This window comes from Tachyglossus aculeatus, chromosome 26, assembly GCF_015852505.1.
Source record: "Tachyglossus aculeatus isolate mTacAcu1 chromosome 26, mTacAcu1.pri, whole genome shotgun sequence".
In the NCBI taxonomy this organism is placed as follows: domain Eukaryota; kingdom Metazoa; phylum Chordata; class Mammalia; order Monotremata; family Tachyglossidae; genus Tachyglossus; species Tachyglossus aculeatus.
Genome location: NC_052091.1, coordinates 10,096,915 through 10,385,272, shown reverse-complemented (window position 1 = coordinate 10,385,272; position 288,358 = coordinate 10,096,915). Strand labels below are relative to the sequence as shown.

Here is a 288,358-nt window from a genome sequence, read left to right as displayed (position 1 = left end):
GCTCACAGTCTTAAACCCCAATTTACAGATGAGGCAACTGAGGCACAGAAGTTAAGTGACTTACCCAAAGTCACATAGCTGACAATTGGAGGAGCCGGGACTTGAACCTATGACCTCTGACTCCAAAGCCCGTGCTCTTTTCCACTGAGCCATACACATCCTCTGACTCCCAAGCCTGGGCTCTTTCCACTAAGCCATGCTGCTTCTCCAAAGTTTCCACAGGACCAGATGCCCCTGGATCATAAGCTCCTTGAGGTCAGGCTGGGGTCGAATTCTTCCTTAGTAATTTGCCACTGCTTTTGGTGTAGTGCCAAGCCCACAGGAAGGGATCAATCAATAGTGGGCAAGTCAGGGCCAGGCAGCCTCTGAGAATCTCCCCCGGTCTCCGGGAGTCCCTGCCTCAAGGCCAGAAGACTGGAATGTGTCTGCTATATTGTCCACTCCCATGTGCTTAGTACAGTGCTCTGCACACAGTAAGCACTCAATAAACATGACTGACTGACTGATTCTCTGCCACATTCCATCTCCAAGCAACTCCGGCCCACCTGGTTGGTCTGGGACTCCAGCGGGGGGAGGCTAGTAGAGCCCTGATATTGTAGCACTTCCTTTAGCCTCTAGCTCCTTGGGCTGCTGGCCTGGGGGTCAGAGATCAGTAGTCTGGGGATCTAGGGGCTGGGGGCAATGGGTCTGAGCTTCAGTCTCCACCCCACTGAGGGGTGAGGCCAAAGCCACCTGCCAGAGCTCTCCTTCCTCCTCAGAAACCTCCGATAGTGACCTATGACACAGTCCCCTCTGCGATGGATAGAAATTCCCGACCGGTGGCCATCAGCTCTTCTTCATTACCCTCTCTCCTCTCCCACTCCAACCCGGCTTACCCAGCCCACTTTCTCACTATCCTTTGTTCTCAGCTCTCCCACCGATCAATCAATCAATAGTACTTACTGAGTGCCCCCAGCATGCAGAGCACTGTGCTAAGCACTTGGGAGAGTACAATAATTAGTAGACCTGATCCCTGCCCTCAAGTAGCTTCCAATCTAGTGGGGACAGACAATTAAAAGACACCCCCCTACCACCTCAGGAGACCTTCCTTTCTTCATTTTTATTTTCCCCAGATCACGTTCTCCCAATTATCATCTCAATTCTTGGCCACCACTTCAGCACTAAATACACTCCCGACGCTCCCCACCCTAACTGCCCCCCAGCACTCACCTCCCCTTCAACACACACACACACACACACACACACACACACACACACACACACACACACACACACGCCTCCCGGTAACAATTGCTACAAACTGATTTACGTTATCTACTGCTCAAGCTCTTCTTCTTCCTATCTGTAATTTTGGGCCTGGTCCTCCCTATTAGATTGGAAGCTCCTCGAGGTCAGGAATCAGGATTATTAATTCTATCGCATGTTCCTAAATGTTTAGTACAGTGCTCTGCACCCGGAAGGAGCCTCGAACATATTACTGATGGATTGATGATAGGCAGAAAGACAGCTCTGGCTTCTTTCCCTCTCTACCCTTCCCAGAGATGCAGTTGTTTCTGCATCCCTGGAGACCCCAGTGCTTTCTGCTATTCACCCACCCCTGACCCATCCCCGCAGCTCCTTGCCACACTTCCGCCTAACCAAGAGGGCTTGTTCCTTGAGTTTGGCAACTCCACAGGTTTCTGGGGGCTCTTCCAACATCCCAAGAAAGCTTATTTTGAATCTCTGGGACCGTACGTCACCCCAATCACTGATAAATCAATGGTATTTATTGAGCGCTTACTATGTGCAGAGCACTGTACTAAGCATTTGGAGAGTACAATACAGCAGGATTAGCAGACACGTTCCCTGTTCATGATGAGTTTACAGTCCTCGGGGGAGACAGATGTTAATATAAATAAACACTTTATAGCATATAATATATAATTTAAGGTTATGTACATAAGGACTGTGGGGTTGGGGATTTCCACAGAGCCCCATTGCTTGGAGATGCTGTGGTCAGGGGTAGAGTCCCTCGCCCTACTATTCAAGCTGGCCACCATCTTTAAAGCAGTTAATCACCTCGGCCCCTCCTGCCTCACCTTGCTACTCTCCTCCTCCAACCCAATCCGCACACTTCGCTCCTCTAATGCCAACCTTCTCACTGTATCTTGTTCTCATCTATCTCGCCACCGACCCCTCACCCACGTCCTGCCTCTGGCCTGGAATGCCTGACCGATAATTCCACTATCCCACTTCAAAACAATCAAGGACAAGGTATCTCCTCCAAGAGGCCTTCCTTGACTAAACCCTCCTTTTCTCTACTCCCACTCCCTTCTGTGCTGCCTTGACTTGCTCTCTTTATTCAACCCCCTCCCAGCCCCATAGCACTTATGTATAGATCTCTAATTTCATTTATTTATATTGTCTGCCTCCTGCTCTAGAAAGTAAACTCCTTGTGGGCAGGGAATGTATAAGTTATATTGTTCTGTTGTGGTCAGTTGTATTTATTAATTGCTTTACTGTGTGCAGAGCACTGTACCAGGCAATTGAGAGGGTACAATATAACAGACACGTAGTCTCCGAAGTGCCGAGTACAGGGGTCTGCACACAGTAAAGTGCTCAATAAATACAGCTGACTGACCATCTTGACCCCTCCATCTGGCCTCAGCCTTCCAACCAAAAGGGTGTTTTCACTCTGAAGTCAAGAATTTATGACATTGGGTCAGGCAGAGTAGAGGGAGAGGACCAGAGGGAAAGGGCTGGTCTTCCAGGGAACATCTGAGTCAGGCCCCTAAGAGGGGAGAAGAGGAGTTCCAAATTCCCACTTTCCCTGGAGAAATGGTCCTTGGATGAAGAAGAGCTTAAGCAGTAGATGATGTAAATCAATCTGTAGGTGGGGGCCCTGGAGGGGGAAGAGGTATTTGTTCCTAAGCCAGCAAGGCTGGTGTCCTGGCCAGTTGAGTTCGCAGATGGTTTTAGCAGGCTTTCTCTATGGATAGAGCACAGGCCTGGGAGTCAGAAGGACCTAGTTCTAATTCCACTTCCGCCACTTGTCTGCTATGGGAACTTGAGCTTCTGTTGTCTGTTTGGGAACTTCAGTTTCTGGGCCTCAGCTTCCTCATCTGTAAAATGGAGATTGAGGCAGGGAGCCCTAAGTGGGAAAGGGATTGTGTCCAACTCGATTATCTTGAATCTACTCCAGCACTTAGTTCAGTGCTTGGCACATAGTAAGCTCTTGACAAATACCACAGTAAATATTATTATTATTACATGTCATCCCCGGAGTAAACTATACCCCAGCCAGTTGCTCCATGATCCTGGGGAGTCTGGTCAGCTCTCCTGTTGTACTGTTAAGCTCTTAGTAGAGCGCTCTGCAGACATTAAGTGATCAATAAATACCACTGACTGATGGATCGATTGACTCCAAGTGCTGTGCCCTGCACCAACTACTGCTACTATGCTCTGATTCTTTTTGTAAGCGCTCAGTGAATACAATTGAATGAATGAATGAATGATTTTTGACTCACTCTGAAGATCATTTAAAGATCTGTTCATAAGCGGTGTAGGACTGGGGGTTAATGACTGCTGGAAAACGTTTGCAGGACTCTGCTTTTCCAAATCGTTCCTTCCCACTTCCCACTTCCAAAAGCTCTTCCTGGGCTGTGTCCTCATTTGCTTTCCCTAGCAGATGTACCGATTTTTTCTTCCATGAATTCCCAACCCCGCCTGGTGGGTTGGCAATGCTATAAGTCACTGAAAATCAGGTGTCAAGGAGAGAAAGACAGAAGCACACTGAGCTTTGGGAAAATTTGCCCATCTTCCTGTCTGCATGCCCTGGCCAGTGTCTGGCCCCCACTGAATGGAGGGAGCCCAGTAGCGATCGATCCATGGACTGGCTTCCGGAAAACCGCTGGAGGGGTGTACTCAAGCTTGGGGAAGGCAGGGAGGTGCTTCCCTTCACTGACGAGACCCCTGGCACCCTAATAATAACAATGATGGTATTTGTTAAGCACTTACTATATGTCAAACACTGTTCTAAGTGCTGGGGTAGATACAAGCGTTTCAGTTTGGACACAGTCCCTATCCCACATGGGGCTCACAGTCTTAATCCCATTTTACAGATGAGGGAACTGAGGCCCAGAGAAGTTAAGTGACTTGTCCAAGGTCACACAGCAGACAAATGGCAGACCTGAGATTAGAACCCAGGTCTTTCCATTCTAGCAGGATGGTGTGGGGTGGTAGGCCCTGTGGTTGACAGAGGTCAGGCCAGGGTTATATCGTTGGTGGTTTCTATTTTCCAAAAGGAGTTGATCTAAACTTCACACTTCCTCTTCAATTACCTTTCGAGAGTATTTTTTCTATCAGCTCCTTGCCTGGAGAAATAGCCGAGGTACCAGTTCCATCATTCAAAGTCTGGCCCTAGAAATAAGAATTTAAAAATTTTTTTTTCAAATTAATAAAAAGCCAAATCCTCCTAGGGCATCTTCTCTAACTAATGCCCAGTCATAATCCCTAGTTATAAAATCCCATCACACACCACTAATACTTACACCCTTATCTATCAACCAATAGTATTTATTGGACACTTCCTGTGTGCAGAGCACTGTACTAACTGCTTACCCATTACATTCATTTCCATTTTTTGCTTTCTTCAAATCCTTCCACTTATATATGTTTTTCTGTTCCCATTGTAGCTGTGTCTGCTGTTCTCACCAATAGATGCTATGTTCCCGGAAGGAAGGTACCACATTTTCTATTTTTAGGGTATGCTCCCAAGCACTTAACCCAGTGCTCTGCACTCAGCAGAGGCTCAATAAATAGCAACAGCAAGGAGGATGATCAGAATTTCTATTTCTGTTCTTTCCATCTCTCCTTTTCCCCTTTGTCCCTCCTCTAGACTGTAAGCTTATGTGGGCAGAGAACATATTAAACCAACTCTGTTATATTATACTCCCCTAAGTGCTTAGTACAGTGCTCGCACAAGGTAAGTGCTCAATAAATACAGTTGAATGAATGAATGAATACCATTGATGAACCCTTATTTCGCCTACTCCCTCTGAAGGAGTAGGATTAAAACCCTTCTGTGTCACTCTTGCCCTTGGATTTGTACCCTTTAATAATAATAATACTTATGATGGCATTTGTTAAGGGCTTATTATGTGCCAAGCACTGTTCTAAGCACTGGAATAGATACAAAGTAATCAGGTTGTCCCACTTACGGCTGGCTCACAGTCTTAATCCCCATTTTACAGATGAGGTAACTGAGCTGTAGAGAAGTTAAGTGACTTGCCCAAAGTCACACAGCAGACAAGTGGCGGAACCGGGATTAGAACCCATGACCTTCTGACTCCCAGGCCCATGCTCTATCCACTACACCACGCTGCTTCTCATAAACACCTCACCCTCATCCCCATAGCACTTACATACACATCCATATCTTATTTGGATTTCTGTTTCCCCCTCTAGACTGTAAGCTCATTGTGGGCAGGGAATGTTTCTACCAACTCTGTTGCACTGCCCGTTATCAAGCACTTAGTACAGTGCTCTGCACACAGCAGGCACTAAATAAATACCATTGATTGACTGATCTTGTTCTTCTTATTATAATATTATGGTATTTGTTAAGCACTTACGTTTCAAGCACTGTTCTTAGCACTGGAGTAACAAGTGAATCAGTTGGATACAGTCCCTGTCCCTCCTGGGGCTCACAGTCTAAACAGGAGTGGGTAGGATTTAATCCCTATTTTACAGATGAGGAAACTGAGGTCCAGGGAAGTTAAGCGACTTGCTCAAGATTACACATCAGGCAACTAGCAGAGCTGGGATTAAAACCCAGAGCCCCTAACTTCCAGATCTAGGCTCCTTCCACTAGGCCACACTGCTTTTTTTTCCCCTCCATATTTGCTCAGCATTCCCCCTCCTCCTCCTCCGCCCTGTGTCTCTGCCACCATTATGGAAGATTTTTTAAGAGTCTAAATGCTCCTCTGACAGATGCTCCTTAAGTCCTTAATGGAGTGGACCTTGGGCTGAAAGGGAAAAAAAAATCTGCTCATTAATGTAGGACTCCTGTTGGCTCTCGGGAGAAATTAAAATCAATAATTCAGTCTGACTCCGTCCGAATTCCCTCCCCAAACTGGGCCAGTAGCTGAGTGAGAAGCCAAGCAAATCTGAGAGGGTGAGACATGGAAACACCCGTGGAAAACCAAAGGAGAGATTGTACACCAAGCTAGCGCTACTTTCCTCCTTGTGGGGTCAGTGGATCTGGAATTGGATTTTTCTCCTTGGGGGGTGAAGCCTCGGAAAGCATCAGCTATTACATGGTTTGCATTCTAATAATAATTCCTGGAATTACCTCTCTTACAACTCATTTGTCTCGACAGAAAAATAGAAGCTTGAAGGATTCCAAGCTTCCTGGAGAGGCAGGAGTAAGTGACAGTGACATGGTCCAGTGGTTAGGACACGGGCCTGGGAGTCAGAAGGACCTGGGTTTTAATCCCAGCTCTGCCACTTATAATAATAATAATAATGTTGGTATTTGTTAAGCGCTTACTATGTGCAAAGCACTGTTCTAAGCGCTGGGGTAGATACAAGGTAATCAGGTTGTCCCACGTGGGGCTCACAGTCTTCATCCCCATTTTACAGATGAGGGAACTGAGGCCCAGAGAAGTGAAGTGACTTGCCCAAAGTCACACAGCTGAAAAGTCGCGGAGCCGGGATTTGAACCCACGACCTCTGACTCCAAAGCCCGGGGTCTTTCCACTGAGCCACGCTGCTTCTCACTTGTCTGCTGTGTGACCTTGGGCAGGTCACTTCACTTCTCTGTGCCTCAGTTACCTCATCTGTAAAATCATCATCATCATCAATCGTATTTATTGAGCGCTTACTATGTGCAGAGCACTGTACTAAGCACTTGGGAAGTACAAATTGGCAACATATAGAGACAGTCCCTACCCAACAGTGGGCTCACAGTCTAAAAATGGGGATTAAGATTGTGAGTCCCACGTAGGACATGGTCTGTATCCAACCTGACTTGTTTGTATCTACCCAATTGCATAGTACGGTGCCTGGCACATAGTAAGTACTTAACAAATACCATAAAGAAAAAAATGGACTGTATTCAACCAGATTAGCTTGTATCCACCCTAGTGCTTGGTAAGTGGCTGGCACACAGTAAGCATTTAACAAATATTTTTTTTTAAATCAATAGAGAGGCTTCCTCTCTCCCTGGTAGTCCTAGAGACTCCACTATGGCGGCATCCCTGTGTGAGGCACGGAGCGTTCGGGACTGATCGGCTGGATCAGTTGGGGGATACACATAGGCAAGCGGCACCTCTGGAATTAGAACCCAGGTCCTCTGACTCCCACTAAGCCACGCTGCTTCTCTAGTTTTAAGACCATTTAGGCCCTAATTCTCCCCTTTCCAAACAGCAGCAAAGTCACCTCCATTTGTTCTTCTCTTTCTTTTTTAAAAGGTGTTGGAAAATGGGGATTCTTTAATAAATATATTTTTTAATTTTTTCTTGGAATTCCATGTGAGCCCTTAGCTTTAAAAAGTCAAAAAATATCCTAAATGGATAAGACATGGGGCATACACGTGACATCATCATCTTTTGTAAGTGTTGCTCTCTCTCTCTCTCTCTTCTACAAGTCAGGCAGGCTCCACTTTCAATCTGGTGCCAAAGTCCCTTTCTGTTATCTTTCCACTTCTAGAATTCTACAAATGACAACTAGAACATGTACAGTAGAACCCATCCTTTCAGTTGAGATTGTCTTCCTCACAGTAAAAGGTAAAAGACAGACTTATCATCCTCCAACATGACTTTTCTGTAATAAGTGAATAGGTCCATGTGGTTCAGATTCTTGAATTTTCTATACACCTAAATTACAGAAACATGACTTCTCACACAGGGACTAGAGGAGGATGAGAGAAGGGAGGGATGATATGATGTGGAATTAATTCTGTGGTATTGTACTCTCCCAAGCGCTTAGAAGAGTGGTCTGCACATGGTAAGCCCTCAATAAATCCCATCGATCGATTGATTGATGAAACCAGACACACTGATGCTAGTCTTTGCTTAATCTCCATTTGAAATAGATGTGTATGAAGCAAAAGAACATGAAACTGAAAAATACCTGCGCTTTAACCCAAAGTTAACCACAATCTTACCCATTTTTTAAATGGTATTTGTTAAACACTTACTATGTGCCAGGCACTGAACTAAGTGCTGGGGTAGATACAAGTTAATCATATTGGACATAGTCCATGTCCCACATGGAAGCTCACAGTCTTAATCCCCATTTTGCAGGTGAAATAACTGAGGCCCCAAGGATTGAAATGACTTGCCGAAGGTCACACAGCAGACAATTGGTGGAGCCAGGAAACTCATCCCCAGCTTCATTAAAATACCACCGGAATTCGAGATTCTCATAACAATGACCACATCCTAAGCTAAGCTAAGAAGCAGCGTGGCTCAGTGGAAAGAGCACGGGCTTGGGAGTCAGAAGTCACGGGATCCAGGCTCTGCCACCTGTTGGCTGTGTGACTTTGGGAAAGTCACTTCTCTGTGCCTCAGTTACCTCATCTGTAAAATGGGGATTAAGACTGTGAGCCCCATGTGGGACAACCTAATCACCTTGTATCCCCACAGTGCTTAGTGCTTCACACATTGTAAGTGCTTAACAAACACCATTATTATTATTATTAAGCTAATCACTCACCTGGGAACAATCTCGACTTTGCCTTTCATTCTTCGCATTTCTTATCCACCCTTGGGCTGGTGATATGGCTTCTCCCTTCCTGGTTTCCAATTTTTCCACAATCCACCTGAAAAAGGTTTTCCAACAGTATTTAGGGACTCTTGGCTTGCTTCTGGTCTAAATTAACGGTGACGTTTACTGTGTTTCTGCTCAATGAGTAAGAAAAGGGTTTCAACAGAAGAACCCCGAGAGGACATCTGTTGCTGGCATTTTAACAATTACCAAGTCACTTCCCCACTATTTTTAACAGGGTGTGGGTGTGAGTGTGTGTGTATACTATGATAAAAAACTACAGAGCATGCCGTCCCCCTATGTCATCTGGGGGTGTCGGGCTGAGTCTGGATCCCTGTGGTCAGTTCCCCCGTGAAGATTGCTGCCTGTCAGCTCCAACAACGCCATGTTATGGTCCAAATTGCAGCTACCCCCCTCACACTCCTCTCTCGCTTTTGAAATGACGCTGCACTTGACCTTCACAGAACATGTTTCAAAGACAGGTTTGCTGTCTGAACCAGAACCATTTGTCTACTAAGAACAGGAAGAAAATCTACCTGCCTTAGAGAGATGGTGTCTGGGAAACACTTTTTAAAACATTTGGCAGTCTGTCCCTGTAGATGGCAACAGTTCCAAGGTTCCAAGTGCCTGATGACAGCAGCAGGATCCTAAAGAATAATAACAATAATAATTTTGGTATTTGTTAAGCACTTACTATGTGCAAAGCACTATTCTAAGCACCGGGGAGGATACAAGGTGATCGGGATGTCCCATGTGGGGCTCACAATCTTAATCCCCATTTTACTACTGCAGCCCCCCACCCCCACCCCTGCTGACCCAAACTGGTTTCCCGCCCTCAAAGCAGCTTTAGAGGGCCCAGGAATTCGGTCCAAAGAACCACATGGGATTCTCCTCTTTTTCTCAGGGTTCCAGGTTTGTGGAAGTCAGATTGCTGTTATTTTTTTTTAAATGGCATTTGTTAAGTGCTTACTATTTGCCATGCACTCTACTTACTAAGTGCTAGGGTAGATACAAGTTAATCAGTTTGGACATAGTCCATGTCCCACATGGGGCTCACAGTCTTCATCCCCATTTGACAGGTGAGGTAACTGAGGCCCAGAGAAGTGAAGTGACTTGCCCAAGATATCACACAGCAGATATCTGGTGGAGCAGGGATTAGAGCCCAGATTCTTCTGACTCCCTGGCCCGTGGTCGATCCACTAGCCCATGCTATTTCCCTTTCTGTTACTTAAGTCCACATCTATAACTTATTTATTTATTTATTATAATGTCTGTCTCCCCCTCTAGACTGTAAGCTCATTATGGGTAGGGAATGTGTCTGCTAATTCTGCTGCACTGTATTCTCCCAAGTGCTTAGTACAGTGCTAGTCACATAGTAAGCACTTAACAAATACCATAATTATTATCACCACCACCGCTTCCACCACCTTCACCACCACAACCTCTACCTCCACCGCCAATGTAATCTCCATCTCCTCCTCCCAAACCATAACAACCTCCATCTTCACCTCCACCATAACCTCCACCTCCATTCTCTCTTCCACTTTCACAACCACCACCATCTCCAGGACCTCCACCGTAACCTCTATCTCCACCGCCACGATCTTGATTTCCACAACCACTACCTCCACCATCACCACCACTGCCACCACAACTTCCCTTTCCCTGCCTAACACCTCCACCACTTTCTCCACCACCACAACCTCCATCTTCGCCTCCATCATAGACTCTAACTCTACTGCCTCTGCCACTTACTTCCATTACCGCCAGCACCTCCACTACAGCCCCTATCTCCACTGTCAAAATCCCCACCTCCATATCCACCACCACAAACCCTACCTTCACTGCCACCATAACCTCCATCTCCTCCTCCAATACCACCACAACCTCCACCATAACTTCCATTTCCACCCTCTCCGTCACCTCCACCACCTCCACCTCCACCTCCTTCTCCATTCCTAATTAGTTTGCTCTTGAGGGCAGAGTCTTGAAAAGTAGAGAAAACAGCCCCTACCCTCAGGAGACTTACCATGAATCAATGAGGCTTAGAAGGAATCAGAGGAAGAGGGCAGGAGGGGTGAAGAGAGAGGGGCTGGGTTCTTCAGCAGCTCTGGGGGTACCCCAGCTCCTCAGCCTCCAGCAGGAACTTCTGGGGTGAGCCCAACACTGCATACACCCCATTCAAATTAAAAACTATTCTCCGAAGATTCCCACAAGTCGGTCTTAAATCTCATATGGCTGGGGCATTGGTTCTTTGAATTTTAAATATGACTGACTTCAATAGGTTCAATTACATTTTCTATTTCTGCCTCCCGAAAGTCAAGTTTCTCTGGTTTACTGATGTGTAAAAAGCTGCTCAATTTGTCCCCGTCACCTTCCTCCTGCTCGTCTAGAATTAATGATAATTCCAACCAATATCTACCCACTTCCTTCCTAAGCCCTCTCTACTACTACCAAAAGAGGGCCGGATTTTATTTAAAGTATTTTTTATTTTGGTATGGTGTAATTTAAGTCACAGATAAGCTGCAGGAGGTAGCAGAGACAGCAGAGTCAAAGGAAACAGAGAAGAGGGGAAGAGGGGACGGAACCACCTGACTTGGGTTTCTAGCTGCCCTAAGCAGTTTTAAAATAAGACCGGGAAGACTAGTGAAAAGGGCCGGTGACTAGGAGACAGAAGACCTGGGTTCTAGTCCCTGCTCAATGGCTCGGGACATGTCACTAACTTCTCCAGTCATGTTTCCTCATTTCTAAAATGGAGATGATATGGCTGCCTCTCACAGGGAAGCGGAGAGGACAAAGCGAGATGATAATGTGGCAGTGTTAGAGAAATGGGAGGGGGGGAAGGAGGAGGATTTATTGGATTTGTGGTCTTTGGACATCCAGAAATTTCCCGCCCGGTCCTTTCAATCCTGCTGAATGAAGCGCAGTGGCAGCTCCACAGGTAAGAAACAGACAAAGCCATGGAGGACTGGGGGTAGGGATGTTTGAGCGTGCTGCTCTTGTCCCTCCCCTCATTTGCTCAGCAATCCCTGCCCTGGGATGGTGGGCTGGGCGCTGACCCCCTGTGACTTCCAAAGTAGCTCCTGGGACTGGAAGGCCAGCAAGTGAACAGGAGGAAATGGTGGTGGCTCGAGGTTGATACCCTTTACCAGGACTGAGATTAGCTCCAAGTGGAAGCTGTTCTGGCCCCTCTTCTGCCCCTGGGCAGTGGGTGAGTGCTGGATGAGAGGGAAGTTCCCAGGAGAAGATGGCACAAAATTTGTCATTCAGGGGTTGCGGGAAGTTCTTCTTTCTTATGGAAAGCAGGATGCCCTAATGGATAGAACACGGGCCTGGGAGTCAGAGGGACCCGGGTTCTAATCATGGATCCTCCACTTGTCTGCTGTAGGACCTCAGGCAAGTCACTTCTCTGGGCTTCAGTCAGCTCATCTGTAAAACTGGAAATAAGACTGTGAGTCCCACGTGGGACAGGAACTGTGTCCAATCTGATTTGCTTATATTCACTCCAGTGCTTAGTACAGTGCTTGGCACACAGTAAGCTCTTAAAACTGCCATTATAATTGTTCCTTTCCTCTTCTCCCACTCCCTTCTGTGTCACCCTGACTTGCTCCCTTTTTTCATCCCCCTTCCCAGCCCCACACCACTTATGTCCATATCCATAATTTATTGAATTCTATTACTGTCTGTCTAGCCCTCTAGCCTGTAAGCTCATTGTGGGCAGGGAATGTGTCTGTTTATTGTTATGTTGTACTCTCCCAAGTGCTTAGTACAGTGCTCTGCACACAGTAAACACTCAATAAATACAACTGAATGGAGTGAATAAACTCATCGTGGGCAGGGAATGTGCCTGCTTATTGTTGTATTCTCCCAAGCACTTAGTACAGTGTTCTGCATACAGTAAGCACTCAATAAATATGATTGAATGAACGAATAATGGTAGTAGTAGTAGTAGTATACACTGCAGCTGCTCCCCTTAACTCAGCAGAAATGAAATGGTCGGAAGTCAAATCCCCCGGCGGGGTGGTCATACTGTAGCTCAGGAGCCATACACGACTCTTCACTTGCCAGCAGCTTGTACCATTTGCTTTATCATTTTTCATGGCGGCTCCATCTCTGGCCACCTGCGCCCAGGCTCATTCTGCCCGGTATGCCCCATGCTCACCCCCTACCCTCCCGTCTCCACCATTTGCCCTCACTTGATCTGCACCCGTGCAACATCTGGTCACCGTTTCCGGCTACCGTGGCTCTCCACCATGTTTCGTTTTTGGTTGGCGGCTCTTCTACTCCTGAAGCTCGGACACCCAAACTAGAACCATTCATGGTGTTATGTAGAGAAACAGACATTAGGGATCTTAGGAGATGACACCTCTGAATCACTACAAATGGCTTTTTAAAAAATATACTCAAACAATTAAGATTTTTCACTCATTTCAGTCTAGACTTTACTCCCTCTTTGAAGTTACAATACTGATGTTTTTCTGCACTGATATATAAAAATACTCAAAAAAATGTTAATGGTACTTGTTAAACACTTAAACACTGTACTAAGCGCTGGAACAAATTGAAGATAATCAGTTTGGACAAAGGCTAATGATGTGCCTAGTAAATACACTTCCATCTTCTAAATCAGTCATGCCTAAAAACTCATTAGATCATTTCCCCCCAAATCAATGTTCCACTATTTTAATATGACTGGAGATGAGGGAGTTATTTCTCAAAGGAAGAGGTGAGCAATAATTATTTTCATCCTTTAGGGGAGTCCAGAAGCCAGTGAACTAATAACCTTTGATATAATTTTGCCTTGGAAGCAAGATAATTGGTGGCAGCCTGACACGCCTGTGAGGCCCTTGTGGATTCTGAATCAAAAGAACTAATATAGAGTGAGGAATGCTTAAATGACACCTCCATTTTTATTATTTTCCCTTTATGGAGACAAATTATTTCTTTGTCCATGGGGTTAGACACTAGTTTGGTTCACTCCAGGACTCTAGGTTTTCTTAAATGAACTGTAACGTTTTCCTGAAAAAAAATGAGATAGATCCCTACGAGGTGAAAAGTCAGCCCTGCTAAACCCAGGTCGACAAAAACTTTTTAAATGCTAACTGGGCTGATCAACCCAACTTAAATGTATATCTCCAGAACAACAAAAATGTGCTTGGGTGGAGACTTAAATCCAGGTCAGCAATGTTAAAATGGAATAATATATCCTAATTACTTGAATCTCCACCCCAGCGCTTAGAACAGTGCTTGACACAGAGTAAGTGCTGAACAAATACAATTAAAAAAACAACTTCCTTGAAGCTGATTTCAGACTTGAATTGACACGGGTGACTCATTATTCACTCCGCTTCCCAATCAAAAAACTTTCCTCCTGCAAACATTCTTCAGGGATGAAACCACACAAAAGGGCTTGCAAAAGTTCTGAAGAAGTGTTTTTCTTCCTTCCAAAATGAGCATCCAATAAGGCAGAGAGATGGTTGCTTAGCAGAACAGTACTTAACACATAGTAAGTGCTTAACAAATGCCATTATCATTTCCTTTGGGACAACAACTTGGCCACTGGTCTTAAAACTTAACCCATAACACAGAGGGTGAAGTAATTCTTATTCTTTCCCCAGGCCTGTTGTATGGGAAGAAAAAAAAAGCAATAAGCTATTGTACAATCTCTACAATGCTAAGTGCTTAGTACAGTGCTAAGCACTTAGTACAGTGCTCTGCACACAGTAAGTGTTCAATAAATACGACTGAATGAATAAATGAGGAGGGAATTAGAGAATTCCACTCCATTCAGAAAAAAACTCACCTACAAATTACAATCAATGAGCGCTTTCTATACCAGAGCACCATACTAAGTGCTTGGGAGAGTACAATGCAACACAATTGGTGGATATGTTAATAATGGGAATTAAGACTGTGAGCCCTACGTGGGACAACCTAATTACCTTGTATCTTCCCCAGTGCTTAGAACGGTGCTTGGCACATAGTAAGCACTTAACAAATACCATCATTATTATTATTATTATTTGTCAAAAACTTACTAGGTGTCAAACACCGTTCTAAGCACTGGGGTAGATGGAAGCCAGTCAGGTTGTTCATGTCCCACATGGGGCTCACAGTCTTGATCGCTATTTTACAGATGAGGTAACTCAGGATCGCACCTGGAGTTTCCAGTACTCTACCGGTCTCAGCTACGGGAAGGAGAGTCAAGCAGAGGCCTACCCATTCCACTCCTAGATTGGGCAACGGCTAGCGAGTGGAAGGCAATCTGCTACAAGTCAAAACTCACCTGGGCTGGGCAGCAGCAGCGTGGGAGAGAGTTGAAGGTAGAGACTTAAGTTGATTGTGCAGAAGAAGGCAATGGTAAACCACTTCCAGATTTTCACCAAGAAAACTCTATGGATCCACTACCAGAACGATCACAGATGAAGGTGGGGCATTCTGAGAGAGATGTGTCCATGGAGTCGCTATGGGTCGGAGATGACACTACAGCAAAAGAGAAGGCAACTGAGACACAGAGAAGTTAAGTGACTTGACCAAGGTCACAGAACAGACGAGTGCCAGAGCCGGGATTGGAACCCAGGTCCACCTGACTCCACTAGGCCATGCTGTTCTCTGGCCATAACAACCTTACAGTCTTACAACCAAGTGACATTCTGGTTTACCCCTTACCCAACCTGGGAGAAGCAGCTAGGAACAGTAACAGTAATAGATAATCTGGTCATCCTATCTCTTCCCCAGTACTTGGTACTGATCGATGTTTTTACTGTTATGGCTAATGTTATTCTTGTTGGTAGTAATCACAGCATTCACTGAGGGCTTTCCAGAAAAGAACACAAAAAGATGCCCAGAGTGTTTACACACAGAGAAATGGGGGAAGACCAGGGAAATTCTCTCAAGCTCTACCTTTCTCAGCTAGACTTCATAAGAAATGATCTGGAAACTTAGGTACAAAAAGCACTTGGGTTTTTTGGAATCCAGATTGAAGATAAAATGTATTTTGAGATAGGAATCATTTGCATAATCTACCGGGGGAGAAATATGAACAGAAAACACAAAAGGGCAACCAGGGAATCCAATCAATTCTTGGGGGCTGAATCTTCAGGGAGGTAACTAAACCATGAAACCAAGTAAAAACAGTTTCACTCCCCAAAGCGTAAAAATCAGCTGGAAAATTCTGATAAGATCATTTTTCTTTCTGACAGAAAGGGCTTGGGCCAACAGAGCTTAACTCCAGCCTCGATACCCACGTTCCCCCTAACTCTTTCACTGATGTCCATAATGAACTTGTAAAAATAGGCCATTCTAGAAAATAGGGAAAAAAAATTAACCTACCTCTAGGCAAGTGTATGATCAGGATAAAAATAAATGAAACTTCAAATAGTGTCAGGAGAAAGCAAAATACAGGAGACGAATAACTTTTTTAAAGACACCAAGTTTTTAATTAATGATTTCAAGTTATTTTTCACAGTACAAGACAAGCCTGGATGCTAGCACAGTGACTCCAGTACAAAAATCTTCCTTTTAAAAATTCAGGGAATTAAATGAGGTGGGTTTTGCTTAGACACGAACAAATAATTCAGTATAAAACCTAGCTGTGATTGCCGACAACTAGATCTAACAGTTTTATATCATCCTTTAACAACTTCTTTAAAACCTTTTGGTTTTTACGTTCAACATCACCACAAAATACCCTTTTCATAATATTAAATACGATAGCAGCCTTTTCACTAACTTCTGATGGAATATTTCTCATATGCAAATATGAAGTGAGATTGGACTTCTGCTCATATAAGAAGTTGATAAACTTAATTATCTTTTGCTCTTTAGAGTTGTCACTTATTTTATTTGGAGACACATCGTGAAATTTCCTTAATGAGTTCTCTGCTGCTGCTTCTAGAGCAAGGCTTTTGCCCAAGGCGTTTTTTGAGGCTTCTATATCATCTTTGAACAGTGAATAGTGTTTGGCATAAACGGGGGCTTTCTGGATATCTTTATTAATCTCCCCAATCGTTGCTAAAATCTCTTTGGGATTTATAAGTAACTGCTTCACAGTGGGAGGTGGGGAAGTTGGCATGTTGCTTTTTGTTGTTCTTACAAGCTCCACCACCACATGTACCTCGTGACTTTTGGATTCCTGAGGCACCGTTTCGTTTTTTGAACTATTTAAAGACTCATTTTTCCCTTCTGAAACCTCTTCCCCTGTGGTCCCTTCGTTTTTTTCATACAAGGATTCGTTAGTATGTAAAATAACAGAATTGTTGCCAGGCTTAAGACTCCAGAATGGCGTCGTGCTAGTGGTAGTGAACCCTTTAACTGTTCTCTGGTCCTCAGAAGGCGCAACCGTGAGGCCCAAGTTTTGGTTACTGGGACCCCGGGAGTGCAGAGAGATGCCGTTGGGGTTCGCCGTCCAGGGTCTGGTGCTGCTATCTTTGTTCCATTTCTTGTTCATTTGGTCACCGTTCCTGTGGTTGACGATATCCGCCTTGGAGGCGTTAGTTAACTCTGCGTGATTTGTGAGGGAAGTGGACAGCGGCGATGAACCTGGAGTCGGGATGCTTCTCATCATCTCCTGTAAAACATTCACAAAGTGCTTCACCGTTTTCTCTTCATTCTTCGTTTTCGTCATATCTGCAGGGGGCAGAGAAATATATGCCGGCTATTGCCCCAAAGGACCTACGTCGGCAGTTTTAAAAACGCCGGGTGGGGTGAGACCGCACGTTTTAGGAATCGTTGAGACATGGGGAATTGGATTTCACGGTCTCGGGTTTTTCCGTAATTAAAAACAAGTTTTGACAGGTGTTGAATGATCGTACAGTGAGTGACGGATTTCAGAAATGGGCTGCTCTTTGGTCCACGGGAGGGCCCTGGTGCTCGAATTCGGGGATACTGCCACCCCCTGAAGGCACCTGATCTGGAGGTGATACCAACCGGGGCCCACAACAGCCTTGGCACTGTTGGCCGGGGGTAGAGGGCAGAGGGCATTGGGGGCTGAGGGGAAGGGCAGAGCGGAAGTGGTGACCAGTGCTGCCGGGAGCCGGAGCCTTCCTAGTAGCCTTGGGAGTGGGGAGACAAGGGAGCCCAGAAGTTGCTCCCCAAAACCTGCCGCCTTTGGAACAGACGTTGGGAGCCTATATAAGAATCCCTTCCTGAGGCCGTGCCTGAAATGGATCTTTGCCTCCGAGGGCTTGCTTGCTCCCGTATCTGTCTGTTTTTCTACCCCTGCGTGGTATACGAGTATGCGAAGCCCTATGGGTTTTCTTTGTGTGGGCCTGCCATCCTGATGGCTGTTTCGTTAGGGGCAGGGGATGTGTGTGCTAATTCTGTTATACTGTACTCCCCCAAGCACTTAGTACCGTGCTGTGCACATAGTAAGCTCTTAATCAATACCATTGATTGATTGCTTGAAATCCCAGCAGGGAGTGCTCTACTCCACTCCATTCCTCAACCTCTGCCATTCTGCTTCCTACTCCTCTTCTTGCAGGGACAAAACACTGAGTTAACGAAGGCTTTTGTCAACCACAGCCGAGGGTAAAAGTGTCTTTTTTTTTTTATCAAAACACATTTGTCTCTGGTTGGGGAAAGGCTAAAGCAAGCAGCCAATGCCCCAGAGCTTTTGGAAGAAATAGATTCCCTTGATGATGAGAGGCTTTTGCTCATTTTTTGAAATTTGGATTCTAATGGAGGATAAATACTACTTTATAATCTGCCCCTTCCACCCTCTCATCTGATTGGTTTCCCCCTGTCCAGATCTGACTTGTGGGTCAACCTATTTGCTTCGAGTCCCTACTCTGCCCCTCTCCCCTCTGATTGGCCTCCCACCCAAGCCTCTTCTCCAGAGAGACTTTCTATTCCAGGCTGGGACCCTCTTTGATGGGCTGGGGGAGGGTGTAGGGGGAGACTTTCGAGAAAGTTGGCTCAACTGTCATGGTTCCTCCTCGAAGGAAATCATATATTATTTTAAAAATAATAATAACAATTGTGGTATTTGTTAAGCAGCTTCTATGTGCTAAGCACTGGGGTGGGTACAATAAAAGAAAATCAGGCCCAATCCCTGTCCCACAAGAGGCTCCCATGGTTACACTGAGCTGAAGTGGAGACACTGCAGGAAAGACAGAGAGAAGATATGTAGATTTTTTGGAGAAACCACTGAGGAATGCCACATGAACCAATCAATCAATCAATCGTATTTATTGAGCGCTTACTATGTGCAGAGCACTGTACTAAGCGCTTGGGAAGTACAAATTGGCATCCCATAGAGACAGTCCCTACCCAACAGTGGGCTCACAGTCTAAAAGGGGGAGACAGAGAACAGAACCAAACATACCAACAAAATAAAATAAGTAGGATAGAAATGTACAAGTAAAATAAATAAATAAATAAATAAATAGAGTAATAAATATGTACAACCATATATACAGGTGCTGTGGGGAAGGGAAGGAGGTAAGATGGGGGGATGGAGAGGGGGACGAGGGGGAGAGGTCCCTACCCAACAGTGGGCTCACAGTCTAAAAGGGAGGGGGGATAGAATAAGTAATACGTATGATAAGTCAATAATTCAATAATCGTATCCATAAATAGGATTGAATTGAGGTCGCCGGGCCACATTATTAACAAGCAAATGACTTGGAAGAAAGAAATTGGGTGGATGTAACATATAAGAAACATAATCTACACATGATGTTTACTTATGTGCTTACAGAGTAGGCATACTAATTATTACTACTATTTTGGTATGTGTTAAGTGTTAACTGTGTGGCAAGCACTGTTCTAGGTGCTGTGGTACACACAAGTTAATCAGATCAGACACAGCCCATGATCCACATGGGGCTCCACAGCCTAAATAGGAGGAGGACAGGCACTGAATCCTCATTTTACAGTTGAGGAAACAAGGCACAGAGAAGTTAAGTGACTTGTTCAAGGTCACACAGCAGGTAAGTGGCAGAGTTGGGATTAGAACCCAGGTCGTCCGACTCCCAGGTCCTCCCCATGCTTAAATACTATTTGTCCACTGCACTCCAAGAAGATGTTACAAAAACTGAAATTCATCTAGGGGTGCATGTGTGACTGAAAAGACCTATGCAAGATTCAGAGTACCAGGGACACTGCCACAGACACAGACTGCACCTTGTGGCACTGTGATGTTTGTAGTGTGTGGTGCCAGGAGTTGATTTTGTCATTGCTTCCTTGTCTCACAATGCTTACAAAGTTTCTGCTTGAAAAGTACCACTCCTTCAAGGACACTACTACAGGGTGTTAATGTCATGGTCAAATTCATTATTGAAATATTTAAGACAGAAGTTAAAAGTGCCATAAATAATAAAAAGGTCTTACTGGAGTTTAAAAGAGCTTGCCAAACTGGTATTAGGGATTGGGTGCAGATTCATTCATTCATTCAATCGTATTTAGCGCTTACTGTGTGCAGAGCACTGTACTAAGCGCTTGGGAAGTACAAGTTGGCAACATACAGAGATGGTCCCTACCCAACAACGGGCTCACAGATCAGTGGGTCAGCACAAATTTAACCACAACTGAAATGAGATGATCACTATATTAAAGATTATTTTTGGTCCTAGTTTCTGTGATAGTGACTTTATCTTACAAATTCATTATCTGTTGATGAAAATTTTTCAAATAGGGGGCTAGGAGTCTCTGAAGCACTTCTGAGGGAAATTCAGAGAGTCCAAGGTTGAGGCCTTCCCAACAGCTGCTGGGGGAGGAAAATGGAAAACTGTGGGAGACTGAAGAGGGAATTTGGTTTCTTCCACTTGTGGGCCTTCTCACTGCACACCCACCCTCTCCCAGCCAGCCTCTGTCACGACGCCAGGAGGAAGTATGGAGATGTAGGCTGCTGAACGGCTGTTCAGTGGTAGCAGCTCATCACTAAGTGCTTATTCTGTGCCAAGCGCTGAACTAAACGCTGGGGTAGTCCCAAGATCTTCGAGTCAGGCACGGTTCCTGTCCCATGTGAGGATCACAATTTATGTAGGAGGGAAGTACAGGTCTTTTATCCCCATTTTATATTTGAGGAAACTGAATCCCAGAGAAGCAGTATTTTCTTTTTAATGGTATTTGCTGGGTGCTTACTATGTGCCATAGTGCATATACTAAACGCTGGGGGAGACACAAGCTAATCTTGTTGGACACAGTCCCTGTCCCACATGGGACTCCCAGTCTTCAACCCCATTTTCCAGATGAGGGAACTGAGAAGTGACTTGCCCAAGGTCACACAGCAGACAAGGGGTGCTGGGGGACGGCGCCTACTGAGTGTCACCCGTTCGCCCGCCCGTCTGTCCGCCATGACTGGCCGCCGCCACCACGGCGGTATTCCCGGGGGCAGGGCCGCAGGTGCGTTCCTCAGGGGGCCGCGTTATGGAGGGACAGACGGGGGTTGAGGCGGGGCGCATTATAGCCGGGGGAGGGAGCGCTCAGGGGAAGCGCTACATCCCCCTTTTAGACTGTGAGCCCACTGTTAGGTAGGGACTGTCTCTATATGTTGCCTGTTTGTACTTCCCAAGCGCTTAGTACAGTGCTCTGCACATAGTAAGCGCTCAATAAATACGATTGATGATGATGATGATGATGACAAGTGCTGGAGCGGGGATTCTGACTCCCAGGCACATACCCCATCCACTAAACCATGCTGCTTCTCATTCTCATTATGTTATCGATTCTAGCTTTCTAAAATCATCATTCAGTATTAACAACTTTCAAAGTAATTGAACAGCTTTGGCCACTGGGGTGTGTTTCCTGTGTCTTAAGTGAATCTGAGCAACAGCACAGTGTAGGAGTGGACCAAGCACTGGTCCTTCATATGCAGAGTGCTACTTGAACCTAATTATCTATGATTTTTATCAATATACAACATGTTAAGTTGGCATATAACTACTTACAGAAGTAATGTTCTATATTATGAAGAAATGGCAACCATTTCTTTTGCAAAGCACTGGTTTTTTTGCAATCTGGTGGACCTTTCATTTACTTTTTTCAGAAAACTATATTGTTTCTTTTCTTATTTCTTCTCCCTTTCACACTTCCCTCTCTTCCTTTTCTGTCCTCTCCTCCTCTCCCAATCCCTTACTTCTTTCCCTGGGCACGCAGAAGGACTAAGGGATTCTTAGATTCTCCCCTTTTCTGCACGGGACAAAGTGAGAAGCAGCATGGTCTAGGGGAAGGAGCAAGGGCCTGGGAGTCAGAAGGACGTGGGTTCTAATCCTCACTCCACTACTTGTCTGCTGTGTGACTGGGTAAGCCATTTCACTTCTCTGTGCCTCAGTTCCCTCATCTGTAAAATGGGGATGAAGACTGTGAGCCCCACGTGGGACAACCTGATTACCGTGTATCTCCCCCAGCGCTTAGAACAGTGCTTGGCACATAGTAAGCGCTTAACAAATACCAACATTATTATTATTATTATTATTATTATTATTATTAAAATGGGGATTAAGACTGGGAGCCCCATGTTTGACAGGAACTGGGTCCAACCTGTTTAGCTTATATCTACTCCAGCACTTATTACAGTGCTGGCACATAGACAGCACTTAATAACAATAAAAAAAATGTAAAAAACCTAGGAGACTGGGTGAGCAGTCCACCTAACCCAATCAACTGCATTCATTTTTCTCAACTAGCCAGCTCTGTCTGATGAGCGTGTATCTAGCCCAGCGCTAATACAGTGCCTGGCACATAATAAGTGCTTAACAAATACCGTAAGAAAAAATAAAACAAGGAGAGAGACCTTTTATCTGAGCCATCTGAGACAAACAAATCTCGATGGCTTCACTATGACCTGTCCACAATTCAGCTACTGCAGAGAGATGCCACAGCCGCACTGCCTCCTTTGGATGGATACTTGGGAAGTTGCAAGGCATCTCATATAACTTCTGTTGCTTGGCAGGAAGAAGAGCATGAGACCCTTTTCCCTCCAAGAACAGTATATAGATACTTTGTTTAACATAGTTATCTTGGATTGTCGAATCCATAGTTCATCTTTGTGCTGGATTCTGCTGTTTTTGTTCTGTGGGTCTATTTTACCCTCACTTAGATTTTTGAGTGGGCAGGGCAGGGGCAGTATCTAGGTTGCTTATCTCATAGGCCTTCCCAGACTGAGCCCCCTTTTTCCTCTCCTCCTTCCCCTCCCCACAGCACCTGTATATATGTTTGTACAGATTTATTACTCTATTAATATTACTTGTACATATTTACTATTCTATTTATTTTGTTAATGATATGCATTTAGCTTTAATTCTATTTGTTCTGACGACTTGACACCTGCCCACATGTTTTGTTTTGTTGTCTGTCTCCCCCTTCTAGACTGTGAGCCTGTTGTTGGGTAGGGACTATCTCTATATGTTTCCAACTTGTACTTCCCAAGCGCTTAATAGTGCTCTGCACACAGTAAGTGCTCAATAAATACGATTGAATGAATAAATGAATAAGCCCCCTCATTGCTTAGCACAAAATCACTAGCTTAATAGTGTGGTCTAGCGGTTAGAGCCACGGGCCTGGGAGGCTGAAGGACTTTGGTTCCAATCCCAGCTCCTCCAATTGTCTGCTGGGTGATCTTTGGCAAGTCATGTCACATCTCATCTGGAAAATGGGGATTAAGACTGCGAAGCTCCATGTGGGACATGGACTGTGTCCCATCTGATTAGCTTGTATCTTCCCCAATACTTACTATAGTGCCTGGTGCATAGTAAGTTCTTAACTAACATTAAAAAACCAAACCAAAAAATAAAATAAAATTGGCCTTTGTAGTGTTCTGTGCTTGCTATTTGCAGCGCAAAGGTTGATTTTGCTTTTGCTTCTTTGCCGCACCATCTTCTTCAAGCCTCTGCTAAAAACCAGCCACTCCTCACAACCTGACAGTTATGGCGTTGATCGTAAATGATAGTAACAATGCCAGGGTTACAGGCTGTGAGGCAGGGTGGATTGTGGTGATGATGGGAAAGTCTGGGGAAGTACGGGATTTGGGTGGGAAGATACTGAATTCCATTTTGGACACATTAACTTTGAGGTGTAGGCGGGATATCCAAGTAGAGATGTCCTGAAGGCAGAAGGAAACGCGAGACTGCAGGGAAGGAGAGAGTTCGGGATTGGAGAGGTAGATTTGGGAATCATCCACTTGGAGATGATAGTTAAAGGCATGGGAGCAAATAAGTTCTCCAAGGGTATAGGTGGAAAAGGAAGGGGACCCAGAACTGAGTCTTTAGGACTCCCACAGTTAGGGAGTGAGAGGCAGAGAAGAAGCTGGCAAAAAAGACTGAGAAAGCGTGGCTAGAGAGATAGAAGGAAAATTACAAGAGGACAGCTTCAGTGAAGTCTAAATTACACAACGTTTCTACGAGAAGGGTGGGGAAGTGGGAAGGGTGGTCAACTGAATAACCATTTCATGGTGTTCAAAATCATTTCCGTTTACAAAATACAGAGAAATTCAAGGAAAAGTTATATGCTAAAAAAACCTTTTCGATTTGAATTTATGGTTGCAAAAGTTAGATGATTTTTTATAGGACCTTTTAAAAACTGTGTAAGGATTCCAGGGTATTGTTGGGGGGGTGGGTATTGAGGGGAGAAGGGGAGAGTGTTGTGTGGAAAGAAGGGCAGTAGTGATACAAATTGATGATGATAATAATGACCTTCCTCTGAAAATACCTACAAATTGTAGAGATGTGAAGTTTTACAAATGTCTACGCAATCTGGCAAAGTGGAATTTTTCCTACCTGCATATATGAATCTGTTAAGTTAAGTTGACATGCTGAAAATTCATGCTAGCAGGTGGAGACAGGAGATAACTGATTGTCCCGGGACCTCTTTTAATGTCATCTTTCTCAATTAAAGAAATTCCACAGCAGTTATCTCCTTCTCTTGAAACCACACAACTGCAAATTAAACAAAGAAAAAGGCGAAGGAAGAAAAAAGGAAAAAGACAAATAAAAGGTGAGCTGCCGGATTGGTATAATAATAATAATAATAATGGTGATGATGATGGCATTTATTAAGCGCTTACTATGTGCAAAGCACTGTTCTAAGCGCTGGGGGGGATACAAGGTGATCAGGTTGTCCCACGGGGGGCTCACAATCTTAATCCCCATTTTACAGATGAGGTAACAGGCACAGAGAAGTTAAGTGATTTGCCCAAAGTCACACAGCCAATAAGTGGCGGAGCCGGGATTCGAACCCATGACCTCTGACTCCCAAGCCCGTGCTCTTTCCACTGAGCCACGCTGCTTCTCCTGCTGTAATACAGCTTACAATGTTAAAATTGCATTTTGGGTTCGAAAAATACCCTTGCTCTAGAAATCCAACTGCAGCGTCTGATTTAAAAAGCTGAGGTGCAAAGTGAAAAGGAAAATTTTGAAGATGTGTTGAAGAACTCGTCTACTGACAGCCTCTTTTGTAGACCAACTATCGGATGTTCAAAGAATGAAAGAAAAGACCTTCAGATAGCAGTTGGATGGACTCCTGCATAAGAGTATCTTTTACATTGTATAATGATTCAAAAAGTTCTGGGCATTTTCATAGAGTAGTCCTCATGAAACCTGCTAAATAGTATAGGCTGGATCTTTCTCTGACTTTCAAATACTGTCTTGAGCCAAGCTGGCAAATCGAAATGCTAGCGACCAATCAACCAGTCCATGGACTACTTGAGCTCCTATTGTGTGCAGATACGATTTTGGGAGAGAACAAAAGAGTAAAAGACACTATCCCTGCCAACAAGGAGCTTACAGTTTAATGGGGGGAGGGAGAGGGGAAACAGACACAACATAATTTGGAACAGGGACTGTGTCCAATAATAATAATAATAATAGTGGTATTTGTTAAGTACTTACTATGTGCCAAGCACTGTTCTAAGCACTGGGGTAGATACAAGGTAATCAGGCTGTCCCGCATGGGGCTCACAGTCTTAATCCCCATTTTCCAGATGAGGTAACTGAGGCACAGAGAAGTTAAGTGACTTGCCCAAGGTCACACAGCAGACAAGTGGCAGAGGCTGGATTAGAACCCATGACCTCTGACTCCCAAGCCAGTGCTTTTGCCACTAGGCCATGTTGCAATCTAAGTATACTGCAACTAAACTAGTGTTTGGCACATAGTAGGCACTCAACATATTATTATTATTACTATTATTGTTAATGAAGGAGAAATGTTTCAACAGTAAAGTAAATCAATTCATACAAAAATGTGATGGGAGGTTATTAGTGTGTTTGTGCAGAGGTGATGTAAAACTACTGAGTTGAAGGTTGGGGGGCAGTGTGAAGTGGGGAGAAGAAAAATTCATCATCAGGGAAGTCTCATGGAGGAGGTGGAATTTCAGAAAGGCTTTGAAGAGGGGAAGAGAGCTGAAATCTGGTGGGTTTGAATGGAAAGAGAGACTGAAGTAGGGGGAGGGCAGGAGCCAGGATTTGGAGATTTGAGAAGAGGCACAGGGAGAACAGAAGATTGGGAGGAATGGAGGAGGAGAGAAGAGACAGAACAGGTTTGGGGGCCTGTTGGTTCGAGTGCCTTTAAAACAGCGGTCAGGAGTTTCTGCTTGAAAAAGAGTGAAATGGGTAACCACTGAAGGATTTTAAGGGGAGGAGGAAAGAAACTCTGGAAGAACTTTTTAGAAAGCTGATACGAGCAATCAAGTGGGGTATGTACTGAGAGGGGAGAGGCTGGAGACAGGGAAACCACTGATAAGGTTGATACAACAGACAAGCCAGGATACGACAAACCCTAAACCACGATGGTGGCTGTTAGGATGGAAAGGAAAAAAAAAACTGATTGGGGGGGGGGGAATAAGGAATTGAAAATACTTAGTGACAAGATGACTGTGAGAGTTGAAAGAGGAAAAGCAGTCAGAAACAATGCCAAGGTTGTGGGCTTCAAAAACAAAGAGGATGCTAGGGTTGCCAACCGGGATGAGACAGTTAGGTGAAGGAGAGGATTTGGGAGGGAAGATAAGATCAATTTTTCCACATATTGCATTAAAGTGCTGATGAGATGTGAAGTTGCCCTCTGGGCAAGAGGAATTGCAAGACTGCAAAGTGAAGGACTGAGGTCAGGGCCAGGATGAAAGATTAAGGAGTCATTCACATAGAGGGGGAGTCATGGGAGTGGATATAACTTAAGAAGAATAGAGGAACCAGGAGAGAGCCTGTTTCAGAGTTGAAAGAGAAGTCCACAAAAGAGACTGAGCAGCCAGAGAGGCAAAAGGAGAACCGGGAGAAACTGGCCACCAAGATTTGATTGCACTTCTGGGAGAATGTAGTCCAGAGTGTCAAAGAGAGTCAAGGAGGATTAGGATTGGGTAGAGATCATTTGATTCAGTGGGGAGGCCATCGATGACCTTGGAGGATGTCATTAGAGTTTTCAGGGGTAGAAACCAATTGTAGAGGGTGAAAAAGGGTGTTGGAAGAAAGGAAATGAAGGAGAGTTGACTACTGCAATTTTGGTTTCACTAATAACGTGCCCCAGTAATGGGGTAAGTGAGAGTTTGTCTTCTCAGGGCACTAAACCCAAGCAGGTGGGTTTGAAGTGCAAGAAAGATAATAATAATGATGGCATTTATTAAGTGCTTACTATGTGCAAAGCACTGTTCTTAGCACTGGAGAGGTTACAAGGAGAGCACGTTGTCCCACGGTGGGCTCACAGTCTTAATCCCCATTTTACAGATGAGGGAACTGAGGCACAGAGAAGTTAAGTGGCTTGCCCAAAGTCACACAGCTGACAATTGGCAGAGCCGGGATTCGAAGCCATGACCCCTGACTCCAAAGCACCTGCTCTTTCCACTGAGCCACTCTGCTTCTCTAAATTATGAGAGGGTGGGTAGATAAAAGATATTAGATGCTACTGCTTAAATAACATTAAGAGAATCACATTTTTCTTAGTATTGAATTTTCCATTAAAATTGCTCCTGCAAATACATCTGAATTCTCTCACTACATTATACCTGCCTCTACGAAACTAAGCTTGAAAAAATCACCTGGAAGTAGTCACTCTGAGACCTGATTTCATTTAAAGGGAAAATGTCCACTGACAAACCTCCCAAATAACCTAGATTTTTGTCCTCAAATCCTGTTCTAAGGAACAATCTAGAATTCTCTCGGACAAGAGAACTAAGAATGAATGAACCCACACTAGTAAATGGAACAGGCTGTATTACATATGAATATCGTAAAACCCCTATTATGAATAAAGTCCATTTTTATAGAGAGAGAAAACGATGTAAAGGAAGACACTGATTAATCTAGCTTGGTCTCATTTTCTCACATTCTAATAAAAATATTCATAATTGCAGATATTATTTAGAAACATGTGAGAAGGACAAAGTTCAGAACTACTTTTTCATCACTTCACAGTTGTTAAATCCAATTTAACAAACTCCTTAGAAGAGCAAAATTAAGTTAGATAACTTTAGAAGAATCTACCACGTTCTTTTCCTTGTTTAAAAGAGGGCCTGTAATCATTTGGTCTTATTCAATATTTTCTACTGTTCGTCCGACCATTGGAGATGGACCCATTTATATCTTAACAATTCAATTGTTGGCTCATCCTGAAGCGGTTCAGGTCAATTAACAAAAGAAATCTTAAGCTTTAGACTCAGAGCTTTACTGATTTGGGGGGATATTGTTCATCTACTCTTCATTCAGTCCATTTTCAGGCCCTGTGACAATGTGGCTCCCTGAATCACTGCACTTGGCACAAATCTCTCCACTCTCAAAGACATCTCCAATACTGCCCCACTGCTGCACGTTGGACACCATCTGCTGCCGGGACCGCCGGTTTGCTATGCCCCAAATCCAACTCCTCATTTTCTCCCCCAAATCCCACAGTCCACTGATCTCCCCATCTTCTAAGTTCTCTGTAAATTACATCCCCTCCCTAATGTCTGTGTCTCCATTAGCCTGTGAGCTCCTTGAAGGAAAGGACTGTGTTTACCACTACTATTATACTCTCCCAAGTGTTTAGTACAGTGCTCTATAAACAGAAAGTGTTCAATAACAGCTATTAATTGATTGAGGCCTTTCCCAATTAATTTCTAATCTCCCCACTTCATAAGCCCCCAAATGCCACTTAAGTACTTTCATGACAACAAAGTCATTTGGGTAGTCTCCCCTTTCCCCATCCATGTACATACATATTTTTGTACTCTATTACTCCCTCCTATCTATAATTTATTTTACCTGATGACCTTGCATCTCCCCCAGTGCTGAGAACAGTGCTTGGTGAATAGTAAGCGCTGAACAAATGCCATTATTATTATTACATAGTTACTATTCTACTATTTTACTATTCTATTAATTTTGTTAATGATGTGCATTTAGCTTTAATTCTATTTGTTCTGACGACTTTGACACCTGTCCACATGTTTTGTTTTGTTGTCTGTCTCCCCCTTCTAGACCGTGAGCCCGTTGTTGGGTAGGACGTCTCTCTATGTTGCCGACTTGTACTTCCCAAGCACTTAGTTCGGTGCTCTGCACTCAGTAAGCGCTCAATGAATACAATTGAATCAATAAATACGATTGAATGAATGAATGAATATGGGACAACCTGATGACCTTGTATCCCCCTCAGTGCATAGAACAGTGCTTGACACACAGTAAGCGCTGAGCAAATGCCATTATTATTATTATTATTATTATTATTACATATTTACCATTCTATTTTACTATTCTATTTATTTTGTTAATGATGTGTGTTTAGCTTTAATTGTATTTGTTCTGACGACTTTGACACCTGTCCACGTTTTGTTTTGTTGTCTGTCTCCCCCTTCTAGACTGTGAGCCCGTTGTTGGGTAGGGACCGTCACTATCTGTTGCCGACTTGTACTTCCCAAGAGCTTAGTACAGTGCTCTGCACTCAGTAGGCACTCAATAAATAGGATTGAATGAATGATTATGAGGTGGAGAAAGAGGGTGCAATAACCCCTGCGAAGCAATGACACCCACGGCCCGTGACGGGGCCCTGAGGCGGGGGCGGCCACGGGGCGTGTGAGGAGTTTGAGGAATGTGTGAGAAAAAACGACGCGACGGGGCCCGAGGCCCCGCTGACTCACTCGGTTCCACCGAGCCTAGCAGGGGCCAGAGCAGCAGCGGCAGCGCGATCCGCAGGACCACGGGCTTCGTGGCCATCTTCGCGAGCGCACCGCCATGCGACAAGGGCCCGCGGGCGCCCAAAGGCTCCGTAACCTTGGTAACCGTTACCCGCCGCGCGCGAGACGTCGCCCACCCCTCCGCCCTAGGCACGTGCTCACCGCCTTCGCGTGCGCACGGAGCCCCAGCTCCTTGGTTCCCCCGTCCCCCCGCAGCCTCCCGTCCCCGCCTCTGCGCGTGCGCACGGAGCTCCGGCTTCATTGGCCCCCCGCCCCCCCCCCCCGGCCCCGCCACTGCGCGTGCGCACGGAGCTCCGGCTCCCTGGTTGCCCCCCCCCCCAGCCTCCTGGCGCCGGCACTGCGCGTGCGCACGGAGCTCCGGCTTCTTGGCCGCCCCTCCACCTCCCGGCCCCGCCACTGCGCGTGCGCACGGAGCCCCGGCTTCATGACACACCCCTCCAGCCTCCCGCCCCTCAGTGCGCGTGCGCACGGGGCTCCGGCTCCTCGGCCCCGCCCCCGCCTCCTCCCCTCACAGCAGGCCTAGTGCGTGCTGTGCGATTTAACGTTGATGCCATTTGTTAAGCGTCTATTTTGAGCCAAGCTCTGTTCTAAGCGCTAGGGTAGATACAATATCATCAGGTTGTTCTACGCGGGACTCACGGGCTTCATCCCCATTTTCCAGATGAGGTAGCCGAGGCACAGAGGAGCTAAATGACTTTCCCCAAACCACACAGCTGACAGGTGGCAGAGGCGGAATTAGAACCCACGACCTCTGACTCCGAAGCCTGGGCTCTTTCCAATAAACCACGATGCTTATCAAGCTCTGATTGATTGATTTATTCTTGAAGAGGACTGGAATTGGGAGAGGACAATAACAACATTCATTCATTATTCATTATTTATTTTATTTTGTTAGTATGTTTGGTTTTGTTCTCTGTCTCCCCCTTTTAGACTGTGAGCCCACTATTGGGTAGGGACTGTCTCTATATGTTGCCAACTTGTACTTCCCAAGCGCTTAGTACAGTGCTCTGCACACAGTAAGTGCTCAATAAATACGATTGATGATGATGATGATTCATGAGGACAATACAACATTCATTCGTTCATTGTATTTATTAAGCACTTACTGTGTGCAGTGCACTGTACTAAGCGCCTGGGAAGTACAATTCAGCAGCAAATAGAATCCCTACCCAACATCGGGCTCACAGTCTAGAAGGGGGGAGACAGACAACAAAACAAAACAAAGCAAGTAAACAGGCATCAATATCATCCTTATAAATAAATGGAATTCTAGATACACACACATCATTAATATAAATAAATAGAATGATAAATATGGACATACATACACAAGTGCTGTGGGGGGTACAGCAAAGGGAGTGAGTCGGGGTGATGGGGAGGGGAGAGTAGCAGAATAAAAGGGGGGCTTTGTCTTGTAATTGGTACATTGTTGCTACATAGTTAATAGAAACATCCCCTGCCCATTCATTCATTCAATCATTCGTATTTACTGAGTGCTTACTGTGTGCAGAGCACTGTACTAAGCACTTGGGAGAATACAATATAGCAGTAATTAGACACAATCTTTGCCCAAAACAAACTTACAGTCTAAAGGAAGTGTTTACAGTCCAGAGGACTGTAAAAAGGATTAAGAAGGAAAACCTCATGACATCAGTATGAAAGTTTGAATGGAACATTGGGTATTTGGCTAACAAACAATGTTGCCTAGTGGATGGAGCACAGGCCTGGGAGTCATAAGGACCTGGGTTCTAATCCCAGTTCTGCCAGTTGACTGCTAAGTGACCTTGGGCACACCACTTCTCTGTGCCTCAGTTACCTCATCTGTAAAATGGGGATTAAGATCATAATAATTGTGGTATGTGTTAAGCGTTTACTATAATAATAATAATAATGGCATTTATTAAGCACTCACTATGTGCAAAGCACTGTTCTAAGCGCTGGGGAGGTTACAAGGTGATCAGGTTGTCCCACGGGGGGCTCACAGTCTTCATTCCCATTTTCCAAATCAGGGAACTGAGGCACAGAGAAGTTAAGTGACTTGCCCAAAGTCACACAGCCCCCATCACGCCACTGCCTGGATTGTCTTTGTGCAGAAACACTCTGGGCATGTTACTCCCCTCCTCAAAAATCTCCAGTGGCTACCAATCAACCTACGCCTCAGGCAAAAACTCCTCACCCTCGGCTTCAAGGCTCTCCATCACCTCGCCCCCTCCTACCTCACCTCCCTTCTCTCCTTCTACAGCCCAGCCCGCACCCTCCGCTCCTCTGCCGCTAATCTCCTCACTGTGCCTCGTTCTCGCCTGTCCCGCCGTCGACCCGCGGCCCACGTCCTCTCCCTGGCCTGGAATGCCCTCCCTCCGCAACATCTGCCAAGCAAGCTCTCTTCTTCCCTTCAAAGCCCTACTGAGAGCTCACCTCCTCCAGTAGGCCTTCCCAGACTGAGCCCCTTCCTTCCTCTCCCCCTCTTCCCCCTCCCCTTCCCCCCCACGTTACCTCCTTCCCCTCCCCACAGAACCTGTATATATGTATATATGTTTGTATACTCTATTTTATTTGTACATATTTATTCTATTATTCTATTTATTATTTATTCTATTATTATTATTTATCCTATTTATTTTATTTTGTTAATATGTTTTGTTTTGTTGTCTGTCTCCCCCTTCTAGACTGTGAGCCCGCTGTCCCTATATGTTGCCAACTTGTACTCCCCAAGCACTTAGTACAGTGCTCTGCACACAGTAAGTGCTCAATAAATATGATTGAATGAATTGAATGAATGAAATTGGCAGGGTCAGAATTTGAACCCATGACTTCTGACTCCAAAGCCTATGATCTTTCCACTGAGCCACGCTGCTTCTCTATGTGCCAAGCACTGTTCTAAGCACCGGGGAAGATACAAGTTAATCAATTTGGACACAGTCCATGTCCCACATGGGGCTCACAGTCTTAACCCCCATTTTACACATGAAGTAACTGAGGCACAGAGAAGTTAAATGACTTGCCCAAGGTCACAGAGCAGACAAGTGGCAGAACCGAGGGTAGAATCCATGACCTTCTGGCTCCCAGGCCCATGCTCTATCCACTGGTCATACTACTTCTAAAGATGGTGAGCCCCATGTGGGACAGGGACTGTGTACAACCTGAATATCTTGTATCTACCCCCAGGGCTTAGAACAGTGCCTGGCACAAAGTAAGCGCTTAACAAAGGCCATAAAAAAGTATCTTAGCCGCAGATTTCACAAAAGAAGAAGGAATCTTGTTCTGGCCAGCTGTGCTCGTGAGAAAGAACTCTTTGATTCCTCAGATGAATTCACTACAGAAATCCTCAGTCCTGTGGATTTGGGGGTGTCTGAGGCAGTGGGGCTGAGGTCTCTACAGAGCCTGGGCCCGAGACTCCAAGGTCTGGAAAAGCCAGGTGTTTTGAGGGGGAGGGTCCCTCCATCTGGACATCTCAGGACAGAAAGGCTCTGATTCCATTCGGGAGCGCTGGCGGATGAGAAGCAGTGTGGTCTAATGGGTAAAGCCCAGGCCTGGGAGTCAGAAGACCCTGGGTTCTAATCCCAGCTCCGGCACTTGCCTTCTGGGTGACCTTGGGCAAGTTACTGAACTTCTCTGGGCCTCAGTTACCTGTAAAATGGGAATGAAGATTGTGAGTCCCATGTGGAACAGGGATTGTGTCCAACCTGATTAACTTGTGTCTACCCCAGCGCTTACCCCAGTACAGTGCCTAGTACATAATAAGTGCTCTCCTCCACTTCAAAGCCTTCTTGAAGGCGCATGTCCTCCAGGAGGCCTTCCCAGACTGAGGCCCCTCCTTCCTCTCCCCCTCCTCCCCATCCCACGTTACCTCCTTCCCCTCCCCACAGCACTTGTATGTATGTATATATTCATTCATTCATTCAATCGTATTTATTGAGCACTTACTGTGTGCAGAGCACTGTACTAAGCGCTTGGGAAGTACAAGTTGGCAACATATAGAGATGGTCCCTACCCAACAGTGGGCTCACAGCCTAGAAAATGTTGGTACATATTTATTACTCTATTTATTCATTTATTTTATTTGTACATATTCTATTTATTTTATTTTGTTAATATGTTTTGTTTTGTTGTCCGTCTCCCCCTTCTAGACTGTGAGCCTGCTGTTGGGTAGGGACCGTCTCTATATGTTGCCAACTTGTACTTCCCAAGCGCTTAGTACAGTGCTCTGCACACAGTAAGTGTTCAATAAATACGAGTGAATGAATGAATGAATGAATCTCCTCAAGAAGCCTTCCCTGAGGAAGCCCTCCTCTCCTCTTCTCCCACTCCCTTCTACGCCACTCTTACTTGCTCCTTCATTCATCCTCCCTCTCATCCCCACAGCACAAATATATATATCTGTATACATCTGCTATTTATTTGTCTAACTATTTATTTATCAATGCTTGGGAGAGCATAATACAATAAACAGATACATTCCCTGCCCACAACGAGCTTATGGTCTAGAGGGACTGTACTAAGTTCAGGAATAGATATAAGATAATTAGGTTGGACATAGTCCAAGATCCCATATAGGGTTTATAGTATTAATCCCCATTTTCCAGATGAGGTAACTGAGGCCCAGAGAAGTGAAGTGACTTTCCCAAGGTCAGACAACAGACAAGTGGCATAGCTGGGATTAGAACCAAGATCCTTCTGACTCCCAGGCCCGTACTCTCTCCACTAAGCCCCCCTGGTGTCCCCTGAATTGTATCCTTGTGGTTGCTAGAGACTAGGAAAGAGAGTTTGTGTTTAAGTAATCCACTTTTTTCCAGCTCTTCTAGAAAAAACATGCTGGGAAAAATCACCTCCTAAATCTCTTCTCCAGCGGGCAAGTTTTGACTTGCTTAACTTCGTGTGGTTGTGAAAGAGATTGTTTTCTACGGCCCTCCAGTGGTGATGAAGGAAAACAAACTGGTGTTTTGAAATTTTGTGAGTCAGATGCCAAGGTATGTCAATCAATCAATCAATCAGTCGGAGGTATTTATTAAGCGCTTACTAAGAGCACTCCTTCATTCATTCAATCGTACGTATTGAGCACTTACTGTGTGCAGAGCACTGTACTAAGCACTTGGGAAGCACAAGTTGGCAACATATAGAGACGGTCCCTACCCAACAAGGGGCACTGTACTAAGAGCATGAGAGAGTCCGACACAGCAGAATTAGCAGGCACGTTCCATGTCCCCCTCTAATCTGTAAACACACTGTGGGCAGGGAGTTAGTCTGCTAATTCCTTTCTATTGTGCGTTCCCAAGCACTTAGTACTGTGCTCTGCATATAGTAAGCATTCAATAAATATGATTGATTGCTGTACTGATGACAGCCCAGATAAGCAGGGCTTGAGGGGAAAATATCTGATCCAGGCACTGTACTATGCAATTGGGTGGATACAAGCAAATCAAGTTGGACACAGTTCCTGTCCTATGTAGGGCTCACAGTCTCAATCCCCATTTTACAGATGAGATAACTGAGGCACCGAGAAGTGAAGCGACTGGCCCAAAGTAACACAGCAGACAAGTGGCGGAGCTGGGATTAGAACCTATGATCTTCTGACTCCCAGGCCCGAGCTCTATGACCTTCTGACTCCCAACGAGAGCACAGGAGGAGTTTTAATCTGCCCCCGTGCTCTATCCATTATGCCACACCGCTCTGCACGTCGTAAGCACTCAATAAATACTGCTGATGGGTAGTGTGTATTAAAATCATTTTTTATAACATAGTAACCTCTGGCATATTCCTTTGAATATTTGCAAGTTGGAGTGTCTTTTTAACAACATTCATTAAGCACTTGTGTACATATCTCTAAAGAATATATTATAAATGATTTATTATTCATTCATTCATTCATTCAATCGTATTTATTGAGTGCTTACTGTGTGCAGAGCACTGTACTAAGCACCTGGAAAGTACAGTTCAGCAACAGATAGAGAAAATCCCTACCCACAATGGGCTCACAGTCTAGAAGGGGGACATAGACAACAAAACAAAACATGTAGACCAGCATAAATAGCATCAAAAATAAATAAATAGGACAAATGGAATCATCCAGTGCCCAGAGAGCATCTGAGAGAAGCAGCATGGCTGAGTGGAAAGAGCACGGGCTTGGGAGCCAGAGGTCATAGGTTCCAATCCCGGCTCCGCCGCTTGTAAGATGTGTGACTTTAGGTAAGTCATTTAACTTCTCTGTGCCTCAGTTACTGCATCTGTAAAATGGGGATTAAGACTATAAACCCCATGTGGGACAACTTGATTATTAACATCTGCCTGCCCCTCCAGACTGTCAGCTCATCATGGGCAGGGAAGGGGTCTACCAAACCTATTGTACTGTCCTCTCCACACAGTAAGCACTCAATAAATACCATTAATGATGCCTGGTTATTTAAAAACCAGAACAAAATCAGCCAAGTGATCGGGCAGTAATAAAGAAATCCCTGGGCCTCAGGTGGCAGATTGTGACAGGAAGAGTTTGGATTAAAAAATAAGCAGATGTCCTTTGGAGAACTCACCCAAAGTACTCTCCGGTGATTTCTAATAATATTTTTTATTTGTATAGCACTTAAATTTATACAGAGATTTTTCAAATTAATGGTCTCACTTGGGTCTCATAACAGGGAGAGGTGGGTATTATCATCCCCATTTTACAGATGAGTTGAGGCTCAGAGATGTTACATGGTTTGAATAAGGTCACCCAACCAAGGCAGTGGCAGAGGGGAGACTAGAACCCAGGTCTCCTAACTCTCAGCCCCATACTTTGTCCATTAAGTCATGCTGCTTCCCAAGGCAGATGTTACTGTATTTGCTTCGCTCTTCTTCTCTAAAGTACAGTCAATCAATCTCCTTGCCTGGCATTCAGGGGGCAACCTAGATGGGATGTGGGGAGCACTGAGTTGAGGGCTGAAATTTATTTTAGTATCTGTCTCCCCCCTCTAGACTGTAAGCTCCTTGTGGGCAGGGAACGTGTGTACCAACTCTGTTCTATTGGACTCTCCCAAACGCTCAAGTACAGTATTCTTGCACACAGTAAATGCTCAATAAATACCACAGATTGATTTCCATGACTACCAAGGCTTATTGGTATCTCTGGCCATAAGGTGGGCATTTACCTAGTGGACAGAGTACGGGCCTGGGAGTCAGAAGGACCTGAGTTCTAGTCCCAGTTCCGCCACTTTTCTGCTGTGTGACCTTGGGCAAGTCACTTCACTTCTCTGGGCCTCAGTTCGCTCATCTGTAAAATAGGGATTGAGACTGGGAGCCCTATGTGGGACAGAGAGTGTGTCCAACCTGATTATCTTGTATCTTCCCCAGTGATTAGTACCTGTCACACAGTAAATGCTTAACTTAGTATGCCTGACACATAGCAAACTTATTTAAATACCCGCACACAATACCACCTCATTTTATTACAATGAGCTATAAACTGAGATGTACTTCAAATACTGGATGAGCTGTTAAGAGTCCCAAATGTAAATTCTCCTTTTGCCAAACCTCAGGAGACTCAAATTTGCATTAATTCATCAGAAACTGGGTTATTCCAAAATCAGTTCGCTTTATTTTTAGGAAAACATACAAACCCACTTTTCAAAAAAATGCTCTTAAACTGTTTCTCATATTGTTTTTAAAACATGAGTTCATTCTTCTGGGTTTTTTTTTTTTCAAGCATGAGTTGGGTGGATGGCTAGAAGTGAAGCAGTGTACTCTAGTGGATAATGTGTGGAACTGGGAGCCTGAGGACCTGGGTTCTAATCCCTGCTCTGCCATTTGTCTGCTGTGTGATCTTGGGCAAGTCACTTCACTTCTCTGTGCCTCAGTTCCATCATCTATCAAATGGGGATGAAGACTGTGAACCCCATGTGTGGCATAGACTGTGTCCAACCAGATTAGCTTGTATCTACCCCAGCGCTTAAAACAGGGTATGACCCATTCATTCAATTGTATTTATTGAGTGCTTACTGTGCGTAGAGCACTGTACTAAGCACTTGGGAGACTATAATACAACAATAAATAGACACATCCCCTGCCACCAATAAGCTTACAGTCTAGAGGACAAATAGTAAGCATAGTAAGCACTTAACAAATACCATAAAAAAAAGAATCCTAAAATTGGTATTGATGGTTTGGCTCATTTCTTTCTATTTTATTTTACTGTACTGTATTTTTGCTACACGGCAAAAGAAACCAATGTCACAGACCTGCCTCTTCAGTCCCTGCACATGACACATCCACTGAGAGCACAGGAGGACTTTTAATCTGCCCTCCAGAAGGGATCCGAAAGCAAGTCTAATTCAAGTTTCCAGAAAAAGAAGGGTTCATCCCTCCAGGGGCCACTTCGGCAACAAGACTGACCTTGGGTCCAACAGATGCCAGGTTTTCAGCAATGACAAGTTCCTGGGTGGCTCGGATTGGCGAGTGGGCATCGGGCATCGGGCACGGGTGCCGCAGACGTGGGTTTTGCGCTGGCGAGGATGATTCCACAGTCTTGTCCTGGGCGATCGGTGGCCTAAATGCAACATGAATAGCAATCAAGCAGCATGGTCTAGTGGACAGATCGCAGGCCTGGGAGTCAAAAGGACCTTGGTTCCAAACCTGGCTCTGCCACTTTTCATTCAATTGTATTAATTGAGCACTTACTGTGTTCAGAGCACTGTACTAAGCACTTGAAAAGTACAGTTCAGCAATAGAGACAATTCCTGCCCACACCAGGCTTACAGTCTAGAAGGGGGAAGACAGACATCAAAACAAGTAAACAGGTATCAATATAAATAAAATTACAGATATATACACATCAGAACACTTGTCTGCTATGTAATCTTGGGCAAGTCACTTCACTTCTCTGGACCTCAGTTACCTCATCTGCAAAATGGGAATGAAGACTGAGCTCCCCATGTGGGGCAGGGATTATGTCCAACCCAATTATCTTCTAACCACCCCAGTGTTTAGTACAGTGCCCGGCACAGAGTAAGCACTTAACAAATTCCATTATTATTATTATTGCAAGTTCAGAGTTCTTTTCCTTATACAAGGGCCAAGACTGTGCAGTGCTCTGCACACAGTAAGTGCTCAATAAATCTGACTGACTGAATGAATGAATGACTGCCACCGAGGTCCAGCCCTGTCCAATCGTTGCCCACGGGAAACTTTCGAGGCCGCCCCAGATTGTTGCCGTGCTGCCATTTTTGATTTCTCTGCATATGGGTGATGGTGCCCGCCACTGCATTGAAAAATCAAAGTTAGGAGTGTGCAGAGTGACCATTCAGGTGGACTGTCCAGTTTTTGGCTGAACTGTCTCCAACCCGTATCCGACACTAGTTGCCACTTCATCCAGGATTTTGAGTTTCAGTGGCCAGCCTCCTTTCACAGCAGCTCTGGCTGCCAAGTTCCGTGGCTCAGAAACGGCTCCTGTGAGCCGGGGGCAGGGAAGCAATGGCAGGGATTGGGGATTCCCCCAGAGGAATGTTCTAGAACCAAGGCTGTAAACTCGAGACTGTAAGCTCCTTTTGGGCAGGGAATAATGTCAAATTATACTCTCCCAAGTGCTTAGTACAGCACTCTGCACACAGTAAGCGCTCAATAAATACCATCGACTGAATGACGACTGAGGATTCGTCTGGATTTCTGAGGGATGGGGTACATAATTTCATTATGCTGTGCTCACAATGTAACACCCGCATTTTCACCTGGGTCTCAGTGTCCAGTACTCACGAGGGCCATCAATGGACATTCTAGTAGGGCCCAAAATGGCCGAGCAGACCCTGGAGCTGTGGGATGCCATTTGGACTTTTTTTTTTTTAGTGACACTTGTTAAGCACTTACTATGTGCCAGGCACTGCACTAAGTGCCGGGGGAGATGCAAAATAATCATGTTGGACACAGCCCTTGTCCTACATGGGTTCACAGTCTTAATCTCCATTTTCCGTTCGCCCGCCCGTCTGTCCGCCATGACTGGCCGCCGCCACCATGGCGGTATTCCCGGGGGCGGGGCCGCAGGTGCGTTCCTCGGGGGGCCGCGTTATAGAGGGACGGACGGGGGTTGAGGCGGGGCGCATTATAGCCGGGGGAGGGAGCGCTCAGGGGAAGCGGTACATCCCCCTTTTAGACTGTGAGCCCACTGTTGGGTAGGGACTGTCTCTATATGTTGCCTGTTTGTACTTCCCAAGCGCTTAGTACAGTGCTGTGCACATAGTAAGCGCTCAATAAATACGATTGATGATGACTCCCCCTCGCCCCCCTCTCCATCCCCCCATCTTACCTCCTTCCCTTCCCCACAGCACCTGTATATATGTATATATGTTTGTACATATTTATTACTCTATTTTACTTGTACATATCTATCCTATTTATTTTGTTAGTATGTTTGGTCTTGTTCTCTGTCTCCTCCTTTTAGACTGTGAGCCCACTGTTGGGTAGGGACTGTCTCTGTATGTTGCCAATTTGTACTTCCCAAGCGCTTAGTACAGTGCTCTGCACATAGTAAGCGCTCAATAAATACGATTGATGATTGATGATTTTCCAGATGAGAAAACCGAGGCCCAGAGAAGTGAAGTGACTTGCCTAAGGTCACACAGCAGCAAAGTGGCGGAGCTGGAATTAGAACCCACATCCTTCCAACTCCCAGGCCCATACTCTATCCACTAAGCCACACTGCTTCTCAAGGGCTCACCAAGTTCTCTTGGGCACTTTTCCATCTTTGAAAGCTCACCTGAGTGCATTGAAATTAAAGATGGCGGCATCGAGTCAGTTTGCCAGCGTGAAGAAAGGCCGAGGGATAGCAGGCAAAGTATTCAGTTGCCTGACTGCTAGACCTGGTTGTCTGCTCTGAAACCGTGATGACAGACTTTATATTGGAATTTATTTGTACAATGAGAACTGGGAACAGATTAGTGGCATGGTGCCATGTGAAAATGGTATAATGTTCACTTGTGCATGGCTTCTCAACAAAGTTATTGGACCAGCTGAAGGCTGTGTGGCACGTTTTATTTTCTACTGAATTGACAGTGATTTTTAGCAAATGAGCTCATTCAGGTCTTGCATACACACACACACACACACACACACAATTCAAATGTTGCATAAAGCCACAGTATAAGTGACAAGAACTGAAAAATGGCTGAAGAAACTGCTAAATATAAGAAGGAAATGAAACATTTTGGGGTACCTACATCTCGGTGTGGGGGTTTTCATACAAATATAAGTCCCCTGCACTGTAAGCTCATTTTTTTTGTTGTTGTTGTTTCCTTGGATTTTTTTAATGGTATTTGTTAAGCACTTAGTATGTGTCAGGCACTATTCTAAGCTCTACAAGATAGTCAGGTCTCACATGGGGCTTACAGTCTAAATAGGAGGGAGAACAGTTTTACTGAATCCCCATTTTACGCAAGAGGTAACTGAGTCACAGAGAAGTAAAGGGACTTGCCCAATCACACAGAGGACAAGTGGAGGAGATGGGATTAGAACCCAGCTCCTTTTGACTCCCAGAACCATGCTTTATCCATTCGGGCAGGCTGCTTCTCACTCTGGGCAGGGAAAGTGTCTACCAACTCTGTGGTAGTGTATTCTCCTAAACAGTACAGTGCTCTGCAGACAGCTGGCACTCAATAAACACCGTTGATTGATTGATTGAAATGGAAAATCACCTGGATTGCACCCCTGTTTCTAACATGCTTGAAAGTGGTGTCCACAATGGCTAGGTTGCCACATGATTTATCAAAAGCGTGTAGTACGGTACTCTGCATACTGTCAGAGCTCAGTAAATATCATTGATTGAGAGCAGATTATTTGCTAGGACTCTTCAATGAAGAAGACACTGGCAAAACAAATATGTACACACACACATTTCCCTGAACTCAGATGTTCATTTGTATGCCTAGACATTAAAATGTATACAGCAAACCCCTGAGGACTCACGGTTTGTTAAAATTCTCTTACCTTCTTCAGGTCTTCAGCCACATAATACTTATTATAGGTTTGTTTGTTTTTTTAATCTGGAGCACACTTTTCTTTTCATGGTGTTTGTTAAGTACTTACTAGATACCAGCACTGTACTAAGCACTGGGGTAGATACAAGATAATCAGGACGGAGACAGTCCCTGTCCCACATGGAGCTCACAGTCTAAATCCCCAGTTTCCAGGTGAGGTCACAGAAACCCAGAGAAGTGAAGTGACTTGCCCAAGGTCACATGGCTGACAAGTGGTGGGGCCAGGATTAGAAGTCAGGTCCTTCTGACTCCCAGGCCTGTGCTCTATCCATTAAGCCGCGCTGCTTCAACCAGAGCCTGCTGTTTCCCAAAGTTGAAGCTCACCAGTTCACGGGCAGCCTACACTCTGTGACTTAAATCTTATCAGTGGCCTTCAAGTGAGAAGAATAAAAGCCCGTAATTTAAGAAATATTCAGTTTTGCCCCAGACAACTGATAGGTCAACATGATGGACAAGGAGAAGCAGTGTGGTTCAGTGGAAAGAGCATGGGCTTAGGAGTCAGAGGTCATGGGTTCTAATCCCAGCTCCGCCACTTGTTGGCTGCGTGACTTTGGGAAAGTCACTTTACTTCTCTGTGCCTCAGTTACCTCATCTGTAAAATGGGGATTAAGATTGTGAGCCCCATGTGGGACAACCTGATCACCTTGTATCCCCCCCAGCATTTAGAACAGTGCTCTGCACACAGTAAGCGCTTAACAAATACCATCATTGTTATTATAAGGATTCCCCCCTCCACTACAGAACTCTTCAGTTGGGATTCTTTCATGATCATACTTTTGAATTGTAATGCTGGTAGTCTATACACAGAAAATTTGCTCTGGTGTTTCAGCTGAACTCAAATGCCTTCCTTCCTTCATTCATTCAATCGTATTTACTGAGCACTTACTGTGTGCAGAGCACTGTACTGAGCATTTGGGAAGTACAAATCGGCAACATATAGAGACGGTCCCTACTCAATAACAGGCTCCCAGTCTAGAAGGGGGAAACAGACAACAAAACAAGTAGACGGGTGTCAATACTTTCAGAATAAATAGAATTTATAGCTATATACACATCTTTAATAAAATTAATAGAGTAGTAAATATGTACAAATAAAATAAAGAGTGATAAATATGTACAAATATATACAAGTGTTGTGGGGAGGGGAAGGGGGTAGGGCAGAGGGAGGAAGGGGGGCAATGGGGAGGGGAAGAGGAGGAGGAGGATAGGAAAAGGGTGGGGGCTCAGACTGGGACACAGAAGGGACTGGGAGAAGAGGAAATGAGGGCTTAGTTGGGCCTTTTGGAGGAGATGTGCTTTAATAAGGTTTTGAAGGTGGGGGAGAGTGATTGTCTGCCAGATATGAAGAGGGAAGGCATTCCGGGCCAGAGGCAGGATGAGGGTGAGTGGTCAGCAGCAAGAAAGATGAGATGGAGGTACAGGGAATAGGTTGGCATTAGAGCAGCCAAGTATGCAGGTTGGGTTGTAGTAGGAGAGGGCAAGGAGATTGAATTCTTTAAAGCTGATGCTAAGAAGCTTCTGTTTGATGCAGAGGTGGATGGGCATCCTGGAGGTTCTTGAGGAGTGGGGAGATGTGGACTGAACTTTTCGCAGAAAAACTATCCAGGCTGCAGAGTGAAGTACGGACTGGAGACGGGGAGGTCAGCAAGAAGGCTGATGCAGCAATCAAGGCGGGATAGGAGAAATGCTTGGATTAATGTGGTAGCAATTTGGATGGAGAGGACAGGGTGGATTTTAGCGATGCCGTGAAGGTTGAACCGACAGGAACCTACGGTGAACGTGTCTACCAACAAGTCTACCGACTCGTATTATACTCTCTCAAGTACATAGTATGGTGCTCTGCACACAGGAAGCACTAAATAAATACCTTTGACTGATTGATGTCAGGGGGTTCCAAGGCTTATCAAACCGGGATCCCTAAGCAGGATTGGGTAAAATGTTAATTAGCCCGTGGCTTAGTGGAAAGATCCCAGAATGGGGATTCAGGAGACCAGGGTTCTGGCCCCAGCCCCGCCACCGGCCTGCCGTGTGACCAGAGCAAGCCCTTTACCCTCTCTGGACCTCAGTTTCCTCAGATGTACAACGGGGATACGATCCCTGCTCTTCCTACTGTTTAGACCGGGAGCTTCGTGAGGTGGAAGAAATGTGTCAGAGATGACTATCTTTTATTAAATCAACACTCGGTACAGTATTTGGTGCCTAATAAGTGCTTGATAAATATTATTATCATTATCATTATTTTTATTACTAGTTTGAAGATACGGTACTTCCACGACACAAGCGGGCCGATACAAGTCTCCAAAACACTGACCGATCAGGAGAAACTCAATATATCATGGAGACAATGACCAGGACAAATCTGGCATCCAGTAATATCCTTTTCCTTTTAAATGGCCTAAATTAATGGAATTCCACAAACGCTCAGCATGCTTAATTTTTCTAATCGCTTTTCTCATTGTTCATTTCAATTTGCCCTCACAACACATCACGATCTTTTTCATTCAACACTATTGTTTTCAAAGACAAAAGTTATCCCGGGGAGAACAGATTTGATTTCAAGCTTCCGAGCCGACAGGGTCTCAGACCGTAAATGAGTGACTCAAATCTTCAGTAATGCCGAAACAAATTATAAAATCACTTTAAGTTCACCCTTATTATTGTTTAATGGTACTCATTCAATCATCCAGTCATATTTGTTGAGCACTCACTGTGCGCAGAACACTGGACTGAGCACTTGGAAAGTAGAATTAATCATTAAGTACTTGCTACGTGGCAGGCGCTGTACAAAACCCTGGGGTGGATCCAAGCAAATCAGGTTGGATTCAGTCCCCAACCCACCCGGGGCTCTCGGGCTAAACTGGAAAGAGGATGATTCAGTCCTCGATTTCCAAAGGAGGTAACCGAAGCCGGAGAAGGTGAGTGACTCGGCCCCAGTCACAAAGGAGGCGAGTGGCAAGGCAGACATTAGAGACCAGGGCCTCGGACTCCCAGGCCCAGGCCCTTTCCACTCGAGCAGCACCGCTTCTCAGTTCCATCCTCCGACCACCCAGCCGGTGCTCTGCCCACTGGGCTCCTGACGGCCCCCATTCCATAGCTATACATCACCACCTCTTCCACAGTATTTACTTCTAGTAAGGGCCCCGGCTCCCCTCAGAGACTGGAAACTCAGTGGGCAATGAACATGTCCACCCACTCTGTAGTATTGTCCTCCCCTAAGCGCTTAGTACAGTGCTCTGCACATGGGGAAGCACTCGTAACATGATTGATCCCGGGCCGCGTGTGTGACCACTCCGGACCGCGCGCGTGATCACCACGCGATTGTCACGTGACCGCACCCTTGTCCTGCACGTGATCACCGTGTGATCAACCCAGGCCGCGCAAATGATCGTCCTGTGGTGTGCACGTGATCGCCCCATGTTGCGCACGTAATCGCCCCAGGCCATGCACGTGATCGCCCCATGATGCGAACGTGATCTTCACGTGTCATGCACGTGACCGTCCCCCACCGCACACTGATCGACCATCCTCCTTGTTGGGGTTCTTTAACTGGCTTGAATAGTGAGATTAAAAGCCCACTTCACCAAATGTTTGTTCTCTATTCAGCATCAGATTAATGTTAGAACTTTAGCCCACGATGTCTTTCTGCAGAACAGGATATGAAAGATACCAATGAAAATTAAATATTTACCTAAGTACCCATAAAAAATTGCATTCAAAATCTTTTATTATGGGTATATATTTACATAGCTATTTGATTAGGTAGCCGTATGTATTATCATGTTTTTAATAACCGCTTTTAAATTTATTTATATTGTTTCAGTTATTCCTTTGATTCTTGAGAATACAGCCATCCAGTTGACATCTTTTCTTTGGGAAAATCATACTCTGTTTAGGACTCTTTCGCTCAGTATTCTACAGCAGCATGGCTTAGTGGCTATAGCTTGGGCCTGGGAGTCGGAAGGAGCTGGATTCGAATCCTGACCCCACCAATGGTCTGCTGTGTGACCTTGGGCAAGTCACTTGATTTTTGTGGGCCTCAGTTCCCTCATTTGTAAAATGGGGATTGAGACTGGGAGCCCCAGGAGGGACAGGGACTGCGTCCAACCCGATCTGCTTATGTCCACCCCAGCGCTCAATACAGTGCCTGGCACATAGTAAGCGCTTAACAAACACCACAATTAAATCATGAGTGAGGTTCATTCAGGGCGAGTTTTCCTATATTCTCCAGCTGTAACGGAGCCAGCCACTAGAGGGCAAACTAAAACTCCAGGTGAAATTTCTAACTGGGCCACCTTCATTTTAGAACAGTGCTTTGCACATAGTAAGCACTTAACAAATGCCATTATTATTATTATTATTATTTTAACCCCCTTAAATGGACATTGCTTGATTTTTACCATCCTTGGACTAAGCAAAAGGAAATCAGCCTGGGAGGAAGTTAGGATGTTAATGTATGGTGAACACAGAACTCACAGTTCTGATATTGTACCTCGTGATGTTCACTCCACAGCTTAGTGGTGTCCCTTCTAGACTGTGAGCCTGTTGTTGGGTACGGACCGTCTCTATATGTTGCCGACATGTACTTCCCAGGCGCTTAGTACAGTGCTGCACACAGTAAGCGCTCAATAAATATGATTGAATGAATGGAAGACAATGGTCAAGGTCCTGCTTTTTGTCCACCTTTCTCTCTGACCTTTCCCTGTACCCAAGGCCCACTTGACCACTTTGGGTATGCCTGATGGGTTGATTGACTCCAACTGAGTAGCCATCTCAGTCAAGCACAATACAACATGATAAAAACCATGCCCTTGAACCAGCATGGCTCAGTGGAAAGAGCCTGGGCTTTGGAGTCAGAGGTCATGGGTTCAAATCCCGGCTCTGCCAATTGTCAGCTATGTCACTTTCGGCAAGTCACTTCACTTCTCTGGGCCTCAGTTCCCTCATCTGGAAAATGGGGATGAAGACTGTGAGCCCCCCATGGGACAACCTGATCACCTTATAACCTCCCCAGTGCTTAGAACAGTGCTTTGCACATAGTAAGTGCTTAATAAATGCCATTATTATTATTATTATTATTATCAAGTCCCTGGCCCTACTTATCACCTTATCAAAGAAGGTCCAGGACTAAACAGGAAATGCCCCAGGGACTCACTGCTTTCTATCCTAAAATATTTCTCCTATTGTACTGTTCCAGTCATTATGAATGCTGTACTAATGGTATATAAAGAAGCTCTGTATTGCTTGAAGTTGAGCTGGCCTTGACTAGCAGGGGAATCTCTGCTGCTCAGTGCCTCTCCTTACTAGTGCCAGATGAAAAGCCAGTAGTAATCAAACTTGTCTCTGACATACTTTTTTCTGAACACAACGCAGAGTGTAAAGTTTTTCTTTCACAGTGGATAGAGCACGGTCCTGGGACTCAGAAGGTCATGGGTTCTAATCCCAACACCACCACTCATCTGTGCATGGCCTTGGGCTGGTCGCTTCACTTCTCTGTGACTCAGTTGCCTCATCTGTAAATTGGGGATTGAGACTGTGAGCCCCATGTGGGACGGGGACTGTGTCCAACTCAATTTGCTTATATACATCCCAGATCTTAGTACAGTGCCTGGCACATAGTTTGCGCTTAATCAATACCACAGTCATTATTATTATTATTATTCCATGTCCACAGATGTGGAGATGGATCTTAAAAGTATGAGAGGTTCCAGGTGGATAACCAGTTACTTGGTTATCAGAGTGTATAAGGCTGGAGTTAGCTCTGAAGACACCAATGCTAGAGACCTTTAAAAGAATCATAAATACTTAGGGATTCACTTGCTTGGAAGCAGGGGGCTGGACCAAATGACCTCTAGCCATCCCTCCCAGCTATCTCATTTTATGTTTCTCTGACCACAAAAAAAATTACTACCAATTGATTGATTGATTCAACAGGCCTTCATGCAGCAAAATAAACACATCACAAAAGTCAATCAAACATTGAGAGCTGAATTAAAGGAAACTGAAGGAAAAATACTTGATGTATAAGTCCAAAGTTTTAATAAGTTATTAGTATCTTGTTGGTTGTAAATGCTCCCAAGCACCTACTACAGTGCTCGGCCTAGAGTAGACACCCCAAAAATACTGATGATGAAGGAGTAACAGGAAGAGAGTTTTGCTGAGATGTGAAGAATTTCCTCACCCTGGGCAGGGGTTGTGCCTGGGACTTGGTTAATTTATCAAAGGTATGTAGGGAGCAGTATTTTTTTATGATATTTGTTAAGTGCTTACTATGCGCCAGGCACTCTACTAAGCACTGGGGTAGATACAAGATAATCAGGTTGGACACAGTCCCTGTCCCACATGGGGCTCACCGGGCTTCTTTCTCATTTTACAGATAAGGAAACTGAGGCACAGAGAAGTGAAGTGACTTTCCCGTGGTCACACAGCAGACCAGTGGCGGAGCTGGGATGAGAACCCAGGTCCTCTGACTCCCAGGCCCGTGCTCCTTCGACGAAGCACTTACTGTATGCAGTCCACTGTACTAAACGTCTGGGAGAGTGCAATACAATAGACACAATCCCTGACCATAAGGATCTCATGATTTCTGAAACTGTGGAATTTTCATCTTTGAGGGTGCATCTAAATGTTGTCTGTGGAAGAAAACTTCACGGTTTCTGCGTTGTGTTCAAAAGGGTATATCAGAGACAAGTTTATTACTCCTCGCACTTCTTCTAGCACTACTAGGGACTGGAAAGATTCCTCTGCTAATCAAGGCCAGCTCGACTTCGAGCAAAACGGAGTTGCTTTATGTACAATTGGTTCGGCATCCTGGCGTCACACGTGATCAAAGAACACAAACAGCAGTAAATTCTACTTGGGGTAATTATTAGGCCTTGCCTGATTCTCTCCATTAAAAAGGATCTGGTGGGCAAACACTATTGATAAGCATGTTAGGAATCCTAGAAAACTCTCTGGGCCCACTACCAGAACGATTGCAGATGAAGAGCGAGGTGTTCTGGGAGAGATATATCCGTGGTGTCACTATGGGTCGGAAATGACTCGACAGCATAAGACAAGACAAGAATCCTAATCGGGATTCTTCCTGCCTAAAGACCTTGACAAACTAAACTTCCTGATAAACAGATAGACGGATCCTAGTTAGGATAGAATAAAGGAGAGCGGAGGATATGTGATGTGTCTGCTTCTAGTAAATGGCGGCTTGGCCAGACAAAATTAAGTCCAGGGCGAAAGGCCCATCACCCTCCATCCCTTGGTATTCTACCACTCCTAGGGATGCTAGTCACCGGAGTGGCTTTTGTTCACTTAAATGAGGTGGTTAGGAGACAAGCAGGCCTAGAAACAAAACAGCACAGAGGGAAGTTGACTGAGAAGCAGATAATGCAAGGTATAGACCACTGTACTTCCATACAGTCCCATTTGAAGACAGAAGACAAAGCTCTAGGTAAAGATCTAGATGACCTTTCCAAGCCTTCTTGCAGCCCTCTGATTCCCCTGTAATTTATTAAAAAAAAGAGAGAAGAGCCCAGCTGTGATCAATATGAAGTTCGCGTTTATTATGGTTAAGTCGGTCTCTTGGTGATGAATGGAATTCGCAGTAATGAGAACAATGTTGAGCGTTTATTAATCAATCTAATGCTCTCAGTTGAACTGATGATCCTTCAGAGGCAAGTCAGAGACAAGTCAGTAAAAATCAAGGCAGTTTAGTGCTGGAAGAACTGACAAATGTTCACCGACGTCCTGGGCCCTCCCTATATCACCCTCTGTTCTGAAGTTAAGGAGAGGAAAATAGCTCCCTTTCTGAGAGGCTATCTTGATCTCGCAACAACCCAGGAAACTTTCCTCCGAGGTGGGGGTTTTCTTTAGGTTGAATCCTCCCACCCTCAGCATCGTATTCATGGCTTAGTGGCAAGAGCACGGGCTTGTGAGTCAGAGGTCGTGGGTTCGACTACCAGCTCCGCCACTTATTGGTTGTGTGATCTTGGGCAAGTCCTGTCACTTCTCTGTACCCTCTGTTACCTCATCTGGAAAATGGGGATGAAGACTGTGAGCCCCACGTGGGACAACCTGATTACCTTGTATCTACCCCAGCACTTAGAATAGTGCTTGGCACATGGAAAGCACTTAACAAATATCTTCAGTAAGTGCTCACCTGAGAGCAACACGATCGCCTTCTTCTCACTCACCTCTGACCTGTTGTTTTCACTGCCCCTCTGGCCGGAAATTCCTTCTCCACCAAATCAGAGCCCACCCCTCCCATCTCCTCAGCACTTAAGTATGTGAAGTTGGTTAAACATTCGATGTATTTATTCTAATTGCTCTATCTGTAAATATTTTTTACGTCTGTCTCCCCCATGACAGCACAAAGCTCCTCTCAGGATGGAAATGTGTCTGGTGCTTCTGTTGTAATTTCCACATGCTTAGTATGGTGCGTTGCATTATTACTACCACTACCACTACCACTGCTCCTCGTCCTCCTCTTCCTCCTCCTTCTCCTCCAACTCTTACTACTACTACCATGACTGCCCCACTATTTGTCTGCTGTGTATTTGTAGTCTCATTACTGCGAATTCCATTCATCACCAAGAGGCTATTTGTATACAGTGCTCCGAATATAGAAAGTGCTCAATAAATATGATTGACTGACTGACCGGCTGACTTAGTCCAGGGCTCTGCAGGCGGTAAGAGCTTGATAAAAACCACTGATTCACTGGTCGTCGCCATCACGCCCATCGCCTCCACCCTCAGGAAGTTGGCCCCTCTGGCAGCGTGACCTAAATGTTTACTGAACCGCAGTAGGGACGGAGTTCGTGATTCTTCATTTATGAGTTTTTTGAGAGAAAAGGATCAGGTCGAATCTACACTCAGTAATTCCCCAATTCGGGCTCAGATGCACAGTGAATATCTGATGGTGATCATGGAAAGTAAGATTATAGTCCAAATCTTATGAAGACGGAAAGAAAAATCACTCTGATGTGAATGGTTAGTTTTCGATTTACGCCCTCCTAACCCAGCCCCACAAAGTCTAGCCCAAGTACAGTCTGCCAATAAACAACATGATTTTATCTTAAATCGTTTCACTTAGTAGTTTCTTTGTTTTGTTTTTTTAAAACCAGGTACAGCTGTTATCCTTTGTTAGACTATTCACCGTGCCAAATCTGATTTTCTGAAGCGAAGATAATTTTGATGATTGGAGAATTACTCAAGCATACCAGTTTCTGAAATGGCCAACGGATAGTTTTTTTTTATTATTTTCTTATAATCTAAAGAATGACTGGGTCACATTTTTTCCCCAAATTTGGTGTAAAGAATAATAATCAATCCCAGCCCGGAATGATCTGAGCCAAGTTTTAGCCCGGAAAGAATTTTCATTCCCTGAAAACAAGAATTAAGCCTGGAAATTCCTTCTCATTGCTAAACCTACTGTGACTCCACAATTTCCCCTCTAGACTGTAAGCTCACTGTGGGCAGGGAATATGTCTGTTTATTGTTATATTGTACTCTCCCAAGGGCTTAGTACACTGCTCTGCACACAGTAATCACTCAATAAATATGACTGAATGAATGACTGAATGAAGGAGAGAAGGTTCATAATTTTTTTGTTGATTTGCGTATCTTATTGCAATGTACATGGGAATTTTTTGATGCCTAAGTTTAAAAAAAACCACACAGAATAGTAGTTACTTTCTGGATATTTCATTAGAATCAGCTCAGAGAGCAATGCCAGATAGCTTTTGCTTGAAATTAAGTATATATATTAAAAAGTAGCATATATTTTGGTGGAACACAACTGTTCCAAAAAAAAAAATAGAATCACTGTTGTGATTTTAGCCCAAAATATTATACCAAATGCCCACACATTGTACAGTACAAATCCAGGAGAACAACATTTAAAAACTAATTTCCAACCCAAAAGACAACTAATGATAAAACTAAAGCAATCTATGAGGTAGGAAGCTCATAATTCTGGTTTTAACCAGACAGCCCTTTTTCAGGTGGCCTGTTCCCTGTCATTCATTCATTCATTCCCTCGTATCTATTGAGCACTTACTGTGTACAGAGTACTGTACTAAGCACTTGGGAGAGTCTTGTATTGATTCTGCAACTGACACCTTTATAATAATAATAATAACAATAATAGCATTTATTAAGCACTTACTATGTGCAAAGCACTGTTCTAAGCGCTGGGGAGATTACAAGGTGAACAGATTGTCCCAGGGGGGGCTCACAGTTTTAATCCCCATTTTACAGATGAGGTAACTGAGGCCCAGAGAATTTAAGTGACTTGCCCAGAGTCACACAGCTTACAGTTGGCAGAGCCGGGATTTGAACTCATGACCTCTGACTCCAAAGCCCAGGCTCTTTCCACTTAGCCACGCTGCTTCATGTCAGGTATTTTAATTTTAAGCACCTAGCTTCTCTCTGTCTTAGCATTGGCTCCAAGTTCCATGACTCAAAAGTGGAACCAGTTTTTTTTTAATGGTTTCTGTTAACCAGCCAGTCAGTCAAACAAATTTACAGAGCGCCTACTGTGTGCAGAGCACTGAACCAAGCTCTTGGGAGAGTACAATATAACAGACACAATCCTTTCCCATAACGAGCTTACAGTTAAGAGGGGGAGTCGGGCATTAGTATAAATGAATAAATTACAGATAAGCACTTTGTGCCAGACCCTGTACTAAGCTCTGGAGTAGATACAAGCTAATCAGGTTGGACACGTTTCCTGTCCCACCTGGGGCTCACAGCCTTAGTCCCCATTTTACAGATGAGGAAAGTGAAGCACATAGAAGTGAAGCGACTTCCCCAAGTCCACACATCAGACGAGTGGTGGAGTCGGGATTTGAACCCCCATCCTTCTATCTCCCAGGCCTGTGCTCTATCCACTAGGCCGTGCTGCTTCTCCCTGCATTCAGAGGGAACTGGGAGAGAAACCCGATGGCTCTGAGCAAGAGGAGGAAAAAGTGGGGGTCCTAGGTCATCCAGAGTCATGCTCTGGATTTGGGAGAACTTGGTGAACTTCCACAAAATGATACGCCTGATGTCATTCCGTTGCCCAGCATAATTCTTGTTAGGTCATATGCGTGTGTGTTTATTCATTCGCTCTTCCATTCATTCATATTTATTGAGCACTTACTGTGTGCAAAGCACTGTACTAAGTGCTTGGGAGAGTACAGTATAGCTATAAACAGACACATTCTCTGCCCACAGTGAGCTTACACTGTACCTCGTTCTTGCCTGTCCTGCCGTCAACCCCCAGCCCACGTCCTCCCCCTGGTCTGGAATGCCCTCCCTCCACACATCCGCCAAGCTAGCCCTCTTCCTCCCTTTAAAGCCCTACTGAGAGCTCACCTCCTCTAAGAGGCCTTCCTACACTGAGCCCCCTTTTTCCTCTCCTCCTCCCCATCCCCCCGCCCTACCTCCTTCCCCTTCCCACAGCACCTGTATATAGGTTTGTACAGATTTATTACTCTATTTTACTTGTACTACATATTTACTATTCTATATATTTTGTTAATGATGTGCATTTAGCTTTAATTCTATTTGTTCTGATGACTTGACACCTGTCCACGTGTTTTGTTGTCTGTCTCCCCCTTCTAGACTGTGAGCCCACTGTTGGGTGGGGACCGTCTCTATCTGTTGACAACTTGTACTTCCCAAGCGCTTAGTACAGTGCTCTGCACACAGGAAACGCTCAATAAATACAATTGTATGAATGAAAAAGGGGGAGCTTGGGTGTCCGTTATCCATGAGGATTGTTCCTTTACTGTCAGCAGCTTTATTTTTGATACAAAAGGAGAGGTCTGCATATATTTATTCAGTTGTAGTTATTGAGCACTTTCTGTGTGCAAAGAAAGCCCTTGGGAGAGCACAGCACAACAATAAACACACACATCGATATCCCTGCCCACAACGACATATGTGCTACATCCATTTACTCACTGACTCCCATGTGTCCTCAAGAAGTTAGTGTACAACCTTTTCATTCTGTCAGCCAATCATATTTATTGAGCACTTACTCTGCGCAGAGCAGTGTACTAAGCATTTGGGAGAGTACACTACAGCAATAAGCAGACGCATTCCCTTCCCACAACAATGTACGTGCTGCATCCATTTACTCACTGGCTCCCATGTGTCCTCAAGGAGTTAGTGTATGACCTCTTCAGTTGCTCAGTTAACTGTATGTATTGAGCGCTGAATGTGTGCAGAGCACAGTACTAAGCGCTTGGGAGAGTACAATGCAACAATAAACACACACATTCCCTGTCCACAATGCGCTTACAGTCTAGAGTGGGAGACGGACCTTAATAGAAATAAATAAATTACAGATATGGACATAAGTGCTATGGGGCTGGGAGGGGGGATGAATTAAGGGCCCTATCCACCTCCCCGCCCAGCATTAACTATGGCACTTGGTTGTGTGCCCCTTAAAAAAAAAGATGGTATTTGTTAAGCGCTTACTAAGTGCCGGGCACTGTACTAAGCGCTGGGGTGGATAAAGCAAATCAAGTTGGACACAGTCCGTCCCACAATGAGGTCAAAGTCTTAATCCCAATTTTTTACAGATGAAGTAATTGAGGCACAGAGAAGTGAAGTGACTTGCCGACAGTCACACAGCAGACAAGTGGCAGAGCTGGGATTAGAACCCATGACCTTCTGACTACCAGGCCTATACTCTAACCACCCCAGCCCCACAGCACTTTTATACATATCCTTAGCCTCTACCATCTCCTCTTTTTGTTATTTATTTATCTGTCCCCTTCCTCTCCATAGACTGTAAGCTCCTTGTGGGCAGGGACCAGGTCTACCAATTCTATTGTATTGCACTTTCCCAAACGCTTAGTACAGTGCTCTGCATCCAGTTCTTGTCTTGTTTTATGCCGCCGAGTCGTTTCCAACCCATTGCGACACCATGGACACATCTCTCCCAGAACCCTCTGCTCTCCATCAGCAATCATTCTGGTAGTGTATCCATAGAGTTTTCTTGGTAAAAATGCCAAAGTGGTTTACCATTGCCACCTTCCGCATAGTAAACTCGAGCCTCCGCCCTCCACTCTCTCCCATGCCGCTGCTGCCCAGCTTGGAAGAGTTTTGACTTGTAGCAGTTTGCCTTCCACTCGCTAGCCACTGGCCAAGCTAGGAATGGAATGGAAAGGGTATGCCTCTGCTTGACTTTCCCTCCCATAGTCAAGACTTGTAGACTACCGGAAACTCTCCAGGTGCGACCCTGAGAGGGGTACATCCAGTTAGCTCAATAAATACCATTGGCTGACTGTATGATTCAACTCAAAAGGGTTCCACTCTCCAATACTCATTGGAACCCAAAGAGGAGCTGATAGATGAGCTAATCCATACATGAATAATAATAATGAGTGGTATTTGTTAAGCACTTACTATATGCCAGGTGATGTATTAAGCACTGGGGTGGATACAAGCAGATACACGACAGTCCCTGTCTCACATGGGGCTCACAGTCTCAATCCCCTTTTTAGAGATTAGGTAACTGAGAAATAAGGTGACTTGCCCAATCTAAACCAAGTCAGCCCCTTACCTATATATTTGCCCAAACTCCCTCCCCACCTCAGGAAGTTTGGTAAAGGCCAACTCTCTGAATGATAAGTGCAATTTCCCCAGTGCTATTATTACAAAACAGTGTCTAACATTTAGCCTAAATTTTCCTTTACTTAATTCCATCCCATTATTTTTAGTTATTTCAACCCAGAAAACTTTTATTTTTCTTGGAACTTGATCCAGAGGAACAGATGCTAAAGAAAGATTATGTTAAAGTCCTTCCAAATGAGATTTGAAACAGGCAAGACATAATCTTACTACTACCAACTGCAACATAGGATTAAAAAAATTACTTTAATATGTTACACACACACACACACGATTTTTTTTTACATCTTCAGATATCTCCCGAATTAGAATCATGACTAAGAACTAAGAAGGCATAACTAGAATGAATGAAGAAGCCAAAGGAATTACTTTAAATTAGAGAGACACAGGACAGAGGTCAGATTGTTTATATAAAAGATGGCCAAGATTTTCATTACCTGAGAAGCAGATGCATATAGCAATAATTTCTTAGCTGAACAACATTACAAAATGGGTCCCAAGTGCTTTTTTTTTTTTTTAAGGAAAACACCTTTTAATTATTGGGACTAGAATTACGGTACTCAGTGGTACTCAGTGGTTGAATATACAAACAAATGAAAAACAATCCTTGGCCTCAAGTAATTTACAGTTTAATGGGGGTGACAGTGAACACTAATCTGTATATATACACATATATATGTGTGCATATATATGTGCACATATATATATACGCATATATATATAATCTGCATATATACAATTAAGGCAAAGAATTGATGTAATAAACCTGAGTGAATATATAAAAATAAATAACAAATATTAAATATATAAATACATTAGACTTGATATGACCAAGTCATGGGAAAGTTAAATGAAGACTGTGTACTAAAATATCTGCCAAAACTACTGGTATGCCAATTTTTCAAAATTCGAGACAGTTGAATGTCTAGGATATTTTGCAAATCCAGTGTGACGGTCATAGAATTTAAAAAAGTAACATTCCATTATAAACAGTCAGTCCAGAACAATGAAATTCCAAGTTTGTTTAAGCCCTGCTTAACTGGCTGAGAACTGCCTAAAATGATGTTTTCTTTCTCCCAGTTTTCCTTGTTCTCATATTTTATCTGGATTTTAAAAAACGTTGAACATCTGTAGTTTTTAAATATTTTCAATTCTGATGTTTCTGGTAATACATTCCAGTAAACATTCCTCAGAGCTTAATAAATTGGTGAGAATATAAATCTGAAGGAGAAAGGGATAATAAGAGGGACTGGGGATCTTTGGTTTGGCTGAAAATTTGGTTGTTCCAGAAATCATTCATTTATTCATATTTATTGTTTACTTTGTGCAAAGCACTGGACTAGGTTCTAGAGAGAGTATACTATAACAACAAAGACACATTCCTGCCCATGATTGGCTCACAGTCTTATATTTAAGTAAATAAACAAATGCATAAATTACAGATATATGCAGTATATCAGAAACAAGTTTCTAAATATAGCCCCCCAAAAAAAATCAAGAGAAAGATTTCCCCTTCTTTCAAGAAACTCCCAAATAATGATTAGTGTCAACAGGGGAAAAAAGATAGCAAATGCGTTTTATACTTTTCTTTGAAGTCGATCCTCCTTGACTGGAAGCTAGCCGGGTGCAGGAAACATAACTACCAATTCTATTATATTGTACTTCCCCAAGCGCTTAGTACAGTACAGCGTTCTGCACACAGTAAATATGATCGGTTGATGTATAGTGCTTGACTTAAGCATATGTAGGATCCTATAAGCCCTGGGAATTCTCAGTGTCAGAAAAAAGCAGCACATTAAGAAGCCCATGTTCTTAATTACAGTAATAATAATTATGGTATTTGTTAAGCGCTTACATTCATTCATTCAATCGTAATTTATTGAGCACTTACTGTGTGCAGAGCACTGTTCGAAGCGCTTGGGAAGTACAAGTTGGCAACATATAGAGATGGTCCCTACCCAACAACGGGCTCAGTCTAGAAGGAGGAGACAGACAACAAGACAAAATATATTAACAAAATAAAATAAATAAAATAGTAAATACGTACAAGTAAAATAAATAGAGTAATAAATCTGTACAAACATATATACAGGTGCTGTGGGGAGGGGAAGGAGGTAGGGCAGGGGGATGGGGAGGGGGAGAGGAAGGAGGAGGCTCAGTCTGTGAAGGCCTCCTGGAGGAGGTGAGCTCTCAGTAGGGCTTTGAAGGGAGGAAGAGAGCTAGCTTGGTGGTTGTGTGGAGGGAGGGCATTCCAGGCCAGGGGGAGGACGTGGGCCGGGGGTCGATGGCAGGACAGGCAAGAAAGAGGCACAGTGAGGAGGTTAGCGGCAGAGGAGCGGAGGGTGCGGGCTGGGCTATCGAAGGAAAGAAGGGAGGTGAGGTAGGAGGGGGCGAGGTGATGGAGAGCCTTGAAGCCGAGAGTGAGGAGTTTTTGCCTGATGCATAGGTTGACTGGTAGCCACTGGAGATTTTTGAGGAGGGGAGTAACATGCCCAGAGTGCTTACATGTGCCAGGCACTGTACTAAGCGCTGGGGTGAATACAAGCAAATCGGGTTGGACTTAGTCCCTGTCTCACATGGGGCTCACCGACTCAATCCCCAATTTACATATGAGGTAATGGAGTTACAGAGAAGTGAAGTAATTTGCCCAAGGTCACACAGCAGACAGGTGGCGGAATCAGGATTAGAACCCATGACCTCTGACTCCCAGGATTTGCTCTATCCAGTATGCCTTGTTTACTTTCAAGCAGGCATTCTAATGTCAAACTTTTGCTATCAAATTTCAGAATGCAGACTGAATAATGAACAAATACATGCTCTGATTCGAAATGTCTCATACAGCAGTGAATGACATTGGAGATGTGAAAGCTAAATGATCAAAACTTGCTGTCCGATGATAAGCTCTGCATGCCTAATTAAGCACAAGATTTATAATTAAGGATGCAATTTATTTTCAGTAATGATTGTTCAATCTCAAGCCACTAAAATGTTGCAAAGGTGAGGAGTGTGTTGACTGAGATGTTTTCCAAATGGAAGAGGAGTGAAGATTTCTCTGGATTCTCATTCTATTTTCTAAGAAACAGAGAGAACTCCATTATGCTACATTTTTTCAGTACCCAATTAGAGAACAGCTTCCCTGAAGGGATGATTTTAATAGACGTTTAAGAGGTAACAGATGAGGTAACTGAGGCACAGAGGAAGTGAAGTGACTTACCCAAGCTCACATGGCAGACAAGTGGCAGAGACAGGGTTAGAACCCAGGTCCTTCTGACTTCTGGGCCCGTGCTCCATCCAATATGCCAAGTTGCTAGTCAAAACATGGCAGTTGCTGAAATTGTGAGCTCTTTGAAGGCAGAAACCAGGGCAGCTAATTCCATTAAACTCTCCCAAGACTTAAAACAGTGTTCTTCCCATAGCGGGTGCTTATTAATTCTACTGATTAATTCATTCAATTGTGTTTAAGTGCTTACTGTGTGCAGAGCACTGTACTAAGCGTGTGGGAAAGTACACTACAACAATAAGCAGTTACATTCCCTGCCCACGTCACAGTCTAGATGGGGGAGACAGACAGCAATACAAATAAATAAAATTACATATATACATATAAGTGCTGTGGGGCTGGGAGGGGGGAAGAGAGCAAAGGGAGCAAGTCAGGGTGATGCAGAAGGGAGTGGGAGATGAGGAAAAGTGGGGCTTGGTCTGGGAAGGCCTCTTGGAGGAGATATGGCTTCAATAAGGCTTTGAAGCAGGGGAGAGTCATTGTCTGTCAGATTTGAGGGGGAATGTGTTCCAGGCCAGAGCCAGGACGTGGGCCAGGGGTTGGCGGCAAGACAGGCGAGATGGAGGCACAGTGAGAAGATTAGCACTAGAGGAGTGAAGTATGCGGACTAGGTTGTAGAAGGAGAGAAGTGAGGTGAGATAGGAGGGGGCAAGGTGATGAATGGCTTTAAAGCCAATGGTGAGGATTAAGTACCTGGTTTAGCCTGGCAAGAAATGGCTTCTGTCTTTCACTTAACTGTTTTCAATGGTGCTGATGCGGGTGTGGGGATTTTACCCAGAATGCCTTGTGACCCCAATGGGTACCACTTGAGTTTCCTTGTTCTCTCTTCCTACTTTTGAGCCCATATGGGACCTGATTATCCTGTATCTACCCCAGTGCTTAGTACAGTTCTTGGCACATAGTAAGCACTTAACAAATACCACAATTACTATTATTACTATTTCCTTGTCAGGACCTCTTTGTTTGGAACCCACTTTCAGGTTCTGCGGCAGTGTGAGTCTCACCCTGAAACATGGTCGGTGTTATCCTGAGATAACTTTCAACACCCTTTTGGAGGAAGAAAAATGGAAAGGTCATTCTGCAGGCAAGGTATCATCATTTCTCATTTATATTATTAAGAGTAAACATTCATCCAGTGGCTTATCTGGTGAAGCAGTGTGGCTCAGTGGAAAGAGCATAGGCTTTGGAGTCAGAGGTCATGGGTTCAAATCCCAACCACCAACTGTCAGCTGTGTGACTTTGGGCAAGTCACTTAACTTCTCTGTGCCTCAGTTATCTATAAAATGGGGATTAAAACTGTGGACCCCCGTGGGACAACCTGATCACCTTGTAACCTCCCCAGCGTTTAGAACAGTGCTTTGCATCATCATCATCATCATCATCAATCGTATTTATTGAGCGCTTACTGTGTGCAGAGCACTGTACTAAGCGCTTGGGAAGTACAAGTTGGCAACATATAGAGGCAGTCCCTACCCAACAGTGGGCTCACAGTCTAGAAGGGGGAGACAGAGAACAAAACCAAACACATTAACAAAATAAAATAAATAGAATAGATATGTACAAGTAAAATAAATAGAGTAATAAATATGTACAAGCATATATACATATATACAGGTGCTGTGGGGAAGGGAAGGAGGTAAGACGGGGGGGATGGACAGGGGGACGAGGGGGACAAGGGGGAGAGGAAGGAGGGGGCTCAGTATGGGAAGGCCTCCTGGAGGAGTTGAGCTCTCAGTACAGCCTTGAAGTGACTTGAAGTTAAGTGACTTGCCCAAAGTCACACAGCTGACAAGTGGCGAGCCGGGATTTGAACCCATGACCTCTGATTCCAAAGCCCGTGCTCTTTCCACTGAGCCACGCTTCTTCTCTAATAATGATAATGAAAGAGGAAGACAGAGAGGGAGAGGAGTCAGCAGTTCGGAGAAGAACAGATGGAAACAGGAAAAGAATTGTCTGCTACAATTTCCATAGCATCAATTTAGTTCATTCTTCATATAATTCAAAAGCTATGATTTCCTTAGGGTCACCACTTATTGAGATTAAAACTTTACTTTTACTTTGGATTCCATATGATTCAGCCCCTTAGCATATGAGGTTTTGTATATTTTTCTAAGTAACTCGTCACTTTAATACCTTTGAAACATCAACAGGTTTAGAGATCTTTTCATTGAATTAGAATAACTTTATTTCAAGGGGTGATTATCAGACTTATTATTCATGAGTCATCCATGCTGCAGCTTGCTTTAGTACTCTCCTAAGTGGATCTAGCCCATTACCACTAAATTAGGACACCTTATTTGACTTCCAGTAGAGTTATGAATCGATCTCGAAGTTCTCTAAGTCACCTAAGCGGCTTGCAATTTTTGCTGGGTCATCTATTCTCCTAAATTTTTACTTGGTGGCATATTCCCTAGTCTCTCCTAGAAGCCTAAATCTGTTGATTATCTGGGATGCTCTATATACAATCTTGAAATAATCGCTACTAGATTTTCAGTAATTATACTACACAGTGAAATTGCCTTCCAAGTAAATTTCGGAAAGCTGAGTTGGTTCCAGGTTTTAAACAGAAATTTTAAAATTCTTACTTTTAACTGGTTTTTAGATCATTAAGTTCTCAGCTGGGATTTATAAGAAGAATATTATGTAGTTGTATTTTGTTGATAATGTATTTCACCCCTCTCAGGGTCGCACCTGGAGAGTTTCCAGTACTCTACCAGTCTTGACTAAGGGAGGGAGAGTCAAGCAGAAGCGTACTCATTCCATTCTTAGCTTGGCCAGTGGCTAGTGAGTGGAAGGCAATGGCCAGTGGCTAGCGAGTGGAAGGCAATCTGCAACAAGTCAAAACTCACCTGTTCTGGGCAGCAGCAGCATGGGAGAAAGTCGAGGGCAGAGACTCAAGTTTACTGCATGCAAAGAGGCATTGGTAAACCACTTCTGGATTTTGACCAAGAAAACTCTTTGGATCAGAACGATTGCTGATGGAGAGTGGAGGGTTTTGGGAGAGATGTGTCCATGCCGTCATTATGGATCAGAGATGACTTGACAGCATAAAACAAGAGAAGACATGCTATATTTAAATATGTAAATCATATTTCACTTTGGGGGACAAGGGGAAATTTTGATTCCATTCGTCTTGAGAAAATTGTTTGCATCCTGCTGATTTGAGTCCAGCCATGTCCTAAAAGGAAGAGGCCACAAAGCCACTAACTAGAGATGAAGTTGGTTTTGTGCAGTTATATTGTCATTAACTTTAGCATTAATTCCCTCAAGTGAAATTGATCCAGATGGTGAGAATCCATCATTCAGTAGTATTTTATTAAGCATTTACAGTGTACCAAGCACTGTACTAAGTGTGTAATAAAAATAATAATAATTGTGGTATTTGTTAAGCGCTTACTATGCGCTAGTGTTTAGAGTTGAATTGGGTTTTTACAGGAGGAATTTTTAGAGAAAATGTCCCTCGAAAAACAGTTCCTGATCTTCTCTAGCCATGATCAGTGTCTTTAATTGCCTGGTTTTCCACTCCCTGGATCTTACAAAAGCTGAGGAAAAATTCTGTAGTGGGCATGTGTTAAACCAATTCTACCACTTGTGTCCATTTTCCAGGGTCTCATCAGTCTTTCAGGATATATTTGGAAGCAATTCTTTGTCTTCAATCAATCAATTGTATTTATTGAGCACTTACTGTGTGCAGAGCACTGTACTAAGCGCTTGGGAAATACAAGTTGGCAACACATAGAGACGGTCCCTACCCAACAGTGGGCTCACAGTCTAGAAGGGGGAGACAGAGAACAAAACAAAACATATTAACAAAATAAAATAGAATAGATATGTACAAGTAAAATAAATAGAGTAATAAATACGTACAAACATATATACAGGAGCTGTGGGGAAGGGAAGGAGGTAAGGCGGGGGGAATGGAGGGGGGAGAAGGGGGAGGGGAAGGGGGGCTCAGTCTGGGAAGGCCTCCTGGAGGAGGTGAGCTCTCAGTAGGGCCTTGAAGGGAGGATGAGAGCTAGCTTGGCAGATGTGGGGAGGGAGGGCATTCCAGGCCGGGGTGATGGTGTGGGCCGGGGGTCGACGGCGGGACAGGTGAGAACGAGGCACGGTGAGGAGATTAGCGGCACAGGAGTGGAGGGTGCGGGGTGGGCTGTAGAAGGAGAGAAGGGAGGTGAGGTAGGAGGGGGCGAGGTGATGGACAGCCTTGAAGCCGAGGAGTTTCTGCCTGATGCGTAGGTTGATTGGTAGCCACTGGAGATTTTTGAGGAAAGAACCTGCCAGGTGGCAGGTGAAGCCAAGGTCAGTGTAAAGAGCAAGGGCCTGGGATAATAATAATAATAATAATAATGATAGCATTTATTAAGCGCTTACTATGTGCAAAGCACTGTTCTAAGCACTGGGCAGGTTACAAGGTTGTCCCACCGGGGGCTCACAGTCTTAATCCCCATTTTACAGATGATGCCCTGAGGCAGGGCATCTGGGTTTTTAGTCCCTGTCCTGACACTGGCCTTGGGCAAGTGTCCCACATGGGGCTCATAGTCTAGGTAGCAGGAAGTAGGATTTAACCTCCATTTTACAGAGTAGGAAACTGAGGTCCAGGGAAGTGAAGTGACTTGCCCAAGGTCCCAAAGCAGAGAAGTAGTGGAGCTGGAATTCAAACCCAGCTCCTCTGACTCCCAGGTCCATGCTCTTTCCACTAATCCATGCTTCTCCTCTGAAGACAACTGCATATTTTTGGCAATCAAGCAACAGAATTTATTGAGTGCCTATTGTGTATAGAGCACTGATCTAAGCACTTGGTAGGTACAATAATGATAATAATGGTATTTGTTAAGCGCTTACTAAATGCAAATCAGGTTGCACAAAGTCCCTGTCCCATGTGGGGCTCACAGTCTCAATCCCTTTTTTATAGATGAGGTAATTGAGGCCCAGAGAAGTAAAATAACTTGCCCAAGGTCACACAGCAGACAATTGGTGGAGCCAGGATTAGAACCCCTGACCTTCTGACTCTCAGGCCCATGCTCTATCCACTAGGCTATGCCCTCAAGGAGTTTACAGTCTAGCTGATGTTTAAAATGGACACCCCTCATCTCTTTCTAACTCACTCTGAATATCATAGAGAAACAGCATGGCTTGGTGGAAAAAACATGGGCCTGGAAATCAGAGGACCTGAGTTCTAATTCCAGTTCTGCTATCTGCCTGCTGTGTGACCTTGGAAAAGTCAGTTAATGTCTCAGTGCCTCAGTTTCCTCAACTGTAAAATGGGGATTAAATACCTGGTCTTTCTAATTTAGGGACAGATTGTGATTGAATGATATCGACCCCAGGGCTGCACACATAGAAAGAGCTTAACAAATGTCATTACTGTACTTAAGTATGGTCTCTTAGGTGGGTGAGGGCCCAGTCATGTCTGTAGCTCCAAGATAGTCTGGCCCATGATCACTCTCAGAAGTATGTTTCTCCTTTGGACAGATGAAGTAACTGAGGCACAGAGAAGTGAAGCGACTTGCTCAAGATCACCCATTCTCCCACCCGTTCACCCCATCGGCTGTCTCTCAGTGCCTGCTACTGGGAATGTGGGGGACCAGGTGAGGGAGTGTGGATGTCTCAGTTCAAACCATCACCGTGACATAATAAGCCCTCTTAACCACTGGCTTTTGAAAATGCCCTCCTCAAATGGCAAAAGACAGAGAAGGTGTCCTACTCTGTTTACATGGACAAAATAACATTCACACTCCTGGATAACATCAGCCACATCTTCAAACAAAAAGACAACTCTTCAGACAAGTATCAATCAATCAATCAGTGAAATCTATCGAGGGTTTCCTGTGTGCCAAGCGCTGTACTAAGCGTTTTGGAGAGTATGCTACAACAGAATTGGTAGACACGTTTGCTGTTCACAAGGAGTTTACAGTCAAGAGAAGAACTCATCTGTTCTCACCTGCCTTTAATGGCTGACAATTTGTTCTCTTTATAATAATCTTTTATTTTTCAGGATGCAGGGTGGGGAGGCCTGACTGATTTCTGAATAGAATGACAAAAGATTCATATTCAAGTTTATTAAGATTTGAGACATACTTCTGAGAAGCCAAATTAAATTTGTCACTTCAAGCTTCAATTTACCAAATCCCATTGTTATCTTTTTTTTCCACCTTTCTAGGGACTGTATATAATTTTGTCACATATTTGACAGCTACTGTTCATTTCTAACCTGGTGAGGCCAGTAAGTCATGTATACCACCTAAAGAAATATTTCTGCTATGTTGAAGTTAAGAAGAAACTGTTAAAATATTTAAAAAGAAAACAACAACAAAAAAACCCCTCACTTCTAATACCTGTGCCTTCTTTTGCTATTTGCCCACGTCCTAACCTTTGAAACTAAGATATGGATGGGAAACACTTGTTTTTTCCTTAGGGGAAGCAGCGTGGCATAGCAGATAGAGCATGGTCCCAGGAGTCAGAGGGACCTGGGTTCTAATCCTAACTCTACCGCTTGTCTGCTGGGTGATCCTGAGAAGGTCACTTCACTTCTCTGTGCACAGTTACTTCATGTCAAATGGGGATTAAGACTGTAAACCCCATGTTGGACATGGACTTTGTCCAACCTGATTAGCCTGTAGCTACCCCAGCGCTTGTAGCAGTTTGGATAGAGAGGAAAGGGTAGATTTAGTGATGTTGTGAAGGTGGAAGTGACAGGATTTAGTAATGGATTGAATATGTGGGTTGAATGAGAGAGAGGAGTCAAGGATAACGCCAAGGCCATGGGCTTGTTAGACAGGAAGGATGGTGGTGCCATCTACAGTGATGGGAAAGTCAGGGGGAGGACAGGTTTTGGGTGGGAAGATAAGAAGCTCTGTTTTAGACATGTTAGGCTGGAGGTGACTGGAGGAAATCCAAGTAGAGATGTCTTGAAGGCAGGAGGAAATGTGACACTGCAGAGAGGGAGCGAGATCAGGGCTGGAGATGTAGATTTGCGTATTGTCTGGATAGAGGTAATAGTTAAATCTGTTCTCTCTCCTCCCCATCTTTTTATGGTATTGGTTAAATGTTTACTATGTGTCAAACAGTGTTCTAAGCACTGGTGTAGGTAAAAGTAAATTACGTCAGACACAGTCCCTGTCCAATATGGACTCACAGTCTAAGTCGGAGGAACCACAGGAAAACTGAGGCCCCAATAATTTATTAATTCATTCATTCAATCGTATTTATTGAGGGCTTACAGTGTGCAGAGCACTGTACTAAGAGCTTAGAAAGTACAATACAGCAACAGAGACAATCCCTACCCAACAATGAGCTCACAGTCTGGAAGGGGGGAGATGGACAACAAAATAAACAAAGCAAGTAAACAGGCATTAATAGCATCATTATAGATAGAATTATGGATATATACACATCATTAATAAAATAAATAGAACAATAAATATGTACATCTATACACAAGTGCTGAGGGGTGGGGAGGGGGGTAGAGCAGAGGGAGGGAGTCGGGGAGATGGGGAGAGGAGGAGGAGCAGAGGAAAAAGGGGCTTAATCTGGGAAGTGAAGTGATTTACACAAGGTCACATCGCAGACAAGTGGGGGAGCCGGGATTAAAACCCATGATCATCGGAATCCCAGGCCCGTAATCTACCCATTGCACATACTGCTTCTCGCTAGGATGTGTGACTTCTTCAGTTTTTCCATGATATTGGGTTCTTATTAATATTATCTGGCTGATTTGGTCTTTATTTATGGTTGGCCTTAATTTTCTGGCTCTCTGAAGCAAATGCATTGTTAAACTAGAATCAGTCAAGATTCCAGTTACCTTAATTAAAGAAATTGGATTCTCCAACAGAAAAGCCATTTATGTAAGTAGAGGTATGAATGAAAGAAACATTTATGACCACTATTGCAAAGGAAGTAGTTCTGTTTGCAAAATATGGTACACAGACTAGTAAAACACAAATGAACTCTTCCCACATGCAATTATTTGTTAGTGTGGAGTGGGAGAGAGAGAAAAGAAGCCAGTATTTTTACTCCATTGAAAAAGGAAAAGCCATATTCGGGTCTCTGCACTTTGTGTCAGGGGAGTTCTGGACTTACCAGGCTCCAGAAAAATACAGGGGACCCAGAAAGTGCTGTAAAATGTTTAACTTTAATAAGAATCATATAAACACACATAGCCTGTGGACAGTCTGTTCAGATGAACTCACATCTGCTACGGTTTGCTTCTGAGATTGGACTCCACAACTTGAGTGAAACAGAGAGAACTTGGTAAGAGTCCAGGAAAACAGGAAAAGGCAGGAAAAACAATTAAAGGATTAGGAAAGTGGCCTTATGAGTACAGGTGAGAGGAATTGAGACTATTTAGCTTGGTGGAGAATAATTATGGTGTTTGTGAAGTGCTTACTATATGCAAGTACTGAATATTAAGCATTAGGATAATTACAATAGTCAAGTTGGATGCAGTTCCTGTCCTATTATTATTATTAATTATAATAACATATAATAATAATGTTATTTGTTAAGCGCTTACTATGTGCCAAGCACTGTTCTAAGCGCTGGGGTAGATATAGGGTAATCAGCTTGTCCCACGTGAGGCTTACAGTCCTATTCCCCATTTTACAGATGAGGTAACTGAGGCACAGAGAAGTTAAGTGACTTACCCAAGGTCACACAGCAGACAAGTGGCAGAGCTGGGATTAGAACTCACAACCTCTGGCTCCCAAGCCCGTGATCTTTCCCTTAAACCACGCTGTTTCTGGGAAATAATGTGCAATATATTATTGTATATATATATATAATTATGTATATATATATACACAATTGTCTCTGTTGCTGAATTGTACTTTCCAAGTGCTTAGTACAGTGCTCTGCACACAGTAAGAGCTCAATAAATATGACTGAATGAATGAATGTAATGTAATATATAGTATATCATTGTATATTTTACATATTGTATATATAATATATAATATGATATATAATATAAAATAAATAGTGATAATAACAAGCCTGGGAGCCCCATGTGGGACAGGACTGTATGCAACCTGATTATCTTGTATCTACCCCAGCGCTGAGTTTGGTGCCTGACACACAGTCAGTGCTTAAAAAATACCATTATTATTATTATCATTGCTGGGAAAGATAGAGATACAGATCAGGGAAAATCAGGACAGTTATATGGCCCATTCATAACTCTAGAGATGGATGTCAAGGAGGTAGCCAATCACGTGGTTCACCTAAGTTTCCCATTGCCACTGTCAAAGAGAACGCTGGACTGTTGGGGCCACTTGGGCAAGTAATGACACTTTGGGTGTTTTTATTTCTTTCCTATTGCTGGGAAGGGATTTAAAGCAAAAACCTTCCCCCAAAACAAAACAAAAAAACCCCTCCCTGCCCCTGAGCCCCTTTGCTCATCCTCTAGACACTGACATTACATGATTTCACTCTTCCAGGTGTGCTAATTGCCCATCCACTTTGGCACTGCACAGAAACTCCTCACCATTGATTTTAAAGCACTCAATCACTCTGCCCACTCCTACCTTATATCTCTGATTTCTAGTAGAACCCAGCCCACACATTTCTCTCCCCTAATGCCAACCTAGTACTCACTGTACTTCGCTCTCATCTCTCTCAGCCCGACCCCTCGCCCATGTCCTGCCTCTGGTCTAGAGTGCCCTCCCCTCCATATCTGACAGATGATCACTCTTCCCTCCTTTGAAGCCCAGTGAAAAGCACATCTCTTCCAAGAAGCCTTCCCCAACTAAGCCCCCATGTCCTCTTCTCACACTCCTCTCTGTGTTGCCCTTACACTTGGCTCAGCCCCAAAGAACTTATGTACACAGCCATAATTTATTTTAATGAATGACTGTCACCCACCTCTAGACTGTAAATTCCCTGTGGGCAGGGAACATGTCCTACCAACTCTATTATTTGTAAACGCTCAATAAATGATTGATTGGTTGCTAATAATGGTATTTACTGAGCACCTATTGAATGCAATACACTGTACTAAGCACTTGTGGCCAGGATTTTACTCTACTCCTCCTGTTGATTATCCAAAGAAGTAGCACGTGATTAACTCTTTTCTCATGAGGGAGCAAGTTTCTGATGACTTTGCAGAAAGCACTAAACAATAATATCGGGAACATTTCTTTTGTCCTGTTGATAATGCCTTGCCAGAGTTTGGAATTTGGGCCACTTCGACTGGGTTTGTAGCTTTCCCCTCTCTTACGAGTCAGCATTTATTCCAGACTGACTTTAAAAAGGGCAATAACCTAACTTGATTCAGTGCATAATAATAGTGGTATTTGTTAAGTGCTAACTATGTGCCAGGCACTGTACTAAGTGCTGTGGTAGATACTTAGATACTTAGAATGTCAGCGCTTAAAACAGTGCTTTGCACATAGTAAGCGCTTAATAAATACATTATTATTATTATACAACGTTGAATACAGTCCATCTCCCACACGTGGCTCACATTCTTAATCCTCATCTTACAGATGAGGTAATTGAGGCCCAGAGAAGTGAAATGACTTGCCCAAGGTCCCACAGCAGACAGGCGGCAGAGCTGGGATTAGAACCCAGGTCCTTCTGACTCCAGGGCCTGTGCTCTATCCACTACGCCCCTCTGCTTCCTTATCTTGAGCACCTTCCCAAGCCAAGTTTCTTCACCCCACATCCCACCATCTCTCTAAAGTTTGCATATTATTTTGTACGTCATCATTGTGAAAGAAAAACTGCACGAACTCTGCGTTGTGTGTAAAAGGGTATGTAGAGACAAGTTTATTACTACTAGTGCTTCATCCAGCACTAGTAGGGAGAGGTAGTTAATCAGCAGAGCTTCTCCCTGCTAGTCAAGGCCATCTCGGTTTAGGGTAAACCAGATCTTTCTTTTCTATAAAAAAATAATAATAATAATGATGGTATTTGTTAAGCGCTTACTATGTGCCAGGCACTGAACTAAGCTCTGGGGTGGATTCAAGCAAATTGACTTGGACACAGTCCCTGTCCCACATGGAGCTCACAGGCTCAACCCCCATTTTTACAGACGAGGAAACTGAGGCCCAGAGAAGTAAAGTGACTTGCCCAAGGTTACACAGCAGACAAGTGGCAGAGCTGGGATTAGAACTCATAACCTTTAGCGCTTAGAACAGTGCTTGGCACATAGTAAGTGCTTAACAAATACCATCATTACTATTATTCTGACTCCTAGGCCCATGTTCTATCCACTACATCATGCTGCGTCTTAGATGCTGCTTTCTATAGTAGAGCACCTAATTTAATCAAAGTCCAATATAAGATAAATACGGGCTACACACTCCTTGGGCAGGGTTTTCTACCTTGTTCTCAAGATGATTAGACCCACTCAACACTACTAAAAGAGTAGCTTTACCTTGTTCTCGGCTACTTCTACAGAAACAAAAGTGAAGATGTGTTTTGAACTGGATTGCCTTGGTAACCAGAGGCAGGCCTGCAGCTGAAACGGTTGGCAGAGGAGGGAAGAGGGGAAATGTAGGACCTTGACCGACCATTACGCTTCCACACCATCAACGGTATTTATTGAGTGCTTATTCTGTGCAGGGCACTGTACTAAGTGCTTGGGAGAGCTGGTTAGACACAGCCTCTGCCCGCAATGAGTTTACATTCTCGGGAGGGCGGGAGGGACACAGGACGGTACATGTATTGACCACGTATTGAGCATGTCTGGAGAGCAGCAGCACGATGTAGCGCACTGGCCATTGATCCATTACCTTCCGTCAGGATCATGGATCATTTTCTATCTTAAGGCAGGAGAAGCAGTGTGGCCTAGTGGCTAGTGACCCAGGGCCTGGCAGTCAGAAGTACCTGGGTTCTAATCCTGGTTCTGCCACCTGTCTGCTGTGTGACCTTGGGTACATCACTTCACTTCTCTGGGCCTCAATTACCTCATTTGTAAAATGAGGATTAAGAATGTGAGCCCCATGTGGGAGATGGACTGTATCCAACTTTGTGTTTACCCCAGCACTTAGTACGATGCCTGGCACATAATAATAATAATAATTACGGTATTTGTTAAGCGCTATGTGCCAGGCACTGTACTAAGCGCTGGGGTGTATACAAGTAAACTGGGTTGGACACAGGCCCTGTCCCACGTGGGGCTCACAGTCTCAATCCCCATTATACAGATGAGGTAACTGAGGCATGGAGAAGTGAAGTGACTTGCCCAAGGTCACACAGCAGACAAGTGGTGGAGCCGGGATTGGAACCCATGACCTTCTGACTCCCAGGCATGTGCTCTATCCATTACGCCATGCTGCTTCTCCAAATACCGCATAATAGGGCTTAACAAATACCCTTAAATAAAAGATTCCTTCAAAGTACAAAGTAGCACTCTTCCTTTATCTTCACGTCCCACCTCCAGTAATTTACCCAGAATTTAGTGAGGTGCTGTTAATCATGACTTTCTTAAACTAGCTGTGAAGCAGAGTGGCCTACTGGCAACAGTCCAGGCCTGGGAGTCAGAGGTCGCGGGTTCTAATCCCGACTCTGCCACACATCTGCTGTGTGACCTTGGGCAAGTCACTTTCATTCATTCAGTCAATCGTATTTGAGTGCTTACTGTGTGCAGAGCACTGTACTAAGCGCTTGGGAAGTACAAGTCGGCAACATATAGAGACGGTCCCTACCCAACAGCGGGCTCACAGTCTAGAAGGGGGAGACAGACAACAAAACATATTAACAAAATAAAATAAATAGAATAAATATGTACAAGTAAAATAAATAGAGTAATAAATATGTACAAACATATATACAGGTGCTGTGGGGAGGGGAAGGAGGTAAGGGGGGGATGGGGAGGGGGAGGAGGGGAGAGAAAGGAGGGGGCTCAGTCTGGGAAGGCCTCCTGGAGGAGGTGAGCTCTCAGTAGGGCTTTGAAGGGAGGGAGGAAGAGAGCTAGCTTGGGAGCTACCGAGGGAGGGCATTCCAGGCCAGGGGGAGGACTTCTCTGTGCCTCAGTTCCCTCATCTGTAAAATGGGGATTGAGACTGTGAGCCCCACGTGAGACAGGGACCATGTCCAATAATAATAATAATAATAATGGCATTTATTAAGTGCTTACTATGCACAAAGCACTGTTCTAAGTGCTGGGGAGGTAACAAGGTGATCAGGTTGTCCCACGGGGGGCTCACAATCTTAATCCCCATTTTACAGATGAGGTAACTGAGGCCCAGAGAAGTTAAGTGACTTGCCCAAAGTCACACAGCTGACAATTGGCGGAGCCGGGATTTGAACCCATGACCTCTGACTCCAAAGCCCAGGCTCTTTCCATTTAGCCACACTGCTTCCCAATCCGATGTGCTTGTATCCACCCCAGTGCTTAGTACAGTGCCTGGCAAATAGTAAGCGCTTTAACAAATACCACAATTATTATTATCTTTGGACTACATCTTTTAGCTTTAAAGACACTTGGAAAACCACTTCTTTTTAAACCACATTAGCAACATCTAAGCTGTGCATCACTACCCCTAGGTTAGTTTCAGCTCCCAGGGTCAGGAGTCAGAGTTGTGATAAGGGGAAAGACAAGCACACTCAATTTACATCAGAAAGAAATAAACTCCCATTTCAATGACTCTCTGGGGATCCTTGCTTTGTGTTGGGTGATAACACAGTTTACTGAAAGAGGCTCATTTCAGGAAAGCTCATAGATCTACTTTTTGAATTAATCTTAAAAATGATTAGTGTGTTACCCCAGAGAACTCTTAATTATTTGAAGACCCATCACTTAGTTTGTTCAATTCTCCGCAGCTATAACTTCCCAGTATCGGCATTAAGGTGCCAGAGCTTCTATTAACAGCCTGTAATAATAGATCTTTTCATTTCCAATTAAATAAACCCTTTCCTAGTCTTCCATCACCAGCAGACAGTAAGCTCCTTATGGGTAGGGATCATGCCTACCAGCTCTGTTGGATTGTCCTTTCCTATGCGCTTAGCATAGTGCTCTGCACAAAGTAAGTGCTCAGTAAATGTAAGCTCACTGTGGGCAGGGATCATGTCTACCAATACTGCTGTATTGCATTCTCCCAAGCATTTAGTACAGTGCTCTGCACACAGTACATGCTCACTACATGTAAGCTCATTGTGGACAAGGATCATGTCTACCAACTCTGTTGGACTGTCCTTTCCCAAGCACTTAGTACAGCGCTCTGCACACAGCAAGCACTCAATAAATACTACTGACTGATGATTTTCAAACGAATTTTCATCCCAATCCTCTTTGCCTTACCTCATTTGTCAAAGCAATAACTTTTCTGTCTTTAATTCCTCATCTCAGAGTTTTTTCTTAAAAGTGAGGCCTTGCCACTACCGATGACCTTCCACCTCCCCCTCCCCTAAGAAAATTTGGTCCGGGGGCCTGTGGCTGTGGCTTTGGCCCCTGGTTCCGATTTTTTCACCTGGCCCTCTTGGCAAGCCTGACCAAAGCACCCTCACCCCCGTCACCCCACAACTTCCGTAGCCAGCGATAAATGTGGCCACAGTTCCGGCCAAAGATCCAGCACTACACCACACTGCTTCAAGTTGTGGTTTACTCTGATTTCTCTGTGTAAGAGTAGCCCCCCCGCCCCCACCCCAGTGAGAATGAAACCCAAAAGTACGTGTCTTAGGAGGCTTGGTGACTTCGATTTGCCAAATCTGCCCATTAATTGCTGTTTCTTTTTTCAGGATAAAAATACTCTCTAGCAATAAGCATGGGAAGAATAGTTGGCAGTATCTTATTACAAAACCTTTAGCTGTTTAAGTAATGGTTTCCTTAAAAAAAAAGACACTCTCCATTTTCATAGGATTCTTTTTTAAATAATTTTTACATCCCAGGTAGTCGAAACACAGTTATCTGCCAGTCCAAGACATAATCACTGATAGGGGTGAAAAATTTCAGTTATTTGAAGGGCATGATCAAATCTTTTTCTGAAAGGAAACTGGCACTGGTGGTTTCTTTTAGATTTTTCCACGAATCAAAAACTAAGGTATTATGAGTCATTTGGTGTTCTCAACCCAAGAGTTTTCACGTTGGTTTCTGCTTGGTCCCAATTCTACCTGTAGCTGGTTAACGTAGGCAAAGAGTGCACATGTCAGTCTGAATGGGTTGCTTCCCTGCCCTCATAACTGTTCACTATACCATGCCCCAGTGGGAATCGAGTGCCAAGGATAAGAGGCGGTGAGTGGGACAAGCCACTAGCACTAAAATCAGTTCCTGTGCTCAGGCTATCTGTCCTCAAACTCCAAGACTGAGGCTCAGGAAGGTTTGTTAGAAAGAGACCAGGGACCCTCCTACTCTAGTTGACAGAACCGGTTTTTATTCATTCGCTCATTCACTCTATTGTATTTGCTGAGCACTTAATGTGTGCAGAGCACTGTCCTCAGAGTAATCTACGAGGAAGCCATTCACTCATTCAATCGGATTTACTGAGTGCCTACTGTGTGCAAAGAACTGTACTTGGGAGAGTGCAATATAACAACAGACACAATCCTGCCCACAATGAGCTCACAGCCTAGAAGGGGAGACACACACTAATATAAATAGTAAATAAATATATAAATTACAGGAATTGTGACTACAAACCCTTTTTGTATGGCACGCTCCCGAGCACTTAGTACAGTGTTCTGCATACGGTAAGCACTCAATGCATACGATTGATTGATCAACTTAAGTTGTTGCAGTAGATTTAGGTGTGGTAAAAGGAAACTATTTCTGGCATTACAGGGGTGAAAACTTGGGAATCTCCTTCAAGTTCTTTCAAAGTAGTTGAGTCTTAGGAATTTGTTCGGATTGGTTTTGAACGATGAAACCCTGCCTGGTGACAGGGGTAAGCTAGATCAATCAATTGTATTTATTGGGCACTTACCATGTGCAGAACACTGAACTAAGCACATGGGACAGTACAAAACAATATACCAGACACATTCCCCGTCCACAACGAGCTTACAATATAGATGGACGGTTTCAATCAATCGTATTTATTGAATGTTTACTATGTGAAGAGCACTGTACTAAGTGCTTGGGAGAGTAGATGTAAATTGTCAGCTGTATGATTTTGGGCAAGTCACTTCTCTTCTCTGTGCCTCAGATACCTCATCTGTAAAATGGAGATTAAGACTGTGAGCCCCCGTGGGACACCCTGATCACCTTGTATCCCTCCAGCGCTTAGAACAGTGCTTCGCACATAGTAAGAGCTTAATAAATGCCATCATTAATATAACAGACACAATGAGCCTAGAGGGGGAGACAGACAGTAACAGAAATTGTGGTTAAATATATGTGCTGAGGGACTGAGGTGTGTGGTGAATAAAGGGAGCAAATCAGAGCGACACAGAAGGAAGTGGGAGAAGAGGAAATGAGGGTTTAGTCAGGGAAGGCCTCAGAGATGTGCCTTCAGTAAGGCTTTGAAGGTGCGGAGAATAATTGGCTGTTGGATATGAGGACAGGGCGTTTGAGGCCAAAAGCAGGATGGGGGCGAGAAGTTGGAGGCGAGATAGAGGAGATTAAGCCATGGTGATGAGGTTGGCATTACAGGACCAGAGTGTGCAGATTGGGATATAGCAGGAGAGCAGCAAGGTGACGTGGAAGGCGGCAAGGTGATTGAGTGCTTTACAACCGATGGTAAGGAGATTCTGTTTCATATGGCAGTTGATGGGCAACCACTTGAGGAGAAACATGGACTGAACATTTTTATAGAAAAATAATCCGGGCAGCAGAGTGAAGCATGGACTGGAGTAGGCATCTATAAATCATATACAGCAAAGGGTTTATTTATACTGTCTCCCCCCTCAGTGTGGGCAGGGGCTGTGTCTGCCAACTATTGTATTGTACTCTCCCAAGCTCTTAATACCATGTTCTGCACATAGTAAGCGTGCAATAAATACCACTGATGATGATCAGGTTTCAGATGAAATGTCTCAAGGGCCTTTGTGATAATAATAATGACAGTATTTGTTAAGCGCTTACTATGCGCAAAGCACTGTTCTAAGCGGTGGACATCTGTGGAAGGTCCCTATCCCCCAGCCACAGAGTTAGACCTTCAGCCCTCTGTGCGACAGGGACAGGGTACGACCTGATTAACTTGTATCTACTCCAGTGCTTCATACAGCGCTTGGCACATAGTAAGTGCTTAATAAATGCCATTATTATTATTATTATTAAGTGCATACTATGTGCAAAGTACCGTTCTAAGCGCTGGGGAGGTTATAAGGTGATCAGGTTGTCCCACGGGGGGCTCAGTCTTAATCCCCATTTTACAGATGAGGTAACTGAGGCCCAGAGAAGTTAAGTGACTTGCCCAAAGCCACAGCTGACAACTGGTGGAGCTGGGATTTGAACCCCTGACCTCTGACTCCAAAGCCTGTGCTCTTTCCACTGAGCCACGCTGTCTCTATACCATCATCATAATAAGGGAGTTGGACTTTGGGGTTAAGGCCTGGACATTTCTGAGGCATTTGACTTGCTCCCTTTATTCATTCCCCACTCCAAGCCCCCCAGCACTCACATACATACCTGTAATTTATTTATATTAATTTTTGTCTTCCCCTCTAGACTGTAAGCTCATTGTGGACAGGGAATGTGTCTGCTTATTGTTATATTGTACTCTTCCATGCACTTAGCATAGTGCTCTGCAAACAGTAAGCATTCAATACATAGGCTCGAATGACTGAATGGGGAGAGACAGGAGGCAGGGAGGTCAGCAAGGAGACTGATACAGTAATCAAGGCGGGATGATAGTTATAATAATAATAATAATAATAATAATAATGGCATCTGTTAAGCATTTACGGGGTGCCAAGCACTAGGATAAGTGCTTGGATTAATGTGGTACCAGTCTGGATGGAGAGGAAAGGATAGATTTTAGCTATGTTGTGAAGATTGAACCCACAAGATTTAGTGATGGATTGAGTATGTGGGTTGAATAAGGGACACACTTCTCTGATCAGATCAATTTCCTGCAGCCCTTGTGCCACTTGAAGCCCCTGCTGATGTGACATTACTGCCCCCTGAAAGTGTGCAGTGCTTAGCACAGTGGTCTGCACACAGTAAGTGTTCAATAAATACAACAGTGAATGAAGCAACCGGGCACATTCGGGCCCCTGAGCAACACTGATTTGACGGAGAAGCAGCGCCCTCTAGTTGCTAGAGCCTGGGCATCCGAAGGTCCTGGGTTCCAATCCGATCTGTCACGTGTCTGCTGTGTGACCTTGGTCAAATCACTTCACTTCTCTGGGCCTCATCACCTCATCAGTTAAACGGGGATTACAACTGTGAGCCCCACATGGAACACAGGTTATGTCCAATCTGATCAGCTTGTATCACCTTAGCGTTTAATACAGTGCCTGGCACATAGTAAGCACTTAAATATTCAATCTTATTTATTGAGCGCTTACTGTGTGCAAAGCACTGTACTAAGGGCTTGGAAAGTACAATTCAGCAACAGAGACAATCCCTGCCCAACAACAGGCTCAGTCTCATTATTAAGCTCAAAAATAATATTTGAAAAGCATCATGTGAGGTAGACAGGAGTAAGTTTATTTTATAAATGGAGAAAATGAAGTACAAGAGAGGCCCAATACTCCAGGCTCAGCAGTAAAGATTGTGAGCCCACTGGGAGACAGGGATTGTCTCTGTACTTCCCAAGTGCTTAGTACAGTGCTCCGCACACAGTTAGCGCTCAATAAATAGGACTGAATGAATAATTGGGTGTGGGGATGACACAGGTCTCATTTTTTTGCCTAATACTCTAGTAGACAGCACCGGTTTTTAGACTGGGAACCCCACGTGGGACAGGGACTGTGTCCAACCTGATTATCATCTATCTACCCCAGCGCTTAGAACAGTGCTTGACACATAGAAGGCACTTAATACCATAATTATTATAATCTGTTCCAGTTGCAAAAGCAACGAACCAACCTCTCCGTCAGATTCCCACCCCACAATTTAATCTATGGTTCCTAAAACTTGAGACTTCCTATTACTAGAGTGACCTATAAATGCCTGTTTGGTCGCAAGCCCTACTAAACTACTGCCATAAAATTCCTACATGATGGCTTTTAAAAAAACTGATGAATCCCTGGGAAGAAAAGCCAGGGAATATAAACGCATGAAACAGTTGGAAAAAAAAAAACCCTCCACAAAATTGTTACCTACAGCCGTTTTTTTCCTCACTGATTTAAAAATGTCGAAGACAGCACTTTTCTAAAACTGTCTAGAAACAACCTGACAGATGAACACAAGTTATATCATGTGAAGCATGAAAAAAAAAATCTGCTCCTTTAAAAATGTGATGGAAATGAAGTATACCGATATGGAGAGCACTCAAGCATTTGCTGCAATTGCAGATTATCCTCCTCCACTAGCAAATCCCCTTGCTAGAAATCTCTCCATATTTTGCTAGTGTAGACCTGGCTTGAGCAATTGCTAGAAGCACTTTATTATTACTCAGCAGAAGAGATCTTATTCCAAGTCCAAACTATGAACAGAGTATAACATTGAAGTTTTTTACAAGGCTTAACTTTTACAAACCAACTGACATGACGAAGTATCATCAAAATGGTGGAAGCAGATGATACTTTCAGTACCAGAAATTAGTTTGGTATATGCACTGGGCAATTTGGTCTCCACTTGCGAAGTGTTCTTGTCATAGCTTTGATTTGCCCCCATGGTACAGATGCTGTGATATTAAATGATTTAAGCAGATTGGGAGCTGGGAATGCGTGCCCACTGAGAAGCAGCGAGGCTCAGTGAAAAGAGCCCAGGCTTGGGAGTCAGAGGTCATGGGTTCTAATCCCAGCACCGCCACTTATCAGCTGTGTGACTTTGGGCAAATCACTTAACTTCTCTGTGCCTCAGTTACCTCATCTGGAAAATGGGGATTAAGACTGGAGCCCCATGTGGGACAACCTGATTACCTTAAACCTACCCAGCGCTTAGAACAGTGCTTGGCTCATAGTAAGCGCTTAACAAATACCAAAATTACTATTATTATTATTATTACTGTACTCTCTCAAGTGTATATAGTGAGCGCTCGATAAATACCATCGAAGATGACCTGCTAGAGAATCCTGCTCCCTTCTATACTTTTACTGTAAAATAGTGAGAAGTAGCGTGACCTAGCCGAGATAGCACGGACTTGGAAGCTGGAGGGGAAGGGGATTCTAACCCAGGCTCTGCCACTTACCTGCTCGTGACCTTCAGTGAATCACTTTGATTCTCTGTGCCTCAGTTCCCTCATCTGCAAAATGGGGATTCAATACTTGTTCTCCCTCTTACACTGTGAGCCCCGAGTGGGACCTCTAGACTGAGAGCGGTGTGGCTTAGTGGAAAGATCATGGGCTTGGGAGTCAGAGGACATGGGTTCTAATCCCTGCTCCGCCACAGTGTGGCTCAGTGGAAAGAGCCTGGGCTTGGGAGTCAGAGGTCATGGGTTCAAATCCCGGCTCCACCACTTGTCAGCTGTGTGACTTTGGCCAAGTCACTTCACTGCTCTGTGCCTCAGTTACCTCATCTGTAAAATGGGGATTAAGACTGTAAGCCCCATGTGGGACGACGTGATTACCTTGTATTCCCTCCCCCCCGCCCCCCCAGCACTTAGAACAGTGCTTGGCACATAGCACTTAACAAATGCCATCATTATTATTATTATTGTCTGCTGTGGCCTTGGGTAGGCCACTTAACTTTTCTGTGCCTCAGTTACCTCATCTATAAAATGGATATTAAGACTGTGAACCCCACTTGGGACAACCTGATTACCTTCTATTTACCCCAATGCTTAGAAAAGTGCTTGGCACATAGTAAGTGCTTAACAAATACCATAATTATTATTGTGGGCTGGGAACGTGTCTACCAACTCTGTTGCACTGAATTCTGCCAAACGCTTAGTACAGTGCTCTGCACCCAGTAAGCACTCAAGAAATATGATTAATTTGTATCTGCCCCAGTGATTAGGATAGTGATTGGCATATAGTAAGTGCTAGCAAATAACACAATAACTATTAAACACAATAGACAATTTTATTCATTTGGAATGGCCCTTTCATTCCATTCGGAATGGCTAACTCAGAGAAGCAGTGTGGCTCAGTGGAAAGAGCACGGGCTTTGGAGTCGGAGGTCATGGGCTCAAATCCCGGCTCCACCAATTGTCAGTTGTGTAACTGGGCAAATCACTTAACTTCTCTGTGCCTCAGTTACCTCATCTGTAACATGGGGATTCAGACTGTGAGCCCCCCGTGGGACAACCTGATCACCTTGTAACCTCCCCAGCACTTAAAACAGTGCTTTGCACATAGTAAGTGCTTAATAAATGCCATCATTATTACTATTATTTTGGAAGCATTTCAAAACTGGTCAGTACATCTTGGCACCTATCCGGGGCTGCTGTTCTCCTTTCACACTGTAGTCTTCAACATGATAGGAGAGTCAGTAAGTTAGAAAGAATGCACATTTTAGAATACCAAAGACTGAATGTGTTTAATGAAATCTCTCTGCTCCATAAATGATTCCCCAAACAATGAATACGTGAGGCAAGTAAGGTTTTAGGGTTTGCTGTTCACAAGTCACTGAAAATTATTTCTACTCTTTAAAAATTTTAGTTCCTTTGGGACCCACCAGTAGACAGAAAATTACTACATGTTCAATGGATTTGTTTGTGGTAAGCTTTCTAATATAGATACATTCTTAGTCACTGCATCATTAGAAAACAACAGACAGAAACAAAGCTAGTTTCAAAGTTTCAGAGGTATTTTTGTATTAAAAAATACTATTCAAAGGGATTACTACAGACTAGACAATTAATTGGTTTTTAAGCTTAAATTACTTTTACTTACTCTTAGAAGACAAGTCAGTTTATTGTTAAAGGTGCCCCCCACCCAGCCCCCACCCATGAACCCTCCACATTTTTGCCTAGGAAAAACAGCAGACAACTAAACTCAGTAGTGTTCAAACAGCGGGTAAAAGGGGTTGAATCTCAGGTTTAATTCTGCACCTTCCTGCTTGTCAGAATTAAAACATTATTTCATTCTTTATGTTCCATTTGTTGCTTTGTATTTTATCACAGAATAAGAACCGATTGAAGTAAATGCCTCTTTGATACTAATGCCGTGCGAGGCTTACCAATTGGAATGGTTTAAAACTGTTAAAACATTAGGTAATGCTTTATAACCAATTTGCCCAGCGTTCTCTCCCTAGTATGGCATGCTTGTTTACATATATGTTCTGTATTGTTTTATTTCCCCATCTCTTCGGACTGCTTCCTCCCCCCAAAGGAAGAATTTCTTCCCACAGAATGAAGTTAACATGTTGGAAAGTTAAAATGGTTTCACATGTATAGAGCTGTTTTTACAAGTCCATCTACAGCTAGAACAATCCTGAATATAGAAGCAATGGCAAAGTGGAAAGCAGGTTACAAGTGAAAACTGTAGCAAGATTCAGAAAAAAAGCTTAACTCTTAAAAAGTTAGGGCTAATGGACCAACTTCCCGAAGAAACACCAAGGGTACGGCATTGTACTTGCCGCTAAGGAACTTTAAAACACACAGCTCTTTGACATTCACTTGAAGACAACTCTCCCAACCTAAATCTATGAGTCACAGATAAAACTACAAGATAAACTTGTCATCCGAGGTACTGACTGTTTAGCTTGTTAATGCTTCTTTCGACATGGAACTAGCAGGACAGAAAGAATATGGGAAACCAGACCAACCTCAATTTGCTGTGGGTAGAGTGGTTGATACTAACTTGTCTGCACATCCAGCTATTTAAAAGTATCAAAAGGGCAGTTATGAGGTATTGCTTTTGCAGGGGTGGGAGTGGGGGGGAGGTCTCCTCTTCTATGACTGGCCCTGATGGGATTGTGGACGGAAGCAGTGTGGTCTAATGGGTAGAGCCGGGGTCTGGGATTCTAATCCCAGCTCCGCCACTTGTTTGCTGTGTGACCTTGGGCAAGACACTTCACTTCTCTGTACCTCAGTTACCCCATCTGTGAAATGAGGATTAAGACTGTGAGACTCATGTGGGACAAGGACTGTGTTCAACATACAGCTTGTAGCTACCCCAGCGCTTAGTACAGTTCCTGGAACGGAATAAGCACTTATAACAAATACCGTAATGATTATTATTAATAAATACCATTTAAAAAAACCCTTCGGGGATAATGTACTGAACTCTCCCAATCCAAGGTATTTATTGAATGTACAATACAACCGGAGTTGGAAGACCACGTTCCCTGTCCACAGTAAGCTCTTGATACATTCATTCATTCAATCGTATTTATTGAGTGCTTACTGTGTGCAGAGCACTGTACTAAGCGTTTGGAAAGTACAATTTGGCAACAGAGACAGTACCTACCCAGCAACGGGCTCACAGTCTAGAAGGGGGAGACAGACAACAAAACAAGTAGACATTGATAGTGGTATTGATAAATACCACTGATTGATTGACCAATGCAGTTCTTGCCAATAAGGTACCTAATCACATTTACCAACGAATGGAAAACTCCACTGTAGAACCAGAGTAGCTGTGGAGGCACAGGGTGGGGAAAGGACGTGATTGACACATTCCCAACTGCCGCGGAGATGGGTCACCGGTCACGGAAGGAAGATGTGGCAGGAGGTTCTTAAAATCTGCAAGGGAAAGTGGGTGTGGGGCGGACACACACACACACCACACACACAAACACACACACAAGAGATTCCTCTGCCTGGGGAAATCGGGGGATGGTGATGGAGGAAGAATGCACCTTCAATTCCTCCTGTTGGGATAAGAGTGAGGCTAAACGAAGGGGAGCAGAGTTCTTCATTTTGGAAGTGGAAGGGATAAGATGGGGAAAAGGCAAGGGGCTGGGGAAGAAATCAAATCATGGGATTACTGATAGCTTACTGTGTGCAGAGCACTGTACTAAGCGCTTGGGAGAGTATGAGGAAAAGGCAAGGGGCTGAGGAGATCAATCCATGGTATTTATTGAGCACCTACTCTGTGCAGAGCACTGTACTAAGCACTTGGGAGAGTTTAGGGAAAAGGCAAGGGGCTGGGGAGGAGATCAACTCATTTTCTGGGTGCTTACTGTGTGCAGACCACTGCACTAAGCGCTTGGGAGAGTATGGGCAAAAGGCACAGGGCGGGGGAAATCAATCCACTGTACTGATTGAGCGCTTGTGTGTAGAGCACTGTACTAAGCGCCTGGGAGAGTCCAATTCATTCAATCGTATTTACTTAGCAGTTACTGTGTGCAGAGCACTGTATTAAGCGCTTGGGAAGTACAAGTTGGCAACATATAGAGACGGCCCCTACCCAACAACGGGCTCATAGTCTAGACCAGAGTTGGTAGCCAAGTTCCCTGCCCACAACGACCTTGCATTCATTCATTCATTCAATCGTATTTATTGAGTGCTTGCTGTGTGCAGAACACTGTACTACGCGCTTGGGGAGTACAAGTTGGCAACATATAGAGACGGTCCCTACCCAACAGCGGGCTCACAGTCTAGAAGAGGGAGACAGACAACAAAACATATTAACAAAATAAAACAGAATAAATATATACAAGTAAACTAAATAAGTAGAGTAATAAATATGTATAAACATATATACATATAAGATGACAGACATTAAAATAGGGGAAGGGGCGAGAAAGTCCCCCCCCCCCCCCAAAAAAAAGAAGTGGGGACCATCCGGCCCCACCTCGGTGTAACGCGGGCTCCTCCGGGCCGCACCCCTCTTATAGCGCGGACCCCGTCTGCGCAGCCCTGGAAAGAGAAGGGGGAGGAAGGGAGGGAGGGAGAGAGAGCGCTAATGGAGAAGTAGCGTGGCTCAGTGGAAAGAGCGGCTCAGTGGAAAGAGCCCGGGCTTTGGAGTCTGAGGTCATGGGTTCAAATCATTCATTCAATCGTCTTTATTTAGCGCTTACTGTGTGCACAGCACTGTACTAAGCGCTTGGGAAGTACAAGCTGGCAACATATAGAGACCAACAGCGGGCTCACAGTCTAGAAGGGGGTGACAGACAACAAACATATTGACAAAATAAAATAAATAGAATAAATATGTACAAATAAAATAGAGTAATAAATACGTACAAATATATATAACATATATATACAGGTCCCGCCTCCGCCAACTGTCAGTTAGGTGATTTGGGGCGAGTCACTTCACTTTTCCAGCGCTTGGAAGGGTGATTTGCACATAGTAAGCGCTTAACAAATGCCATGATTATTACTGCCCCTCATCATCATCATCATCATCATCATCATCAATCGTATTTATTGAGCGCTTACTATGTGCAGAGCACTGTACTAAGCGCTTGGGAAGTACAAATTGGCAACATATAGAGACAGTCCCTACCCAACAGTGGACTCATAGTCTAAAAGGGGGAGACGGAGAACAAAACCAAACATACTAACAAAATAAAATAAATAGAATAGATATGTACAAGTAAAATAGAGTAATAAATATGTACAAGCATATATACATATATACAGGTGCTGTGGGGAAGGGAAGGAGGTAAGATGGGGGGGATGGAGAGGGGGACGAGGGGGAGTCATCATCAATCGTATTTATTGAGCGCTTACTATGTGCAGAACACTGTACTAAGCGCTTGGGAAGTGCAAACTGGCAACATCATCAATCGTATTTATTGAGCGCTTACTATGTGCAGAGCACTGTACTAAGCGCTTGGGAAGTACAAATTGGCAACATACAGAGACAGTCCCTACCCAACAGTGGGCTCACAGTCTAAAAGGAGGAGACAGAGAACAAGACCAAACATACTAACAAAATAAATAGGATAGATATGTACAAGTAAAATAGAGTAATAAATATGTACAAACATATATACATATATACAGGTGCTGTGGGGAAGGGAAGGAGGTAAGATGGGGGGATGGAGAGGGGGGCGAGGGGGAGTCATCATCAATCGTATTTATTGAGCGCTTACTATGTGCACAGCACTGTACTAAGCGCTTGGGAAGTACAAACAGGCAACATATAGAGACAGTCCCTACCCAACAGTGGGCTCACAGTCTAAAAGGGGGATGTACCGCTTCCCCTGAGCGCTCCCTCCCCCGGCTATAATGCGCCCCGCCTCAACCCCCGTCCGTCCCTCTATAACGCGGCCCCCCGAGGAACGCACCTGCGGCCCCGCCCCCGGGAATACCGCCGTGGTGGCGGCGGCCAGTCATGGCGGACAGACGGGCGGGCGAACGTGTAACACTCAGTAGGCGCCGTCCCCCAGCACCCCCTCTACGGCTCCGCGGCCTCCGCGGAATATAAGGGGACCGCTAGGGCCCCGGCCCCGCCCCGCCCGCGCTCCCATTGGGCCCCGCCCGGCGGCGCGGCACGCCCATTGGCCGGCGCCCCCGCCGCTCGGGCGCGGGGCCGGGGGCCGGGACCCGCCTCCGCACCCAGCAGGGTAGTGTGCGCCGCGGGAGCTGGGGGCTCCACAGCCGAGCCGACCTGGTTGCGCCTTCAAAGTCCTGAGACGCGCTGCCGCGGGGTCGGGGGCTGAGCCATTGAGTCGAGGCCTAGCGGGAGCACTTCGGCGAGGAGGAAGCGAGACATGGAAATGAAGAGACGGATTCATTTAGAGCTGCGGAACAGGACGCCCTCTGATGTGAGTATTTGGCCAAAAAAAAAAAAAAATCTTCCACTTTTAGTGGGGGGATTGTGGAAGATTTTTCTTTTGGGGGGAAGGGGTTGGGAGGTGTGAAGGAGGCCAGCTACGGATTATTTGCAAGGTGGGGAGGTCTCCAGTGGCCATGAATGCTCTCACTGCTGCTGCCCTTGATATGTGACTACCTGTGTGTATTCACATATATATACATAAGTGTGTATATCTATGTGTGTGTACACCCCATTGGAAGCACGCGTTAGGGCCTGGGAGAACCAAAAAAAATAAATAAATAACACCGATCCAGCTTTTGCTCCGGGGACTGCCTAGCTGGGGATAAGCCGGGGGAGAGCTGCCTGCTGAATTTATCAACAGCAACAACAAAAAAAATCCGCCCCCCCCCAACATACAATAAGTTTTGTGCTCAGCGAATCCGGTTGAGTTCCTGATATATGGGTTAGGAACCCCCCGGGGAAGAGAAGGTGGGAGGAGAGAGGATGCAGCCGAGTTGGGAAGGGTTTGAGTTTAAAGTGCGTCTTCGTTTCTTTGCAGTGATCAGGCAACAGACGGGGGAGCCATATTTGTAACTTTGTAGTGCTCATGAACGCGCCCTTTCTCTCCCTCTCTCTCCTTCCTCCTCCTCCTCCTCTCTTTCCCCTCCTCTGCCCCCTCTTCGCTCACCAGGGTGTCTTTTTAAGTAGGAGAAAAATGGGGTTTTCATCTGTAAGGACCATTTCTGCCCTCCACACCCAAGCGAGGTTCCGAGACTCAGAAAAGCAAAAGGCGCTTCCCCCCACATTTCCCTTCCTAGCCCCCCCCCCCCCCCCAATCGAGGTGAGGGTGTTGGGGGTGTCGTCCACCCCATCCCTCCTACCCTTTGAACACCTCCTCGTCTCCTCCGGGCCGGATCGTGGGCCTTCGCCGTTCAACGTGCGGCCGAAGGGGCGACAACAAGAAACTTTGGTAGGACGAAAATAGTCGGTGGCCGGCCGGGCAACCAGGCGGGCGGCCAGGGTGGCGATGTCCAAAATCATGCGGACCCCAGACAAAACATTGATCATCGGGGGTGATCACTGCTTCCTTTCTCCCTTCCTCCCTTCCCTTCTTCCCTTCCTCGGCCTGGCTTTTATGGATTGGGCCGCGGCCGTGACCCCGGGAGAGAAAACTTAACAGAATGGCACACAAACACGCGCTCAAGGAGAGGGGAAGGTGAGGGGGGGCAATGGTGCTCTTTTAAACGCCGGGATGGGCATTTATTTGGGGTGGGGGGGTATGCAGTTAGTAGACTCCTCCCCCCCCCCCGGACTGTAAGGTTGTTGGGCAGCGAACGTGTCCATGAACCCCTAATTGGACTCCCCCAGGCGCTTAGTACAGTGTTCTAAACCCAGGAAGCGCTGAGTAAATACCACTGATTGGAGGTGCTCTCTCCTGGGTGTCGTTTTGAAGCAGGGCGTGTTGAGAAGTTTGTGGACGGTACAGCCGCCCTTTTCTACTCCCCCCTCCACCCCTTATACACAAACACACAACCACATCTTCTCCTCCACCTCGTCCACTCCTCTTGGGAGATCCTCTCCCCTCCAACCCTGGCTGGACTTTGGAAACCAGGATGTCTTGTACACCTTCTCTCGTAATAGCGCAGTTGTGTGGGTTTGTGACTGTTTTGTTGGGTTGTTTTTTTTAAATAACAATCATGATGGTAATTGTTAAGCGCTTCCTCTGTGCCAAACACTGTGCTTGGCGTGTGTTAGGTTCTTCCGGCAGTTGGGCGGTGTGTTCCATGATGTCATGGGCCGGGCCCCGGGTTGGAGGGGCGCCCCGCTTGGACCTTCCTGGGTCCCCCCGCCCTCCCCAAATGGTCGGGGGGCGGTTGGTGTTGGCTCCGGGTGAGGGTGGGAGTGGGCAGGAGGAGGAGGAAGAATTATTCTGAGCTGGGAGGAGCCCTCCTCCCTGGGTCCCTTCCCGTCCCTTCCGTGGCTGGCAGCGGGCCAGGCCTTTCGGTGGAACCCCCCCCCCCATTCCAACTTTACTTAAAAGCCGGGGGTCTGCGTGCTGGGGAGGGGGCTCAAGGCGGGGGGCGGACAAAGGGAGGGCGGGAGGGGTTGAGAGGGGGGCGGTTGGTTGGTTGGTGGGGGTTTCTCCCGCCCGCCCCCTTCCCTCCTTCCATAAGGCCGGCCGCCGAGCCCCCGGCGCCTCCCCACCCGCGGGGTCGGAGGGTTCGTCCCGTTTGGAGGGGAGGGGGCGCCGGGACCTGGGGAATAAGGGACAATGAGTGGGGGGAAAATAGGGAGGGGGCTGCCGGGGGGGAGGGGATCGCGGTTGCAGGCCGGGCCGGTCCCTCCCCGGCAGCGCTGGGCTGGGCAGGGCTGAGCTGGACTGGGCTACTCACCTCCTGCCCCTTGTGTCCCCTCGGTCCCCGGCGCCGGGAAGCCGAGCAAGGCCCAGCAGCCATTTTTTCGGTGGGCTGCTCCCCCAGGCCCCGACCCCGGTCCGGCCCGGGCGAAGGGCGAAGGGCGGGCGGCCCAAGCAGGCCGGGGGTCCCGCCAGGGGAGGGAGAAGGCTCCGCCCGTCCGCCTGCCCCGCCCTGCCTTTTCTCCCCCTTCGACGAAGACCCCGGAAAACCCGCCTTTCTCCTGGGGGCCCACGGGGGGGGGGAGGGGGAGAGAGAGAGAGAGAGAGTGTGTGTGTGTGTGTGTGTGTGTGTGTACGTGTGTGTGTACCGGGTGTGGGTGCCTGCGTGTGCGTGTGGACCCGGGGAACGGCGGAGGTTGGAGCTGCCATTTTGTCAGTGTGGCCGTTGTCACCGGGAAGGGGGAGGGGGCGGGGACACACACACACACCCTGAGGGGACCGTCCCCCCACCGGAGGCCGAGAGCCCAGGGCGGGGGCGGGATGGAAGGACGGACGGACGGACGTGAAAAGCTGCCGCCATTGCCAAACCCGCCGCCGCCGCCCCCCGACCCTTTTCCCGGTGGGAGAGGAAAGGAGAGGGGAGGGGACGGGGCGGTGCCCGGACCTTTAAATGGCAGGTTGGCGTTTCCCGCCTTCCGCGCCCCACTTGGAACCGGCCCCGGCCTCCGCCCTGCCCCTCAGACCCCCCCGACCCTTTGAAAACCCACTCCACTTTAAAAAGAAAACACACTTCGGCCGAAACCATCTCCCTTTTTTTTTTTAAAAAAACAACACTTTCGCCGAAACGTTCTGGCCCCCCCACTCTGTTTTTTTTAAAGAAAGATGTTTTTCTCGTAGTCTAATGGAAAAAGAAAACACACTTTCAACGATCTGGGTTCTTGTTTTCTTTTTTGAAGAAAGGTCTTTTTCTCGTGATTGGGTTTAAAGAGAAACACTTCCGCCGAAACGATCGGGAGGGAGATTTTTGTTTTTAAAAAGGGTTTAAAAAAAAACAGAAAAAAGGTGTTTCTCCCAATGCCCCCGACTTTTTGGGTGGCCTCTAAGATGCCCGCGGCCGCTTCCAGAGGGAGAGAATGTGCCTTACTTGGGGTGGGCATTCTGTCAGCTTGTCATGGATTTGTGTGTATATATACCATACGTATGTATCTATATCAATCTACAATTTATTTATATTAAAACCTGCGTCCCTCTAGACTGTGAGCTCATTGTGGGCAGGGAAACTGTCCTATTGACCTCCCCCAAGCGCTTAGTACAGTGCCTCGCACACCTCAAACCCCCAATAAATACGATTGGTTGAATGAATGAATGAATGAATTAGCAGAACGCCTCTGCGTTTTAAGACAGAGCCACCGCCTCTTACCCATTTTTTCTGTCCCTTTGGGGCGGTCGGTATTCTCAGAATTGAAGGGTCAAGAGCTTTAGACCAAATCACCCTATCACGATCGAGGTTTCCTCCCGCCTAGGGTACAAGGCAAACATTTTTCTGTCACTTTTTCAAACGTCAGCGTTGTCTGGGGGCAAAGAATTTCTGGATTCCCAGGCTCGGGTCATCAAAAATCCAAGTGTCCGAAATGTTTGGGGTTCCCAGCATTTGGTTGTGTAAATAAAGTGTTCCCCACATAAAGCAGCTCCTCTCTTGGAGATAGGTGTGTGTGTGGCTCAGTGGAAAGAGCACGGGCTTTGGAGTCAGGTCATGGGTTCAAATCCTAACTCCTCCAACTGTCAGCTGTGTGACTTTGGGCAAGTCACTTAACTTCTGTGCCTCAGTTACCTCATCTATAAAATGGGGATTAAAACTGTGAGCACCCCGTGGGGACAACCTGATCACCTCATAACTCCCCAGTGCTTAGAACAGTGCTTTGCACATAGTAAGTGCTTAACAAGTACCATCATTATTATTACCATTAATAAAGTCGTGTGAGTGGTGGAGGGTTTTGGTAATAGTAATAATCGCTGAGTGATTATTGTATGCCAAGCACATAATGAAGCATCATGGCCTGGTGGAGGGAGCACAGGCCTAGGAGTCAGAGGACCTGCATTCTAATTCCTGTTCCATCACTTGGCTGCTGGGTGACCTTGGGCAAGTCACTTAATTTCTGGGCCTCAGTTACCTCATCTGTAAAATGGGGATTCAGACTGAGCCCTTAGTACAGTAGAGTAGTCTTTAGCATAGAGTTTGATTTAAAAGTATTTGTTAAGCACTCAGTATGTGCCAAGTGCTGGGGTGGAGACAAGATAGTCAGGTTGGACAAAGTCCCCATCCCACACTAAATAGGAGGGAGTAGGATTTAATCCATATTTTACAGATGAGGTAATTGCGGCCCAGAGAAGTGAAGTGGCTTGCCCAAGGTCACACAGTAGACAGCAGGTGGAGCAGGGGTTAGAAGAAAAGGTCTTCTGATTCCCACGCCTGTACTCTTTCCACTAGGCCAGGAGTGGAGAGGGGATAATCTGGAGAAGCAGCAAGGCCTAGTGGATCGAGCCCGAGCCTGGGAGTCAGCTGGACCTGGGTTCTAATCCCAGCTCTACCACCTGTCTACTGGGTGACCTGGGGTGACTCACTGAATTTCTCTGGGCCTCAGGTCCCTGATCTGTAAACTGAGGATGAAGACTGAACCCCAGGCGGGACAGGGACGGTGTCCAACCTAGAGAAGCAGTGTGGCGTAGTAGATAGAGCACGGGCCTGGGAGTAAGAAGGCCATTCTGAGTTCTAATCCGGGCTCTACCACGTGTCTGCCGTGTGACCCTGGGCAAGGCACTTCACTTCTGGGCCTCATTTATTCATTCAATTGTATCTATTAATTGGGAAGCAGCGTGGCTCAGTGGAAAGAGCCCAGGCTTTGGAGTCAGAGGTCATGGGTTCAAATCCCAAGTGCCACTTGTCAGCTGTGTGACTTCGGGCAAGTCACTTTGTGCCTCAGTTACCTCATCTGTAAAATGGGGATGAAGACTGTGAGCCCCCCGTGGGACAACCTGATCACCGTGTAACCTCTCCAGCGCTTAGAACAGTGCTTTGCACATAGTAAGTGTTTAATAAATTCCATTATTATTATTATTATTATGTGCTTGCTGTGTGCAGAACACTGTACTAAGTACTTGGAAAATACAATTCAGCAACAAATAGAGACAATCCCTGCCCACAGCGGGCTCATAGAAGCCTCAGTTACCTCATCTGTAAAAAAAATGGGGATTAAGAGTGTGAGCCCAATGTGAGCCTGGGACTGTGTCCAACCTGGTTAATGTACACCTACTTCAGTGCTTGGCACAGAGTAAGTGCTTAACAAGTACCGTAATTATTATTATTATCATCACCCCAGCGCTTGATACACTGGCTGGCACCTAGAGATTAACAAATACCATTAAAAAAAAAAAGAGTGACAGTCTAGGTTTCAAAGGGTAACAAGTTGGAGCCTGGTTTACTGGAGCATCATCATCAATCGTATTTATTGAGCGCTTACTATGTGCACAGCACTGTACTAAGCGCTTGGGAATTACAAACAGGCAACATATAGAGACAGTCCCTACCCAACAGTGGGCTCACAGTCTAAAAGGGGGATGTAGCGCTTCCCCTGAGCGCTCCCTCCCCCGGCTATAATGCGCCCCGCCTCAACCCCCCATCTGTCCCTCTATAACGCGGCCCCCCGAGGAACGCACCTGCGGCCCCGCCCCCGGGAATACCGCCGGAGCAGAGAACACCCTCTGTATTGGCCAAGGTGGGGTCACACCTCCAAGAGCAGGGTGACTTATTAGGTTAAGATGCTGATCCATGCGGGCTTTTCCATCTTGAAAGTCAAAGCCACCCGAAGGTCGCAGTAACAAACCCGATCAGGCAGCGGCCGATGCTTTAGGTAGCGCCTCTTCTATTTCTCTATAGTTTGTGTGGATCGGGAGAAAAACGAAACGGCAGTTTGCTTGTGTCCACTGCAATGCAATGATACTGAGCAGTGGCAGCATGAGACCAGAGTAGCAGTGTGACCTAGTTCGTCCATTCAGTCATATTAATTGAGTGCTTACTGTGTGCAGAGCAGTGTACTAAGTGCTTGGAAGAGTACAGTACAACAATAAATGCACACGTTCCTGGCCCACGACGAGCTTAGTTGGAGAGGGCACGGGCCTGGAAGTCAGAGGACACTTGTTTGCTGTGTGACCTTAGGCAAGTCACTTTGCTTCTCTGGGCCTCATCTGTAGAATGGGGATTAAGGCTGTGAGCCCCATGTGGGACAGGGACTGTGTCCAAACCGATTTGCTTGAATCGTGTGAGAGGTGGAGGATTTTGGTAATAAGAGTAATAATTGTACTTGTTAAAGCGATTGTTGCATGCCAAGTGCATAGAGAAGCGGTGTGGCCTAGTGGATAGAGCACAGGCCTGAGAGTCAGAGGATCTGGATTCTAATGCTGCTCCACCACTTGGCTGCTCTGTGACCTTGGGAAAGTCACCTAATTTCTGGGCCTCAGTTACCTCAATAGTAAAATGGGGATTAAGACTGAGCTCTCAGTAGGGTACTTAGCACGGTGTTTTATTTAAATGCATTTGGTAAGGACTTACTGTGTGCTAAGTGCTGGGGTGGAGACAAGATAAGCAGGTTGAGAAAGGTAGTAGGACCGCTTTTGAGAATTCCTTAAAATCAACACAAGCCTGGGAGTCAGACCACCTGGATTCTAATCCTGGCTCCACCACTTGCCTGCGGTGTGACCTTGGACAAGTCAGTTAACTTCTCTAAGCTTTCCTTCCCTCATCTATAAAAATGGAATCAGTACCTGTTCTTCTTACATAGACAGGGAACAGGAAATTGCTCCATCCTGATCTTCAGTCTACCTAGGAGCTCCGTACAGTGCTTGGCATAAAATTAGCACTTAACAAATATTATTATTAGTCACCTCTCTGCTAGCCTAGTTCAAGCCCTATCTGAAGGCCAGGGTTTGGATAAAAATCCTCAAGGCTCCTACCAATGCAAGAGGTCTTTGATTTTACAAGGAAATGCAGATGGGGGAAGGCCATTTCACAGCACCTGTATACAGATTTGTACAGATTTATTACTCTATTTTACTTGTACAGATTTACTATTCTATTTTTGTTAATGATGTGCATTTAGCTTTTCCTATTTGTTCCAACGACTTGACACCTGTCCACGTCTTTTGTTTTGTTGTCTGTCTCCCCCTTCTAGACTGAACCTGTTGTTGGGCAGGGACCGTCTCTATATGTTGCCAACTTGTACTTCCCAAGCGCTTAATACAGTGCTCTGCACATAGTAAGCGCTTAATAAATACGATTGAATGAATTTCCCTTCTGTAAAATGGGGATTAAGACTGTGAGCCCCACGTGGGACAACCCGATTACCTTGTATCCCCCCAGCGCTTAGACCAGTGCTTTGCACATAGTAAGCGCTTAACAAATACCATCATTATTATTTCCGTACTGATACTGCTCTTTTTTTAAGGCATTTGTTAAGCATTTACTATGTAGCAGGCACTGTACTAAGCACTGGGGTAGATACAAGGTATCAGGTTGGACACAATCCATGTCCCGTATGGAGCTCACAGTCTAAGCAGGAAGGATAAGAGGTTTTGACTCCCCATTTCCCCATTTTTCAGGCACCAAGAAATGACTTGTCCAGGATCACGCAGCAAGCAACTGGCAGAGTCATGATTAGAACCCAGGTCCTCTGACTCCCAAGACTGTGCCCTTTTTACTAGACCATCTGGTTCTCAGTGATTTCTTTCTTGCCTCCCCCACCCCTCATTACTATGGAGAATTGGCTGATTCCTGAGACCCAGCTATAACCCCGAGGGAAAGGTCAGAGAGGACTTGTCCAGAGAGTCCCCTTTTTCTGGAGTTGGAGTAGCGTTTAGAATAGTGCTTGGCACATAGTAAGCACTTAACAAATACCATTATTTTTTTTCCTTTCTCCAAGGAAACAAACAAGCCAAAGGCTCTTAAAGAAATGGGAGGTACTGTGTATGACCTTATTAACTCTTATCTACTCCAGCACTTAGTACAGTGCTTGATACATAATAAACTCATAATAGATACCATAATTTTAATAATGATTCTGTGAACAAGTTGCAAAATGGGCAGGTTTGCGTTTCATTTCCGTTGCCCACTTTCTGAGGAGGGGGCCGATTCATAGTATAACTGCTAGAGGAGAAGCAGTGTGGTTTAATTAAGGATAGAACAGGGGCCTGGAAGGCAGAAGGACCTGGGTTCTAATCCTGACTCCGCCACCTGTCTGCTGTGTGACCCTGGGCACAGTACTTCACTTCTCTGGGTCTGTTTACCTCATCTGTAAAGTGGGGATTAAGACTGAGCCCCATATGGAATATGGACTGTGTCCAACCTGAGTAACTTGTAGCTACTCCAGTGCTTAGTACAGTGCCTCATACATAGTAAGCACTTAACAAATATCTTTTTAAAAAAAAGCCCTGGGTAGGGGGACGGGAGTGGTGAGGGGGAGAAGCCAAGGGATTGGGTAATCAGCCTCTGTAAGCAAAAGAAAAAAAACCCAAACATTTGTGGACACAATCAACTTCTCAGAGTTCATTTCCTACCGGTTTTCATAATATGTAACAATTCTCCTTTGAAAGAGTATGTATTAATGTGCAGCTGGTTTTGAGTTTTAAATCTTGTAATCCCAGATTTTGAATCCACATAAACGACATCAAAGTAAAATAAAAACCTTTAAGGCCGCCGATAATCCCTTACTGAAATGGCAAAGGAAAACAGGCTTTGCCTCCTTCTTAGTCTCCCTTTCCTGGTTTTACATCTCTCCCATCCAGTTTTTTTAAAGGGACAGAGGGATGAGAATGTAACCTGCGCTCTCACAGGTGTATCGAAGGAAAGATTTTCAGAGATGGACCATGCCATCCTAATTGTAGCATAACACCTTGGTTTACCTTGCACATTACCTCTCGAGAGCTTACGTTATGGTGTGAGGTACCTTGGCCTCCACCTTCCTCTGGAGCAAGTGTGGGCAAGCATCATTATCCCCATTTTACAGTTAGAAAAACCGAGGGCCAGTGGCTAGAATGCAGATCGACCCACTTGCAGTTTGATAGTCTGTTCACTAGATTGAGCTGATCCCATTGGGTTTGGAGGTTTGCACCCCAATTAGTAGTACAGATGGGGGAGGTCTCCCCATTGCCCTGACCTTGGACAAGTCACTTCACTTCTCCGGGCCCAAGTTACTACAGCTGTAAAGTGTACATTGAGACTGTGAGCCCCATGTGGGACAGGGAATGTGTCCAAACCGATTTGCTTGTCTCCTCCCCAGCGCTTAGTACAGTGCCTGGCACATAGTAAGCGCTTAACAAATACCATAATTATTATTATTCTTCATCCACTCTGCTAGGTTATAGACCCTGAAGCCCTTGTTTGCATTCCCGAGACTGACATCTGGAATGTGTGGGGCGGGGGCTCCCTGTTTATCCACTCTGCTAGTTTATAGACCCTAATAATAATGGTACTAATAACTGTGGTACTCGTTAAACATTCATTCATTCAGTCATGTTAATTAAGTGCTAACTGTGTGCAGAGCACAGTACTAAGCGCTTGGAATGTACAATTCAGCAACAGAGACAGTCCCTGCCCACTGTGGACTCACAGTATAAAGGCAGGGGAGATAGACATCAAAACAAATGAACAGGCATCAATAGCATTAGTATAAATAAATAGAATTAGAGCTACATATAAACATCAGAACAAGTAAGACAGGCATTAATATAAATAAATAGAATTATAGATATGTACATATACACACAAGCATTTACTATGTGCCAGACATGTTACAAGCAATAGGGTTGGACACAGTCCCTGTCCAACACGGGCTCACAGTCTCAATCCCCATTTTACAGATGAGGTAACTGAGGCACAGAGAAGTGGAGTGACATGCCCAAGGTCACACATCAGACAAATGATGGAGCTAGGATTAGAACCCATGACCTCTTGACTCCCAGGTCCCTGCTCTTTCCAGTACGATATTCTGTATGCTTGCCTTCCTGAGATGGATATTTGGGGGGCGGGAGGCAGGGGGGAGGATATTTGGGGGGTGGCACCAGTCTTGGTGCCCCCTGGCTAACATTATGCCCCTGTCCCAAGTGGACTACACTTGAATCTCTGACCTTTGAGCATTCCCCTCCCCACAGCACCTGTATATATGTTTGTACAGATTTATTACTCTATTTTACTTGTACATATTTACTATTCTATCTATTTTGTTAATGATGTGCATCTAGCTTTACTTCTGTTTATTCTGGTGACTTGACACCTGTCCACATGTTTTGTTTTGTTGTCTTTCTCCCCCTTCTAGACAGTGAGCCAGCTGTTGGGTAGGGACCATCTGTATATGTTGCCAACTTGTACTTCGCAAGCGCTTAGTACAGTGCTCTGCACACCGTAAGTGCTCAATAAGTACAATTGAATGAATGAATTAGATATTTGCACTATCCTCAACCCCACAGCACTGAATGTACCTGCCTTTAAATTAAATGATTCATTTTCTTAGTGTCTGTCTCACCCTCCAGACTACAAGCTCATTGTGGGCAGGGAACGGGTCTGCCTACTCTGTTGTATCGTACTCTCCCAAGTGCTTAGTACAATGCTCTGCACCTGGTAGGCGCTTGGTGGCCTAATGGATGGAGCCCGGGCCTGGGAGAAGGACCTGGGTTCTAATTCTGGCTCCGCCACTTATCTGCCATGTGACCCTGGGCAAGTCACTTCGCTTCTGGGCCTCAGTTCCCTCATCTGTAATATGGGGATTAAGACTGTGAGCCCTATGTGGGTCAGGGACTCTGTCCAACCTGATTACCTTGGATCTACCCCAGCGCATATAACAGTGCTGGACACATTGTAAGCACTTAACAAATACCATCATCATCATCATAGTATTGATTGATTGATTGACTGGACGGCCCCAGGTGTGGGAGGGTAGGCGCCTTCAAGCCCTCCAATCAATCGATCATATTTATTGAGCACATACTGTGTGCAGGGCACTATACTAAGCACTTAGCAGAGTACAACGTAACAGACACATTCCCTGCCCACAGTGAGTTTACAGTCTAGAGAGGGAGACAGACGTTAATATAAATAAATAAGTTATGGTTATGGACATAAGTGCAGTGGGGCGGAGGGTGGGATGAATAAAGAGTGCAAATCCAAGTGCAAGGTTGACACAGAAAGGAGCCGGAGAAGAGGAAAGTCGGGTTAGTACCTGGAAGGCCTCTTGGAGGAGATGTGCCTTCAGTAAGTCTTAGAAGGTGGGGAGAGGAAGTGTCTGTCTGAAATGAGAAGGGAGGGCGTTCCTCCACAGATGACTTGGTGATGTTGGATTATGCCACCCCAGCCGACACCCCCCTCCCCTGAGCACGCTGTGTGTGTGTGTGTGTGTGCGCGCGCGTGTGTGTGCGTGTGTGTGTGTGTGTGTGTGTGTGTGTGTGGTGTATGGCAGAGCCGGTGGAAAGGAAAGATAGTTGAGTTTCTGTGCCAGTACAACACTCAGTTGGTTTTAGCAAATAGTTTCATCTCCCTCTCTCCAAGCCAGAGGGGTTTTAAAAAAATAAAACAAAACAGATGTGACAGATTTTTGCTTCCTCTCCTTTTGTTTCTTCTTCCCACCCTCTGAGAGAGGTGCTAATGACCAGAGAAATGACCAAAAGGTGACCAGCAGGGAGAGAAAGATAAAACAAAGGGTTTTGGATTACCCACAAACTGGGTGGTGGAATTTCTTTGTGTATAGAGGCCAGGGACTATGTTCAATGCTGGGTATTCTTTTTTTTTTATGGTGTGAAGCACTTGCTATGTGCCAGGCACTGTACTAAGCGCTGGGGTAGATACGAGCTGATCAGTTTGTATAACAAAATTTTCCAGGCACTGTCTTAAGTCCTGGGGTAGATACCAGGTAGGTTGGGCACAGCCCCTGTCCCACATGGGGCTCACAGTCTTCATCCCCATTTTACAGATGAGTTAACGGGCTCAGATAAATGAAGGGACTTGCCCAAGGTCACACATTAGACAAGTGGCAGAGCCAGGATCCGGTATTGGCCCTGAATCCGGTCAGTCAACCTTGAAGTGGGATTGCCCACTTCAAGAGAGAGAGACACACACTCTCTCTCTCTCTCTCTCTCTCTCTCTCTCTCTCTCTCTCTCACTCACTCTCTCTCTCTCTAAGCTTGTTGTAGGCAGGGAACATGTCTGCCAATTCTGTTGTAGTGTACTCTCCCAAGTGCTTAGTACAGTGCTCTGCACACAGTAAGCTCTCAATATGGGAAGCAGCGTAGCTTAGTGGAAAGAGCCCTGGCTTGGGAGTCAGAGGTCATGGGTTCTAATTCCGGCTCTGCCACTTGTCAGCTGTGTGACTTTGGGCAAGTAGCTTAACTTCTCTGTGCCTCAGTTACCTCATCTGTAAAATGGGGATTAAGACCTTGAGCCCCACGTGGCACAACCTGATGACCTTGTATCTACCCCAGCACTTAGAACAGTGTTTGGCTTATAGTAAGCACTCAACAAAAACCATCAGTATTATTATTACTATTAATAAACAGTCTTAGTGATGGTGATGATGATAGGCCTCACTGGGTGACATTTGGCTGAACCTTGAAGTTGGTCCCGGGCTCTGGAGGAGGAGGAGGAAGAGATCCAGCTGTCAACTCCTATCCAGTATGCGCTTCCACTGGCTTCGGCTGTCCCCCTAGGTTTTGTAACTTGATTATGGTATTTGTTAAGCACTTACTATGTACCAAACACTGTTATAAGCACTAGGGCAGATACAAGGTAATCAGGTTGGAAAGAGTCCCTGTCCCACATGAGGCTCACACTCAATACCCATTTTACAAATGAGGTAACCGAGGCAGAAAGAAGTTAAGTGACTTGCCCAAGGTCACACAGCAGACAAGTGGCAGAGCCGGGATTAGAACCCACAATCTCTAACTCCCAAGCCCGTGCTCTTGCCACTAAGCCACTCTGCTTTTTTTGGAAGTTGCTCCTTATTCAAGAAGTGAAGGTCAGTGGGGGTGAGGAGGCTGGATGGAATTGACTAGGTTATTAGGGGTAAAATTCTCATCTCTGGTGCTCTCGGGTTTTCTTCCTTCTGCCTGCTTCTTCCCTCCCCCTACCACACATATACAAATATACTCTCTCTTCTTCTCTCTCTCTCTCCCTCCCCCCCATTATAACTCTGTCATAGTGAACTCTCCCAAGGGCTTAGTACAGTGCTCTGCACACAGTAGGCGCTCAGTAAATACCACTGATGGATTGGTATCTTTTGAGCATTTACTATGTGCAGAGCACTGCACTTTGGGTGTGGGAGTACGATAGAGTAAAGTAGACTGAACCCTGCTCTCAGGGATATTACAATGTAATGGTAGGGGTGGGAGGGGGAGACACAAATTAAAAGATGTGAAAGATTCAGGGGCAACAGGCTTCACATGAAGCTTGAAAGGAAGGTTGGTGGTTTCTCTGAAGGGGCCCTTTATCAGGTAACCTCAATCTTGTCTTTCTCACCACTGACCTCTCACCCACATCTTACCTCTGGCCAGGAACACCCTCCCTCCACATATCAGACAGATAATTGCCCCCCACACACACACCTCAAAGCCTTATTGAAGGCCCATCACCTCCAAGAAGCCTTCCGTGACTAAGCTCTCCACTTCTCCCACTCCCTTCTGAGTCACTTTTACTTGCTCCTTCATTCATCCTCCCTCCAATTCCCACAGCACATGTGTGTGTGTGTGTGTATATCTGTAATTTATTTATTCGTTTATCCATTTATTTATATTGTCTGTCTCCCCCTCTAGACTGTGAGCTCAATGTGGGTGGGAATGTGTCTGTTGTTATATTGTACTCTCCCAAGTACTTAGTACAGTGCTTTGCACACAGTAAACGCTTAATAAATACAATTGATTGAATGAATGAATAACAGCTTGTCCTCCCCCGAAAAGCCTTAATCCCTCTCTGTTCTGCTTTGCCTAGGCACTTGGCTTTGTGCCCCTTATTCACCCCTTATTCAGTCCCAAAGCACTGATGTACATATCCATAATTTATTTTAACGCCTGTCTCCTAGACTGCAAACTCCTCATGGGCAGAACACCAGTCTACCAACTCTTCTGTATTGTCCTCTCCCAAGTGCTCAGTACAGTGCTCTGCACACAGTAAGCGCCCAGTAAATACCACTGATAGATATACTGTTGCCCTGTTGTCCCTAACAAGGGCCTGGGGGTTGCTTCTGCCTGGCTGTCCATCTGACAGGGCCAGAACTCTGGAGAAGCAGTGTTATCTCACACCTTTGAAAATGGTCTTTGAAGAAGAGATCTTCTAAACCATCACTCTGTAGGACAAATGAGAACACATCTCATTTTCAAGAACACGTTTTCTTTTTGAATTTTCGGTGGTTTTAAGCATAGAAATGGGTCCCTATCTCCCATTTTACAGGCTGGGAAACTGAGGCTCGGTGTGAAAAAGCAATTTGGCCAAAATTATAGAACGAATGAGTGGTAAACTCTGGACGTGATCCAGATGCCCTCCTCCTGATCCAGAGTTCATTTTTTTTATTTGTTTGTTTTTCCCTCCGCCTCTTTTAATTTGGCTGGTAAGGGTGTCATTTTTCACGCAGTAGGGGCCTAGTGCACATGTAGGAGTCACGGGACTTTGAGTTATAGTCTTAGATCCTTCACCAGCCTGCTGTGTGACCTTGAGCAAGCCAGTTAACCTCTCTGGGCCTCGGTTTCTTCATCTGCCATAATAATAATAAATGTGGTATTTGTTAAACACTAGGGTAGTGCAGTGCAATCAGGTCAGACATTTGGTCTCTGCCCCACATGAAGGTACACAGACTCCTGGTATTTAAGTGCCTACTATTTACCAGGCATACCTGTCTCTCTCACTAGACTGTGAGCTCCTTGTGGGTGGGGAACATGTCTGCCAACTCTGTTATATTGTCCTCCCAAGCATGTAGTACAGTGCTCTGCACACAGATAGCGCTCAATAAATACCAGCATGGTGTAGCAGATAGAGCACGGGCCTGGGAGTCAGAAGGTCATGGGTTCTAACCCCATCTCCACCACTTGTCTGCTGTGTGACCTTGGGCAAGTCACTTTACTATATTATATAGTAATTATGTATAATTACTATAATAATGGTGGTATTCATTAAGCAGTGCCAGGCACCGTACTAAACACTAGGGTGGATACAAGCCAGTCGGGTTGGATACCGTCCCTGTCCCACATGGGGCTCAAAGTCTCAATCCCCATTTTACAGATGAGGTCACTGAGACCCGGAGAAGTAAAGTAACTTGCCCAGAGTCACGCAGCAGAAAACAGTGGAGCTGGGACTCCCAGGTCCATGCTCTACCCGGTACACCATGCAGAGCACTGTGTACTATAGAGAAGCAGCATGGCTCAGTTGAAAGAGCACAGGCTTTGGAGTCAGTGGTCATGTGTTCAAATCCCAGCTCTGCCAATTGTCAGCTTTGTGACTTTGGGCAAGTCACTTAACTTCTCTGTGCCTGTTACCTCATCTGTAAAATGGAGATTGACTGTGAGCCCCCTGTGAAACAACCTGATCACCTTGTAGCCTTCCCAGTGCATAGAACAGTGTTTTGCATGTAGTAAGTGCTTAACAAATGCCATCATCATCATCATCATCATTACTATTATTACTAAGCACTTGGGAGAGTGCAGTACAAGAGAATTAGTGGACACATTCCCTGCCGACAACGAGCTTACAGTCTAGAGAGTGAGACAGACATTAACATGAAGAGATTCCTCTCGAAAGGACAGATCACCAACTTGCCGGGGAAATAACATTCTAGCAGCATGGGTGCCAGAGGAAGGGATTTTAAAGTTCATTAATTGATTACAGTTTTGCTGTCATATTCAGACCACAGACTTGCTTTGCAATTGCCTGCAATTGAATGGTTAAAGAGGCCGTACCAAAAGCTCCACCGTGGAGTCGGACATTTGTTTTACAGATGCGTCCGTTATTTAGACGTCATCAGGCCGAATTGATCGATGGCATTTATTGAGCACTTCCTGTATGCAGAGCCCTGTACTAAGCACTTGGGAGAGTACACAATACAACAGAAGTGGTAGACACGATCCCTACCTACAAGCATATGCTCTAGAGGATCATCTTCAATGGTATTTTATTGCTTCAGTGGGAAGCAGCGTGGCTCAGTGGAAAGAGCACGGGCTTGGGAGTCAGAGGTCATGGGTTCTAATCCCGGCTCCACCACATGTCTGCTGTGTGACCTTGGGCAAGTCACTTAACTTCTCTTAGCCTCAGTTACCTCATCTGTAAAAAGGGGATTAAGACTGTGAGCCCCACGTGGGACAACCAGATCACTTTGTATCCCCCCAGCACTTAGAACAGTGCTTTGCACATAGTAAGTGCTTAGCAAATGCCATCATTATTTTTATTATTTATTGAGCACTTGCTGTGTGAGGAGGATAGAGGATATTCTGCACTGTTAGAGTGTGGGTACCTTAAGATTCATTCATTCATTCAATCATATTTATTGAGCACTTACTGTGTGCAAAGGACTGTACTAAGTGCTTGGGAAGTACAAATCGGCAACATTTAGAGATGGTCCCTACTCAACAAAGGGCTTTTTTGTGTTATGGGGTGGAGAGGACAACAGAGTCCGCAGCAACACGTGACAATTCAACAAACTTGTAGACCCCAGCTCATAAGGGCAGAGCTGATTTCCTGAATTTAAAAATCCCCATCTAGGGCCTCCTACCTGCAAATCTGCTGGGTGACCCTCCCTGAGCAAGTCACTTAATTTTTCTGGGCCTCAGTTTCCTCATCTGCAAAATGGGATGAAATGCCAGTTGTCCCTCCCGCTTAGACTGTGAGCTTCCTGGGAGACAGGGACTGTGTCTACCCCAGGGCTTAGTAGAGGGCTCGTCCTCAGTAAGTGTGTAACGGATATCATTTAAAAAAATTGGGCGATGGAGTAATATTACTGATTATTTTTGACTCGTTATTTACTGCTTCTTTCCCACTTCAGTTAGGCTACAGGGAAAATTGCTCTCTGGGATCTCAGGGCCGAGAGGGTCACTTAGAAAATTCCATGCCCTTCAAAACGCCTTTCCATTTTCCCTTTCTTGGGCAAGTCACTTCACTTTTCTGTGCCTCAGTAAGCCTAATCTATAAAATGGGGAAGACTGTGAGCCCCATGTGGGACATAGACTCTGTCCAACCTGATTAACTCTTATCTACCCCAGCATTTATTCATTCATTGTCATATTTATTGAGCACTTACTGTGTGCAGAGCACTGTACTAAGCACTTGGAAGAGTACAATATAACAATAAACAGACACATTCCCTGCCTGGCATGTAGTAAAGCGCTGAAGAAAAACCATCAAAACGACACTACTGTCAGTATCGGGAAATTGCTAATAAATGGCCACTTGCTCATTTCACCAAGGTCAGAGACAGAGAGCTTTTGTCACCTGGGATCAATTTTCCGTGCTCTGTGTCTCCCAGATCCATTATAGTCTGGAGGAGGGGGGTGGGCATCATCAGAGAGACCACCGCTCGGGCAAAGCCGTCCTTGAATTTGTCTTTGCTGGTGGGACGGGGTTTTGGCGTCATGCGAGGTAACCAGGCAGGTAAGTACTGGCCGAGCTCCTGGAGGAGCCTCTGCTCCCAGGTAACAAAGAATGTTAATAACCGTGGAGAACAACGGCTGTGGGCCCCGATCTGCGGAAAACCGCCTCGGACCCGTTTCTGGAGGCTTCTGGGAAAGGGGGAGTGGGGAGAGGCAGGGAGCGCGGCACAGATGTGTCGAGGGGATTTCATATTTAACGTTCTCGGGAGCGGAAACCTTAATGTCATAGGGAGGTCTCTAGCTGAGTTTGTTTGCCCAGTTAGGGAAGTTTAGTCTTCAGACTCTTAGTGTTTTCATAGTTAAATCAAATCTGTTCGCTAACCATCAGGCTCAAAGGAGCGAAGCTGAACAACTGCATTCATTCAGTCAGTCAGTCATATTTATTGAGCGCTTTCTGTGTGCAAAGCACTGTGCTAAGCACTTGGGAGAGTACAATTTACCAACAATCAGCCAGGCACATGCCCTGCCCAAAACGAGCTCCCAGTCTAGAGGGGATTGCATCTGCAGGGGAGGGAGAAGTGGGGAGGGTGGCCTTGTGGTTTGGGTTTTCAACAGTGGAAGTTGTTGCTTTGGGGTTGCCGGTGCAGGGTAATTTTTCATTTTGAGGGTGAGGGACAGGGGTTAGGAGGGGAGAGGGGACTTGGGGGGAACAGTCTTCAAAGAGCAATAAGTCTTTCAATCAGTGGTAATAGTAATAATAATAATTATGGTACTTGTTAAGCACTTACTATGCCCCAAGCACTGTCTAAGCCATCTGGCTGACTGAAGACTAAGCAGAAGTTGCAGTGGTACTTACTGGGCACTTACTGTGTGTAATGCACTGAACTGAGTGCTTGTGATAGTACAAAGAAGCATAAGAGAAAATGTTCCACCCACATGGTGCAAACCTTTTAATTATTGTGGTATTTGTCAAGCGCTTAGTATGTGCCAGGTATTGTACTAAGCACCGGGGTAGATACAGGTTAGTCAGGCTGGATACAGTCCCTGTCCCACAAGGGGCTCAGGCTCTTAATCCCCATTTTACAGATGAGGTAACTGAGGCCCAGAGAAGTGAAGCGATTTGCCCAAGGTCACACAGCAGACACGTGGCAGGGCCGGGATTAGAATTTAAATCCTTCCGACTCCCAGGCCCTTGCTTGACCCTGGTGGTATTTCTTGAGTTCTTAATGTATGCAGAGCATTGTACTCAGTGCTTTGAATAGGCGTCCATTGTGGATCCTTTTAGGCCTGACTGGAAACTCTTCTATTGGGGGTTTATTATTAAGTGCTTACTGTGTGCAGAGCACTGTACTAGGTGCTTGGGAGAGTACAGTACAACAATAAACAGACACATTCCCTGCCCACATTCCACTTGCCCAAGGTCACACAGTGGACAGGTGGAGGAGCCGGAATTAGAACCCAGGTCCTCGTGACTTCCAGGTCCGGGCTCTAGTCACTAGACCATGCTGCTTCTCTAACCTGCTAATGGAGGGTAAAGTAGGCAATGTCATTCATTCATTCAGTCATATTTATTGAGTGCTTACTGTGTGCAGATCACTGTACTAAGCACTTGGGAAGTACAAGTCGGTGACATATAGAGACGGTCCTTACTCAACAACGGGCTCACAGTCTTGAAGGGGGAGACAGACACAAAACAAAACATGTGGACAGGTGTCAAGTCGTCAGAATAAATAGAATTAAAGCTAAATGCACATCATTAACAAAATAAATAGAATAGTAAATATGCACAAGTAAAATAAATAGAGTAATAAATCTGTACAAACATATATACAGGTGCTATGGGGAGGGGAAGGGGGTAGGGCAGGGGGGAGAGGGAGAGGAAAAACTGGGCTCAGTGTGGGAAGGCCGCCTGGAGGAGGTGAGCTCTCAACAGGGCTTTGAAGGGAGGAAGAGAGCTAGCATGGCAGATGTGTGTAGGGAAGGCATTCCAGGCCGGGGGAGGACGTGGGCAGGGGGTCGACGGCGGGACAGGCGAGAAAGTCCTGATTACAAACTGGGGGCAGCAGCCATTTTGGAACCTGGTGCCCTCGGAATCGTCGTAGGGGCCTGGGTGGTAAAATGTATGAAGTGGCTGAAAGCTTTAGAACATTTCTGTTTTACTGATTCTCACATCCCCCACCCCACTCACAGTGATGCCTTTGGATCCCTGATAGCCCAGAGGATTTGCTCCAAGCCCTGGGTGGAATGGGCTTGGGAGCTAAGCTTGCTGGGTCAAGGAGCTGGAACAATAATAATAATAATAATAATAATAATAGTGGTATTTAAGTACCTACTATGAGCCAGGCACTGTACTAAGCCCTGGGGTAGATACGAGGTAATCGGGTTGGAAACAGTCCCTGTCCCACCCAGGGCTCACAGTCTTAATCTCCATTATACAAATGAGATAACAGGCATGGAGAAGTCAAGTGACTTGCCTAAGGTCACACAGCAGACAAGTGGTGGAGCTGGGATTAGAACCCAGGTCCTTCTGACTCCTAGGCTCTTGCTCTGTCCATTAGGCCACACTTCTTTTTGGCCTAGTCTCATTTCTCTCAGGCCCCAGTGCCATGAGGTCGGCTCGGCTCACCTGGTTGACTTGAAGGAGCTGTTTTTAAAGTCTTCTGACAGGTTTCTTTTGACTGAGGGGGGTTTACTTTTATGGATTTGGGTGGGTTTTTCTCCCACCTCCTTTTTCTTTTTGGAAGTTTGAATTATCAGTCTGTTTGCATTTGGGGCCCTGGCCCCTCTCAAGAACAGGTGTATACATTACGCAGATGGCAGAGAAGGAGGTGGTCAGAGCTTCTCAGTGTGTTCTCCCAGCCAGGAAAAAAACAACACAACCTAGCTCTTTCCAGCAGATTTCTGAAAGATAAAAAGGTGTTTGCCACATTGCCCCATTTCCAGTAGAAAACTTAGTTTTTAGCAGGCACTTTTTAATGTCTCTCTTCTTTACTGAGAAGCAGTGTGGGCTAGTGGTTAGAGCACAGGCCTGGGAGTCAGAAGGACCTGGGTTCTAATCCCAGCTCTGTCATTTGTCTGCTTGGCTAAGTCTACCATTTACCTTGGGTAAGTCTTTGCACTTCTGTGCTTCTTCATCTGTAAAATGGGGATGAAGATTGGGAGCCATATGTGTGACAGGGACTGTGTCCAACCTGATTTGCTTGTATCTATCCAGGCGCTTAGAACAGTGCTTGTCACATAGTAAGTGCTTAACAAATGCCATCATTATCGTAACAAATACCACGATTCACTCTGATGGGCCGGTGTTTCAAGTCTGGAAAGTGTCGTGTTCGTCTGGATCATTGCAGACAGTTAACATGTCTCTGTCTCTCATCTCTCTCTCTGGCTCTCTCATATCTCTCTCTGGCTCTCTCTCTCTCATATATCTCTCCTGAATCCCATCACAAAGTCTTCTTTTTGCCATGGTTACTGGCCATTCTACAGTAGGAAAAATAAAATTTGAGGGGTGAGGTGGGGAACGATGAAAACCAGTTTTCGCAACTTGAATAGTTCCAACAGTTAGAAAATGGAAAATAGCCACACGTTTTTCATTTTTAAGTTTTGGGGAGGAGTTCTGATGGAAAATAAGGTTCTGATCTCTGATATTGCAAGCCCTCCCTTTAGACTAATCATCACTTCACACTTAGATTCCAGAATGCAGTTTGAGCTGGATAAGCAGGACATGTGCTGTGCAAACACTATGTCCAGGGCAGGGTTTTTGGTTTGGCACATTGTCTGCAATGGCTAGTGCCCAGAAAAGAAGAAATGGGTGTAAATTCAGCAGGGCTTTTTTTTTTTTTAATGGTATTTGTTAAGCGCTTATCATGTGCCAGGCACTGTCTTAAGCCCTGGGGTGGATGGCAGATAGGTTGGGCACAGTCCCTGTCCCACATGGGGCTCACAGTCGTAATCCCCATTTTACAGATGGGATAACTGAGGCCCAGAGAAGTGAAGGGACTTACCCAAGGTCACCCAGCAGACGAGTGGCGGAGGCGGGATTAGAACCCAGGTCCTTCTGACTCCCAGGCCCGAGCTCTATCTAGGACTAAGCTATGCTGCTTCCCTAATTTTAATTGTCTGTTTTCCCCTGTAGACCTGACTTGCTGTGGGCAGGGAATATTTCTACCAACTCTATTATATTGTCCTTTCCCAAGCGCTTAGTATAGTGCTCCACACACAGTAAGCGATCAACAAATACCATCAGTCGATTGATTAAGAGAGTTTTGGGACCCCTTTGCAGTCTCAAGTCAAAGGCATTGGTTTCTCTAATGGATCGACTCTGATGCCAGGAATCCCCTTTACCGCCCGAGCTTCTCCTGCTAAAGCGGTCTCTGTCCTTCTGACGGCATACCACCTCCATTCATTCACTCATTTGTATTTATTGAGAGTTTACTGTGTGTAGAGCACTGTACTAAGTGCTTGGGAAAGTACAATATGCAATAAACAGAATCGTTCCCTGCCCACAGTGAGCTTACAGTCTAGAGGGGACGGAAGCCACGTGTGCTTGGCCCCTCGGGGGAGTCAGTGGCCCCCACGGCTCCCTGATCTGGACCCTTGAGCCTCGTTCGGCCCAGGGCCCTGAGAAAGGCCTGAACGTGTCTAGTCAAAAGGACCCAAAATGGTGGCTCTTTAAAGCGGGTCCTTGTCCCCAACAAAGTCCCCATCCCCTTTGCTTCTTCTTTTCAGTTCGAATGTAAGGCGGGAATCCAAGCTGCTCTCTCCCAGTGTGGCCTGCAGGCTGAGGTAACTGCCTGGAGGAAGGAAATGCAGTAATGTGGCTCAAACTGACCAACCGCCATGGGCGGGGGGTTCCCCTTCCTCTGGGGGTGGGTGACCCTTCCCCAGTGCCCCGCCCTCCCCTTCCCCACACAAACAGAGAGCTGCAAGCTCTGAGGTGGCATCCGGGGACCTCACCACACTGGATCACGCAGCGCAGGGTGTCCCAGAGCGGCCGAGCCTGTGACTGTATTTTCTTCCATCGTACCACCCAAGTTTCTCAATCGATTGTCCAGTCGTATTCAGCACTTGAATTTGCTCCCTTTACTCACCCTTCTTCAGCTTTTTTTAATGGTATTTATTAAGCGCTTACTATGTGCCAGGCACTGTACTAAGCCTTGGGTTAGACACAGGCTACTCAGGGTGGACACGGTCCATGTCCCACATGGGGCTTACAGTCTTAATCTCCATTTTACAGATGAGGGAACTGAGGCTCAGAGAAGTGAAGTGACTTGCCCAAAGTCACACAACAGACAAGTGGCAGAGCCTGGATTTTTTTAACAATAATAAAAAATAATTTTGGTATTTGTAAACCCCTACTATATGCCAGGCATTGTTCTAAGTACTGGGGTAGATCAGATTATTAATAATAATAAATAATTATGGTATTTAAGCACTTACTATGTGCCAAGCACTATTCTAAGTGCTGGGGTAGATAAAAGGTAATCAGGTAGTCCCACCTGGGGCTCACAGTCTCAATCCCCATTTTACAGATGAGGTAACTGAGGCACAGAGAAGTTAATTGACTTGCCCAAGGTCACACAGCAGACAAGTGACAGAGCTGGGATTAGAACCCACGACCTCTGACTCCCAAGCCCGTGCTCTTTCCTCTAAACCACGCTGCTTCTCAGGGTAGACACAGTCCCTGTCCCTAGAGACAGCGAGGGAAGTGCCCAATTGCATTCTCCCCCTCTAGACTGTGAGCTCATTGTTGGCAGGAATGTGTCTGCTTATTGTTATATTGTACTCTCCCAAGCGCTAAGTAAAGTGCTTTGCACACAGTAATCACTCAATACGATTTGATTGAATGGATTAATGAATGAATGGCTGCTCTACCCGATGGGAGTTACTGTCCTTTTCCAGTCTGGCTCTAGATCCTCTCCCTGAGCTAATGGTGTTCAATAGAATTCCCGGTCTGTATCACCCCGTGAAGCCCCACTCCTGGCGTTACCCCTCGTTTGCAGGGAGCGTGCTGAGATTCAAGAGATCTGGCCTAGTAATAGTCATTGTGGTATTTGCCGTTAAGTGCTGTGTAGCAAGCACTATACTAAGTACTGGGGTCAATACACGAGGATTAAGTCAGATACAGTCCCTGTCCCACATGGGGCTCACCAGGGACTGTGAGAACCGGTGTTGGATCGCTGATTTACAGATGCGGGAGTGACTTGCCCGTGATCATTCAGCAGGCGAGTGTTCTGCACACAGTGAGGGCTCAGTGAATATGATCGATTGGCAGATTGAAAGGGTGGAGCCAGGATTAGAACCCATGGCTCCTGGCTTCAGGCCCATGCTCTTTCTAGCCCTGATTCCTGGCTTGTTGGGTGAACTTGAGCAAGTACATTTGCCCCTCTGGGCCTCGGTTTTCCCACTCTGTAAAATGGGGATAGTGCGGCCCCAGACTAGCCCTTTCTGAACCCAGAGTCCCAGTTGCTAATTGTACCCCATTCCTGGTGAGCTCCACACCCCACGCCCCTCAACCCCCAGTCCATGTCGGCTCGATTGATAGAGAAGCAGCGTGGTTTAGTGGGTAGAGCCCAGGCTTGGGAGTCAGAGATCGTGGGTTCTAATCCCGACTCTGCCACTTGTCAGCTGTGTGACCATGAGCAAGTCACTTCACTTCTCTGTGCCTCAGTTACCTCATCTGTAAAATGGGGATGAAGACTCTGAGCCCCACGGGGCAACCTGATCTCCATGTATCTACCCCAGCGCTTAGAACAGTGTTCAGCACATAGTAAGCGCTTAACAAATACCAACATTATTATTAGAGTACAGGCCTGAGTGCTTACTGTGCAGATCACTTTGCTAAGTGCTTGGGAGATGTACCATCCAAAAGAGTTGGTATACATGTTCCCTGCCCAGGTCGAACTTCCAGTCCAGGGAACGGGTGTCCCATTTGGGCAGAACCTTGTACTGTCCTAAGTGCTCAGTACAGTGCTTTGCACACAGTGAGTGCTCAATAAATAAGATTACATGAATGAATGTGCGGGAGAGTTGCAGTTGGGCACTGCCCCTGCTGTCCCCCAAGTCTTCGTGCCCCCATTGCAGGGAGCCTTCGCCAAAGAAGCAGCGAGGCCTAGTGAATAGACCCCCTGGGCCTGGGAGTCAGAAGGTCACCCATCTACTGTGTGACCTTGGGAAGTCACTTCATTTCTCTGGGTCTCAATTCCCTCCTCTGTAAAGTGGGGGTGAAGACTGTGATCCCAATTTGGGACATAGTGTCCAACCTGATTAGCTTGTGTCTATCTCAGCACTTAGTACTGTGCCTGGCACGTAGTAAGCTCTTAACAGATACCGTTAGGGAAGCAGCGTGGCTCAGTGGAAAAAGCACGGGCTGTGGAGTCAGAGATCATGGGTTCAAATCACGGCTCTGCCAATTGTCAGCTGTGTGACTTTGGACAAGTCATTTAACTTCTCTGTGCCTCAGTTACCTCATCTGTAAAATGGAGATTAAGACTGAGCCCCCGCACCTGATCACCTTGTAACCTCCCCAGCGCTTAGAACAGTGCTTTGCACATAGTAAGCGCTTAGTAAATGCCATCATTATTATACCATTAAAAAAAAGAGTATCAGGGCCCCGGGGGGCGCGGCGGCTTGAAGCTTGCCATCAGCGGTGCAACCTGTGGCACGGCGTCCCCTCTGCCGAAAGATGACACTCGTGGGCAGGAAAGGCAACTGCTAATTCTATTCTTGTGTACTCTCCAAGTGCTTAGTACAGGGCTCTGCACACCATAAGCGCTCAATAAATACAGTTGATTGATTAATTGTTTGACACAGTAACACCCCAACCATGTTTTCCCCTCTTCTCTGGGAAACAACATGGCCTAGTGGAAAGAGGTAGGGCCGGGAACCAGAGGACCTGGGTTCTAATGTCGCCTCTGCCTCAACCCCTCCTACTTAAACTGCTAGCCCCATGTGGGACAGGGACTGCGTCCAACCTGACAAGCTCATATCTACCCTAATGCTTAAAACAGCGCTTAACACATATTAAATGTGTAACAAATACCATCTTAAAAAAACCTACTGTGTGTGACCTTGGACATGACATAGTGGATGGAGCAAGGGCCTAGGAGTTGGAAGGTCATGGGTTCTAATCCTGGCTCTGCCACTTGTCTGCTTTGTGACCATGGGCAAGTCATTTCACTTCTCTGTGCCTCAGTACATCTGTAAAATGGGGGTTGAGACTGGGATCCCCACATGGGGCAGAGACCGTGTCCAACCCGATTTGCTTGTATCCACCCCAGCACTCAGAACAGTGCTTGACACATAGTAAGCGCTTAACAAATACTAAAAACAGCCTCCCAAAAACTTGGTTGTGTGATCTTGGGCAAGTCACTTCATTTTTCTGTGCCTCAGTTCTTCATCTCTAAAATGGGGATTTGATACCTGCTCTCCCTCCCTCAGACTGGGCGCCCCACGTGGGACAAGGACAATGTCCATGCCAATGCTCTCGTGTCCATCCCAGCGCTTCGAACAGTGCCTGACTCATAGTCGGTGCTAAACAAATACCATAATGAATTTGTATTTCCTGCCTCCCTCTCGCCTGCAGGTTAAAGAGCTCGTCTTGGACAACTGTCGATCAGATGAAGGTAAGATCGAGGGCCTCTCAGATGAATTCGAAGAACTGGAGTTCTTAAGCACAATCAACGTCGGCCTCACCTCAGTCGCAAACTTACCAAAGTTAAACAAACTTAAGAAGGTAAAGAGAGGAGGAATGCACATGTGTTGGGTGGGGTGGGGGAGGGAGGGAGAGGATTCTGTTTTTCACCACCGGAGTCATTAAAATTACCTGTCGGGTTTTTGCTCGGACATGCAAAGTAATTTCTTCAAGCCGGTCTACCTGGCTTGGTTTGGGGAGGATTGTTTCAACCCAGTGGATGTGTTTTAATTTTAAGTATCGCTGTGTGTGTGTGTGTGTGTGTGTGTGTGTGTGTGTGCGTGTGTGTGTTAATTTCTCTGTCTCACTCTGTCTCTCCCTCTCTCCTCCTTAGCTTGAACTAAGTGATAACAGACTCTCAGGCGGATTGGAAGTATTGGCAGAAAAGTGTCCGAACCTCACACATCTAAATCTAAGCGGCAACAAAATAAAAGATCTCAGTACAATAGAACCGCTGGTGAGTTAAATAATCAGTCACGGGGATTGATCGAGTGCCCGCTGTGTGCAGAGCACTGTATTGGGCACTTAGGAGAGACGGTAGAGTCATTAGACATGATCCTTGCCCCTGTCCGGCTTTCAGTCTGATGGCGGGGGGAGGCAGGCACAAAAAGAAATTTCAGTTAAGGGACAGCACTCAACTTTAAAGATGGGTACATAAGAGATAAGAGTTGGGGGGGAGGGGGGGCGATGGGGTGGGGTGAGTTCTGACAGTAGAGGGAATCCCCAGAAGAATTTTTGTTGGGAATGTTCCAGACCAAGTGCTCAGTTTAAAGTGTCCTTGGTTGAGGAATATCTCCTCTTACTCAAATCATAGTCCAGGCATCAATTGGTTAATCAGTGGTATTTATGGAGAGCTTACTGAGTGCAGAGCACTATATTAAGTGCTTGCGAGAGTACGGTACCACAAAATCTAACACATATTTCCTGCTCATAATGAGCTTACAGTTTGGGGAGGGGACAGACATTAATGAATAAGTAAGTAATTTATAATTCAGTGGTATGGACATTCTTTGTGAATGTTGGCAGGGCTGGGTCAGGCTTGATATGTCTCTTTAGAGAAGGCCGAGACAGGAATTTGCAGCCTGTCGAGCCAAGCTGCATCGCGAGACTGTGGTCGCTAATTCCGACTTACATTTCAGGCTCTACCGTACACCCTGTCGAAGTTGTAAACCGCCTCCTCTCTCCCCCTCGTTTGTGTTAATAATTGTGAGACTGTGAAGCGCTTACTGTGTGCCAGGCACTCTACTAAGTGCTGGGGTAAATACAAGGTAACCAGGTTGGACACAGTTCAGGTCCCACAAGGTGTTTACAGGCTTAATCCCCATTTTACAGATGAGTTAATTGAGGCCCAGAGAAGTGACGTGACTTGCCCAGTTCACACAGCAGGCAAGTGGTGGAGCTGGGATTAGAACCCAGATCCCTCTGATTCCCATGGTCTGTACCTGAGCCCCATGTGGGTTAGAGAGTGAGTTGAAGCTGATTATCTTGTATCTTTCCCAGGGCCTACCTTAGTGCATGGCATAGAGGAAGTGCATAATACATTCCAGTCAGTCAGTCAGTCGTATTTATTAAGCGCTTACTGTGGGCTGAGCACTGAACTAAGCGCTTGGGAGAGTACAGTCTAACAGACACATTCCCTGTCCACAATAAGCTTCAGTCTAGAAGGGGAGACATATATTAATGTAAATGAATACATTACAGAAATAATAAATCAATTATAGATTCCACAACTAACCATGCAGCATTCTGGAGTTTGCCCTCTGGGCAGCAGGATGGTTGTTTGGAATAAAACCCTTAGGGTTTCCTGAGTTTGGGGGTCCCGAGCAAGAAGGGGCGGAGCATCTAAAGCCCTCCTCTCCTCTGCCATTTGGGCCTTTGACCAGTCTGAGCCTCAGTTTCCCCATTTGCAAAACGAGCCTAACGTTACATAGTCGTAATGGGGTTTATTGAGCATCTGTGAAGTGTGCTGTACTGTACTACAATTAAAGGCTTGGGGAAGAACAAACAGTAGAACCATGGGGCATGGTCCCTGCCCACAGGGAGCTTAAACTCTAATGGGGTGTGAAGACCTAAAAATACTTTTGAGTTTCCACCCAACTTTTAACCCGAGCGCCAACCAGGAGCAAAATTAAGAGGTTTGAATTCTCTCTTTTGACATGAGGGACAATAATAATAAACAATAACTCTGGTTAAGTGCTTATTATGCATCAAGCACTGTTCTGAGTGCTGGGGCAGAGATGAGTTAATTAGGTTGGACACAGCCCCTCTCCCACATGAGGCTCATAGTCTAATTTGGAGGGAGAATGGATACAAAGTCGCCGTTTTGTAGATGAGGTAACTGGGGCACAGAGAAGTGACTTACCCAAGGTCACAGAGCAGGCAGGTGGTGGTCATTATTCACTCCCAGGTCCATGCTCTTTCTACTAGGCCATGCTGCTTTCCGATGAGGTGCAAAATGCAGGAAGCCAGGGAAAAGAAATAAGGGAAGCCGAGAGGCCAATTGACCACGGTCTTGTAGTAATTGGGATATTTGTTAAGCATTTGCATTTCGCCAAACCCTGTACCAAGCTCTGGGATAGGTAAGGTAATGAGGTCAGCAACGTATGGAATTCATAGTCTAAATCTGCCCCATAATAATTAAGAGCTGGGTATAATTGAAAGGAGGCACAATCCACCAATGTTCTTTATTGAGTGCTGACTGGATGCTGAGCACTGTACTAAGGGTTTGGGAGAGCTCAGAACAGAAGAGTAGATGTAGCTAATCTCTGCCCACAAGGAGCTTTTGTAGACTGGAAGCTTGTTGTGGGCAGGGAATGTATCCGTTTATTGGATTGCTTTTATCCACTGCAGTTCTTAGTAGAGTGCCTGGCATACAGTAAGTGCTTAACAAATACCGCTATTATTATTACTATTATTATATTGTGCTCTCCCAAGCGCACAGTACAGGGCTCTACACCCAGTAAGCGCTTAATAAATATGATTGAATCGATTAGAAGGGGACAGACGAGGGTGATGTGGCCGCTTCCTCGGCTTGAGTCCAAGCTGTCCCTTTGGGGACCCGAGACCGCCGTTTCAGGGCTGCGCAAAATCAGCCTATTCTAGGCACCCTCCAGTGGAGCCGAGTTTTCACACGCTCGCCGTTTTTCCTTGCAGAAAAAGTTAGAAAACCTCAAGAGCTTAGACCTTTTCAATTGTGAGGTCACCAACTTGAACGACTACCGAGAAAATGTCTTCAAACTCCTCCCCCAACTCACATACCTGGACGGCTACGACCGGGATGACAAAGAAGCCCCTGACTCAGACGCGGAGGGCTACGTGGAGGGACTCGATGATGACGACGAGGAGGATGAAGACGGTGCGTACCCGGCTGACCAGGGGATCGGGCCCGGAAGGGCAGGGCTTCCCAGACCCTGCTCGTGGAAGTCCAGAAGGCTCCTCGGGCTAGATTTGTGACTCTACGCCTGACGGAGCCCTCCAGGGGTCATTGGGTCCATCCCCCTGCCTCTAGGAAAGACCACCAAACCCAGCGCCAGGAAGACTGGTTGGCATTGCGAGGGAGAAGCCATCTTCTTTTGTTCGGCTTGGTTGTTCATTTCATTTTATGTTTCGAAAGCCTTGACTGCTGTGTGACCTTTGGCAAGTCACTGAACTCCTCCGGGCCTCCTTTTCCGCAGAAAATAGGGGTGATATTGTTCTCCTTCTCCGTTAAACTGTGAATCCTGATGCAGTGTTTGGAATGTAGTTAGGGTTTAGATTTAGTTTTCTAATTATTATGAACGTGATTATGGCTCAGCACTGGGGGAAAATGGTATTTGTTGAGCACTTACTATGTGTGAGGCACTGTACTAAGCTCTGGGATAGATTGCACACAGTCCCTGTGCCTCATAGGGCTCGCAGTCTTAATCCCCATTTTACAGATGAGGAAACAGAAACGTTCCCTGCCCACACGTGTTTACAAACTAGAGGAGGAGACCGGCATTAATATGAATAACTAAATTACAGATATGTACATAAAACAGGTATTGAACCCCCATTTTACAGATGAGGGAAGTGAGGTACAGAGAAGTGAAGTGCCTCGCCTGAGGTCACACGGGGCAGGGCCAGGATTAGAACCCAGAACCCCTGACTCCCCAGTCCGCCTGCCCTGCCCTAGCCAAGCTGTGTGATGATGATGATGGCATTTATTAAGCACTTTCTATGTGCAAAGCACTGTTCTAAGCACTGGGGAGGTTACAAGGTGATCAGGTTGTCCCACGGCAGGCTCACAGTCTTAATCCCTATTTTACAGATTAGGGAACTGAGCACCCAGAAGTTAAGTGACTTGCCCAAAGTCACACAACTGACAATTGGCAGAGCCGGAATTTGAACCATGACTTCTTACTCCAAAGCCCGGGCTCTTTCACTGAGCCACACTGCTTCTCACGCTGCGTGTGGGCTGGGTAGAGCCGTGCTTGGATTGGCCTCGTTGGGTTTGAATCCGGGCACCCGGCACCTGACTCCAGCCGGTCTTAAAGTGTGTCTTGGCTGCGATCCTCTTGGCTCTCGACTCACTGAGAAGCGGTGTGGCCTAATGGAAGGAGACAGGCCAGTCGGTATTTATTGAGTGCTTACTGTGTTCAGAGCACTGCGGTAAGCACTTGGGAGAGTACAATAGAACAGACACATTACCTGCACACAACAAGCTTACAGTCTAGATGTCTAATTGGGCTTTCAGGGACTGTGAATGATTCATTGAGGTTGTATCTATCCCAGCACTTACTACAGTGCTATGTTCGGAGTAGGTGTTTCACTAAAAATAATAATTGTGGTATTAAGCACTTACTCTGTGTCAGGCACTGTACTAAGCGCTGAGGTAGATACAGAATAATAGGGTTGGACACAGTCCCTGTCCCAAATGCAGCTTACAGTCTTAATCCCCATTTTTCAGATGAGGAAACTGAGGCCCAGAGAAGTGAAGTGACTTGTCGAGGGTCACTTGGCAGACAAGTGGAGGAGCTGGAATTAAAACCTGGGTCCTCCGACTCCCGGGTCCATGCTCTTTCCGTGAAGTCACGCTGCTTCTCCGTACTCCAGTCATTATGAATTATTTTCCTGGCAGTTGGGGGTGAGGTCCCGGACCCCCATAATACTGAGTAGAGCCAACTGGGGCTGAGTCTCATCCCTCCACCGGTGCGGACAGGGGTCTTTGGCCCTCTAGTGGCCGAGCCCAGGCCAGTACAGTGGTGTAGAGAAACAAAATGGGGTTGGTGGTAGATAGAACAGATCCAAAACTCCCCGGTATTCAAACTGGGGTGGGCAGGGAGGTGTCAGAAAGTTGATTTGGATTTCAGGTTTGGCCTGAAACAGTTCTTTAGCTTCCAGTGAAATGAGGAGGGGCCTGGGGCCGACTCTCCAATAAATCAGTGGTATTTATTCAGCGCTTACTCTGTGCAGAGCACTGTACTAAGTGCTTGGGAGAATACAATGCACCAGAAGTAGCAAACATGCTCCCTGCCCATAACGAGCTCAATCAATCAGTCATTCAATGACATTTATTTATTTATTTTTAGGTTGGTATTTGTTAACCATTAACCGTGTGCCAGGCACTGTATTAAGCACTGGAGTAAATATCCCGATTCACTTGTATCTACCCCAGCATTTAGAACAGTGCCTGGCACATAATAAGTGCTTAACATATCATCATCATCATCATTATTATTATTATTATTATTATTATTATTATTATTATACAAACCAATCAGGTTGGACACAATCCTTGTCCCACATCGGGCTGACAGCCTTAATCCCCATTTTACAGGTGAGGTAACCAGGGCCCAGAAATGTGAAGTGACTTGCCATAAGTCGCAGAGCTAACAAGTGGCAGAACTGGGATTAGAACCCAGGTCTTTCTGGCTCCCAGGCCCATGCTCTATACACTAGGCCACACTGCTTCTTTAAGTAGGAGGGAGAATAGGTATCCCCATTTTACAGTTGAGGAAACTGAGGCACAGAGAAGTAAAGTGATTTGCTCAAGGTCACATAGCAAGCAGTTGGGATTAGAGCCCTAGTACTTCAGACTCCCAGGGCCATGCTCTCTCCATTAGGCCACACTGCTTCTCATCTGCAGACTGACCTTGGACAGGTCACTTAACCGCTCTGGGCCTCAGTTTCTCCATCTGCAAAAAAGGGCAGTAGTCCCTGCCCTTCCCTTGCTCACAAAGAAATTGTGATCATTGGTTATTTATATTATTTCTAGTCTAGACTGTAAGCTCATTGTGGGCAGGCAATGTGTCTTGTTATATTGTTCTCTTATACTCTCCCAAGCACTTAGTACAGTGCTCTGCACACAGTAAGTGCTCAGTAACTACAACTGACTGAGTGGAAGTGCTCTGAAAAACAAAAGGGCTGTCTAAATTTATTCCTTGTCTTCTTGGGTCCTCTTCTACTAAAATCATTGCTGGAACAAGCTCTACAAAACCTGACCTCCTCGACTCTCTGGCTGTTAAGGATCACTTCTCTGTGCCTCAGTTACCTCATCTGTAAAATGAGGATTAAGATTGTGAACCCTCATGTGGGACAGGGATTGTGTCCAACCCGATTTGCTTGTATTTCCTCCCCCAACCCCAGCGCTTAGTACAATGCCTGGCACTTAGAGAGCGCTTAACAAATACCACAATTATTATTTATTCCAAGAGGGAGAAAATCCCAGACTTCAGTAAAAAAAAAAGCTTGAGATGGGGTAAACCCCAAGAAGATTTAGAAGCAGTGTGTGGCCTAGAGGATAGAGTCCAGACCTGGGAGTTAGAAGTACCTGGGTTCTAATTCCGGCTCTGCCGCTTGTCTGCTGGGTGACCTTGGGCAAGTCACTTGTCTGGGCCTCAGTTCCTTCATCTGTAAAATGGGGGTTAAGACTGTGAACTCCACATGGGAGAAGTGTGTCCAACCTGATTAACTTGTATTTACCCCAGTGCTTAGTACAGTGTCCGGTAATAATAAACACTCAACAAATAACATTAAAAAAAAAACTAAGAAAGGAGGATAATCGGGTTTGGGCCTTATGGGGATGGGTTTGAATAGGTCTTGTGAAAACTGAGGAGACCTTTTTGATTGGATTAATAACTCACCACTCTCTTTTTTTATCCGGAGTAGAGGAGGAGTATGACGAAGACGCTCAGGTGGTGGATGATGAGGAGGACGATGATGAGGAGGAGGAAGGGGAAGAGGAAGATGTGAGTGGAGAGGAGGAGGTAAGCCCAGGGTCTTGGCAAATTTCTTTTCATGTCAGTCTCCCCCTCTAGACTGTAAGCTCCATGAGGGCAGAGAATGTTTCTACCAACTCTGTTGTATTGGTCCCTCCCAATCGTGTCCATCTATCGATGGTATTGATTGAGCGCTTACTGTGTGCAGAGCACCGTACTAAACACTCAGAAGAGCACAGTACAACAAAATTCCATTTTGGGCTGGGAATATGTCTATTATATTGTTCTATTGAACTCTCCCAAGTGCTTAGTACAGTGCCTTGCACACAGGCACTCAGTAGATATTATTGACTGACTGATTGACCTTGGTTGTGTCCCAGTTTCCTCCTCTGTAAAATAGGGATGAAATACCTGTCTCCCTCCCCTTTAGACTGTAAGCACCCTGTGGAACAGGGCCTGTAACTCACCCGATAATAATTGTACTATTTGTTAAGTGCTTACTATGTGCCAAGTACCGTACTTAGCACTGGAGTAGCTATGAAATAATCAGGTCCCAATTGGGGTTCGTATTCTAACTAGGAGGGAGAACAGGTATTGAATCCCTGTTATGCAGATGAGGGAACTGAGGCACAAAGAATTACGTAACTTAAGTAAGGGGGAGATGAATAAAAGGGGCAAATCCAAGTGCAAGAGCAATGCAGAAGGGAGTGGGAGAAGAGGAAAGGAGGGCCTAGTTGGGGAAGGCCTCTTGGAGACGTGCTTTCAATAAGGCACATCTTTTTAGAAGCTTTAGTGGTCAACGGGCCTCCCAGGGATAGAGGCTAATCAGTTAAGCCTCCTCTCACAGGAAGAGAGGCTTCCCATCCCCGCTGGGCTTCTGACCCAAATTCCCTTCCCTCATCAGGGGCCTCCCAGGTCTGGAGACCAGTTGTTTAGGCCTCCTTTCACAGGAAGAGAAGCCTCCTGTCTTAAATTTCCTTCCCTCACCGAGGACCTCCCAACGCTGGAGACCAGCCAATTAAGCCTCCACTCGCGAGAAGCAAAGCTTCCTGTCCCCGCCAGCCTCCGACCCCAATTCCCTTCCCTCCTTTGACTCCATGTCTCCCTCTCACAGGAGGACGAGGAAGGTTACAATGACGGTGAGGTAGATGACGACGAGGACGAGGAAGAGCTCGGAGGTACGGTGGCGATCCTTCTATCCAGGCAACCAAAAATGGTGTCTTCTGTTGGTCTGGCGGGGGAGGCAGGGAGAGGCATCTTTTCACCTAGCTCGCTCTCCTTTTGCAGCCGAGGCTGTCAGTGTCCCGGTTAAGTCTGGCAAATCGTCTGAGGAAATGTTCTGGCCTTTTCTCTGGGATTTTGCGCTAAAGAGGCAGGTTCTAGAGCATGGTGCTGGGTTCTGGGTGGGCCCACTGAGGCAGTAACCCTGGGCTAGATATCAGGGATAGGGGGACAGGTGTGACATTGTGGGGTCACTGAGGATTGGGACCTGGGGTGAGGGGTGAGAGAGAGAGAATGAATGGGAATGAGTGCGTTGGGCCTGGACTTCCGCCTTGTTGTTTCTGTGGTTTCCTTCCCTCCGCTTTCCTGGCCTAATCGGATTTTAAGGGTCAAATCTGATGATAACAGTGGGCAAAATGGCCGATCACCCAGAACCATTAATGGAAATCAATCCCACTTTTCCGTTTTCCTTTCTGAGTATTGAGGGGCTTGATGGAGGTCTTAGCCAAAGGACATCTTCCCGTTTTTCTCCCAGGGGAGAAGGGCAGACATTCCTTACTGTATTGGGGCCTAAAAAATAGAGAAAAGGCAGCCCGGACCCCATGTCTAGCTGTGGGCCTGGCCTTCTGATAAGAACAGGAAGGCCACCTATGGATTTCGACACCTGATGAAAATGACCACCCAGGTAAACTAGTTTCCTCTAGCTCAGAAGGCCCTCTGGGTCACGTTGAATAAAGCAGGTTAAGCCCTATGAGAAGAAGCCCCTTTCCAGAATGATTTTGAAGGCTGTGTTCATTTATTGGCCTCTTCTCCGTTTCACCTTGGGCTTTCCCCTGTTCCCAACGTGTCCACCTCAGGAAGCAATAGGCTCAAAGAACCTAGGTTCTCAATCTCTTCTGTCTTAATGGGAATCGCTCGACCTCTCGATGGCCCCCATTTTCCTCTCTGTAAAGTGGGAATGATTCCCACCTTTTCCTTCCCTCACAGGAAGGGAGTTGAGGCTTATGAGATGGGGTTAGTGAATGTGGAGTGAGAGATACTACCGTTACTAGCGGAACTCCCCCAAATTTCACAACCAGATATCATCAACTCCCACTCCTGGTTCTCCCCCCAGAATTCTGACCATTTCCCCATTAATCATATTTATTGAGCACTCTTTTTTTTAATGGTATTTCTTAAGGGGTTACTATCGGCCAGACACTAAGCCCTCAAGTGGATACGAGGCAGGATGCAAGTTACAAACTCACTGTCAGGTTAGACACAGTCCATGTCCCATATGGGCCTCGCAGTCTTAATCCCCATTTACAGATGAGATCACTGAGGCCCAGAGAAGTGAAGTGATGTGCCCAAGGTCACACAACAGACAAGTAGAGGAGCCTTCTTTGTGCAGAGCACTGTACTGCGTGCTTGGGAGAGTGCCGTGTAACTGAATTGGTAGGCACGTTCCCTGCCCAAAACATGTTCACAGTCTAGAGGGGGAGACAGACAATACACATAAATTTAAGGATGTGGACATAAGTGCCGAGGGGCTGAGGGAGAGGCCAATAAAGGGGGCAAATTCAAGTGCAAGGGTGACGCAGAAGGGAGTGGGAGGAGAGAAAATGAGGGCTCAGGGAAATGAGACCCCATGGCAGTCTTAATCTGCACCCGTCACTTGATGTTCTTAAGAAATGGAGGTTAGGCTGGAGTATAAACCACAACACCTTTGTTTTTCAGAAGAGGAAAGGGGACAGAAGAGAAAACGAGAGCCTGAAGATGAGGGGGACGAAGAGGATTAAAAGGAATAACCTATTTTGAAAAATTCCTATTGTGATTTGACTGTTTTTACCCGTATTTTTCCGCCACCTCCCCTCCCCCCAAACTTATTTTTTTCTGATTGTAATGTTGCTGTGGGAATGAGAGGGGGAAAAGTGTATTGCAGGGGGGGAGGAATAAAGTACTATTTTTACTGCCACTCTTTTTTTTTAACTTTTCCTTTGTGTTCAGTTTAATTCCCGAAAACGCAATAGTAAGTATAAACCAAGTGGTCATTTGTTTCTTATTCCTGGAGTGGGTAGTTTTGACATCCTTAAAACTTTCCAAGATGAGTGAAGAAGTAAAGAGACCCAATACGCATCTCTGCTGTCAGGCCACTTGGGCGTTTGGGTTGCCCTATTTGAGCCGACCGGTCAGTCCAGTCCCCGATCGTGACTCAGCTACTGTTCTGGACATTGCAGGCAGAGGATGGAAATTCCAAGGACCCAGCCCCTGGGCTGAGGGTGGCACCTAAGAAAAACTATTCCCCCCGACCCCCCCCCCCCACCCCTTCCATTTTCTTGTCCCTAAGTGACTGCCGTTTTCAGCCTACGCTGGTCCTGGAGAATTTAAAATTTTATTTTATTTTATTTTTTAATTTTTTTTTTGTAAATAGTGACCAAAAGCGTATTGTTTCCCCATCCCTCCACCCCACTCCCATTACTCCCATTAGGATTTTGTTTTGTGAGTTGACCTGTGCTGTGTCTCAGCCAGACTCCTGAGAATGGCAGACATTTAAAAGACACGCAAGTATAGTTCCTCTTAGGTTTGGAGTGAAATGAATTTGAAAATTCTAACAAAATTCCGACCCTTTAAAAAAAAATCAAATGAAGAAGAAAAGGTGTGTACAATTTGGATCTGTTTTATGTTCTTAACCCCCAGGCTGATTTAAAAGTGATGAGAAATGACTTCCACTTGTGCTCTGTACTTTGGAAATTTTTACGAGCCTAAATGCAGGACAGTACTGCATGTGGTGTAGGGGTTTCTTTTCATACACTCAAGCACGAAATACTAATACAAAATTGTATTTTCTTACCCAGTGGAAGTCAGTGAAATGACTGCAAATACCTAGTGAATGTACAGTTTTAATTTCATATCCCTCTTTAAGATCGCTTTAGAAGTGACTTGTATTTCCTAGTCAATATTTCATCTGTATAAAAGCATTTGCAACAGTTTCCACCGCCCCCCGCCCACAAAGAGCCAAACTTTGAGTTTTATGTCTGTTTGTCATTGATAAATTTCAATAAATCTTTTTATACAATTTTTGGGGTGGCTTCTTTGAGTTTATTGGTTCACGGGCTATCCCGGCCTAAATCCTCAACAACTCTCCAATCAGTTGAAGTGTCACAGATATTTATCATCGGATGAAATGCTTTTTCCGCTATGTAATAACTATTCAGATGCAATTGCGCAAGAGCAGGGGGGGCATCTTAGCTTAGCATACCAATAAAGTATAACATCCTGCTATCCATTTTAAGAGGAAAAAGATGTTTTTCGATTGCTGTATGTTGTTGGGTTTTTTTCATCAAAGGGGGATTGAGGGTGATTTGTTGTTGTTTTAATGGTATTGGTTAAGTGCTTACTATGTGCCAGGTGCTGTACTAAGCACTGGGGTAGAGAGAGGCTAATCAGGTGGTAGTCTGTCTTTGACCGTGGGCCCTAGGGGGAACTAGGGATTGTGTCCCAGCTGATTATCCTGGATCTACCCCAGGTCTGAGCATGGTAATAATAATAATTTTTAAAAATGATATTTGTTCATTCATTCAATCATTTATTGAGTGCTTACTGTGTGTAGAGCACTGTACTAAGTGCTTGGAAAGGCACTTAGCACTGTCAAGCACTGTCTGAATGCTAAGTACAAGTAAATCAGGATGGACCAGTCCCTGTCCCACATTATAATAATTGTGGTATTAAGTGCTTACTGTGTGCCAGGCACTGTACTAAGTGCTGGAGGAAATACAAGTGAATCAGGTTGGACACAGTTCCTGTCCCACATGGGACTCACAGACTTAATCTCCATATTACAGATGAGGTGACTGAGGCACAGAAGAAGTGAAATGACTTGCCCAGGGTCACACTGCAGACAAGTGGCAGAGCTGGGACAAGAACCTAGATCCCTCTGATTCCCAGGCCCAGGCTGTATCCACTAGGCCATGCTGCTTCCCCAGTGCTTGGCACACAGTAAGCACTTAACAAATACCCTAATAGTTATTCAGAACAATTTGGACCCATTTCTCTTTCCTGTTTCCTCCTCTGGCCAATCTGAGGGAGGAAAGAGTCACCCAAACCAGTTTCCGAACAGGTGAGATACACAGCATGATCCTCTTCACAGCACTGATGTGCACTGATGTACACATCTTTAAATTTTATATTAGAAATTACCTTAAGGTCTGTCTCCCCCTCCAGACTGTAAGCTCGTTAAGGGCAGGGAATGTGTCTGCCCCCTCTGTTGTATTGTACTCTCCCAAGTGCTTAGTACAGTGCTCTGCACACAGTAACTGCTCAGTAAATACAATTGATTCCTTACTGTGGGTAAGCTCCCTGTGGGTGGGGAATGTGTCTGCCAACTCTGTTGTACTCTCCAAGCGCTTAGTACAGTGCTCTCCCACAGTAAACGCTCAACAAATACCATTGATTCATTGCTTACTGCCTGTAAGCTTCTTGTGGACAGGGAATGTGTCTGCCACCTCTTGTCTTGTACTCTCCCATGTGCTTAGTACAGTGCTCTGCACACAGTAACTGCTCAGTAAATACAGTTGATTGATTGATTCCTTACTGTGGGTAAGCTCCCTGTGGGCAGGGAACAGGTCTGCCAACTCTGTTATATTGTACTCTCCCAGGCGCTTAGTACAGTGCTCTGCCCATAGGAATCAATAAATACTGTTGATTGATTCAGATCAGTGTAAGTTGTGCTTAGTGTAAGTAGGGATTAGAACCCAGGACTCTGCTCATAAAATGAACATCATCAGGCTAAACCCTGCCCTTAAGGGGTTTTGTAGCACAATAGGGAAGCCAACACAAATTCCATCATCATAAACAGGAATCATTGGTATTTATTGCGCTTACCATGGGCAGAGCAATGTTCTAAGTGCTTGGGAGAGTATTACAAGAGAAATTAGCAGATGCGTTCCCTGCTCATAATGATCGTGTCTAGATGGGGAGACATCTAGAGACATCTATTAGTATGCAAGCTATAAGCGCTTAATAAATGTGATGAATGAATGACTGTGAGCCCGTTGTTGGGTATGGATTGTCTCTGTTGCCGAATTGTACTCCTCAAGCGCTTAGTACAGTGGTCTGCACACAATAAGTGCTCAATAAATACAATTGAATGAATGAATATAGATACAGAATGAGTGGAGAAATGGAGTCAATAAAGCATCATGGCCTTGTGGATAAGAGTATGGGCCGGGAAAGCTGAAGGACCTGTGTTCCCAGCTCCTCCACTTTGCTGTGTGAAGTTGTGCAGGTCACTCTGTGCCTCAGTTACCTCATCTGTATAATGGGGATCTAGTCTGGGTCCCATGTGCGACGTGTACTGTACCCAACTGGGTAAACTTCTATCTACCCCAGGGCTTTGCATGTTTTCTGGCACTGTATTTTTCTCCCCCTCTAGGTGGTAAGCTCAGTGAGGGCAAGGAATGTGTCTGTAATCCTGTTATATTGTACTCCCCAAGTGCTTAGTACAGTGCTCTGCACACAGTAAGTGCTCAATAAATACGATTGACCAGCATTTAGGAAGTGCTTGACAAATACCATCAAAAAGTATTTACTGAACGCTTACTGTGTGCAGAGCACTATACTAAGCACTTAAAGTCAAGGTGTTCTGGAGAAGTCAATGACAGACTAAAAAGCAGCTGGAAATTTGAGCTTAGGCTGGGAAATGTTCAAGAATGATTGTCTAGCAGCAATGACAGCTGGCTGAGAGGGGATCTTTACCAAGACACTTAAGTCAAAGCTGAAGGGATTACTACAATGGAGTGGCAAAGGATTAAGGCTACTAAATTGCAGTTTAACTTGTGGAGGGAGGAGTCATGTGGAGCCCCAGAGGGGGTGATGGACAGGATGTCTTGCAATAAAGTGAATGTTTCCTTCTCTTGGGTAACTGTGAAATTCTTATGAGGGCCCATGTGAAAGCCCAATTCTGTGGGGTCTCTTGATGTACTCGTAACCACCCCAGCGCTTAGAACAGTGCCCGGCACCTAGTAAGCGCTTAACAAATGCCACAGTTATTATTAAGCTAGGCCCAGCGTATTCTCCATCGTTCTAGGGACCCAGGATTTAATGGAATGCTATGATGTTTTGCTTTGGGGGATAAAGCCATGGAGAGGGAGGAAGATCTGGTTCCGTGGGTACTGTAAACAGGTTTTTACTAAGCTTGGCACACTGCCCTTAACTCTGGCATCAGCAATGGGCAGTCGTATGGAGTTCAGCAAGGAGAAATCAAAATGATTTTATTGGTGGGGAGGTGAAGAGAGGGAGTCTCTGCCATCCTAGACGAGGAGGTGAAGAGCAGGATTCCTTGCCATCTCAAGTCGAATCCCTGCCAACTTAGGAGGTGGAGAACAGGAGTCTCTGCCGTCTTAGGTGGGAGATGAAGAGTGGCAGTCTCTGCCATTTTAGGTGAGGAGGTGAAGAGCAGGAGTCACTGCCGTCTCAGGTGGAGAGGTGAAGAGTGGGAGTCTCTGGCCATCTTAGATGGAGTTCCTGCCATCTTAGGTGGAGAGGTAAAGAGTGGGAGTCCCTGCCATCTTAGGTGGGAAGGTGAAGAGCAGGAGTTTCTGCCATCTTAGGAGCGGGAGTTCCTGCCATTTTAGTTGGGGAGGTGAAGAGCAGGAGTCCCTGCCATCTTAGGTGGAGTGTCTGCCATCCTTTGTGGAGAGGTAAAGAGTGGAAGTCCCTGCCATCTTAGGTGGAGAAGTGAAGAGTGGGAGTCCCTGCCATCTGTACTTCCCAAGCGCTTAGTACAGTGCTCTGCACACAGTAAGCGCTCAATAAATACGATTGATTGATTGATCTTAGGTGGAGAAGTGAAGAGCAGGAGTCACTGCCATTTTAGGTGGAGTTCCTACCATTTTAGGCGGGGAGGTGACGAGCGGGAGTCCCTGCCATTGGCATGGACTCTTAGGTGTAGAAGAATGTAAGTAGTGCCATACTGGTTCTAACCAAGAGTCCAGACAAGCTGGGGTCCTGTCTTGTGGTAGTAATTTGTACTCTCCCAAGCGATTAGTACCGTGCTTTACACACAGTAAGCTCTCATTAAATACGATTGAATTAATGAATTAATAGTCATACTAGTAGTAGTAGTAGAAGTAGTTGTAGAGAAGCAGCGAGGCTTAATGAAAAGAACCTGGAAGTCAGAGGACCTGGGTTCTAATTCCAGATCCACCACTTGTTTACTGTGTAACCTTGTACAAGAAACTATTTCCTCTGCTTCAGTTTCCTCTTCTGCAAAATGGGGATAAGACTGAGCCCCATGTGGGACATGAACTGTGTCCACCCTGATAGCTTGTATCTACTCCAGTGCTTAATATAGAGCCTGGGATATAGCACTTAACATACTATAAAAAAAAAAACCTGTGCTCCCTCCTACTTAGACAGTGAGCCCCCAGTGGGACCTTATTATCTTACACTTACCTCAATGCTTAGAACCATTAACCCTCTCCACTCCCCCCCCCCCCAAAAAAACTCCTGTGCTCCAGCCTACTTAGACTGTGAGCCCCATGTGGAACCTGATTATCCTGTACCTGTTCCAGAGCTTGGTACCATTAAAAAAACAAAAAAATGAACAAACAACAAAAAAAATCTGTGCTCCTTCCTTAGACTGTGAGCCTCACGTAGGATCGGATTATCTTGTATCTACCCCAGTACTTAGTACCATTAAAAAAAAAAAACACCCCTATGCTCCCACATAGCCTGTGAGCCCCATATGGGACCTAGTTATCTTGTACTTACCCCAGTACTTAGTACCATTAAAAAAAAAAAAACCTTGCTCCCTCCTACTTAGACTGTGAGCCCCATGTGGAACCTGATTATCTTGTATCTTCCCCAGCTCTTCCTAATCCTCCTCAGTCTCTCTGCTGCCTTTGACCTTTTCCTTCTTCTGGAAACAGAATCTGTTTTCTTTCTTTTCCTTGCTGCCATCATGGGGATGAACCAAGTCATCGCCCAACCATCACAGCTATATGACACCATTGCTTACCTTGCCTACCATCTAGACTGTAATGTGGGCGGGAAACGAGTCTATCAACTCTTTTCTATTGTACTCCCAAGTGCTCTGCACATGGTAAGTGCTCAGTGAATACTACTACTACTAATGGTACTTGTTAAGTGCTTACTATGTGCCAAGCACTGTTCTAAACACTGGAGTAGATATATGTTAATCAGGTTGAGTACAGTCCCTGTCCCACCTGGGGTCACACTCTTTATTCCCATTGTACAGATGAGGTAACTGAGTCCCAGAGAAGTTAACTGACTTGCCCAAGGTCACACAGCGGACAAGTGGTGAAGCAGGGATTAGAACACAGGTCCTTCTGACACCCAGACCTTGTGCTCTATCCACTAGACAATAATAATAATAATAATAATAATAATGGCATTTATTAAGCGCTTACTATGTGCAAAGCACTGTTCTAAGCACTGGGGAGGTTACAAGGTGATCAGGTTGTCCCACTGGGGGCTCACAGTCTTAATCCCCATTTTACAGATGAGGTAACTGAGGCACAGAGAAGTTAAGTGACTTGCCCAAAGTCACACAGCTGACAAGTGGTGGAGCCAGGATTTGAACCCATGAACTCTGACTCCAAAGCCCGTGCCCTTTCCATTGAGCCACGCTGCTTCCCCAATGCTTCTCACTGATTGATTGATTGATTGATTGTGAGCCCATTGCTGGGTAGGGACCGTCTCTATATGTTGCCGACTTGTACTTCTCAAGTGCTTAGTACAGTGCTCTGCACACACTAAGCGCTCAATAAATACGATTGAATGAATGAATGAATTGACTGATTGAAGCCGGCCCTACAGAGACAGAGAGGCTTCCAGAAGAGAGGCTGAAAAGTATGGAATAAGACAGGCTGTAAGGGGACTTGAATGACGTCTACAAGATGATGTTGAGTATTGACAGGATGAAAAGGGAATCGTTCCCCAAATCATATACCTCCAGAACTGGGGAGTTCTCAGTGAACCTTGAAAAAGAGGGAGGTTACAAACAAACACGAACACTTTCAAAAGGCAGGGAAAGGCTGATGGAATTTGTGACCTCAGAAATTTAAGCTGGAAGAAAATTCCAAATTCCAGCCTTAATAAGGTCACATCTCCTCCAGTAGGCCTTCCCAGATTAAACCCTCTTCCACGGTTTCCTCTTCCTCCTGGGACAGCTATGCACTTGGATCTTTGCCTTTTGGGCTTTTGGTATTCACCCCACTTTCAGACCCACAGCATTTATGTATATATCTTTAATTTTTAAATTTATATTAATGTTTGTTTCCCCCTCTAGACAGCAAGCTTGTTTTAATAATAATGATGACAGTGTTTGTTAAGCGCTTACAATGTGCCAAGCTCTGTTCTATACAAGGTAATCGGGTTGTCCCCTGTGGGGCTCACAATCTTAATCCCCATTTTACAGATGAGGTAACTGAGACACAGAGAAGTGAAGTGACTTATCCAAGGTCAGGCAGCCAACAAGTGGCAGATCCAGGATTAGAACCCATGACCTCTGACTCCCAAGTCCATGCTCTTTCCACTGAGCCACGCTGCTACCCCTGGTTTTAGGCAGGGAACATGTCTACTCTGTTGTACTGTACTCTCCCAAGTGCTTAGTACAGTGCTCTGCAAATAGTAAGTGCTCAAAAGATACCATTGACTGATGGATAAGTACCACTGATGGATTGATTGACTGGCCAAGCGTTGTAATATATTCTGGGGAAGATTCAAGATAATCAGATCAGGCACAATCCCTGTTACATGAAGAAACAGAGATGGAGAAGTGATTTGCCCTGAAGTCACAGAGCAGACAAGTGGTGGAGCCGGGATTAGAACACAGGTCCTCTGACTCCCAGTCCCATGCCTCTTCCACCAGGCCACACTGAGAATAATAAAATCCAGACTCCAAATCGCATTCCTCCAGGAGCAAAAAGCACAATGGGATGGAAAGACGGACAACATCCTTTAAGTTCATGGACAGTCCCTACATTTGGCCTAAAATCGGTCACATCTTGAGAGCCTAGAAAAGCATTTCAATTTCCATAAATACACGTGGCTGCCTCAGCAGAGTCGTGACAGGAAGAATCCCTTCTGACTCAGGGTCCAGCCACTTACTTGCCAGGGACAGAACGGGGTACCCGCGGTTGCTAAGGTAACGACAGGAAACTAACAACTCTCCCCTTCACCTTTTACCAGCTCTTTCATTTTCCCCTTTCTCCCTTCTCCCTCTTTTCTTCCCCCACTCCTTTCCCCTTCCCCCACTCCTTTCCCCTCTCACCGCCTCTGTATCCTTTCCTGTTGCCTCTCCTCGCCCCCTCCGGGAAGATCTAAGGATGAAAATTCAGAAAACTCCCAGTCGTTCTCTTTCTGGGGTGGGGTGCATCCCCCGGAGCTGACTGAGCTGCATTTCAAATCAATTTCATGGGAGAATCTTTTCTCGTTCTGTCAAATAACAGATCCATCATTAAGGATGTTTGGTTTGAGTCCTGCGGATTATCAAGGGTTTGTAAAGCAAAAAAACCTACATGTATATACAAGCACAAGGTTGATAAGCGCTTAGTACAGTGCTCTGCACACAGTAAGTGCTCAATAAATATGATCGAATGAATCAGAGGCCAGGGAGGCCAGCTCAGTTAAAGCATCCTTACAGAGCCCAGGAATCTCTGGGCTTTGTAAGCTCATTATGGGTGAGGAACATTGCTAATTCTGCTATATTGTACTCTCCCAAGTGCTTAGTACAGTGCTCTGAACATAGTAAGCACTTGCCAAATACCACTGATAGATCGGTCGACTGATTTTGAGCCAGAAGAGCAGAGACTTTTGGTTTCAGTAGTAGTAGTATTTGTGAAGCGTTTACTATGTGCAGAGCACTGTACTAACCACTGGGAAAGAATGTGGGAAATCCCAGGTGAGCTATTGTTTCATCTCTCCTTATGTGTATGTCTCCAGCTCTTCTTTTTTTTTAATGGTCTTTGTTAATAATAAGAAGAATAAGAATAATAATGGTATTTGTTAAGCTTTTACTATGTGCCAAGCACTATTCTAAGCGCTGTGGCAGATGCAAGGTAATCAGGTTGTCCCACCTGGGGCTTACAGGACTCATCCACATTTTACAGATGAAGTAACTGAGGCACAGAGAAGTTAAGTTACTTGCCCAAAGTCACACAGCTGACAAGTGGCAGAGATTAGAACCCATGACCTCCAACTCCCAAGCCTGCGCTCTTTCCACCAAGCAATGCTGCTTCTCCAATGTTTAGCATTTACTTAAAATTTATTCAGCAAATGTTAAGCATTTACTATGTGCCAGGCACTGTTCATTCATTCATTCAATCGTATTTATTGAGCGCTTACTGTGTACAGAGCACTGTACTAAGCGCTTGGGAAGTACAAGTCGGCAACATATAGAGACAGTCTCTACCCAACAACAGGCTCACAGTCTAGAAAGGGGAGACAGACAACAAAACAAAACAGGTAGACAGGTGTCAAAATCGTCAAAACAAATGGAATTAAAGCTATATGCACATCATTAACAAAATAAATAGAATAGTAAATATGTACAAGTAAAATAGAGTAGTAAATCTGTACAAATATATATACAAGTGCTGTGGGGAGTGGAAGGAGGTAGGGTGGGGGGGATGGGGAGGAGGAGAGGAATAAGGGGGCTCAGTCTGTTCTAAGCGCTGGGGTAGATACAAGCCAATCAGGTTGGACACAGACCATGTCCCACATGAGGCACACAGTCTTAATCCCCATTTTACAGACGAGGGAACTGAGGCACAGCTTCTTCCCGAATTCTTAGCTCCTGAGGCCCTTGGGATCCAGAGACCATATCTAATTCCTACCCATGAATTTTTTCTCTGAACTTAATACAGGACTCTACTGCTTCATGAGAAGCAGAGTGGCTCAGTGGAAAGAGCCCAGGCTTTGGAGTCAGAGGTCATGGGTTCAAATCCTGGCTCCACCACTTGTCAGCTGTACGACTTTGGGCAAGTCACTTAACTTCTCTGTGCCTCAGTTCCCTCATCTGTAAAATGGGGATTAAGACTGTGAGTCCCACATGGGACAACATGATCACCTTGTAACTTCCCCAGCATTTAGAACAGTGCTTTGCACATAGTAAGCGCTTAATAAATGCCATTATTATTATTATTACTACTACTACTACTTTCAACTCCTCAACTAAATTATTCATCCCAGCATGAACTTGCATTGTGGCCGGAAGAATGACGGGAATGGGGAGATACTGTCTGTGAGTCCGTGTGTGTGTGTGTGGGGGGGGGGCGAGAGGAGGGGAGGGCTTTCCCTCCCTGCAAGGAAGACTCTTCAATCCTGCCAGTTTCCAAACCCAGTCACAGATGCTCTCACTGTCTTTAGCATAGTTCCCACTAACTCCTTCTAGGCAGGCGTGACTTTCTCTCTCTTTCTCCCTGCCTCCATTTCCTACTGTGAGAGGCAAGAATGAGGCACGCTTCCACAAAGACAGATTTGCCGGGAGGGTCTTAATTGGGCCGGGAGGTGGTACGGTTTGAATATCTGCTGAATTCGTTCTGAAAAGGCAGGACTGGCAAATGGGGTACATTAGCCATTCAACTGGGAGCAGGGAGGAAGGAGAAAGGATGCTTCGTGGGCTTTGGATCACGACATCCTATTTTTTTTTCCTTTCTCTTAATCAGATTTGATTAATAAGAAAAACCAAGGGGGGAGAGAGGGAGATGCCCAGATTTCGACGGGCGAATGTCTAGGTGGCCTTTGCTTTGTCTCTTGGCGGGCGGTAATCTCGTTAACCCCCCTGATTCATGCTGGCAAGGAGCGAGGTCTGGTGAATATTCCGCTGAGCACCGGATAGCGAACGCAGTGACCTTGCTGGCTTGTCAGAGGGTTGACTGGTCTCTGCGGCTCCCTCCTCCACAGCGCGAGGCAGATCTTGTTTCTGGGCCGTCGAGAGGGTCCCGTTCCCAAGGCCCCGGGGGGTCCGCAGGGCCTCTGATTGGGATGACAGGCCCTTTGATTCTGTGCTGGGCTTTCGGCTGGTCTGTCGGTCAGTCAATCATATTTATTGAGTGCTTGTGGTGTGCAGAGCACCGTACTATGCGCTTGGGAAAGGACGATAGAAGAGTAGAACAGATACAGTCCCTGCCCACTACAAACTGACCATCTAAAGGGGGAGATAGGGAAATGGCACCGATCACCTTTTACGCCTAGCGTTTTTATTCCTCCAGCACTGAGCCTCTCTCCTATGCCATGCTGAGGTCTGCGTCTCGGAAGTGGCCCCCCTGTTCGCAGGAGGCCTTAACAAACACTACCACCACTCATTATTACTATTATCGTCATTATTATTATTATTGCTTCTGGGCAATGGACTGTCCAGGGTTCAGCCAGCCTGTCCTGGGTCAATGTAGTTACAATACACACTGGTTTTAGAGTAGGTGTTTTATTGACCTTGGGCAAATCACTTCTCTGGGCCACAGTTCCCTCATCTGTAAAATGGGGATGAAGAGTGTGAGCCCCATGTGGGACAGGAGCTGCGTCCAACCTGATTAGCTTGTATCTACCCCAGTGCTTAGTACAGTGCCTGGCACATAGTAAGCGCTTAACAAATGACATTAATAGTGATAAATAATAAAATACCTTTGATGATCAACTGATCCCCAAGCAAGCCAGCAGTGATGCTCGGATGTCTCCCCAGCTGGAATCCAGCCATTTTCAATCAATCATATTTATTGAGCGCTTACTATGTGCAGAGCACTGTAAGCTCCATTTTGCTGCTCAACCACTGCAAGGGTCCCAATAAGTCAAGTTATTTCCCCATTAATCTCCTACAGGGCTGGGTTAGATGGCAGCCATAATTATGTGTTCTTATTATTATAATTATTAGAATTATTATCTAATATGAATTAGAGAAGCAGTGTGGCTCAGTGGAAAGAGCCCAGGCTTTGGAGTCAGAGGTCATGGGTTCAAATCCTGGCTCCGCCAATTGTCAGCTGTGTGACTTTGGGCAAGTCACTTAACTTCTCTGTGCCTCAGTTACCTCATCTGTAAAATGGGGATTAAGACTGTGAGCCCCACGTGGGACAACCTGATCACCTTGTACCCCCCCAGTGCTAAGAACAGTGCTTTGCACATAGTAAGCGCTTAACAAATACCATTATCATTATTATTATTATTATTGTTATTATGTGCTGGCCTCCCAGGGGGATCCTCTCTCCCTTGCTCTCGACCTCCCAGGATTGCCATGGTGACCAGCTAACTCAGGCCAAAGATGTAATAGCATTTTTTAATAGCATTTGTTATGCACTTATCATGTGACAAGCACTGTACCAAGTGCTGGGGTAGATACAAGCTCATCAGGTTGGACATCCATGTCCCGCATGGGGCACACAGTCTTAATCCCCACTTTAGAATTTTGGATTCTCTCTAACTCAATCAAAGCTCCCAGTGGTCTGTTCCAATTGTGCTGGAAACAAGCCGCTGTGAAAGAGTTTTAGTTAAGTTGGGAGCAGTGGGACATTCATGACTCAAACCAGTGGGGCCAATCGTGCTTACAAATTGTATGTCCCTCCGCCCTCCAGAACTTTGGAAGACACAAAATAACCCTGCTTTGGAAAATAATAAGCTTAAATATCCTACCTTTTTTATTAACCATTTCTGATGCTTCTCAGGCAGCCATTTCCATTGAGGAATAGCTAGTGAACACAATCCAACTACATTTTTGGATGGGGATGTGTGTGTGTGCATATCAAAAAGTCAGTTCCAAGTGAAATTGTTAAAGAAAATATATTCCAATAAAAAATGCAATACATAGAAAATGTTTGACTATTTTTTTAATTCATTCAATCATTTATTGACTGCTTGCAGAGCACTGTACTAAATCCATTGATACTTTCTTGCAACTTTCTTATTTAGATGGGGTAAATTTGCCATATTCCGGCAGGATTTAGAGTTTAAATTGTTATTATTGTGTATGCGTGAGTGTGTATGTAGGTGTGTAAATTGGCATGTGCCTATATAGATTTTTTTATGGTATTTGTAAAGAACTTACTATGTGCCAAGTGTTGTACTAAGCGCTGAGGTAGATACAAACTAATCAGGTTGGATACAGTCCATGTCCCACATGGAGCTTACAATCTTATTCCCCATTTTACAGATGAGGTAACTGAGGCACAGAGAAATGAAGTGACTTGCCCGAAGTCACACAACAGACAAGTGGCAGTGCCGGGATTAGAACCCAGGTCCTCTGATTTCCAGGTCCATGCTTTATCCACTAGGCCATGCTGTTCCATACACAATAATGATATTCCATACACATCAGTGACAAAATAAACATATATGTTTTATATATACATAACATATATGTATTGTTCTATTTTTCAAAGAAGAGGCCATTGATGGTGAAATTTACCTATGGGTGCAAAACTGTATCACCGAATAGGTTAACTGTTCTCTGTAAATCAAACTCTGTCCATATCAATCATATTTATTGAGTAATTTCCATGTGCAGAGTGCTATCCTCTGATTGGAGAGAATACCACTGATTGGAATTTTCACGTGTGTAAGAAGGTTTGAAGTAATATGAATCTGAACTATTCTGCTTAATTCACTCAGCCTTCAATATTTGCACAAATTCTTTTGCTGGATATTAGAGATTAGGAGTGGAGGGGTCACAAAGTCATTGAGGAGTGATGCCCTGCCATGAATTTGAGAAACTCTGGTCGCTTCAAACCTCTCAGCTTTACCACAGGCAAGGTGATCATACAAAGAAAAAGAAGTTAAAGGAGGCTTCTTCACTTCCAGAATCGGTATCTTGAAAACATTTTATTTTGCTACTATTGTCGTGTGATAGCATAAATAAGTGCAGAAGACAATACAGTTTGAGTAAGAATAAAAAAGCAAGAGTTGTGAAGTGCAGCTTAAGAAAAAGAAACACCACCACCACTGAGTGTAGGAGGCAACTCTGCCCCCTCGGTATCATTGAGGAGGGAGGGGTGGGGAAGGAGAGAGGGTAGACTGGGTGGAGGGGTGGGGTAGAGAGAAAGAGCGAGAGAGAGAACATTTGGAGAAGTAGCATGGCCTAGTGGATAGAACACGGGCCTAGGAGTCAGAAGAATCTGGGGTCTAATCCTGGCTCCACCACCTGTCTGCTGTCTGCTTGGGCAAGTTACTTTACTTCTCCATGCCTCCGTTACCTCATCTGTAAAATGGGGATTAAAACTGGAAGCCCCACATGGGACAGGAACTGTGTCCAACCTAATTGGCTTGTATCTACCCCAGCACTTAGTACAGTGCCTGGCACACAGTAAGCGCTTCACAAATACCATAAACAAACAAAACTTACAGTATATCCTGCCTTCCCGTGCCCTGAAGACTCCTTTGGGTCTGACTCACACTGCTGAGGGTTTGGGTGTGTACAGGGTTTGGGCAGCTCAGAAACCCTGTGGTTCATCCACTGGGTAAGAAACGAATGTGGAGATGTTGAGTGCTGAACACAAGATTGTTTAGTCCAACCCTGCCAACCATACCAAATGTTGAGAGAAACAAAGACAAGAGAAAAAGAGGAGAGAGAGGAAGGTGAAGGAGGGAGAAAATGGAAAAGCGAGAGGGAGGAGACAGAGAGACAAGGGTAGGGAGTAAGGAAGGAAGGAATGAAAGGAGGAAGGAAGGAAGGAAGAAGGGAAGGAGGGAAGGAAGGACAGACTGAGATTCCAACCCAGGTGGGAACATTCAGACAGGAAAGGTCAGCATTTAGTGTGCCTATTTACCCACACACGAATCTCCCAAAGAATCGTGACTGCTGGGTAAAATGGGAACAAGCTGTATTTCTTGTTTTGTTTTATTTAAATATATGGATCTTATTACTGGCAGGGAAAGGGCAGCTAGGAAAGTCAGATTTTATACCTAAAACATGCACGGTGGGACTTCTTGAAGCTGCTCATACACTGAAAGTGAGAGGAAGGCAAAGGGAGACTTGTAATTAATATCAGGGAATTAAGCCTTAATTTAGAGCACCAGTGAGAAGTTGGGTAGGAGGGGAACAAAGGAGGGGCAAGTGTCAATAAGACCTTTTGCTTTTATTCTATCGGTAGGGAATTTTTCTTTCACTGATCTCAGGATCTTCAGGTTGCCTTCTTTCAAGGAGTTCTAATCGTACTCCGTCTTGGCCTGCTTAGACCATTCATTCATTCATTCATTTAGTTGTATTTATTGAGTGCTTACTGTGTGCAAAGCACTGTCCTAAGTGCTTGGGAGAGTACACTGTAACAATAAACAGACACATTCCCTGCCCACAACAAGCTTACAGTCAAGAAATCTTCTGGCATATAACATAAAAGCCAGATCTCTTCCATGCAGTTGCTTTCAGATACATCTTACTGGTCTTTTCATCATCATATTCATAGTTATCATCATCATTCATCATCATCATCGTCAATGGTATTTATTGATTGCCCATTGGGTGCTTTTGAGGGCGAGATTAGAGTATGGAAACAGAGCGTGAGGGTCAGTTGGCGGGTCATGAATTTTCTGATTCCTTTTCAGTGTCAAGACCCAGTTGAATGAAAGAGCAAGTCTAAACAAAGAGTTTATTTATAAAACGTCCCTCGGGAATTAATTATTCTTGGGGTTGTTCCGTAAGTTTTTCAGTTCCAGCTGTAGCTGTCGAATCCGAATGTCTTTCTGGGAGAGCTCGTCTTTCAATCTTCGAATCTCATCTTGCTGTCGGAAGAACACTCGGAGGAGCTGAGAGAGACCGAGCACATGGAGAGAGAATGAAGATTTCTCGCTTTTTTTTATGGTATTTGTTAAATTCTAATTATGTGCCAGGCACTTTACTAAGTGCTGGGGTTGTTATAAGAGAAGCAGTGTGGTTTAGTGGAAAAAGCACAGGCTTAGGAGTCAGAGGACATGGGTTCTAATCCTGGCTCTGCCACTTGTCTGCCATGTGACCTTGGGCAAGCCACTTAATTTCTCTGTGCCTCAGTTACCTCATCTGTAAAATACGGATTAAGACTGTGAGCCCTACATGGGATGATCTGATTACTTTATATCTACCCCAGCTCTTAGAACAGTGCCTGACACATAGTAAGGACTTAATAAATACCACAATTACTATTATTATTACCAGGTAATTAGGTTGGACACAGTCCTTGTCCCACAAGGGGCTAACAGGTTTAATCTCCATTTTACAGATGAGGTGACTGAGGCACAGAGAAGTGAAGTGAATTGCCCAAGGTCACACAGCACCCAAGTGGTGTAGCCGGAATTGGAACCCAGGTCCTCTAACTCCCAGGTCTGGGCTCTTTCCACTAAGCCACGCTGATTCTCTAGTAACAGTTGTTAGTAGCTGGGGAGACAGACAAAAAATAATAATACTAATTAAAAATGAAATGTTCCCCTGTTAACGGGGGGACAGTAATCAAATCCCTAACTGCTGTTTGACAATGAGACATGGATCCTCAGAGGCTAGAACCTTAGCAGTTCTATGGGGAAGTGCTCATGCCAGCTAGAATCTGGGAGAAGTTCATCATAATAATAATTAATAATTATGGTATTTATTACGAATTTACTAAGTGCCAGGCACTGAACTAAGCACTCCGTTGGATACAAGCAAATTGGGTTGGACACAGTCCCCATCCCACATGGGGTTCACAGTCTCAGTCCTCATTTTACAGATGAGGCAACTGAGGCATGGAGAAGTGAAGTGACTTGCCTAAATCCACACAGCAGACAAATGGCAGAACTGGGATTAGAAGCCATGACCTTCTGACTCCCAGGTTTGCGCTCTATCCACTATGCCATGCTGCTTTTCATGGATATGAAACCAGGAATCTTGGCTCCCAAATAACAGGTCCCCGAGTCCCAAAGCCCCTGCTGCTGCTCCCACTGTCCCCCTCGGGGGTAAAATGTATTTTTTTCTATTAATGTCTGCTCACTGTGGGCAGGGAATATGTCTCATATTATTATACTGTACTCTCCTAAGGACTTAATTCAGTGCTTTGTGCACAGTAAGTGGTCAATAAGTACAACTGGCTGATTGAAGGCAAGAGAAGCAGCATGGCCTAATGGAAAGAGCACGGGCCTGAGAGTCAGAGGCTCTGGGTTCTAATCCCAGCTCCGCCACTTGTCTTCAAATCACTTCTCTGGGCCTCAGTTTCCTCAGTTATTAAATGGGGATTCAATACCTGTTCTCCCTCCTATTTGGACTGTAAGCCCCAGGTGGGACAGGGACTGTGTCCAACTTGATTAACTTGTATCAATCCCAGAGCTTAGTTCAATGTTTAGCCCATAGTGAGAGTTTAACAAGTGCCATAATAGCAATTTTAATAATACAAAATGCCTACCAGGAAGACCCCTGACCTAAAGAGGCCATGATCAGCCCCGGTAAGGGGGTTTGACTCCCGTCACTCCAAGCGCAAGGACCAGGAGAGGACCGGAGTGGGCCAGCATGCCCACTAACCTATCAGCATTCTCGGCAATGAATGACCTCCCAGCTCCACCCCCAAAACATGCACGTGCACATGCACGAGCACACACACGCACACACACACACACTTTCTCTCTCTCTCTCTCTCTCTCTCTCTCTCTCTCTCTCTCACTCTCTCTCTCTCAGCATGGCCTAGTAGCAAGAGCTCGGGCTTGGGAGTCAGAGGACATGGGTTCTAATCCCAGCTCTGCCACTTGCCTGCTGTGCAACCTTGGGAAAGTCACTTTACTTCTCTGTGCCTCAGTTACCTCATCCGTAAAATGGGGATTAAGACTATGAGCCCCACGTGGGACCAGGACTGTGTCCAACCTGATTACCTTGTCTCTACCACAGCGCTTAGAACGGGGTTTGGCACATAGTAAGAGCTTAACAAATACCATTATTATTATTATTACTATTAGACACACACACACACACGCACATACGCACACACTATCAACATGGCCTAATGGCAAGAGCATGGGTTTGGGAGTCAGAGGACATGGGTTCTAATCTCCGTTCCACCACTTGTCTGCTGCATGACCTGAGGCTTACTAAATCAAGTAAGCGCCTAACAAATACCTTTATTATTATTACTATTAGACCTACACACACGCATACACACACACCGTCAAACAGCAAAGGAACAGCTGCAGCCCAATGAAAGGGTCAGATTTCCCCCCATCCACACACAAACCCACACCCCGAAACAACAGAGCAACAGCCACAGCCCAGTGGAAGGGTCAGAGATGGGGAGAGCTTGGAATGTGCCCGGGCTGCTCCGAAGACCCTAGGCATGTCAGCCCAGCAGTGGGTCCCTGCCTCCGTTTGTCTCTTCAGCCTCCCGCTTTCACCCTGGAGCCTCTGTGATGTCATTCTCCTCCCCCCAACGGGGCCAGCCAGACAGGCACGCACCCGCTCTAGATGACATCATTCACTCGAGGTCTCCGTGATGTCATTCGGTCCCCGTTGCCACGCCAACCAGACAGACCCACGCACACCGGGACTCACGCTGAGCCGAATGGTACGGGGATTTATAGAGGAAAAATGGTGCACCTCTGCCCAGTTCTCGGCTACCTGAATGGCCGAGAAGCCCAGGCCTCCACTGAACCAAGCAAACTGGGCACTGAAAATTCATTCATTCATTCATTCAATCGGATTTACTGAGTGCTTATTCAGTGTGTTCAGAGCACTGTACTAAGTGCTTGGGAGAGTAAAATATAACAATAAGCAGACACATTCCCTGCCCACAACAAGCTTACAGTCTAAAACAGCCACGAATGACCCCTTCCACGCCCCACAGCCATTCGAAGCACGGCCTGAAAGTAGAATTTAGGACAAGAGGAAAGTGAGTTCTAAGTTTCGAAGGAAATATTTGAAAGCATCCTCTTTCCTCTATGGTCTTCATTAGGGCCCAAGTGATGGAAGCCAAGAGGAAGCGGCTTTTGGGATTTGTCACTATTGACTGGAATTGGATTGGAAGCCAGTACCTATTTTATTTTTATGGTATTTGTTAAGTGCTTACTAGGTGCCAGGCATGTACTAAGCACTGGAGGAGATACAAGCAAATCAGGTTGGATTCAGTCCATGTCCCATAGCATCATCAATCATATTTATTGAGCGCTTACTATGTGCAGAGCACTGTTCTAAGCACTTTGGAAGTACAAATTGGCAACATATAGAGACAGTCCCTACCCAACAGTGGGCTCACAGTCTTCATTGCCATTTTCCAGATGAGGAAACTGAGGTCCAGAGAAGTGAAGCGACTTGCCCAAGGTCACCCACAGCAGGCAAGTGGCAGAGAAGCAGCGTGGCTCAGTGGAAAGAGCCCGGGCTTTGGAGTCAGAGTTCATGGGTTCAAATCCCGGCTCCGCCAATTGTCAGCTGTGTGACTTTGGGCAAGTCACTTCACTTCTCTGGGCCTCAGTTACCTCAACTGTAAAATGGGGATTAAGACTGTGAGCCCCCTGTGGGACAACCTGATCACCTTGTAACCTCCCCAGCGCTTAGAACAGTGCTTTGCACATAGTAAGCACTTAATAAATGCCATTATATAAAAAAAAAGAGGTGGGTTAGAACCCCAGGTCCTTCTGACTCCCAGGCCCGGGATCTAGCCACTAGACCACGCTGCTTCTGATTGAAATTTAAAGGCCCATTTCTTCCAGGGCCTACAGAAGTCATAACTTGGTTTCTTACCTCATTCTCTGTTCGGGGAGGCACATTTTCTAATAAGTCAATTCCATTGACCACCATGCTCTTCTTCTCTTTTATTGGCACCTTGAAGACAACTTTGGAAGACTTCTTGTAGCCTTCTTTGAGAGACATCAGCACGGGATCTAAAGAGGAGAAGGATTCCGAGTCATTAGTCTAACAGGCATTTCTAGATCACTCTGATGATGGTTTTTTTGTTGTTGTTTATTAGTTTTTGGGTTTTTTATGGTATTTGTTATGCACTTACTATGTCCCAGGCATTGTACTAAGTGCTGGAGTAGATACAAGCTAATTAGATTGGACATAGTCCCTGTACCACACAGGGCTCACAGTCTTCATCCCCATTTTACAGATGAGGTACGCTGAGGCCCAAAGAAGTAGAAGTGACTTGTCCAAGGTCACATAGTAGGCAAGTGGCAGAGCTGGGATTAGAACGCAGGTCCTTCTGACTCCCAAACCTATTGCTCTATCCAATAGGCCATGCTGCTTCTCAGTCAGTTGATCTGTGTTAATCGATCCCCAGTGTTAAGTGCTTAACAAATACCATTCAAAAACATAACAAGAAGAGTAGTAGTAGTTACAATCCCTGCCTTCAAGAAGTCTACAGTCTTGACACAGAAAGGCCTCTCAGTCCGGCAGGGGTTTCCTTACCCCACTGCCCAGAAGGAGTCCAAGCTGCCTTCTCATCTGTAATAACAATGGAACTTGTTAAGTACTTCTTGTATATGAAGCACTTGTGGTAAGCACTGGGGTAGGTCCAAGATCATCTGATCAGACTCAGTCCCTGTCCCACACAGTCTAAGGGAGAGGGAGAGTAGGTATTGGATCCCCATTTTATAGATGAAAAAACTGAGGCCCAGAGAATCAAAGTGACCCATCCAAGGTCACACGCAGGCAAGAAGCAGAGCGGGTATTAGAACTCAGGTCTCCTGACTTCCAATCCTGTACGCTTGCCGCTAGGCCACGTCACTTTCCGTCAGTTTGCACAACTGTACGGTCGTGTTGAAAGCCGGGAAGTGTGGGGAATTCAAACTGCTCTGAGTGTGGGCAGAGGAGTCATTCATTTATTCATTCAATCATATTTATTGAGCACTTACTGTGTGCAGAGCACTGTACTAAGCACTTGGGAAGTACAAGTTGGCAACATATAGAGATGGTTCCCTACCCAATAATGGGCTCACAGTCTAGAGTCACTCTGCTCTGCCTCTGCCTCCATTTGTTCCCCTCTGGTTTTGATTTTGCTTTTTTTAAAAAAATGGTATTTTTTAAGGGCCTACTATGTGCCAGACACTGTAGTAAGCACTGGGGTCGATACAAGTTAATCAGGTTGGACGCAGTCCCCATCCCACATGGGGCTCACAGTCTTCATCCACATTTTAGAGATGAGGTAACATTCCTCACAGCCCCTAGCCCCCCAGAAAATCAGCAGGGTGCCCGAGTCATCAAGGCAGGCAAGGCTTCTGGCCCAGACTTGCACAACTCTTGTACATATTTACTATTCTATTTATTTTATTTTGTTAATATGTTTTGTTTTGTTGTCTGTCTCCCCCTTCTAGACCATGAGCCCGTTGTTGGGTAGGGACCATCTCTATATGTTGCCAACTTGTACTTCCCAAGTGCTTAGTACAGTGCTCTGCACACAGTAAGCACTCATGAACTCCTCCCCCAAGCCCCACTGGCCTCAAGACAGCCCAGCTCCAGCTTTGCCGGCAAGCCTGCCCCTGAGCAGATTCCTGGTGTGAGAGTCCTGGAAGCGGGGAGAAGAGAAGGCCTGGGAGGGGGGAATGGAAGGGGGTGGGGGCAGATGAGCGAGGACGTGTTCAGGCCTTCCAGTGCCCCAGAGGCTAGAAATAGCCTCACCACAGAGCCGCTGTCTCAACAGCTGGCCCGGAGCCAGTCACAAGGCAGGGCCCTGGGACCGAGCTGCAGGGGACGAAGGGAGAGAGAAGGAGTCAGAGGGTGCTGGGAGAGAAGCCAAAAGGGGAGTGATTTACCACACTGGGCGACTGGGGCTTTTCTGAGCCTTCTGGGCCTCGGCCTCCAACTCAGTCGCCGCTCTGGCAAATGGCCTCAGATCTAAGGGAAAACCTGCTCTTTTCCACATCTTGTGCAACAGAGAGAGATTTCTGACCCCTGAAACCTTCCCCCTTGGCCGGCGGAGACTGGAGTAAATAAATATCCAGATGCTAATTGAATGCTCTGCCTGGCTTGCCGGGACTGTCTTTAGAGAGAATAATGGCTTCGCTGAATCTTCATTTGGCATCGAAAGCTCCAAGTCACAAATGATAAGACAAAATTGCTCTGCTCAGAGGAGGAGATATTCACAGAAAATGGTGGACCCGAGAGCAGCATTGTGTCTTTGTAAGCCGAGGGAGATAGTTCCGTGGGGCTGAAAAAACGCTTGTGGCTTCTTGGCAGATGCTCCTTGCCTGTATCTAGGGGTCTGACTGGAGTCAGAAGGAGGGTGGACATTCGTTCCGCTTCAGATCGGACAGTGTGGATTTCAGTTTGTCTGACCCCCCCCACCCCCGCACAGTGAGGATATAGCACCAGATGCCTTTACATCCAGTACTTTCCTATTCAGGGCCCAACCTCCCTCCGCCTCGGCTTCTGCTACAAAGCTCCATGACCAGGATTAATAATAATGAATAATTGCTGTATTTATTAAGAGCTTACTCTGCGTCAAGCAATGTTCTAGGTGCTGAGGTATATACAAGTTAATCAGGTTGGACAGAGTCCCTGCCCTGCCCTGGCAGCCAAAGTGGGAGGGAGAAAAGGTATCGAATCCCCATTTTACAGTTGAGGGAACTGAGGCCCAGAGAAGTGAACTTACTTGTCCAAGATCACACAGTAGACAAGTGGCAGAGCCGGGATGAGAACCCTGGTCCTCTGACTCCCAGGCCAGTGCTCTAGCCACTAATAATATTCATTATACTAATTATTGTACTTGCTATGCACTCACTATGTGCCAAGCACTGTTCTAAGAGCTGGGGTGGACACAAGTTAATCAGGTTGGACACTGTCCCTGTCCCACGTGGGGCTCACACTCTTAATCCCCATTTTATAGGTGAGGTAATAATACTAATAATAATAATGATAATAATGATGGCATTTGTTAAGTGTTTACTGCATGCCAAGCACTGAGAAATGAAGTGACTTGCCCAAGGTCCCACAGCAGACATATGGCAGACCAGGGATTAGAACCCAGGTCCTTAGGCCACAATGCTTCAGAAGCAGAGCCTGTGTTCACTGGGACCCAGAAGCAGATGCCACGGAGCTGGAGCAAGTGATGCGGAGGGCAGGGAGCCCCTCAGAGCAATGCTTTGGGTGCAGGGGGGCAGATTGGAGAGACATCTACATGTGACATCATTACGTTCTGCTAGGTATCCAACAGGAGGCAAGCCGAGCAGCTGGTGCCTGAGGGTCTGCTCTCAGGGAGGGCCGGAGCGGGGGGCCCCTGGATGGATGTCTCTGTCCCTTTTCTTCCCTACAGGACGACCCGTCGCCTCAGGTCTGTTGGCCGGGGCAGGCTGGAAGGTAAGAGTTTTTCCATCCCATTTTGTAGCAAGGTAAACTCAAGCCAGGTGTCTGCTGGGTGACCTTGGGAAATTCACTTTACTTCTCTGGGGGACTCAGTTACCTCATCTATAAAATGGGGATTAATAATAATAATAACAATAATAATAACTATGATGATGATGATGATAATTGTGGCATTTTGTTAAGCGCTTACTATGTGCCAGGCACTGGACTCAGCTCTAGGTGGGTAGATGAGGGAACTGAGGCATAGGGAAGTCAATTGACTCACGCAAGGTCCCACAGCAGACAAATGGCGGAGCCAGGATTAGAAGCCAGGTCCTCCTGACTTCCAAGCTGGTGCTCTATCTACTAGGCCATATTGCTTCCCTTCATCGTCCTTCCCCTTCATCACCCTGTCTAAGGCAGCAAAGCCTAGTGGGAAGAAAGTGGCTCCATGAGTCAAAAGACCAGAGTTCTGGTCCTGCCTCGACCACAGACCTGTTGGGTGACCTCGAGCAAGCCACTGAGCCTCGTTGGGCCTGTTTCCTCATCCATCTAATGGGACAAAACTCCCTATCTTCCTTCCCTGTTGGACTATGAGCCCCATGTGGGACAGGGTCTGTGTCCCATCTGACAATCCTGTAACTACCCAATAATTAGCGCTTAGACCAGTGCTCTGCATATAATAAGCATTCAATAAATACCACTGATTGATAATTAGCACAGTGCTCATCACAAAGGCATCTCTTGCTTAATAAAACTATCGTAATGTGCAAGAGATTGTTTGAGATGAGGGTGAAGACTGTGAGCCCCATTTTGGATAGGGACTGTGTACAACCTGATTAGCTTGTATCTCCCCCAGTGTTTAGAACAGTGCTTGACATATTGTAAGGGCTTAACAAATACCATCATTATTACTATTATTAAGTAGGGGGAGAGGGGAAGGAGGAGGTGAGGGAATTCTGATCCTGAGCTGGGGGGAACAGGGGGTGGGAAACCCATCCCCAGCCGACTCTGATTGCCACTGCCACCGCCACCTCAGTTCTGCCACCGTCCAGAGTCGGACAGTGACATTAACACTTTCACTGGAGAGGTGGATTTCCGGGGGCCCTCACCTCTGTTGACTCCTCCCAGCCATTCATCTGGCATCAGAGCAGGCTCCGTCCCGGGGGTCATGGGGTAGATGTCTTCCTGGTAAGACTCCGACTGCAGACAACAGGAGGAAGAATGCGAGACCAGTGAAAACAGCATGCGGACAATGGCAGGTTCTGGTTCAGAACCTCAATCCCCATCCTAGTCCCCCTTCTCGTCCATCAATCAATCAATCAATCAATCAATCATATTTATTGAGCACTTACTGTGTGCAGAGCACTGTACTAAGTGCTTGGGAAGTACAAGTCGGCAACACACAGAGACGGTCCCTACCCAACAGTGGGCTCACGGTCTACATTCCTCTCCATCCCCCTCCAACCAGCCCCCTGGGATACAGGAGAGGAATCTCTGGGAGAGGACAGTGCCTGGAGAACCCGCTTCTCAGAAGAAAATTTAAGGCCCCTTTTTTACTCCCCTTCCTAGACGGAGTCTTCTTCCCCCAACTCATTGTTGGCAGGGGGTCAGGAGCCCCTAAACCACTACATAAGACTTGTATCTGGACAAAAGTAGAGTTTGGGGTTGCAGGGTGGGAAAAATACCCTGTTTTGTGTGCTTTTTTTATCGTACTTGTTAAGCACTTACTACACAGCAAACAGTGTATTAAGTGCTGGGGTAGATAGATGCTAGTCAGGTTGGACAGAATCCCCATCCCGCAGGGGGCTCACAGTCTAAGTTGGAGGGAGGAGGATTGAATCCACATCTTACAGATGAGGAAATTGAGGCATAGAGAAGTGAGGTCTCTTGCCCAAGGTCACCATAGTCGACAAGTGATGGAACTGGGATTTGAACCCAGGTCCTCTGACTCCCAGGGCTGTGCTCTAACCACGAGGCAAAACTGCTTCCCTATTTAAACACAGGTGGCACTGCCTCTTGTGGGGGCTGGGCTAACTCTTTAATGGCAGAAGGGGGTGGGGGTAGGGCAGGGCTGAGAGGTTCAGGGATAGCCCCACAGCTGCAAGGGGGTCTTGGGACTGGACAGACAACAGGCCCGGGAGGTGGGGGCACTCCCCACTGGACCTCCCACCAGGACCCCTTCTCCAGCCCAGCCTGCACCTTCCACTCCTTTGCCGCTAACCTCCTCACTGTGCCTCATTCTCGCCCGTCCTGCTGTCGACCCCCGGCCCACGTCCTCCCCCTGGCCTGGAATGCCCTCCCTCCGCACATCCTCCAAGCTAGGTCTCTTCCTCCCTTCAAAGCCCTATGGAGAGCTCACCTCCTCCAGGAGGCCTTCCCAGACTGAGCCCCCTCCTTTCTCTTCCCCTCCCCATCCCCCCCACCCTACTTCCTTCCCCTCCCCACAGCACCTCTATATATGTTTGTACAGATTTATTACTCTATTTATTTTACTTGTTCATATTTACTATTCTATTTATTTTATTTTGTTAATGATGTGCATCTAGCTTTACTTCTATTTATTCTGATGACTTGACACCTGTTCACATGTTTTGTTTTGTTGTCTGTCTCCCCCTTCTAGACTGTGAGCCCGTTGTTGGGTAGGGACCGTCTCTATATGTTGCCAACTTGTACTTCCCAAGTGCTTAGTACAGTGCTCTGCACACAGAAAGCGCTCAATAAATATGATTGAATGAATGAATGACCGAGGCATAGAGACACCCCCCCTCCCGCCCCAGCAGGTGAAGAGTCCGTCCGACTGGGTGAGCAGTTGGATACAAGCCCACCTGGGTTGTCCCATCTTGTGCCTGCCCCCTCAATCCCCTCTGACTCCGAACTCCAAAGCCATAATGGCTATCGGACAACTGAGGTAAATCCAGATCCCTGAGAGGCCGCGAGAGAGAGTAAATAAAGTCCCTGTTGTTCCCTGCAGCTGGGAGGAGGCTGCTGCTCCACATCGTCCTTCCCAGCTTCCAGGGGCCATCTTGAGCTGCTCCTGATTCCAATGTCATTCTCTGAGGACGTCACTTGGGTGATATGTTTTGTTTTGTTGTCTGTCTTCCCCTTCCTAGACTGTGAGCCCGTTGTTGGGTAGGGACCGTCTCTATATGTTGCCGACTTGTACTGCCCAAGCGCTTAGTACAGTGCTCTGCACACAGTAAGTGCTCAATAAATACGATTGAATGAATGAATGAATAAATGAATGAGGTGGTTGGAGCGGGTTGAGAAGTTCTTTACCCTCACTGAATTTCAGCTCAGCAGCACAAGGGGGAAGAGTGGAGTCTGGGGTTCTAGAACTGGGTTCCACCAGGAGGAAGGCTGGTCATCTCCCCAAGAGGCTAGAAATGGCTGTCATCCAGGTGGGAGGGGGCAAAGGGGGGGCACGGATGACTGTGCTGGTAGCTTCTGGACCATCTCCCACTCCTGAGGGACCAACCCTCCAATCTGCTGCCTTCTATTATACCCCACCTCACCTTCTCCTTGGGCCTTGTTCTTGTCTCTCCCTGGCTCATGTCCTCCTTCATGGGACCCTCTCCCCCTACAGTGTCCGGAACTCCCTCCACTTACAGATTCACTGGACCTCAGCTCACTCCATCTTCAAAGCCCTCCTGAAGTCCCACCCCCTCCAGGAGGTCTTCCCTGATTTATTTGCTTCTCCCTAGCTCCCATCCTACCAACCATCCCTTCAGGACTCACAACCACCAGACCACTTTTCTTGCCCCCTAATAATAATAATAATAACCATTGTTGCAGACTATAAACTTGTTGTGGACAGGGAATGAGTCTATCAGCTCTGTTACACTGTACTCTCCCCAGCCCTTAGTACAGTGTTTGGAAGACAGTAAGCGCTTAATAAATACAACTGATTGATTGATTGATTATTGTGTTTATTAAGTACTTACTGTGGGCCAAGTACCGTACTAAGCACTGGAGCCTTATTGAAGGCACATCTCCTCCAAGAGGCCTTCCCAGACTAAGCCACTCTTCCTCATCTCCCACTCCCTTCTGCATTGCCCTGACTTCCTCCTTTTGTTCTTCCCCCTTCCCAGCCCCACAGCACTTATGTACATATCTGTCATTTTATTTATTTGTACTGATGTCTGTCTCCCCAACTCTAGACTGTGAGCTCATTGTGGGCAAGGAATGTCACTCTTTATTGCTGTATTGTACTTTTCCAAGAGCTTAGTATAGTGTTTTGCACACTCACTAGTGCTCAATAAATACAAGTGAATGAATGAATGAGTAGCTACAAGATAATCAAGTTGGACTCAGTCCATGTCCCACAATTCACTCTGCTGCTTCCCTCATCTACAATTTACTTTAATGCCTGTCCCCCAGTTTAGACTTTAAACTCCTTGAGGACAGGGCTCATGTCTACCAACTCGATTGTATAGTACACTCCCAAGTGCTTAGTCCAGTGCTCTGCACACAGTCAGTGCTCAGTCAATGTTACTGAATGGTTGACTGGTTGATTACTAAAAAAGCCACGGAACCAGACTGAACTGGATACCGTTGGACAAGCCCTAATTTACTTATCTATCCTCCTCCTCTCCATAAATTAGTCTGTGCCTCATCTCTGCCTTTAGGACGTAAGCTTGGAGAAAGCAGGGATCGTGCCTTCTAACTGTACAGTTCCCTCACTGGAGCTCAGTACAGAGCCCTGCCCACCACTGACTGAACGTTGTACTCACCCTCCGGGGCACGATCATGGAAATGGGCTCGATTAGTCCCTTGAGGGTCACCAGCTTGTAGAATCGGAACACCTCGCAAGCTGACACATCCAGCCCATGCTTGGGCATCACGCCTGAGAAGAGAGAGAGAGACGGCGTAATAATAACAGTGGTATTTGTTATGCACTTACTATGTGCCAACCACTTTACTAAGCACTGGGGTGGATACAAGCAATACTTGCTGCTTCTGTTCCCCATATTAGATGGTAAACTCCTTGAGGCCAGGGAACATATCTACCAACTCTATTGTATTGTACTTATTTTATAACATTTATTTATATTAATGTCTGTCCCCCACTCTAGACTGTAAACTTGTTATGGGCAGGGAATATGTCTGCTACTTTTGTTGTATTGTACTCTCCTAAGCACTTAGTACAGTGTTCTGTACAATAAATGCCACTGATTGATTGATTGATTGATTCTCTCCCAAGTGCTAAGTACAGTGTTCTGCACCCGGTCAGTGATCAATTAATGCCATTGATCAATTGGTTGATCAATCAAACCAGATTCAACCAGACATCACTGGATGAGCCAGCACTCTCAAGATGCAAACATTCCTGGCAGCCTTAGATCAATCAATCAATCAATCAATGGTACTTATTGAGCGCTTAATGTGCGCAGAGCATTGTACTAAGCACTTAATAATAATTATGATGCTTGTTAAGCGCTATGTGCCAAGCACTGTTTTAAGCACTGGAGAAGATACAAATTTATCAGGTTGGACATAGTCCCAGTCCCACATGGGGCTCATGGTCTTAATCCCCATTTTGCAGATGAGGTAATGAGGTTCAGAGAAGTGAAGTGACTTGCCCATGGTCACACAGCAGACATGTGTCAGAGCTGGAAGTGGAAGAGTACAAGAGAATTGGTACACCTGTTCCCTGCCCAGAGCGAGCTTACAGTCTAAAGGGGGAGGCAGACATGAATATAAATAAATCATTTAGGACAGACAGTCATAGAAATAAATAATTTATAGGTCCTGAATGTCAAGCGGAAAACACAAACCCAACATATGTGGATTTAAAACTCGGGGCAGGAGCGGCGATTCATCCCCCGCATCAGAAAGTATGTGTGTGCCGGGGGGGGGGGGGGGGGGGGGGGGGGGGAGGGCGGTTGGGGATGATTGATCAAGAGGAACTGCTGAAAGCCTCTGAAAGGGTAAATGGGCCAGTTGTCCTGTTGTGAGACTCTGTTTTCACTCACACACACAAACACACCAGACAAACCAGTCAGGGGAAAGTTCACGTGGATCCAGCCACAGACAAAGGTGATGCCAATGTGCTCTGAGATAAGAGGCTGCTGCCATGGAAACTCCCTCGCAACATGGCCGGAAGGCTGCCAGAGAATCAGGGGGGTACGGCTCCTGACAACGTGAGCCGGTCGGGGCTAGGCCTGCCGCGGGATCAGAATCCACAGCCTGCGAGCTCCCTTGCAGAGGCAGACTTGGGGAGGACAACTGTGGGGACTTCTCCTGAATCAGGGCATCTGGCTCAGACCCCCGTCCCCCCTCTCCCCAAGGTCAGAATGGTGTGGACTTCTGATCAAGCCTGGGCCCTGCCTGGAGAACGGGCACCCAAAGGCACGTGGCTGGCTAATCCCTCCCAGAGGAGGTGGGGGAACAGCCCTGTGCTCAGCCAGTTGGAGGTGGCAGTGGGGGAAAAAGGCGAGGAGGGAGAGGGCAGGAGAGGGAGGAAGTGGGGGCAGAGGAGGGCAGAAGGGGAGAGGAGGTGTCCAGGCTGGGGCTGGGGTGGGTGTCTGTGAGCTCAGATTGGAAATCACAACCCAGACACTGAGAAGTCTACAACTGGTGGGTTCTCAGCCACCTCCTCACTGTGACCTCAGGTTCCCAGCAGATATACCACTGGCTCAGTGCATGCTGGGAGGTGCGACCTGTTGCAACACAGCAGGCCAGGTGGGGGAACCTGGAGTCCCAGACTGGGGAGGGCAGAGGAGGGCCAGGAGGGAGACAGTAAGCTGGGAAAATCTGCCCCCTCACCCACAGGGAAGACGGGGACCCTCCCGGGACTGAAACCCTGTTGTCCTTAACACACAGCAGCAGCCACAGACCCTGGAGATGTGTCTGGTGAGGAAGCCCATTCTGAGCAAGGTGCAGTCACCAAGCTAGGCACCCTCCACTGTTTCTATCACAATCCTCCAAAACTGCCACCCCTGAAGAACCAACTCACCCAAAAGCCATTTCACTGGGGAAATGAGAAGAAATTTCCCAGTATTGCCAAGGTGCCCATGGTCAAAGCTCTTCCACTTCCAGGATATCACAGGGAGGGGCAGCCTGGCAAGGGGCCTGGTATTCTCCAGCCTCCCCATAGCCCCTCCTCCTCCTCCATTTTGCCAGCAGGCAGTCTGAGGCCCAGAGAGAAGTGACTCCCCAAGGTTATCCGGCAAGTAAGGGGCAGAGAAAGGCAATTTACTCTACCTCCGGGCCCGCAGTACTTATTTTCACAGCCTTACACTTTGCTGCGTCCCCCATCTGGAATTTATTTTAATGTCTGCTCCCCAGATTAGGTGGTAAATTTAGTTCTGTGCCCTCTACACCACCCTGCCTTTCTCAGATGTTCCCCCAGACTGCATACAAATAGGGAACAGAGTCCAATTTTATTTGGCATTCAAACTCAACCCAGGATTTGGAGGTGATCAGCCTGAACCAAAGCAGGGTAATACCCTTTCAGACACTGGTGCCCCAGTGCACCCTGGGAGAGAAGCAGCTTTCACTTCCGGGCAAGCAATCAAATACCTAATACAAATGAACAGGTGGGAGGGCAGGGGTCGTGTCTACCAACTCTACTGCACCCTCCAAAACACTTAATACAGTGCTCTGCACCCAGTAAGCACTCGATAAATAACATTGATTAATTGTGACTCCTCCAGGCATCCTTACCCAGGCCTTTCTGTGGGGCTGGAGAGCGGAATTCCATAAGATAGCTCAGGTAGGGCTTCTCCAATCCAATTTCATAGTAGCGGATGTTCCCATCGCCCTAAAAACAAGGACAGATGAGAGCCAGTCGTGGGGGCCTTCTGAGTTATTATTTCCCCTCACTCTGCCTCCCTGAGGGGTGACTGAGAATTATGCTCTCTTTATGGGGTATAATAACAACGGGCATTTGTTAAGCGCTTACTATTTGCCAAGAACTAGAGCAGATATAAGATAACAAGGCCAGATGCAGTCCCTGTCCCCAGCTGGGGCTCACTGCTTAAGGGAGAGGGAGAACAGGTACTGAATCCCCACTTTACTAATGAGGAAACTGAGGCCCAGAGAATAATAATAATAATAATGATAATAATAATTGTAGTATTTGTTAAGTGCTTACAGTGGGCCAGGCACTGTACTAAGCACTGGGATGGATACAAGCAAATCGGGTTGGAAACAGTTCCTGTACCACGTGGGGCTCACAGTCTCAATAAAGTGAAGCGATTCACCCAAGATCACACAGCAGGTAAGTGAGAGAGCGGAATCAAGTGCTTAGTACAGTGTCAAGAGCTTAGTACAGTGCTCTGCACACAGTAAGCGCTCAATAAATATGATTGAATGAATTAGAATCCAGGGCTTGACTCCCAGGCCTAGCTCTTTCTGCTGGGCCACACTGCTCCTTCAGATGTCGAGACGATGGATTAGAAGTGCACCTGTGGTCCCAGGAAACCTGACTTTCCCACTCAGTGATCGGAGGGTGTCCTCTATATGCTGGGCAGATGGCCGGAGGGCCAGGTCAAGGGAGTGGGCCAGGCTTTGAAGGTGAACCTTTCAAGGTGTAACACAGGAAGCGGGTGGGTAGACAGGGCAGGAAGTGGGAAGAACAGCCTGACCCCAGGTCTGAGAACATATCCACAGGGTAGGTCCTCAAAACCCTCTACCGCCCCACCTCCCTCCCTGTCCCCGGGGCCATCTACCTTTCCAGCCAGGTAGAGCATGTGCGTGTCCGCGTCGTAGAAGGGGAACAGGAGTCCGGAGAGACCGTCTATCTCCTCCTCGGTGAGGGGTATGGCCAGGTCCTCCTGTGCGCAGGGAAGACAGTCAGCCCCCGCCCCCCTCACGGTTGCAAGCTTACTGTGTTCCGAACAATCCCCTTCTGGACCATCGCAGCCTTTCCCAGAGGCCTGGGAGAGCCAGCTCTGGTCCCCAATAAACTGGGCCCGACAGAAGCAGGCAAGGAGCATTCTAGAAAGTCGTGTTGCCAGTTACGCTACCCCCCAATCCATGTTTACCCCGCCTCTCTTTGCCCGCTTCTTCCCCGGCTGCCCACCTCACTGGGCTCAGAGGATGTCCTGGTCTGCCTGAAATAGGCACACGTGGAGTCCATCACAAGTCACCACCACCACCACCGTCACCCCCGCCAAGAGACCGACCATGGAGAACAGGAAATTACCTTAGGCCCGCAGTCTGTTTTTCACTAGACCTGCGGCTTGGTTTCTTTTGGGCCCAGCGTGCTGGAGCCAAAGCTTATTTCCACAGCTGCTCTGTGGCTGATTTCCAGAGGTGGAAGGGAAAACTTAGGTTTTCCTTTAATTTCCTTTGGCTGAAAATCAGGCTCCCCATCTCATCCCTCTCTGCACCCCTTTCCCAGCCTGCCCCCCAACCTCCGGCCTCCCTCTGTTTCCTTCCATCTCTCCGGCCTCTCTCTTGGGCTGACATGACTTATCAGCAGGTCCCTGGCAGTATGCCCTCCTGTCAGTCTCCCGGATGGGAACCTGGGGGCTGAGGGGGATGCCCTGCTTGCCTTCCCAGAAGCTGCCACTTCCACCTACCCGGCAGGCTGTGCTTGTCTGCGTGCAAGCAGACCCCCTGAGGGCTAGTCAGTCATGTCAAGGCAGCAAAGAAATTAGCGGCATTTGCTGGGCTGGAAATGAGGGCTCTGGTTCCTATCGAAATGCCCTAATTCAGGACCCTTACCATCTCGGGAGGGGGCTGGCCTCTAGAGACATACATCCCTTCTGCAGTAGCTGCAGGCTTGGCCTTTTAGCGACTCAATAACCTCATATGTTTTTTATTGCTAATGTACCTATAGTAATAATGATGATAATGATATTATTGTTTATTACACTTGCTGAGCGTATTTTACCTGGGTAAAATCCTGCATAGTGCACTAGGGGAAAGTTACAAGTAAAATGATAACGGTAACAACCCTTGGTATTTCTCTGGTGCTTTTCTTCCTTGGAAGCTCATTGTGGGCAGGGAATTATTGCTGAATTATTGCTTTATTGCTGAATTGTACTTTCCAAGGGCTTAGTACAGTGCTCTACACACAGTAAGCGCTCAATAAATACTATTGAATGAATGAATGAAAGGAATTCCTTGTTCTTTCCAGTTGACCGTTACCTCTCCTCCCCTTATTCCACTACAGTGCTAATAGCTTCCTATTGGGGCAACTTCCCCTCTAGATGGTTCCCCCTCTAGACTGTAAGCTTGTTGTGGGCAGGGAATGTAACCACCAACTCAGTTATATTGTACTCTCCCAAGCGCTCAGTACAGTGTTCTGCACACAGTAAGCACTCAATAAATACGAATGATTGATTGATTGTTTGATCTCCCACTGTTTCTCGTGACCCGCCAGGCCTATTTCACAGAAGGGAAGAGTGAGGCCCGGAGGGGGAGTGGGGCTGGCCCAGAAGTCCCGATGCCTCACACGCCCCCCGCCCCGCAATCTGCACTAGAAAGGAGCCTACACAGGAAGTGATTGGAATGGGGAGAGAGTCCCACATGGCATTTCCGCTTACCTGGTCCCAGAGTGCAATCTGTCTCGTGTTCCATCTGGACACGCCAGTGGTGAGAAGCCGCTTCGTGTTCCCGAGGAAGACCACCCGGTTAACGCGGTGGTTTTTACAGCTGGCTTCCTGGAGGACACAGAACATGGAGCTCAGTGTCTCCCACGGTGGGGGAACTTGGGGAGCAAGGTGACAGACATTCAAAATGGCAGTGATTTACAGGAACGGCGTCAGGGAGGGAAAAGGGTCCAGGGATGGGCCTGGGTTAAGCACGGACAAACAACAGGAGTGGCTTCTGTTTTGGAGAAGAGAAGCAGCATGATCTAGTGGACAGAGCACGGGCCTGGGAGTCAGAGGTCCTGGATTCTAATCTTGGTTCCACCACTTGGCTGCTGTGTGAACTTGGGCAAGTCACTTCACTTCTCTGGGCCTTAGTTACCTCATCTGTAAAATGGGGATTATGACTGTGAGCCCCACGTGGGGATATTCGTTCATTCAATCGTATTTATTGCATGCTTACTGTGTAAAGAGCACTGTACTAAGTGCTTGGGAGAGTACAATGCAACAATAAACAGACACATTCCCTGCCCAAAGTGAGCTTACAGTCTAGAGGTAGAAAACAGACAGGGACTGTGTCCAACCTGATTACCTTATATTTAACCCCAGAACATAGAATAGTGCCTGGCACATAATAAGCACTTAATAAATGCCATAAAAAAGAAAAAGAAAAGAGTCTCTCCCTTACCAAATCAATTACAGGTACTTACTGAGCATTTAATAGTTATGAATTGTGGCATTTATCAAGTGCTTACTACTTTTCAGGCAATGGGATAGATGCAAGATAATCAATCCCTGTCCCACAGAGCACTATACTAACCACTAGATTGTAAATCTATGAGGGCAAGGCTCATTGTCTACTAACTCTATTGTACTTTCCCAAGTGCTTAGTACAGTGCTCTGACACACAGTACTTCATAAAGACTGTTACTGATTGATTGAGTGTACCGTAGAAGAAAAAGACATGATCCCTGCTCTCAGAGAGCTTAGGATCCTAACAGGGAACAGAGGCAGATACAGAATATTTACAATTGTGAGGAAAAATTGAGCAACTGCTTCATAGTGGAATGGAAAGGTTGATAAGAGAATGAAAAAGCACTCAAGTAAAAGACAAGAATGTTGCTATGTTTGTAAGTGCTATGGGGTGCTACTAATATAAAGGAGGAGAGGAAGGAGTTGGGGGATATGAATCTGTTCTATATAACTGGGCCATCTACTCTATGCCAAACTATCCACCATTTTGTTCTTGGCCAACTAGGCCTCTTGATTGACTAGGATGTCAACAACTCATTCTAATAATATTGATAACCACGGCATTCGCTAAGTGCTTATTATGTGCCAAGAACTGTACTAAGCACCGGAATAAATATAATATACTCAGGTCAGATACAGTATAATAATAACAATAATTGTGGTATGTGTTCAGGCCTTACAGTGTGCCAAGCACTGCATTAAGCTCTGTGCCAAGCACTGCATTAAGCTCTGGGGTGGAGACAAGCATTTATTCATTCATTCAATCGTATTTATTGAGCGCTTACTGTGTGCAGAGCACTGTATTAAGCGCTTGGGAAGTACAAGTTGGCAACATATAGAGACAGTCCCTACCCAACAGTGGGCTTACAGTCTAGAAGCAAATCAGGTTGGACAAGGTCCCTGTCTCACATGGGGCTCACAGTCTCAATCCCCATTTTACAGATGAGGTAACTGAGGTTCAGAGAAGTGAAGTGACTTGCCCAAGGTCACACAGCAGACCAGTGGCAGAGCTGGTATTAGAACCAGTGACCCGCTGACTCCCAGGCCCGTGCTCCATCCGCTACACCATGCTCCTTCCTCGGGGTGATGCCCAGGGGGGCTCTCCAAAAATCCCTGCCCTATCACCTGCAAGACTCTGCCCGAGCGGGGTTCTATGACGCGCAGCTTCTTATCCTTGCAGGTGGTGGACAGCAGGCTGCCGTCCGTGTTGAAGGACATGCAGAGGATCACGTCGGTGTGGCAGTCGATCATCTTCACTGGCTCTCCGATATCCAGGTTCCAGATGAGAATCTGTGAGGAGGGACCCATGGAGCGGGTTGACTCAGTCCCCTGTTGCTGCCATTTTGGAAGCAAAACAGAAACTGCCCCCGCTTCCGCCTGCCATCTTGTCCTCCCGGGTCATAGCCTCCCTCAGCCCGCCCCGGAGCCCCAGCCCAACCCCCAGCTCACCTTGTAGTCATAGCCGGCACTGAACAGGATGTTGTTGGTGGTCGGGTGCCACTCCACCAGCCCCACCCGCCGACTGTGGCCGTAGAGTTCCAAGATGGCCTCTGTCATGTTCCTCTTCAGGCCGCCCTCGGGAATCTCCCACAGCCTCACCTGGGGAGGGCCACGGGGAGGGAGTCTGATTGAGATGCAGAAGAGAGCACCCGCTCGGGGCCACCCGCTGTCAGAGGGGCAGAGAGGCCCCAGGGCTTGTTCTGACACTCACCACTGAACCTTCATGTATTCTCCTCTGGTGCTTAGCACAGTACCTGGCATACCGTAGGTACTCAATGAATACCACTGAATTCAATTCTGTAGGAGGAGAGAGCTTTGACCTATTGCAATTCCCTTCTCTCAGAACTAGTGTTTTTAAAGCAAGAGGAAATGCTTGCCCATTAAGTCATAGTAATAGTAGTAGTAATAGTATTGGGATGCAGAACAGCGTAGTGGATAGAGCACAGGCCTGGAAGTCAAAAGGTTATGGGTTCTAATCCTGGCTCCTCCACTTTGCTGTGCAGCTTTGAGAAAGTCACTTCACTTCTCTGGGCCTCAGTTACCTCATCTGTAAGACTGTGAGCCCCAAGCGGGACAGGGACTGTGTCCAATCTGATTTGCTTGGATCCACCCCAGCGCTTAGTATGGTGCCTGGCACCTAGTAAGTGCCTAACAAATACCATAATGATAATTATTATTATTTAGCACCAGTAGTTATGATGGTAGAAGTAGTAGTAGGAGTATTAACAGTAGTCATGGTGATAATAGTAGTAGTAACATTTGTTGAACACCCACTTGATGCAGTGCACTGTTCATGGCTCTTGGAAAGTACAGACTGAAGAAGGGATGGTCTTTGTCCACAAGAGATTTATACTCTAAAACAGGAAAGTAACTCTGCTTAAAGCCAATTAACTCTATGGTAGAGTTCACATATCAGAAAGCAACTTCAAATGAAGGAAAATCTCAACCAAGATTGCGGAGCACCGTGGCCTAGTGGAAAGAGTATTAGCCTGGGAGTCAGAGGACCTGGGTTCCAATCCCGGATCCACCACATACCTGCTGTGTGACCTTGCACAAGTCATTTGACTTCTCTGTGCCTCAGTTTCCTCTTCTCTAAAAGAAGCACTGGCCTGATGACACCAGTTTATCGATTGAGAATCGATCTGGGCAGGGCTTCTCTACCTGTCTACTGGTTTACAATCTACACATAAAAACTCTGCCAACCAGATGTCGGGCCTGAAGTCCTATAAGGAAATTTTTATTTGGACAAATTGACCAGAGCACAGGATTCAGGGCTAAGCCCACTAGGCGCTTGGAAATCTCTGTTGATGAACAAATTTTTTTTTAACGGTGTTTGTTATGTACTTACTTATGAGCCAGGCACTGTAATAATAATAATTACGGTCTTTGTTAAGTGCTTACTACTAAGTGCTGAGGTAGATACAAACTAATCAGGTTGGACACAGTTCATGTCCCACATGAAGCTCACACTCTTAATCCCCATTTTAAAGATGAGGTAACTGAAGCACAGATAAATTAAATGACTTGCCCAAGGTCACACAGCAGACAAGCTGGGATTAGAACCCAGGTGCTTCTGACTCCCAGGCTCGTGCTCTATCCACTAAGCCACACTGCTTCTTACCGCCTCTTGCTAATTGAAAGCAAAGGATAGGATTAAATGTACTTTATGGCATGATGATTATTAGGGCCAAAGTGGCGAAAGCTTGTTAGTGGTGTTTCAATCAGTTCACTCAATCATTAGTATTTATTGAGCGCCTACTGTGTGCAGACACATTCCCTGCCCATAATGAGCTTTCAGTCCAGAGGAGAAGGCAGACATTAATATAAAGAAATAAATTATGGATATATTCATAAGTCCTGTGAGGCTGAGGGAAGGGTGAATAAAGGGTTCAAATCCAAATGCAAGGGATGCAGAAGGGAGTGGGAGGAGACAAAATGAGGGCTTAGTCAGGGAAGGTCTGTTGAAGGATATGTACCTTCAATTGGGCTTTAAAGATGGGAAGAGTGATCATCTTTTGGATATGAAGAGGGAGGGCATTCCAAACCAGGGGCAGGATGTGGGAGAGAGGTCAGTGGCAAGACAGAAGAGATCGAGGTACAGTGAGTACGTTGGCATTAGAGGAGTTAAATTTAGGCTGGGTTGTAGTAGGAGAGGAACAAGGTGAGATGGGAGGGAGCAAGGTGATGGAGTGCGTTGAAGCCGATGGTAAGATAAGGATGTATCTCAGTACAGTGCTCTGCACACTGTAAGCACTCAATAAATAGATTGAATGAATGTATCTTATCGCCTTATCTGTTCATCTTTTACACTGAATACATAATGGGAGAAGCTGGATTGGATGAAGATGAATGGGGAGTAAAGATTGGAGGAAGGAAATATAAACAACCTTCGTTATCCTGATGATACTACCCTACTAGCAGAAAGTGAAGATTTGAAGGGCTTGTTATTAAAAGTTAAGGAACAGAATAAAAAGATGGGCCTACATTTGAATGTCAGGAAAACAAAGATCATAACTACTGGAAATTTTAACACATTTGTAGTGGATGGAGAGAAGATTGAAATAGTTGACAATTTTTCTCTCCTGGGATTGATAATCAATAATAAAGGAACTAGTAGTCAAGAAATACGCCAAAGAGTAATGTTAGGAAGATTTGTTATGAAGAGCCTGGAAAAAGTGATGAAACGTGCCGATGAAACAGTTGCAACAAAAATGCAACTGTCAATTCTATGGTGTTTCCAGTGGCAACATATGGACCCAAAAGCTGGATAGTGAAAAAACATTATAGAGAAAGGGCATCGATTCGTTTGAAATGTGGTGTTGGAGAAGGCTTTTGAGAACACCATGGACTGCCCAAAACCCAAACAAATGGGTTTTGAAGCAAATGAAACCAAAGTGGTCTTTGGAAGGCCAAATGACTTGACTTAGATTAGCATATTTTGGACACATAATCAGTAGGACTAATTCTCTGGAGAAGATACTAAAGCGAGGAAAAGTCCAGGGAAAATGTGGAAGAGGCAGACCAGCAGCTAGATGGATAGAGACCATAACAATGATAATAGCAGAACTTTTAGCAAGGTTATGGATTATGACAGGATGTCTTGGAGAAAATATATCCACAGAGTTGCTATGAATCAGAAACGACTCGATGGCACTTGATAATAATAACAATAAGAAATTTCTGTTTGATACATAAGTGGGTGGGCAATCATCGAATGTTCTTGAGGAGTGGAGAAGCATGGGCTGAACGTTTCTGTAGAAAAATGAGCCGGGCAACAGGGTGAAATATGGACTGGTGTGGGGAGAGACAGGAGGCAGGGAGGTCGACAAGGCAGCTGATGCAGAAATAAAGACTGGAGAGGATAAATGCTTGGATTATCTGCTTGGATTAACTGCTTGGATAGCAGTGTTTGCTGCCAGGTTATTGTTGTATAAATTTTTTAATGGCATTTTATTAAGCCCTCACTATGTGTCAGGCACTGTACTTAGTGCTTACTAGATAACTGGGGTGGACAGAGTCACAGTCTTAACCCTCATTTTACAGATGAGGAAAATGAGGAACAGAGAAGTGAAGTGACTTGCCCAAGATCACAGAGCAGATAAGTGGTGGAGCTGGGATTAGAACTCAGGTCCTCTGACTCCCAGGCCCATACTCTTTCCATTAGGCCATGCTGCTGCCCCCTAAAATGGTGCAAAAGGGTTTTAGCTTGCCAAAAGTATGGAAATTGGCAAATACACACATGCACACACACACACACACACAAACATACACACCCTATCTGCAGGCTGTGAGGCTATCTGGAAGTTCTATCCCACTATTCTGAATCCAACCTGCTATAGATGAAAACTTTCTTTTTTTTCTTTTCTCTAATGGCAGAGATCCTTTTCTTCACTCTCAACTCTTCAGAAAGCACTGTCAGAACCAGAGGCGAGGCCTTTTACCAACCTCATTCTGGGAAGGAACAAGAAGAAATCTAGGTAGTCTTCAGAAAAAAAAAGCCTCTACATAACTCCCCATCTCCCCTCAAAGAGTCCTCCCAGAGAATTAAAGGAGCAATAGTAACCTACTTTTTCTTTCCCCAGAGCAGGATTCACATGTGGAAAAAGCTAATGACTGTGATCCATGTCAACCACTTTCTATGTGCCCCGCAGAGAGTAGCAGCGTGGCCTAATGGAAAGACCGAAAGGGAGTCTGAGGATTTGGGTGCTAACCCTGGCTCTGCCACTTCCTGCTGGGTAACCTTGGGCAAGTCACTGGGCCTCAGTTTCCTCTTCCGTAAAATGGGAATTAATATGTACTCTCCCTTCTCGATCAATCAATGGTATTTACTATGCACTGACTATACGCACAGCACTGTACTAAGCGCTTGGGGGAGTACAATAGAAGAAGCGCTTTGTACAGTGCTCTGCACACAGTAAGCGCTCAATAAATACGATTGATTACAATACAACATAATTTACTGAATTCTCCTGAGACTATGAACCTTGTGTGGAACAGGGACTGTGTCCAATCTGCTTATCTTATTCCAAGCACTAAGTATTGTGCTCAGCACATAGTAAGGGCTTACCAAAAACCACATTATTATTATTATCGTAATTATTATTATGGTGAATAAGAAGCAGCATGACGTAGTGGATAGAGCTTGGGCCTGGGAGTCAGAAGGTCATGGAGTCTGACCCCAGCTCCACCACTTATCTACTGTGTGACCTTAGGCAAGTCACTTCATATACCTCAGTTACCTCATCTGTAAAATGGGGATTGAGACCATGAGTCCCACATGGGACAAGGACTGTGTCTAACCTGAAAAACTTGTATCTACCCCTGTGCTTAATACAGTGCCTGGCACATAGTAAGTGCTTAATTCCACAATTATTATTATTATTATATGGGGTAGAAGCAATATAAGCAGATTAGACCCAGTCCCTGTCCCATATGGGACTCACAGTTTTCCGGTGGAAAGAGAACTCACTAACTAGACTTTCCCCTCCCTTCCCCAAGTATGAGGCACATTTTCATTTCAAGTTTGAAGAGATAAGAGACAGACTTCTGACAGTTGGAAGACCTCTCCCTGTTAATACAAGGCCTGGGAGGAGGATAACGGACATTTTCTAGAGAGACAAGAAGGGGTGTGGTGGCAGTCCATGTATAAACACACCAATGGTTGCCCTTGAAGGCCCTTGCTGGAAAGGAAGGACCCTCGGTCTGAATTAGAGATGAAGCAGGGCGGACAGGGCTGAGGCTGAGAGCTAGAGAAGGGATGACTTCAGTATGGTCTATGATGGCACCAGGGGACACCAGACATCCCTCTCTAAGCCAGGAAACATAAAACGCAGCTCCCTCTGCTTCTCCAGCTCGCCTTTTTTGTTGTCATACTTCGTCAAAGCACTTAGGACGGTACAGTGAATTGCTTGCTGTAGCTGCTCCATAGCTTCCATTACTAGTGACAATTTTCCTTTGTAGCCACGTGGCTAATAATAATAATAAGGGCATTTATTAAGTGCTTACAGTGCAAAGCACTGTTCTAAGATCTGGGGAGGTTACAAGGTGATCAGATTGTCCCACGGGGCGCTCACAGCCTTAATCCCCATTGTACAGATGAGGTAATGGAGGCACAGAGAAGTTAAGTGACTAGCTGACAATTGGAGGAGCTGGGGTTTGAACCCTTGACCTCTGACTCCAGAGCCCGTGCTCTTTCCACTGAGCTATGCTGCTTCTCTGGAAATAGCAGAAGCCTGAGAGTCAAAGGACCTGGATTCCATTCCCAACTCTGCCACTTGTCTGGTGTGTGACCCTGACCAAGTCACTTAACTTGCCTCAGTTTCCTCATCTATAAAAGCAGGAGTCATTACATGTTCTCCCTCCAATTTAGGCTGAGAGCCCTGGGCAGGGTGGACAAGGCTGTGGGGCCCGATTATCCACCTCACCACCTGCTACACAGTAAGCACTTGATAAATACCACAATTATTATTATCTTGCTCCACCCCTTTAAGGACGTTTTCATGCTCTTTAGCACCTCTCCCTCCCCTTCTAGACTGTAAGCTCGTTATGGGCAGGGAATGTGTCTGCTAATTCTGTTGTGTTGTACTCTTACAATCTTTTAGTACAGTACCCTGCACATAGTGAGTGCTCAATAAATATGACTGTTTGGTCAACACGGGGAAAGGAAGGAGGTGGGTGTAGGAGGAAAACAGGAGGTTCATTCAATTCAATCGTATTTATTGAGCGCTAACTATGTGCAGAGCACTGTACTAGGCGCTTGGGAAGTACAAGTTGGCAACATATAGAGACAGTCCCTACCCAACAGTGGGCTCACAGTCTAGAAGGGGGAGACAGAGAACAAAACAAAACATATTAACAAAATAAAATAAATAGAATAGATATGTACAAATAAAGTAAATAGAGTAATAAATACGTACAAACATATATACATATATACAGGTGCTGTGGGGAGGGGAAGGAGGTAAGGCGGGAGGGATGGAGGGGGGAGGAGGGGAAGAAGAAGGAGGGGGCTCAGTCTGGGAAGGCCTCCTGGAGGAGGTGAGCTCTCAGTAGGGCTTTGAAGGGAGGAAGAGAGCTAGCTTGGCGGATGTGCGGAGGGAGGGCATTCCAGGCCAGGGGGATGACATGGGCCGGGGGGTCGACGGCGGGACAGGTGAGAACGAGGCACGGTGAGGAGATTAGCGGCAGAGGAGCAGAAGGTGAGGGCTGGGTTGCAGAAGGAGAGAAGGGAGGTGAGGTAGGAGGGGGCGAGGTGATGGAGAGCCTTGGAGCTGAGGGTGAGGAGTTTCTGCCTGATGCGTAGGTTGATTGGTAGCCACTGGAGATTTTTGAGGAGGGGAGCAACATGCCCAGAGCGTTTCTGGACAAAGACAATCTGGGCAGCGGCGTGAAGTATGGATTGAAGTGGGGAGAGACACGAGGATGGGAGATCAGAGAGGAGGCTGATACAGTAATCCAGACGGGATAGGATGAGAGCTTGAACGAGCAGGGTAGCGGTTTGGATGGAGAATCAGAGAGCTTTAAAGGTACATAGTCAATGGTGAGGGGAGGGCAGATTGAGGAAATAAGGGCTTAGTCAGGGCTTAATTTACTGATGACTTGGAGATCAACCAATCAGTGGTATTTATTGAGCGCTTACTAGATGCAAAACACTGTACAAAGCACTTGGAGAGTACACTATAACAGAGTTGATAATAGACCTTACAGTCCTGGGGTGGAGATCTGAGGGATCTGGTTTTAAGGTCAGCGTTGCTAATGAATGGCTCTAGATTCTGCTGACTGCAGAGGGCTTGACTTGGAGGGGAGTGAGCCCAGCTAACCTTGCGCTTAGTACAGTGCTGTGCACACAGTAAGCACTCAATAAATACGACTGAGTGTCTGTGAGCTGCAGCATTCCCAGAGGCAGTGTCCTGCCAACCATTCTCCAGAAGCAGCCTGCTTTATTGGCGCTTCTGAACCAGGTTTCCTGACCCAGTTTTTCAAATTTCTGGTCAAGGGTTAAACGGGAAGGCAATAAGCCAGAGGCAGGACATGAGCAAGAGGTCAACGGTGAGATAGACAAGATCGAGGTACAGTGAGAAGGTTGGCATTGGAGGAGCGAAGTGTGCTCGCTGGGTTGTAGTGGGAGAACAGCGAGGTGAGGTAGGAGGTGAAGAGTGATGAATGATGAATGTAATTTATTCATTTACATTAATGTCTGTCTCCCTTCTGGACAGTAAGCACACTGTGGGTGGGGAATGTGTCCGTTTGCTGTTACAATGGACTCTCCCAAGTGTTTAGTCCATTAATCTCAGCTCTGACACTTATCTGCTCTGTGACATTGGGCAAATCACTGAACTTCTCTGTGCCTCCATTTCCTCATCTGTAAAATGGGGATTTAGTACCTCTTCTCCCTTTTTCTTGGACTGTGAACCTCATGAGGGGTAGGGACTGTGTTCAACCTGAACATCTTGTATCTTCTTTGGGTCTTAGTTCAGAGCTTGGCACTGAGTCAGCACTGAACATACTTGTACATATTTACTATTTTATTTATTTTGTTAATGATGGGCATTTAGATTTAATTCTATTTGTTCTGACGACTTGACACCTGTCCACATGTTTTCTTTTGTTGTCTGTCTCCCCCTTCTAGACTGTGAGCCCGTTGTTGGGTAGGGACCGTCTCTATACGTTGCCGACTTGTACTTCCCAAGCGCTTAGTACAGTGTTCTGCACACAGTAAGTGCTCAATAAATACAATTGAATGAATGAATGAACAAATCCCACAGTTATATTACTATTAAATGGTGAAGCAAAGATTGAAACCTGGGTCTCCTGACTCTCCATCTTGTGCAATTTCCCCTAGGCCTAAAACTTCAACTAAAACCCGGGAGAAGGAAAGCTAGGTCAGAGAAAGGGATTTCAGAAATGGCTGCACAAACTCCTGCTAATTTGGTGATAAAGACAAAAACCCTATCCAGAGGTTCTAAAACCAGAATGAGAATATGGATAAAGAACACCTCCCTTTCCACCACCCAGCCACACCTCAGTATCTTCCCACAAGGCAGTGGAATGTAGTTTCTTTGGTTGTCTAAGATAACAGCCACCAAGCTCTGATCAGAGACTTTAGAAAGCACCCCTTTTAATAATTCACTCTTCATTCAATCATTCATTCAATCAGTCATACTTATGGAGTGCTTACTGTCTGCAGAGCACTGTACTAACGGCTTGGGGGAGTACAATAGAACAATAAACAGATACATTCCCTGCCCACAACGGGTTTGCAGCCTGCTGGGGGAGGGATAATAATTGTGGTATTTTTGAAGCACTTATTATCTTCCATCTGAGAAGCAGCATGGCTCAGTGTAAAGAGCACAGGCTTTGGAGTCAGAGGTCATGGGTTCAAACCCTGGCTCCTCCAATTGTCAGCTGTGTGACTTTGGGCAAGTCACTTAACTTCTCTGTGCCTCAGTTCACTCATCTGTAAAATGGGGATTAAGACTGTGAGCCCCCCCTAGGACAACCTGATCATCATGTAACCTCCCCAGTGCTTAGAACAGTGCTTTACACATAGTAAGCACTTAATAAATGCCATTATTATTATTATTATTATCTGTAATCTTTGGACATTTGATATTCGCCCCACTCCCCATACCACAGCACTTACTTAGATAGCTTTAAATTATTTATTATAAATGACCTATGCACTCATATTAATGTCTGTCTTCTGCTCTAGACTATAAGATTGTTATGGACAGGGAATGTGACTGCTAATTCTGTTGTACTGTACTCTCTCAAGTGCTTAGAATAGTGCTTTGCATATAGTAAGCACTTAACAAATACCATCATTATTATTATTACAATGCTCTGTACATAGTAAATGCTCAATAAATATGATTGATTATTTTGTGCCAAGCACTTGTACTAATGCCTTGGGTCAATACAAGGTGATCAGGTCAGATGTCTACTTCCTGATCCACATGGAGCTCAGTATGAAAAAGAGGGAGAATAGGCATTGAATCCCCATTTAACAATTGAAGGAAACTGAGGCCCAGAGAAGTGTAGTGACTTGCCCAAGGTCACACAGCAAACAAGTGGTGGAGCCGGGATTAGAACCCAGGTCTTTCTGACTCCTGCTATGAGCCCGCCGGGGAATGGCCGGGGTGGGGGGTGTCTCCTGGGTTCTGCCCACTGCCACTGAGGGAGAGTAGGGATTAAGACTGTAAGCCCCTTGTGGGACAGAGGCTGTGTCCAACTTGATTAGCTTGTATCTACCCAAGTGCTTAGTACAGTGCCTGGCACAGAGTAAGGAGTTAATAAGCCCTCTAGTGAATACAGCACAGGGCTCGGAGTCAGAAGGACCTGGGTTCTAATCCAGCTCCACCACTTGTCTGCTGTGTGTGACTTTGGAATTAAGACTGATACATTTGGGATTATTAGAAGTCAGTGTGGTGCACTGGACTTACTGACTGATATTTCCTGCTCACAGAGACCTTACAGTCTAGAGGAAGTGCTGTAATATTTTACAGATATTAGAGGAAGTGTTTGAAAAGCTTGCTCCTCTCCCACTTTCTTATTCAGAGGCACGGAAGAGAGACATTTCAACGACTTTGTAAATTCATTTAAGAGGGCTTTTTAATTTCAGCGTTTAACCTGGGAGTGAATCCATTATTTTGTAACCATCCTTTTCCTCTGAAATCCACCGACCCCAGCCCTTAATCATCCTACTGCACAAAAATGCAAGAGGGGGCAGAGCAGGTAGTCAAAACAGGTCCCTTTCATCTTGTTAACACGTGAGCCCACAGAGGGTTTGGCTAGGTTTGGTATAATTCTGCAGAGCACACCGCACTCTGGGGATGATTGACCGAGGTCAAAGGAGAAGAGCAATCCAGAGCTCTTCTGGATTCTGACAGAGGTTTCTCCTCCACCTCCAGAAAGGCAGCTCAGGGTTTAGCGGACAGCTGTGCAACTCCACGATCTAGTCCTATTTTGTTGAAGAGTCCATGGCTGGAGGGGGGGGGGGGGGAGTATGGCTCTCCCAAGCGCTTAGTACAGGGTTCTGCACACAGTAAGTGCTTAATATTAATAACAATAATAATAGTGATAATAAGTAGTAATTGTAGTAATAATAGGAATTGTAGAAATAATTAGAAACAGCATGGCGTAATGGATAGAGAACGGGCCTGGGAGTCAGAAGGTCATATGTTCTAATTCCGGCTCTGCCCCTCATCTGCTGTGTGCCCTTGGGCAAGTCACTTCACTTCTCTGGGCCTCAGTTACCTCATCTGTAAAATGGGGATTGAGACTATGAGCCCATGTGGGACAGGACTGTGTTCACCTGATTTGCTTGTATCTATCACAGCACTTAGTACAGTGCCTGGCACAAAGTGCTTAACAAATACCACTATTATGATTATTATTATTTGTAGTAGTAGTATTTGTTAGGCACTTACCATGTGCCAGGCCCTATACTCAGATTTGGGGTAGATACAAGATAATTGGGACAGTCCCTGTTCCACGTAGTATTCCCAATCTTAATTCTCATTTTACAGATGAGGAAATTGAGGCACAGAGAAGTGAAGTGACTTGCCCAAGGTCATGCAACAGACTAGTGGAGGAGCTGGGATTAGAATGCAGGTCCTTTTGACTTCAGGCCCCTGCTCTATCCATCAGGCCTGTGAACTATCCACTATTTATTTATATTAATGCTTGTTTACTTGTTTTGATGTGTATATATATTCATTCATTCATTCAATCATATTTATTGAGCGCTTACTGTGTGCAGAGCACTGTACTAAGCGCTTGGGAAGTACAAGTTGGCAACATATAGAGACGGTCCCTACCCAACAGTGGGCTCACAGTCTAGAAGTCTAGAAGTCACAGTCTATATCTACAATTCTATTTATCTATATTGGTGTCATTGATGCCTGCTTACTTGTTTTGACGTCTGTCTCCCCGCTTCTAGACTCTGAGTCTTCCGTGGGCACAAATTGTCTCTCTTTGTTGCTGAACTGCACTTTCCAAGTGCTTAGTATACTGCTCTGCACTCAATAAATACAATTGAATGAATGAATGAATGAAAGAATAGGCCTTGACTGATTGATTGCTTAAGTAGGAATTAACTTAATTTTCCCAGAGCTATATTATCCCCTAAAACTGGCCTAGTGGACTTTGGAAGGCACTTTTTTAAAAAGGTATTTAATAATAATAATTGTGGTATCTGTTAAGCACTTGCTATGTTCCAGGCACTGTTCTAAGCGCTGGGGTAGATACAAGTTAATCAGGTTGGACACAGTCCCTGTCCCACATGCGGTTCACAGTCTTTATCCTCATTATACAGATGAGGAAACTGAGGCACAGAGACTCAAAAACACTTGACTAAGGTACAGAGCAGATAAGTGGAAAAGCTGGGATTAGCACCCGGGTCCTTCTGACTTCCAGGCCTATGCTCTATCTAGTAGGCCACACTGCCTCACTTTTCTCTGCTTCCCCAAGGGAAAGCTGGGAACAAAACCCTGGAAGTTAATAATTGCCTTCCCATTTAACCCTTGAACAGAAACTTGAAAAACTGGGTCAGGAAACCTGGTTCAGAAGCGCCAATAAAGCAGGCTGCTTCTGGAGAATGGTTGGCCGGACACTGCCTCTGGGAATGCTGCAGCTCACAGGCACTCAGTTGTATTTATTGAGCACTTACTGTGTGCACAGCACTGTACTAAGTGCAGGGTTAGCTGGGTTCACTCCCCTCCAAGCCAAGCCCTCTGCAATCAGCAGAATCTAGAGCTGTTCATTAGCAACGCTGACCTTAAAACCAGATCCCCCAGATCTCCACCCCAGGACTGTAAGGTCTATTATCAACTCTGTTATAGTGTACTCTCCAAGCGCTTTGTGCAGTGTTTTGCATCTAGTAAGCGCTCAATAAATACCTCTGATTGCTTGATCTCCAAGTCTTCAGTAAACTAAGCCCTAAGTCCTTATTTCCTCAATCTGCCCTCCCCTCACCATTGACTATGTACTTTTAAAGCTCTCTGATGCTCACTCCAGCCCCTCAGCACTTCCATCCTTATCTTTATATTCTACTGCTTCCCCTACCTGTAATTTATTTTACTGTCTGTTTCCCCCTGTAGACTGTAAACTCCTCACAGGCAGGGACCGTGTCTGTAGACATCATATTTTCCCAAGCACAGTGCTGTGCACACAGTAAGTGCTCAATAAAATACTGATTGATTGATAAGCTGTAAAGAGCTCCTTACAGACTCTATTCTTCTCCCTCTTTTCATTATATTATCATTATATATCATAATAGTCAATCATATTTATGGAGTGCTTACTGTGTGCAGAGTGATACTGTACTAAGCACTTGGGAGGGTACAACACAACCATAAACAGACAGTGGTTGGGCGGGTACAATGCAACAATAAACAGACACATTCCCCACCCACAGTGAGCTTATAGTCTTGAGGGGGAGAAATATTAATTGTGGTGTTCGTTAAATGCCTAACATATGCCAAGTGCTATGCTAAGAATTGGGGTAGATCAGACAGCCCCTGTTCCATATGAGGCTCACATTCTGAGGTGGGGAGAGAGAACAGTAATTTCATCTCCATTTCCCAGATGAGGAAACTGAGGCAGAGAGAAGTTAATGTCTTGCCTAAGTCAGACAGCAGGCTAGCGGTGGAACCAGGGTTATTATGCAGGACTCCTTATTTTTTCCCTTAGCTTTTTCCTCTAGGCCATACACTGCTTCTCCCTTTCTCTGTCCCCTACTTCCAAGTCCCACTGTCCTGGATGCAACTAACAATTGATTTTAAAATTCCAAACTGGAGTTTGGGAAGAGATACACATAATTTTCCCAATCAATTGCATTTTTTGATCGATTAATCAGTCAATCCATCATATTTATTGAGCACTTACTGTGTGCAGAGCACTGTACTAAGCACTTGGGAGAGTACAATATTGCAGAGTTGGTAGACACACTCCCTGCCTTTAGATTGGGAGCCCCTTGAGGGACAGGGATGTTGCCTAATTTCCACCTGAGTATCCTCTCCTAGCACTTAGCAAGGTGTTCTGCACACAGTAAGTGCTTAATAAATTCTACTACTACTACTACTACTACTACTACTACTACTACTACTACTACTACTAGTGCCCAGAAGGAGCTTACAGTCTAGAGTGAGTGCCTATCTGTCATATTTATTGAGCACTTACAGTACAGAGCACTGTACTAAGCACTTGGGAGAATGCAGTGCAACAACTTAAGAGTTATCTGCTCACAGTGAGTTTCCAGTCCAATCAATCAATCCATCAGTGGTATTTACTGTGTGCTTACTGTGTACGGAGCACTGTACTAAGCCCTTGGGTGGGTACAATACAAGAGAATTAGCAGACATGTTCCCTGTCCATAACAAGCTTTCAGAATAGTCTATTGAGAGCTTGTTGTGGGGAGAGAATAATGCTACATCCTTGGAAGAGTGTGGTAGAGAACAAGGCAAGCCATCAGGGTCTTAAAAAAAGGATTGGGTGAACCTCTTCTCCCTCCAGTGCTTAGTACAGAGCCCAGTGCTTAGTACAGTGCCTGGCACATAGTAAGGGCTTAACAAATACCACAATTATTATTATTATTGCTACAGGGACTCAATCAGCCAAGGAAAAGCAATTAGACCAAGTAGGCTGGACCAGTCAATCAATGTATTTATTGAGCACTTCCTGGGGTGTAGAGCATTGCACTAAGCAGTTAGCTGTATATAGGCTGACCCATCTCACCCCATTAGGGAGGAGACCAGTAGTTCTGAACCAGCTCTTGGTTTTATATTTTTCAACAGTGATCATCACGGAGTAGCCACGGCAAATTGTTTCAGCACTCACCGACGTGTCTTCTGAGCACGATGCGATGACATTTTCGATGAAAGGATTCCACTTGATATCAAGCACGTTGCCCTGGTGACCACAGACTTTGGGGTAATTTGGCTCAATCCTCCCTGTCTGCAGAGAAGAAATTCAGAATTAGCACTACTAAATATATATATATTATATATATATATATAATTATGGTATTTGTTAAGTACTTATTACATGCCAGGCAATATACTAAGTGCAGGGGTGGATACAAGCTAATGGGTTGGACACAGTCCCTGTCCCACGTGGGGATCACAGTCTCAATCCCTATTTTTCAAGTGAGGAAACTGAGGCACAGAGAAGTGAAGTGACTTGCCCAAGGTCACATAGCAGACAAGTGGCAGAGTGGGGATTAGAATCCATGAACTTCTGACTCCCAGGCCCATATTCTATACACTACGCTGCGCTGCTGCTCACTCTCCATGGAACATTCCTTTTTTTAAATAGTATTTATCAGGGTCTTACTGTGTGCCAATCCCTCGGCTCAGCACCAGGTAGATGTAAGATATTCTGATATGGTTCCTACCCATCACAAGGGTTACTCTGAGAGAGAGAGGAATCAGGAATTTTATTCCCATTTTACAGATGAGGAAACAGATACCCAGAGATGTCAATGACTTACCCGAGGTCACACAGCAGACAAGTGAAGCAGTGTAGCAGAGGGAGCACAAGCCTGGGAGTAAGAGGGACCTGGGTTCTAATCCCAGCTCTGCCAATTGGTTGCTGTGTGAACCTGGGCAAATCACTTCACTTCCCTGGGGCTCGGTTTCCCCAGCTGTAAAATGAGGATTCAATTTCCTGTTCTCCTTCTTACTTAGTCCACGAGCCCCATGCAAAACAAGGACTGTGTATGACCTAATTGACCTGTACCTACCCTAGTGGTTAGAACAGTGTTTGATAAAAAGTAAGTGCTTAACAAATATCATTAAAAAAGAAAAGTAGAGGGGAGTAGGACTTAATCTCCATTTCACAGATGAGGAAACTGAGGCACAGAAAAGCGAAGTGACTTGCCCAAGGTCCTCTGCCTCCACGTTGGCCCAAAGATGAAGCAAGTCACACCGGGCCAGCCAGATCTGCATTCTGACCCCAACGGAGACTCAGCACAAATCGTCACCATCTAATGGCAATCAGACCCAGACACACATTTCCCCTCTTCACCTCCAGTATCTGAACCCCAATACCAAAAATCCAGAAATGGGGCACTACCGAAGTCTCACGAATAAAGAGCACAAGCAATTCTCTTTCCAAAACACTCAAACTCCCCCTCATTTGCTTTTTCCCCCACTCCCTTCTTTGTCACCCTGATCTACTCCCTTTATTCACCCCTCCCTCAGCCTCACAGCACTTACGTCCATATATGTAATTTATTTATTTATAATAACGTCTGTCTCCTCCTCTAGACTGGGAGCTTGTTGTGGCCAGGAAATGCATCTTCCAGCTCTGTTGTATCAAACAATCAATCAATCGATTAGTTGTAGCCCAGCGCTTAGAACAGTGCTTTGCACATAGTAAGCGCTTAATAAATGCCATCATTATTATTTATTGAGAGTTTGCCCTGTGTGGGGCACTGTCCTTAAGTGCTTGGGAGAGTGCAATATAACAGAGTGGGTAGACTAGTTCCCTGACCACAAGAACTCTCCCAAGAGCTTAGTACAGCGCTCAGCACTCAGTAAGCACTCAGTAAATGCTATTGATTGACTGACAGATCAAATTCATGGATGAATCTCCTTTGGCAACGTCACCTTCAAACTAAAAGACAACTTTACTATTTATTGAGCTCCTGCCGGGTTCACAGCACTGCACAAAGCACCAGCAGAGTACAAAAGGAGTAAAAATAGTAGTAGTAGTATTAACAATATATGTTACGTGTTTGTATGTGTTGAGTGTTAAATGGCGTGGCCTAGTGGAAAGAGCACAGGCCTGGGAGTCAGAGGACCTGGGTTCTAATCCCAGCTCCTCCACTTGTCTGCTGTGTGACCTTGGGCATGTTATTTAACTTCTCTGTGCCTCGGTGACCTCATCTGCAAAATGGGGATTAGGATGTGAGTCCCACATGGGACACAGACTGTGTCCTACCTGATTAGCGTGTATCTACCCGAACGCTTAGTACAGCACCTAGCACATAGTGAGTACTTAAATAACACTAAAAAGTGCTTACTATGTGCAGAGCACTGTACTAAGCACGGGATAGAACACCCAGATGAAAATTAGATATGGAAACTGTCCCTAAAGGGGCTCACAGTTTAAGAATATAAGTTGAATAGGGGCACTGGAGACAGACACATCAAGAGCAATGAAACATAAAAACGCTAAGCAGTTATCAAAGACGAGGACAAATACACATTATACACAAAATAAAAACAAAAGTCAGTAAGGAGCTGTGGCTAAAGGAGCACAATTTTAGGCTCCTCATGGCTTAGAGTCGAAGGCACATGTGTAGCTATAAACATAGCCACAAACATAGCCACAGAAACAATACATGCCCTCGTGGAGCTTATGCTATAACAGGGGAGATCAACAGGCATAATGTTATTTACAGTTAGGAGGAGAAAGAGAGATACAGCCGGTGATTACAAGAGAACAGAAAGAAGGGTTGAATAAATCATTGCTTTAGTAGGAGAGTATGGAAAAGCCTCCAATCAATCAATCATATTTATTGAGTGCTTCCTGTATGCAGAGTACTGTATTGAGTGCTTCAGAGAGTAGAATATGAATAGCTTGTCACACACTGGAAGACTGTTACAAAAATCTGTCTTTCTCCCTGACTTCTCCATGTCTTCTGATGCAAACTTTAGATTGCCCTTAACCCTCTATTTGGCAAGAAAAAAAAATTCATCATCAAGGCTGATGATATTCAACAGACCCACCAACATTATAAATAGAGCTGGATTTATCAATAGACTAGGTGAATCAGCTCATGATAGTTTTCTGATCCAGACTCTGTAGGATCGTCAAAGGAAGAGAGAGGTTATTAAATATGAAGAGGACAGGTTCTAAAAGGAAAAATTTTTTAAAAAAGCCCTGGTCTTCATGGAAGAATAACCTTTTCATACGGAACAGACTCCTGTTATATTTTGAAATATTTTCCCCACTGCCAATGCGATCAAAGGCAAAGGGAGAGATGGGAGGTTCTGTGGTTTTGATCCACGCATTCGGATTAGTCAAGGAAACATAATCATTGTAAACCAAATGATTAAAAAATTACAGGCCTCACTGAATAGGGCTAATTAAAACAATTAAAGCACCTTTACCAATAAAATAAATAGAAGGCGCTCGAGGAGAATTAGGTATCTGTTATAATGGCCCCCATCTCATCTATACTTGGTGAAAATCAAAACTGGCTCATCAGTAGAGGCCAATATCAATCAATCAATCATATTTATTGAGATCTTACTGAGTGCAGAGCACTGTACTAAGCACTTGGAGAATTCTGGATCCCATTTTCGGCTTCCTCTCACAAATATGTTTGAGTTCTTGGAATAATAATAATAATAATAATAATGTTGGTATTTGTTAAGCACTTACTATGTGCCAAGCACTGTTCTAAGCACTGATGTAAATACAAGGTAATCAGGTTGTCCCACATGGGGCTCACAATCTTCATCCCCATTTTACAGATTAGGTAACTGAGGCACGAAGAAATTAAGTGACTTGCCCAAGGTCACACAGCAGAGAAGTGGCAGAGCCAGGATTAGAACCCACAACCTCTGACTCCCAAGCCTGGGCTCTTTCCACTAAGCCTCGCTGCTCGTCATCGTCGTTCTTTTGTTTGGTATCTTCTTTCATCTTTCCTCATGTATCTGTTGCCGACCTTCTATTATTATTATTATTATTATTATTATTGTATTTGTTAAGCACTTACTATTTGCAAAGCACTCTCTCCTTTATTCTTAGATTGTGAGACCAGTGGGTGGCCAGGGCCTGGTTCTAGGCCCTGGGGATTATTTTCCAGTGCTTAGTACAGCACTTTGCGTACCATGAGCACTTGATAAATAATATGACTACTATAACTACTAGGAGTCAGAATGTCATGGGTTCTAATCCTAGCTCCGCCACTTGTCTGCTCTGTGGCTTAGGCAACTCACTTCACTTCCCTGTACCTTGGCTATAAATTGGGGACTAAGACTGTGACTGTGTCAATTCTAGACTGTGAACCCGTTGTGGGCAGAGATTGTCTCTGTTGCTGAATTGTACTTTCCAAGCGCTTAGTACAGTGCTGTGCACAGAGTAAGTGCTCAATAAATATGATTGAAGGAATAACTGAATGACTGACTGTGAGCCCCTTGCGGGACAGGGAATGGGTCCAACACGATTCACTTAGCATCCACCCCAGAGCTTAGTACAGTGCCCGACATAGTAAGCACTTAAGAATTACCATAACTGTTATTATTAACTTCCTCCCCCTCCCAACCCCCAGCTGGGTTGATAGATTAAAACAGATTTCCCTTGATGCTTAAGTTGTGATTTTCCATCAGGGACCTCTCCCTGTAGAAGGATTTGCAAACAGCTTTTCATTCCACTCTTACAAGGAACTTTGGTTTCTATCCCTTTCATTTTCCTCAATCATACCTTTTAGTTTTATTTCACTAGCCAAGATTGAAGGCTCAGGGTTCGTTTCCCTCAAACCCATCAGTTTCAAGTTTCCTCCAGTGCACAGAGTAAACACTTAACAAATATCATTATTATTACTAGGTTTCTCGAGCCCAGCCGAAGAGGATGTAATGCTCGTTAAGGTCGAGGGAGGAAGTAAGGAAGTAGGTCAGAGTGGTCAGAGTACTGTAAATATTTCATGTCCTGTCAGCAGTGTCAGTTCCATGCCAAAGATGGAGAACATCCCTGACTAAACCCTCCTTTCCTCTTCTCCCACTCTCTTCGACGTCACCCTGACTTGCTCCCTTTATTCATGTCCCCCTTCCAGCCCCACGGTACTTATGTACATATCTGTAATTTTATTCATTTCTGTTAATGTCTGTCTCCCCATCTAGACTGCCAGCTCCGGGTGGGCAGGGAATGAGACTGTTATATTGTTATACTGTACTCTCCCCCAGGACTTAGTAAAGTGCTCTGCACAAATTAAGTGCTCAATAAATGCGATTGACTGACTGACCTAGGAATCCAAGCGGCCCAGGGTTCTTAAACATCTTAAGCTCTTACCCCTTCAAAGCCTTTCCTGAAGGTATTTTCCTCCCCCCGGGATCCCATTTTCCCCACTACTATCTTAGCAGTTCAGCACAGAAAGCCAAGAAGCATTTTTATACCTAGTGATTTATAATTCGGAGAGAAGCAGCATGGTCTAGAGGAAAGAGCCTGGGCCTAAGCATCAGGGGACTTGGGTTCTAATCCTGGCTCTGCTGCTTGCCCACTCCATGATCTGCATAATGGGCCATGTCTAATTCCCACTTGTATTATTCTCTCCAAGTTCTCAGTACAGTGCTCTGCACGTATTCATTCATTCATTCAATCGTATTTATTGAGCGCTTACTGCGTGCACAGCACTGTACTAAGTGCTTGGGAAGTACAAATTGGCAACATATAGAGACGGTCCCTACCCAACAGCAGGCTCACAGTCTAGAAGGGGGAGACAGACAACAAAACAAAACATAGTAACAAAATAAATAGAATAGTAAATATGTACAAGAGTTGTACACACTTAGTAATCCATCAACCCATGGTATCTATTGAGCACTTACTGTATGCAGAGCACTGTACTAAGCGCTTGGAGTACAATACAACAGAGCTGATTACTGCTACTACTACTATTGATCGTCTTAGCAATTTTGACCGTAACTGCTTTTATAGACTTAAAGATATTCAGTGGCTTGATTTCTCCTTGAATGGAGGAGGGTTGTTGGTATGGTGATGATGATTATAATGCCAACCTTCTCACTGTACCTCCATCTCATCTATCTCTCTGCCAACCTCTCACCGATGTCCTACCTCTGGCCTGGCACCCCCTCCCTCCTCATATCTGACCAACAATTAAGCTCCCTGACTTGAAAGTCTTATTGAAGGCCCACCTCCTCTAAGAGGCCTTCCCTGACTAAGTACTCCTTTCCTCTTCTCCCTCTCCCTTCTGCATCTCTCATTTATCCCCCCATCCCACCCTCAAAGTGCTTATGTCCAGACCTGTAATTTCATTCATTCATTCATTAATAATGATAAGAATGATGACATTTATTAAGTGCTTACTATGTGAAAAACACTGTTCTAAGCACTGGGGAGGTTACAAGGTGATCAGGTTGTCCGCCGGGGGGCTCACAGTCTTCTTCCCCATTTTAAAGATGAGGGAACTGAGGCACAGAGAAGTTGACTTGCCCAAAGTCACACAGCTGACAAGTGGTGGAGCCGAGATTTGGACCCATGACCTCTGACTCCAAAGCCCGTGCTCTTTCCATTGAGCTACGCTGCTTCTCATTCAATCATATTTATTGAGCACTTACTGTGTGCAGAGCACTGTACTAAGCACTTGGAAAATACAATTCAGCAATAGATAGAGACAATCCCTACCCAACAACAGGCTCACCCTCTAGACTCCCAAGGTTCTAGGTGACTGAGGTCCCCACTCCAGTTCCCGGAGGGTCTAGGTTTCTGAGGTTCTAGGTTTCCAAGGTGGCTCCGGTGCCCAGGGACTCCGGCTCCCCGAGGCTCTAGGTTCCCAAGGCAGCTTCAGCACCCTGAGGCTCTAGGTTCCTCCCATGCACAGTCTTAGTGCCTAGACCACCAAGGTTCTAGATCATCGAGGTTCTAGATCACCAAGGTTCTAGACTCAGGAGGTTCTAGATCAATGAGGCTATAGATCGCCAAGGTTCTAGATCATTGAGGTTCTAGGTCACCGAGGTTCTAGACTCGGAAGTTCTAGATCACTGGGGCTCTAGATCACTGAGGTTCTAGATCAAACGAGGTTCTAGGCCACCGAGGTTCTAGACTCCAGCTCCTGAGGCACTAGGTTCCCAAGTCGGCTCCAGCGCCCCAAGGATCTAGGTTCCTCCCATGTCCCGTCTTAGCGCCTCAATAATTTATTTATTTCTATTAATATCTGACTCCCCCTCTAGACTGTAAGCTCATTGTGGGCAGGGAACATGTCTGTTATTGTACTCTCCCAAGCATTTAGTACAATGCTCTGCATATAGTAAGCTCCCAAGAAATACAATTGAATGAATGAATGAATGAGTGATAGGACAGGGGGTGAGGAGATCTTTGTGTAAAAGTCCCTCTAGGTTTGACTTTGTGAGATGGAGAAAATACAAAGATTTCTTAACTGATGGCTCAAGCCATCTGGACAAAGAGAGGATTATTCTGCCGGACTCTTCCACGCAGGCAGATGTGTTTGTCCCCAAGGGGTTGGTAGACTCTCTATAATTTCCACAGCCATCTGGTCTGCCCCTTTCATGTAATCTCGTTGCGGGCAAGGAATGTGTAGGTTCTATTGTCCTCTCCCAAGCGCTTAGTACAGTGCTCTGCCCACAATAAATGCTAAATAAATATGATTGAATGAATGCTGGGAGGTGAAGTCCCCAGCACTGTGATCCCTTCAGGACAGAAGCAGCCTGGCCCAGTGGATACAGCACAGGCCTGGGAGTCAGAAGGGCATAGGTTCTAATCCCAGCTCCACTACTTGTCTTCTGTGTGATCTTGGGCAAGTCACTTTACTTCCCTGAGTCTCAGTTACCTCATCTGTAAAATGGGGATTAAGACTGTGAGCCCAGCTTGGGACAGGGGCTGTGTCCAACCCGATTTGCTTGTATTCCCCACAAGCCCTTAATACACTCCCTGACACAGTAAGCACAATCATATTTACTGAGTGCTTACTGCGTGCAAAGCACTGTACTAAGAGCATGGGTGAGTACAATACAACAATAAGCAGACACCTTCCCTGCCCACAATGAGTTTACAGTCTTCCATAATAATAATAATTATTATTATTAGAAGGCACGGGATAGAGAATGCTGTGCAATGGTGAGGACTACAGCCCAAGCCCGCTCAGATCAGCTGCCCCGGTCAGACCTGGGGGCAAGGGGATGGTCTCCCTTGGGGGGTGGGAGGCATCTAGGAGTCCTGGATCATGTCTGCTGCCTCTGTCCCTTTCCCCTCCCCTGCCCTTCCCTCCCTTAGATTGCTCTGGGATAGGTGGTAATGTGACCTGAGGATTTAGCACAGGGTAATCTGCCCCGTGAGTTGTTGATTTTATCCCAAGGCCCCCCTCGCACCCCCCAACTCCCATGTGACAAGATCGGTGGCTTTGGTTATGAAATCGAGCTGGGCAGAGGGAGAAGGAGGGGCATGGATGAACTGCCTCAGAAGTCTCTGCCAAGGTGAGGGAAAAAAGCAGCCAAGGTGGTCAGACCTCCATCTTGTGACCCCCCAGACAGCCTGGCACAGGCAGCCTGCTTATCGAATGGGAGCCAAGGGACACAGGCATGGCCCTGGAACTCAGAAGTACTTGGGTTCTAACCCTGGCTTCACCACTTGTCTGCTGCATGGGCAAGTTATTTCACTTCTCTGGGCCTCAGTTCCCTCATCTGTAAAATGGGGATTAAGACTCTGAGCCCCATGTGGGACAGGGACTGGGTCCAACCTGATTAGCTTGTACCTACCCCAGCACTTAGTACAGTGCCTGGCACATAGTAACCATGATAATAATTATTATTATGTTATATGTTAAGCTCTTACTATGCGCCAAACACTATTATAAGCCCTGGGATATCTACAAGGTTATTCATTTGGACACAGTCTCTGACCCATATGGTGCTTAGAAACCAGGACCTCCAACTCCCAGGCCTGAATTCTTCCCACTAGGCCACAATGCTTCTACAAATACCATAAATTTTAAAGAATAGTGATAATGATACTACTACTACTAATAATAATCCTGCTCAGAGGCCTGAATGCCAACCTCCTGCCATCCACCAATACCCGCCTCTTCCTCCAAGCCCCTTCCGCTTGGCTCAGCCATTGAACCCTTTCCCGAAGAAGCCTCTAATCGGTGGACATCTTGGTTCATTACCTTAGCGTTTATGAATTAGGCTAGGGGGTAGGAAAGGGGGGTGGGGGCTGAGGAGACGCAGGAGGAGGGGGCGGGGGAGACAGAAAGTAGGACAGTGGGGCTTACCAGATACAAAACCAAGCTGGCTTGGGCATTAGGACAGGGAGAGAGGATCATCTTAAATCCAGGAATCTGGGGCTGCCCTGCCCTTCCGCCATCTTGGAGGGCCAGGGTTTGGCTTACATAACGTAAAGAACATTTCAGATGAAACAACAAATGGGCAAATGGGCAAATGGGTGATGGCACCCTCCCTCCCACCCCCACGAGCCCCGCCACAATCTTAAATCACCATACAACATCATCAGGGCTAAAACCTGGGGAAAGGCAGCGGGGAGATGGGGCCGGATGGGGAATTTGGTTCTTAATTTTAGGGAAGGGTTTTTTCTTTCTGCTCTGTTCCTGCCAACTCCAGGAGGAGAGAGAATGGTTTCTGGAGGCTCCTCCCCAGTCTAGGAAGGGGATGCCCCCTCCCTCCCCCACTCGCCCAACCCCTTCCAATTGCAGGGCCCAGGGCAGGGCTTAACTAGGATGAGTGTTTTCAACGGGACATATGGACTCAAATCCCCCCACCATATGGCACCCACATCATTTTTACTCCAATGACTGATCTCAGCCACTGGGAATTTGCTGTTTGTAATAATAACTGTCTGTGGTGCTTGTTAAGTGTTTACTATGTGCTGAGCTTTGTGCTAAGCACCACGGCAGCTACAAGATAATCTGGTTGGATACAGTGCCTGGCGAACATGGGACTCACAATTTAAGGGGGAGAGAGAGAACAGGTATTTCTAACCTCCATAGAGAAGCAGCGTGGCTCAGTGAAAGGAGCCCAGGGTTGGGAATCAGGGGTCATGGATTCTAATCCCGGCTCCGCCACATCAGCTGTGTGACCTTGGGCAAGTCACTTCACTTCTCTGGGCCTGTTACCTCATCTGTCAAATGGGGATGAAGACTGTGAGCCCCACGTGGGACAACCTGATCACCTTGTATCCATCCCAGCGCTTAGAACAGTGCTTGGCACATAGTAAGCACTTAACAAATGCCATTATTATTATTATTATTATTATTATTATTATTATTATTGTTTGACAGATGAGGAACCCTGAGGAACAAAGAAGTGAAGTGGCTTGGCCAAGATCACAGGGCAGACAAGTGGCAGAGCTAGGATTAGAACACAGATCCTCTGGCCCCCAGGCCGGAGCTCTTTCCACTAGGCCACATTATCTCTCTGTTCCTTTAAGGCCTAAATTTAATGGTGTGACCTAAAAATTAGAGGCCTTATTTTTTGGGGGAGGGGAAGGTGGTAGTGATGACGGGAGAAATAAATGTTTTCACAGTGAATAGGGAACTCAGTCAAACAATCAATGAATGGTATTTACTGAGCACTTAGTCTGTACTGAGCACTGCAACAAGCCCAGTAAGGGAGAGAACTAAAGACTTCTTTAGACTGTAAGCTCACTGTGGGCAGGGAATGTGTCTGCTAATTCTGTTGTATTGGATTGTCCCAAGCAGGATGGCCTAGAGGATAGAGCACAAGCCTAGGGGTCAGAAGGACCTGGGTTCTAGTTCCAGCTCTGCCACTTGCCTGCTGTGTGATCGTAGGCAAGTCACTGCACTTCTCTGTGCCTCAATGACCTCATCTGTAAAATGGGAATTAAGATTGTGAGCCCCATGTGGGACAGAGACTGTGTCCAACCTTATTAGCTTGTATCTACCCCAGAGCTTAGAACAGTGGACACATAGCATTATTATTAAATAACACAATTATAATAATTTTACAGATGAGGAAACTAAGGCACAGAGGAGTCAAGGTATTTGTCCAAAGTCACACAACAGGCCAGTGGCAGAGCCTCTGATCGCTAAGGTGGCTGATAGAGTCACATTTTTTTTAATGGTATCTGTTAAGCACTTACTATGAAAGCACTGTTCTAAGCTCTGGGGAGGATACAAGGTGATCAGGTTGTCCCACGTGGGGCTCACAGTCTTAATCCACATTTTATAGATGAGGTAACTGAGGCCCAGAGAAGTTAAGTGACTTGTCCAAAGTCACAGAGCTGACAAGTGGCGGAGCTGGGATTTGAACCCATGACCTCTGACTCCCAAGCCTGGGCTCTTTGCACTGAGCCATGCTGCTTCCCGTCACATGTCCCAAGTGGGTGATTAATCAAGAAATGCTTCTTGGAGGAAGTGATTTTAGGGCAGCTGTGGAGAAAGAAGATGAGGGACATTGTTTGGCAATCAATCAATCAATCAATCAATAGTATTTATTGAGCACTTACTGTGTGCAGAGCACTCTCCTAAGTGCCTGGGAGAGTACAGTACGACAGAGTTGGTATACAGTTCCCCTGTCCACCATGAGCACAGAGTCTAGAGGGGGAGACAGACTTCAATAGAAAAAAATAAATTACGGATATGGATGTAAGTGCTGTGGGGCTGAGGGTAGGGTGAATAAAGGGAGCAAATAATAATAATAATGATGGCATTTATTAAGTGCTTACTATGTGCAAAGCACTGTTCTACGTGCTGGGGAGGTTACAAGGTGATCAGGTTGTCCCACGGGGGGCTCACAGTCTTCATCCCCATTTTACAGATGAGGGAACTGAGGCACAGGGAAGTTAAGTGACTTGCCCAAAGTGACACATCTGACAATTGGTGGAGCCGGGATTTGAACCCATGACCTCTGACTCTCTCTTGCCACTGAGCCATGCTGCTTGGCTCCCCGTCAACGAGGAAACCCTCTTCCCATCGGAAACACGTGCCTACTGAAGAACGGGAGACGTTCCCCGCCACCTCAGCCTCCCCACCCATCCAAGGAGCATTTCCCTTGAGGAAAGGTCAGGACGGAGAGGCCCCAGCAGATTAGCGTTTTTCCTTCAGGGATTTCACCCGGAACAGGGAGACTATTTCATGGAGAAATTGACGGGCCTGGACCCCGATGAACTCCCCTAACCCCCACCCCAACGCGTGCCGTGGACCATCGTGTCAGAGGGCGCGGCTGATGGGGCCTAAGGCGGGACGGGGCCGCAGAAGCCAAGCTGAGAGGCGAATTGCTCCCACTTGGCATCCAGCCCATCAATAATCTCATTAATGACCGCGAAACTGTTTCTGCCAATCCTGATAATACGCAGCAAATGAGACTGAACCCTGCAGCTGCCTCCCCCCTCCACGCCTTTCCCGTACTCCATGCCCCTTCCCTAGCTGCCCCTCATTCTCCATTCTTCCGCCTCTGTCCCCTCACTCACACCCTTCCCCTTTAGGGGAGTCAACAATCAGTGATATGTATTGAGTACTGGCTGGGTACAAAGCACTGCCCTAAGCTCTCTGGGGAGCACAACAGAGTTTGTAGACGGGATCCCCTCCTCTTCCACATCAGACAGGCCACAGCTCTCCCCTCACTCAACTCCCTTCTACAATCCCATCACTTCCTTCCCCCAAAACAAAGCGCCCCCAAGTCACAGACCAAGGCTGTAACCCAAGGCTGTAGCTCCCCAGGGAACCAATGATTAGTGCCCAGTAGTATTTCTCCAGGACTCGAAAGGAATCATCCCTCTCTCCCCTTCCCTCCCTTTCTCCCTCCCTTTCTCCCTCCCTCTCTCTCTCCTGCTCCTCTCTTCATCTGTTTCTCTTTTCCCCCCTCTTCCTCCCTCTTTCTTCCTCCCTCTCTCCCCTCTGCTTCTCTCCCTGTCTCTTTTCCTCCTCTCTTCCTCCCCTTTTCTCCCTCCTTCCCTCTTCTCTCCATCCCCTTCTCTCTCCTTTCCTCTGTCCCTCTTTTTTCCAACCTCTTTCCCCTCTCCTTCTCTCCCTTTCTCTCTCCTTCCCTCTCTCCCTCTCTTTTTTCCAAACTCTTTCCTCCTCCTCTCCCTTTCTCTCTTCCCTCTCTCCCTCTCTTTTCCCAACCTCTTTCCCCTCTCCTTCTCTCCCTTTCTCTCTCCTTCCCTCTATCCCTCTTTTTCCCCACCTCTTTCCCCTCTCCTCTCCCTTTCTCCCTCCTTCCCTCTCTCCATCTTTTTTCCAACCTCTTTCCCCTCTCCTTCTCTCCCTCTCTCTCCCTCCCTCTCACTCCCATTTCCTTCTCCCCCTAATTCCTCAGCCAGGCATGCTCAGAGCTGCCCGTCAACCTCGTGTGAGTTCAGCCCCAGTGGAATTCTGATCACGTGATATCATGGAATCCAGAACCCCCAGGCGAAAGAAAGCTCAGTGACCCAAATTCCATTTCCCTTCTGCAGTGCAACAAGCAAGTAGGAAACACTCGTGCTCCCCAAACCACCTCCGGCCCTGGGGACTGCCCTCTTAATCCTTCAGAAATCATCAATCGTCAGTTTCTTTAAGCGCTTCATACAGTAGGTTTCACCCAGTGTATGGTCAATAAACACCAGTAGCCGCAGTCATAAGCGCTTCAAAAATACCATCATTATTATTATAAGTGCTTAGTACATTGTTTTGCACAGAGTAAGTGCTCAATAAATATTGATTGAACTTAACTGAACTAGGAATCGTATTTATTAAGCCCTTTCTGGGTGCAGAGCACTGTATTAAGCGCTGGGACAGAATGCATGCGTGGGAATTAATCTAGAGCAGGGGCCAGCTACCATTGGCTCAGAGCAAGGGTCCATTGCGCCTGGGGTTCTGTCTCTGACAGGGCCCTAAGATGCTTGGAGGAAAAGGGGGATGGCTACCTTAGCATCCCTGACACGCTCAAGCTTAGGGTCAATCACTGAGAATTTGGGGGTGGAACAAAGATGACAGGGCAGGGCTTCAAAACCTTCTGAAATCAAACTTTTGTTCAAACCAGCAAGCTATCAGTAGGTAAGTGGCATATACTGAATGCTTACTGTGTGCAAAGCGCTGTACGAAGTACCTGGGAGAATACAGGTCAATAGAGTTTGTAGATACGATCCCTGCCCTCAAGGAGCTTACAACGTAGCAAAGCATATGCGTCCCCAAATAAAAGTTTCTCCCTTTTCTTTTTCTTTCTAAGACACCTACATCACTTTAAAAAAATGATATTCATTAAGTATGTATTATAATAATAATAAAATAACAATGACATTTGTTAAGCGCTCACTATGTGCCAAGCACTGTTCTAAGTGTTGGGGGGATACAAGGTAATCAGGTTGTTCCCACATGGGGCTCACAGTCTTAATCTCCATTTTACAGATGAGGTAACTGAGGCACAGAGAAGTCAAGTGACTTGCTCAAAGTCACACAGCTAAGTGGCAGAGCCAGAATTAGAACACATGACCTCTAACTCCCAAGCCCTTGCTCTTTCCACTGAGCCACACTGTTCTAAGCACTGGAGTGGATATAAATTGATTAGGTTGGACACAACCCCAGTCCTGCACAGGGCATAGTAATAATTATTGTAATAATAATTGTAGTATTTGTTAAGCACTTAACTATGTGTCAGACACTGTTCCAAGCTCTGAGTTAGGTTCAAGCTAATCAGGTTGGACACAATCCATGTCCCGTATGGTGCTCACAGTCTTAATCCCCATTTTACAGATGAGGTAACTGAAGCCCAGAGAAGTGAAGTGACTTGCCCAAGGACACAAAGCAGTCAAGTGGCCAAGGTCACAAAGCAGTCAAGTTGTGGGGCTGGGATTAGAACCCAGGTCCTTCTGACTCCCAGGCCTGGGCTTTATTCACTAGACTACGCTGCTTCTCAACACCACATGGGCAGCCAAAGCCCCTGGTGAGACCTGTGAAACGGGAGGAGGATGAGGAGGAAGAGGAGGAGGGAAGAGAGGGAGTTAGAGTGTTACTCTGAGCTGATGGTTCACTCAGCTCCTGTTAAGGCTGCAGGCAGGGTTGCCAACTGTCCATATGACATAAACACGCCCACCACGCCTGCGGCCAGAAGGGCTGGAGCCATGGCCCCAGGGTTGGCAAAATCTGTTAACGTCAAAGACAGCCCCAACAGGTGAATTAAATTGGTCTGCAAAACCCATAAAAAGATTTCCGTTTCTATAAATACTGGGCAGGGGTGTGATGTGTGCATGTGTGTGCATGTGTCTGTTGGTGGGGAAAACCAGTAGTGTGGGAAGGGGGTTTTTTACTCCACTGTTTCAGCACTACTGAGGGACACCTGCAGCAGATATGGCTAGATGAATTTGCAGGTGGTTCCTGTGCTGCAGGAAGGCCCACAAGAGTCTCTCCCTTCAGAGGCAGTTTGGCCTAGTGGAAGGAGCACGAGCCTGGCATCAGAGGACCTGGGTTTTAGTCCTGCTCTGCCACTTGTCTGCTGTGTGACCTTGGGTAAGTCACTTAATTCCTCTGTGACTCAGTGACCTCATCTAGAAAATGAGGATTATATCCTCCTCCTTCTTACTTAGACTGTGAGCCTCATTTGGGACAGGGACTGTGTCCAAATTGATTAACTTGTATCTTCCCAGCATTTAGAATGGTGCTTGGCGTGTAGTAAGTACTTAGCAAACATGATGATGATAATAATAATAATAATGACAATCCTGTCTCTGGCCACTTGCCTGCTGTATGACCCTGGGTGAGTCAATTCACTTCTTGGAACCTCAGTTTCCTCATCTGTAAAATGGGGATTCAATACCTGACTGTGAACTTATGTGGGACAGGGACTGTGTCCAACATGATGATCTTGTATCTCCCCCAGCACTCAGCACAGTGCTTGGAACATAGTAAATGCTTAATTGATTCCTTAATTATTATCATTAAGGCCCATAGGCCCAGGTGAAGATACTGGGTGTGGATGCCAGGGGGCAGGTGCCAGCCCTAAGGTAGAAAGCAGCGTGGCCTAGTGGAAAGAGAATGAGTCTGGGGTCAGAGGATCTGATTTCTAATCCTGACTACATCACTTGTCTGCTGGGTGATCTCGGGCAAGACAGTTAACTTCTAGGTGCTTGTTACTTCATCTTTAAAATGTGGATTAAGAGTGTGACCCCATGTGGGACAGGGACTCTGTCCAACCTGATTACTAAGCACTGGGGTAGATACAAGTACCGTGCCTGGCACAAAGTAACCATCTAACAAATACCACAATTATTATTAGTATTACAGTGCCCGGCACATAGTAAGCGCTTAAAAAATACCATTAAAAAAAGACGCTGGGGTGGGCGACGTGGGTGCAGATACTCAGCAAAATCATGGGCAGCCTGGCTGGAATAGCTGATACGAAAGTAAGAACCCGGGAGTCAGAAGGTTATGGGTTCTGATTCTGGCTCCACCACTTGTCAGCTGTGTGACCTTGGGCAAGTCACTTAATTTCTCTGTCCCTCAGTTACCTCACCTGCAAAATGGGGATAAGCACCATGTGGGACAGGGACTGTCCTACTCAATTTGTTGGTATCTACCCCAGTGCTTAGAATAGTGCTTGACACCTACTATGTGCTTAACAAATACCATAATTATTAATTATTATTATTATTATCAGGGAAGGCTGCACCTTCCTGAGAACAAATAAATCTTCCCTCGTTCCCATCTCCACCAACTGCTGTCGGACTTGATTACCTTATATCTACCTCAGCGCTTAGAACTGTGCCTGGCACATAGTAAGTGCTCAACAAATACCATTAAAAAAAATGCCTGCTGAAGTGGAGAGTGGAGCAGAGATGGGCTCCAGCTGGCCCTGGTTTTGCACGGGGTTCCTTAGACTAGGAGAAGCAGCAGTGCCCAGCGGGCTGATGCCAGGGCCAGTAACATGGAGGTCAAAGAGAGGAGGAGAAGCCAGGCAGCACCTTGCAGGGTGATGCCAGGGCTGGGAGTGGAAATCAGGAGGGAACAGAAGGGGAAGCAGGAGGGAGAAACGTCTCCTTCGATCCGCTTCTGCCCATGGGCACCGGAGCCAGGGGCTACGGCAGAGGAAGGGGCTCAGGCCTCAGGGACAGACCTGCTTCCTTTTCCTCAGGGGAACCAGAAGTCATCTTGTGGCCCTCATCTGGGCCCGCCATTTTCTGCGCAGATGGCCAGCAGGGCAGGTGAAGGACACTCCCTGCATGGCCCTGTGACTAAGGAAGGCCGTTTGGGATCCATGTGGCAATTAACAACACTCTTGCCTCATCCCTGCTGCCCCGTGAGTTTGGGGGTGAGCTTAGGCTGGGAGGCGGCATTCACAAGACTCACGAGGGAGGGACTCAAGGGGCTCCACAGCCCCTTGGAATGTGTTTGCTTAATGCTCCTCTTTCTTCGAAGGACGGATTTGGGAATCCTTTGACGAGCTCCTCCTAGGGAGGGAATATGTGTTTATTGTTGTACTCTTCCAATTTTTAGTACAGTGCTTCACATACAGTAAATACTCAATAAATATGATTGAAGGGATGAATGAAAGGGTTAGGAAGATGCAATGCTTGGCACAAAGTAAGTCTTTAACAAGTATTAAAAACCCTGCAAAATGACACCCTGTAATAATTAAAATCTAATGTTTCCTAGAGGGTCTCTGTCGCCAACAGAGTTTGAGTGCCTACTTCAAACAAAGTAGTTCGCAAACTGACTAGTGTAAGATACTTCCGATTCCTGCCCTTAGGGAATTTAGATTGAGGGACATATTAGACTCAAACAAGGTTTTTTTCCCCCCTCTGGAGATCAAAATTGGGGCCACTTTCCTATAGAACCATAATCTCGGCCCTGCCACTTGCCACCCAGTGACCTTGGCGAAGTCACTTCACTTCTCCGGGCCTCAGGATTTAATACCTGTTCTCCTTCCAGTTCAGACTGTGAGCCCAATGTGGGATGGGGACTGTGTCTGATTTGATTACACTGTCTCTACTCCACGCTTGGAACATAGTAAATGCTGAACAAATGCTATTAATAATAACCATTATTATCGGAGCAGCAGTTGAGGCTGTGCCAGGACCACTGGGGGTGGATATATGGTGAGCTTCGCCTGTGGTGTTTCTGGGATTTTAACCCTGCAAACAATGCATCCCGGAAGTGAATGAGGAGAGTTGCTTCCCCAAGCCCCTCCACTTTCACCTCTGCCCTGGATCTTCTCTTCTGCTCCTGGCTGGCCCTGGCCCTAAACCCATACCCAGGTGAGAGGGCATGGACGGAGCCAAGGAATATGGCTCTGGGTGGGAAAGGGACCCCCTAAACTACACCAGGGGGCGCCAAGGCCACATGTTTTGTCCAAGTCCCAGCACTCCGTCCTACTAGCCACTGACCTACTTTTTTGACACTCTTCACCCTCAGAGCCAGGCAGGGCCACAAGGTGACTTTCACCCCAATCCAGGGGCAACCCACTGACTTGCTCCATCCCTCTTTCCCTCTGGGGGTCCTGGGATTTTCAGGGAGGCCAACGGTGGGGGGTGGGAGGGGAGTGACAGTGAAGGTACAGTTGCGGTTAGAATTTGAGAAGCACTGTGGCCTAACAGAACGTGGGCTTGGGAGTCCGAAGGACCTGGGTTCTAATCCCTGCTCCTCCACCTGTCTGCTCTGACACCAAGTCACTTCTCTGGGCCTTAGTTACCTCATCTGTAAAATGGGGATTGAGACTCTGACCCCCATGTGGGACAGAGACTGGGTCCAACCTGATTAGCTTGTAGCTTGCTTGACACATTGTAAACGCTTAATAAATACCATTATTTTTATTATTGTGAGAGTTTGATAGCCTTGATAAAGGCCTAGCCACACGTGTCTCCCCCGCTAGGTTGGCAGCTTCTTGAAGGTAGGAAATGGTGTCTATTAGTGCTACTGCAACTCTACTGTCTCAAGCGCTTAGTATAATGTTCTAAACACAGTTAGCTCCTTTGGCAAGTCATTTCAGTTCTCTGGGCCCCAGTCACCTCATCTGTAAAATGGGGATTGAGAATGTGAGCCCCACATGGGACAGGGACCATGTCCAACCTGATGAACTTTTTTTCTACCCCAGTCCTTACAACAATGTTTGGCACTTGGGAAGTGATTAACAAGTTCTGTAATTATTATTATTAAATACTGTTGACTGACTGACCATCATCCTCGGGCAATTGTCACCTTTCTCTGCATGTCCAGGCAGGATCCTGAGAGGACCTAGCTTCCTTTACCCACATACACAAACATACACACACACACTCTCTCTCTCTCTCTCCCCCCACCCCAACACCAAAATCTGAAAGACCCTTCCAATCCAACACATGTGTTCTTACCTACATCCACATGGATTTGTAACAAATTCACCAGCTCAATCCAAATCTACACAGGAGGTACACAGAGGCACAGTTGAGAAAATGGTTATGGGATATAAAGAGTTCTTTGGTTTCCCCAGGTCTTTTAAGTCTATTCAAAAGCAGGATCCAAAAGAAGTCTCTGGACCTCGCTGGCTCCTGTTGGCAGTGAAGGCTCTGCTATTCTGAGAGGTGATGCCAGCTATTCATTTATTCGTATTTATTGAGCGCTTACTGTGTGCGGACCACTGTACTAAGCGCTTGGAAAGCACACTTTGGCAACAGATAATAGCTATGCCAAGGAATCGCCAGGCGAGGGTGCTGACTTGGCCCATGCTCGCTGGCCCCAGCTCCCAGAAGCCTCTGGGAATGCTCAGTTGGTTTGCTTTGTTTTGTTTTAATAACATTTGTTAAGCACTTACTATGTGCCAGGCACTATACTAAGCACTAAGACATACACAAATTAATCAGGTTGGACACAGTCCCTGTCCCACGTGGGGCTCACAGTCTTAACCTCATTTCAAAGATGAGGGAACTGCAGACCAGAGCAGAGAATTGAGCTGCCTAAGGTCCCACAGCAGAAAGTGGCTGAGCAGGGATTAAAACCCAGGACTTCTGACTCCCAGGCCTGGGTTTAATAATAATGATAATAATGGTATTTATTAAGTGCTTACTATATGCCAAGCACTGTTCTAAGCGCTTGGATAGATACAAGGTTATCAGGTTGTCCCACGTGGGGCTCACAGTCTTAATCCCCATTTTACAGATGAGGTAACTGAGGCACAGAGAAGTTAAGTGACTTGCCCAAAGTCACACAGCTGACAACTGGTGGAGCCAGGATTAGAACCCATGACCTCTGACTCCCAAGCCCCAGCTCTTTCCACTAAGTCACTAGATCACACTGTTTGTGCTTATGTCTGCTGTATGACCTTGGGCAAGTCACTTTACTTCTTTGGGCCTTAGCTACCTTATCTGTAAAATGGGGATTGAGACTGTGAGCCCCTCGTGGGACAGGTACTGTGTCCAACCTGATTTGCTTGTACCCACCCCAGTGCTCAGTACAGTAGCTGGCACACAGTAAGCGCTTAACAAATACTGCAATTATTATTGTACGATTTCAGGCACTGCTAGTCATACCACCATGCATTTTGCTCCTCTCCCGCTCCTCCCTAACGTCCCCCTAGGGCCTTTTCCTTTGCTGATTAGGGAAAATCATGTCAGCTTGCCTATCTTGCCACTGCCCTGCCTTGGGTACCCCCACTGAGGAACAGCATGACTTAGTGGATAGAGCATGGGCCTGGGAGTCAGAGGACCTGGGCTCCACCCCTTGTCTTCTTGTCACTTTACTTCTCTGTGCCTCAGTTCCCTCATCTGTAAAATGGAGATTAAGACAGTGTGGGACAGGGTCTGTGTCCAACCTGATTAGCTTTTATCTACCCCAGTGCTTAATACTGTGCCTGGCACATAATAAGCACTTAATGAATACCACAATTATTATTATTATTATTACCACCCCTCTGTTCTTCTCTGCTATCAGCCCAAGGGAGCCTTGAAACCTGCTGACTGCCCGGTCCACCAGCCATGTGTGCTATTAAAACCTATTTCCAGGGATCTATTTTTGAGCTGTCTTTATTAGCTTTATCGTTTACTTTACCACATGGGGACTCTGGCTTTTCAGAGGCCCCCTTCCCACCTGACACCGCCAATTAGCCCCACCCAGCTGGGTCTGGGAGGGGCTCCAGGGACGTTTCCAGGGACTCCAGAAGAGCTGGAAAGCCACGTTTATTGCCATAACCGTACCTTCCCCCAACCCCATCAGGATCAAACACATCTTTGGAATTATTTCTGGCTCTCAGGCCTTGGTTGTCTCTAGTTATCCAAGCTGGGTAACCCGGCCTGTTTTATTTTTTTGTTTGTTTATTTTTTTGAATAGCAAATCAGTGTCGTTCAGCACACAGCGGGACAAACTAGCCTCGGTTGGAGTTTGGCACGTTTGGGATTTGCAGTAGAACTCTTGGGGAGTGTTTAGTCAGTTACGGCATTAGCCTTACGACCTAGATACAGGGAGCAGTAACTTGGCTGGACGGAGTTCCGTGACGCAAAAGGGAAAGTCGATCGATCAATTGATTGCTTCCAGAGGATGGACTGAATAATTTCAGGGTTCTATGTGTGCAGCTGAGAAGTTGCTCACATGTGTTGGCTGGGCTCCAACCCATCAGTCAATCAATCGTGTTTATGGAGTGCTTACTGTGCTCTGTGTAGTATAGTGCTCTGCGCTAAGCGCTTGGGAGAGTACAAAAAAACAGAATCGGTAGACACGTTCCTTGTCAGGATCCGGAAGAACTGGACTTAAGGCATGTACTTGTTTGGGATTTCTGGGGTGCTGCTCTGAGATGGCTCCTTATTGTCTCTTGAATGCCCCCCTCCCACCACCCCATGCCTGCTTTCTTGGACCCAAATGTGTTCTGAAACCAGGAAGCAGTATCCCTGACTAAAGGCCCTCAATCGGCTTTTCCCCTCCTACCTTACAAGCATGAGAAACAGTGTGGCCTAATGGATAGAACATGGGCCCTGGAGTCAGAAGGACCTGGGTTCTAATCTCAGATCTGCCACTTATCTGTTGTGTCACCTTGGGCAAGTTCATTCATTCAATAGTATTTATTGAGCGCTTACTGTATGCAGAGCACTGTACTAAGTGCTTGGGAAGTACAAATTGGCAGCATATAGAGACGGTCCCTACTCAACAACGGGCTCACAGTCTACAAGGGGGAGACAGACAACAAAACAAGTAGACAGGTGTCAATACCATCAGAATAAATAGTATTATAGCTATATACACATCATTCATAAAATAGAGTAATAAATATGCACAAATATACACAAGTGCTGTGGAGAGGGGAAGGGGGGAAGGCGAGTTGGGGGGAAGTCCACTTCTCTGTGTCTATTACCTCATTTGTAAATGGGAATTGACTGAGTCTTATGTGGGACATTCATTCATTCATTTATTCAGTCGTATTTACTGAGCATTTACTGTGTGCAGAGCACTGTACTAAGCGTATGGGAGAGTACAATACAACAATAAACAGACACATTCCCTGCCAACACCCGAGCTTACAGTCTGGGGCAGGAGGACAGACATTAATATAAATAAATAAAATGACAGATATGTGCATAAGTGCTGTAGGGTTGGGAGAGGGGAATAACAAAGGGAGTAAGTCAGGCGACGCAGAAGGGGAAGAAGGGGAAAGTGGGGCTTAATCAGGGAAGGCCTCTTGGAGATGGGCCTTCAATAACGCTTTGAAGTGGGAGAGAGTAACTGTCTTTCGGATCTGAGGGAGGGCATTCCAGACCGGAGGCAGGAGGCGGGCGAGGGGTTGGTGGCGAGATAGAGGCACAATGAGACGGTTAGCGTTAGAGGAGCCAAGCGTGCAGAGGGTGCTGTAGTAGAGTAGTGAGGTGAGGCAGGAGCGAGCAAAGTGAACCTGATTAGCTTGTATTTCCCCTTATGCTTACTATAGTGCTTGACCCATAGTTAGCACTTCACAAATTCCATAAACTAATTCTATAAACAACCTAAACTCCCTGAACTCCTATGTGCAGCCCAGCCCACACGCTTTGCTCCTCTCCCGCCAACCTACTCACTGCATCTCGATCTCTTCCATCTTGCCACCAACCCCTTGCCTACATCCTCCCTCTGGCCTGGAAGATCCTCCCCCATCATATGCAATAGACAATTGCTCTCCCCACTTTAAAAGCCCTTCTAAAATCACACCTCCTCCGAGAGGCTTTCCCCGACTAAGCCTTCATTTCCCCATCTCACTTCCCGGACTAAGCCCCTCCCCTTTTTTTAATGGCATTTATTAAGCGCTTACTATGTGCAAAGCACTGTTCTAAGCCCTTTTCCTCTGCTCCCACTACCCTCCACATCTCCCCAACTGGTTCTCCCTGCTCTACCCCCCCCGCCCCATAGCATTTGTGCATATATATGTACATACTTATAATTCTATTTATTTTTATTTTTATTAATGATGTGCATATATATCTATAATTCTATTTATTTATATTGATGCTACTGATGCCTGTTTATTTGTTTCGATGTCTGTCTCCCCCTTCTAGACTGTGAGCCTGTTGTGCGCAGGGATTATCTCTATTGCTGAATTGTACTTTCCAAGTGCTTAGTACAGTGCTCTGCACACAGTAAGTGCTCAATAAATACAATTGAATGAATGAATGATGATGCACACCCTTAAAGCACTTGCTATTTATCTCAGTCTCATCCCCAAAGCACTTCTGTACATATTCTTATAACCTGCCATTTCCCCTATCTGCATTTATTTCTGTCTGTCTCCCCCACTAGACTGTAAGCTCCTTGAAGATAAGGATCATGCTCTCAACTCTGTTGTAGTCTCCCAAGTGTTTAGTACAGTGCTCGGCACACAGTAAGGCTCTCAATAAATACCACTGACTGATAGTTTGATCACTAATGCCCCACCCTATTTTCCCTCCTACTGACACTTCAGCTATTCTCCATCCCCAGAGCACTTGAGTCTTACCTCCATATTTTTTCACACTGTTCCTTCCCCCTACCTGTACTTTAATTTAGTGTCTGTCTCCCCTGCTAAATTGTAAGGTCCTGGAGGGTAGAAATCATGCCTCTGAACTCCATTTTACTCCCCAGAGTGCTTAGTCTAGCACTTCACCCAGAGCAAGGGCTCAATAAGTACTGTTGATCAATGGACTGATTGATAAGGGACAGGTGAGCTGAAAACTGGACTATCCGGTATAATATCAGACAAATGGTCACCTTAGTCCAGACCAGGAGAGAACACATCCCAGGAGTGAAAAATCCAAAGGGCAAAGAAAATCCGTAAGAGCAAAGTCCAAGTGTTCTGAGTCTATCTGGGCAGACTGGGAGAGCAGCGTGGTCAAGTGGTAGATCACGGGCCTGGGAGTCAGAGGACCTGGGTTCTAATTTCGGCTCCACCACTTGTCTGCTGTGTGACCTCTGGCAAGTTGCTTCACTTCTCTGTGCCTCAGTTACCTCATCTGTAAAATGGGGATTAAGATTGTGAGCCCCATGAGGGACAGGGACTGTGTCCAACATGATTAGCTTGTATCTACCCCAGTGCTTAGTACAGTGCCTGGCATATATTAACCACTTATCAAATACCATTTAATAAAAACCCAAACCTGTTCTCCCTCCTACTTAGAGTGTGAGCCCCATGTTGGACAGGGACTGTGTCCAACTTTATTAGCTTGTACCTATTCCAGCGTTTAGTATAGTGCCTGGCATGTAACAAACGGGGCTTAACAAATACCATAAAAAAAATAAGAAAAGGGAGAGGCTGGTTTACAAGATGCAGAGCTACGGAATGAAGTCACTATTCCCTGATAGCTTGTTTGCTTCCTGTCCTTTCCGGTCTTCTGGGTTATCTATGTTTTTCCTAAACACTAAAACTTCCTTCAGGCCCTAGGCTCCACCCTTTAGAGTGGAAGGACTTCAAACAGCCCCTCTGGACTCCAGCTTACATATGGCATGCCGTCTTCTCTCCATTTCCTGGCTCCTCTCTGAGCACACATCCGGACTCGGTTCTCGTTATCATATACTGTTTTAGCTGCTGGGGGGAGACAACAAGAAGGATCACTGTGGCAAGAAATGAACTCTCCACCCTTAGACTCCTCCGGCTCAAAGCACTCACCGCACCCAGTTGCGGTCCTTATGAGGAAGAAATTATTATCAAGCGCTTGGTATGGTGCTCTGCACACAGTAAGTGCTCAATAAATACAACTGAATGAATTAGGAGAAGCAGCGTGGCCTAGTGGATAGAGCACAGGCCTAGGAGTTGCAGGGCCTGGGTTCTAATCCCAGCTTTGCCACTTGTCTGCCTTGTGACCGTGGATAAGCCACTTCTCTGAGCCTCAGTTCCCTCATCTGTGAAAGGGGATTTAGACTGTGAGGCCCATGTTCATCTTTGCAGGTTTTAACTTTGCCCTCTCCTCTGCCCAGGAAAATTATTATTAATAATGATAATAATATTTGTTAAGCACTTGCAAAAATATTTCTCCATCCTTATTGACATCCTTTGCCCATTGCCCTCGCCATTTGTTCCAGCCATTCAACTCCTTCCTCAAGCCCCCTGTCTCCCCACCTCCTCCATCTCTTTCCCCCAGTGACCTGGCCACTTACTTTATTAAGAAAATTGACACAATCAGGAATCATCTCCCTAAAATCTTCCCTGCTCCTCCTCAGTCCCTCCCCTATCCCGCCCCCTTTTCAACTCCAGTCCATACGTCTCTACATGTTGCTGACTTGTACTTCCCAAGCGCTTAGTACAGTGCTCTGCACACGGTATGCGTTCAATAAATGACTGAATGAATGAATATTTCACTCTACTTCATGGATCATTTTTCTACAAAAACATTCAGTCCATGTTTCCTCACTCCTCAAGAACTTCCAGTGGTTGCCCATCCGCCTCCTCATCCGATAGAAACTCCTTACCATTGGTTTTAAAGCACTCAATCATTTTGCCCCCTCCTATCTCACCTCATTCCTCTCCTACTTCAACCCAGCCCACCCACTTTGCTCCTCTAATGCCAACCTACTTACTGTACCTCCATCTCATCCATCTCATTGCTGACCCCTCTCCCACATCCTGCCTCTGGCCTGGAATACCCTCCCTGTTCACATCTGACAGATAATGACTCTCCCCAGTTTTAAGGCCTTATTGAAGGCATATCTCTTCCAAGAGGCCTTCCCTAATCTCCCCTTTCCTCTTCCCTCACACTTTTCTGTATCACCCTTGCACTTGGATTTGCTCCCTTTATTCACTCCTCCTTCAGCCCCACAACACTTACGTATATATCCAAGATTAATTTATTTATATAAATGTCTGTCTCCCTTTCTATCCTAAAAGCTCGTTGTGGGCAGGGAACGTGTCTACCGACTGTCATACTGTACTCTCCCAAGTGCCTAGTATAGTATGCGCTCAATAAATGATTGATTGACAGGGACTGTGTCCAAGCTGATTACCTTTATCTACTCCAGGGCTTAGAACAATTCTTGGCACGTAGCACTTTTTTATGGTATTTATTAAGCCCTTACTATGTAACAGGCACTATACTAAGTGCTGGGGTAGATACATCTTATCACGTTGGACACAATCCATGTCCCATATGGGGCTTGCAGTATTAATCTCCATTATGCAGAAGAGGTAACTGAGGCACAGATAAATTAAGTGGCTTGCCCAAAGTCATACAACAGACAAGTGTCAGAGCTGGGATTAGAACCCAGGTCCTTCTGACTACTATGGCCAAGGCTCTATCCACTAGGCCACATGCTTACCAAATATTATTATTTTCATTATGCTCCCAATTCAGCAGTTGGCATAACAAAGAGGTTGAATTACCCAAGGTCACACAGAAAATAAGGAGCATAGCCTCATTTAGAATCCTGGATGCTTCACTTCCAGTTCAGTAGTTGGTGTCCCAGATTCCACCATTGCCACTTATAATAAAACAATAGAGGGCCTAACTAGGGTAACTTACTTCTACTACTATTATTAATGATCATGGTAATAACAATAATTGTGGTATTTGTTCCATGCTCACTATGTGCCAAGCACTAGGAAAGATACAAAATCATCAGTCTTCAAACATTAATGTCTGCCTCCCCCTCGTGGGCAGGGAACATGTCTGCTAACTCTGTTGTAATGTGTTCTCCTAAATGCTTAATACAGTGCTCTGCATAGAGTAAGTGCTCAAAAAGTACAATTGACTGATCAAGTCAGACACAGCCCCTGTCCCACATGGGGCTCACAGTCTAACAGGGAGGGAGAACAGGTATTGGATCCTCATTTTAGAGATGAGGAAGCAGGGACACAGAGAAGACTTGCCTATGGGCACACAGCAGGATTAGAACTCAAGTCTCCTGACTCCCAGAGGTAGGAGAACCAAGTAACTATAAACCATCTTTGGGAAATTATTAGGCGATTGGCTGAAGAAAAAGAGAGTTCCGTCTCATATGCCACTAGGAAGCATGGCCTAGTGGATAGAGCACGGGTCTGGGAGTCAGAAGGTCACAGGTTCTAATCTCAACTCTGTAACTTGTCTGCTGTGTGACCCTGAATAAGTCACTTAACTTCTCGGTGCCTCAGTTCCCTCACCTGTAAAATGGGGATTAAAACTGTGAGCCCTATGTGGGACAGGGACTGTGTCTAACCCAATTATTTTGTATCTACCCCAGGGCTTAGAACAGTGCTTAGTACATAGTAAGTGCTTAACAACTACCATTATTATTTTTATTATTATTGCTGGGATTGGATTTACTAATTCAATTGCACTCTCCCAAGCACATTGTGTTCTGCACGCAGTAGGTACTTAATCCTGTTGACTGACTGAGTGATTGAGTGATTGATATCAATTGATTTATAACTGTTAGCCACATCTTTATGGTATTGTTAAGCCCTTACTATGTGCCAGAAACTGTACTAAGCACTGGGGTAGGTACAAGATAATCAGGTTGGACACAGTCCATGTCCCCCATGGGGCTCACAGTCTCAATCCCCATTTTACAGATGAGGGAACTGAGGTAAATAGAAGTGAAGTGACTTGCCCAGATCACACAGCAGACAAATGGCAGTGCCAAGATTAGAACCCAGGTCCTTCTGACTCCCATGCTTTATCCACCAGGTCATGCTTTGTTGCATTTGTGAACTTCAGGTGGAGGGAAAGTCTTCCCCACCCTATCCCATCTTCCACTCCCTCGGCTGCTGGCCACCCCCAGGCTCCAGCGGCCGCTGAAGGAAGAAACGGAGAGGCAGACAGGTTCAAATACCAGTGGACCCAAATTCGGCTAAGACAGGAAACACCTTCACTTGGGGACTTCCCCTTCTTTGTCTGGAGGCCAGCCAGGGAGAAGCCAGAGAGGATCGAGAGGTCAAAGGACAATTGGGCACGAGCAAGAGAAGCAGTTAAAAAATAAATAAATAAAGAACACTCTCACAATAAGCCGGAAAAAGGATGTCAGTGAAAATGGCTACACACTCCTGTTCTGATGCTCAGGATCGAGAGACGGAAGGATGGACAATTTTGGGGGAGCGAAGAACCAAGGAGGGGTTCCCAATCAATCAGTTGATCAGAGGTGTTGACTGACTGCTTACCATGGGCAAATAATAATAATAATGATAATTATGATACCTGTTAAGCGCTTAGTATATGCTCAGCACTTTTTTAAGCACTGGGGTAGATACAAGTTAATCAGATTGGACACAGCCCCTGTCCCACATGGGCTCACATTCTCAATCCCCATTTTTCAGATGAGGCCCAGAGAAGTGAAGTGACTTGCCCAAGGTCACACAGCAGACACGTGGCAGAGCCAGGTTTAGAATCCAGATCCTTCTGGCTCCCAGGCCCGGGCTCTATCCCCTAAGCCACGCTGCTTCTCCAACTAAGTACTTGAGAGAGTACAGAAGAATAAATCAGTACAATCCCTGTCCTCAAGAAGCTTAGGGTCCAGCTGGGGAGATGGATTCTCAGATAAATTCCAGGTTGGGAGATGAAGTGCTGGGAAAGGTGGAGGAGGCAAGTGGGACTCAGGGAAAAAGGAAGCCCGTGGAATTTCTATATTTAGCCCTGCCCACTTTTCTCTTTTTAAGTGCTTAATGGTACCCCGCACAGAAAATAGTGGGGGGCCTTCAAAGCTAGGCACCAGCAGCATGGGTTCCCATCCATTGGGGTTCCGGGGGACCCAGGGTGTCCCCTCAGCTCCTGGCCTCGCTCAGCCCAGGCTCCATCTGACAACACCTGACCGTTTCCAGTCAGGCCTTGAAAGACCCAAAATGGCAGACCTCAACCCACATGTCCAGGGGTCTTCTAACTTTGCTGAAGAAAGAAGCAGGAGGTGGAAGATTTGGGAGCCTTCCGGCATCCGTGCCATGCAAAGAATACGTCAATGACATGCAAACGTCTTCCCCACGAGCAGCTCCACTTTTGTCCTCCTGAGCCCCGGCCACCCCCCCGCCCCTGCCAACCCCCACAGAACTGACTCCGGATCTGGCCCCAGCCTCATCCCAGGTGGGGATGGGGGAAAGCCAGGGGAGGGGGCCAAGAGCTGCCCCCTTGGCTCTGCAGCCTGGCTCTGCCAGCCCCCATTGGTCGGCCGGCCCGCTGCCCCTGGCTTCCTGGACTGGCGCCTGGGAGGAGGCACAGATGGCATATGGGGTGTCAGGGGGAGATCGGTGGGGGCCAGTGTTCCTTGCCAGTACTGCTGCAGCTGTCGCTATGGAGTGAGTAAACTGCTGCCCCACCTCCAGGCTTCATCTCCTTCCCCTCCTCCCCTCCCTCCCCCTCCTCATTTCTCCTCCTCATCCCCCTCCTCCTTCTCTCCTTCTTCCTCCTCCTGCTCCACTATTTCCCTTTTCTCCATCTTCCTCCTCCTCCCGAACTTCCTCCTACTCCTTTCCCTCCTGCTTTTCTTCCTCCTCCTCCCCCTGCTCCTCTTCCTCCCCTCCTGATCTTCCTCCTCCTCCTGCTCCACCATCTTCCTGCTCCTCCCTGTCTTCCTCCTCCTCCTCCATCACTTCCTCCTCTTCACCCTCTTCCTCTCCCACCTCCTCTCCCTCCTCTCCTTTCCTCCTCTCCCTCCTCCCCCTTCCTCCTTTCCCTCCTCTTCCACCTCCTGTCCCTCCACCTCCTCCTCCTCCTCCTCCTCCTCCTCCTCCTCCTCCTCCCAGTCTTCCCCCCATGGAGGGCCATGGCTCCACAGAACCAGGACCAACCTATCAGGCTCCCAGAGTTCCCGGCTGCCCAGGGCTTCCCACAGGCCCCAACTTCCTCTTCTCTTCGAAAAGTCCCAAAATCAGGGGAGGGAGATGTGAGATGGTGGATAAACCTGATTAGCTTGTATCTACTCCAGTACTTGGAACAGTGCTTGACAAATAGTAAGCATTCAACAAATACCATTTAAAAATGAATATATGAATAACCTTGATTGATTTATATTTAACTATCCCAAGCACTTAGTATAGTGCTCTGCACACAGTAAGTGCTCAATAAATACGATTGACTGATTGCTATGTCTACTGCTTCCAGGTTAGGAAAGGCCACCTGGGCCCTGTTCCCCACTCAGGCTTAGTATGGGGCTGTGAGCTGTGAGTTCATGGGCTGTGGGTTCCCAGATCTCACCCACTAGTGTCACCATAACTTCTTCCTTGTTTTTTAAATGGCATTTGTTAATAATAACAATAATAATAATAATGGTGTTTTGTTAAGCGCTTACTACGTGCAAAGCACTGTTCTAAGTGCTGGGGAGGATACAAGGTGATCAGGTTGTCCCATGTGGGGCTCACAGTCTTAATCCCCATTTTATAGATGATGTAACTGAGGCACAGAGAAGTTAAGTGACTTGCCCAAAGTCACAGAGCTGACAAGCGGCAGAGCCGGGATCTGAACCCATGACCTCTGACTCCCAAGCCCGTGCTCCCAAGCCACGCTGCTTCTCTGTTAAGGACTTACTGTTAAGGACAGTGTTAGGACGTTGTTAAGGACTTACTATGTGCCAGGCACTGTACTAAGCACTGGGGTAGAATCAAGCTGATCAGGTTGGACACAGACCATGTCCCACCTGGGCCTCACAGCCTTAATCCCCATTTTCCACACAGTGGAAGTGAAGTCACTTGCCCTAGGTCACCCAGGAGACCAGTGATGGAGATCGGATTAGAACTCATGTCCTTCTGACTCCTGGCCCGTGTTCTATCTGTTAAACCACACTGCTCTTGGGGCGGATATTCCAAATTTGGGGTTCTGTAGCCAGGCAGGTAGCGCCTACCCTTTTCACTGGACCCTAGGGTCCCAAGAGACTCTGCAGTAGAACAGGAGAGGCACTAATGGCAGTCTGGACTCGACACTCCACCAAATGCACTTACAATGCTGGAGGAAGACAATAGATTCCTCCTGGCTATTTTTAGATTCCAGCTGAACTTGATTTGGAGGGAGTTCACAATGAATGAGTGGAGAACGCTGGAAATCTCCCTGGGTCTACATAATATCTTTCCCTGTTCTATTTTAACTGAGGCACTAAATCTAATAATAATAATAATAAAACAGTAACAACAAGGAGACATAACAATAACAACAATGAGAAGCACTGTTGCCTAGCAGATAGAACACCTGAGAATCCGAAGGACCTGGGTTCTAATCCCCACTCCTCCACTTGTCTGCTGTGTGATGTTGGGCAAGTCATGTCGCTTGCCTCAATTATCTTGTCTGTAAAATGGGGATTAATTCAGTGAGCCCTATGTGGGACATGGACTGTGTCCAACTTGATTAGCTTGTATCTACCCTAGGGCTTAGTACAGGGCCTGGCGCGTAATAAGCGCTTAACAAATACCATAAAAAATAACAACAACAGTACTATCAGATCAGATCCAATCAGATCCAATCCCTGTCCCACAGTCTAAGGGACAGGGTGGAAAGTCATTCAATCCCCATGGAAACAGCACGGTGTAGTGGATAGAGCATGGGCCTGGGAGTCAGAAGGTCATTCATTTATTCATTCAATTGCATTTATTGAGCACTTACTGTGTGCAAAGCATTGTACTAAGCACTTAGGAAGTGCAAATTGGCAACATATAGAGACAGTCCCTACCCAACAACAGGCTCACAATCTAGAGGGGGGAGACAGACAACAAAACAAAACAAGTAGACAGGTGTCAATACCATCAGAATATAATTATAGCTATATATGCATCACTAATAAAATAAATAGAGTAATATGTACAAATATACATACGGGTCCCGGCTCCGCCACTTGTCTGCTGTGTGGCCTTGGGCAAATCACTCTACTTCTCTGTACCTCAGTTCCCTCATATGTAAAATGGGGATTGAGACTGTGAGCCCCATGTGGCCAGGGACTGTGTCCGATCCAATTTGTGTGTATTCACCCCAGCTCTTAGTAAAGTGCCTGGTACATAGAAAGCGCTTAATAAATACCACAATTATTATTATTATTTTACAGAAGAGGAATCCGAGGCCCAGAGAAGTGAAATGACCAGCCCAAAGTCACCACTAGAGGGCATTAAATTAAGGCAGAAGGTTGATGTAGGGGCAAGTCATTATGCTTAACTTGACAACAGTGTGGTTTCTCTACTCTTCCCCAGTCCAGATGAGTTTCCAGCCTCGAAAGAGGCTGGATCTATTTCTAGAGCAGAAATTTTCTGAAAAGGAGTGAAAAGTAGCTGCCCAAAAAAGATGAAAGAAGACTTCCCTAAGGATAACTGAGGTTTTTTTCGGAGGGTGATGCACTTAAAAAAAATGCTTTTCTATCATTTATCGCCCATCAATCCGTCATTCATTCAATCATATTTATTGAGTGCTTACTGTGTGCTGAACACTGTACTAAGCGCTTGGAAAGTACAATTTGGCAACAGACAGAAACAATCCCTACCCAGCAATGGGCTCACAGTCTAGAAGGGAGAGACAGACAACAAAACAAAACAAGTAGACAGGCATCAATCCGTTCTTTCCTCTCCATCCAAACTGCTACCATGTTAATCCAAACACTTATCCTATCCCACCTTGATTACTATATCAGCCTTCTTGCTGACCTCCCTGCCTCCTGTCTCTTCCCACTCCAGTCCATACTTCTCTCTGCTGCCTGGATCATTTTTCTTAAAAAATGTTCAGTCCATGTTTCTCCACTCATCAAGAACTCCAAGTGATTATCCATCCACCTCCACATCAAACAGAAACTCCTTACCATTGGCTATAAAGCACTCATTCACCTTGTCCCCTCCTACTTTATGTCCCTGATTTCTTACTACAATCCAGCCTGCACACTTAGCTCCTCTAATGCCAACTTTCTCACTGTTCCTCCATCTCGGCTATCTCACCATTGACCTCTTTCTCACATCCTGTCTCTGGCGTGGAATGCCCTCCCTCTTCATATCTGACAGACAATCATTCTTCCAAGCTTCAAAGGCTTATTGAAGGCACATCTCCTCCAAGAGGCCTTCCCTGACTAAGCCCTCATTTACACTTCTCACATTCCCTTCTGCATCACTTGGATTTTCTCCCTTTATTCACCCCTTCCTCAACCACACGGCACTTAGGTACATATCCATAATTGATTTACTGATATTAATGTCTGCCTCCCTGCTCTGTAAGCTCACTGTGGGCAGGGGAATGCGTCTATCAACTCTGTTATAGCATACTTACCTAAGCACTTAATACAGTATTCTGCATGAATTAAGTGCTCTATAAATATGATTGATTGATTATCTCATTTTTATGCTCACAACTTCTCTATGAGGTAGAGAGAGGCAGATATGTGGTTAGTCCTATTTTATCGATGAGGAAACTAAGTAATTTATTTGCCCAAGCTCACAAACAGCTTCTCAGCTCCTCCTCCCCATTCCTGTTTTCCCTCCCTCTTCGACTGTGAGCCCTGTGTGGGACAGAGACTGTGCCTAATATGATTGTTTTCACTCTACCCCAGTACCTAGCACAGTTCTTAGTACATAGTAAGTGCTTAAAAAAATACTCCAACAATTATTATCATGTTGAGCAGCTTTTCTAGTGGATAGAGCCCGGGCCTGGGAGTCTGAAGGACATGGTTTCTAATTCCGACTCTGCCATTTGTCTGCTGTGTGGCTTTGGGCAAGTCAATTCACTTTTTGGTGCCTCATTTATCTCATCTGTAAAATGGAGATTAAGACTGTGATGCCCATGTGGGACATGGACTGTTTCCAACGTGATTACTTTGGATCTACCCCAGCATTTAGTACAGTGCCTGGCACATAAGCGCTTAACAAATACTATTAAAAAAAAATCCCCACACCTATTTGTGTTTCAATGAAATCTGGCCTCTATTAGGGATTTCCCTCGCTTGTGTTCCCTGGGGCTTTAATGAGTCAGAGAAGAATCTTAGCTCAGGCTGTTGGGTGTGTAAACACAATATTGCATTCTGATAAAATTTGGGATAGTTGTTGTTGTGTTGGGCTATATCACTCAATCAATCAATGATACTTACTGAGTGCTTATTTGTGCGGAACCCTCTACTAAACGCTTGGGAGAGTAAGCATTTAGTTCCCTTCCCACAATGAGCTTAGAATCCACAGGGGTAGACAGACGTTAATATAAATAAATAAATTAGGGACATAATTAGGGACATAATTAAGGACATAATTGCAGTGGACTGAGGGAGGGGTGAATAAAGTGTGCAAATCAAAATACAAGGGGGATGCAGAAGGGAATGGGAGAAGAGGAAATGAGAGTCTGGTCAAGGAAGGCCTCTTGGAGGAGATGTGTCTTCAATAAGGCTTTCAAGGTGGGGAAAATCTGTCAGATATGAAGAGGGAGGGCATTCCAGGCCAGAGGGAGGATGCGGGTGAGAGGCTGGTGGTGAGATAGATGAGATTGAGGTACAGTGAGTAGGTTGGCATTAGAGGATTGAAGTGTGTGGGCTGGATTGTAGTAAGAAACCAAGGAGTAATGTTATGAGGGGGCAAGTTGATTGAGTGCTTTAAAACTGATGGTGAGGAGTTTCTGTTAGATGTAGAGGTGGATGGGCAGCTGCTGGAGGTTCTTGAGGAGTGGGGAGATGTGGACTGAACAAATTTTTTACAAAAATGATCCAGACAGCAGAGCGAAGTATGGACTGGAGTGGGAAGTGACAGGAGGCAGGGACGTCAGCAAAGGAGGCTGAGATAGTAGTAAAGGCAGGAAAGGATAATGCTTAGATTAACATGGTAGCAGTTTAGGTGGAAAGGAAAGGGCAAGTTTTAGCAATGTCGTGAAGGTTGAACCTACAGGATTCAGTGACAGGTTGAAAATGTGGGTTGAATGAGAGAGAGGAGTCGAGAAAAATGCCAAGGTTACGGACTTGTGAGACATTGTCTATAGTGATGGGAAAGTCAGGGGGAAGACAGGGACTTGGTGGGAAGATAAGGAGTTCTGTTTTGGACATGTTGAGTTTGAGGTGTTGGTGGGACATCCAAGTAGAGATGTCCCAAGTAGAGACAGAAGGAAATGTGAGACTGCAGAGAGGGAGAGAGATCAGAGCTAGGATGTAGCTCTCTTCCTCCCTTCAAGGCCCTACTGAGAGCTCACCTCCTCCAGGAGGCCTTCCCAGACTGAGCCCCTTGCTTCCTCTCCCCCTCGTCCCCCCTCCATCCCCCTATCTTACCTTCTTCCCTTCCCCACAGCACCTGTATATATGTATATATGTTTGTACATATTTATTACTCTATTTATTTATTTATTTATTTATTTTATTTGTACATATCTATTCTATTTATTTTATTTTGTTAGTATGTTTGGTCTTGTTCTCTGTCTCCCCCTTTTAGACTGTGAGCCCACTGTTGGGTAGGGACTATATATGTTGCCAATTTGTACTTCCCAAGCGCTTAGTACAGTGCTCTTCACATAGTAAGCGCTCAATAAATACAATTGATGATGATGATGATGATTTGGGAGTCATCTGCATAGAGATGGTAGTTGAAGCCATGGGAATGAATGAGTCCTCCAAGGAGTGGGTGGAGGTGGAGAATAGAAGAGGACCCAGAATAAGCTTGGTCTATAGAGGAGTCCTTCTGGACTGTGCTGAGCTACTCTCAATCCTTCAGTGTTAATAAATAACACCCCCAGAGTGCCTGAGTGCAAAGCACTGACTAAACTCTTGGGAGAAGAAAATAGGAGCATAACACATCCCCTGACACCTAGGACCTTACATTCTACTCAAGTGGTAGTTGGAATAGCAATAATAGTAGTAGCAAAATGGAATTTATTGAGCACCTATGAGATCACTGTACTAGGCACTTAGGAGAGTATATCAGAAGCACGGGACACTTGCCCTTTTTCTTAACGGTTTTGTTACATGCTTTCTATGTGGCAGGCACTGTTCTAAGTGCTGGGGTAGATACAGGGTAATCAGGTTGGACAAAGTCCATGATCCCCATTTTACAGATGAGGTAACTGAGGCACATGGAAGTGAAGTGACTTGCCCAAGTTCACACAGCAGATAGATGGCAGAGCCGGAATTAGAACCTCAGTCCTTCTGACTCTGAGACCTGTGTTCTATCAGGTCATGCTGCTTCTCCAGCCCTGCTCACAAGGATTGTAAACTCAGTTCTCCAGAGCTCAAGACAATTATCCAATGTAAGGATAATTGTCCTTTTGCTTCTCCACTTTCTACCTCTTGCTGCCCACATTTTGACCATTTTCCCAATTCAGAGAAGGAACTGGGGCAGAGTATGGAACAAAATACTTGGGAGACAACAGTACAACAGAGTTGGTAGACATGTTCCTTGCCTACAACCATTTGGAGAATTAAATGATTGAGTAGTGTTTGCTTCAACTCGATTTGCTTGTATCCATCCCAGGGCTGGCACATAGTAAGCGCTTAACAAATACCACTATTATTATAATTATTATTACTATTATTCACCCTTAACTTTTAAAACAAAGATGGTTTTGAAAAGTTTAAGCGATTTTAACCTGGGACCTCTAGAATGGAATTCTCCTTTCATCAGGCCAAGACTCGGATAATTTATTTTCCTGGAGAGCCAGTCAATCAACCAGCAGTATTAATTGAGTGCTTACTGTGTGCGGAGTACTGCACTAAGCGTTTGGGAGCGTAAAATATTGCAGAGAAGGTAGACACGTTCCCTGCCCACAAGGGGCTTACAGTGTAGCCACAGAATGAATCTTTCTTAAGAAGGAAGGCATAATTTCTTCTCTCTCTAAAACAATAAAAAAAAATCAGCACGTCAATCTCCAGCTTTCAGACAAACAAAACGGCAATTGCGATTTCTCTTTTTTCCAGCTCTGTTCCTTCTGGCTTCCTGAAATCACTAGTTGTACATTCAAACTGTCAGAGCTTTTTGTGATGCAAATTGCAGTAACGGAGCACCATGGAACAAAGACTGATTGATGGGAAATCTAAAATTAAAAAAATACATATATATATATATATATTTAGTGAAAGTGCCTGCAACTTGTCTGGGGGGCAGGGTGCCCAGTGAAGCAGCTGTGGGGTCACTGAGGCTCAGGAGAAGAAATAATAATAATAGTAATGATGGCATTTATTAAGTGCTTACTATATGCAAAGCACTGTTCTAAGTGCTGGGGAAGTTACAAGGTGATCAGGTTGTCCCATGGGGGGCTCACAGTCTTAATCCCCATTTTACAGATGAGGTAACTGAGGCACAGAGAAGTTGAGTTGCCCAAATTCACACAGCTGATCATTGGTGGAGCCGGGATTTGAATCCATGACCTCTGACTCCAAAGCCCGGGCCCTTTCCACTGAGCCATACTGCTTCTCTGGGGGAGGGGGGGAGGGGGGGGCCTGAGGTCTTGAAAAACACAAAGTCTACTCTTTCCACCTTCTATCAGGGAAGGAGGGCCAGAGAAGTAGCATGGACTAGAAGAAAGAGCACAGGACTGGGAGGCAAGAAACTCATTCATTCAATTGTATTTATTGAGCACTTACTGTGTGCAAAGCACTGTACTAAGCACTTGGGAGAGTACAATAGAACAACAAATCTAGGAAATCTAAGTTCTAGTCCCAGCTCCACCCCTTGCCTGTGTAATCATGTCAATTGTATTTATTGAGCGCTTACTGTATGCATTGCACTGTACTAAGCATTTGGGTGAGTACAGTGGAACAGTACAACAGACACATTCGCTGCCCACAACGAGCTTACAGTCTAGAGGGGAAGACTGGACCATTGGCAAGCGATTTCACTTCTTAGGGCCTCAGTTTCCTCATCTGTAAAACAGGGATTAGATTCCTGTTCCTGATCAATTCCTAATCCCCTCTGGGACTGTGAGCCCCAGGTGGCTCAGGGACTGTATCTGACTGTATTATATCTACCACAATGCCTGGCACATAGTAAGCATGTAACAAATACCACAATTATTATTTTTGGTATTAATAGGGCCTTCCACGTGGCAGAAGATCAAGATAATGCAGCAATACAAGAAAAGAGTTGAGGTTAAACGGAAGCTATTAGTCACTTCAAGAACATCTTTCTGTGGGGAGGGAGTCACTGAAGAAGGATGATTTCAGGTGAGAGATGGGACTGTGATCAATTTGATATGTGGCTGTGAGACCAATTTAGGCCCCTGCCTTTTGCCCTACACTTCTTTGAAGGCTGCCTCTCCTTTCTGCCTCCTTCTCCCCTATCTCCTTTTCTCCCTCCTTCTCTCCATTCTCTTTCCCGTCTCCCTCCATCCTAATGAGTCCTGACAGTGACTCTCTGGGGCTTTACTGGGACCAGGTGTCACCTAGAGATAAAATAGCTCCTTGACCCCTGAATTCTATTCCTCTGAACCAAGTCAGTCTCAACCTTAACACAGCTGTGCTGGGTAGGTGGATCGTGTGAGAAGAATGGGTGGCCAAGGGCTGTCCAACCCGTCGCTGGGTGAGGAGCAAAAACTGCAAAGCCGAAAGTAAGGAGGACAGAGGATGTGGTAAAGTATAGCCTCAGTCACTGTTGCATCCCTGTGGAGAATGGGACTCGATTTCTGAAGATACATCAGCCTGGTGCATTGAGATCAAGAGAGTGACTCTTTTTTCAGCAGAGGCATTGTAAGGATTGAGAGGCAAGCAGGAGTTTAAAAAAACAAGAAAATAGGAAGTAGGTTGGTCACTCAGCTGTATCCCGGACTATCCATCCGTCAGCTGGTATGGCTATGGCCCCGGATGTCTTTATATCCAGCATTTAAATTTTAAGTTTCACATCTCTCTCTGCCATTGAGTTCTAAACCTCGGAAGTAGTGCCCACATTCACGGGGAACTGGGATGGGAACCAAATGTCTCTGGAGCAAGTGAGGGGTTGGAGGTCAGAGACACCTCCCACCCTGTTATTTGTACTAATGTCTGTCTGTAAGCTTGGCAGGGGAATGTGTCTGTTTATTATTATACTGTAATAATAATGATGGTATTTATTAAGCACTTACTATGTGCAAAGCACTGTTCTAAGCGCTGGGGAGGTTACCAGGTGATCAGCTTGTCCCGGAGTGGGGCTCACAGTCTTAATCCCCATTTTACAGATGAGGTAACTGAGGCACAAAGAAGTTAAGTGACTTGCCCAAAGTCACACAGCTGACAATTGGCAGAGCCGGGATTTGAACCCATGACCTCTGACTCCAAAGCCCGTGCTCTTTCCACTGAACCACGCTGCTTCTCAAGTGCTTAGTACAGTGCTTTGCACACAGTAAGTGCTCAATAAATACGAATGAGTGACTGAATGACTTTCACACAAACAGAAACCCACACCCATACATACACATAAATGCTCTAGGTTCTGGAGGACACAACAGACCACCACAGAATGATGTGCTTGACATCATGCTACATGGCTGGCCTTGTGACATCATGATCATCTGTGTGTCCGGTGCCTGTGAGAGCTGCCCTGTGATCAAAGCTCCCAGAGATGGAAAGGGAAAGGCTCTGAAACCAAAGCAGTGATCAGCTAATCAGACAGGCCTCCGTGTCATTGACACTGACTGGAGGAATGAGCCAGGACATAGAGAAGGCCCTCACTGCTTTCATGCGAAGAAGGACACCTAGTCAAACCTGAGCACTGAGAGAGGGCAAGGGCGGGTTCATGCTGAAAAAGAAATTAGATTTAGGCCTGAAATAAGCCCTGCTGTAGGCTAATGGTATCTAGGTTACCTCCATTATGTTCAGCTAAATATGAACGCAAATTAATTTGAGGACCGGTTATTTCCGGCAACTGGAGCTTACCAAGAATGCAGTAATCTTCTCCTGGATTTTTAGCTGCTGGCAGAGAATGGGTGGTACCACGGTGGGTAAACACACAATCAAGCTCTCTCTGTTAACAATTCACTAGCTCCCCTTTCTCAGAATGCTTTGGAATGTCAGTAGGCCCCATTAATGAACCCTCCGCTGGCTCTCCTCCTTAGGTGGGGATTTGTAAAACTCAAGGCTGGGAGGGAATCTATCTGAACCAACTCCCCCAGCTACTCTTATTCATCTTCCTCTTCCTCCTTGTCCTTGTCTTCTTCCTTCTTCTCTTCTTCTTGTCTTCTGCCTCCTCCTTTTCCACTTTCTCCACCTTCTCCTCTCCTCCTTCTCCTCCTCCTCTTTCTCCTTGCCCTCCTCGTCCTTGTCCTCCTCATTCTCCTCGTCCTTCTCCTTTTCCTCCACCCCCTCCTCTTCCTTCTCCTCATCGTCCTCATCTTCCTCCTCCTCCTTCTCCTCCTCCTCCTCACCCTCCTCCTCCTCATCTTCCTCATTCTCCTCCTTCTCCTTCAGGTAGGGGTACACCAACTTCATCCTTGACAGGTGGAGGTGTCTGATTTGTAAAGATCTCAGATGAGAGATTCTACCACCTTCCCTGGTAAGGCGTTCCAGGGTCTACCAGCCCACCAAATCAGTAATTCTAACCAAAATCTTTCAGTGCCATTCCAGTGAGGCCTAGGGGAAGGAGCCTGGAGCCGTAGAATCAGGGTAGCCTCGTTCTAATCCCGACTCTGCCTCTTGCCTGCTTTGGGCTACCTTGGGTAAATCACTTTGCTTATCCAGGCTTCGGTTCCCTCATCTGTAAAATGGGGTTTAAATACCTGCTCTCCTCATACTTAAGCAAGGTCATGAGGGACAGGGACTGTGACAGACCTGATTACCTTGTATCTACCCCATCTGTAAAATGAGGATTAAGATTGTGAGCTGCATGTAGGACAGGGATTATGTCCAACCTTGTATCTACCCCAGTGCTTAAAACAGTGCCTGGCACATAGCAAGCGCTTAGGAGATACTAAAAAAAAAAAAAGAAAAGAAAAATAATTGTGAGATGAGAAGCTGAAAGCCAAAGAATCTCGAGATATTGCACGCAACCAAAATGACAGCACAACAAAGGATCCTGTCTTTGTGTGTGCAGCTAGGACTGTAGATAAGACACTGTTTTTTTTGTCATTGTCAACAGCATCTTCTTTGAGTACAAAGGACAATTATAACTCCGATATTTCTTCCTGATATATTCACTCTTCTACTTAAATTATTCTTCCACTGCCCCTGTTTGTAAATAATGCTTACCAGGTTTAGGTCATGAGATGCTTGAGGGTCAGGACCATGTGTCTTGCTCTTATTGTACTTTCCCAAGTGCTTAGTATAGTGCATTGCACTCAGCCAGCACTCCTAAATACCCCTGATTTATGACTCCACCCAGGGACTATGCAGTAACAGTTTTATATATGTTTAAATCTTTGTCAGCCTAATTCTCACCATCCCCTAGCAGCAAAAACTTCCAGCCATTGTTGATGGAGGAGAAGAGCCTGATATCTAGATGATTTAAGGAAGAATCATTTCCACCGATAGAGTAAACCAGAAGAAAAGGAGGGTAGGAGGCGATGATAACCTAAGTAGTAAACAGGCTGCACAGACAAAGTACCTTGTTCTTGGAATATTCATAGGGTTCTTCCAGCTGCGTTTGCCAATTAAAATGCTGATTGCAGTTCTTTCCATCTGCAGTTTAAAATTCCACTCCAGAAATGAGAGAGTTGGGATTTTTTTAATTTTCTGAGCTTTGATCTGAATTTTAAGTGGGAAAGGGAACCTGGGTAAATACAGTCGGGGGTAAACAATGGTGCAGGGGCACAGAGATCTGGGCCACTGTCTTCAGGGATCTGAAAAAACCCTTTGGAGTTAAACACTGACAGTCGATCGATCAGTCACTGTTATTTTTTTGTGTGCCTACCGTGTATAGTGCACTGTACTAAGAGCTTCAGAACAGTCTAATAGAGTTAGTATTCATGCAGGGAAAAGTCCAGGGAAAACGTGGAAGAGGCAGACCAGCAGCTAGAGGGAAAGAGCCCATAACAACAATAACAGAAGAACCGTTAGAAAGGTTATGGATTACGGCAGAAGACAGGATGTTCTGGAGAAAATCTATCCATAGAGTCTCTATGGATCGGGAATGACTTGACGACCCTTGGTATTAATAATACATGATTCCTGCACCCAAGCAGTTTGCAGTCTAGCTCCAGAGCTGGCCCTAATACTAACCTTCTCACTAAGCCTTGATCCCATCTATCGCCACCGACTCCTCACCCACGTCCTGCCTCTGGCCTGGAACATCCTCCCTCCTCAAATCTGATAATTACCACCCCCTCACCTTCAAAGCCTTATTGAAGGCACATCTTCTCCAAGAGGCCTTTTCTGATTTAGCCCCCACCTTTCCTCTTCTCCCACTCTCTGCATCGCCCTAACTTGCTCCCTTATTCATCCCACCTCCCAGCCCCACAGCACTTAGGTTCATATCTGTAATTGATTTATTTATATTAATATCTGTCTCCCCCCATCTCTAGACTGTAAACTTACTGTGGGCAGGGAATGTGTCTGGTTATTGTTGTATTGTACTCTCCCAAGCACTTATTACAGTGCTCTACACATAGTAAGTGCTCAATAAATACGATTGAATGAATGAATGAGGGATCTCATCCCATCTCATAGAGAAGTTTTCAAACTCAAATCCAAGCCCCATTCAGCAACGAGCGGACTAGGTGTATCGTGCTTAAAGTCAGATCCTCTGGTTCAGTTAATTTCACTTGAATGTAATTCCACCTCAAGTGAGTGGTATTTTATTCACTTGACAACTGGGAGGCAGGGTAAATAGCATGAGGCTAGGAGTCAGGACAACTGGGTTCTATTACTAGTTTCGCCACTGGCCAACTGTGAGTTTCACCACTGGCCAGCTGTGTGTCCCTGAGGCTAGTTTCCTAGCCTCTTTAGACCTCAGTTTTCTCATCCATAAAATGGGAATGCTCGTACCTGACTGTCCTGTCTCAAAGGGATATTGTGAGGACAAAATGAGGTAGCTGATGTGGGAGGACTGAAAAAATAGAAGTGCTATATAAAAAACAAGGTGTAATTATTAGAAGTGTTTAAACCTTCCTCAGATTTTTTTTTTCTTTCAGGGAGGAATGGGAAATTGTAGCTGTCAAGGGAGACTACACCTGGAAAGGTGTGATTCTAGAGGGTGTCGGGCAAAGTGAAAGAAAATGGTTTATCTGTGCAAAACACAACTAAGGGACTATGAATCCAGATGTATGGTTAGTGTATGTGTGGGAGTGAGGAGGGGAGAAGGAAGGGGTGCTCATTTGAGTATCTCTGAAAATTCCTAAAGCAGAATTGTGGGGGGAGGGGAATGTGGATATTTGCCAAATATGAAAACAGGTTAAATTCCCTTGCAAGTTAGGCTCAAAGTGGCAAAATGCACCCAAATGCCATTTCATTTGCTAATCTACTACTGTATCCAGCGGAAACGATCATTTGTCACAAGTCTTCTCCATCAATTGATAGTATTTGCTGAGAGCTTACTGTCTGCTGAGCTCTGGGAAAGTATTTGGGAGAGTACAAGTAATTAGACATGAGACATGAGATGCAGTGTGGCCTAGTGGAAACAGTCTGGAACTTGGGAATCAGAGGACCTGGGTTCTAATTCTGGGTCTGCCACTTGCCTGCTGTGTGACCTTGGGCAAGTCACAACTTCTCTGTGCATTAGTTTCCTCATCTGTAAAAACTGGGATTCAATTTCTTTTGTCCCTCCTTCTTAAACTATGAGCCCCCTGTGGGAAGGAACTGTGCCCAACCCAATTATCCTGTATCTACTCCAGCACTCAGTACAGTGCTTGGCACATAGTAAGTGCTTAACAAATACAATTATTGTTTTCATCCCTGCCCTCAAGGATCAATCAGTGGTATTTATGAGGACTTACTGTGTCCAGAACAGTGAAATAAGTGCTAGGGAATTAGCATGGTGTAGTGGATAGAGCATGGGCCAGAGAGTTAGAAAGGTCATGGGTTCTAATCCTGTTTGCTGTGTGGCCTAGGGCAAGTCATTTCCCTTCTCTGTGCCTCAGTTCCCTCATCTGTAAAATGGGGATTAAGACTGTGAGCTCCACATGGGACAGGAACTGTATCCAACCTGACTTCTCCATATCCACCCCAGTGCTCAGTACAGTTCCTGGCACACAGTAAGCACTTAACAAATGTTATTATCATTATTATGATCTAGTGGGGATCTTATAACCTCGCAAGTTGCCATGAAGAAGCAGCCAATCTTACAACCTGTCCACAGCTACGTTACCTAAATATGCCAATGATGTTGGGAAGGTTTATTCGGTGAATTTCTAGAAAGTACCTCTGGGTCACACTCTTCTGTCAGGCTCACCGAAGACTGAAAGAACGCATGAGTCAGTGGCAGCGAGGAGAACTCAACCATAAACAAGCAAGACTGACAGACCGCGCTGAACACGAGGCGTTCCGATCCCACGGGCCTCAGGAGAATCCACCGAATGGCTTGGAGCTTGAAAATTTTATGATCGAGATTTTTAGATTTAATTGCCAACAGTCAGAATAAACTCTCGCAGTGGGGGCGGAAGGCAGTGGAAGGGAACAGGGAATGACATCCAGATTCTTTTCAGCTGAAAACTCCAAAACCCCACGAGGACAGATAGAGCTGGTTTGAGCTGAGCTGTGGCAGTGCTGGGGAGATTAAGGCCGGATGCGGGATACCTGAGGGAAGCTCGTCTGCTGAGGAATGACAACCGGGAGTAATGTGTTTTTAGGAGAAGGCTCCTGAGGAGGGCAGAGTCTAACATCTTTGGTCCTCAGTTACCTCATCTGCATAATGGGGATTAAGACTGTGAGCATCTTGTGGGACAGGGACTATGTCCAACCTGATTAGCTTGTATCTACCCCAGGGCTTAGAACAGTGCCTGGCACATAGTAAGCACTTACCAAATACCATTAAAAGAAAAAAGAGGGAACCACAGTCAAATCACAGAATGAATAGGCGATGGTTGTAAAATGAGAACCAGCTCCCTCTGTCCTGCACTTAAATTTCACGGCAAGCTGCCTGCTGCAGCTGCTTGAGATTTTTAAGCTGCATTCATTCTCTCTTTGCCAGAGAATGGAGTTGTTTCCCACATGGGGATTGCTGAAAGGCAAAGGGAGGTGACCAGGGATGGCAGTGTGAAAAACAGACCCGGAAAATCAGGTGGCATCCAATGTTTTTACGCCCTACGGACACTGCTTTTATGAAAATCTGTCTAATTCCCTCCCAGCCAGGGAGGGTTCCTCCAGGATGTTCTGACCCCCCAACTGTTCCAGGGCCGTTGCGTACCCATCCCAGGACCCTGTGTACATGGGCGCCACTTCCGAGCCACGGAACTTGGCTGCAGGTACTGCAGTGGAGGAAGGCTGGGTGCTGAAAATCAAAACAGTACATATATAGAGAAGCAGTGTGCCTTGTGGTTAGAGCACGCGCCTGGGAGTCAGAAGGCCTTGGGTTCTAATTCCGGCTCCGCCACTTGTCTTCTGGGTGACCTTGGGCAAGTCACTTCACCTCTCTGGGCCTCAGATACCTCATCTGTAAAATGGGGATTAAGACTGGGAGCCCCTTGAGGGACATGAACTGTGTCCAACAATTAGGTCAAGTCTACCCCGGCACTTAGTACAGTGCCCAGCACGTAGTAAGCACTTAACAAGTACCACTAAAAAACAATAGAGCAAGATGGGTTCACAAACAGTGAAATCAGTCTCCTAAATCTGAAGCTGTGGCATAGTGGATAAAACATGGGCCTGGGAGTCATAAGGTCATGTGTTCTAATCCTGGCTCTGCCACTTTTCTGCTATGAGGCCTTGGGCCACCTTGCTTCTCTGGGCCTCGGTTACCTCATCTGTAGAATTGGCATTAGACTGTGAGCCCCATGTGGGACAGGGACTGTGGCCAGCCAGGTTTGCTTGTATCCACCCCAGCATTTAGTTCTGTGCCTGGCACACAGTAAGTGCTTAACTGATACCACAGTTATTATTATTATATAAATAAATATAAAGGTGTCTGGTGTCCTATCAGTACTGGTCAGGGGACAGGCCAGATGAAAACCTGACTGGTATAAACTCATGTGGGTGGCCCATCTAGGAGCGTGGGAGAAGTCTGGGATTCGTCCTCCTCCAGAACATTGAGTCCCCATGGCTGTTATAGACTCAGTTCATTCAGTCGTATTTAATGAGTGCTTACTGTGTGCAGAGCACTGTACTAAGCACTCATTCAATCGTATTTAATGAGCGCTTACTGTGTGCAGAGCACTGTACTAAGCGCTTGGGAAGTACAAGTTGGAAACATATAGAGACGGTCCCTACCCAACAACTCCTGCAGGGACTCCAGGCTCAATATAGCCAAGCTGGCACAGGTTCACCCAACACCTGTGGAAAAGTCCCATGATCCTGTTTTGGACTTTATCTACACCAACCGAAGACTAAAGGAAGCTGCATGGCCTAGTGGAAAAAGCTCAGGCCTAGGGGTCAGAGAAATTGGGTTCTAATTACCGCTCTGCTATTTGTCTGCTGGGCGACCTTGGGCAAGTCAGACATTCAGTTAATCGTATTTATTGAGCACTTCCTGTGTGCAGAACACTGTACTAAGCACTTGGGAGAGGACAATACAACAATAAACAGATAGATTCCCTGCCCACAATGAGCTTACAGTCTAGAGCAGGAGACAGACAGTAATATAAAGAAATAAATGACAGTTATGAACATAAGTACTATGGGGCTGGGAGTGGGGATGAATAAAGGGAGCAAGTCAGGGTGACACAGAAGAGATTGGGAGAAGAGGAAAGAGGGGTTAGTCAGGGAAGGACTAGTTCCATGCCCCAGTAACCTCAACCATAAAATGGGGATTTATTATCTGTTCTCCTTCCTAGGTAGAGGTGAGCTCCTTATGGGAGAGGGACTGTGACAGGGTTAATTAGCTTGTATCTACCCCAGCACTTAGGACAGTGCTTGACACATAAGTAAGTGCTTAACAAATACCATTAAAAAAAAAGCAACACAAACCAGCTGCTATAAATTAGTGGAGCTAGGGATGCGTGTGTGGTCGGTTCTGACGTTCTTGAATCTACTGCAGTGCTTAGCACAGCATCTGGCAGTCAGCCAGTTGGTCATATTTATTGAGCACTTACTGTGTGGAGAGCACTGTATTAAGCGCTTGGGAGAGTACATACAACAATAAACAGAAAAATTCCCTGCCCATAGTGAGCTTACAGAGTACATGTTGAATGAACTCCATATTAATAGTGAGCCAGCAGACATCTTTTCTCTTAGTTCACAATACTCACAGTTGACTCTTGGTTATTTGGAGCAATGGGGTCCCAGAAGTAGCCCGGATAATTAAAATGTACAGATTCCAGTGTTTAGTACAGTGCCTAGCTCATAGTAAGCTCTTATCAAATACCATAATTATTATTATTATTAGCCAAGTTTCCTCTTTCACCCAAGAATTGCTAATAAGGAACAATGTTGCTCCATTTGAATTTTCCATCTTTTTTTTTTAACGGTATTTGTTAAGCTCTTACTATGTGCCATGCACTGTAGTATGTGCTGAGGTAGATATAAAATAATCGGGTTGAACACAGTCTTTGTCCCACATGGAGCTCACAGTCTTAATCCTCATTTTATAGATGAGGTAACTGAGTTCCAGAGAGTGCGATGACTTGTCCAAAAACGACAAGTGGAAGAACCAGGATTAGAACCCAGGTCCTCTGACTCCTAGGCCCCTGTTCTTTCCATTAGGCCATGCTGCTTCACCTTTGGTCTCTCTAGGGGGAGTGCTAGGCGAGTGCTGAAATGGACAGGAGTATTGAACTCTTTCAAGCGCTTAGAACAGAGCTCTGCACACAGTAAGCATTCAGTAAGTACACTTGATTGATTGATTGAGGAGGTGATGGGGTGGAGGAAGAGGAAGAGGAAGAAGTACTGTGGCCTGGTGGATAGAGCACAAGTCTGGGAGCCAGAAGGATCTGGGTTCTAGTCCAGGCTCCATCACTTGTCTGCTGTGTGACCGTGGGCAAGCCACTTAGGTTCTCTGTGCCTCAGTTCTCTCATTTATAGAGTGGGGTGAGCCCCAGTTGGGACATGGACTGTGTCCAACCTGATTAGCTTGTATCTATCCCAAAGGCTTAGTCCAGTGCTTGGCATATAGTAAGCGTTTTCCAAATACCATAAAATAAAAATCAATAAAAAATAAAAAGAGGACAAAGGGAAAAGGAAACCAGGGGCCTGGATTGCCCAGAACTGTGTGCGTCCATCCTGCATAATTCCCACCCCTTCCCGGTGCGACAGAGATCAGCCATGGGCTGAGACCACTCAATGTTCCTCCGGGTGATGCTTACTTGTTCCAAGGGGATGACAAGGAAGGATCCCCCGCCAGCACTTTCCGTGACGATGGCGAGGAACTTGGCATTGACCGCGCAGAAGTGGTTGTCATGGACGTTCTTGGTGATGGGAATGCCATCGAAGCAGTGCTCTCGGTTGGCTACCTTCCCGTAGACGTTGCGGAATTTGGAACTGCGGTATTGAGGACGCCAGGACATCTGCAGAGCAAACAAGGGCAGAGAATCAGGACACCTTCAGCAGCAGCTGCCTGAGCCTCCTGAAGATCTATAAGCCCAGCCCCAATTGATCAATCATCAGTAATCTGGCACATGGAGAAGCAGCACGGCCTAGTGGCTGGAGCCCGGGTCTAAGAGTCAGAAGGTCATGGGTTCTAATCCCGGCTCTGCCACTTGTGGTTGGGTGACCTTGGGCATGTCACTTCACTTCTCCTTGCTTTAGTTCCCTCATCTGTAAAATTAGGATGAAGACTGTGAGCCCCAGGTGGGATCGGGACTGTGTCCAACCATTCATTCATTCAATCATATTTATTGAGTGCTTACTGTGCGCAGAGCACTGTACTAAGCGCTTGGGAAGTACAAGTTTGCAACATATAGAGACGGTCCCTACTCAACAGCAGGCTCACAGTCTAGAAGATTACTTTGTATCTCCCCCAGTGCTTAGAACAGTGTTTGGCACATAGTAAGTGCTTAACAAATATGATTATTATTATTACTATTATTATCAGTGGTATTTGTTGGGAAGCAGTGCTCATCTGCTGTGTGATTTTGTGTGAGTCACTTTCCTTCTCTGGGCCTCAGTGACCTCATCTGTAAAATGGGGATGAAGACTGTGAGCCCCATTTGGGACAGGGACTATGTCCACCTTGTTTAGCTTCTATCTACCTCAGTGCTTAGTAGAGGACCTGGCATATAGTAAGTGCTTAATAAATACCATTTAAAAAAATAAAGGAGGTAGACACCCGAGTCAGGGCACACAGTGATGGTTGAGGTTTGGGAGAAGCAAGTAGTTCAAGTTGGAAGCACTGCCCTGCCTTCACAGGAGAAACAGCATGGCGTACTAGTGGATAGACCATGGGCCTGGAAGTCAGAAGGTGATGGGTTCTAATCCCAGTTCTGCCACTTGTCTGCTATGTGACCTTGGGCAAGTCACTTCACTTCTCTGGGGCTCAGTTACCTCAACTGTAAAATGGGGATAGAGACTGTGAGTCCCATGTGGAAAAGGGACTGTGTCCAACCTGATTTGCTTGTATCGACTCTGGTGCTAATTACGGGGCCTGGGATATGGTAAGCAATTAACAAACACCATGATTATTATCATTATTAGAAGATGTGATTTTAATAAGGTTGGAAGGTGGGGAGAGTGGTGGACTGCTGTATATGAAGAGAGAGGGTGTGGGAAAGGGGTCAGTGGTGAGATAGATGAGTTCGAGCTACATTGAGAAGGTTGGCATTAGAGGAGCGAACTCAGCGAGCTGGATTGTTGTAGGAAATCAGGGAGTGAAGTAAGAGGGGGTGAAGTGATTGAGTGCTTTAAGCTGATGGTAAGGAGTTTCTGTTTGATGTGGAGGTGGATGAACAACCAATGGAGGTTCTTGAGGACTGGGGAGATGTAGACTGAACATTTTTTTCTTTTGTTTTAGAAAAATGATCTGGGCAGTGGAGTAAATTAAGAACTGGAGTGGGGAGAGACAGGAGGTAGGGAGATAAGGAAGAAGGTTGATGCAGTAATCAAGGCAGGATAGAATAAGTGCTTGGTAGTAGTGGCTTGGATGGAGAAGAAAGGATGGATTCTAGTGATATTGTGAAGGTAGAGTCAACTGGATTTGGTGACAGACTGAATAAGTGGGTTGAATGAAAGAAATGAGTCAAGGCCAAGGTTATGGGGTTGGACAATGACTCGGGAGTTGTTGGGGGGAGGAAGAGGCTAGGGTATGGGGATTTGGGCCCACCTTCTCTGATGTCAGTCAGTCAGTCGATGGTATTTAATGAGCACTTACTGTGTGCAGAGCACTGTTTGTATGTACTTGAAAGAGTACAATAGAACAATATAGAAGACACATTCATTATCCATAACCAGCTTACAGTCTAGCGGGGAAGATAGACATTAATATAAATAAATAAATTACAGATATGGACCTAAGTGTTATGGGGCTGAGGGGGGCATGAATAAAGGGAGCAAAGCAGAGTGACACAGAAGGGAGTGGGAGAAGAGGAGAGGAGGGCTTAGTCAGGAAAGGCCTCTTGGAGGAGATGTGCCTTCAATAAGGCTTTGAAGTAGGGGAGAGTCATTGTCTGTTGGCTGTGAGGAGGGAGGGTGTTCCAAGCCAGAGGCAGCCTGATGCAGCCTCTTAGAGAAGCAGCATTGCTCAGTGGAAGGAGCACGGGCTTGGGAGTCAGAGGTCATGAGTTCAAATCCCAGCTCCACCAATTGTCAGCTATGTGACTTTGGGCAAGTCACTTAACTTCTCTGTGCCTCATTTACCTCATCTGTAAAACGGGGATTAAGACTGTGAGCCTCCTGTGGAACAACCTGATCACACCTTGTAACCTCCCCGGGGCTTAGAACAGTGCTTTGTACATAGTAAGGGCTTAATAAATGCCATTATTATTATTATTATTATGGGGGCGAGAGGTCAGCATAAAGATAGAGGAGATCAAGGTACAGTGAGAAGGTTAGCATTAGAGGAGTGAAGTATGTGGGCTGGGTTGTAGTAGGAGAGTTGGATTATATGCCTGACCTAATAACAAGCAGCATAATGTGGTAACAATAATTGGGTTGGTTTTTTTTGCACTTACTATGTACCCAGAACTGCACTAGGCACTGGGGTAGAAAGAAAACGATCAGATTAGATACAGTCTCTGTCCCACACAGGGCTCTGAGTCGAAGCGCCAGGGAAAACGGGAATGGGGAGGAGGAGCTGAATATTTCGCACATCAGAGCAGAAAAGGGTCTGAAGCCATCCCTGTACGCAGGTGCATCTCTCCTGAATCTTTTAATAATGATGATAATAATAATTGTGAAATAATAATAATTGTGACATTTGTTAAGTGCTTACTATGTGGCAGACACTGTTCTAAGCACTGGGGTAGATACAAGGTAGGTTGTGGGCAGGGAATGCATCTGTTTATTGTTTTATTGTAGTTTCCCAAGCACTTAATACAGTGCTCTGCACATAGTAAGTGCTTAATAAATACAAATGAATAAATGAATGAGTGAACAAATGACACAGTCCCTGTTCCACGTGCGACTCACAGTCTTAATCCCCATTTTACAAATGAAGGCCCTGAGGCACAGAGAAGTGAAGTGACTTGCCCAAGGTACCCAGCAGACAAGTGGCAGCGCCGGGATTAGAACCCAGGTCCTTCTGATTCTCAGGCCCATGCTCTTTCCACTAGGGCATGGTGCCAGAGTTCTTTGAGAAAAAGGGTGGGTACATGTTGGGCAGGAGGGAACCCCACCTTTCCAGCAACATCGGCAATGCTGGTTCCCAACGGTTTCCCTAGGAAACCTCAGCAGGTTGGGCCGTGGGTGGTTCCAGACTCACACAACTGACAAGTAGGTGGTTAAATGGAAGAACACTGAGTTTTTCCCAATTATTTTTGAGATGTGCTTCTCCCTCACCATGCTGACAGGCATTATTCAGGCATGAGCCCTTACCACAGCCCTGGAGGATATTACTACCAAAGGCTCTTCTGTCCCTCTTCCACCAATCCTACATTCTGTTCCACCAATTCTACTCGCAGTCACACTGTTCACTGATACTGACCCGCTCCTCAGAAACCTTCACTGGTCTCCACTGCTCCTCTGAGAATCAATCATAACAATCAATCCATAGCATTTATTGAGCACTTACTGCAGGGGGAGCACTGTACTGTTTGGGAAAGTAGAAGCAGTGTAGTCTAGTGGAAAGAGCATTGGCCCGGGAGTCAGAGGGACCCAGGTTCTAATCCTGGCTCCATCATTTGTCTGCTGGGTGACCTTCACTCTCTGTGCCTCAGTTATCTCATCTGTAAAATGGGGATTAAGACTGTGAGTCCTATGAGGAACGGGGACTGTGTTTAACCCTTCTACCCAAACCCTTGTGTCCAAATCTTGCTTCTACCCCAGGACTCAGTACATTACTTGGCACATAGGAAGCGCTTATGAAAAACCATGAAAACAAAACCAACAGACTTGGTAGACATGTTCCCTGCCTGCCAGGAACTTACAGATGGGGAGATGGAGAATAAAATAAATTACGGATACATACATAAGTGCTGTGGGGCTGAAAGTGGATGAATATCAAGTGCTTAAAGCATACATAGGTGATATAGAAGGGAGAGGGAGTAAGGGAAATGATAATTTAGCCAGGGAAGGCTTCTTGGAGGAGACAGGATTTGAATAAGGCTTGGAAGGTGGAGAGAGTGGGGTGTATCATATATAAAAAGGGAGGGAATGTAAGGCCAGAGGCAGAGCATGGGCAAGGGGTCGGAGGTGAGATAGACAAAGTCAAGGTACAGTGAGTAGGTTGGCATTAGAGGAGCAAAGTGGGAAGACTGGGTTGTAGTAGGAGATCAACAAGGATAGGAGGGGGCAAACTGATCGAGTGCTTTAAAGCCGATCATGAAGTGTTTTGTTTGATGCGGAGGTGGATGGACCACCACCAGAGGTTCCTGAAGGCTCTTCGAGACTGTGAGCCCGCTGTTGGGTAGGGACCGTCTCTATATGTTGCCAACTTGTACTTCCCAAGCGCTTAATACAGTGCTCTGCACACAGGAAGTGCTCAATAAATACAATTGATTGAATGAATGAAGGGTGGGGAAAGATGAACCGGATGGTTTTGAAGAAAAATGATCCAGGATGCAGGGTGAAGTATGAACTGGAATCGGGAGAGACAGGAGGCAGGGAGGTCAGTAAGGAGCCTGATGCAGTAATCAAGACAGGATGGGATAAGTGACTGGTTCCAACTTGGAAGCAATTTTGGATGGAAGAGGAAAGGGCAGATTTTAGCAGTGTTGTGAAGGCAGAACTGGCAGGATTTGGTGACAGATTAAAAATGTGGGCTGAATGAGAGAGATAATTCAAGGATAATACCAAGGTTACGAGCTTGTGAGACAGGGAGGTTGATGGTGATGGGAAAGACACCGGGAGGATGAACAAAAACTCCACCTTAGGGCTCTCTGTCAGCTGCCGTCCTCTCCCCTGCCACCCCAAACGATCCCCTTCTTCTGTACCTCTAGACCGGAAGCTTGTTGTGGGCAGAGAACATGTCTACCAACTCTAGTATTGTACTCACCCAAATGCTTAGAACAGTGCTCTACACAAAATAAGTGCTCAATAAATATGATTGATTGACATCAATTGATTGACTGACTCATGACTCATGCTGTTCCCCAGACTGGGTTTGGTTTCCATCTACAACTTCACCAGACCATCGCCCTTCCCCCTGCATAGTCCATCTGAAAGTCTACCTCTTTCATGAAGCCCTCCTTAATTTCCTTCTAGTCCTTATGACTTTGGGTATTCAAGACGGTGAGCCCCATATGAAACAGGGACTGTGTCCGACCTGATTAGCTTGTATCTTCCCCAGAACTTAGTACAGTGCCTGGCACATAGTAAGTGCTTAGCAAATACAATTAATATATATGTATGTGTATATGCATATACACATACACAGATACGCACATATATTTTCTTTTATTTCTTGCTTTCTTCTGCATGTTTGTCTTACCTCTGTATATCCTACCTTGTCTTATCAAGAACAAAAGAAATTTAACTTGGGAGTCAGACTGGTGGTCTTCCCTGACTAAAGCTATGTCTCTGACAGAGACGTCAAGGGATGCTTGGAGGATAAATTATTGTAGTATTTGTTAAACCTTTACTCTGTGTCATGCACTGGAGAATATACAAGATAATCAGGTTAGACACAGTTCCCATCTCAGGCAGGCTCACAGTCTAAGTAGCTGGCAGGATCAGGAACAGGTATTGATTAAATCCTCATTTTCCAGATGAGCAACAGAGAAGTTAATCGGCTTGCTGAAGTTCACACAGCAGACGAGAGGCAGAGCCAGCATTAGAACCCAGATCCTCCAATGCCCAGGCCCAGGGCTCTTTCCACTAGGTCACAGAACCAGGTTAGAGTTGTCTCCCTGACATTTGTCTTGTTTGTCTCCCCGAGTAGAGCATTAGTGCTAAGGTAGGAATCTTGGTCTTTTTCCTTCTGAAAATTCTCTAAACAATCAAAATCAATCAATGGCTTTTACTGAGCCCTTATTGGGTACGAGCACTGTATCAAGAGCCTGGGACAATTCAACAGAAGCAGGTCATAAGTCCCCTGTCCTCAAGGATCTTGCAGTTTAATAGACTGACCAAAAAAATTCACCGATACAAGGAGTGGGAGAAAGAACAGGATCGAGCAGGAAGTAATACAAATGATCAAGATGAAATAGCTGAATCAATAATTGAACACGCAACTATAAAAATAAATATACAGATGTACAGAATGCTGAGGAGAGGAATGAAGTACTTATGTGCCAACGGAGGGAACTGGGTTTTAACTTGTCAGCCCATCTCTTCCTAAATCATTTTAGATAATTCTTGATTAGTCAGGGCCTCATAAACCATATCATAGAATTCCCAGACCTGGTCCCTGACTCTTGGTCATATTATATTAGTCTCTGGCTCTTACTGAAGTGGAGAGGCAAGGTCATACAGAGGAGGGGAGGTTGAAAAATGACAGGAACAGCATGGCCTTGTGGCCAGAGCACGGGTCTGGGAGGCAAAGGTCCTGGGTTCTTTAACTGGTTTCACCACTTTCCTTCTTTTTGACCTTGGGCATGCCATTTAACTTCTCTGTACCCAAGTTTCCTCATCTGTAAAATGGGAATAAAATCCCCATTCTTTCTCCCCTTTAGACTGTGAGCCCCATGCGGGATTGGGGCTGTGTGACCTGATTATCTTGCTCTTAGTACTAGTGCTTGGCATGTAGTAAATGCTTAATAAACCCATGCTTATTATACTTATTACTAGTATTATTATTATGATTCTTGTTGTTTTTTATGGTATTTGTTAAGCACCTCACCTACTATGTACCAGGCACTGTACTAAGCACTGGGGTAAGTACAAGCTAATCAAGTTGGACACAGTCCATGTCCCACAGTCTTAATCCTTATTTTACAGATGAGGTAAACTACAGATATGTACATATAATAATTATGGTATTTGTTAAGTGTTTACTATGTGCCAAGCACTGTTCTAAGCACTGGGGTAGATATTAATCAGGTTGGACACAGTCCCTATCCCACGTGGGGCTCAAAGTCTTAATCCCCATTTTACAGATGAGGAAACTGAGGCATGGGGAAGCGAAGTGACTTGTCCAAGGTCACACAGCAGAAAAGTGGTGGAGCTGGGATTAGAACCCAGGTCCGTCTGATTCCCAGGCTACTAAACTTGAAACCAGAGAATTTGAGCCTTTGTCTTTAGTTGGGGGCAAAAGTTGAGTGGGAGTCACGTTCTCTTTCCACTAGGCCACATTGCTTCCCCAGGTGATCTCTGGAGGACCCCCTAAACTCCTCCAAGAAGTTGGTGTTGGGGAAAATGTCCCATCTGCCCTGAATGAAAAGCACTTTCTTTAGAGAGAGGGCACTTGTATCCCTCTTTCATTGGAACATTTGTTCCTGAGCAAATGTCTTGCAGCATTTCTTCTCTATCAATTTAGAACATTCTCAGGTGCAGATGTACATGCTTTCTGCTATCAGTATGCAACACACCTTAACCTGTAGGGCCTCTCTTCCAGACAAGCCTCCCCCATCAATCTTAAAATAGATTTGAGATGGTGACAGCTCCTCAGATGAAAGGACTTAAATTCCCCCTTATTGCCCCGATTCTGGCTTCATGGTGACAACACTCTCTCACACCTGGAGATTATCCCAGCACCTGAGAAGCAGCATGGCCTACTGGGAAGGGCACAAGCGTGAGGGTCAGGAGGCCTGGGATTTAATTCTGGCTCTGCCACTTGCCCCGCAGGGTAACCTTTGGCAAGTTTCCCTCATCTGTAAAATGGGGGTGAAATAACTCCCTCCCTTTCTGACTTTGAGACCCATAAGGGACAGGGGACTGTGTCCAACCAGATTATCTGTGTTTTATGTGACTGTCTTGTTTCTATCCCAGTGCTGGGCAGATAGTAAGAGCTCAACAGGTACTGCAAATATTATTATTCTATTACAGTCCACTGCTCTCCCCATCTTCAAAACCCTTCTGAAATCACACCTCTTCCAAGAGCAGCCTGGGAAGCAGCATGGCCTAGTGGTTAGAGCCCGGGCCTGGGAGTCAGAAGGACCTGGGCCCTAATCCCAGCTCTGCCACTTGACTGCTCTGTGACCTTGGGCAAGTTATTTCACTTCTCGGTGCCTCAGTCCCCTCATCTGTAAAACAAAGATTAAGAATGGAAGCCCCATGTGGGAGAGGGAGTGTGTCCAACCCACTTATCTTGTATCTACCCCAGAGCTTAGAACAGTGCCTGGCATGTAGTAAGTGCTTAACAAATACTATAAAAAAGAGGACTTTCCTGACTACGCTCTCATTTCCCCTATCTGTCTTCCCCTCTGGATCGACTCTACATTTGGCTGTGAACCCCTAAAGTACTTTGATTCTCATCCCAGTCCCACAGTGCTTATGTCCATATCCTTATCTACTATTTCCCCTATCTGTAATTCATCTGAATGCCTGTCTCCCCCTGTAGACTAAGAACCCTGTGGGAGGGATCTTTTCTAGCAACTCTGCTGTACTATACTCTCCCAAGCACTTAGTACAGTGCTCTGCACACAGTAAGTGCTCAATAAATACTACTGATTGATTATTGATGAACCCTTAGAAGCACCAATGGCATAAGCAGAATTATCTAGGTACTGTAATAGAACGGAAGCTTTTACTGAGTTGAATCCACCTTGGAAAATCCCAGGCGTAGAGAGTTATAGGATAGAGGGTAAATCCTGGGTCCTTTCTCCATTTTGTTGATTTCCCATGGAGAAACTTATATCTCTACTTCTATATATAATGATAAATCTATTTACTTATGCAATCAATTATTCATCTATTTCATCCCGATACATTTACACTGCTTCCTGCAAGAAACATACCTTTCCTCCTGCTTTCATTATTTATACTATTTATATTAATAAATGTGATACTAATATACTCATCAATAAATATGTGATTGACCATTTGTCAATCATTTCTGTCTGTCTGTCTCTCTCATTAGATTGAACGCTCCTTAAGTGCTATTGTTGCACTCCCTGGAGCTTAGTACATTCCCTGGCGTTCAGCAGGAGTTCAGTACATGCCATTTAGTCAATGCTTAAACAGTGCCTGGCACGTAGTAAGCGCTTAACAGATACCATTAACAAGAACAACATTAACAACATTGAATGATTTCTTCTCTGAAAGGGAGGGAAATGTGAGGATTGTGCCAGGGAAAGATCACCAATTTCTTGCCACTGGCTCTTGAGCACAAGGAAAGACTTAACCAGATGGTGAGTGGAGGAAACAGGAAGTGGTTATTTTTCACTTTGTCATGGGAAAGACAGCCAGCCCATGCTCAGAGAAAACAGCCCCTCAGCACCTCAGAGCCCAGGCCCAATCCTGAGATCCTTCATTTTCTATCTCCCCTAGAGTGGTTGCTGATAGCATTCAAACATGTCAGACATAAGGACACCAGTGACGTCACGTTTCACCAGGCATGCAGAAATGACGTCATAAGCGGCATTTTGCAGAAGTGCGGAGCATTACCGGAACCTAGAAGGTTTGGGGTGTCCTATCTCCCCACTCGCTCCAGAACCAATGTTTTCCCCTCACACATCTTTGTGAACACAGTGGCCGCTTCCGAGCCCTGGAACTTGGCAACACGGTTCCTCCACTTGTCTGCTGTAATAATAATAATAATAATAATAATAGTATTTGTTAAGTGCTTACTATGTGCCAGGAGTGGTACTAAGCACAGAGAAGGCCCAGAGACGTGAAGTCCAAGGTCACAAAGCAGACATGTAGCAGAGTCAGAATTAGAATTCAGGTCCTTTTGACTCCCAGGCCCGGGCTCTAGCCCCTAAGTCTCTAGGTCTCCTCCTTGTTCCCCTCTACAAATGCTAGTCGGGACCACCCAAACCTAGACATCTTTGACTGACAGACAATTCCATTGAAACATGGCCTTAGGAGCCATGCCCTTACTGACTCTTGGCTAACAAAGTGCATGTCTAGTTTTTCTGCCCAATTTAACCAGGTTCTCTGCCCTTTCCCCAACAGTCTAGTAATTTTTGGTAACGAAGCCTGTTCCAGCAGGAGGGAATGGGAGTGGGTGGGGAGGAGGAGAGGGCAAATTTCAGGATTTTGGGGGACAGGGAGGAGAGAGAGATGGCGGCTGCGAGAGGTGAATAGCTGAAGGGTTCACAACCCAAAGCTCCCCTCCACCCAATCTGAGGACCCCAGAGGATGGGGAGGTGCCTGCCTCCCAGGGGACTGGGGAGAGTGATTGGATGATGGAGGGGTAGGTAGGAGGGGGGTGGTTTTAAACACAGGGAAAACATTCCTTGGGACAGCTGACTCTCCAGCTTCTGGGGTCCACATCAGAGGACACGTCAACAGCGTAGAAACTCTGTTCTGGGCTGTAACGGAAGGGTATTTAAAAAGTCATTCATGGAGAAAAATGCAGTCTAACAGGCCTGCCAATTCCGAGTTATGCCTTTTCTACAAATACACATCTTTTTGTTATTCTAGCCACGAAAGAGAGAAATGGAGTGAGAGAGAGAGAGAGAGAGAGAGAGAGAGAGAGAATGAGAAAGAGAAAAAGAGAAAATGAAAGGAAGAAAAAGAGAAGAGGGAGAGATAATCTCAATACTTTCAATACTCTCAATACTCTCTCTGTACCTTTCTCTGTCTCTGTCTCTCTCTCGCTCTCTATTTCTCTCTCAGATTTGTCAAGCTGTGAAACCCCAATAAACTCACAAAGCTGAGGTACCATGGTAGCAGTGTAGAGAAGCAATGGGACCTACTGGACAGAGCATGTGCCTGGGAGACAGAAGGACCAGGGTCCTAATCTTGGCTCTGCCACTTGTCTGCTGTGTAACCTTGGGCAATTAACTTCACTTCTCTGGGCCTCAGTTACCTCATCTGTAAAATGGAGATGAAGACTGTGAGCCCCATGTGGGACTGTGTCCAGCCTGATCAGCTTGTATCTACTTCAGCACTTGGTACAGTGCCTGATGCATAAACAGAGACTATAACTATTAATAAATACCATAAAAAAAGAGGAAGGAAATTTCCAGATGCTGAAATCCCATTTCAGGTAGCTGAGGAGACAGGAAACCAAGAACCTTCCAAAGTGAATGAAGACCCCAACTGGCGAGACAGTCCCACTAGCCTTCCTAAGTAACTCTGCATAGACCAGTTAGAAGTTGGAAGTTCATTCGTTCATTCATTCAATTATATTTACTGAGCACTTACTGTGTACAGAGCACTGTACTAAGCACTTGGAAGAGTACAGTACAACAATAAACAAACATATTCCCTGCCCACAGTGAGCTTACAGTCTAGAGGGGAAGTTTGACGTTGGGAAGAAGGTTGGCCTAGTGAAAAGCCGCATGGTCCTGGGAGCCAGGGGACATGGGTTTGAATCCCATCTCTACCACGTGCCTGCTGTGTGACTTTGGGCAAGTCACTCACTTCTCTGAGACTTAGTCTCCTCATCTGTAAAATGAGGTTTCAATACCTGTTCTCCCTCCTACTTTGACTGTGAACCCCGGTTGTATGTTGTGATTATCTTGTATCTACCTCAGCACTTAGTTCAGTGCTTGGTACAGAGTAAATGCACAACTACTTCAATTATTATTTGAAGTGGATCAGAAGGAGTCCACAGGGACTACATCATTCATTCAATCCAATTTATTGAGCACTTACCATGTGCAAAGCACTGTGTTAAGCACTGTGGAGAGTATGTTATAACAATAAACAGACACATTTCTTGCCCACAGTGAACTTGCTCACTCTTTTTCATAGCAGTTGGCAAAAGTGGTCCAGATCCGGCCTATCTGGTTCCTAAAGAACACTGAGAAACCCTCACCTGGGTATTCTTTCCCAGCACTTAGTACAGTGCTGTGCACATAGTACACCACTTGTCAGCCGGGTAACTTTGGGCAAGTCACTTCACTTCTCTGGGCCTCAGTAACCTCATCTGTAAAATGGGGATTAAGACTGTGAGCCCCACGTGGGACAACCTAATCACCTTGTAACCCCCCCAGCACTTAGAACAGTGCTTTGCACATAATAAGCACTTAACAAATGCCATCATTATTATTATTATTACATAATAAATACTATTACTATGACTAGAAGGAGACCCGTTGCTCCCAGAAGGCTTCTCTCTACAGAACTTTCCTCTCCACCAGCTGCAGAAAGCTCTCAAGATTCAGCTACTGCTCTTGTTCAATACACATCGATCTCTGCTAGCTGTAAGCACTTCTACAAAGAAGTTTTCTGAGTGTTTTTTAATGGCATTTTTAAAATTCTTACTATGTGTCAAGCACTGTTCTAAGCACTAAGAGAGATGCAATTTAATCAGGTTGCACACAGTCCCCATCCCATATGGGGTTCACAGTTTAAGTAGAAGGGGGAACAAGTATTCAATCCCCATGGATTAACCCTAACCCTAACCTTAATGCCATCATTATCATTATTTATTATTTTTTAACCCTAACCCTCAAAGGAAATGGTTTACTACTGCCTTCTTCTGCATAGTAAATTGAGTCTCCACTCTCAACTCTCTCCCATGCTGCTGCTGCCCAGCACAGGTGAGTTTTGACTTGTAGCAGATTGCCTTCTACTAGTTAGCCATTGCCCAAGCTAGGAATGGAATGGATATGCCCCTGCTTGGCTCTCCCTCCTGTAGCCGAGACTTGCAGAGGACTAGAAACTCCCCAGGTGCCATCCTGAAAGGGGTTAAGCCATTTTACAAGCCCTCATTTCTTCTTCACCCAGATTTGCTCCCTTTATCCCTCCCTCCCTCAGTCTCACAGCACTTATGTACATATGCATCAATGATTTATTTACATTAATGTATTTGCACTTAGCACAGTGCTCTGCACATGGTAAGCTCTCAATAAATACCATTAATGGGTTGATTAATTCCCATTTTATAGATGAGGTAATTGAGGTTAAGTGACTTGGCCAAGGTCTTTTTTTCAAATGATATTTATTAAGTGCTTACTATGTGGCAGGCACTGTACCAAGTGCTGAGACAGGTACAGGCTAATCAGGTTGGACACAGTCTATGTCCCACATGGGGCTCACAGTGTAAATTCTCATTTTACAGATGAGGTAACAGGCCCAAAGAAGAGAAGTGACTTCCCCAAGGTCACACAGCAGATTAGTTGTGGAACCAGGATTAGAACCCACATCCTTGGGCTCCCAGGCCCATGCTCTTTCCATTAGGCCATGCTGCTTCTCTCCCTCTGCTAAGTGCTTAATACAGTACTATGCTCTCAGTAAACGCTCAATAAATGAGATTAGTTGAATGACTGAATAATTGATTGCCACTCTTGAAAAGCCCCTTGTTTCCCTTTCTAAACTGTAAGATCTTTATGGACAGGGAACAGTTCCACTAATTCATTCAATTGTATTTATTGAGTGTTTACTGTGTGCAGAGCACTGAAGTAGGCGCTTGGGAGAATAACAATGAACATCACATTCCCTGCCCACAACTAGCTAATTCTCTTGTATTACACTCTCCCAAGTGCTTAGTACAGTGCTCTGCACTAAGTAAGCACTCAATAAATACGATTGAATGAATGAATGAATAAATACCATGAATTGATTGGCACGACAATTTATGATTTTGCTCGGAGTTATGTAGATGAGATAAAAGCATTCTAACTTTCATTACTTGCAGGATGAAAGATGAAAATGGCCTAAAATGGATTATCATCTGTCTCTTTGTGACCCTCCTTGTAAAGATGAAGGGACCAAAACTGCCAACTCCGTGCAGAAATAAATATTGCTTAATTTATGGACATGCAGGCAGCATACCTGCTATGCATCCCTGCTCGGTGTCCCCAAAGTGGATCATTGTACATTTTTTTTCTTGTATTATTTTCAGGCCAGAGCTGCCAGGCTCCTCAGAAATTACCAAAACAGAGAGAACCATTGTGCTGGGTAATCTCCTGCCCTTCTGAATCAGATTCAAGATGGAAACTTAAAACATTTGCTGTTTGAATTCAACTAAACCGATTTTAACTGGAGGCCAAGGCTTCCAGCTGACACATAGCCCTCTGAAAAACCAAGAGAGTGGGGAAAAAAATGAACAAAGAGTCAGAGATTCTTTCTTACAGCGCATCTGTTTCTGAAACCAATCCCTTTAAGTGGAAGAAACACTACCTCTATATGTACTTGCGTATTCTAATCCCCCTCATTAGACTTCTTGACTGCAAGATCATTATGGGCAGAGAACATGTCTACCAACTCTGATGCATTGTCTACTCTCCCAAGCACTTGGTACAGTGCTCTGCACACAGTAAGCACTCAATAAATGCCACTGATTGATTGAAAGGTCAAATGAGGAAGTTGATGTTGGATAATGATGGGTGAGTAAATTGTTTTAATGGGGATTTTTCAAAACAAATCCATTCCAAGTCTCCTAGGACTAAATCATAGATTCTCCCCAAGACCGACCATCCATTCGCAGTTTTCTAACAAGCAGGTAGAGATCATGGAGGAGGGAAAGAGGAGATCTTCCCCTAGACTGTAAGCTCATGGTGGGCAGGGAACCTGTCTACCTACTCTGTTATATTGTAGTCTCCCAAGTGCTTAGTCTAGTGCTGTGCACACAGCAAGCACTCATTAAATAGCATCGACTGATTAGAGTTGTACCCCCAATTCTCGGCCCTTGTGAGCTAAAGATTTAGGCTGGACAGTCTCCTGGCTCCTTGCTTCTTCTTTTTCTAGCCTTGCATCTTGGGACCCCCCTGTCAGGGTTGCATCTGGAGAGTTTCCAGTACTCTACAAGTCCCGACTATGGGAGGGAGAGTCAGGCAGAGTTGTATCCATTCCATTCCTAGCTTGGGCAGTGACTAGTGAGTGGAAGGCAATCTGCTACAAGTCAAAATTCACATGTGCCAGGTAGCAGCAGTGTGGAAGAGAATCGAGGGTGGAGACTCAAGTTTACTGCATTGAAGGAGGCAATGGTAAACCACTTCCGGATTTTTACCGAGAAAACTCTGTGGGTACACTACTAAAACGATTGCAAATGGAGGTGGGGCGTTCTGGGAGAGCTGTGCCCATGACATTGCAATGGATCAGACACAACTCGACAGGATAAGACAACAACAACAATCTTCGGCTCATTTTCCAGGGCTGGTAGAAAAGGGAGAAATTCAAACTGGTCTAATTTCTCCCTTATCAGTAACTCTGGAACAGGTGTGGTGAGGGAAAGGGTGGAGCTGGGGTTGCAGTGAAGCTGAGGGGATAAATGATGTTTCCTTCAAAGAGTCTCTCCAGCCTAGCTCTGCCTGGATAAACAATCAGTTGTATTTATTGATCGCTGACTGTGTGCAGATCTCTGTACTAATCACTTGGGTGAGTAATCAATCAATCATGTTTATTGAATGCTTACTGTATGCAGAGCAGTGTACTAAATTCTTTGGGAGAGTACAGTATATCAGAGTTGGTAGATATGTTCCCTGCCCACAATGAGTTTACAGTCTAGAACGGGAGACAGACATTAACAGAAGTAAATAAATTATGAATACGTACATAAGTGCTGTGGGGCTGAGGGAGGGGTGAAAAAAGGGAACAAATCAGGGTGATGCAGAAGGGAGTGGGAGAAGAGTAAATAATAATAATAATGATGAAAGCAGTTATTAAGTGCTTACTCTGTGCAAAGCACTGTTCTAAGCACTGGGGAGGTCACATGGTGATCAGGTTGTCCCACAGGGGGCTCACAGTCTTAATCCCCATTTGACAGATGAGGTAACGGAGGCACAGAGAAGTGAAGTGACTTGCCCAAAGTCACACAGCTGACAATTGGCAGAGCCAGGATTTGAACCCATGACCTCTGACTCCAAAACCCATGCTCTTTCCACTGAACGACGCTGCTTCTCTGGGCCTACTCTCAGAAGACCTCTTGGAGGAGATGTGCCTTCAACAAGCCTTTGAAGGTAGGGAGAGTCATTGTCTGCCGGATATGAAGAAGGAGGGCATTTCAGGCCAGAGGCAGATATGGATGAGAGATTAGTGGCAAGACACAAGAGATTGAGATATAGTGAGTAGGTTGGCATTAGAGGAGTGCTTGATGTGGGTAGGGACTGTGTCTGTTTAGTTTTGTATTGTCCTATCCCAAGCACTTAATACAGTGCTCTGCACACAGTAAGTGCTCAATAAATACAATTGAATGAATGAATGAAAGGAGCAAAGTATGTACAATACAATCTAGTGGGGAGGCACGATGCCTGCTCTCAAGGAGTATGCAATCCAGTGGACCCCTCTTAATCCCACTATCATTCCATTTGTTTCTTTGCAGCTGTTTATTTCTGTGCAGCTGGATGTTTATGTGTTCCTGCTGTCTAAGTTTATAGGAATGGAGGTGTATGGGTTGCATCCGCCACTGGCTGGAAGTTCCCCAAAGGCAGGGACGGTGCCTTCTTAAGCCTCTGGTTCTTGCAAGCATCGCAATCTAGGGGAAAGAGCCCGGGAGTTAGAAGACCTAGGTTGTTTATCCCGGCTCTGCCACTTACCTACTGGGTGGCCTTGGGCAAGTCACCTAATTTCTCTGTGCCTCCGTTTCTTCATCTATAAAACAGGGACTCTATGCTTCCTTCCTTTCCCCCTCCCTTAGGTTGTAGGACAAGGACTATGTCTGATCTTCTTCTAGTGTATCTACCCCAGCTCTTGGCCCAAAGAAAGCGATGACCAAAAACCACACTTATGATTCTTATTCTTCCACAGAAACTCTCCACAGGCTTCTGTACCTCATTTCTTCCCTCCCTAAGATTGTAGGACAAGGCCTGCATCTGATCTATTTATATTGTATCTACCCCAGTGCTTGGCACAAAATAAGCGCTTACCGAAGACTACAATTATTATTCTTATTTTTCCACAGAAACTCTCCACAGGCATCTGTACCCAATGAAGGTTCTATCACCATTACTGTCGGTTGTTTGAAGGTTTTAGCTCCTCACCACCACCACCCGCCGCCCCCCCCAGCACTTATTTCCACTCTGCTCCTTCCTCTATTTGAATTTTATTTTAATATCTACCTTCCCCACTAGATTATAAGCTCCTTGAGGCCAAGGACCATGGCCATTAACTCTAATGTATGGTACTCTCAAGCGTTTGGGTTTTTTATTTTAATGGTATTTTTTAAGAGCTTACTACGTGCTAGGCACGGTACTAAGTGCTGAGGTAGATACAAGCTAATCAGCTTGGACACAGTCCATGTCCAACCTGGGGTTCACAGTCCTATTCCCCATTTTACATGTGAGGCGACTGAGGCCCGGAGAAGTGAAATGATTTGCCCGAGGTCACACAGCAGAAAAGTGGCAGAGCTGGGGTTAGAACCCAAGTCCTTCCGACCTCCAGGCTTGGGCTCTAGCCACTAGGCCATGCTGCTTCTCAGTTTAGTACAATGCTCTGCATAAGGTAAGCACTCAACAAATCCCAATGATTTTTTGATTCAGTTCTCCATGCTCTCCCTGTTCCTCTTTCCCACAGATGCTCAGAGGATGGTTAAGTCTTAATTATGGTTCAGGTCTGCACAACAGCTGGAGGAGGACTGAGGATAGGAGTGGAAGAGTTATCGGCAGCCACTAAAGAATTTCTCACCCCGTAACCTCACTATGGGAGAGCATTAAGGACTCCCACTCTTTGCTGAAGTTTGCAGTCAGACAATCGTATTTATTAAGTGCTTACTGTGTGCAGAGCACTGTACTAGGTGCTTGGGAGAGTACAATACAACATAACTGGTTGATCTGTTTCCTGCTTACAGTCAAGAGGACCATGGGCTAATAATAATAATAATAATTATGGTACTTGTTAAGCGTTTACTCTGTTCTAAGCACTGGGGTAGATACAAGGTAGTCAGGTTGGACACAATCCCAGTCCCACATGAGGCTCATGCTCTTAATCCCCATTTTACAGATGAGGTTGACTGAGGCCCAGAGAAGTGAACTGACTTACCCACGGTCACACAGCAGATATGTAGTAGAAGTAGCCTGTGGCCCTGGACTAACCAATTCCCCACCAAAAGCGCCAGAACTAAGCAGCTTTGACAGCATGCCTGTCGGGTTTACAGTAGCTGGACCTTGCTACTCCTTGGCTTAAAAGCCATCCCGTCTTTAGCCAAAGCTACTTTATCACATCTGACCCCCTGCACAGGCAGAGGCGGAAGTGGAAACACCCAGGAGAGGGGAGGATGGAAGGCCAACCTTGACCCTGGTCAGTCCCGCCGTGTTCCCGGACACCTCTCTGACCCTGCCGTCCAAGGACTGCTTCCCTCCTTACAAATAAGGTCATCCGGAGGGCTGGAAGCCAATCTCCTGGGACTGGGCCTTGGAGGAAGTTGGAATTTTTCAGCCAAAGTCATCACATGGTAAATGAACAGAAAGCCTATGTCTCCTTTGGCCCACAGAAGCAGATTTTTGCCAAGAGCATCATGGAATGGGAATGGGGTCCTTTCTACATAGGCATGGGGAGATTTTTTTTTTTCAACTGCCCTCTCTTTTGTGGTTTTTGTTTTGTTTTTAATGGTATTTAAGTGCTTACTATGTGTCAGGCACTGCACTAAGCCCTGGGGTAGACAAAGCTCATCAGATTGGACACAGTCAATGTCCCACATTGGACATAAGGTCTTAATCCTCATTTTATAGAGAGGGAACTGAGGCTCAGAGAAGTGAATTGACTTTCCCAAGGTCACACAGCAGACAAATGGCAGAGCTGGGATTAGAACCCAACTCCTCTCTCAGGCCTAATGCACTTTCCACTTCTCTGTCGGAAGATCCGGGTTTGATACCCAGCTCTGCTCCTGGCTTTGGGCAAGTCATTTAACTTTTCAAGTCTTAGTTTCCTCCTTCTTAGACTGTAAGCTCCAGGAAGACAGGGAGTATGTCCTAGTGGATTATTCTGTTTCTACTCCAGTGCATGGACCAGACTAAGTTCTTTCTTCTCTGCCTCTTGATCATCAATAACAACGTTGGACTCTGGCTACAGTGGCCACTGGTGGCAACATTGAGCCTATGGGCCACCATACATGTTAGTCTGTCATTCAATTATATTTACTGAGCTCTTATTGTATACAGAACACTGTATTAAGCACTTGGGAGAGTTTGATATAACAATATAACAGACACATTCCCTACCCACAATCAAGCTTAGAGTCTTCATACATACATGTTACACTGGAATGTAGAATAACATAATAATGTCACACACATTTTGGGGAAGGACGGAGAAGCAGCATGACGAGTGGATAGAGCTCGGGAGTCATAAGACCTGGGTTCTAATCCCTGCTCTGTCACTTGTCTGTTGGGTGACCTCAGGCAAGTTTTTTCACTTCTCTGGGTCTCAGTGACCTTATCTGTAAAATGGGATTAAGACTGTGAACCCCATGTGGGATAGGGACTGCGTCCACTCTGATGAACTTGGACTGGCTGACTGAGCACTAGCAATAAAAACATTAGATACAAAGACATTCATTCAATTAAATCATATTTTTTGAGTGCTTACTGTGTGCAGAATACTTCCTAAGCACTCCGGAGAGTATGATACAACAGTAAACAGAAACATTCCCTGCCCACAGTGAGCTTACAGGGTGCCACATCCCTACCACACTGTCCAGTATAAAACTGGACACCCTATCATTCAATCAGGGATTTATTGAGCACCTGTTGTGTGCAGGGCACTATACTAAGCACTTGGAGGGTACACTACAAATACCTATTGGACATTAGCAAGCCCAGCTCTCTGGAGCCCTAAGCTCTTTCTTTACAGAGACACCCCTCCCTAGTCAAGCATAACCCTCCAGGGAGCTTAAATCTCCTTGGGTATGGCTTCTGCCTCCTGAAAGAATTCTCACCTACCTCCCAGAGAAATAGCCCTAATTGGTTTCGGCCCTCTGCCTGGTGTGATTACCCATTTGGCCTGATTGGAGTGGGAGAACTTAATTAATTAGGCAAGTGATGTGACAATTAAAACCCCATGCTCACTTGAGAGTGAAACAATGCTTTCAGGGAGGGAAAAAAAAAGTCAATCCATCCAAACCTTTGCAGCTAATTATGGTAGAGTGGCATGCAGAACACAGGGGATCCTGGGAAATTACTTGGGCTCCTACTTGGAAACTTGCAGGCTCAACCTACTCTGGAAGAGTAGGGGGTTGGGGAATAAGGGTTGGGGAGGACAGAGTTGGGGTCTCTGTCTTGTCCTAGATCATGACCTCAGGCCACCTTATCCACTCATCATGTGGCTTAGTGGATAGAGCCCAGGCCTTGGAGTCAGAAGGACCTGAGTTCTAATCCCAGTTCTACCATCGATCTGCTGTGTGACTTTAGGCAAGTCATTGATCTTCTCTGGGTCTCAGTTACCTCATCTATAAAATGGTGATTAAGAGTGTGAGCCCCACTGAGAGCTCACCTCCTCCAGGAGGTCTTCCCAAACCGAGCCCCCCTTTCTCCTCTCCTCCTCCTCTTCCCTACCCCATCGCCCCCCCCACCCTATACCTACCCCTCCCCACAGCACTTGTATATATTTGTACATATTTATTACTCTATTAATTTTATTAGTGATGTGTATATAGCTATAATTCTACCTATTCTGATGGTATTGACACCTGTCTACTTGTTTTGTTTTAGTGTCTGTCTCCCCCTTCTAGACTGTGAGCCCGCTGTTGGGTAGGGACCATTTCTATATGTTGCCGATTTGTACTTCCCAAGTGCTTAGTACAGTGCCCTGCACACAGTAAGTGTTCAATAAATTTGAATGAATTAATGAATGTGGGACATGGACTGTGTCCAACTTGATTAACTTGTATCTACCCCAGTGCTTAGAACAGTGCTTGGCACATAGCACTTAACAAGTACCATAATTATTACTACTTTGAGAGATTTTTTCAAGATAACCAAATAGGGCCCCAAAGTAATTCCCACCCTACCCACTCCCATCCAAGGAATCCAGTCCTATCAGTGCTCTGGTGTAGCATGATCCACTGTCAGCATATGCTGATAATAATAATTGTAGTATTTGTTAAGCACTTATTATATGTCAAGCACTGTACTAAGCACTGATACTGGACAACTCAACATGCATTAGTGAGTCAGTCAGTTGTATTTATTGAGGTTTTCTGTGTGCAGAACACTACACTAAGTGCTTGGGAGAGTACAATAGAACAATAACACAGACACTCTTCTTGCCCACACTGAGTTTACAGTATAGAGAAGGAGAATGACATTAATATAAGTAAATTACACGTATGGACATAAATGTTGTGGGGCTGGGAGGGGGGATGAAAAAGGGAGGAAGTCAGGGTGACACAGAAGGGAGTGGAAGAAGAGGAAAAGAGGGCTTAGTCAGGGAAGGCCTCTTGGAGAAGATGTGCTTTCAATCACATGTACAATGTCACGTTTGTTATACTGGGCATGCCATATTCCATGGTGACACCATGTGGAATATTTTGTGTCTGTGTGCCATTTCTTTGGGGGAACCTCCAATCCCACCACTTGCTCCAGAGCCACCTCGTTCCCCTCCCCAATCTCCTCGAACAGGGGTGCTTACGAGCCATGGAACTCCACTGAGGGAGCCGAGTGGAGCGAGCAGGGGCCCTAAGAATAAAATCAGTGGACATTAAGTCAGTCAATTGTATTTATTGAGTGCTTACTGTGTACAGAGCACTGTACTAAGCACCTGGGAGAGTACAATACAACAATAAACAGGCAATATTCCCTGTCCAGAGGCACCTGTACTGAGTTCACACAGATCAGCAGACAGACCTAGCACATGAAAGCTCCTTATGGGCAGGAAACACACTTGCTAATTCTATTATATTCTCCCAAACGCTTAGTACAATGCTCTGCACATAGTAAGTTCTCAGTAAGTGTTAGTTTGATTGATGGCCGCTGTGCCTAAGAGCAATGGACTTTTAGCTGCCAGATTTCTTCTTGTGGATGGAGTATAGTGTTCTGAATGCAGAGAGTGCCCACTAAAGACCATTGATTGATTGATTCATTTATTCTATCACTGAATCAATCATTGACTGATTGGGGAGGGCTGGGAGGGGGTGGGAGAGACTGTTGTCATCACTGCGGTGTGACTGGAGTAATTATGATGATTTGGAAATTTAAAATGGCACAAGTTGTGATCCAGTGGAACGGCACCTATAATTGTCACACATACAAGACAGACAGTCCCATGATGCTACTAGGAAAATAATAATAATTATTATGGTATTTGTTAAGCACTTACTATGTGCCAGGCACTGTACATTAAATGCAATTTAATGAATGGATGAATGAGCCCTTGGAGAGACCGTGATTATCCAAAGGCTATGATTGATTGCTTTGGATTAGACTTATTCCTTTCAGGCCCTGGGCCTGTGCGCCTGGGCTTCTTTGCAAGGCTGCAAACGTTTCAAAAAGTGACCCAGGCCATGGGGGTGGAAGGGCAATTTGAGAGGACAAAGCTGACAGCTTTACATTGCGTTGGATGTGAACAGAGGTGGATGGCTCAAGAAGGAGATGGAGTTTCTCCCACTGGTCCTCTCCTGTTCCCAAGTTTAATGTTAGAGCCTCTCCTTGCCCCTTCCCCATCTTGGGGAATGGAGGCCTCTGATTAAGCAATGCCTTCTGTCAGACTATATTACCCTAGGAGTTGCTCAGTGCTCAATCCCCGGATGCCTCTGGGAGATGAGGGCTGGATTTGGCCTGAGGGAGGTGAACAATGAGCCATTTTGGCCAGCCTCAGGGAGACAATGCACAGTTTGACGCAGATTTCCTCTCATTAAGCGGGAAAAGGATGTGGCATCCTCTCCACAAGAATCTCTCCGCTTGTGCAGGGCTCTCCCTACTGAAAAAATATGTTCTCCTCCTCCAGAAAAGCATTAATCTGACCCAGCCCCAGGAGTGGAAATTGGAATGATTTGTTCCAGACACCAGGACGGTTCCACTGCCCACTCGTGACGATCCAGGCCCTGATTATCCTTATTTTCCCCCTTGCCTGTCCCATCGTCCACCTCTTCACCACGTCACTGCTCCTTCAGCAATGAGGAGAGGAAAAAAGAGGGAAACCGCACTCAGTGCCCCTTGAAGAAAGCTGATGAAAGGGTGAATGATGATGATGATGGTATTTGTTAAGCACTTACTACGTGCCAATCACCGTTCTAAGCACTGGGGGAGACACGGAAGGAAGGGAGGAGGAGCAACTGATTAAAAAGAGGATTTTGGATTATCAGTAGATTTCATGATCCAGGCTGCCTCTCCCCACCGGAAAATAGGTCAGCTGAAATGCTAAATAATTTGGATCCTTGTGGAGCCAGAAGGTCCCCAGATTACAGCCTGTTTCCCATCCCTTCAGCCTCACTTCTCGCCACCCTTCTACTTTCCCCCCCTCAACCACATTTGCAGCCCATTTTTGAAGGAAGCTATGTTCATTCCTTTCCAGTTACCCTGCTCTGTCCATTCAAGCCACCTTGTTTCTACTTCCTGTCATCCTGCTCTGCCCATTCCAACCACCTCATCTCCGCTTCCTGTAACCTTGCTCTGTCCTTTCCAGCCACCTTGTCTCACCCTGCTCTGCCCATTCCACCCAGCTTGTCTCCACTTCTTCCCATCAGTCTCCAGTGTGAGTAGGGTGGCATGGCCATAGACATAGTCAAATAACTACTCTTTTCATTAGGGATCTGTCTGAAATTTAAATAATCAATCAATCACATTTACTGAGAACCTATTCTGTGCAGAGCACTGTAATACACATTTGGAAGCATTACAAAGAGTTAAAAGACATGATTCTCTTAGATTGTAAACCCCCTAAGAGCAAGGATTGTGTCTAGTAATCAATCAATTGATCAATCGTTGGTATTTATTGAGCACTTTCTGTGTACAGAGCACTGTACAAAGCACTTGGGAGAGTACAGTGCAACAGAATTGGTAGTCACATTCCCTGCTCAAAACAAGCTTGCAGTCTATAGGAGTAACTCTACTGTACTCTCCCAAGTGCCCTAAACAGTGTTCTGCACAGAGAAGGTGTTTAATAAACACCATTGGTGAATTGTTTAATTAATGATCCCTCACCTCAAGGAATTTACAATCTAGTGGGGTCGGAAGATATTCCTGTTTACAGGAATGAATGGGGACCAGGGTCAGTCAATCGATTGTATTTATTGAGTGCTAATAATAATAATAATGGCATTTCTTAAGTGCTTACTATGTGTGAAGCACTGTTCTAAGCACTGGGGGGATACAAGGTGATCAGGTTGTCCCACGAGGGGTTTATAGTCTTCATCCCCATTTTACAGATGAGGTAACTGAGGCACAGAGAAGTTAAGTGACTTGCCCAAAGTCACACAGCGGACAATTGACAAAGCCGGGATTTGAACCCATGACCTCTGACTCCAAAGCCCGTGCTCTTTCCACTGAGCCACACTGCAGAGTGCTATTTTAAGCTCTTGGGAGAGTACAGTAGAATAATATAACAGACACATTCCCTGCCCATAACGAGCTTACAGTCTAGAGGGGGAGACCGACATTAATAGAAATAAAAAAAAAATGCAGGTATGAATATAAGTACTGTGGGGCTGGGCGGGAAGGAAATGAATAAAGGGAGCAAGTTAGGGTGAGGCAGAAGGTAATGGGAGAAATGAGAAGAAGCATGGACTAGTGGATAACAATGGGACAAGGAGTCAGAAAGACCAGGGATAATAATAACGATTAGTATTCGTTAAGCACTTTCTATGTGCCAAGCACTGTTCTAAGCACTGGATCTCATCCTCGCTCCGCGACTTGTCTGCTGTGTGCCTCAGTTACCTCATTTGTAAAATGGGAATTAATATTGTGAGCTCCATGTTGTACATGGACTGTGTCCCAGCTTCTATCTACCTCAGCACTTAGCCTAGCACAGAGTAAGCACTCAGCAAATACCACGACAAAGCACTTAGGACTACTAAATAATAATAATAATTATAGTACTTGTAAAGTGTTTACTATGTGGCAAGCACTGTTCTAACTGCTGGAATCTATTGCAGCAAGTTGGATTCTATTGGAATCTATTGAACCAAGTGCTTAGTTCAGTGCTCTACACATGGTAAGTGCTTAATCATCATTAACTGCCTTCAAGTCATTTCCAATTCATAGTGACTTTATGGACTGTATTCATAGAGTTTTCTTGGTAAAAAAATGCCTTCTTCCGCAAGTGTTTAATAACAACAACAATAACAATAATGGCATTTATTAAGCACTTACTATGTGCAAAGCACTGTTCTAAGTGCTGGGGAGGTTACAAGGTGATCAGGTTGTCCCACAGGGGGCTCACAGTCTTAATCCCCATTTTACAGATGAGGGAACTGAGGCCCAGAGAAGTTAAGTGACTTGCCCAAAGTCACCCAGCTGACAATTGGCAGAGCCGGGATTTGAACCCATGACCTCTGACTCCAAAGCCCATGCTTTTTCCACTGAGCCATGCTGCTTCTCTAGTAAATACCATTAACTGAATGAATGGTAGGGGAGACAGACTCAAGGAAAGTAGCATGGCCTAGTAGAAAGAGCACAGACCTGGAAGTCAGAGGATCTGGGTTCTAAACTCTGCTCTGCCACTTGTTGCCAAATTGTACTTTCCAAGCGCTTAGCACAGTGCTCTGCACACAGTAAGGCCTCAATAAATACAGTTGAATGTATGAACTTGTCTGCTGTGTGACCTTGAGCAAGTCACTTAATTTCTCTGGGCCTCAGTTACCTCATCTGTAAAAGGCGGTCTAGGATTGTGAGCCCCATGTGGGACAAGGGTTGTGTCCAATCTGATTAGCTTGTAGCTACCCCAGCGCTTAGTACCGTGCCTGGCACGTAGTAAGTGCTTCGCAAATACCATAAAGCGAAGAGAGAAAATAGTGTGGGGAATTGAGAAGTGACTTCAGGGGGAGGGAGGACAGGTATTTAATCCCCATTTTATAGACGAGGAAACAGAGGCCCAGAGGGTGAAATGAATTGCCCTCTTGCCTGGCCTGTGAGCTCTCATGCCCTCCTCAGCCACCAACTCTGCAGTCTCTGAGTGCCATGTAAACATCGGATCTTTGAGAAACAGAGCTGTCACACAGCTGTTTGTCAAGAAACCACTGTATGATCTCTGACCCGGAGAGAAAGGGGCAGGAGCAAAGACTGAATGAGGCACAGTGAGGCCACAGTCAAGCTTGGGTGAGAAGATAAGGAGCCTAGTGAGGGCAGATGATGCAACTTCTCCTCACACAACATTCATTCAATCATATTTATTGAGCACTTACTGTGTATACAGCACTGTACTAAGTGCTTGGGATAGTACAGTAGAAGAATAAACAAACATAAACACAGAGAAGCAGAGCTGCTCACTGGAAAGAGCATGGGCTTTGGAGTCAGAGGTCATGGGTTCAAACCCCAGCTCCGCCCATTGTCAGCTGTGTGACTTTGGGCAAGTCACTTAACTTCTCTGTGCCTCAGTTACCTCATCTGTAAAATGGGGATTAAGACTGTGAGCCCCCCGCGGGATAACCTCATCACCTTGTAACCTCCCCAGTGCTTAGAACAGTGCTTTGCACATAGTAAGCGCTTAACAAATGCTATTATTGTTATTATTATTATTATTACCTGCCCACAACGAACTTACAGTTTATAGGGGGAGACAGACAGACATTAATATAAATAAATAAATTTCAGATATGTACATAAGTGCTGTGTGGCTGGGGCTGGGAGGGGGGATGAACAAAGGGAACAAGTCAGGATGAAGCAGAAGGGAGTGGGAGAAGAGGAAAGGGGAGCTTAGCCAGGGAAGACCTCTTGGAGGAGATTCAGTCAATCGTATTTATTGAGCACTTACTGTGTAGAGAACACTGTACTAAGCACTTGGGAAGTACAAGTCAGCAACATATAGAGACGGTCCCTACACAACAATGGGCTCACAGTCTAGAAGTGCCTTCAACAAGGGTTTGAAAGAGGGGAGAGTAATCGTTTGTCAGATTTGAGGAGGGAGGGCATTCCAGGCCAGAGACAGCACATTGGTGAGGTGTTGGCGTTGAGATAGATGAGATCGAGGCATAGTTAGATGGTTAGCATAAGAGGAGTGAACTCTGTGGGCTGGGTTGTAGTAGGTGAGTAGCAAGGTGAGGAAGGAGGGGAAGAGGTGATTGAGTGCTTTAAAGCCAGTGGTGAGGAGTTTTCGTTTGACGTGGAAGTGAATGAGCAATCACTGGAGTTTCTTGATGAGTGGGGAAACATGTCCTGAATGCTTTTGTAGATAAATGATCCAGGCAGTAGAATGAAGTGTGGACTGGAGTGGGGAGAGACAGGAGGCTGGGAGGTCAGCAAGGAGGCTTGATGCAGTTCTGCCGGGGAAGCAATGATGCTAGGAAGAAGACTTCTTAAAGGGCCCAAATCCTGTGGGTCGACTATCCTAACCTGGCCAAGCCTAGTAAAGCCTGGAGCAGATCCAAACTTTGTTTTTTTTAATGGCATTCGTTAAGCGCTTTCTATGTGCTGTGCATTGTACTAAGCGCTGTGATAGATACAAGCGTATCAGGTTGGACCCAGTTCATGTCCCACATGGGGCTCACAAACTCAATCCTCATTTTACAGATGAATTAACTTAGCACAGTACAGATGCGGCCTTCCCAGACTAAGCTCCCCTTTTCCTCTGCTTCCCTTCCACTCCCCATTGCCCTGACTCATTCCCTTTGTTCTACCCACCCCGGTCCCACAGCACTTGTGTATATATGTACATATTTATAATTCTATTCATTTATATTAATGATGTGTATATAACTATAATTCTGTTTATTTATGTTGGTGCTATTGATGCCTGTTTACTTGTTTTAATGCCTGTCTACCCCCTTCTAGACTGTGAGCCCACTGTGGGCAGGGATTGTCACTATTTGTTACGAATTGTACTTTCCAAGTGCTCAGTACAGTGCTCTGCATAAAGTAAGCACTCAATAAATACGATTGAATGATTGAATGAATTCAGTACCACTGCTTGATAGTCCTGCATTCATTCCTTCAATCGGATGTATTGAGTGCTTACTGTGTGCAAAGCACTGTACTAAATGCTTGGGAGAGTACAATATAACAATAGACACATTCCTGCACACAACAAGCTCACAGTCTAGAGGGTCTCACCCTGATTCACTAAGGGACTATGGGTCAGTGGCCTCAGTCTTCCCCTCTGGAAAATGGGGCTATTATTCCCTCCCGGCCTTACAGAAGGATTAACCAAAATGCTTTGTAAGGCAGTTGGAGTTGCAGGGGTGGGGGCGAATCGATGAGCAGAACGACAGCCCAATTTACTAGCCATGACCCCAGCCGGCCACAGGCGAGCTGAGAGAGTTGAGGAAAGCCAGCTAGCAGCCAGCGAAGGATGAGCCAGAGAAGCCTTGGCCTCTTGCCTGGAGACGGCCGGGCTTCCCGGCCAAACGGTGACCTCAGCCCAGTGTTAGCCAGAGCTGGGATCCAGTCATCACCACTTGAGATATGTCAGCTGGGATCATAACACCCAGAACACTCATTACCACTTGTGGGGCGGGGAGAGAGCTAGTTGGAGGTGGGGGGGGGGGGGCGGAGGGTGAGGTTGGGCAGAGGGAGGAGACTGCCTTTTCTCTAAAGGCCCCACAACCTAGAAAAATTTAATTTGAGGATTTAGGAAATCATTCCCTAATCCTCATCAGAAGTCATATGAAATCAGCTAGAACATTAGTTCTGGGGTTGTAGCTCACTGTGGGCAGGGAATGTGTCTGCTTATTGTTGTATTCTACTTTCCCAAGTCCTTAGTACAGTACTCTGCACACAGTAAGTGCTTAATAAATATGACTGAATGAAATAGTCCCTGAGGTCAGGAATTCTCAAATGTTTTCATCACGGGACCATCATTCCCCATCATGTCCTCCTCTAGAACAAAAGCAAAAAAAAAGCCCATCCCAGCAAAAGGAGGGAGGGAATGAGAAAAGGTTTGAGGATGGAGGGACAGAAATGGAGAGGGGGTGCCAGAACAGGCAATAATAATTGTGATACTTGTTTAGCGCTTACTCGGTGCCAAGCACTATGCTAAGACTAGGGGTAAATAAGAAACAATCAAATCAGATATAGGTCCCACCCAACACAGCACTCACAATTTAAGGGGGAGGGATAGCAGGTATATATAATTCTCATTTCACAGATGAGGAAACAGAAGTGAAGTGATTTGCCTAAGATCTCACAGAAGCCTAGAGGAAGAGCAGGAGTTAGAACAGGGGAAGGTTGTGGAGAAGAAAGTGGTTTTCCGCAATTAGTCAATCTTAGAATTCACATGGCATCATCATACAGTTGCTCAGAGCCGTGCAATTCCAAGGCTCTTTGAAACTCTCTTCTTGGATACCTTATTGCAGCAAAAACAATAACTGTGGTATTTACCAATCCCCTTCTACATTCCAGGCACTGTACTAAGTCTACAGTCTCCCAAGCCCTTAACAAAGTGCTCAAGAATTACCATCAGTTGATTATGTTGTATACCCGGCTTCGGAGAACACCCATTTTCAGGGATCTGAGACTTTTCAAATGCCTCTTTTTAATATCTGTCTCCCCCTCTGTAATGTAATCTCCTGTGGGCATGGAATGGGTCTACCACTCTGTCATATTGTACTCTCCCAACCACTCAGTATAGTGCTCTGCATTCATTGATTCATTCAATCATATTTATTGAGCACTTACTGTGTGCAGAGCACTGTACTAAGCATTTGGGAGCCCACAGTATAACAAAAAACAGACACATTCCCTGCCCACATGAGCTTAAGTCTAGAGGGGGAGACAGACATTAATATAAATAAATTACTGCACACAGTAAGCGTTCAATAAACACCACTGATCGACTGATCAATCTCAGTTCAGAGTCAGAACGTATTCTTCCCAAGTAGCTCTAAGGGAGCTCCCTCCAAGTGCCAAAGAGCAAAGCTGCATCATCACTTTTCCATTCCAAGGCAGGAGAGTCCAGTGAGATCACCGGCCTGTTCACTCTGGAGAGAAATTCTTCTCTCCATTGGGTCTCGTGCAGGACAGAGCAGCGATTGTCTTTAGGCATCTGAATCCTCCCTGGGCCCTACATGTGTTTTCTCCGTGGCCGCGGGGCCAGGATATGTTTGAATATTTACCCTGTTTCATAACGCTAGCCAGCCGTTCTCTTCAGGAGGGGAGAGATGACCTCAGAGTCTCTCGCCATCTTATCTTCCAAATGAGTAGCTTCCGTTCCCATCCAAGAGGACCCTTTGCTCACCTCCCCTCTTCCAAACACACAATATCTGCACTGTTGCCTCACAGATGGGGGAGGAGGCTCCAAGTGACTAATAGAACGGCACACAAAGTCTGCAAAGTGTGGAAGAGGCTGGTCTCAGCTGCCTGTCATTAAATGTCAGGATTTGTTTCCAAGGTGTCAGTCACTCAGAGGGCTTTATGACATGTAGCACTGAATGGCTCAGGAGGGAAGAGCACAGGCAAGTACTTATACTGTCTTCCGGCTCGCCGATTCAGAGAATTGGTGCTCAGAACAACAGTGCTCATGGGAGACCCAGCCCTGCTGGGGAAAGACTTACTAGGTGGAGGTTCTTAATTTATTATTATTAAATATCAACAAGATTATTATTATTAGATAATAATAATAATAATGGTATTTAAGTGCTTACTTTGTGCCAAGCACAGTTCTAACACTGGGGCAGATCCATGATAATTAGGTCAGACACAGTCCTTGTCCCACATGGTGCAGTGTGGCTAAGTGGAAAGAGCACGGGCTTGGGAGTAAAAGGCCATGGGTTCAAATCCCGACTCTGCCGTGTCAGCTGTGTGACTTTGGGCAAGTCACTTAACTTCTCTGTGTCTCAGTTACCTCATATTTAAAATGGGGGTTAAGACTGTGAGCCCCATGTGGACAACCTGATCACCTTGTATCTCCCCCAGTGCTTAGAATAGTGTTTTGCACATAGTAGGCGCTTAACAAATGCCATTATTATTATTATTATTATTATTATTATTATTATTATTATGGTGCTCACAGTCTTAATCCCCATTTTACATATACATTTTACATATGAGGGAACTGAGGCACAGAGAAGTGAAGTAACTTGCCCAAGGTCACACGCAACAGACAGGGGACAGAGCCGGAATTAGAACCCATATTCTTTGACTCCCAGGCCCGTGCTCTTTCCAATAGACCAAATTTCCAACCAAGTCACTGGGTTAAACCTGGGTCATTCCCTCCATCAGTGCTATTTATTGAGTGCTTCCTCTGTGCAGAGCTTTGAATGTAGCACTTGAGAGAGTACAGTAGAATAGATATAATCCATGCCTTTGAGAAGTTTACAGTCTAGTGAGTTGTGGAGAAGGGGTGGTTAATAATAATAATAATGATGGCAATATTATTATTATTATTAAGAGAAGAGGTGGTTAGCCTCCAGACACTGGAGGAACTCAGCTCAAGGGTGCTAAGGGAGACTCAACTCTCTCCCGTCCTAATAATAATTAAGCAATCAATCATATTTATTGAGTGCTTACTATGTGCAGAGCACTGTACTAAGCGCTTGGGAGAGTACAACACAACAGAATAAGCAGGCACATTCCCTGCCCATAACGAGTTTATGCTCTAGAGGGGGAGACAGACATTAATATGGATAAATAATTTATAATTTGAAGATACGTGCTTAAGTGCTGTAGGGTTGGGGCAAATATCAAGTAATAATAAAGATGGGGGCATTTGTTAAGTGGCTACCGTGGGCCAAACACTGCGCAGGGATAGGTACAAGATAGGCAGAATGGACAAAGCCCATATCCCAAGGATTGACTGATCCTCAAGAAGGATGCACAGTCAGCCGGTCAGTCAATCAGTCATAATTATTGTGTGCAGAGCACCATTCTAAGCACTTGGAAGAGCACAATATAACAGACATATTCTCTGCTCACGGAGAGTTTACAGTCCAGAGGGGGAGACAGACATTAATAGAAATAAATAACCAAGGCTTCCCCAAACCCAGCCCCATCCTTGGTTTCCCACTGGGAGGGAAGGAGTGACAGCAGTGAGATGGGGGTTGCCGGAGTGACGGTCGGGGTGGGCAGCTGATCAGTTTTATACTGGACAGTCCGATTTCCAGCTGATCTGTCTCCTCTCCGGTGCAGAGCTGGCACTGAATCCCTTTACATCTTGCCTTTTTATTTTCATCACCAGTCTTCCCCCTGACTTTGGCTCCTGCCGCCGAGTCCCATGGCACAGAACAACACCCGCATTGCCGGCAGAAGTGGAAGGCCCGTCCCCCTGCCCTTGAGGAGCTTATGATAGAATGGATTGTCTCTGATGAACACTTGGGTGTTCTCTGAGCACGTATCCTACAGTGCCACGCCCCATTATCTGAGAGTTTAGGCTCTCTGGGTGTACCCTGTGCCCCGTGACCATGGAAAACTGAGAGCCGGGAGCTCCTCAGCCTGACCTCTAGCCTGTAACCTTGTTATGGGCAGGGAGTGTGTTTATTATATTGTTGTATTATACTCTCCCACGGTACCATGCTCTGCACCCAGTAAGCACTCTATAAATACAACGGACTGACTGAGTGGCCCCAACAGAGGAAGGGTCAATCCAATTTTGAGGGGATGGCCCAGCCTACATGTATGGCTCCAGCCATCTTTGGGGGGCAGGCTCAGGGAGGGAAGACTGGGGCTTTAGGGCAAGATTTAAGCTAACCAACTGGAGCAGGGTCTCTGCTTCCCCATCTTGTGCTCCAGTGACACAGTTAATTACAATGCGCTGATCCATTGGTTCCCATGGTAACCCTGGGAAAACAGATATGTGTCTAATAGTCTCCGAATTCCTTTTTGCCTTCAGCTGGGCTGAGGGCACAATTAAAGAAGATGAATTTGCTTGCGCGTGCATAATGAGATCCGGAGGTCCGGACGGCATATGGGGCGTCTCCCCCCGGGGGACCCAGCTGTCACTCGGATGGCATGGCACTTTCCCGGAGATTTCTATAGGAAGGCTCCCCGTGGCAAAACCAAACATGTACTGTGGCTAGGATGCGGGTGAGATGGAAAATCAGGCACCCGGGACTCCATCTCCTATGAAAAAACTGGGTAGGAGCTATAGTGCAAAATAGTGATAATGATAAGCAATAATAACAACAAAAATAATAATAATAATAATGGTAGAATTTTTAAACACACAGCATGTGTCACGCAATGCACTAAGTACTGGGGCAAAAGATAATCAGATCAGACACAGTTCTTGCCCAACTTGGTGTTCCCAGTCTGAAATGGAGGGAGAGGAGGTACTTTATTCCCATTTTATAGATGAGGAAGCTGAGGCCCGGAGAGGTTAAGAGACTTGCCCTAGGTCTCCCAGCCACCTAGTGCCAGAACAGGGATTAGAACCACTTCTCTTGACTCCCAGTCTCATTGTGAGACTTGACCTCCTCTTTCCCTCACCCCTACCCACCACAAAAAAAACCCCACATCCTAGAGGATGGGTGGGAGACAGCGATCCTCCCCCTGAAATTCTGATTCTGCTTTATTCCAAGGTTCATTTTCTTCCTAGTGAGTGAAATCTGTTCCCTGGAGCTCTGGGGGAGATTGTGAGCTGGGGGAAAGGACTATACAAAGGTATCTTCCCGCCCAAACCCTGTCCTCCCCATGACTTTCCCATCACTGTAGGTGGCACCACCATCCTTTCTGTCTCACAAGAACGGAACGTTGGCATTGTCCTAGACTCATCTCTCTCATTCAACCCACATATTCAATCCATCACTAAATCCTGTCGGTTCGACCTTCACAATTTTGCTAAATTCTGCTCTTTCCTCTCCATCCAAACTGCTACCACTTTAATCCAACCACTTTAATCTTATCCCTCCTTGATTACTATACCAGCCTCCTTGCTGACCTCCCAGCCTCCTGTCTCTCCCCACTCCAGTCCAGACTTTACTCTGCTGCCTGGATCATTTTTTTACAAAAACGCTCAGGTCATGTTTCCCCACCCCTCAAGAACCTCCAAAGCTTGCCAATCCACCTCCGCATCAAAAAGATACTCCTCACCATTGGCTTTAAAGCACTCAATCACCTTGTCCCCTCCTACCTCACCTGGCTACTCTCCTACATCCCAGCCCACACACTTCACTTCTCTAAAGCTTTCTCACTGTACCTCTATCTTACTGCCAAACTCTCACCTGCATTCTGCCTCTGGCCTGGATGCACTCCCTCTTCAAATCTGACAGACAGTTACTCTGCCCGGCCTTCAAAGCCTTACTGAAGGCACATCTCCTCCAAGAGGCCTTTCCTAAGCCCCCCTTTCCTCTTCTCCCACTCCCTTCTGTATCACTCTGACTTGCTCCTTCATTTATCCACCTCAGCATTTATGTACATATCTATCATTTATTTCTATTAATGTCTGTCTCCCTCTCTAGACTATAAGCTCTTTGTGGAAGGGGAATGTGTCCGTAATATTGTAATATTGTACTCCCCCAAACGCTTGGTACGGTGCTCTGCACAGAGTAAGCGCTCAATAAATACTACTGACTGACTGACTGAATCGATCAATCAGTCAGAGAGAGGCTCCTCCAAGAGGTGAAAGGTTAGAACATGGAGGGTGGAACAGCCTACTCTTCCACCAAGGCCAGAACAAGAGTGGGAGAGTCAGGACCGCAACATGAGGGATGGAGGTTTGGCAGCAGGCGGAACCTGCTGTCACAAGGGTCATGGAATGGGAGGAGTGGAGCGGTCAAGGGAATTCTGCCTGGGGACTTCCAGAAAGGAAATGGAGAATCCTGGGCCGGGGGCAGAGTAGGAAGGCAAAGTAGACACTGAAGGTGGTGAAAAGAGACACTGAGGTAGACCCCCCATTAACCAGTTTCTGATCCATCCAGCTTGGGGTGGGAGGCTGGTGGGCTTCAGTGGCGATGGAGTTGCCCAAGCCCTGTAGGACACTGCTGCCCACCGGAATGGCAGAGGGCTCAGCCATGATTCTGCAAAATTGCCAGCTCACATACAGACAAATGTGGGGTATGTCTGGGAGTCCCAGAATAGGCCAGGAGTGAATGAAACCACCAAGGCAGTTCTCCCTCGGCCTACTCCATCCTCCTCCAGTCCCTCCTAGCCTCCCTCAGTCTCCTCCAGCCTCCTTCCGCCTCCCTCAGCCTCCCTCCATTCCCCCCAGACCTCCCTCAGCCTCCATCAGCCTCCCTAGGTGTCCCCTGGGCTCCCCCCATCTTCTCTCAGCCTCCCTTGGCCTCCCCTAAACTCCCCTTCCATCCTCTCTAAACCTCCCTCTGCCTCCCCCCATCTTCTCCAGCCTCCCAGATGTTTCACAGTGCTCTAGTTTGTGTGCAGTGTGGCTGGCTGCTATGCCGACCCTGTCTTCGAAGAACAGAATTTCCGCTGTCCTCGTATCTATTTTTTCAGGAGTTTGCTATTAGCAGAATCACAGAATAGCCAAGATAGAGGGGCAGGCTCCCAACTCTTCCCCTCCACATGCACCCACATGTGGCACACGCACTCCTGGACACACACATGCCCACATGAGTGTGCATGCATGCACATACATGCTAACACAAAGGTATACATATGTGCACAAGGAACACTCACACACACACATCAGAGCACACGCAAATGCCCACATGCATACATACCCATGCACACCCACCCCCTCCAAGCACCCACAAAACAAATAACAAAACCCACAACAACAAAGGCACAAGTCCCGCCCAGGAAGGAGGGGCTGGGTGTGTCCTGACCTTGAATGGGAGCGCAGGGGTTTTAACATGGAGCAGCCGGTGCCAGTTGTCGGGTGCCAGCCGATTGGCCGGGCACAGCTGGCAGACCCACATTCCGGCCGTGGTCTCTCATGCTTCCTCAGTGGTCTTGTGCCCAGTGAGGCCTTGGTGGGGACTGCTTCCTCAGGACAAAGGGGCTGGCTCCAAGGCCCAGGGCCATCCGTCCGAGGCCCCCAGTCTCCCCTAATTTCACTTCCTCTTCCTCGTTGCCCTCCAGGTGTCAAACACCAACCTTGCTGCTCGCCGTCCTGGGGACCCAGGCGTGCCTTAGGCATCTGCCCTTCTGACGTCCCGGGGGGTTGACTGGCCACTCTATCCTGGGACTCCAGGGAGGTCCTTCAATGAGGACCAGACAAAACTTGACCTAGTGGATACAGCATGGGCCTGGGAGTCGGAAGAACATGTGTTCTAATCCCGGCCCTGCCACTGGTTGGCTGTGTGACCTTGGACAAGTCACTTCACTTCTCTGTGCCTCAGTTACCTCATCTGTAAAATGGGGCTTAATACTGTGAGCCCCATGTGGGACAGGGACTGCATCCAACCCGATTTGCTTGTATCTACCCCAGTGCTTAGTACAGTGCTTGGCACGTAGTAAGCACTTAACAAATGCCACAGTTATTGTTATCATTACTACTATTACCTCCCTCGGACCTGCCAGTGGAACATTCAGGCAGCAGCGGCATGGGAGAGAGTCGAGGGTGGAGACTCGAATTTACTGTGTGGAAGAAGGCAATGGTAAACCACTTCTGTATTTTTACCAAGAAAACTCAATGGATCCACTACCAGAATGATTGCAGATGGAGAGAGGGGCACTCTGGGAGAAATGTGTCCGGGGAGTCGCTATGGGTCGGAAACAACTTGATGGCATAAGACAAGACAAGTGCTTAAATGATTGGCACATAGTAAGAGCTTAACATGCCATCACCGTCATCATCATTATCTCTCCCTCCCACATGGAGTTTGCAATAAATGGATTAACCAGGCCCTTGGTGGCCATTTTGCTGCTCACTGAGAATGCAGGCAGAAGGGGAAACTCAAATCAGTCCATTTTTTGAAATAATGGTATTAAGCTCTCACTAAGTGTCAAATGCTATTCTAAGGGCTGGGATAGGTACAGCTCAGTTAGGTCAGACAAAGTCCCTGTCCTGCATGGGGCTCATGGTCTAAGTAGGAAGGAGAACAGGTTTTGAATCCCCATTCTGAAGGTGAGGAAACAGAGGCTCAGAGAAGTCAAGTGACTTCCCCAAGGTTGAAAAGCAAGCAATTGGCAGAGTCAGGATTAGAACCCAGGCCCTTTGACTCTAAGGTCTGTGCTATTTCCACTAGGCCACACTGCTTCTCCTCGCCAGCAATTTTGGCTCAAAGATTAGGGTGAGGGTGATGTTGTGGATTACCTGTGGATTTCAATTATCCATGTTCTCCCAGTCTTCCACGGCCGAGAAAAACACCATCCACTCCACCAGGCAGTAAGGCCATCGGGGAAAGGCACTGGATCTGGGCCGAGCCCATATAGAAGCCATTTCAATTTCTGTCGTTTTGCCTTTGGCCTTGAGGAATTGCTGGCCTTATTTGCTTTTGGTTCTGTGCAATTTGAAGCGACTTGAATGCCAATTCCCAACAGAGAAGTGGAGGCATTTCTGCTCAAAATATGAATGAGGACAGACACGAAGCCAAATATGAATCTAGGTGGTTGAGGAACGGAGAGATCCACACAGCTGCCCCCTTCTAAACTGACTCCCGTTCTCAAGCAGTGGGGGACAGAATAGCCGGGAGAGCAGCCTGAGGTAAATCTCGGGCTTCCGCTCCACAGTCCGCTCCAGGCTGCCTCCGCAATGTGGATCTCTGGAAACTTTAATAGGAAACTTCCTACAAGGAAGTTTATTTACACTAAATAAGAAGGATGATAACATTCTGGCCTTGTATTTATAATGTCCTCTCCTAGAGAGCTCAAACGCCTTAGGGCCCCTGATGTGCTCCATCCTCATAACATCCTTATTCAATGTAAGCTCGTTGTGGTCAGGGTATGTGTCCACCCATTGTTGCACTCTATGCTCCCAAGCGCTTGGTACAGTGTTCTGCACACAGCTGCTCAATAAATACGATTGAATGAATGAATGAATGAATAGGGTCTAGAGCTGAGGATCAGAGAGGTTAAAGTGCAGGCCCAAGGTCACACAGCAAGTCAGTAATAATAATAATAATAAGAATGGCATGTATTAAGCGCTTACTATGTGCAAAGCACTGTTCTAAGCACTGGGGGGGATACAAGGTGATCAGGTTGTCCCACGTGGGGCTCACAGTCTTCATCCTCATTTTACAGATGAGGTACCTGAGGCTCCGAGAAGTTATGTGACTTGCCCAAGGTCACATAGCAGACATGTGGTGGAGCTGGGATTCGAACCCATGACCTTTGACTCCAAAGCCCAGGCTCTTTCCATTGAGCCACGCTGCTTCAGTAGTGGAACTGAGGCTAGTACTCCCATCTCCAGTTTTCTCTCCCACTGGGCTATCTTGCCTCTAGCTGCCACTGGAGATGTTCTGATCAACTAATGGTAAGTCAAAGGTATTTACTGAGTGCTTACTGTGTACAGAGCACCATACGAAACACTTATTCTCGTAAATACTGAGTGCCCCCTCCCCCCAGCTCAGGGTCACATCTGCAGAGTTTCCAGTACTCTAGCAGTCTTGATTATGGGAGGGAGAGTCAAGCAGGGGCATACCCATTCCATTCCTAGCTTGGGCAGTGGCTAGCTAGTGGAAGGCTATCTGTTACAAATCAAAACTCACCTGTGCTGGGCAGCAGTGGCATGGGAGAGAGTCAAGGGCAGAGGCTCAAGTTTACTGCGTGGAAGGCGTCAATTAAACCACTCCATATCTTTATCAAAAAGGCTGTATGGATCCACTACCAGAATGACTGCAGTTGAAGATGGGGTGTTCTGGGTGAATGTGTCCATGGCATTGCTATGGGTCAGAGGCGACTCGACAGCATAAGAAAAGACAAGACTGAGTGACCAGATTCATTCATTCATTCAATCATATTTATTGAGCACTTACTGTGTGCAGAGCACTGGACTAAGCGCTTGGGAAGTACAAGTTGGGAACATATAGAGATGGTCCCTACCCAACAACGGGCTCACAGTCTAGATATATCAATCCATCAGTTAATGGGATTTGTTCACCACTTACCATGTGCTGGACTAAGTTCTTGGTTGAGTACAATAATAATAGTAATAATAATAATTATTATTATGGTATCCCTGATATGTTGTTACTGTTATTATTCAGGGTCCACAGGCTGGCACTAGCAGCGGGTGTGGGTTCAGGTGGTACCCAAGCCCTGAGCCCAGAACAAGTCCTCTGAGCCAATGACTCTGCCTGTCCTTTCTTTTTTTAAGGTATTTGTTAAATGTTTATTATGTGCCAGGCACTGTACTAAGCACTGAGGTAGATACAAGTTAATCAGGTTGGGCACAGTCCCTGTCCTACATGGGGCCTACACTCTTAATCCTCATTTGACTGATGAGGGAACTGAGGCCCAGAGAAGTGAAGTGATTTGCCCAAGATCACACAGCAGGCAAGTGGCAGAGCCATGATTAGAACCCATGACCTTCTGATTCCCAGGCTCGGGCTCTATCCGCTAGGCCACACTGCTTCCCTGCTGTGATGTTCTTTGATTCGAGCGCGGAGCTCTGCGTTACCCGTCCAAAAACCGCTTCCTCCCTCCCTCCCTTAATCCCTCCCTCCTGACCTGACCCAGCGAGGCGCCATCCGGCTTCAAATCAAACACATTCCTGCTCTTGCTGCTGGACCCCTTCTGGGACCAACAGAAGTTCTGTCCCGGGAGAGGATGTACTTTCTAAATAAAATCAGCGTCTCGTCTTCCTTCGGAAATATTTTAGGAGGATTGAAAGCAAAACCCAGTAGGCCCCACTGATGTGGTGTGTCCTAGCTCAAAGACCACAGAGCCAAACTGGAGTCTCCACTGGCTAGGCTCCGGGAAGAGGGATTGGGGGCGGGGCATGGAATGACAGAATCTTCCCCTTACTGCAGGCAGCCTCATTAGACCACTTCCCGACTAAAGAGCCATTGTGTTCCTTTCCCTGGTCCCTGAATACACAAGCGTGGCTTCCAATTCAGGGCTAGGCACTTTGACATTTTTATTATTAGCAGTAGCAGTAATAATAGCCACAATATTAACTGTGGTATTTGTTAAGCCATTACTGTTTTGGCTATTATTATTACTACTACTAATAATAAACATGTTAAAGTGCCTAGCCCCAAATTGGAAGCCATTTGAGGTACACAATACAATCAGTTCTTTTTTTTTAATGGCATTTGTTTAGTGCTTACTATGTGCCAGACACTGTATTAAGCACCAGGATAGATACAAGCTAATCAGGTTGGATGCAGTCCCCACCTCACGGTCCAAGGCAGGGAGGGAGAACAAGAATTGAATCACCATTTTACAGATGAGGTAACTGAGGCCCAGAGAAGTGAAGTGATTTGCTCAAGGTCCACATAGCAGGCAAGTGGCGGAGCTGGGATTAGAATCCAGGTCCTCTAACTCCCAGACCCATCCTCTCTCCATTAGGCCATGCTGCTTCCGAATGCAAAAGGAGGATTCATTTTCCCCAGCCATGAGAAACCAGTGATGGCTTCTCTGACAACCCTCCATCCAAGACTGCTCCGAAGTCTGCTCTTTGACTGTAAACCCACGGAGGGCAGGGACCCCAATCTCCTTAACTTTCAATTGCTCAGCTAGCTCAGTTGCTTGAGCACGTGACTCTTACTCTCAGGGTCGTGGGTTTGAGCCCCACATTAGGTGGGTGGTTTTTAATTTATCCCTCTAGAGTCTAAGCTTGATGTGAGCAGCGTGGCTCAGTGGAAAGAGCCCGGGCTTTGGAGTCAGAGGTCATGAGTTCAAATCCCACCTCCGTCAACTATCAGCTGTGTGACTTTGGGTAAGTCACTTAACTTCTCTGTGCCTCAGTTACCTCATCTGTAAAATGGGGATTAAAACTGTGAGCCCCCCATGGGACAACCTGATCACCTTGTAACCTCCCCAGCGCTTAGAACAGTGCTTTGCACATAGTAAGCATTTAACAAATACCATTATTATTATTATTATTACCAACTCTGGGATACTGTTATAATATCCTCCCCCAAGCTCTTTGTACAGTCCTCTGCACACAGTAAGTACTCAATAAATATGATTGATTGACTTTCTCGGAACTGTGCACAGCCTAGCCCATGTTCTGATTTAATTCTCCTGGTGATGATAATGATGTCGAGGTTGGTTTGGTGAAGACATTGAGGAAAGATGTCAATCCCTGGTATTTATTGAGTGCCTGTCCTATGTAGAGCACTGTACTGAGCCCTTGGGAGAGTCCAATAGAGTTAGAAGACACAATCCTTGCCCTTGAGGAGCTTGCAAACTGGAGAGGAGTTTATAATCTGGCGATGTAAGATTATATGTGAGGAAGCAATAACAATGCCTTTTAATCCCAACTCTGCCACTTGCCTGCTGTGTGACCTTGGGCAAGTCATTTAATTTCTACGTACCTCAGTACCCTTGTTTGTAAAATGGAGATTGACTGTGAACCCCATGTAGGATAGGGACTGTGTCCAACCTGATCAGCTTGTATCTACCCCAGCGTTCAGTACAGTGCCTGGCACATAATAAGAGCTTAACAAATACCATTTTTAAAAAAACAAAGATGATTTGGACCCCCTTAAGAAGAGGAAATAAATGTATCCTTGAAACTGTGCCAAAGGATGTAGAGACTGTAGCATCAGCATCTAGTCTGATGACTGCTGTAGGACAGATGCTAAAGCCAATGATCAACCGAAGAAAATGCCCCAACAGTGCCTACCCTGATGGCAGAATGTGTTCCTTGTGTGTGAAAATGCCACTCAAAGCAATGGCCCTTGCCCCCACCTCCCAGTAGAGTGTAAGCTCCTTGTGGGCAAGTAGTGTGACTTGTGCTTCTGTTCCATGAACCAATAGCATTTGATTATTAGAACAGGGAATAGCAGGGAAGTGGAATGGCCTAGCAGTTAGAAGGAGTTGGGTCCTAACCCTGCTCTGCCACTTATCTGCAGTGTGACCTTGGGCAAGTCACTTTACTTCTCTGGTGAGTTTCCTCATCTGTAAAACGGGGATTAGGACTGTGTCTAACGTGATTATCTTGTATCTACCCCAGTGCTTAGAACATTGTTTGACACATAGTAAGCACTTAAAAAATGTCATTATTACTTTTATTACTATTATTATCATTGAACCATTACTGAGTGCCAAACACTGTACTTAGCATTTAGGAGAGTACAATACGATAGAGATAATAGGCATGATCCCTGCTGTCAAGGAGCTTGCAGTCTAGCAAATTTTCCCAGTGCAACAAATAGCATAAGGAATACCGGAATAATTACCCAGTTTCCTCTGGCTCTGCATTTTTCTGCTAATGATGGCAACCAGACAAGGACCAACATAAAGTATGGTATTTTATCAAGGACAGAGAAGAACTTGAATGAATGAATGAAAAATGAATACTTTTTCATTTTGCAATTTCTGCTTTTATTTCCCTACTGCAACCAACTTGAGAAGCAACATGGTCTTGTGGAAAGAGTCCAAGCCTGGGAGTCAGAGGACCTGGGTTCTAATTCTGGATCTGACATTTGTCTGCTTTGTGATCTTGGGCAAGTCACTTTAGTTCTCTGTGCCTCAGTTACTTCATCTGTAAAATGGCGATTAAGACTGTGAGCACCGTTTGGGACATGGACTGTGTCCAACTTGATTATTTTGGATCTATCCCTGAGCTTAGTACAATGCCTGACACACAGTAAGACCTTAACAAAAAACAGTAAAAAAAAAGATCTGAAATAACCAGAGTACAAACTGCTCTTTATTGATGATCCAACAGAAACTTCCCTGCTTAAAGATCAGGGAAGCACCATCCCCTAATGGAAAAAGGACAAGGCTGGGAGTCAGAGGACCTGGGTTCTAATTGCAGCTCCACTACTTGTCTGTTGCTTGACCTTGGGCAAATCACTTAACTTCTCTACACCTCAGTTTCCTCAACTCTAAAATGGGAATTCAACACCTGTTTTCCCTCTTACTTCAACTGTAAGCCTCATGAGGCACAGGCACAGGTGTCTGACCTGATAAACTTGTATCTACCCCAGCACTTAAAACAGTGCATGACACATAGTAAGTGCTTAACAAGTACTACTAAAAAAAGAGCTTAGTACAGACCACTGAACCCAGGGGACATTCATTCATTCATTTGAACATACTTATTGAGTGCTTACCATGTGCACCGCACTGTATTAAGCTCTTGGGAGAGTGCAATGCAGCAACAAACAGACACATTCCCTGCCCACAATGAACTTACAGTCTAGAGGGGGAGAAAGACATTAATAGAAATAAATAAATTACAGATATGGACACAAGTGCTGTGGGGCTGGGAAGGGGATGGATAAAGGGAGCAAATCAGGGTGATGCAGAAGGGAGTGGGAGAAGAGGAAGAGGGAAGCAGAAAAATACCATCAAGTATACTACTACTAGTACTACTACTATTACATGTGTGTGCATGTGCGTGTGTGTGTGTGTTTGGTTGAGGGAGTTGGGCAGGAAGAGGGAAAGAAATGCATGGTGGGGGAAAGCTGGAGAAAACAGCTGCAGACAAATCTCCAACAGACCCTGCCTACATCAGAGCTTGGAAAACGACACGGCCATTTCCATTCAGTTCACAGGCGCAGGCTGAAAGCAGTTCCTGTAGAAACTTTCCGACAATGGCAGCTGTCCTCTATTAGCATTCAGGTGTGGACCCCGGGTAATTAGATGGAGGAACCCATTTGTGCCTCTAGGTTTACATGGGACCCATTTCCCAATAATAGAATGTGATTCTTCAATCAGTTTTTTTTCTCTCAACCATCATATATCAATAGACAGAGCTTACTTGTCCAAATCCCCCCAAGATTTTACCCCAAATGTTCTTTTTGTAAGATGCTCAATTGCCATTCCTGCTCATGTAAATAGCTGTAATTTTATTTATCCTTTTGCTTCTCCCCGCTTTCAGGCCCAAAGCACTTACGTACATATCTGTAATTTTATTTACTTGCACTGATGTCTTCCTCCCCCAGTCTAGACTTTGAGCTTACTGTGGGAAGGGAATGTCACTGTTTTGTTGTATTGTACTTTTCCAAGCACTTAGTACAGTGCTCTGCACACAGAAAGTGCTCAATACGTACGATTGATTGATTGGTGACCGTTGGACAGGGCCAATGTGATCTTTCCTTCCTAGTAACAACTGCATTATTTGCTAAGCACTTACAGCCGAAACCTGTCCTGAGCACTGGAGTGGATACAAGATAATTAGGTTGAAAACAGTCTCTGTCCCAATCTAAGTAGGAGGGAGGACAGATATAGACTCCTCATTTTAAAGATGAGGAAACTGAGGCTCAGAAGACTTAAGTGACTCCCCCCAGGTCACACAGCAGGCAGGTGGCAGGGCTGGAATTAGAACCCAGGTCCACTGACACCTAGGCTAAGGCTGTTTCCCCTGGGCCACACTGCGTCTCCCTAGCAAACCAGGATTCTCAGAAGATAACCCAACACCAGACTTGGGCTCTTCTTCCTTGCCGTCTTCCCTGCTCTTGGTGAGACTGCCCCATGCTCAGAGCGTATTACACCCATCGTATCTAGACTTTAAGCTCACTGAGGGTGGGCATCATGTCTACCATCAGTGCTGTACTCTCCCAAGCACTTACTACAGTGTACTGCACCCAGTAAGCATTCAATAAATACCATGGATTGATCTACTGATCTCACCTGAGCAGATGGGAAAACTAAAGTCAAGGACAAACTCTATTGTATTTGTCTTCTCCCAATAATAAAATAATTATATTGATAATAATAACTTCAGTGTTTGTTAAGCACTTACTACATACCAGGCACTGTACTAAGAACTGGGGTAAATACAAACTAATCAGGGTGGACTCAGTCCCTGTTCTACATAGGAATCACAGTCCTAATCCCAATTTTACAGATGACTGAGGCCCAGAGAAGTGAAGTGATTTGGCCTAGGTCACATAGCAGATAAGTAGCGGAGTTAGGATTAGATCCCACATCCTCTGACTCCCAGGCCTGTGCTCTTTCCACTAGGCCATGCTCCTTCTCAAGAGCTCCCAAGAGGCTCTGCACACAGTAAGCGTTCAATAAATATGATTGATTGATTGAGTGAGTGAGGTCACTAGGAGACGTAAAATCAATCCAGCAAACAGACTGGGGATAGGAGACAGGGTTCTCATGATGATGATGATGATGATGATGATGATGACTGTGGTATTTGTTACGTGCTTACTATATGCCAAACACTGTACCAGCTCAATTCAACTCAGCTTTTCAGATCCCATTCATGCCTGAAACTAAGGGCCTCCAATTCCCAGGGCCTACAACCCCTGTGATACAATGGATGATGGAATACTATCAAAATAATAATAATATTTTCTGATCAATCAGTCAGTGGTATTCCACCCCCACACTTAGTACAGTGCCTGCCACATAAAATGCACTTAACAAATACCCACAATCATTTACTGAGCCCAAATAAACAAGTTACAGGATGTTTCCATTTTTCCCTTTGAGGTGGAGAAAGGACTCCCCACCCAGTTCCCAGCACTAATACTAATAATTGTAGTGTTGGTTAAGTGCTTACTATGTACCATGCTCTAGAGGGCACAATTCTTCTGAAACTTTCCCCTCCAGCACCCTGACCCAGTAGGAAGGAAAGTCGGACTGCACTGGATTAGGTAATCTGGTTTCTCTTCACTGGCTCAGGAAGGGAGGCCACAGCTAAGCCATCTTTGGTTCTATTGGCTTAGTGCTGCAGAGAGAAGCAGAATGATGTAGTGGATAGAGAACGGGCCTGAGAGTCAGATGGTCATTGGTTCTAATCCCAGCTCCGCCACTTGTCTGCTGCATGACGTTGGGAAAATAAATTCGCTTCTCTGTGCCTCGGTTCCCTCATCTGCAAAACGGGGATTGAGATTGTGAGCCCCATGTGGGACAGGGAACTGTGCCCAACCAGATCTGCTTGTATCCATCCCAGCGCTTTGTACAGTGCTTGGCATGTAGTAAGCACTTAACAAACACTATTATTATCATTATTACAAATACCGCACACACAAAAAAGAAAGAGTGCAATACAACAGAGTTGTTAGTTTCGTTCCCTGCCCACAACTAGCTTACAGTCTAGTGGTGTCCAAAAAGTAGAAGAAACTTGAGGGAAGATGAGGAATTTGTCATACAGGAACCTGACTTCTCTCTTTCACGATAAACTTCCTCGTAGTCAGTGACTTTATGTTGTCTGCATGTTAGGTGCCAGGGCTACCATTGAGCCCCCATGGTAAATAGGAATCAATCAATCAATCGTATTTATTGAAAGCTTATTATGCACTGTACTAAGCGCTTGGTGGAGTGCAATACAACTGAATTAGCAGGAATGTTCCCAGCCTAAAACAAGCTTACAGTCTAGAGGGGGAGACAGACATTAACATGACTAAATAAATAATTTAAAATATATAAGTAATTTATAATATATAAAGATCTGTTCATAAGTGCTGTGGGGTTGGGGCGAATACCAAGTGTCCAAAGGTCACAGATTGAAATGCATAGATGAGCCAGAAGGGAGAGCAACTGGGGAAGAGGGGGCTTAATTGGGGAAGGAAATAGAAATAACATTAATTATTGTAATAAAAATCTCCTGATCCTGAAAGACTTATTTGCTTTGAGACCCCGAGCTGAACCCTGAGCTGAAGGACTCAGAGGAAGTCCTGAGAAAGAGGGCACCCTTCCAGGTAATAAAACGCACACATCTGCTCTGTTGGTCTCCTCCGCAACATTAATAGTCACCAACCCACCCCCATTGCAAGTGACCCTATTGGAAGCCTGCAATCATGAAAATAAGGAGATGCCTGAAAGAAAGGGAATAGATCCTTTGCCTCTCCTTCTTGTCCCCTTTGAGTTGGTTTTTAAAGCAGCATGGCTCAGTGGCAAGAACCCGGGCTTGGGAGTCAAAGGTCGTGGGTTCTAATCCCGGCTCCACCACTTGTCAACTGTGTGACTTTGCGCAAATCACTTCATTTCTCTGTGCCTCAGTTCCCTCATCTGTAGAATGGGGATTGAGACTGTGAGCCCCACCTGGGACAGGGACTGTGTCCAACCCGATCTACTTGTATCCACCCCAGTGCTTAGTACAGTGCCTGGCTCATAGTTAAGTACTTAACAAATACTGTTATTATTATTATTATTATGGTTCTGTTTTAAAGGAAAGTAGTAGTAGCTGTAGTAGAAGTAATGTTTATTGAGCATCCATTTGGTGCAATGCACTTTACTTGAGACATACAAAACCAGATCAGTGGAGACGCAGCGTGGCCCAGGGGATAGAATCCGGGCCTGGGACTCAGAAGGACCTAGGTTCTAATTCCAGCTCTGCCATTTGTCTGCTGTGTGACCTTGGGCAAGTCACTACACTTCTCTTGCCTCAGTTCCCTCATCTGTAAAATGGGGATTAATACCGTGAGCCCCACGTGGGACATGGACTTATCCAAACTGATTAGCTTGTCTCCCCCAGTGTTTAGTACAGTGCCTGGCACATAGTAAATGCTTAACAAAAACCATTAAAAGACCCCCCAGAACTAAGTCACACAAGGAGCCTTCACACTAACAGAGAAGTTAAAAATAACTATTTCAATCCACTAATGGTATTTACTAAGCACTTTGTGCAGAGCACTGTACTAAGCACTTGGGGAAGTATAATAGTGCCGGTAGGCATGATCTCTTGCTCTCAAGGTGCTTACATTCTAGAGGGGGATACAGACACAAAAATAAATTTGAGTTAGGAGGAGGTAACAGAGTTTAAAGAAGTATATATAAGTTCTGTCTGGTGGTGATTCATTCATTCAATCGTATTTATTGAGCGCTTACTGTGTGCAGAGCACTGGTGATGATGGTGGTGGGGTCGTGTGGAGTGAGTATCCTTTAAACCCTTCATATTCACCTTCTCTTCAGCCCCAGCACTTATTTACGTATACAAAATTTATTTTAATGTTTGTCTCCCCCTCTGAACTGTGAGCTTGTTGAGGGCAGAGACCACGTCTACTGGCTGTATTATATTGTACTCTCCCCTCCCAAACACAGTGCTCTGCACACAGAAAGTGCTTAATAAATACCACTCATGAGGATGACGACATATTGATTGATTCAGAAACATAGAATTACAGTGCATTGCATATAAGAGGAGGCCATTACTAGATTGTACCGACTGCTGTATTTTACTCTACTGAGCACTTGGTACAATGCTCTACATATAGTAAGCGCTTAATAAATATCACTGATCGATGACACGATGTGGGAGTGCTGAAGTGGCAATAGGAGGGGAAATAGTGTGGGGAGATGAGAGATGAAAGGAAGCCTCTGGAGGAAATAGGATTGGAGAAAGGCTTTGAAGGTGATTTTTACAGAGAAAGTAGTCAAGATAAATAATTGAGTGTGCAATTTGGAGAAGGGTGACCATAGAGTGCCCTCAAATATACCAACTGCCCCTTCTGCCAACTGGAAGTAACCAACATTATATTATGTTACGTGTGTTACGCTGGTTAAGCAATGCAATGTTATATAATCATATGGAATTTTTTTTTTCTAAACCCTGTGGTAGATACAACCTAATCAATTCGGAAGCAGTCTTTGTCCCACATGGGGCTCACAGTCTTGATGCCCATGTTATAGATGAGGTAACAAGCACAGAGACGTCAAGTGACTTGCCCACAGTCACACATCGACAAGTAGTGGAGCCAGAAATAGAACCCAGGTCCTTCTGACTCTCAGGGCCATGCTCTATCCACTAGGCCACGTTGTTTCCCTAACCTTCTGTAGAAATCTGTGAAATTTAAAAGAGCTTTCTTTTTTATGGTATTTGTTAAGCATTTACAATGTGCCTAACACTTTTCTAAGCACTGGGGTATGTGCATGTTAACTAGGTCAGACTCAGTCCCTGGCCCACATGGGACTCACAGGAGGGAAAAGAGGTATTTAATCCCCATTTTGCATGTGAGGAAACTAAGGCACAGAGAAGTTGAGTGACTTGTCCAAGGTTAGTACACAGCAAGTAATTGGCAGAGCTGGGATTCAAACTCAGATCCTCTGACTCCCAGGCCTGTGCTCTTTCCTCTAGGCCACTTGTCTGCTATGCGGCCTTGGGCAAGTCACTTCACTTCTTTGTGTCTTGGTTACTTCTTCTGTAAAATAGGGATTAAGACTGTAAACCCCATGTGAGACGAGGATTATGTCCAACCTGATTACCTTGTATCTACCCCAGTGCTTAAAACAGTGCCTGGCACATAGTAAGCATTTAATGAATACCATCATCATCATCATTATTATTATTACTATTAATGGTTCTGAGAGTATGGTTCCCTCTTACCCAGCAAAGGAGGAAGATACAGAAAGGAAGAATTTTCCTGGCTTGTTCTCCCCTTGCTCTGACTGCCTCCTCCTGAGAAATCCACCCCGGCAGCGACAGCAAACACCTTTGCTTTCCAAAACCACAGACCCTTCGGGGCTCACAGTTTGTTTTCCCAGCTTGTGTCCCTCTCCTACTCTCCAAGCCCGGCCTCAGACTGGCCCGGTGTCCAGCTGCCTAACGGCATTCTGGAAGCAGGGCCCTCCCCCGTCCATGGGGCCCACCCGCAGGAGAATCGAGGAGCCCCCAACCCCATAAGACAGACCATGAGATTTTGAGAGGAATGAGACTCTGAGCGATGGCTGTGCATCCTGGTCGACCACGAGCGCCTCCGAGGGAGTTTCCAGCAGTTTCCCAAGCGAACAAAGGAGCGAAAGGATCTGAAGGAGTCAGGCGTTCTCCCAATCCACTTCCCATCCCTGAAAGGTCCAATTCACAGAGCTGCAGAGGCTGGAGCAGCTGGCCAGGTCACGTATGACCTGTTTGCTTCCAGATTTCAGGCAACCCGAGCACAACTTGAGAAACTCCAAATTCCTCCCGCCATGCCTCTCCATACGTCTCAGCCCAGGGGACGGTGCCCTAGGCTCGCACTCACTCGATGCCCCAATCCATCCTATCCTCCTCACTGCTGGCCTGATGGGCGCCCACAATAATCCCGATAATAATAATTTTGGTACTTGTTAAGCGCTTATTATGTACCAAGAACTGTTTTAAACACTGGGGTAGATACGAGTTCATCAGGTTGAACACAATCCCTGTCCCACATGGGGCTCACAGTCTAAGTAGGAGGGAGCAGGATGCCCCATCCACAGGGAATGTGTCTGTTATACTGTGATATCGTACTCTTCCCAGCACTTAGCACAGTGCTCTGCCTGCAGTAGATGCTCAATAAATATGACTGACTGACTCCCAACTGCCGTTCCAGTGGGTGTCACAATAATGATAATTTTGGTACTCATTAAGCGCTTACTGGGGGCCAAACACTGTTCTATTCATTGGCGGAGATACAAGTTCATCAGGTTGGACCCCATCCCTGTCCCAAAGGGAGCTCACATTCTAAGTAGGAAAAACTAGGATTAATCCCCATTGTACAGATGAGGAAACTGAGGCACAGAGAAGTTAAGTGACTGGCCCAAAGTCACACAGCAGAAAAATGGCAGAGACAGGATTAGAACATTCATTCATTCATTCATTCTGACTCCCAGGCCCATGCTCTCGCCACTAGGCCACGCTGCTTCTCTATAATGGCCACACTGGGTTCTAAAGAGCTCAGTGGTGCATCTTGGGTGATGGAAATGTCCCTAGGAGACACAGAGGATCCCTTTTTGGAGTCACCTAGAATCACATCTCCTCCAGGAAGCCTTCTCTGACATACCTGACATAAGAAGCAGTGTGGCTCCATGGAAAGAGCCCAGGCTTTGGAGTTAGAGGTCATGAGTTCAAATTCCAACTCTGCCAATTCTCAGCTGTGTGACTTTGGGCAAGTCACTTAACTTCTCTGTGCCTCAGTGACTCATCTGTAAAATGGGGATTAAGACTGTGAGCCCCCCGTGGGACAACCTGATCACCTTGTAACCTCCCCAGTGCTTAGAGCAGTGCTTTGCACATAGTAAGCGCTTAATAAATGGAATCATTATTATTACCTCTCATCTCCCTGCTCTATCTTCCCTCCCTCTGAGTCACCTATGCACTTGAGTCTGAACTCATAACCACTTTGAAACTCACCATACCCCTCCCTCTGCTCAACATTTAATAATTGTTTGTAATCTTGTTATGGGCAGGAAACACATCTGCTAATTCTGTTGCATTGTACTCTTCCAAATGCTTAGTACAGCCATAGTAAGTGCTCAAAAAATATGACTGATCAATTGATTTTGTTAAGTGTTCACGGTGTCAATTACTGTTCTAAACGCTGGGGTAGGTACAAGATAATCAGGTCCCGCACATTCTAAGTAGTAGGAAGAACAGGTATGGAATCCCCATTTTGCAGATTAGGGAACTGAGGTACAGAGAGGTTAAGTGACTTGCCCAAGGTCACACAGCAGACAAGTGGTGGAACCACTATTAGAACTCAAGTCTTCTGACTCGCAAGCCCAGGCTCTTTCCACTAGGCCACACTGCTTCTCTAAGCATTTACCATTACACTCTGCTGCTTCCCATCCTGTAATTCATTTTAATATCTGTCTTCCCCAGTAGACTGTAAACTCTTTGAAGGCAGGGATGGCATCTACAAACTCTACTGTACCCTCCTACGCACTTAGCACCTTGCCCTGCACACAGGAAACCCTCAAAAAAAAACCTTCTATTCTTAATTACTGATGGAATTATGATCCATAGAGTTAAAATAGAAGTGAAATGAAGGTTAACAAAAAAGCCCTAAAATGACTCCCCCAGGCTCCTCCTTCCTACTGGGTTCAGCAGTTCCTCATCGTGCTAAGAACCGACATTGGGAAACGTTCTCTGACTCAGGATCTGGACTTCTGAACGTAGTCACTGCAAATCCCCCCGAGCCAGCCTTGCCTTCAGGAAAATGGTTTGTGAGAGTGATCACTAGATTAGGGGGCAGGAGGGCGTGTCGGGGGCAGGGGAGAAGGGGGGAGGTGGGAGAGGGGGAAAGAGGGATTCTAGTTTCCTCGTCAGACAGAGGATGGGATGGCATTGGTCCAGGTCAATGCCAGAACCTAAGGAAAGAAAATCTGGTGACCACAATGACGGCCAGGACCCTGGGAGCAGAAGAGTCCTGGGCTTGGCCACTTTGATAAATAAATGAAAATATTGCTGATCAGACCCTGCCTGTTTGGATTTCAACATGAAGATGCTTTCTTTGGCTGACTCTTTAAATAAAGGCAGGAAATTGCGTTTCAGTCACCAGATCCATTTATAACAATCGCAGACATTATTATTGCCAAAACAGACAGCTCACACACACACGCACTTTAAAAAAAGGGTGGTTTTCAAACTTCAATGTTAAAGACTTTTTTTCTTTATTCTTTTTTCTCCCAAAGAAGTGTCCTTCTCCCTACCTCCAACAGAACAAAACTAAGATAGCAACAATCTATTTTTTTATTCATTCCATCATTCAGTGACAATTATTGTGTTCTTATCCTGGGCAGACCACTGTACAGAACTAAGAGCTTGGGAGAGCCTTCGACTGTAGATTGCAAACTGTTCCCTCTAGACTGTAAGCTCTTTGTGGGCAGGGAACATGACTGCTACCTCTGTTGTACTCTCCCAACCGCTTAGTACAGTACTCCCCATATAGTAAACACTTAATAAATACCATTGATTGATTAATTGAGAGTATAATAAAATCAGACACCCTAACTGCCCTCAAGGAGCTTAGTCTAATGGGACTGTGGAATTTAATTGTCTTTAGAAATTTCTAAGGATGAGGGACACGTAGCCTTCTGGAATGGGGCAGAAGAAAACCTCCCTGAAAGCAGGGTTGGATGGGATGACTTTTGCTCTCTTACTGAGATTGTGCTAAGCGGTAATGTGGCTTAAGGGAAAGAGCCTGGGTCTGGGAGTCAGAGGTTCTGGGTTCCAGTCCTGCCTCTTCCAATTGCCTGTTATGTGACCTTGGCCAAGTCATTTTGCTTCTCTTGGCCTCGGATTCCCCATCTGTAAAATGGAGTTTAAATGCTAGTTCTTCTTCCCCCTTAGACTGTGATCCCCTTATGGGACAGGAATTGTGTCCAGTCTGATTATCTTCTATCTACCTCAGTGCTATTTGTGGCACAGAATAAGCGCAAAAAAAAATCCCACATGGTGTTCTATTAAAGTAGTCCCACACTTTCATCCTCTGTTCATTGTTGCTTTTTAGTCTGCCACAGCTTGGTATACTCCAATGCTTCCTCCTACCCGTAGTTTATTTTAGTGGCCATCTCCCCCGCTAGATTGTAAGCTCCTTGAGGGGTGGATTGTGTCTACTAACTCTAGTGGACTCTCCCAAGTGCTTAGTAGTTCTCTGAACAGTATAGGTATGTGCCCACTGATGTTTGATAGATTGATTACGAAGCTCCTCTAAAACTAATGTTAAGCATAGTAGAAAATGGACCATAAAATTCAAGCCTGTCACGTGGACTTTGAAAGAGCATGGGCTAAAATTGCTGCATGACATCAACACGGATATGATCACTGAGGCGTTTTTGACGTGAACCTTATGTGAGTTGCACGACTGAATGAATAAATATCTTCCAACACTGTCATAATGTACTCTCACAAGAATTTAGTACAGTGCTTTGTACATAGGGAGCACCCAATAATACTACTGATTGATTGATAGTAGGCGTGATCCCTGCCCTCAAGAAGCATTCAACCTTGCAGGGGTGACAGACGGAAAAAAATTAGAGAAAGTATGTTCATAGAAGCAGCTAGTAGAAGAGCCCAGGGCTGTGAGTTAGGAGATCCGGGTTCTAATCCTGAAACCCCCACCCGCCCCCCAGCCCTTGCCTGCTGTGTGATCTTAGGCAAGTCACTTAACTTCTCTGTGTTTCAGTTTTCTCATATGTGAAATGAGGATTGAATCCCTGCTCTCCCTCTCCCTTAGGCTGTGAGCCCCATGTAGGGCAGGAATTATGACTGAACTGATCATCTTATACTTTCCACAGTGCTTGGCAGATAGTAAGTGCCTAACAAATTCTATTATTATTATTATTCCCATTTTCTGACCTAATCAGGACTCTATCCTGCACACATTTATACAAAGCCTAATCCAGCCAATTGGTATGTGTCACTTGCATAATCTCCTGAGGTAAATTCCACCTGCTCACCACCCGCTGTGGTATTTGGTTTGAACTAACAACAGTCATGCTTCAGCAGGTATCTCCCCACCCCCACACCTCTATCTTGGTGCTGTGGGCAAATGAGAAGCCGCTTGCCTAGTGGAAAGAGGATGGGCCTCAGAGTGAGAGGACCTGAGTTCTAATCCCAGCTCTGCCAACTGTTTGCTGTGTGACCTTGGGCAAATCACTAAACTTCCCTGTGCCTCCGTTTTTTCAACTGTAAAATCAGGATTCAATACCTGTTCTGCCTTCTACCTTAGACTGTGAGCCCCATGTGGGACAGGGACTGTGTCTGACCTAATTAACTTCTACCTACCCCAGAGTTTACAGCAGTGTTTGACACATAGTAAGGGCTTAATACCATAAAAAAAATTTCATGTTTGCCCTGTCAACACCTTTCACAAGTGCGGAAATCTCAACTACCATGGTCCCTCTCAGCCTTTCTTTCCCCCCAGACTGAAAAGTCTTTCTCTTTGTCCTTCTAAAGAAGTCACACCACCCCTCTGACAGCCAATTGGCCAAGGTCTTATAGGAGGTTATAGACCAAATTTTTTGTTATTTCTTTATCTTCTTTCCAATTAGCTGCCAATAGGAGCCAAGATTGAATGTCCCCAGGGGGAAAGAGAAGAGATGGATGGAATGTCTGGGCCTTCAATGAATAACATATAAACTACAGTTTATGCAAATTAATATGTAAAAATAAAACTGAGTCAAGAGCTCAGGTAATTTTGGAAAAGGCCTGCAGCATTGATTCTACAAGCACCACAGCAGAGTCTTCCTTCCGTTAGTCAGCCAATTGTATTTATTGAGTGCTTCCTGTGTGCAGAGCACTGTACTAAGCACTTGGTAGAGGACACTATTCACTCATTCATTCAATCTTATTTACTAAGCACTTAATGTGTGCAGAGCACTGTACTAAGCACCTGGGAAAGTACTACAAAACAATAAACAGTGACATTCCCTGCCCACAATGAGCTCACAGACATCAATTCAAATAAATAAAATTACAGATATATATATAACTTCTGTGGGTCTGGGAACAGAGGGAAAAGCAAAAGGAGCAAGTCAGGGCAACGCAGAAGGGAGTGGGAGATGAGGAAAAGTGGGGCTTACTCAGGGAAGGCCTCTTGGAGGAGATGTGCCTTCAATAAGACTTTGAAGGGAGGGAGAGTAAATGTCTGTGGGATTTGAGGAGGGAAGGCGTTCCAGGCCAGAGGCAGGACGTGGCCAGGGGTCAGCGGTGAGACAGGCGAGAAGGAGGCACAGTGAAAAGGTTAGGACTAAAAGAGTGAAGTATGTGGGCTAGATTGTAGAAGGAGAAAAGCAAGGTGAGGTAGGAGGAAGCAAGGTGATGGAGTGCTTTAAAGCCAATGGTGAGAAGTTTTTGTTTGATGAGGAGGTGAAGAGGCAACCACCGGAGATTTTTGAGGAGCGGGGTGACATGTGTCGAACGTTTTTAAAGAGACTCATTCCCTGCTCACAATGAGCTTGCAGTTTAGAGGGGGTGACAGGCATTAAAATAAAAATAAATAAACTCCAGATATGTACATAAGTACTCTGGTACTGGGAGGGGGAATGAATAAAGGGAGCAAGTCAGGGTGATGCAGAAGGGAGTGGGAGAAGAGGAAAGGAGGGCTTAGGGAAGGCCTCTTGGAGATGTGCCTTCAATAAGGCTTTATAGGAGGGGAGAGTGATCATCTGTCAAATAGGAGGAGGGAGGGCGTTCCAGGCCAGAGACAGGAGGTGGGCTAGAGGTTGGCTGCAAGATAGGCACTTATAAGCCTTTTACCTATGCCAATGGTAAAAGTGTTAGCATCTTTGAGGGAGAACCTATCAGAGTTTGGGGTGTCCATAAAATCAACCAATCAATAGTATTTATTGAGCGCTTACTATGTGCTGAGCACTATACTAAGTGCTTGGAAGAGTACAATAAAACAGAGTTGGTGGACACAATCTCTGCCCTCAAGGACAAGATCTGTGCTATTCCCTCCTCAGGACTCATCCGAGTTGTTTTAACAGTAGGGGTAATGGTCTGCAGCAAGCTATCTTCACTGTCCCAGTGGTAATGATGGTATTTGTTAAGCACTTACTATGTGCCAAGCACTGTTCTAAGCGCTGGGGTAGATAAAGGTAATCAGGTTGTCCCACATGAGACTCACAGTCTTAATCCCCATTTTACAGATGAGGTAACTGAGGCAAAGAGAAGTTAAGTCTCTTGCCTAAAGTCACACAGCTGATAAACGGTGGAGCTGGGATTAGAACCCACGACCTCTGACTCCCAAGTCCGGGCTCTTTCCACTAAGAAAGAGTACACAGTAAGCACTCAATAAATGCGACTGAATGAACTAAGCCACGGTCCACTAGAGCACAGGTAATGAAAACCTACCGACTCTCCCAATTCTCATCCCATGGGTTGATCCACTGCACTCCATCCATCAATCAATAGTATTGATTGAGGTCTTACTATGTGCCAGGTTCTGTTCTAAGCACTGGAGTAGATACAAGGTAATCAGGTCCCACATGGGGCACACAGTCTTAATCCCCATTTTCCAGATAATAATAATAATAATGTTGGTATTTGTTAAGCGCTTACTATATGCCAAGCACTGTTGAGGCACCAAGAAATGAATTGACTTGCCCAAAGTCACAGAATGGACAAGTGGCAGAGTCAGGATTAGAACCCAGGTCCTTCTGACTCCCAGGCCCGTGCTCTAGCCTGGCTTCCCTCCTGTGCCTGCAGTGGTGTTCCTACAGCACCCTGGTTCCTCCACTTCCTCTCCCAGCAGGAACCCATCAGGAAAGAGGCATGGGAAAAGAAAATAATCAAACTAGTAAAGGGTGTGTCTGGTCTGTCTGTGTGGCTGAGAGAAGGATCAAATTTTATCTCAGGGTGCTGGTTGTGTTGAGCGTTTCTTGATTGCTTTGGAATATTGAAAGAGGCCACTAGTGAGAACTAAAGTCACTATCCTCCTTTCCTCTTCTCCCATTCCTTTCTACATTAACCTGATTTGCTCCATTTGTTCTTCCCTGCTCCCAGCCCCAAAGCACTTATATATAAATCTGTTATTTATTTATTGGTATTGTTGTCTTACACCTCCCACCTCCCCACCAAACCTCTAGACTGTAAACTGGTTGTGGGCAGGGAATGTGTCTGTTGATTGTTGTACTGCACTCTCCCAAAAGCTTGGTATGTGCTCTGCACACAGTAAGCACTCAATAAATAGAACTGAATGAATGAACAAATGTCCCTGTCGCATTCAGTCTATCATTTTTTTTCTTTAGTGGTATTTCTTAAACACTTACCATGTGCCAAACACTACAGTTAATGCTGGGGTAGACACAAACTAATTAAGTTGGATACAGTCCATGTCCCACATGGGGCTCACAGTCTTAATCCCCATTTTAGGGAACTGAGGCACAGAGAAATTAAGTGACAGGTCCAAGTTCACACAGCCGGCATTTCATTCACTCATTCCATCGTATTTATTGAGCGCTCACTTTGGCTGAGCCAGGATTAGAAGTCAGTTCCTTCTGACTCCCAGGCCAATCAATCCAAGATATTTATTGAGGGCTTACTATGTGCAAGAGCACTGGGCTAAGCACTTGGGGGAATCTCATAGAGTTAGAAGATACGATCCCCGATCTCAAGGAGCAAACAATTTAGTCAGGGGAGACAGACACTAAAATTAATTACCCGCAGGCCTAATTCCAAAATTCATTTGGGGGTTGGGGGAGCACGAGCTGGAGTCCAGTTAGATCCTGAGTTGGTGATTTTGGGGAACACAATTTGGCCAGCTCCATTCAACACCTCTGTCCCCCTCTCACTTTCTCCAAGCCCACAGCCTGAAACTGAATTCTTTTTTTGGGAGATTCCAAATTAAACTTCCATCCCAAAAGCCTGCTGCCACGTAGGTGCACTACGCCTCTCTCGACGGTACTGCGAGGCTGGGTTCTCTTTCTTTCTCCAAAGAAGTTTCCCAAATCTAAAATAAATAAAACATGGCAGAAGGCAAGAGGGAAGCAAAAATGTTTTGGCAAGGGAGACTGCGTTCCCAGAGAACATAGAGAGCTAATGTATAGTTTTCTTTTGTAGTTCAAGATGATGCCTTTGACAGTTATTTCCTCTCTAGGACTTTCTGCCAGAATTCTTTGTGAGTTGTTTGGAGTGGTGGTGGGGCTTGGTACTGCATCATCCTCCCTCCCTCCCTCCCCATCTCACTTGACTGAGGCTCTGACCCTTGGCTCACCTTGGCCAGGGACTCCCTTCCCCCCTGAAATCTGCCAGTCCCTCCCAGCTTTCAAAACCCTCCTAAAATCCCACCTCCTCCAGGCAGACTGCCTCATCTATTTATCAGTCCCTCTAAATGTATCAGCCTCCTCTAGCAGTTATGTGTTTATAACATGTCTACCAACTCTAGTATATTGTACTTTCCCAAACGCTTAATACAGTGCTCTGCCCCCAGCAAGTACCCAATAAATACCATTGTCTGATTGATTTTTTTATACCCACCTTCTGAAATTCTGAATTCCCTCCCTCGGGAGAAAGCAGCAACAAGGGAGAGCTATTACCTCAGCTCTGGCCCAGAGAGCTAAGAGGGAGGGAGGAGACTCGAGAGGAAGGTGCTGGGGAGAAGAGTGAGAGGAAGAAAGTCCTCAGTCAACTCTAATAATAATAATTGTGGTATTTGTTAAGCATTTACTATGTGTCAGACACTGTACTAAGCGCTGAGGTGGATACAAGCAAATAGGGTTGAACACAGTCCCTGTCCCACAAGGGGCTCACAGTCCCAATCTGCATTTTACAAATGAGAAGTGAAGTGCCTTGCCCAAGGTCATGCAACAGAAAAGTGGCAGAGTATAGATTAGAACCTTCTGACTTTCAGGCCCGTGCTCTAACCACCACGCCACAGCTGCTTCCCAAGCTCTCCCCCTCCGACCTCACCTCGCTGCTTTCCTACAATCCACTTTGTTCCTCTAACACCAACCTACTCGAAGTTTGGCCTGTTGGGAGGAACACAGCCCTGGGAGTTGGAGAATTTGGGTTCTAATCCCGGCTCTGCCAAATTACCTGCTGTGAGACCCTGGAGAAGTCATTTAACTTCTCTGAGCCTCAGTTTCCTTAACTGTAAAATGAGGATTGAAATCTTCCTCCCTCCAATTGAGACTGTGACCCCCGTATGGGACAGGGACTCTGTCCTTCCTGATTGGCTTGTATCTCCCCCTGCGCTTAGGACAGTGCTTGACTCACAGTAAGTGCTTTACAAATGCATCAATCTCATCTATCCTGCTGCTAACCCCTCATCCACGTTCTGCAACTCTCCCCACCCCCCTTTTTCACCAGACCATCACTCTCCCCACCTTCAAAGCCTTACTAAAATCAGGAAATCAAATTTCCCGACAAAGGCCTCATTTTCCGTACTCCCTCTCCCTTCTGCCTCACCCAGGCACTTGGATCTGTACCTTTTAAACTCTTGATATTGGCCCCACTCTCAGCATCCCCCACTTCCATACATATCTGTAATTTATTTTAATGTTTGTCTCCTCCTCTAGACCCTAAGCTCCTTGTGGGCAGGAAACTTAGACTAACTTAGACTACCAACTGTTGTATTGTCCTCTCCCAAGAACTTAGTACAGTGCTCTTCACTCAGTAAGCATTCAATAAATACCACTCAGTTGATGGACTGAGAAGGTGCCTGGAGGAGAGCCTGCTTCCTTTACAGTGCTCTGCACATCATAAGTGCTCAATAAATACCACTGATTGATTGATTCCTGTGCCCAAATCAGAGCTGAGAGGACAGCTATGACTTTTGAATTTGCAGAAAAGGAAGACAACGTCTTGTCCTGGCCCAGAGCCTGGACAGACAGATAGATCCTGCACTTCCTCCACCTGTGTATCTGTTCCCTTGGATCACTTCAGCTCAGACCCAGGAGGGTCAGCGAGGCTTCTTGGAAATTGGCTCTTTGGTTGACAGTCCCAAAATTAAAGGGCCTCCAGGTCTGAGCACCTTTGGGAATCAGCTTGGCTGATAATAATTTATTAATAATGATATTCATAATAATAATAATTTTGGTACTTGTTAAGTGTTTGCTGTGTGCCAATAACTATTCCAAGTGCCGGGATAGATACAAGTTAATCAGGCTGACACAGTCCCTGTGTCCCATGGGGCTCACAGTCTAAATTAGAGGGAGCGGGATTAATCCACATTTTACAGATGAGGTAACTGAGGCACAGAGAAGAGAAATGACTTGTCCAAAATCTCACAGCAGACACAGGACAGAGCTGGAATTAGAACCCATTCCCAGGCCCAGGCTCTTACTACTAGGCCATGCTGCTTCTCTGCAAGCTTCTCTTGGCTGATCCCCCAAGCGATTGTGGAGAGGCAAAATGAGGGGCCTGGAGGAAGCAGAATATCTCAGGTTCCTTCCCCCCACTCCTGTTGCCCTAGCTCACAGCACTGTGTGATTCTGTTTCCCCACTTCCTAGAATTTGGAGGGCAGTAGCTATTCACTGAGTGCTTTGAGATCCTGTCGTGAAGGGGCTGAGTGTGCCTGAGCCCTTGTGAAGGGCAAGTCAGGAGAAGAGGTGCTAGTCCTCTGTCGGGGTTGGGTAAGCTGAGGGCTGTCTGGAGACTAGGGGATGTTTGAGATGACCTCTCAATCTTCCTTAGAGGGCTCTTGGCTGATGGGCCTCAGGATCAGATGTATCACTAGAGGATCAGGGGAATCTTGTCTCTGTGGGAAGTGTTTGTTCTATGGTAGTCATCCAAGCATTTAGTACAATGCTTCGCACACAGTAAGTGCTCAAGAAATATGAATGATTGAATGAATGAATGAAGTGAGGGAATCGGGCCAAAAGTTTCAAATGAATAAAAGTTGGGGCATGGTTTACTTGCCAGCTGCTTTCCCCTTCAGTCCTGGCCCAGCCAGGTGCTGGAACAGACCCCTGGCTCCCAGCCCCAGGGGATCATGAGACCCCAGAGACTCCCAAGGTCTCAGGGAATTGGGGTTCCCCAGAGACTCCAGGGGGTCCCGAGGGATCTTCTCCCCATGCTTAACTTCTCTCTCTCTGCCAATTCTCCGCATTCTGTAAAAAACAACATTTCAATCTATCATTCGTATTTATTGAGCACTTACTGTGTGCAGAACATTGTAGTAATCATAATAATTATTATTATGGTATTTGTTCAGGACTTAGTATGTGCCAGGCACTGTACTCAGCAATGCGATGGATATAAGCAAATCGGGTTGGACACAGTCCCTGTCCCACACGGGGTTCATAGTCTCAATCTCCATTTTACAAATAAGATACCTGAGGCACAGAAAGTGAAGTGACTTGCCCAAGGTCACACAGCAGACAAGGGGTGAAGCTAGGATTAGAACCCATGACCTTCTGACTCTGAAGCCCATACTCCATTACACCACGCTTCTTGGGAGAGTATAATATAACAAAGCGTACAATATACAGTATTGCACATTCTCTGTCTACAGCAAGCCTACAGTCTAGAGATGACCATTTCCATGGAACTAGATGGAATAAGTACCTTCCCTTTCTGTCTCCCTATCAATCTGGGGCAGAGAATGTTGTCCAGGCCCTGAGAGAAAGTCACACCTCCAGACCCCATCCCATTGCTCTGTGGGGTTTCCATCACCCATGAGACCAACCAAAGCCACTGGGAATGGTGTCCTCTTTCCCCTTGACCCGGAAACTGCCCCAGGAGACTGGGACAGGACTCTTCCTCCAAGCAAGGCCCCTTCCCTTGGAACCAGCAGCATGGTATTATGGATAGACCTGGGTATGAATAGGTCTGGGAGTCAGAAGGACCTGGGCTCTAGTTCTGGCTCTTCCACTTCTTTGCTGGGTGACCCTGGGCAAGTCAGTTCACTTCTCTGGGCCTCAGTAACCTCATCTGGAAAATGGGGATTAAGAGTGTGAGCCCCACGTGGGACATGGACTGTGTCCAACCTGTTCATCTTGCATCTACCCCTGTGTTTAGAGCATTGCCTGGCACAAAGTAAGTGTTTAGCAAATACCATTTAAAAAAAAAAAGAAACAAAAACAAAAAACTTGCAGGATTGGGGTTGGGCCAGAAGTAAGGTTTACTCTAGGCTGGGGGTGGTCAGGGAACCTGGCTTGATCTGCACTGGGTGGCTACTTCCACTTCTGACGAGGTCAAGCATGGGGTTTCAAAGTCCTTCAGCCTGGGCCTAGTGCAAGAGTGTCTAGTGGGATCCCGGTGAACAGAGATTTTGGGATGAGGCAGGCCAGAGTGCAGAGGAAGTCAAGAAATCACAAAGAGTTTCCCCAGAATGGAAAGTACACCACCCCAACCCCACCCCAGCTCCCTACGCACACCAAATTTGTGCAATCAATCAATCAGTGGTATTTACTGAGTGCTTACTGTGTGCTGAGCACTGCGCTAAATGCTTGGGAAAATACCATGCAATAGAATTGGGAGACAAGATCACCACTCACAAGGAGCTTACTGTCTAGCTGGGGTGACAGATATTTAAAAATAAATTACAGACAGGGAAAAGTGTAGAATGTGGGTGATTACCCAGAATTCTCTTTTGCCCCAAAAGGCTTGTGGGCCATCCTGCCCTCTCTCTGTCTGTCTTGACAGGGTGGTTCAGCCAGTACCGATCCCCACAGAGAACCCAGGCCCAGAATACCCCGTCCCTTTCAGCTAATCCCCACATGCCTTGGGTCCTGAGAACCACTTGCTCCTTCTGTGAGACAGTGCAGGCCAGGGGAGAGGGAGAGGGAGGAGTGCGGCTGTTAGTCCTCTCAAAGTTGAGTTGGTGTGTGTGTGTGTGTGTGTGTGTGCACGTGTGTGTGGCCCTCACACAAAGCCTTGTGAGACTGCCAGCCCCAGTTCCACACCAACCCCAGCCTGGAGGGGTTCATCCGCCCAGGAAAACAAGTGGCAGGACAGAAGGGCCTCAGAACACTCCAAAACCCGGTGCCAGTGCCCGGCTCTGGTCCACCCATCTGGCCTGCCACCCCATTCAGTATCCAAACTGTCCCAATCAGAGTGTTTTCCGAAGAGAAAGTTAACATGAGGACAAAAGTAACATGAAGTGTCCCATGGAAAGACCCTGTTTCAAGCTTCCAAGCTCTCTCTCTCTCTCTCTCTCTCTCTCTCTCTCTCTCTCTCTCTCTCTCTCTCTCTCTCTCTCTCTCTCTCTCTCTCTCTCTCTCACACACACACACACACACACATATACACATCCACCTATCTCTCAGGCCCACTGGCCCCTCCAAGCCTCGTGAGGGTAAAGTCCTGGTGAATAGTGGATGGAGGAAATGTGGCCAGGCCTTCCCCAATTTGGACCCCTTGGCATTTTCTCCCTGATGGTGGTGTGTCTGCTTTGATCATCTGTCGGCCATCAACACCTGGCCCCAAGGCAGATGACCCCTGGGCCTGGCCCTTCCCCGGGGATGAACCCCTCACAGCCTGGGGTCCACCCGGGACAGAAAGCATGGAAGTGGCACTGTGCTTCCTAACCTAGGCCCAGCCCATCTCTAGAGGAAAGGCTCAATTAATCATGTTTATTGAATGCGTACTATGTGCAGAGCACTGTTCTAAATTGTTGGGAGAGTACAGTACAACTGAATTAGCAGACATGTTCCCTCTCCATAACAAGTTTACAGTCTAGGGAGCTCACCTCCAGATCCTAACTGAATTCCCAAGATGCAAAGAATAACCATAATAATAATGATGGCATTTGTTAAGCGCTTACTATGTGCGAAGCAGGCCCATTGGAGAGGAGGTAAAAACCTCTCCAGGGGTTACCCTAAGCATGTCTTCCCCCCAGAAGTTATGCAATAGGCTCAGACCCCCAATTTGTTGCTGTGACTCTATCTGCACCCTGCTTAGCAAGGATGGGTCTTCTATCTGGGATTTACAAATTTTCCTGCTGAACATTCACCTGGCTATTCTAGGGGTTGGTGCAGGTCCCTGAATCAATCAATCAATCAATCAATCAGATTTATTGAGTGCTTACTATGGTACAAAGTACAGTACAACTGAATTAGCTGACACATTCCCTGCCCATACTGAGTTTACAGTCTAGAAAGCTGTAGTAATAACTGAATTCATACCAATAACAAGAGTAACAGGCCATGTGTGTTAAACACTTACTATGTACCAAGCACTACACTAAACGCTGGGGTAGATACAAGGCAATCAGGACGTACACAGTCCCTGTCCCACATGGGGCTCATAGCATAAGGGGAAGGGAGGATATGTATTTAATTCCCAAGTTACAGCTGAGGAAACTGAGGCCCAGAATGGTTCAGCAAGTAGTCCAAGGTCATGTAGAAGGCCAGTGGTAGAGACGGGATTAAAAACTGGCGACCCCTCCCCATCTGAGGCTCAGCAGGCGCCCCACACCCCATCCTCCTGCCCCCCACCCCATTCCCCTGGCCCCGCTCTCCACCTGTAGAAAGAGATCAGGGTAAAATATCCGGACAAGTTGGTTCATGGGGCTGGGACAGGGTGGGCCGGCGGGGCTGGAGGTGCTGGGGGGTGGGGGGAGGAAAATGAGTTTAAATCCAAGGTCCTGGGCTGGGGGCTGGAGGGATGGGGGAGCAGAAGCCCGAGGCTCCGAGGAGGGACTGGACCCTTCCTCGGGGGGAGGGACCCCTAGGCGTTCTCAACGGGTTAAAAATGCAGCATCCCGGAGCTCCGGAGGCAAAACGGAGGCCGTCATCGCCTGGTTTCTGAACAAGAGGTTCACCCTCCAAGTACCCCCGGTCCATCACACACACACACACACACACACACAGACACACAAACACACAAACACACAATCCGATTGGTGATTTTTCTCCCGCCGCGGCCCCTGCAATAATAATATTAATTTTAGTATTCGTTAAGCGCTTCCTAAGTGCCAAGCACTGTTCTAAGGGCGGGGGCATCAGCGACAGAGCCGAGGGGGTCACGGGGGAGACCCCGCAGAGCCCCCGGGTGGGGAGGGGAGCCCGGGAGACCCGGGCCGCGGAGAGCCTGAGCCTGGGCGCCTTACCTTCGTGACAGTCATGCAGAAAGTCTAGGGGAGTCCGGCAGGCCAGGCGGAGGGAGAGGAGGAGGAGGCGGGGAGGGCGAGGTCTCTCGGGCTGTCCGTGTCTCTGGAGACCGGGGGTCGGCCGGCTGACTGCCCCGCAGAGGAGGGGGGCCACCCCTCGCAGAGGCTTCCGAAGCCGTCCTGGCAGGCCGGGCCCCTTTCTATCCCTCTGGCCTCTGTCTGTCTCTGATGGCAGCAGTGATGTCAGGCCGTGCATTTATAATGCATGAGCCTCCTTCCCCGCAGGAAGGCGAGGCAGGAAGAAAGAAAACCCTGGGAGGGGGAAAGAAAGAAAGCTGGCAAGGAAATCGGCGGGGACGGGGAGGGGAGGGGACGGGAGGGGCGGGGGGCGATGGACCAGGGCGGGAGGAGAAGGATCGTCTCCAGTCGGTTAGCGGGGCTGAGGGCCATTGGCACCGCGCATCTGGGAAGGGACTGGAAACCGCACGGAAGCACCTGCTCAACTTGGAAGATCCATTCGTTTATTCATTCATCCAGTCGTATTTACTGAGCGCTCACTGTGTGCAGAGCACTGTACTAAGCGTTTGGGAAGTACAGTTCGGCCACAACGGGCCGAACAACGAGCTCGCGATCTAGAAGACATACAAACCAAACAAGTAGACAGGCATCGGTAGCATCAAAACAGGCATCAAATGAGAGTGGACCCCTCCTTTTTCTCCCCTGGCCCCCCAGTCCCCCCAATCCTCCTCTTCCCTGCGGCTGGGACTCGGGTCGGTCCTTCCACCTCGCCTCTTTCCAGCGAGGGGAGATGTCCATTCTAAATCGGCATTTATTAAGCGCTTACTATGTGCAAAGCACTGTTCTAAGCGCTGGGGAGGTTACAAGGTGATCAGGTTGTCCCACAAGGGGCTCACAATCTTAATCCCCATTTTACAGATGAAGTAACTGAGGCACAGAGAAGTGAAGTGACTTGCCCAAAGGCACCCAGCTGACAATTGGCAGAGTCGGGATTTGAACCCATGACCTCTGACTCCAAAGCCAGAGCCAAAGCCCTCTGAGCTTCAAGCTCCTCTCGACCTCCAGTGACACCTCTCTCTATAATAGGGCGAGCTTCCATGAATACCCATCGGCTTCGTGACTATTTTCATCAATGCAAGAGGGTGGGCTCATGCTGACCTAAGGAGGAAAGGGGATACCTCTCCTCTTACCCCTCACCCACACACCCCTTACTGATTTTTTTGATGGCATTTATTAAGCGCTTACTATGCGCAAAGCACTGTTCTAAGAGCTGGGGAGATTACAAGGTGATCAGGTTGTCCCCTGGGGGGCTCACAGTCTTAATCCCCATTTTAAAGATTATTTCCTTTCAAGTTGGGTCCATGACCCAGAGACCCCGCTGCTCAGTTTGCAAATTCATTCAATCATATTTATTGAGTGCTTACTGGGTGCAGATCACTGTACTAAGAACTTGGAAAGTACAGTTCAGCAACAGATAGAGACAAGCCCTACCCAACAACGGGCTCACAGTCTAGAATGACCAGCCCCTACCGCAGAACCACCCCCAAATGGCAGGCAGGACACATCAGGAATCAGCACAGTGGAGGTAGGGGGATTTTCTTATGTGGTCAAGGGCAGGGACCCATGGAGTCCACCATGGTCCTTGCAGGGTTTCCTGGCCCCTGTGCCAAGAACCCTGGTGGGTGGCATAGCATAGGGGGAGAAAGTTTCCACTTCTGGGGAATTTGGGCCATCGCGGCAGAGGGAGGATGATGAAAGGTTGAATTCTGCTTTGGAGGTGGTGTTTCTCTGAGCATCTCCGGAGATGAGCATATGGAAGGGTCTTCCTGGAGGAAGTACACCTTCCAACCCCATACCAGCCAACCAGGAGCCCCCTTCACTCTCAGAAGTAGAGGTTTATACACAAACAAAAATATTCGTTGTAGAATTTATTAAGTGCCTATAGTGTACTAAGCACTGTTCTAAATTCTGAG

At 45.9% G+C, this 288,358-nt stretch overlaps 3 protein-coding genes, 1 non-coding gene and 1 pseudogene across 5 annotated transcripts; 3 read left to right on the top strand and 2 right to left on the bottom strand.

Moving 5' to 3' along the window:
• Positions 1–16,160: 16,160 nt before the first annotated feature.
• LOC119945771 (sperm equatorial segment protein 1-like) lies at positions 16,161–84,915 on the bottom strand. Its single transcript, XM_038766943.1, has 3 exons — positions 84,837–84,915; positions 38,201–38,354; positions 16,161–17,317 (listed from the first exon to the last, which is right to left on the bottom strand). Exons 2-3 carry the CDS (start codon positions 38,276–38,278, stop codon positions 16,337–16,339), a joined length of 1,059 nt encoding a protein of 352 aa, XP_038622871.1. The 5' UTR covers positions 38,279–38,354; positions 84,837–84,915; the 3' UTR covers positions 16,161–16,336.
• On the top strand, positions 61,397–61,562 carry LOC119946239 (annotated as a pseudogene).
• A 218-nt stretch (positions 84,916–85,133) lies between the features above and the next one.
• On the top strand, positions 85,134–122,304 carry ANP32A (acidic nuclear phosphoprotein 32 family member A). The gene is made up of 7 exons (XM_038766944.1): positions 85,134–85,316; positions 111,844–111,993; positions 112,286–112,408; positions 115,105–115,306; positions 119,080–119,177; positions 120,244–120,307; positions 122,067–122,304. The coding sequence occupies exons 1-7, from the start codon at positions 85,263–85,265 to the stop codon at positions 122,126–122,128; spliced, it is 753 nt and encodes a 250-aa protein (XP_038622872.1). The 5' UTR covers positions 85,134–85,262; the 3' UTR covers positions 122,129–122,304.
• A 14,297-nt stretch (positions 122,305–136,601) lies between these two features.
• Positions 136,602–286,682, bottom strand: CORO2B (coronin 2B). Of its 2 annotated transcripts, none has more exons than XM_038767117.1 (12): positions 286,368–286,682; positions 221,040–221,240; positions 172,668–172,784; positions 158,280–158,429; positions 157,956–158,120; positions 156,033–156,149; positions 154,209–154,313; positions 153,202–153,298; positions 150,267–150,379; positions 146,646–146,736; positions 141,997–142,136; positions 136,602–138,077 (listed from the first exon to the last, which is right to left on the bottom strand). In XM_038767117.1, the coding sequence occupies exons 1-12, from the start codon at positions 286,380–286,382 to the stop codon at positions 137,946–137,948; spliced, it is 1,443 nt and encodes a 480-aa protein (XP_038623045.1). In that variant the 5' UTR covers positions 286,383–286,682; the 3' UTR covers positions 136,602–137,945. The 2 variants fall into 2 exon arrangements, with proteins under 2 accessions (XP_038623045.1, XP_038623046.1); XM_038767118.1 differs by lacking the exon at positions 286,368–286,682 and adding an exon at positions 251,393–251,435.
• On the top strand, positions 236,025–236,162 carry LOC119946252. Its single transcript, XR_005456360.1, has one exon. It is a non-coding gene; the product is annotated as a small nucleolar RNA SNORA7 (small nucleolar RNA).
• Positions 286,683–288,358: the final 1,676 nt, after the last annotated feature.

Excerpts from the sequence above, each read along its gene's own strand:
- LOC119945771 (XM_038766943.1), bottom strand. The coding sequence starts at position 38,278 with ATGCCCGATGCCCACTCGCCAATCCGAGCCACCCAGGAACTTGTCATT. Across the intron at positions 17,318-38,200 it reads TGGCATCTGTTGGACCCAAG|GAGATGATGAGAAGCATCCC; the intron begins GTCAGTCTTGTT and ends AATGTTTTACAG.
- CORO2B (XM_038767117.1), bottom strand. Across the intron at positions 156,150-157,955 it reads GCTCGGGCAGAGTCTTGCAG|GAAGCCAGCTGTAAAAACCA; the intron begins GTGATAGGGCAG and ends TGTGTCCTCCAG. Across the intron at positions 150,380-153,201 it reads AGCCCCACAGAAAGGCCTGG|GCGTGATGCCCAAGCATGGG; the intron begins GTAAGGATGCCT and ends CTCTCTTCTCAG.
- ANP32A (XM_038766944.1), top strand. The coding sequence starts at position 85,263 with ATGGAAATGAAGAGACGGATTCATTTAGAGCTGCGGAACAGGACGCCC. Across the intron at positions 85,317-111,843 it reads GGAACAGGACGCCCTCTGAT|GTTAAAGAGCTCGTCTTGGA; the intron begins GTGAGTATTTGG and ends TCTCGCCTGCAG. Across the intron at positions 119,178-120,243 it reads ATGTGAGTGGAGAGGAGGAG|GAGGACGAGGAAGGTTACAA; the intron begins GTAAGCCCAGGG and ends TCCCTCTCACAG.